At 34.9% G+C, this 252,744-nt stretch overlaps 1 protein-coding gene and 1 pseudogene across 2 annotated transcripts; one reads left to right on the forward strand and one right to left on the reverse strand.

The window, feature by feature from the left end:
* Nucleotides 1-23,125: 23,125 nt before the first annotated feature.
* On the forward strand, nucleotides 23,126-172,136 carry LOC143252442 (protocadherin Fat 4-like; annotated as a pseudogene). The gene is made up of 64 exons (XR_013028998.1): nucleotides 23,126-23,476; nucleotides 49,015-49,080; nucleotides 53,065-53,225; nucleotides 55,409-55,465; nucleotides 56,691-56,786; nucleotides 57,363-57,458; nucleotides 59,797-59,916; nucleotides 60,529-60,660; nucleotides 61,002-61,101; nucleotides 61,744-61,853; nucleotides 69,471-69,644; nucleotides 71,315-71,449; nucleotides 72,331-72,501; nucleotides 73,205-73,416; nucleotides 74,615-74,744; nucleotides 75,986-76,071; nucleotides 76,761-76,845; nucleotides 77,978-78,106; nucleotides 78,482-78,793; nucleotides 80,409-80,648; nucleotides 81,550-81,810; nucleotides 82,177-82,279; nucleotides 84,675-84,802; nucleotides 85,100-85,224; nucleotides 89,997-90,175; nucleotides 92,830-93,068; nucleotides 97,983-98,166; nucleotides 100,028-100,167; nucleotides 106,537-107,355; nucleotides 108,090-108,379; nucleotides 110,622-110,841; nucleotides 111,731-111,838; nucleotides 113,320-113,463; nucleotides 115,313-115,456; nucleotides 116,385-116,501; nucleotides 116,989-117,079; nucleotides 121,834-121,961; nucleotides 122,240-122,330; nucleotides 125,344-125,477; nucleotides 126,271-126,393; nucleotides 126,846-127,026; nucleotides 129,027-129,145; nucleotides 133,432-133,635; nucleotides 134,449-134,547; nucleotides 135,717-135,833; nucleotides 137,267-137,443; nucleotides 140,381-140,630; nucleotides 140,811-141,092; nucleotides 142,777-142,871; nucleotides 144,609-144,749; nucleotides 145,339-145,441; nucleotides 145,830-146,087; nucleotides 146,935-147,083; nucleotides 148,514-148,685; nucleotides 150,247-150,375; nucleotides 150,717-150,885; nucleotides 151,745-151,963; nucleotides 157,105-157,193; nucleotides 158,196-158,279; nucleotides 159,818-159,886; nucleotides 160,118-160,312; nucleotides 166,246-166,404; nucleotides 167,617-167,781; nucleotides 171,060-172,136. The product of XR_013028998.1 is annotated as a protocadherin Fat 4-like (transcript).
* Nucleotides 172,137-195,134: 22,998 nt separating this feature from the next.
* Nucleotides 195,135-228,132, reverse strand: LOC143251607 (neuropeptide SIFamide receptor-like). The gene is made up of 4 exons (XM_076502877.1): nucleotides 227,868-228,132; nucleotides 205,497-205,596; nucleotides 197,154-197,797; nucleotides 195,135-195,193 (listed from the first exon to the last, which is right to left on the reverse strand). Exons 1-4 carry the CDS (start codon nucleotides 228,130-228,132, stop codon nucleotides 195,135-195,137), a joined length of 1,068 nt encoding a protein of 355 aa, XP_076358992.1.
* Nucleotides 228,133-252,744: the final 24,612 nt, after the last annotated feature.

Raw genomic sequence — 252,744 nt, forward strand, 5'->3', positions numbered from 1 at the left:
TGTTTGTCAGGAAAGTATTGGATTCCACGATTACTTGCAGGAAATCTCTTAGACGAGATTACAAGCACTTGCACATGCTGTGTACACAAGGTTTTAAAAATCCCTTTCGTCAATAATAGATTCGTGAAACCTTCTTCGACGTCCTATTAAAGAAAAACAAAATTACAAATAAAAAGTTCACTGTCAGTATGGTTCTCCACCACAGCAGCCTCACCTTTCTTAACCTAACACTCACCCACGTGTTAGTTCACGTGGTGTTCTAATCCCCATTACATATATTGTTTCCATATCGTAATAAATCTTGATTGTGTTTATTTTCTCTGTAAGTTTCATCTTCATTTTTCCAGGTTACACCTTACACACTGAAAGGATTTTTTTTTTTACTCTTGCTCTGTGAAAGTGAAGTTTTCTCGGGATACTGACATTCTCCCCATAAATCAAATTCTTAGGCAAAGGACTTATAAATTTCTACCGCCTCGTTGAGTTGACCCTATGTTGTGTTTGGTCGTGCTTGTTGGCGGCCTGTTTCCTATAATTTTCATGTTTGCTTCCTTCGCACAGTTAGAAATGGTTCTTTTTTTTTTCATTTATTACTTGTGTGCATACGTGCATGTATTGAAGTGCGCCTGTGAGCACGAGGTTCCAGTTCACTTTATTTCTATTTTACATCCACATCGCTGAACATACCATATACATAGAGCGGGGCGAAAAGAAATTGCATAATTTCGGAATATCCCGGGCCATTAAATCCTAAATTCCTATCAGAAAAGAAGGAAAGAATAACGGAAGGAGATTCGTCCAGTAGGAATTACATCTCAATTAACTCTTGAAACACATCTCCAACAAACGTTTGAAGCTAACGAACAAATGTTTAGGGTAAATAAGAGCTGTTTAGGGTTAAGGAATATAAAGCAACTGGTGTTTGAGGATAAATAACAGCTGTTTATAACAAACAAATATAGACGGGTAATATAAAATATTTATTTGTAACTGATCAGAGAAGATCTTAGTTACAAACAAAATCCACTAGCGTCATAAATGTCTATGTGTGTATACATAGTTTTAGCGGTCAAATGTTTCAAGACTAGTAAAGTTTAAAACAAATATAACAGCGTATACATTTTACTTATTGTTAAGTTTTGGGAGCAAAACGACAAATAAGCTTATTCCAGAACTAATTTATTTAAATACCATTTTATGCTCCTTTAAAATATTCGATTGCACTTCTGTCATGCAGTGAGTGTAGCGGCTCCTATTTTCTTTAGAAGAGTCTGTGTGTGTTTTTTTATAGCAAAGTCACATCGAGCTATCTGATGCGCCTACCGAGGAAAATCGAACCCTTGATTTTAGTGTTGTAAATCCGTAGACCTACCGCTGAATTAGCGAGGGGCGTTTAAAAGAGTAATAAATTGCATTCCAAACCTTCTAGAAGCTATTGTGTTTCAAACGAACAGAAGAATGGCTTACTTTAATTGTAACAATATTATTTCAATAGTATGCGAATTATATGCTGGTTTTGTGAATTTGTAATATTCCTGGAATTTGTTTCTAACTGCCAACAGCGATGTAAGAAACGCCCCATCACAACTAAGTTTTTAAACCGTGACGTGACAGCAGAAGTAGCCTTGACACCAATCACAGCACCGAGTTTGGTCTAACAAGTGTGAGCTCGTTTGTACAACACGTTTTGTAGTGGGTTCAATTTACTGGTTGGTGAAAAGAACACCAAGTGGCTAGCTCTTGTCTAAGGTAGACACGTGTAAATATGGAACGTCCATCCTACGTCAATCTCGGGGTTCTTTCGGAAATAAATAACTTAATTAACTGGAAATGCATCCACACCTTTATACTTTCTCATTTACAAACACAGGTTCAAACTATCAAGCTGTCCATTGAAATTCACCATTCAAGTTCTCTCCTCTCAGTATTATAAATTGTTAAGTTATCTCAAATCTGTTTGGTCCCATGTTTTATTTTCTGATATATAACAATTCGTTACATATCATTATTTTCTGCTACGTAACACTTTCTATAACCTACTATATAATAATGTATATAATTTATTGCATCATATTATTTTAAATATTATATTTCGACATATAACATTACTCATTTTATACTGCCGTCTGGTGGGATAGATATAAGTTTAAACCTACAGTTCGAGATTAGATTATTCTAACTGAACAGAATGTGGATAAGCCTGTTGTGTGGTTTTACACAACAGTTTTATACTGCAAAGCAGTATTCATAATATGCTGCATGACAACAATCATGTTATTTATATATATTTATATAGATTAATTTTAGTAGTGCATTGTGGTTATTATTGTCCGATGTCACGTTTTTAAGGTTAACACTAGTTTTCAGAAGTACACTGTTGTTATTACTGTTCGATGTCACGTTTTTAATGTTGATACTAATGTTCAGTAGCGCATAGTTCTTATTATTGTTCGATATCACGTTATTAATGTTGATACTAGTGTTCATTAGTACATTGTTATTATTGTTCAATGTCTTGTAGTTAATGTTGATACTAGTGTTCAGTAACACATTGTTTGTATTATTGTTCGAAGTCACGTTGTTAATGTTGATACTAGTGTTCAGAAGTACATTATTGTTATTAATATTCGATGTCACATTGTTAATTTTAATACTAATGTTCAGAAGTACATTGTTGTTATTAATATTCTATGTTACATTGTTAATGTTAACACTAGTGTTCAATAGTACATTGTTGTTATGATGTCACATTGTTAATGTTGATACTAGTGTTCAGAAGTACATTGTTGTTATGATGTCACATTGTTAATGTTGATACTATTGTTCAGTAATGTTTAAATGGTAATGTACTGCAGAGTATTTCGAGGTAAGAATGAGGAATTACAGATAAAAGTTGTTTTCATATTTTGTCACAAGGAAAAAGAATATGTATCTTTAATGAACACTATTTCAACCACTCATCAGGACACACAACAACTATTGTCGTCACATTATGCCTTGGAGGGCATACTCTAGTTGCTGTAAGAGAAAATTTAAGTTTATTATTATCGTTGGGATAACATGGTTTGGTTCTTGTAAAGGTGTAATTTATATACATTATGTACTTCATGAGATATTGTTATTTTCGTTACACTGTCGTCTTAGCTCTCTCAAAAAAACAGAAAGAAAAAATAACCCAATTTTGAGAATGAAAAAACAATACATTTAAAGCTAATACAAGAAACACGTGGGAAAAAGAGGAAACATCTGAAAATTTTCATGACGAAGAAACTTCTATTAGAAAATGAAGTTCAAGAATTTAAAAAGAAGATGAAAGAAATTTTATTACGAATTTGGAACGTTTCGATAAGTTTGTATCGTTAGGTACCTGTCGAAACGTTCAAAATTTGTAATCATAACAACAGTGTACTATTGAACACTGGTATCAACATTAACTACGTGACATCGTACAATAATAACAAAAATGTACCACAGAACCCTAGTATCAATATTAACTACGTGACATCAAATAATGATAACAATGTACTACTGAACACTAGTATCAATATTAATTACGGGAAATCCAACAATAATAACAACAATGTGCTGCTGAACACTAGAATCAACATTAACAACGTGACTTTTGTACAATATTCTTGATGACGAGAAACACACTTGGAATAAAAATTTTCTCAGAATGGCTGATATTGGTATTAACACTTTTATTAATAAAGAAGAAAATAACGTATAGTCTTCCTAGGTTATCTCCAGGTTAACGTATTATTAATACCCATACCAACTGTTTTGAGATAATTTTTGTACAATATTCTTTCAGTACCTCTTCAAAACTTCCCCAAGGCTCCTCACATTTTCTAGCACAACTGAAAATTTGAGGGTTTATAATGTTAAAAATAAGGATTCGGTTTCAGCAGTTTGAGCAGATCAAATAATTTGTAAGTGCTGCTTATCAATAAACAAACTAAATTCTGAACGAAGCCTTATTATACGCTGAAAATATGACACAAAACACGATGTAAAGAACTAATGGGCAAAAAAAATGTAAAAAGTGAAAGGTAATAAATCCATAAACCTTCTTTATATGTGGCTTTTGTCAGATTGAAATCAATAAAGATATTTTGGTCCATCAAGATAATGTCACCAAAAGTTTGCATTAATCTAGATGTTTCTTGAACTTTTTATTCGTATAGTATATTACCAGTGTAGCAAACAAATATCAATAAATTATCTGATTGATAATAGAAAAACAACACATTTTAATTAATTACCATATTGATTATAGAAAAGCTACATTTTTAATTAATTACCAGACTGATAATAGAAAAGCAACACATCATTTAATTACGACATTGGTAACCGAAAAGCAACACACTTCAATTAATTATCTGATTGATAATAGAAAAGCAACACACATAAATTAATTACCACATTGATAGAACAGAAAAGCAACACATTTCAATTAATTATCTGATTTTCTCATTCGACAGTGAGAAAATCAACTTGTCTTTTTTTGAGCGCAAGTGAGAACGTAACGGACGTAACAATATTCTGTTGTTGTTTTTACAATTAACAATACCGTAGTAATTGTTACATATTATACCACGGTCAGGACGTTAAAGATAAACTTCGTTGTTTGAGTTACAAGTGCTTTATTATCCTGTGTTATTAATAGTTGAAAACGTTAATTAAATATAAGCATATCGATTTAGTCGTGTTATGACGTCTGCATGATAGAGTAGATTATAATTTTTTTATAACTGGTAGCAAGTTTTAATTATTTATGAGTAATCCATTTGTGCTCACTTTAAGCTTGAACTGGCTATTAATTCTGCTTTTTCCTATTGCTAAGTCCCTCTAACTTGTCTGTTTAGTAAAATGTGTTCTTCATAGAAAACAAATCAATCATAAAACCAGTCAAATAAATACGTGATCATATTTATAAAAAAGTTAAATCATGAAGGCCATATTAAACACAAACATAGTTGTTTGTATCAACCTTTAAGACCTTCAGTTTGGTACTGTAGGAAAGAAGTTTTATTAATAAACAATAAAAACAGTCATTCAACAAACGAAACTAAAAGTAGTAATTAGTAATGTTTGTCCGTATCTAAGTCAAATTTGTTGTTGGTTTATAGATGTAAAACTAGTAACGTTTGTCCGTATCTAAGTCAAATTTGTTGTTGGTTTATAGATGTAAAATTAGTAACGTTTGTCCGTATCTAAGTCAAATTTGTTGTTGGTTTATAGATATAAAACTAGTAACGTTTGTCCGTACCTAAGCCAACTTTGTTGTTGGTTTGTAGATGTAAAACTACCGTGTTTCTCTGATAATAAGACCTACCCATAAAATAAGACCTAGTGTGATTTTTGGGGATAGTTTTAATATAAGCCCTACCCTTAAAATAAGCCCTAGTTAAGAGTGGCAGGAAGAGGAAAGAAATAAAAAAAATTAATTTATTAATTAGTTTAATAGTTATTTAATTAGTTTGTTTAAGTATTAATCAGTTAGTTTAATAGTTTAATAATAGTTTATTTTAAATGGTTAGTTTAATAGTTTTACTTTGTAACTTCATTTTTTTAATATATCAAAATAAGACATCCCCGAAAATATGCCCTAGTGTCATATTTTGGAGTGAAAATTAATATAAGCCCTGTCTTATTTTCGGAGAAACACGGTAGTAAAGTTTATCTAAACCAATTTTTTTGTTTTGGTTTCTAGATATAAAATTAGTATTTCATAGAAAAGTAAAAGGTCGTTGACTTATGTTCCTTTTTTAGTAAATTGTCAAACACCATTTCTAGAAGCTGATTTAAAAAGAGCAGAAGTGGACCATTACGGAATTTCGTTCTTAAGTATTCTGTTTTTGAATTCAAGTTTTTGTTTTGTTTTGTATTTTTAGTTTCTCTTCACTACTTTTTTTTTTTTTTTAAGAGACATAGCTTTGCCATTTGTGATTTCCATGTAGTCAGTAACATGACGCAGAGACAACAGCAAGCTGAGATAGACAAGAACAAGCATGCGTTGTTTGCTTCATTCTTGGTTAATTACTCTGTAATAATTACCTGGCTTTTCACCCCGTTTCATAGGTTCTGCTTGTGCTACTGAAGGACTGGTTCTGAAAGCATGGAACTAAGTATATAGAGTAAAATGACGCAAAGTCTATGAGGAAGAACCAAGTTTCTCATGCACGCAATCACTTGATAAACAAACTAAATTCAGTTTATAGCTCGTTATTATCGGACCATTTCACTCTATTGTAATAAGATAAATGATATAATTTGGGCTTAATTGGTTAGTTTTGTGAATATATTCAGAAATGGCTGAACATTATCATTCAGTCTGTTGGTTTGAAGTAAGGTTCGAATGTGTAATAACGGAACAATATCAAATGTTTATGTTTTGGAATTTTCACATAAAGCCATACAAGGGCTATTTGTGTTTAACACTGTTCCTAGTTTTGAACGTGATATACTAGAAGAAGTGTTTGTTTCTTTTGAATTTCCCCCAAAGCTACATATGAGGACTTTCTGCACTAGTCGTCCCTAATTTAACAGTGTCAGACTAGAGGAAATGCAGCTGGTCATCACCACCCACCGCCAACTCTTGGGCTACTCTTTTAACCAACGAATAGTGAGATTGAGTGTAACGTTATAATGCCCCATTGCTAAAAGGGCAACCACGTTTGGTTTGACGGGGATTCGAACCTGCGACGCACAGATTACGAATCGAGCGCTCTAACCACCTGACCATGCTGGGGCGTACTAGAACAACAGCAACTGAAATTGTTAAAAACGACGTTAAACTGTACAAGTACATTTAATTTGACAACATAATTTGTACCAAGTAAATAAATGGTATTTCATACAGTGCTCATAAAATATTCAGATATTAGAGTAAATCAAAATCTAGAGATGGACAAATTATGATAACATTTTTTTTTTAAATCAGCAGCATCAAATTACCTCGAACCACATGACTTTTCTCCAGAAGGAAAGTTTTTGTTATCCAATATAATCATTATTTACACGAATTGAATGACACTAAACACGTGGTATGTACAGACTACTTTTAGGAGTTTTTAAGTTTCTCTACGAAAATTCTGAAATAATAATAAATAGACAAAAATTATGTGAAAGGAACAGAAAAGTAAAAATTATGTTTATTCTTTACGTTCAGAAAATGTGCACGTTAACCCTAACAGCAGTATTCATCTGCGCGTTAAGTCTAACAGTAATATTTATCTGTTCGTTAAGCCTGGTAATAATATTCATCTGCGCATTAAGACTAATTACTAACAGATTAAAAGAGGTAAATGGCATATATAATTTGATTTCATTTGTACATTCTTGTAATTTCTTATTTAAAAGGAACGCAAAAAACATCACGATTATTTTACAAATAGCTTTCAAACTAGTACTTTAAATGAAAGCTTTATGTTTATACAGAAAATGAAGAACTTGTTTCTTAACGTGTTTCCTGCTGTTATGGAGAAACAAGCCTACAGAACTTAGGAAAAAATGATGTGATGAAAGAACAAATAGGCTGATATTTTCTCTTAGAAACGTTCAGTGAATCAAAATATTTATTCTTTGATTAGGTCGAATTGTTAATTAAAACTTGTGTAAACTAATCATGTCAGTATTTTACGTTGGTAGAAAAGAAAAGATGGAAAGAAAAACACGTAGAGTTGTATATTTGTTGTTTATTACCAAGCAACACAATGCGCTCTCTGTGCCGAGTCCACCACGGGTATCAAAACTTGATTATTAGTATTATAAGCCTTCAGACTTACCCCGCATGGCCAGGTGGTTAGGGCGCTCGACTCGTAATCCGAAAGTCGCGGGTTCGTATTCCGTCACACCAAACACGCTCACCCTTTCAGCCGTGAGGGCGTTATAACCGATTCTTCAAGTAACCAGAATATGTGTTTTTAATGTCAAAATTTTTACCTTCCGAATTGTTGTCTTATTTTTGTTCATTTGTTTGCTATTAAACACAAAATCACACAATAGGCTATCGAATCCTGATTTTTTTTTTTGCCTTATAGGCCATCAAATGTGTCGATAGAGGGGACATATTACTCAAAATTAGTCTTAGTATAAGATATATGCCGTTACTGACCAGCAAGTGAAATCCAGAATGGAACTTAAATCGATTGTATCAATAACAAAATGTACAGTGGCAAGCTATTATTTTACATTTAAACGTAAAGGTTTGTTTGCGTCATGGTATGGCCCGGCATGGCCAAGCGTGTTAAGGCGTGCGACTCGTAATCTGAGGATCGCGGGTTCGCATCCCCAACGCGCCAAATATGCTCGCCCTTTCAGCCGTGGGGCGTTATAATGTGACGGTTAATCCCACTATTCGTTGGTAAAAGAGTAGCCCAAGAGTCGGCGGTGGGTGATGATGACTAGCTGCCTTCCCTCTAGTCTTACACTGCTAAATTAGGGACGGCTAGCACAGATAGCCCTCGAGTAACTTTGTGCGAAATTCCAAAACAAACAAACAAGCGTCATGGTAATGTATCTAAAAATTTCATTGAAGTTAAGGCTTCTTTAGAATATAATTACTTCTTGAACTATGTAGAAATAAAACTACAATATAAATATCAGAATAAGTAAAACAGTGAGCAAATTAATGAGTCAAAACAACGTTATTGCGATTGTTATCGATCATTAGCGTGTAAATTCTATAAAAACGTTAGGCGTAGAGTTAGTTTTAGAGTTACTAGTGAAAAGTAGTTTTGTGAACTACCTACAAGTGAACGTAGTTTGCAGCAAACGAAATATTTTATCGCTACGTGGACTAAGCTTATTGCGATTACTTTTACCAAGTAATCCAAAAGAACCCGCAGACAAGTTACAATAATACATAACCAAGAATGATTTAATATACGTTTTTTTAAACGTTAGCACGAAAGTGGTTTATGCTCCAGAAATAAATAAATGTTTTATGTTTTTCGATTATTATCTCATTGTTTAATATTACTATAAGACTTTATTAACGTTTTTATTGAAAATTTATTTTATGGAGTTGCTCACCGATCGCTTTAAGTTCCAATTATCTAGTTATTATTTGTTCACTGTGCAAAATCTGGTGACATGCACTAAGTATGTCTGATGAAATGGTACAAACAAATTACATTTTATATTCACATAATTCACCAAAAACCCAAGAAACAAACAAAATCGAATCAGGTGTCTATGTATATATATATATAAACTGAATAACGCCTGGAGGTTGTTCACTGTAACTCGTGTTTCCGTTTTATAAAATTGAAAAATATATATATATACATAAAAGTGAAATAGAGAAACCAACTGACATTGTTTGTGGTAACTAATATTCTGCGTAGATTAGTAAAAAAATTAAAATAATTTATCATTCAAGATATAAGTGCGGTCTATATATAAGCCTTTATATATATCATAATCATGACATGACTACAGCTAGAGGGTTAAGGGTGTTGAACCGCCTCCTCACCACTAATCCCAGAAGATATTAATTAATATCTACCTTCCCCTATTAACAGCTTAGTGTGACTAAGAGGACGTAGCATGGTCCGGTGGCTAGGGCGCTTGGCCTGTAGTCTGGAGGTGGTTGGTTCGAATACCCGGCACCGATCATGCTTGCCCTTTGAGCTGTGGGAGGTGATGAGTCCAAATATTCGTTGGTAAAGAGTAGCCCAAGAGTTGGCGGTGAGTGGTGTTGACTAGTTGTCTTTCCTTTAATCTATCACTTCAAAATTAGAGGCAGCTAGTACAGATAGTTTTCGAATAGTTTTGCGTGAAATTCAAAAACAAACTGACCAATGTATATAAATGTTAAATATTTCTGTTTTGCCAGAAATGAAATTGAAAAGACAGTCTGTGATGTAGAGGCCTAATGCATTTTTTGATTGGCTATACCCTCTACTGTGGACTGTTGTTTCGTCTACTATAGGTTCATAAGTGCAGCTTGGGTCAGCAAACCATTAAGTAGGTCTCTTATAAAGTGACCAATGGCCGAAGGTCGAATGTTCTTCAAATGAGCATGCGAAGTAAAAAAAAATCTGAATTAAAACTAGACTACGCTCCAGAAAGCAGTGATAAATTGAAATATGAGAAAATAAAGAAATGCTCCCTACAATAAAAAATAAACTCGATCTTCTTTCTACTTTTGGACATACATTTCTCACTTGGCGTACTTAGTTTATTTAAGATTGCTTGAAAACACAAACCAGAAATGCTAATAAGATGAAAACTTTGTGAATTAGACCGTTCTGGATAATAAAGACTCAACGAACAAAGTAGAACCAGGTAGGACTATGTTTGTTGTGTCATATTTCTAGATATTTGATGCATTGTCACTAGAGCAATCAATAACACTTAGTTGAATTTAAAGTTACGAACCATATCAATTTCTCTTCCTTCAAATGTTCATGTTAACGTTACATTAAACACTTAGTTAAGCTAGAATTAAAACCTTGATAAAGTCTTCTAATAGAAAATACAAGTCAGTGCTCTGTGTGATCCATAAAAACTGCTGGCTTTCACCCTGGAGTATGGCCCGGCATGGCCAGGTGGGTTAAAGCGTTCGATTCGTAATCCGAGGGTCGCGGGTTAGAATCCCCGTCGCACCAAACATGCTCGCCCTTTCAGCCGTGGGGGCGTTATAATGTAACAGTCAATCCCACTATTCGTTGGTAAAAGAGTAGCCCAAGAGTCGGCGGTGGATGATGATAACTAGCTGCCTTCCCTCTAGTCTTACACTGCTAAATTAGGGACGGCTAGCACAGATAGCCCTCGAGTAGCTGTGCGCAAAAGTAAAAAAAAAAATCATGCTGGAGTTTGTTCGTCACCTTTTAAACAGAATTAGAGCTAAGCGGTGAAAACACCAACCACGTGCAACATTCTCTTGAAATTAGGTTTCTATATTTTAGTTTCTTTACCGGGAATATATCCACCATCTTCCTACTATCCTGCTATAAAACACATTAACTTCTACAGGTGGCGTGCTTGTTTAGAAATAAATAATGAAAACATAATGAGTTGTTCACGATGTTAGAAAAACGCGTAGGTTCAAGAAACCTTGATACAAATGAAATACAAATTCTATAAAACGAGCGGATTTGAAAGGTGGGCCTTTCTTCCTCAGGGGCAAACTGGTTATACGGTTCAGGTGGAGACCAAAGATAGTCAACTGGTGATTCCTGGCCTGATCTGGTGGTTCGTTATTTCGGTAGAATTTGTTATAATTAATATTCATAAGTACAACGGTGAATGTTCAGTATTAAGCGAAATCAAATACCAAACACATATTTTCAGTATAACATTTTTTTCATTCAAGTCGTTCGATTCTGCTTTTCGTACGTGTGTACATCAATCTAGATGATTGTTTATATTTCACTTAGAACTAAATAGTATACAATTAACATGAAACTCACGCCATGGACACTTGGTGTACTGATATTGTTACGTATTTATTTGATTACCTTCCTTACTTTTACTAACTTTCTCGAGAGACAGACTGGAATGTAAGGTCGACAGTTGGTGGGCACGCCCAACTTACTGGTAGGTGCAAGTTATACGGTTGTTGACCTTGTAAGAACTCAATAGAACTAAAATCTACTTTTATGAAACACTGGCCTTAAAAGTACATTCTTTGGATGGAGGTTTTAATCAACCCTAACACACGTAACGTACAATATGCCTCTCATGGACATTGGAAGGGCTGTAAAAGTGGTGGGGTAGTTGTTTGAAAGGGGTGGGTGGGTGAGTCAAACCATGTCTTATTCGTTTCACGACCAGATGTAAACAAAGAAATATGATCAACTGAAAATAATCGAAAACACGGTAAATGTCCATATGTTGTATGGATATTTATTTCATTATAGTCTACAAACATATACACCACTTCCCCCTTTACTGAAGTAATGCGTTTCATTAAGGCAGTTCTTCGAACATTTAAATTGGGCCAGTGACACCTTGAGGTAAATTAGAGCACGTATTTTACCTGAGTTGTGGTTATCAAAAATGGGAGAAAGCAGTGCCTATAATACCTCTCTCTTTCCTAAGTCCATACCCAAATTAACTGTGAACGTTTCAGTAAGTCTGATATGATTCATAAACAGGAGAACGTTTTGGTAAGTCTGTATGACACATAAACAGGAGAACGTTTTGGTAAGTCTGTATGACACATAAACAGGAGAACGTTTTGGTAAGTCTGTATGATTAAAAAAACAGGAGAATATCACGACCCACCGGTTGGTCGTGTGGAAGTTAACGTGTTAAGATAATGTTGGTAATCGTGAGAAACTCTTTGCACTTGTTCTCAATTCCACGTAGCCTCGTGTGCAGGGGATAAGCACATTGACAGACACCACAAGAACACTGAAATATACAACTTGTGTCTTTAAAACGGGAGTAAACATTGGTGACGATTTTCTGCTTCAAAAGATCGAAGAAAAACGTTTCGGAACAACACATTGTAATATTGGAGAGGTTAGACGTAGGCCATGATTGATAGAGAAGATGAACGTTTGGGAACAACGCATTGTAACATTGGAGGGGTGAGAACTAGACCGTTATTGACAGAAAAAAAAAACGTTTAAGAACAACGCATTGTAACATTGGAGAAGTGAGAAGTAGACCGTCATTGACAGAAAAGAAAAACGTTTAGGAACAATGCATTGTAACATTGGAGGGGTGAAAAGTAGACCGTTATTGACAGAAAAGAAAAACGTTTAGGAACAATGCATTGTAACATTGGAGAAGTGAGAAGTAGACCGTCATTGACAGAAAAGAAAAACGTTTAGAAACAATGCATTGTAACATTGGAGGGGTGAGAAGTAGACCGTTATTGACAGAAAAGAAAAACGTTTAAGAACAATGCATTGTAACATTGAAGGGGTGAGAAGTAGACCGTTATTGACAGAAAAGAAAAACGTTTAGGAACAATGCATTGTAACATTGAAGGGGTGAGAAATAGACCGTTATTGACAGAAAAGAAAAACGTTTAGGAACAATGCATTGTAACATTGGAGGGGTGAGAAGTAGACCGTTATTGACAGAAAAGAAAAACGTTTAGAAACAATTGTAACATTGGAGGGGTGAGAAGTAGACCGTTATTGACAGAAAAGAAAAACGTTTAGGAACAATGCATTGTAACATTGAAGGGGTGAGAAATAGACCGTTATTGACAGAAAAGAAAAACGTTTAGGAACAATGCATTGTAACATTGGAGGGGTGAGAAGTAGACCGTTATTGACAGAAAAGAAAAACGTTTAGAAACAATGCATTGTAACATTGAAGGGGTGAGAAGTAGACCGTTATTGACAGAAAAGAAAAACGTTTAGGAACAATGCATTGTAACATTGGAGGGGTGAGAAGTAGACCGTTATTGACAGAAAAGAAAAACGTTTAAGAACAACGCATTGTAACATTTGAGAAGTGAGAAGTAGACCGTCATTGACAGAAAAGAAAAACGTTTAGGAACAATGCATTGTAACATTGGAGAAATGAGAAGTCAACCATCATTGATAGAAAAGAAAAGCGTTTAGGAACAATGCATTGTAACATTAGAGGGGTGTGAAGTAGACATCAAACTGTAATAGCGAAGTCTGTCCAATTTCCATATCAAAATCAGATAGACATGTTAAATATTTCGGTGAAATCCATTAATTGGGTTATAAGCAAAATGTATATAACTACTGAAATAAAAATAACTAACAGGTAAAAACAGAATAAAACGCCCAAATATTTAATTTGAGAAACATATGTGTTTTTTTCTTTGTTTTTAAGCTACATAATGCGTTATTTCTGTTCTGGTCATCATGGTTATCGAAACCAGAGTTTTAGCAGGAAGCCACTGAGGGCTCCAAAAATATATATTTGTTCTTCTAAAGTAAATCTAACCCATAACAAACCTTTTACCCAGCAAATCCTTATAGATCCGCAAAATTCCACAAGTTTGTTTGTTTGTTTTTGAAGTTCGCGCAAAGCTACACGAGAGCTATCTGCGCTAGCCTTCCCTAATTTAACAGTGTAAGACTAGAGGGAAGGAAGCTAGTCATCACTACCCACCGCCAACTTTTGGACTACTCTTTTACCAACGAATAGTGGGATTGACGGACACATTATAATGCCCCCACGGCTGAAAGGGCGAGCATGTTTGGCGCGACCGGGATGCGAACCCGTGACCCTCAGGTTACAAGTAAATTCTAAAAATAACTATTTTAATGTGTAGATTCTCAATTCTTTCAATTTTACGGATCATCTATATCAAGCCTAAAGGCCTATACTAACACGTTTTTAAATCTACGTGTTTGAATTTACTGAAACGTAATCCCTTAGCCTCCCATTAGTACAGTGGTAAGTATATGAATTTGCAATGCTACTAGGAGGGGTTCGATTCCCCGCGGTAGGCTCAGCAGATAGTCCGGTGTGGCTTTGCTATAAGAAAAACACGTACAAACTCTTAACCAAAAGACCTAAACTAATATGTTTTTAAATCTACATGTCTAAACTTACTGTGACATGATCCCTTAGCTTAAAGCCCTAAATTAATGTTTTTAAATCTACATGTTTAGACGTGCTGTGGCTGGAAGAGATCTTCCAAACCTTATCGATAGACTTTCTTTACTTCTTTCGTTTCTTGACAATTTTCCTGTAAAGCTACACAAGGGATGCCTACGTTTTCGTCTGTAATTTTAGTTAATAGACTATAGAGGGCACACATAGCCAACATTACCGAGCATCAACCACTGGGCTACTCTGTCTAACCGAACAATGGAATTTGACTATCACTCATGCCTCAAAGAGCAGAGCAAGTCATGAACCCTCAAATTCACAGTCAGGAGAAGCTAAGTACATAGCCTATCAAACCCTTTGTGTTGCTTTGTGCTAAATTCTTAAACGAACAAACAGTCGTAATGATAATTTGGCAACAAAGGGGGAGCTACAACTACGTTTAAAATTACAAAACTTTCAGACGTCCAATAGTAAAATACGTCCACCGAGCATGATAAAATGTAACCAAGTCACATATACACAAGTTAAATACAACATAATTCAATAATCAGTAAACCAACAGAGCTTCTGGGTAGACAAACACAACATCCTCACATAGCGACACCGACTTGATCAATAGATTACTTCCTAAACACTTTAGCATACATGATGAAAATAGGCCTCAGTACCACTAACCACTAAATCCATTAAATACGTGTAATCCATGACCACCTACTACTGGGCAAATGAGTAGTTAGGTATAGTTCTAATTTTATTTTCAAAAATGGTCTTTTCTATATGTAAAATAAGATTAATGTTCTAAGTATGGAACTTTATATATCAGAAAACACGAACAAACTATGTAATAACGTTTACGGACGCAGCCTGAAAAGAACCAGTCTTATGTGCGTCCGAATTATTGTAACAGTAGCTTCATGACGTAATAATGGATTTTCTACAGGACCGAATTCTACAGAAGGTAGGGATCCAGAGTGTACCTGGTCACCCGAGGTCACTTGACCAAACAACGGTCAATGAATCAAGAGTTTCTTGCACTATTCCTCCCAAATATCGGCTTTAATTTTCTTTGTTTCCTTTTTCAATAATGTTTCTAAATGTGTACTTAGTTTCATTTATAGTTCGGGGTTTTGAGTGTTTGGTTTGGTTTGTTTTGAATTTCGCGCAAAGATACACGAGAGCTATCTGCGCTAGCCGTCCCTAATTTAGCAGTGTAAGACTAGAGAAGACACAACTAGTCGTCACCACTCACCACCAACTCTTGGGCTACTCTTTTACCAACGAATAGTGGGATTGACCGTCACATTATAACGCCCTCACGGCTAAAAGGGCGAGAATGTTTGATGTAACGGGGATTCAAACCCGCGATCCCCAAATTACGAGTCGAGTGCCTTAACCCACCTGGCCATGCCGGGCCAGATTTTGAGTGTTCGAATAATTTCTTTTAATTTCTCTGCGTTCTTTTATTGTATTTTGGAGTTGCTCACGAGGTTTCCATATTGGTTGTGATATCGTGTTGTTCCCAAGATGTACGTTTCTACCGCACGTACAAGGCCCTCTGTGATTGTTCGGCAGTAATTACCAATTATAGAATAAATTTCAACATAATTCATGGTTCTTTTTTCTGGCAGTTTATCGTTTAATATTTCGTGATGTCTTGTCCAGTCTGCTTTTTTGTACTTAAATTTCGGCCTGGACAAAGTTACACCTGATTAGTAGGTGATAATTTTGTATATCCTATCCGACATTAAAGGAAATGAAAGAGTTTAATAAAGATTCCTTGAAGATATCCATAGATTTAAAATATCAATGTTGTCACACACGTAACAGGGTGTAGGATAGTGTTCTAACGTGTCATATCCGATTACTTTGTTTTCACTGTTCGTGTCTCGTATTATAATGTCATTATGGTTGTGGGTTGCAGATGCTAGAAGTAGTGAAAAATTATAATTTAAAGTCGTTACTAACACTAAAGGCTATGAGGTTCAAAAGTAGAAATACCAGAGAATACACGAGTTATACTAATAGTGTCGTATGAAGTGGTTTATCGACATAGATTATAAAGTCCTGGTAAACGCTATTGACACAGATCATATTGTATGACGCGATGAACTAATTAGTGTTTTCGTACAACACTTACTCGGGAATGTTTAGATCTCTCTTCCAGAAGATGGTTCTAGTATTAATTGTGAATGGTGTAGGTAACTAACAAATGAAATAATTTAATAACGCTATACATGTTCGACAAACTGCAACACGGATAATAATAAATAGTAAATGTTGACTCGTGTCCCCTGGATGTGTTTACTATTCTTCAAATTTTGCTATTTTCTTCAGTAGTTGATCTGTTTTGGCTAAAAGCAACACGGAAAGTGAACGAGCCGTGCGGGGAATACAAGCGTGGTTCTTATTTATATATTTATACATGTGTTACGATCGGAAACGACACATAGCCAATAAGGTGGTCAGTAAACAGAAATATAAAACGGGAACTCCTAATACCTTCAGATAATATCACGTATATAAAGGTGTATCAATTTAAATAAATATAAATACATATATACTGCTCTCGGTTCTCCATATAATTGTCTGAACTAAAAAAATAATTAAATGTTCATTTCGGTACGGTCCAAAAATTGTGATTGTCACAGCAACTGATGCCATCGTATTTTCTGAAATAGAAGCGAGACAACATCAGACAGTGTAATGTACTGTGACTGACCTAATACCGCAGGGTGTGTCGCTTCGGTGAAGCCGCTCTCTTTGTGGCTTCAATTGTTTTAAATAATTACAGACACCAGAGGGAGTTAAGGTAGATTAGTCGTAGATTGGCTTTGATGTGGAAGCGTCCATTATCTCTCCAGGTACACTTAAAGGTCGAAGGCCCGTACCTATACTCGTGACGGACCTAGCACATATTGTAACAATAGGCCTGAAATATATCGGTCTGTGCGAGTTTATTAATTCAGGAACTTAATATTTCACCATAATTAGCTTATCTCGAAGCTGAGACAATTAGACTGGAAAATAAAACAAGTTTCTCGATGCAGAAACTAAAATATTAGAAAGACTACTGGCGGGGCTATAGAAAAGATAATAAGTTATTATAGATAATCAATCACTTCAGTTCCCATCAGGACATGTTATCTTTGGAGAGTATGCATCTGTGAATCAAATGTTAGTTGGATACATTAGTCGTGAGACATACTCTAGAAAAGTCGCTTGAGAAGGTAACGAATATAGAAAACAATAATATAGTTTAATATATTGGTCCTTATATAGGACGAACCTTTGTGTTCCATGGTTTTATTGACCTAATATCCAAATTTATTCGACATTCCCTGTCAAACAATGAGAAGTGTTAGACTTTGAACGAAGCAAACAAACGGAGTGTTTTGTTTTTACACAAAGAAAAATCTATTGTTTTAGTGACAATACGCTAGAGAAGACGTGTTCGTCTCTTGGTATGTTGTATTAGATACCATACCTGCTGTGAACGGGTGGAAAACCGTTACGACAGAAACTACGTAACAATAGAAGTCTTTTATTAGATTGTTATGAAACGTTAACGACTAACGTTTTTCATTTTAAACTTCTCTGTTGTTGTTTTTTCAGTTAATAATCTAATTTCCAAAGTTAATTATATAATAACAAGTGACACGTCTTCAAGTAGGACGAGCTATAAATGCTGAATTCCAGCATAATAAATTCAATTAATTAATGTATCAAACTATACGTTAAAATGAAGAACAAACACAATCTGAGATAACAAACAGAACTAAACTGTGTGCACACCTATAGACGAGAACACACAATATCAGGTCATAAAAAGAACTAAACTATGTACGTACTTATCGACAAAAATTCACAGTATCAGGTCATAAACAGAACTAAGCTATTTATATAGCTATCGACAAGAACACACAATAAGAGGTGATAAACAGAACTAAATTATGCACGCATCTATTGAGAAGAACATATAATATCAAGTCATAAACAGAACTAAACTATTTACATACCTATCGACAAGAACATACAGTATCAGGTCATAAACAAAACTAAACTGTGTACATATCTTTCGATTGTGTAGAGTTACCAAGCAAATTCCAACTGAAGTTTCTTCGTAACTGGACTCTAAAGAATTACGTTCAAACTTATGTAAAATTAGAACAGATTATAATCTACACACATTAACAGAAGATTTAAGACTATGGGGAGTAACTTAAATAATAACTAAGGTATTGTGTGGTGAAAAAATTATTAATTTAAAATAATTAGAGCTACTTTATAAACGTTCATCAAAAATTAATGTAAAAACAACTTATAAATATATAAAAATGAATAGAAAGATGCACGTGATATGTCAAAGAGACGTGGAAGGTTTAATTTGTAAGTATACTTTTTTTGGTCAAAGCATAAAACTTGAATTGTTAGTTTAACCTAGCGACCAGGGATCGAACTCTTGTTTGTGAGCCCTTCAAATATAGCGCTGAGATACTGAGCAGAACTGATAGCTAATTTGCTTGTGTTAACTAATAATAAAATGTACTAACCTCTTGATTTTATGGTGTGGTGGTTATGGAAGTGAATTCTCAATCTGATGGTCGTGAGTTCGAATCACATCCCCGAAAATGCTCACCCTTTCAGACTTGGGGGATTTATAAGGCCATGGTCAATCCAACCATTCGCTGGAACGGCTTAGACCAAGAGTTAGCGGTGGATACCAGTTAATAGTTGCTTTCTCTACAGTCTGTTGTTTCAAAGATAGGAACGGCTGCCCAGATAGCCGGGAATAGTTTCACTCGAAACTCAAAAATTTAGCAACCTTTCTTTCATAAGAAGTACGGATGAAAGCTAAGAATTTAGAGAGGTAAACATTATAATGAAATAATTCTTTATATGAAACTTTCTGGAAGTGGGTTGAAAACGTTCCAATAAGAAATTTTGTGGTTTGCTTCCTGTTTTCGCCACACACACAACACAAAAACAATTGATCTCCACCCTTTGGAAACGTAGGTGTGTTATAGGAGTGATGGTCAAACTTCACTATCCGGTTTGAAAAGTTTAATCCAAAAGTTGGTGGTAGGTGTTGCTGGATGGCTTCAGAAACTGAGGACCTAATGTGGCTAAATTTTATTGAATAGTTCTCTGATGACGGATGGTTAAGGAGCTCCACTATCAATCTGAGGGTTGTGGGTTCTAATCCCCGTCACACCAAACATGCTCGCACTTTCAGCCGTGAGGGCGTTATAACGTTATTTACAATCCCACTAATCGTTTGTAAAAGAGTAGTCCAAGAGTTGGCGGTGGATGGTGATAACTACCTGTCTTCCCTTTAGTCTTATACAGCTAAATTAGGGACAGCTGGTACAGATAGACCTTGTGTAGCTTTGTGCAAAATTCAAACCAAACGTTTCGGTCATAATCCCAAAATACGCAGTCTGTGAAAAATAGTATAAGAGATCGATATTTGGTGTCACTTATGACTTCGAATCTTGAATATAAAATGAGATTCGACCGTGGTCTTGTGGTCACCATATCTAACTAGAGATCGGAGGATTTTAGGTTCGATATGTAATCAAGAAGTTTCAGACTTTCTGCTGCGAGCACATGGGACTTCAACCATGCCGTTAGGCTAAGAGTAAACCTTTCAGGTAGCGGGTGTTTCCCGTTGTTTGTCTTCCCTCTGGTCAGAAATTTAAATTTAGGGTTAGCTATATCTGAACCGCAATAAATCTGAATTAGTAGTTTGCCCTTGGGCACATGAAATGTCGTCCAGTATACATTATTTCCTTCAATATGTACAATGTGAAATGTTTAGGGTTCGGTTGTTTCGATATAAAGCACATTGTCTCATAACCTTGCACACTTCAAGTGTGTGTTCTGGTATGTGATACATCTTTTTGTTTTGGATTTCACGCAAAGCTACACGAGGGCTATCTGCATTAACTGTCCCTAATTTAGCAGTGTAAAACTAGAAAGAAGATAGCTAGTCATCACCACTCACCGCCAACTCTTGGGCTACTCTTTTACTAACGAATATTGGAACTGACCATCACATAATAACACCCCCACGGCTGAAAGTGAGAGCATGTTTGGTGTGAGGGAGATTCGAACCCGCAACCCTCAGATTACGCGTTGTACGAGATTTCTGTGTAGACCTGGACAGATTTATGTCAAAAGTTATGTTTTTGTACGTGGTACATAGTTTATACCAGATTTTAATAAATCCACGTACCAGATAGCTATCATGAACTACTTGAACAGAGATTCTGTAATATATCATTTTTCATCCCAACTTGTTCAGCGGTGCAGAGAAATTACCTTAATTACAAAAGAAGAAAGAAAGAGAGAAAAATAAAGACTATAAAAGTAGTCCGATGTTATCTGGACTATACCTATGGTAATGTGAATAGGAAAGAACGCGCCAAAGATTTCTCAGGTTGTGAAAGAACTGGAGCGAAGCTTATTTATTGTAAGGCACGAGGCTTAGAGACAACTGCGTATACAATGCACGCAGTCACGCGTGCCACGTGACCGGAGGACAAGGACTTGATTGTAATTCTATATGATTCTTGTCTCGAGCAACTTGTAACCAATTTTTGTTGTTGTTGATGCGATTTCTATGGAGCACGTGATTTTTATTTTTCAGGAACTTTCATCATTTAAATCTAGGTTTACTGAGTGACGGAATAGACGCCCTCTATAATATAAATATACATACAAACCAGATAGCGCTCTTAAAAGGTTCACAAAATATGTATGTTCTTGTTTAAGAGTGGAATTACGCAGTGCGCCCAACATGTGAATTAAACATTTGTTGTCTTTGTTTTTATTATTACCAAACGGGGTTCAGAGCCTCATACTGTTAAGAAGCATAAAGCTTCAAAACAGGTCCACACAAAATCTCATCCTTCAGATTTATCGTCTGTTCGATCAAACGTTTCGGGAATGACCCATTTTCAAATAACTGTACAACGATACTTCCTGAAAAATGGCGCTGCTTGAAACGTTGTGATAGAGAAATCAATAAGAATTTTATGTTTTTTTTTGTCGAAGCTTTCATAATAACAGAACCAGTTTTATACGGTGTTGCCTCCCAGGAACAACAATAACTTTACGAAGTTGAAACTCTAAAATCCCAAGTTCGATTCTCCGTGATGGACATAACAGATAGTCCTATTTGGCACTACTCCAAAACAAGCTCCCAGTATCGTCCCCAGGGTCTAACTACGGTAGGTTTACTGACTAACAATTCTAAAATGTAGAGTTCAACTTCACGCGTTGGAAACAACAAATAATCCTATTTGGCACTGTCTAAAACAAACGAACTTTTGTTATTATTGGGGCCCGGCATGGCCAAGCGTGTTAAGGCGTGCGACTCGTAATCTGAGGGTCGCGAGTTCGTGCCCGCGTCGCACTAAACATGCTCGCCCTTTCAGCCGTGGGGGCGTATAATGTTACGGTCAATCCCATTATTCGTTGGTAAAAGAGTAGCCCAAGAGTTGGCGGTGGGTGGTGATGACTAGCTGCCTTCCCTCTAGTCTTACACTGCTAAATTAGGGACGGCTAGCACAGATAGCCTTCGAGTCGCTTTGTGCGAAATTCAAAAACAAACAAACAAGTTATTATTGGTCATCTGAAATACGGAGAATTACCAGCTATTATACGTGCAATAGAAAGGAAATAAAATTAAGATAATCTATTTAGATGGTTTGTAACTTTACAATAGGTTATTTGCCTACTAGACGAAGGCAATAATTGGTCTAAATATTTGATAACGTATGTAATTCTTGGTATCTTTAAAGACGATGAATATTGGAAATAACTTAGTAAAGAAATTATTATTTATGTTTGTAGTGTACTACAAAGCTAATGGTGACACTATATATAATTTGGATTTCTAAAAGGATCAGGGTGTCTTAAGAATATTGAGTATCGCTAAACATCTAACTTTGCCAAACATATTTTGATAACCACTAGAGACGCCCTAATATCGCCCGTATATAACACTTGTATTTGAGATGTCAACGTTTCGGTCATCTTTAGAAATGCCCTATACCATTTGTGTTTTTATAAAACCTAATGAACATTCGTTTCTGAGAGTGTGAACAACAAACCCGTACAACTTCTGTGTTCATTTGCTTTGAAACGTTGCACTTTAATTTATTTTTTTATTTATACTTTAAAGCCGCTCGAAGTAAGTATTTTAAAGGGCGTAAGGACGCAACGAAAGTTCTGGGTATTACACGGAAATACATGGGAAAACTGTGGCACTTCAATTATCTCTACAATAAACTGTGTTAATTGTTGTATTTGTAAGACAGACAGTTGACAAACGAATTGAAATTATTCTTATAACAGATGCGCTCAGATAAGATAAAATATCCATCGTTCTATATTTGTAACAATAAACGTACAACTGGTACGATACAAACAACTATTCGTGTCTCTCTGTTGTTAAAATTGGAATTTAGTGAAGGTGATGGGACTCTGAAGAACTTGAATTTCACGCGACACGTTCTCTCGCGATTCTTTCTTTAGCTCCGCCTTTATTACGTCATCAACCCCTATGCTGCCAACTGACAGAGTATCGCACCCCATAACGGTGTTTGACGTGATATGTTGAACACGTTCGCACTCAGTCTTGTTAAGGTAAATAGCACGGTTTTGTAGCTCCACGTGCTTTCAAACTTTCTTTCGCCAGGGATTGCGTTACTCTTTAAAAAGGATCTTGTGGTAAAACAGAGAAAACAAACTGTATTTTGTAAGTCGAAAAATCTTGAATATGTTCTATATCGAAATTATAGGGAGCAAGTAATCTGTTTGCGGAACTTTCTGAGTAGAAGTTAAGTAATGAACAGTCCTTCTCCAAAGATGACCCTGTGTTGTGTCAGTAACATTGTCCAACTCCGACTTTTGGCGCTAGTCCTCGTTTTGATTGTTCTGCTTGCCGCTGTTGGCGCTGAACGTAAGTATTTAATAAATTATTCTACTTTTATATAAAGATGTCTTTTTACAGAAACACTTCATTTAAGAATATTAATTAGTAATAAAACAACAGCATATTACTCCTTATTTTTATTATGACAAAAGAGTTAGTAGCCATGATCACACAGACGGCTACTATTTCTTATTCTCCTGAAAAATAATAGGCAGTTTTCGATATCGTTCGAGTTTTGGACTTCTTTAATGTATATATATATTCATTTATTCTCATATTTTTATGATGTCGTAAATAGTGTTAAATCTTTAAAATGTATTTTAGAAATAACATACAGTATTACCGTTAATAAAGCCAGCCCTAAAGTGGTGGTATGTTGGAAATGATAACAATACAAGATAGATTTACAACTAATCGATAAAATATCAAACCATCTAGTTATTATTTGTTGTTGTTTTTCTTTTCTTTCAGTTTTATTTAAATGGACAGCTAGTGTCACGAAAGAATTACTATGACAAAATCTACGCGCGCGAAGACACGCGCTGGTAAAATTATCCAAATCATTAATTTAAGAAATTTATTGTATCAAAATACTTTTCCACTACGATTATCATTTATAGGTATTAAACACAATAAGAATACATAAAGATTATGTTGATTATAAATTCTTCAAAATTACGCATAACACAGAATGTGTAATAATTCGGTTAAGCCTCGTGAAACAGTAAGGTACGCACACAAACATTTTATTAAAATGAAAAGAACTGAATCCTGATAGAGTTATTAACAATTCTTTAGAACTTCGTATATCATCACTCAATAAGCCACCAGAGGATGCGTTTGTTTGTCTTGAATTTAGTGCAACTCTACACGAGGGCTATCTGCGCCAGCCGTCCCTAATTTAGCAGTGTCACACTAGGGAGAAAGCAACTAACTAGTCATCACTACCCACTACCAACTCTTGGTTTACTCTTTTGCCAACGAATAGTAGGATTGATAGTTACATAATAACGACCCCACGGCTGAAAGGGCGAGCATTTTAAGAGATGGGTTTCGAACCCACAATCCTCAGATTACAATTTGATACTGCCCTAATCACCTGATAGTATCGAAGATCTGTGTTTGTTAGATTAGAAAGTTGAGTTTAGTCCAATATTCGTTATATAACTTTCATTTGTTTCGGAAATTCACGCAAAGCCAAACTTGTTATCTCCACTAAGTCAACTAAACAATAGTGCCTACCTTCCGTTCTTAGATCACTAGATAAGACTAGAGGGAAGTCAACTAAACAATAGTGCCTACCTTCCGTTCTTAGATAACTAGATAAGACTAGAGGGAAGTCAGCTAAACAATGTACCTACTTTCCGTTCTTAGATAACTAGATAAGACTAGAGGGAAGTCAGCCCAATGTTTACTTGTTAGACTAGATGGAAGTAAGCTGAACAATGGTACCTACCTTCCGTTCTTAGATAACTAGATAAGACTAGAGGGATGTCAGCCCAATATTGAACTGATAACATGAGTATGACATTCAATCCACTATCGTAGATGGTAGTGTTGCTCACTAACTGTCTTCCTTCAGCATATTAGTAACACAGTCAAATCCTTATCGTGGATGGTTGGTGTCTTTCTTATGCATGAGTATGACAGTGATTCCCTTATCGTGGATAGTATGGTTTTCTGTTCTAACTGTCTTCCTTTTGGTGTATAATTCAAAAGTGGGAACGGAAGTAAATATCCTTAGTATATGTGTCCTAGTACAATACACCTATGTTACAAATACTGGAATCTAACTTGCTTTCAAACTGCATCATCGTATTATGGCACTTAGTCACTAAGCTTTCAGAACTGTCCGTTAGGATAACATAAATCTATAAAGAATTTATTTATTTGTTGTTGAGATATACATTTGTCACTGTCGGTGCTGTGGCGATCGAAACTCGATTTTTAGCCTTGTAAGGCCTCCGACTTTCCATTTAGCCACGAAGGATGTCGATATGTATTTCATTTATGTATGAGTTACTTTCTTAAGTTATTCTAATTATGACTTTGTAGTTATCTCTTTTATTGGAATGGCTTAATAACATTAGTAAAGGTTTGTAAAAATATAACACTTATGGCAACTAGTATATAAGTATATTTTACAATGCCGGGCATGGCTAGCTGGTTAAGGCGCTCAACTCCTAATCTGAGGGTCGTGGGTTCGAATCCCCTTCACACCAAACATGCTCACCCTTTCAGCCATGAGGGAGTTATAATGTCACGATCAATCCCATTCTTCGTTGGTAAAAGAGTAACCCAAGAGTTGTCGGTATGGGGCTGCCTTCCTTCTAGTCTTACACTGCTAAGTTAGGGACGGTCGTGTAGCTTTTCGTGAAATTCAAAAATAGGTTTTGTACCGTTAGCAGAATTCGCGTAAATAAACGTAGTCCTTACTTTTGAACAAGATGATTTTAAATCAATTATTAGTAGAATCAGTTTTCAACCACATTACTAATATTGTTTGTTTGTCTGTTTTTTTAATTTTGCACAAACCTACACGATGGCTATCTGCGCTAGCTGTCCCTAATTTAGCAGTGTAAGACTAGAGGGAAGGTAGCTAGTAATCACCACCCACCGCCAACTTGTGGGTTCGATTCCCCAGAGTGAACAAGACGCATAGTGGTGGTAGGCCCGGCGTGACCAGTTGGTTAAGGCACTCAACTCGTAATCTGAGGGTCGTGGGTTCGATTCCCCGTCACATCAAACATTCTCGCCCTTTCAACCGTGGAGACGTTATAATGTGACGATCAACCCCACTATTCGTTGGTAAAAGAGTAGCCCAAGAGTTGGCGGTGGGTGGTGATGACTAGTTGCCTTCCCTCTAGTCTTACACTACTAAATTAGGGACGGCTAGCGCAGATAGCCTTTGTGTAGCTTTGCGCGAAATTCAAAACAAACCAAACCATTTAGTAGCTTCATATATATTAAAACAACAAAATCCGTGATATCCATCCGTCTATTAAATAACATATAATTATATTCGGATATAAAAAATAACAACAAACGTGTTCTCTTAAAATATAATGTCAGAACTTGGAAACAGTTAATGGTATTTTCTGTTCCTGTAACAACGTTACGGAACAATTGACACGCAACTTAATGAGTTAATTAAAATTGCTTGAATATATTCCGAGTCGCCCTCTTTCAGAAATTTTTAGTGAATGGTGATTGTTGTCGGAGTTCAAGCATAAACTTGCAGATAACTTTTTACCACTTAGCGATCTTTTCTCAAGCAGTTCCTGAACTAATCACCTAGTTATTAGTTTAACTAACAGAATACTGCTATGTTACTTAGATATTACAAGCAGAGATATGAAAGACTTTGTGTTTCGCATGAGAATCTGATAGTATAACATGTTTATTTACACGAAACTCGGTAACTAACCCTAATGTTTTCAGGTTGGTAATTACGTGATATAGTTTTGTACCCCTCCCCCCTTTTGTGGGGGTGAATTTGCTAGGATAAAAGCTGGTATTAATATTTTTATCTCCGCCAACAAAAGGGGTGAAGGTTATATTTCGCTACTGTGTGTGTTTGCCAGCAAGATTTCTCAAAAACGGCTGAATGGATTTGGATAAACGTCGGTATACTTTTGGACCACGACTCAGTTTAAACGTGGTCAGTTTTTGGAGGGTCGAGGGCAAAGGTCAGGATCACAAAAATGCCTGTATCTTAATATGGGGTCCGATATTTTACACGGTTTGTGCTCTATAAGTCAATGAAAAACGATTGGATTTTAATTCAATTTGGTATGCTGTTATTTCTCATTGTTCTGCCAAAAGTTATTTGTGTCCGTTGAAAACGACGGATATACAAACAGACTTTCGTATTTTTTGAGAGCCGAATATGGTTAACGGTGTGTAGCGGAGATATTTGCTCTGTTGAGTACCCCTTTAGTTAGTTAACCATTGTAATACTGTTGGTTTGTAGTTCAGCGCAGAAGTTCACCAAGGACTATCTTTGAGCTGCCCAACATAGTATGAAACCTCGGTTTCTAGCATTGTAAGTCCGCAGACATACGGCTATGCCTGTAATAGTGCCTATATTAGGAAAGTGTTTGTTTGTTTGTTGTAAAATTTCGCACAAAGCTACGAGAGGGCTATCTGTGCTAGCCGTCCCTAATTTAGCAGTGTAAGACTAGAGGGAAGGCAGCTAGTCATCACCACCCACCGCCAACTCTTGGGCTACTCTTTTACCAACGAAAAGTGGGATTGACCGTAACATTATAACGCCCCCACGGCTGGGAGGGCGAGCATGTTTGGCGCGATTCGGGCGCGAACCCGCAACCCTCAGATTACGAAGCGCACGCCTTAACGCGCTAGGCCATGCCAGGCCTAGGAAAGTGCGAACTTGAAATGTACTTAAGTATTTAAGCGTCCAGTTATAAGAAACACGAAAGAGCGTATAGTGCTAAAACTTACGTTTCGATAACCACAGAGGGCTCTTAACGACAAGAACAAACGTAATTATGAACTTCAATTCTGGTACATTTTGAAGACAAGTTATTTATTGTTGTTTCTACACATTTTGAGTTGTATTTTTCTCTCTGAAAGCGTGTTTCACCAAAAGTTTCATAAAGGTATTAAATAACTACCTTAGATTTACAAAGCACTAATTTCTGTTACGACTAGCGATTGTTTTAATAATGGAAAACTGCTATACAAGGAGGAAAAAAAAACTAAAGTAAGAAGAATATTGTTCTGATAATACGATTCTTTGCTTTCGTCTTGAAGTGATTATTTTCCATTTGAAAAATAATATTTCACCATTTTTGACCGATCTAAGCTATGATTTTACTATATATTGTCGTGGTTTCTGTGGCGTAGTGCCGTTTACAACAGATATAACCGCCATAAAACTTATTTGTTTGTTAAGCGCAAAGCTACACAACGTGATGTTTGTGCGCTTATGAGATGACCAAAATAATATGAACGTATACGTTTTGATTTTGTTGTAAATATTTTCACAGTTTAATTTCCCTCCCTGTGTAATAGGTGCTGTGTGTCTGATGTAATGTAATTATAAAAGTATCATATGTAACTGTGCTTCTCTCTACATCGGGCCAATAATTTGAGGATCGCTGGTTCGAATCCTCGTCACACCAAACATGCTCCATCTTTCAGTCGTGGGGGCGTTATAATTTACGGTCAATCCCACTATTCGTTGGTAAGAGTAGCCCAAGAGTTAGCGGTGGGTGGTGATGACTAGCTGCCTTCCCTTTAGTCTTACATTGCTAAATTAAGGACGTCTAGGGCAGACAGCCCTCGTGCAGCTTTGCGTGAAATTCAAAAACAAACAAACTAATCTTAAACTGCTAAATCAGGGACGGCTAGCGCAGATAGCCCTCGTGTATCTTTGTGCGAAATTCTAAACAAACAAATAAACAAATGTTCTTGCTCAGCGGTGAGCTTTATCTTGGAGTAAAATCAGTGTAAAGATTTTAACTTCTAATGGACTATCTTTGCTGTGCCCACCACTGGTATCGAGACCATATTTTTACCGTTATAAGCTTTCAGACTTACCACTGACTCATTGGGAGACTAACGGTTATGTACAGATAAAACAGTGAATGCCCTGAAATGCTGGACCTACAAAAATGGTCCTTTCAATTACTTCGATATCTCTTGTGCTGGTTGAAGATTTAACATTACAATACAGATCTATCTTGAAAAAATATCTGTTGAAAAGCAGCGCGAGAATGCTATTAAATTCAAATGCTTACGATAGCACTGACTTAAATATACAGAATAACCTTAACAGATGACGGTTACCCGGATATGAACTGGTTTTATAATTCGTCTGTGGAAAGCCACGAAGTCTGAAGAACTGAAGACCTTCAAGATTGGAAGAATTCACCTCTCAGTGTAATTGTGAATCTAACTTCTATGTAATCAGGTGTGGAATTAGACCTTTTGCTCTTGAATGAGATACAGGAGCTGAATGACTCGGTTAGAGACACCTGGCTCAGATGTCAGTTACATTATTCAGTTCAAAGATCTGAACGAGATCTTTGGAGTAGGGGTGCCATTGACTGGCTGTCACACTTGTAACCATCAGTTGAATACGTTGAATATCTTCATCATGTTTCAACCTATGGATCCTCTAGGACGTAGCCAGACACGTAAAATACTACTTGGTCGGCCTGCATGTCTAGCGGTTTTATTTTGTAAACGAAAAATGACGACATCGTTAATATCAAACTATTTGAATCTCTACGTAACATCAGCCGTGGATAATGTTGTAAACTCTCAGTAGCCGTAGCCTAGTTTCACATCAAAATAATAAAGGTATGTTTACGTCACGATACTTAACAATCGCACGTTAACTAAATAAACCAAGTTATAACAGAGCTGAGACAGCTGTAATAGAATATTTGCACTTTAACTTGCAAGTTGTTAGCCACGTTAGGTTACTTATTGGCAGGTATGTTGTTTGTCGAACTAAGTTACTTGTACTTATTAACAAGTACGTTGTTTGTCGAACTAAGTTACTTGTACTTATTAACAGGCACGTTGTTTGTTACGCTAAGTTACGTGTACTTACTAACGGACATTTGTTTGTCACGTTCAGCTTAGTTGTTTAAACTGTTTGTTTATAGTTAACACAAAGATACACAATAGACTATTAAAGAAGGCTTAAAAATCATTGACCCAAATTTATATGGTAATAAGTAAGCTTAGCCTACAAATGAAATGCCTTGTGTAAAAGGAAGTGACGTTAAACTGTTTATATCCTTTCCATTCCATTATAGAATATATAAATACTAAAAATACACGCAATAAGTGAACTGTTAACAATGGAAAATATCAGTTTTAATTAGGAAAATAGGATTTTAACATTGATTTACGAGCTATCGAATTTTAGAACATTTTAAACTGCAATCAAACTAATTCCTTAAGATCTTGTTAAAAGACAGTTAACACATTTTCATCTACTATGATAATAGCTATTTCACACATTGTGTCGACCCGCAACAGATGTAGATAGCATTGTTAGCGTGTTGGTATATGTTGACACAATTATAAGCCACCCAACAGTGTTCGATACGTCACGTTCGACCCACTAGCCACTACTGTTGTTGTTTGCTTGTAAATATGCCATAATTTGACATTATTTCTGTCGTAATATTATTTTAAAAGCTTATTTTTTCTATCCTTCACCAAACTATCTTTTGTTCAAGACGCAGATTTATCTACTACAGTTCAATTCACTTCTGAATTTTATCATGTGTTTTCCGAAACGTTCTACGCATGTTCGTATAACTTTTAATGCGATTGTTCTTCTGCGCAGAGTTACACAACTGACTATCTGCGCTGCGCCCACCGGAGTGTTTGTTCGTGTTTGAATTTTGCGCAAAACTACACGAAGTCTATCTACACTAGGTGTCCGTAACTTAGCAGTGTAAGACTAGAGGGAAGGCTACTCTTTTACCAACGAATAGCGGGATTGATCATCATACTATAATGACCTTACGGCTGAAAGGGCGAGTATGTTTGGTGTGACAGGGATTCGCACCCGCAGCCCTCAGATTACGAGTCAAGGGCCTTAACTATCTGGCTACGTTAGGCCCTTCCCATCGGAGTGGTCGAATTTTACCGTTGAGCTTCTGTGGGAAGGTGACAATGCAGTGCTTATTGTCCTAACTAGAACCTCTATTTTCCTTTCTAGATTTGATGTTTTCCCTCAATAAATTATCTTACCAAACATTTCTAGTCTTTTGTAATGGTATTTAGTTTCCGTTCTTTGATTTCTCATAATATTTATAGTTTCGTTTTCTATGCTACAGTAAACAGAAAAGTTCCCATAATCTGCTAGACAAGCGTTTCATGCGTCGTTGGTTATCTTGATAAACGTTATCGGCACAAGTATTTTCTTCAACAAACATACAATATATAAGATTATCTCTATAAAACAGGGATGTATTTAAAACCTAAATATTTTCTCTTTATTATGTTGTGAGCACCATAATACTTGATTATTGCTCAGTGTTAAGAAAATTATAAATGTTTTCTTTCATTTTTTAAAACTAATTTTACCTTTCTGTAGTTTATGGTGTTTGAGTTTTTGGCTTTTAAAACATTTTGCAATGTTAGAAGTCCTGTTTTTGTTTCAAGTTATTTTAAGCCCAAACAAATCAAATAAAACTCACTGTTAAGTTGTTCTTTAGTATATATTTTATTTTTAGGCTTAACTTTACAAGTTAGAAAATTATATACAGGCTTACAAAGGAATTATCTATATAGCTCTCACAAGGTATAAATTTCTTGGGGTAAGTGAGTAGCGCGTGCTTTATTATAGGTGTTCAGAACTAGTTTCTTGGTATCCAAGGTTATTCCATGGTGGTTTCTTTGACGTGACTGATTTTTATGTAACGATTAAATGACTCAACAGTAAAGTGTCCCGACATAGCCAGGTAGCTAGAAGGCGCTCCATTCGTAATCTAAAAATGCGCGTTCGAATCCCAGTCACACCAAACTTGCTCGCCCTATTAGCTGTGGGGGCGTTATACTGTACGATCAATCCCATAAGTCGTTGGTAAAACAGTAGCCCAAGAATTGGGGGTGGGTGGTGATGACTAGCTGCCTACCCTCTAGTCCCGTACTGCTGAATTAGGGACGGCTAGCGCAGATAGCCTTCGTGTAGCTTTGCTCGAAATTCAAAAACAAACAAATAAACAATAAACACTAGAGTGTACACAGAAAAATACGGCTGTTTTGTAGTATGCACCTTACGTGTTACCATACTGTAGTGTTTATCTTGTGATGGACTAGTACGTAACTCTGAACTGAGTTACATAGACGCGTGTTGTTGTCGAACCATTGTTGGAAGATGCTCTAGAAATTTGTAGAAAAATTTCTTTTTGCTAACAATCACAAAACCTAATTGGCTAGGTCAGAGATATCCCCCTCTAATTTTCATTCGACGGAAAACATTTAGCAAACATTTAGTTTATATTTTACATCGTGTTCAATGGTATGACGTCTCGGACCTTGGACAATTCAATTCGTAACCCATTATACTAACGCGACCACTCCGACATTAAGATAAGATTTAATAATATATAATTCAGTATTTACAGGTATATTGATAAGATAGACCATATAATCATATTACTTCGTTATATGGAAGGAAAACAAGCGAGTTAGTAAGTTCGACAGAGCCTTTGTTATATCCAGTTTTATTTGTGACTAATTCCGATTTTTTAATACTACAGAAACCAATGGACGTTGTTTGAACAAATAAGTAACTAACAAGTGACCACAAATTGATTTATATTTGTGCTTCAACGTTTCCCATGTCTAGTTTTGTTCCATATCTTTCGTTAGGTTGACCCAAGAACTCTTAGTTACCACGGTTTGTAGAACAACTATATCATTGTCAGTCACACGTCACAGATCCATATAAATTATTCTGAATGGGAATAGAAGCTAATAAGAACTGTGTGTGGAATTCCGTTTGAACTTATTTATTATATTCGAACTTAATATAATTTAGATTAGAGGCTACCAACTACTGTTTATATACTTAGGTTAGAAGCTAATAAGGAATGTTTATATACTTAGAGTAGAGGCTAGTAAGATGTTGTTGTTTTGAATTAAGCACAAAGCTACACAATGTGCTATCTGTGCTCTGTCCACCACGGATATCGAAACCCGATTTTTAGAGTTGTAAGTCCGCAGACATACGCTGAGCCACTGGGGGGGGGGGCAGCTAGTAAGAACTGTTTATACACTGAGATTAGAAGCTATTAGAAGCTATGGAATAACTTTGAATGTAATGGTAACTGTTATGTTATTTAGATTTAAATCTTATAGCTGTTTATGGTTATAAAAGTTTAACCTAACTAGGACTTTGAATAAGGTTATATTGTTTGGGGATATACCTGTTCTACTTTACCGTAATATCTTTGAAAACGATAGTTTGTAAGTTTGATATTACTTTTTTAAAATTACTTTTGAATGCCTTTCTTCTAAATGTAATATCTGGACATGTTCTTTGACATTTTCGCTCTATTAAGAAAAAGACATAGCATAACAAGTTGTAATTGTAACGTCTATCTAGTTGCATACTTTTGTTTCATGACAAAGATTGTTTTAACACACCCACAAAATAGGTCGTCCATCAAGCTTGAAGTTCCCTTCACACGATACTGCAGATAAAATATAATTATCATACAAATGAAGAAAAACACAAAAAGAGTTGAGTGAACACTGCTCATAAGACGCAGTGGAGCAAGTCCACATCCTAAGATATGGTGTACTTTGATAGAATACATAGATCACTTCTGTGGGACGTGCTGGAACATATTTTCTCGGTTCCGCTTAATTCAACTCACCATAGTTATTTAAAACTGTTCTTGCATTTCCACGAGTAGTAAGACAATAATAAGTCCTCTGATAGGCCAAGCATGTGATCAAGTTTTAGTTCCAAAACACTTTCAAACTAGTCTTCTCTGTTCTCCAAGTGCAAGTGTTTTTACAACCACTAAGCCTAACTTGTAAACATGAAGAAATTTTGCGAAGGTACAATATAGAAGATGTGTTATTACAACTGTTAATAGTAAACCTGGATTATGTATTTGAAATAATTAATTGTTAATAACGTAGTGTTCCTGTTTGCTAAATATGTGTAGATATCACATGACTTATTAGTTATAGAAGTATTGTTAGTAGTTACTAGTGTCCTAGTATTTAGGTGTCTGCGTAGGATCTTTTAATATTTGTCTTTTGTTGTTTGTGTCCAAGTCTTTATGTTTGTATGCGGGTTTTTAGGTGTTTATATTTAAAAAATCAAAGAGGTTCAGTAAGGACACTTTGTATATTTTATAGATAAGAAACACTGGTTTGTAATGATAGGTGATTGAATACACGACAACGTTTTATGAAAGAGTTATTTCACACCGTGATTAAAGGAACAATGGAGTTTCGCCGTTAAACACGGATTTCAAGAGCGGTTATCTCATTTCCGTTCCATACACGTTATCGATGGTACAATCAGATTTATCATTTCTAGTGTGGAACTAAAAAAGATCAGTTGCTCGGCAACCAACGTCACAATCGAACTTATGACGCCCATTGTGGAACAGAAAGAAATGTGTCACTTGGCAACAAGACAGTATCTAACCCAGTAAGACAATTGAAGTTAAATGATGGTTTTGTTTACATAAATACTGAGAGCCAGTGGATAGAAAAATATTTAGGTTTAATCCTATAGTGTTCGTACTTCCTTCATACTTGGCCCGGCATGGTTAGGTGGTTAAGGCACTCGAGTCATAATCTGAGGGTCGAAGGTTCGAATCCCTGTCACACCAAATATGCTCGCCCTTTCAGCCTTGGGGTCTTTAATATGTGACGGTTTATCTCACTATTCGTTGGTAAAAGAGTAGCTCAAAGGTTGGTGGTAGGTGGTGATGACTAACTGCCTTCTCTTTAGTCTTACACTGCTAAATTAGGGATGGCCAGCGCAGATAACCCTCGTGTAGCTTTGCGCGAAATTCAAAACAAACAAAACCAGACTTTCTTACTTTAAAATTTTTATTGATTTCACATGGATATGCTTCATATATTTAGGCTTAGTCATATAGTGTTCGTAAGAATGAGTTTATATCTTCTTCGCTTCGGTACTTTAAAACGTTTGTTGATTACGTAGGTATATGTGCCATCTCGATATTCGTTAGCTTGGATTAGATTGTAGGAAATGTGTTTTTTTTCTTCAAATGTATGAAAAATGACAATTTTGAAAACAATATTTGCTCAGAAGAACTTGTACAATCTATAAAGAAAATGGAAAATTTTCCAAGAGTTTCAAAAACTTCCCTTAATTGTAATATGTACACTTAGAATATTTTATTGTTCAGTTTTTATTACAACCACCACGGACCTGAGTTCCTATCGAAATATTACAACCATCACAAACCTGTGGAAGTATAGCAATGATGACGGCTGTGTGTCCCCCGCTAGTACAGCGGTAAGTCTATGGAGTTACAACGTTAAAATCGGGGGTTCGAGTCCCCTCGGTGGGCTCAGCATATAGCCCGATATGGCTTTGGTAAAAGAAAACACACACACACACTACGGCTGTGAATTCTTATGGACGCGTAATGAACACCATTACTGTAAATTCCTGAGTAACCATAAGCTGCCGTCCTTGAATATGTCCTGATTTCTATCCGTTACGTACATACCATGTCGCTATATTACTTAAATTAAATATATATATAAAAGACAAACAGCATACTTTCGTTAAAAATCACGTGTTTCACCTGGAAAACACAGTAATTTACTTCGTAATTCACATGCAAAACCTGTTCGTTTAGTGTAGACAAAATTGTCATTAAGTATATTAACCCACGGATTAACGGTACAGGATCGTAAAAATATACACTTAATATTTTCAGATCACTTAATTCTGTACATTTATACCCTTAACCCGATTAATGGTGAACACTTTTTTTTTTTTTTTCGGGCGGGGAAGAGAGAAAGAGTCATTAGAATAAATACTTCACCTTTTTTACACTTCGTGTTAAGTTTGTCTAAAATACACTGTGGGTTTAGACGAAATCGTGATTTTTGTATTATTTTCAGCTATATTTGGTCATATTGTTGTTTTGTATTACTTTTAAAGTTCAGGTTTCAGATTTATAATTTAGTTGTATAAGCCCAAGCCGTCCAAACACATAATTTGCAACGCGAGTATTATTTCTTGTTTCCTGAGATTTCTATTCAGGTTTTCAGTACCACTGAGGAATACTGTTAACAAATGTTTTGGCGAAAACAAGTTTGCTTAAATTTCTAGTCTACCTTTTAAAAACGTTTTATGCAGTTGCTATGTAATTATACAATGTTAACTTTCTAACTCATTATATTTACTGTTTCACTTCTAAAATGTTTTTACTTTTTCAAGTTATCGAGTTCATGGCATTATTATGAGCACATTTGTTTGTTTGTTTTTTAATTTCATGTAGCTTTGCGCGAAATTGAGCAGTGTAAGACTAGAGGGAAGGCAGCTAGTCATCACGACCCACAGCCAACTCTTGGTCTACCCTTTTGCCAACGAATAGTGGGATTGACCGTAACATTATAACGCCCCCACGGCTGAAAGGGCGAGCATATTTGGCGCGACGGGGATGCGAACCCGCGACCCTCAGATTACGAGTCGAACACCTTAACGTACCTGGCCATGCCGGGCCTATGAGTACGTAATGTTAAGTTTATTTTATAGGACTCGATGGGTGTAATAACATGTAACATACTTCTTGTCTCCCACGCAGTACTTCCAATTAAAATAATTTTATTAGCTTAATGTGCAGTAAATATCTAGGTTATTGGTTTCCTACAACTTTCTTGAAGCATATCAACTTGGCCTTCTCAGAAAAAAACAGCGAAACAGTTTGGTTTCTAAAAGTAGGCTTAATGCATCTGTATTCTCCAACGAAGTATTGTTTCTATTCTTTACTACGATTGACACGAGATAGGGCAGTATGTATTGTGTTCGTTATCGTCACAAAACGTTCGAGAAGAATAGAATAAAATCTGAATAAATCATGTCCGAGTTAGACTGCATATCTCCTGAGTTAAAGTGTATTTATTTCAAGATTATTTGCTTTCCGTTTAACGTAGAATTGAAAACGTTTTCTTTCATGTTCATATTATTTAACTACAGTATTGAGTTGTACAAAAATATTTCCATATTCTACTCTTTCTCAAACTTGCACGAGTAAAAATTGTCACAATACATTTTTTCATTACTGAAATTTTGAAGTATTCAGGATTTTATAATGTTAATAAAAACATGTTACACAAATAAACAATTTTTGGAAATGTTTTGTTTTTTGAACGTCGCACACAGATACACGAGGGCCATCTGCGCTAGCCGTCCCTAATTTAGCAGTGTAAAACTAGAGAGAGGGCAGCTAGTCACCACTGCCAACTCTTGGGCTACTCTTTTACCAACGAATAATGGGATTTACTGTCACTTTATAACGCCTCCACGGCTAAAAGAGTGAGCATGTTTGGTGTGAGGGGGATTTGAACCCATGGCCCTGAGACTACGAGCCGATTGCTTTAACCACTTGGTTCTGCCGAACCTTGAAAATGTTTTTCATTACTCCTAGTACTAATTATAAAATCACATGGAAAATAACACTAAATAAAATCAAAACCTCAGTTGTTTTTGTTTAGAAGGTAAGAACGTTGATGAGGATAACACTAGATAATGTAAAACAAAAAACTGAATATCATCCTACAGGAAACTTATTATTTTTCATGCAATTTCTAAAAGATTAAACTAAAATATATTTAATTTCATGTCTAGAATACTTGCGAGTTATAGGTGAGGCCAACAGCTACGCCAAGGTAAGTTCCATTCAGTGTAGACTAAATTTCAAACTCAACATAAGACCATTTCTTATTCTTATAAATCGTTGTTTGCTTATGCATTATTATATTGGCTTAATGTGTTTCCTTACTCAAGTAAAAATTCAGTATTTTTTAAATACGAAACGTACAGATGTCATTTTAAGCTGGCCTGGCATGGCCTAGCGCGTTAAGGCGTGCGATTCGTAATCTGAGGGTCGCAGGTTCGCGCCCGAGTCGCGCCAAAACATGCTCGCCCTCGCAGCCGTGGGGGCGTTATAATGTGACGGTCAATCCCACTATTCGTTGGTAAAAGAGTAGCCCAAGAGTTGGCGGTGGGTGGTGATGACTAGCTGCCTTCCCTCTGGTCTTACACTGCTAAATTAGGGACGGCTAGCACAGATAGCCCTCGAGTTGCTTTGTGAGAAATTCCAAAACAAACAAACATTTTAAGCTATAGGAGTCTAGATTTTCGCGTGTTTAATATATATTTTTTCAGTTTTCCATTTGCATTTCACCACAAATTCTCTTTTAAATTAAGCATAAAGAGTTATGCTGAAATTAAAACGAATAATAATAAAAGTATTACATTTCTTTTTAATTTTTGTATCAAACACAGGAATGCAGCACATGGTCTACGTGCGTCTATGAGTTAGTGTTCACCACCGAAAGTGACGGAGGTTATACTTTCATTTCTGTATATGAGTGTGTGTTTTTCAGCAAGATTTCTGTAAGATGACTGAAGGGATTTGGACTAAAGTTGTTATACATTTGAAATATAATCCAAAGTAGAAGTGATTAGTTTTTGGGGTGTAAAGGTCACAACAACTTTTCGAAAATCCAAAAAAAATGACAATCTGTTAATATGGGTACCAATTATTCACAAAATGTTTGCTCTATGATTCAGTCAAAAATGATTGGATTTTAATAAAACTTGGTGAACATTTGCAGAATGTGATTTTTCATTGCTCTGCCTAAAATGATTTGGTGTCCGTTGAAAACGACGGACATACGAACAGATTTTTGTGTCCTTTTTTTTTGACGACCGAATGCGTAGCGGAGAATAGGAATATGCTATACCTACTGCTTCTCTAGTATAGAATTGCTTTTATTTTAGGTAATCCAAATGATACAGACCAACATATAATCTACTGGACAAGCGATATTGACGAAATAAAAATGTGCTACCATGCAACTTGTGACCTGTTTTCAAAGGAAATAGCGGAAGTTCATCACTTGTTCTCATAGTTACAAACTTTCAAACGTTCCGCTGTGTATGAAGTTACAATGGTTAAGAAGCAGATAATGGTATAATTTGTCACGTATTTGGGACCTAATTCCATTGCAATTTTCAACAACTGAAAATAAGTCGTATGAAAGGTAAACAATTTAACTCCTCACGTACCACTAATTTAATTCCACACGTCAAGGGTTGCGACCAACAAAACTTTAAAAACCGTTAAAGTTAAATTACGTACCTTTCCTTGATGAAAAGAAACCCACTTGAAATAAAAATGTATCTCAGAATGGCTGGTATGGGTATTAACACTTTTATTGATAAGGAGAGAACAACATTTCGACCTTCTTATGAAATCTTCAAGTTAAGAAAGGTTAACCTGAAGATGACCTACGAAGATTGAAACGTTTTTCTCTGCGTATCAATAAAAGTGTTAATACCCATACCAGCCGCTCTAAGTACGTTTTATTCTGAAGAATAACAAAATGCCTTATTGTGAACTTCAAAAGAGAAAATCAGAATTAGTTCCACAATAACTGATTGTTTTTTATTATAGAAATGTCTATCAAGAAACGTTCGATTTGGTTGTTATTAAGTAGATAGCTTTACAATGTGCTGTACCCACCATGGGTGTCGAAATCCGACTTTTAGCGTCATAAACGTGAAACTTACCGTTGAACCACTAGGGGCGCACAAGAAGGAAGAAGAATGATGTTCGAGTGTGCGTGTTTTTCGTATAGCAAAGCCACATTAGGCTATCTGCTAAGTCCACCGCGGAAATCGAATCCATGATTTTGGTGTTGTATATCCGTAGACTTACCGCTGTACCAGCAGGGGACAATAATGCTCGAAAATCAACTTTCTATCATTCTCTTCAGACATCTTGAAGTCTTTTGGCTCAGCAGTGAGCTCGAAGATTTCTAACCCTAAACTTTGGGGTTTTATCCCTGAGACAGCGGGAAGATTCAGTGCAGAGAGCCTAGTAAACTGCTTGTGCTTAATACAAAAATCACTTGACAACAGTTATATATTTGGAATTAATGAAACTCAAGCTTTTGACAAAATATATTAAATTCCTAATAATTATTGTATAGCGAAAGAAGTTGTACCCCACATGTGTAAATACATTAAAACAACAAAGAAATAACTTCCTTTGTAGTTGTGTGATTTTTTTAAGTACCATTTTTAGTGGAATAAGACGAATCACCTAAGCAAATGATAATCAGTTTTCATACGGGTCACCTGTATCCAACTTCCTTTTATTGTGAGCAAAAAAAAAAATAAAAAAATAAAGTTACAGTCTTAAAGTCAATATAGTGATTTTGTGTTAATGTACAATTAACGAAATTTAATTGTTTTGATGTCGTTTGAATTTCGCGCAAAGCTACACGAGGGATATCTGCCTTAGCCGTTCCTAATTTAGCAGTGTAATACTAGAGGGAAGGCAGCTATTCATCACCACTTGGGTTACTCTTTTACCAACGAATACTGGGATTCACCGTCACATTATAACGCCCCCGCCATTGAAAGGGCGAGCATGTTTGGTATCACGGGGATTCGAACCCATGATCCTCGGATTACGAGTCGAGGTGCTTTAACCACCTGGCCATGCCAGGCTCGTTTAATATCTTAATAGGGAGACAGTTTAATATATATTTTGTTAGTTTGTTGTTTCTTATCAAGCACAAAGCTAGCTACATCAAAGGCTATCTGCTCAGCCTACCACAGGTATCAAAACCCGGTTTCTAGCAGTATAAGTCCGCAGACATAACACAGGTGTAGGAGCTGTTTAGCGTTTGGTTGTATTTTAATTAACACAAAGTAAAATAAACGCTTTCATCTGGTGAGACTGTTTGTATTATGTTAAGATATTGATTAACACAAGACAGAGCAGTCAGTAGTGTACGTTACTTGTCACTCTCCCCTAAGCAAAATTTCAATCTAGGCCTCCCCATTTGTTTTACATCTCACGTGATAAACGAGATGGGTATAATTATATTTGCAAGGGGTGATAATTTCTCTCTCATCAGGATTTAGGTATTAATAACCGGATGATCAGGTTCTTACTGACCTCTTCCATCCTACTGTACGCTGAGGCACAGCTTCTGTTAAATGTATTTATAAATACTACATGAAGGTCAGAAAAAACACACTTGCCCCGACTCCTCTCAGGACAATGTCCATGTATAATTTACATATACGTTCGTGTAGAGATACTAGTTATCACAAACAGTTCTATAATACCTTATACTTTCAAAAGTTATAATAGGCTTAAATTAGGAATATTTACATAAATACTCTACAATATTTTAAATTAAGTCCATAAGTATTGTAGGGTTTTGTCTAGTAGTTAGGTGGCCTTTTTTTATTTCTTATAAATTTATATATTCACTGGAAAAGGTACTTAGGACTGTCTTCATCATGTAAGCTGTATGTGTTTAGTTCACATAATAAATCATTTTTTCTTCAATTTTTCTCGAAGTAATTTAGTGTGCTATGTAGGAGTTTATCTATTACTATTTCTAGGTTTGAATATTTGTGCGTGGAATCAGAGGATGCTGTTCTGTGTACTTTGTATGCTGTTGTAAGTTGTGCGTTTTGTGTTGTTTATAATAGTTCTGGTGTTACGTTTACCTATATTGGGACTGCAGAGTCAATTACGGGTAGTATGTATGTTTTGAAAATTTTTAATATGTTGTCGACTGTTACTCCACTGTTTTTACTAGTTAGACTCCTAGCATATTTTGTTTCTTACCATATTTTGGTTCTAATATTATTTATGTGGTTTCTCCATGTTACTTATGAGTCGTACGTTAATCCTAGAAAGTTGGGGGATGTAACGGTTTGAAGAAGTATTCCATTTATATTCAGCTTTTGTTGGGTTTTTGTGTTTGGTTAATTTTGTGAAAACCGCTTGTTCAGTTTTTGGTATGTTGATTTTGATTTTATATTTTTTACAGTATTCACTTATTTTGTTTAATTGGGGTTTTATATTTGTAGCTGCTATTGATGGTGTGGGGGCACTTTTACAGACTGCTACATCATCAGCGAACTGTGAGTAACATCCATGATTTGGATCATTCAGAGACATATTGTTAGCACACATGATGAAGAGGATAGAGCTAATCACCCCTCCCTGGTGTTACGTTTACCCATATTGGGACTGCAGAGTCAATTACGGGTAGTATGTACTGATAATTTCGTAGCAAGTTAATTCAACTTGTTTAAAATAACCGAGTTCCGCTGTGGGGTTCTAAGGCCCCTTTAATGATTCACAATGGCTCCAATGCACCAATCAAGCTTTTCCATCATCTTAATCCACGGGATCCGTATCCGAAAACAAATACAAACTGCTAAGACGCCCGCGCGTGAGAATGTGTACTAAGTTTGGTTTCTGTTAGTTTTTGAATAGAAGTATAAACGCAGTTTCAAAAGTGGCGCCCCCTAGGATACAGATAGGACAGGACCACAAAATTCAATACCAAACTCAAGTTCAGCGAACTCACTCCAAAATTCCATATTATACCTTAGTGACCTTCGCTTCTGTTGGTACCTCAAAGAATTATGGGTAAGAACACACTCTAAGCCTCCCCGAATTTCTAGGCCAAGTCTAATCCTTATATTTGAGAAATTGTGTTAGTATTTCGTGGACGAAGAAATTCATAAATACACACGTAAGTTATTACAACATGTTTTGAGATGGGTAGAAAAATTCTAAAGAAATCCAGAAAAGGTTTGAAGTAGTGGAGGCGCCAGGATATTTTCGTTGGGGAAGGGGGGGGGGCTGAGTTAAACTGTGGAGGGGCTTCCCAAAATGCCATTAATATGAAGTATAGATGGTAAATTATAATTATGTAAATACCTAGGTACATTTCAGAAAGGTGTGCTATTTTGAACTGCGTTTTCAATGCAGTTTTCATTGGAAACTCATACTCTGATTAATAATTCATTATTACAAATTAGAAATAATCTGTTTATGAAAATATGCGTATATGTAAAAGAGGAAGCTCACCTAAATTCCACCCAAGGTAATACATAATAATAAAGAAAATCAAGATTAGCTTAGATTGAACATTTAATATACCATTAAGAGTAGAGCTACAAATCAAAAGAAATATAACATAAAGACATAGTTTACATAGCAGAAACGAATTATCCCATGTGAAGTTAATACACTCTGAGGAAAAGTAAGGTCACTATCAGGCTAACTATCTTTCATCATGTTGTGTTTATAGTCAATATTACTTCAAAACAATGCGCCTGTTCTGGTGATTGGCAGGAATTGTGTCAATAACAGTATCAGTATTGAGTTGTTTTGCCCTCCTGGAGTTTACTGACATGACACCAAGGTTGCTGGTGCAGTTGTTACCACTGCTGTTGTGCAAGTATGTCTTGAGAAGCTTCAGACATGAGAAACTTCTCTTACAGGCAACTGAAGTGACAGGCAGGGTCACAGCGATGCATACAAGTTTGTGGAGATTCATGAAGGCATCCTTGTATGGCTCCAGCATGGTTGCAAGCTCCAATGGTGTAGATACTTCCTGCCCCTTGTCTTTCTTCCTGGCAATTAGCCGGTTCAACTGGTGGACCTCCACTGCGAGGTCATCCTCTGCCACACCATAGTTTGCTGCATTCCTAAGAGTGCTTGCTTGTCCAGAAATGTGGAGTGTTTGTGGTTCAATGCATTTGCGCCCATCAGAACACTGCAGGCATCAGAAGAGAATCTTCTATTCAGCTCGTTGAGCAACCTGTCTATGATGGCATAGAAGGTGTGTCTCCTGGCATCTGGTGTTGGTTCATCTCTTTGGCCAGTACTAGATCTGATTATGAATTCGTCCAGGTGTCTGGGGGCAGATCGCTGTCCACCTTGATGCACCGTTTCAGTGTGTATTCCCACCTTCTTACATATATCCTCAGCAGACTCTTCCAAGTCTTTCCATGCTGCTTCAGTTTTCATTTCTGAGAGACCAGAGATGACAGATTGTACTAGGTCCTCTGCAGAGGGTAGCTGCAGTTCAGGTGACTGGAGGTGGTCTGATAGCTGTTTTGTCATCAGCAGTAGTTTTTCTTTGGCCACTAGACTGGTTACGAACTGCTTATCTAGGAGGATGCACAGGCCCTTTGATTCAGTGGCTCTGTGGACATTGTCCCCCTCCACAAGACGCTTTAGGGTTGTCACAATGGCAGGGAGGTTGTTTTTTTTCACAGCCAGACAAGCAGCATTTTGGCAGGCCCATCTTGTGTCTGACAGTCTAATCTTTGTCAAAGCTCAAGATAGAATGGCATTACACAGGGAGCGACAATACAGCGCATGAGTTTCAGTGCATTCAATACGTTGCTATGGGACGCTTGACACATACTTCCGTCTTAACGAAGACGTTGAGTTCTACAGATCTATGTCTCTTTGATGTTAATTGTCAAGCAACAACGACGATTGTGTTTTCCATATTTTATGAATATATGTAGGTAACAATGTTGGGGGGCTGAGGGGGCTTGGCTCATTGCCCCCAAGCCCCCACTTGGCGCCGCCACTGGTTTGAAGCTGTATAGAATAGAAACTTTCAACACATTTTTATTTTTGGTATTGTAAAATGATAAAATATCACGTTCTTAGATATTTTTGAGTAAAAGATTGTTAGAATCACAGTTTTTACTCAAAGTTGGTATGCCCTAATGCATTCGACACTGGAAAAGTGCATACTGGTCGTGAGAAGGCGCAACTTTACGGTCCCTTTTGATTACTGACCCCAAGCTAGTTGTTTTGGTGATATTTTTTGCTGTTGGTAAAGCCCGTTGATTTCTTGAAGAATTTGTCACTTAAAGTATAATTTGTAAGAAATTCGTGGGTTTCACAGCAACAAAAACTTTTTATCACTAACGACATGACACATATAAAAGATATAGTATTTATGCATATATTTCGCTCCTAATTGTATGTTTTTGTTTATGCACGTGACTACATGTCACGTTACTGCGCTACACCGCACGTCTATCAACGCACCAGAAGGAGAAATTCGTGAAACGAACAGAATTAATTTAGCGGTTCGAAAAAGTTTGCTAAACCCTTGTACCTTAAACTGGAACATTTTCGTTTGATATTGTTGTGACGCTGCTATTCTATTTGTTGATTGTTCCATATTATCTGGAGAAAATTATTCAAGGTCAAGTATACATAATAACAACACAAATTAATTTATTTCTTCATTAACGTGTTTTTACATGGCTATGCACTGTGTGACCTGCTGTAGGCCTGACACTCACGTTGTTAGCACTGTACTAATGGAAGAAATCGACTTACTTGTACAGTGTGTGATGACTGACACAAGCCCAAAAACAAACACACAGACTGATTCATTTTACTACCGAAAAAATAAATCTGTTTTCCTCGTGCCCTGACGTTTCATCGTAAACTTACTTAACTTATTGATGTAACATTAAAACAATACATTCTGGCTGTCAATAAACAGTGCATTAAAACACCACAGATAGACTTATGTGATGAGTTCTTGCACTGTCTGAAAACCTTTTATGTTTATTTTGTTTTGATACCGGTAGAGGGCTGATAAACTTTTGGGATGTTTTTTTCATTTGTTTGGAATTTCGCCCAAAGCTACTTAAGGGCTGCCCACCGCTAGTACAGCGGTATGTCTCCGGATTTACAACGCTACAATCAGATGTTCGATTTCCCTCGGTGGGCTCAGCAGATAGCCCGATGTGGCTTTGCTAAAAGAAAAAATGCACAAATATAATACTCAAGGGCTATCTACGCTAGCCTTTCCTAATTTAGCAGTGTAAGTCTAGAGGGAAGGCAGCTAGTCATCATCCCCCACCGCCAAATCGTGGGCAACTCTTTTACCAACGAATGATGGGATTGACCGTCACATTATAACGCCCCCACGGCTGAAAGGGCGAGCATGTTTGGTGCGACGGAGATTCGAACCCGCGACCCTCAGATTACGAGTCGAACGCCTTAATTCACCTGGCCATGTCGGGATGTAATTCAAGCTTTTTCAATAAACGTGCCTTATAACTTTCGCTACTCATACTTTGGACGTTATAGCAAATGAATGTTTATAGAGTAAATATTTAAGTTTCAGAGAAGTAAAAAAGGTAATATTCTAAAGAGTCGAAAATGTCCGCTTTCTTCTGATTTATTTTTATTAATAAACATTAAGTGCTGGATACTTCTGGATGATGCATAGTGTCCAAATCTTCGCCTTTCACAAGCAGGGGATAGTTAACCTGTCCTTAACTAAACAAATATTTAGTTTTAAAACAACACATCCAAGTAACTGACATAAAAAAATGTAACAGATTCTTTTTTAAAACGAAACGTTTGTGGTGTTTTGTTAAAGTAGTGTTGGAACAAGTATTTATTTCTAGTTTGTGTCATTCTTGTTAATTGTCTTCAGTGGGAGCTTGTGTCCGCGGATCTTGATTCTCCAAGCTCGCGCGACCGTAGCGAGGTAGGTAATGGACTTTGGTACATTCTGTAAAAGAAGAAGATGCCTGTGTCTAATCTAATTCCAGCTGCAATTCGTGGATTATTAGGTCTATGGGGGGGGGGGTCCTCCCGAGCTCGTGCGCTTGTGGAAGAGATTACAGACTTAGGTCAAGAGAGAGAGGAATCGTGAAGATGGGCTCATGACACACTGATCAAGTCACTGTTTGCACGTGAATCGCTGATACGTTATTTGAATAAAGTCAGCTGGAACACTTAATCCAAACGTTTCTGTGAGATAACTCGTTTTCTTAAATATTTAAAATCAATGAAAATCAGTCACTTGTGGTATAAAACAAATTAATCACACAAAAATAAGTAGCACCCTCATAACAGAGTATAATATTTTAAGAGCATGACCAGCCATGACTTATTTTAATTGTTTTAAATGTCACAAAGAATATTAAGTGTTGTAACGAATTTCCAGCGCTATGACTAGTGTTTTAAATAATATAATATATTTTAATTCGAGGCTCGTGTTGAGACTGGTGTTTAAGTGTTATCACTAACAATATAAGTCTTATAACTAGCGTTTTAAGTGTTATGTTTAGTATTTTACGTGTTAGACTAATGCTTCAAGTGTTATGGCAGATATTTTATATGTAATGTTCCATGTTAGTAAAGATGTAATGTTCAGTGTTTGAACAGATAGTGATTTATATGTTATCACATTTTATCAGTTTTCACTACACACACGCTATCTAGTCTATATGCTTAGGTAGAAAAACGTCTTCTCGTGGAATAATATGAACGTTTCAACGGTCTAGTGATCTGTTTAGATATTGCTTAGATATTTCGAAATGGGTTAAATGACAGCTATCGCCTCTATTCAAACTGCATTTCTTACTTCTAGGTGTGCTCCATTATTCTTGGTAGCATTAACAAGAAATTTCTGACCTTGAAGTAGAACGTAAAACACTTGTTTAACATCAGAAAATAAAATGTTTTATTGACCGTGCAGCATGGCCTCGAGATAACGGATGTGTGCCTTTCTAGATCCAAGTATTGTGCCAATTATTTTTCGTAAGAATTAATTCTATTAGCTGTAACAGTTCGAAGAAATCACGTGATCCCGAGGCTATTTTAAAATATCGATTAACCTTAGCATTCACTTTGGTGGTTCAGTGAGTAAGGCTATATAAATATTGGTGGTTGTACTTTTCGTACTAGTAGCACATGATGCATAACAAATAAAGTTCATAGGCTGAGGTAATCCTAAAGTAGTCGATGGGTAAATAGTTTTAATTACAAGTATCATTCGTCACGGTAAAAGGTGGCATTTCCTGATACACAATGAAGAAACTTGTGTTTATATTGCTATCACATGACACCACAATGTTATAGTGACAGTTTACTTATACTATTATCATATTAAGTTACAATGCTATAGTTGCAATTTGCTTGGTTTAGTAAGCATATACTAATAAAGTATGACCTTCTTCGGTCATCACGCCCTCTACATTCCTAAATTCAGTTACACAATCCCCTTCAAACATGTGGTCAGCTATCGATCAATTACCTCTTTCTTTCTCTGTGAACCTGACGATGACCGCAGAAGGTCGAAACGTTGTGCGCTCCTCTACATAAAACATTTTCTCAACCCAAACCAGCCAGTTTTACATATATATTTCAACTGGAAATAATAGTTGTGCAGTCTGTTTCAAGGTCAAGTAACACGTTGTTACGAATATTCGATAAACTCTCAACCAGAATGTATAAAACTCGTGAATGGGAATAACATGTTTAGTATTTCAGCATTTTTAAACGTGAATTGTTTATAAATAAACAAAACCATCCCCCATTTATTATTAATCTTAAGCAAATGGATTTTACAAAGAACGAACTTAGCCTCAATATATCACCATGTAAGAGATTCGATGTACCAAGTATAAACACATTTCTTGTTGCTGGTTCGATGTCGTGGTTGCGACTTATCCTTCACTATTTTCATTGAGAATCTTCTGATCTATTTATAAACTATTCGATGACTGTGTAAAATCTGTGGCAGCTTTAAAACTGTTAACGAAACTAGGTCAGTCTCGTCGGTGCCCAAGAAATTAAATTAATATATCCATGATTTCTGAACCCGTTTCCGAAACAAAATCTCTCGACAGATTAAGTTTTTATGAATTTGATGTGATGTACCTTGTTGAAGTTTATCTCCAGACGTTCCTGAAAAGGTTTCTTTTTGAAGACATAGTTATATTGTAGCCCTAACAATCAACATTAGTTCACTGCATACTGATTTCAAACCCAGAGAACAATATATATATGTTTGTTTTATTTAAGATTTATTTCAACTGTATGTTTTTTTCTTACTTTTGCAAACTCATGGTCGTTACTTTAGGTAGTAAAATAATGAATTCATATTGTAAGCTTTGTTATATTACCACATGTTTTAAATGGAAGATTTGTATTTATTTATTTCAGCATGCCAGTTTTACCCCTTAGCAGAAAATCGTCGATTCGAACGCGTCGTTGAAAACATTCCAATAGGCAAGTGAAAAACATTTTCTTACATAATTAAAAAAAGCTTGAAGAATTTCACCTTTGAAACAACAAACTGTATTCTGTCTATTAGTTTCACGGTAAAGCAGTTCCTTCACAGTACAGAACAATGTGGCCAAGAGAACTAAATATGTTTCACATTGTAAATTGAATATGAAAGGTTATTAGTGTAAAAGTATGTGATGATAGCAACAATATTAATAACACAAACATAACTTTGTCTCTAAACTACTTAAAAGAAACATAGAGATACATCAGTGTAGTACAGCTGTACAGATACATTAATGTAGCGTGGCTGTACAGACACATCATTGTTGTTTATGTGCATCTACATCTAACTTGTTGTTACAGGATGTATGAAACTTATAGTTGAAACCATACAATGAACTATTAGGTCACCAGGGGACGCTCTGCTGATTTTAAGTACATGCATGTTCAAGACTTACGTCCAGATATCCGTTTCTTGGCTACAGCCCAGTGAATTTGATCTCACATAAGTGATAACTGACGTAAAAACACAGAATATTGTTCAGTCATATGAATAAAACATTAGGTATATTTGTTACTTGAAATAGGGTGAGGACACTAAAACATAGATACCCTATTTAAATATGAGCTGAACTATTCTATTAGAGTTTAAAAAGGGCTTCTCCAACTATAATTTATCATTCTTGAAACTAATTCTACTTTTGAATTTAAGAGAAAACTGTTAAGTTTATTTTTAAAATTTCTTAACATGTAACAATTGTAATAATATTTTCACTATTTTCTTATTAACATAATCGCCTTCGGACAGGGTCTCATTCTTCTACTCCAATAACGTATACTAACTTCAGACATAATTATTTACTTATTAAAGGAAACGTTTCAATAACTTGCACTGCTGTAAGGTTAATTTATTTTATTTATTCTATAAATGAAACTGCTTCTAGGACTGAGAACGTCACATTTACAAGTTTTTTCATTATTTAGATCAAGAAATATGTCGTTTATAAATGTTTTTATTATTTAGATAAAGAAATATGTCGTTTATAAATGTTTTTTTATTATTTAGACAAAGAAATATGTCGTTTGCCAGTGTTTTTTTATTATTTAGATCAATAAATATGTCGTTCACAAGTGTTTTTTTATTATTTAGACCAGGGGTCACCAAACTTTTTTCACAGGGGGCCAGATTACTTGGAGAATGAGAAGCGCGGGCCACATGATCATTATGTTCAATATTCATAAGCTAGAACGAAAGCTCTCTGTAAAAGACTTAACACTAAGTTTAGGACGCCACATTAGCCATGTGGAAGTAGCATGCAATACAAACATATAATAAAAAGCAAACAGAAATACAACCAACATTTGTATTTACCAAAAGGTTATCAAAGAAGGTGACATTAGCAAAAACAATTGTCACATCGCACATAGTGAGTACATATCTGAATTTTACTAAGCTGCAAAAAAGTTAATGAGATTTATGAAATTGGTGTTTGGCTTTCAAAATATCTTCAATGTTCGGGTTTGAATTGCTACATCCAATCATTAGAATTGATTTCAAATGTTCATCAGTCAACCTTGATCGATGTACCGACTTCACATACTTCATTTTTGAAAACGCTTGTTGACAGACATAAGTTGTTCCGAACGCTGATGCCATACCAGATGCGAACTGCTTCAGCTTTGGAAAATCATCTTCAGGTATGCAGCTGTAAAATTCAATAAGTTGCCCAACTCTGTGTTTTGCTTTCAACAAGTCATTTCCTTGCAAATCGATAACCTCCAGCTGAAGTTCCACTGTCACGTCATCAATGGCACAATCACAAGGATTCTGAAAAAGGAGAATGTCACTTTCGATTCTGTCGAGATCCGAAAATCTCTCTAAAAATGCTTATTTAAATCACCAATAATCTTTTTCTGAAACTCCAGGTTGACATCTTCTGTGATTTCAGCATGAAACTCATTGAAACACTGGAAATGAGAGAGGTTTCCTCCTTCCAAATGTGCTTCAAACAATGACAGCTTTCTCCAAAATCCTTTAATGATTCTATAGAGATCACAGACAAGGTTATTCTTCCCCTGAAATTTCAAGTTCAATTCATTCATGTGGGATGTGATGGCAACCAAAAATGACAACTTTGACAACCAGGTTGGATCCGACAGAAGTGGATCGGCTCTATATTTCTCTTCTCAGCTTATAAAAACGAGACAAGACTTTACCGCAGTTGAGCCACCTCACCGCCGTGTGATAAGGCAAGTCATAGAAATCCGAATCAATTTCTTCAAGAAATGCCTTGAACTGGCGATGATTAAGTGCATGACCCCGAATGAAGTTCACTGCAGAAATGACTGGTTTCAGTACGCAAGAAATATCTAAGTTTTTCCAAAGAGTGCTTGCTGATGTATGATGCAGTGTATAAACAGAGCGATTAGGAGCTGAAGATCTTCCAACTGTTTCCTGATCAGCCCCACCAGACCCTTCTTTACTCCAGCCATGTTTTTAACTCCATTAACTGTTACACCTCTGAGCTGATTCCATTGAAGTTTATAATCTTGCAAAGTTTTATGCACTTCCATGAAAATGTTGTGACGTGCTGGAGAAATCAGTAGACTCATCCAGTGCCAGAGAATACCATAGGAAGTTTCTAGCTTTTTGGCGTGTCTGTAATGCGATGTTCTCTCCAAGTTCTTCTGCTTTCTGTACAACTGAAGTTGCCGAAAGGCTGATACTTTCAAAGAAATTGGCTTTTTCAGGACACAGCTCATTTGGTGCTTCCATCACACACTCTTTGGTGAAGTTGCCGTCAGTAATAGGTTTTCCTTTCTCTGCCATCCTATGCACAATTTTGTAACTTGTACGAGTGACAGATTCATTTTCAGCAAACGTTTTCGTGAAGAGATTCTTTTGAGATTCAAAAATACGTTTCATAGATTCAAATTACTCAGGACGGAACTTTCCTGAAAAATTCAAATATGTTGATAGATGTTTTGTTTCATAGTGCCGCCGAAGATTGTACTCTTTCTAAACGGCAACACTTTCGGTTCATATCACACAAGTAACTTTCTGGTTTTTTGTTTCCACAAAGAAGTACTTTTCTCCCCATTCTTCATTGAAGCACGACACTCAGAGTCCACTTTTCTTCTTTTAAAAGCAGCCATAACGATGGGTGAAAAAAAAAAAAAACAGCATCTGAAAATGAAAAACACAGATCGCTGTGAGAAAAGTATTGTACTGGTCCAAGAACGCACAAACAAAATATATTGAAACGTACGTCTGCCACGACACTTACCTAAGAACGAGTTACGAAAAGCGCATAACCCGACTACTAAGAGAAATGAGCTTGCTGAAACTGTAACCCGAGGCCGCTGAATTTACAAGACGAGTCGATAGGACGAGGGTTAAGTCTGTACTTGTTTTCGAAATCCTAATGCTTTCATAGCTACGTGCCTCGATATGAATAAACGGGCAGCAAGGACGAAAGAAGAATTTTCCTATTGGTTAAAAATGCGCAATTAGCCTTGTTTCTTTTTATCATAACGAATTGTGTTTGCCAGCTTAAAGCGACTATTGGTGTGATTTATTTTGTTATGATAGTCGGACATTTGATGAAATGTCAGTTTTTATTTCCAAGCAGCTAGCTGCTGGCGGGCCGGACAAAATGACCTCGAGGGCCGTAGTTTGGTGACCCCTGATTTACACCAAGAAATGTGTCATTTACATGTGTTTTTAATTATTTAGATCAATAAATATGTCGTTTACCAGTGTTTTTTAATTATTTAGAACGATAAATATATTGTTTACAAGCGTTTTTATTATTTATAACGATAAATATATCGTTTACCAATGTTTTTTTTAAATTATTTAGACTAATAATTAAGTCTTTTATAAGTAGTTTTCATTCTTAACATCAGGGGGTATTTATTTTACACGATTTTTGTGTTATAAGAATCATAAATTATATATTTTACACGTGTTTAATTGTTTAGATCAAGAAATATTTCGTGTACAAGTGTTTCCAAGACAGAGTTTTAAAATTGAAGCTGTTGACAATAGTCTTAGTGACATCCAATACTTCAAGTTCCAGGAGTTGGATGAACATTCTATAGCCATTAAAGTCGCGAAATCCTTAGATGAACTTGTTGATAGGGTAAGTTGTCTAATTTTACTAAAGTTATTTCTAAGATAAACATATTTCATGTTGACCTGATGCAGGAACCATACGCATTTAATAACTGTTTTTAATGGCAAATTCCTCCTTGCACAGTTAAAATTGCATTCATTTGAAAATTAGGTTATAAAAACCGCTAACCGTAAAACTGATAAGTTTAAATTTTGTGATTTCGCTGATGAGGGTTCGTCTTTGTTTAACGTCTCTTGCCAAAACCTTCTCAGGTGTGAAAAAAAGGTGCGGGCAGACTAGTAGCTACACACATAGCATTGATAATACTTTTACAGTAAATATTCATTCATTAGTTAGCTAGGCCGCGTATTTTGTTTCACCCGCCATCACGCCATAACTTGAATAAAAAGCGTGGCCTAGCTAACTAATGAATGAATATTTGTTGTAAAAGTAAATATTATCAATGCTATATGTGTAGCTATTAGTCTGGTCGCCAGTTTTAATTGCATTCTTGTAAGTCGCACACTCATCAGTCCTTTTTGACTGCACTTTTTCTTATTCACCCCTGAGGTGTTTTTGATTAGATATCAAGACTTTTTGTTAATACACCAAGTGAGAAAGTTACAGTCGATAGTAACCAAGAGTTCAATAGTGTTTTATCATGGTATGTAAATCTAAGTATAAACTAACAATAGTTTCCTATATTAGAACTACATATAGCCAAACGGGCTATACTTAAGTCTATATGAACAAAGGCGTTAACCCTAAAGCTGTATATAGCCAGAAAACCAACATTTGATCTTCTCTAACAAAATGTGTAACTTAACATGTTAAAATTATATAAATAACTAAAAAGCCTATATTTTAAGTCTAAACTACAAAGTGATGAAATTAACATTAAGCCTATATAAACAATCTTAGGGCCTACACTTAAGTCTACTGTAACAAAGTGCCTAACTTAACATGTTAAAACTATATAAATAACCAAAAGGCCTACATTTAGGTCTAAACTAACAAGCCGATAGAGAATAGATGATCATTAACGCTATTTCTTAGTAACAGTAGGTCAAACAGTTTGAATACTTAACACCGGATATCGTAACTTTCTTCAAATTATGGCTCTAAATATCTTTATAAGTAAACTGTAATTGGTGTCAGAATTGCAGTAAAAAATTCTCATTTCCTGTTTTTGTTACATGATTATTGTCTGTTTTGTTGAGTGTTCTGATTCACTGCTTTTACCTTAGGCCTACTTTATATATGTTACTGAACATAATCCTTTTGTGTCTTGGGAACTTAACATTATTAACTGTTTCAAACACTACTGTTATGGCAAAACATGCGGAGGGTGTGGTTGGAAATCTATCTCAAAACAATCAGTCTTAGAACAACTTTTTTTCTGTAAACACCAGGTAACAGTTCTAGAATGTACCTCGCAGCAATTTTGTTTCAACATGATGCTAAGTGTGTTATTCACGTACGACCAGCTAAGCCTTAATCCTTGGAAGACTGGCTTAATCGGATTACAAAAACAAACGTAGCTTCATTGTGGTGTAACTGCACTGAATGTGGGTTCTTAATGTTAACTGAACGACTTGGAAGTATACAAAGGATAATATATTAAAATACCAGGTAATAAATAATAGTAGTGATTAGAAATGTATAATGGGCACTGAAATAAAATTCCTTTTTCACTATATTCAGTATTCTATATTTCACACACACAGAAACGTAATTACTCAATCACGATTTTAGCGACACTGAAACAGATGTATTCCACAAGGTTAGGCCTTGACTTATTAATGTAATCAATCACATAAATAAACCCGTAGAATTATAGGTTTTCGTTGTAAGTTCACTTGTGGTCGTTTTTTACAGTGAAGTTCGCGTGCGAGTCGGTTTAAACCCTTAATATAAAGACAAATTTGTTGGTCTTAGCGCAAAGCTACGCAATAAGTTATTGGCGCTCTGTCCTACCGCGGGAACTCGTAAAGCGGATTTTAACGTTGAAAATCAGTAAACAGAACGCTGAACCCCGCGGGGTTTTTTACCATAAAGTATTCTTCGTTCGTCAAATATAAACAGATATTTTTATACGCCGTTTATCTAATTGTTGCCCGTGTTATTAATCTAACTCTTATATACCCAAGAATGTGATTCAGATACTTTCGGTTGAAGTCGACTTTAATGTTATAATTTCTTTATCACAGAGCGAACCACGCAGTGTCCTTAAGTTCAAGTTGACATGCAGAGGTGAAACTGGAACAGTAAGTTTAATTATTTTTACAGAAACATTTCAATTTAAAGTTTAAACACTCCGTTTAGAATATAAAATCAAACAGTTTAAAACTGAGTACAATGATGATAATGGAATGTGAATTTGTAAAATTGAAATAGAGATCGTAAGTTTAAAATATGTGTTGATGTGTCAGTAGGACTGTAACATGAGATTCGTTCATGAATTTGAAAATAATTATAATTATGAACATTCACACAAAAGTGTTTGGAAGTATTAAACTTAGGCTGCTTGTAGAATGAAGTGACAGCAGAACAATGAGATGAAATATGATAAAATAATTATAAAGAAATAGATAATTATTTTGATTAAAATAATAAAATTAGCAATTTTAATTTGATGTTTCTGTGTTTTTCTTCTTCTAGATAAAACCCCTATCCCCAGACTGTTTTAAAATATTCCCTTTTCTTGAAAAGTAATTCAAAATTTTATCATTTTAGAAAAAATGTTCTTTGAATTACATTTATTCGTCTTTTTTCCTCACCTACCTTCTTATGTCTTAAAAATTCTTCTTGTTAAATTTGGTTTTCTTTTTTTAAAGAAAAAGACTTGCCTTACGTTTTCTTGTTTAGTTTACGCCTTTTGAAATTAGTTTATTTTACTACGCCCTATTTAGAAGAAAATATTTTTATATATTAACTCCTTTTGTTGCTTACTGTAAGTGGTTTCCTAAATACGATTTTCGTTTCTTTCTCTGAGATAAAAATATTTGCAACTGCCAATATTTTTTCTTTTATAAAAAATATTATATTTATCTTGTTATTCTCGTCCAGAAATATTTTTTTTTGCTTAATTCCCCTTCAGTGTTTTAAAAACACCGCCCTTTTCTCTCTAGGTAGGGTCCGGCATGGCCAGGTAGATAAGGCACTCGACTCCTAATCCGAGGGTCGTGGGTTAGTATCCCCGTCACACCAAGCATGCTCGCCATTTCAGCCGTGAGGGCGTTATAATGTGACGGCTGTTAAAGTTAGCGATGGGTGGTGATGTTTAAGTGCCTTCCCTTCACACTACTAAATTAGGCATATAATACTCGTGTAGTTTTGCGCGAAATTGTAAAAAAAAGACAAAACAACTCTCAAGGTAGAAACTTCAATCTTTTTTTTTTTACAGAAAATATTCCCAAATATATTTACTATTTCCTCTTACTTCATTAAGATATATTTTTATGCGTTTGTTTTATCTTATTTTCCAAACAGGATGAAATCTTCCTTCCCGTTACAGTGTATATAGAAGACGTCAACGATCACGCTCCACAATTTCAAAATACGCCGTATCACCTGGCGGTGGACGAGGTAACATAAAAGGCAATGTTATCAGAGAGTTTTATTAGAGGCGACCAGTCTAACAATAAAGTTTTTTTTTAGAACAGTTACATTATTGTCTGGAAGAAATATTTAATTATTAGTATTTAATATAGGTAAAAATGGTAACACTAAGTACGTTTTGTAAATATTATTATTTAACAGGATGAAATCTTCCTTCCCGTTACAGTGTATATAGAAGACGTCAACGATCACGCTCCACAATTTCAAAATACGCCGTATCACCTGTAAACAGAATACTGTTTACATTTATAGAAGTAATATACTCTCAAGTTGTATTCCTTCATACAAACATTTTTTATTGTTATTCAGACGTAACATTTAGGGTCGATAATTGTTTTTTTAAGGCTCATAACAGTTAAACTACTATGTAGAATTATATATTGACTTTAATTTGCAGTAAGAGGACCGAAAACTTGCAGATAGAAGTATTTTAACGTAGATAAAATTCCGTGTATAATTCTACATTGAGGATTGATATTTTTGGTGATATAAGTGTTTGATCTTGAACTGTTAAATACTACAGAAGATTTTTGTTTATTACAGTTGACTCCTGTAGGCCTAACTATCTTCCGAGGAATCCATGCTATCGACCGCGACAAGCCCAACACAGCGAACTCTGACGTCACATACTCGATTGTAGTAAGTTGACCTAGAAAGTTGGCACTCACGCGATATTTGACCTTTCCTTTTAATGCCATCCTTTTGAAGAAGTGTGTAAACATTATAAATTATATATTCTGTACTCAGGCTAAGAGTGATAGTCATATGTTGATTTGTTTGTTTATTTAGAATTAAGAACAAAGCTACACAATGGGCTATCTGTGCTCTGCCCACCACAGGTATCGAAATCCGGTTTTTTAGCAGTTGAGTTCTCAGACATACCGCTGTGCCACTGGGGTGTACGAGGGCTGTTCAAAAAATACGCGGACTGACGTCATAAAACAAAATGTACTTTATTTAGAAGTTACAGGTCTGGGACCCCTTCAAAGTACTCTCCTCCCCAACGCACACACTTATCCCAACGGTGTTTCCACTTGTTGAAACAGTCCTGGTACGCTTCTTTTGTAATGTCCTCCAGCTCCTTCGTCGCATTTGCCTTAATCTCGGGAATCGTCTCAAATCTTCTTCCTTTCAAGGGTCTTTTGAGTTTGGGGAACAAGAAAAAATCGCAAGGAGCAAGGTCAGGTGAGTAGGGGGGTGAGGGTGGGGAAGAACAGTGATCGAGTGTTTGGCCAAAAACTCACGAGTTCTGAGGCACAAATTTCGCAGCAACGCGGTGCATCTGCAATTTTTCGGTCAAAATCTCGTAACAAGATCCAACTGATATCCCACACTCTTCAGCAAGCTCCCTGACAGTCAGACGTCGATTTGCCCGCACCAGGGTGTTGATTTTGTCGACGTGTGGGTCGTCAGTTGACGTGGAAGGACGTCCAGGACGCTTATCATCTTCAATGGACTGTCGACCATCCTTAAAACGTTCATGCCACTTGAAACATGCCGTATGCTTCATAGCAACATCACCGTAAGCCGTGTTAAGCATAGCAAAAGTTTCAGTCGCAGATTTTCCAAGTTTAACACAAAATTTCACAGCAAGTCGTTGCTCCTTCAGGTCATTCATTCTGAAATCCGCCAAACGTAAAAATCGCACTTCACTTAAAACCGCGTAGCTAATACACAAATGAAGATATCTGCAATCGGGAAATGGCGTCGTAATCAGCTGATCTGTGCGAACCTAGCGACAGCAAGCGGATTCCCCTGGAACCAACTGGAGCCGCGCAATTCAAACAGTCCGCGTATTTTTTGAACAGACCTTGTATAGTAGTATGTTGAAGTCGAGTTACTCGTTTTTATAAACATTCACACTTCATTTTTTTAACATGATTATTACGTATTATTATGTAATAATGTTTACTCTTGCTAGTAGAATTCTTTTAAATTTTACATTAAAAGGTTCAGTGAGGTCCAGTCTGCTTAATAACAACGTAAGCGGTTGTTTCTGTTTGTTGTTCAGTTGTAAGTTTTACAACCTACCCAGTTTTACGAACTAACGACAGGACGTACTTGACAAATAACACTAAACAGTATACACACACACGGTACTTCTCGCATTTCTAGATCTTTTCACACACAGATTCGGTATTGAAGAAATCAAAGAAAGACAAACGTTATTAAAAACGACACTGACTATATATAAACGTAAGAAACTCAACATAAAATGCAGTTTCCTCAACTTTCATGTAAAGTATAACGGTTAAAACACGAGCTTATCACTTGTCGTTAAAAATTTTCCTTTGCCAAAGTGAAAAGTACAGCTAACAATATTATTTTATTGTAAGAACACGACGACAGAGCATGGCCACGTTTGCACAATGTTGACTATCTGGCTTCTCGCCTCTTATAATAACGACAATAAAGCATTATTATAAAGCCAAAACGTATAATTACACGATTTTATTCCTTTTGATAACATTCTAATATAACTGCCTTTTAGTTTTATCGCTACACGAGTTTGTTATTAAGTCTAATAATCCTGTAATGGAACGGAAGTAATTATGTTATCATATTAAAAATAATGTTTATTTTGACCGAATGCATTCGAAATTATTCACTTATCGTGACCTCTTTTCCAAGACCAATTTGAATTAAAGTAATACATTTTACACACGAAATTAAGGAAGGTGGTGTCACAAGAAATAGAGAATATTGTTTTAAGTAGAAAATTAATAGTTCCAGCAAATGAATCAAGTTAGACACAATGTACAAGTTGGATAAATCTAAAGATTTCTAAAAAAATATCTTAACGTTTGTTTATATGAAATGATTTTAATGCACACAATTTAATGACTGAGTAACTGTTAATTAAACAAAAATTATAAACACCTATTAAACATAAAAATGTTTGGTTTGTTGGCCTAAATATCTCTCGAGTAATTTCCGAATGTTGTTATATGAAATATTTTTTATTGATACGAAACAGGGAGGAAACGAAGATAACGCTTTCGTTCTGTCGGATCCGATAGAGGGTATCCTTGTCGTGAATAAGCCTCTGGACTTTGATCACGGGGTTCGAGAGTTTAAACTTCTAATTCAGGCTACGGTAAGTATTGTACTCACAAAAGGTTGAACTGGATAGCGAAGTTACGAGTCGTTTATGTTTTAGATGATGAAACCTTACTTTGGTAGAATACAAAAAAAACTCTTTCTACTCAGTAGAGAAATGGTTTTAATTTATTATTCTGTAATACTCACCATTACCAATATTCCGAGGAACTAAATGCAATTTTTTTAATACGACTAAGAGCCATGATGATGCGAACGAAATAAGCCCAGGGTGTTTCGATATGCAGCCCTTCTATAAACCTACGTAATTAATAAATTCAGAATATAATTATCAAACAACAAAGTTACACGTGTGTAAGATAAGCAGCTTCATACATATGAATATGTACAAACGTTTGTTTGTAATATATTACTGTCAGTTGTAATACGTTACTGTCAACTGTAATGTGTTGTTGTCGGTTGTAGCATGTTACACGTTACTGTAAGTTGTAATGTGGTACTATCAGCTGTAATATGTTACTTTCAATTGTAATATGGTACTATCAGTTGTAATATGCTACTGTCAATTATAATATGTTACTGTCAGCTTATGTAAAAGTATAAGTTATTTTCTAGAATCCACAGATGACATCTTTGATTATTGTTTTAGGATCATGGAAGCCCTCAGAGTTTGAGCATGGTCACAAATATGACCATTAAGGTGAAAGATGCTGATGACCAGAATCCTGCTTTCACGCACGAGCTCTACACTGGGCACGTGACAGAAACCCAGGTCGTCACAGTAAGTCTCTCTTTTGGTAACTAGCTGTCTTTATCTCTGTCAATTTCATAACACTTACTTCTAGTTTGAGTTATACACAAGTTAGGAACGGAACTTGAAAAACGGTGAAGAAAAATAAAGCTTTCATTAAAACGAAAACCATTTCGTTCAGTAATATATATGTATTAAACGGTGTGAGATATGCCTTAAATTTGTCAAACAATTACTTGATTTTGTTAAAATATGTTAAAACAGTACGTTCAGCTACGTCTGCTATCTCATCGTATGTCAAGGTGCTATTGGAATTTATGTTACTAGTTTTTAATATGAACAAAGAGTAATAAAACAAATATTAATTGTAGGGCGCCATCATACGCCAGAAAATCGAAGTAGAACCTCCCATACATGCTTACGATCTCGATGCTGGAATTAAGGCTCCTCTCGTGTATAAAATAATCCTAGGTAAGTTTTTTTTATAACACAAGTGTATTAATTTCTATAGTGTATAAAAATCGACCTATGTAATTTTTATAACATTATTTTTTGTGATTTTAAATTAATGTAAAAAAAGAACAGTTAATGTTCTTAATGTAACATGTTTTCTACAGTTAGAGTAGTATTTTTAAGAAATAAAATAACATTAAAGATGTCGAAGCCAAAGTTGGAAACTATATGGAAATATAGAAAATTATTTAGATCTATCAAGGACGCTATTTTTAGAATTTCCTGAAAAGATCTCACCGTCAGAAGGCATATATTTAATAAAACCAGTAGAAGTCACAGGTGAAGTTATCTCACCACTAGAGGGTGGATCTTTACTATAAATTGTAAAGGTCAAAGGTAAAAGTATCTCACACCTAGAGTGTAGATATTTACTAGAACTTGTTTAGGTCAGAGTTAAAGATATTTTGCACCAAAGTACAGATATTTATTCGAATCGATAAAGGTCAAAGGTGAAGGTATCTCACCATCAGAGTGCAGATCTTTACTAGAACAAGTAGAGGTCAAAGGTGTTGGCAATGTAATATCCCGTAAAAGAACTATTACTTTATTTTACACGTAAAATAAGTTGAAGGTAAAAGTTTTCTTTTCTTTGGGTTTCAGGGAACGAACAAGGTTTCTTCGATATCGACGTACAAACCGGAGAATTATTTCTGATCAAAGAGATCGATCTAGAAAGTCTGGATAATGCTGTGATCAATCTTAAAGTTCAGGTGGGAGAAACCACTCCAGTTCTAGTCATTAACGTTTAGGCTTAAGGATATCAAACCATTAGTTTCATAATATATAAAGAAAATCTGATATTTATCGATACGTGAGTAACGAATGCCATTTGCTAAACGTCACTAATTTTTATACATCTTACAAATGGAAAGTTTGACCAAGAAAAAGGTGAATGTCCGTCGACTGTACCGTAGTTTTAAATACGTAATTTGTTTTGAAAATGCAAGTTTATCCGCTTATTTCACTAATGTATTCTGAATCTTTTTTTTTTTTGTGTGAATTTCGCGCAAAGATACCCGAAGCCTATTTGCGATAGCCTTTCCTAATTTAGCAGTATAAGACTAGAGCGACGGCAGCTATTCATTATCACCCGCCACCAACTCTTGGGCTACTGTTTTATCAATGAATAGTGGGATTGACTGTCACATTATAACGCAAGAGGATTCGGACCTGCAACTCTCAGTTTACTTGTCGAGCGCCCCAACAACCATGCCTGGTCCTATTCTAAAACTGTCGCATTATAACACAAACATGTTTGGTGTGAGGGGGATTCGAAACCGCGACCCTCAGATTATGAGTCGAGCGCCCTATCTACCTGGCACTATTCTAAAACTGCTTACTCATACTAATGATAATATTGATTATAATTACTGATATACATCGCAAGACAAAGAATACTGTTCTATGTTCAGAGAGTTTCCTTGTCTCAGCTATACTAGGACTTTCTGCGTCTTTACATTTGAATTATAAGCAACAAGAAAGGCAGTTAGTTAACAGCACTTACCGCCAGCTCTTGGATTACCCTTGTCTGACTGCTCAGCGAAACCACAGCCCGAACTTACAGGTGCAAACCATTAATCATTGGATTCACAATCTTTAAATGGTGCCTACCAGGCCGAGTTCGGGCCTCACATGTATATTATATAAACAGGTCACTGTAGTAGATACTGAGTTATAAACGAAAACACTGACAACCATAGTAAATATGTCTTTATAAGGCATACTGATGTGCTTTGAAACCGAACATAGATTACTGAACGTCTCTTCAGGGTCTGGCATGGCCAAGTGTGTTAAGTCGTTCGACTCGTAATCCGAGGGTCGCGGGTTCGAATCCCGGTCGCACCAAACATACTCGCCCTTGCAGCCATAAGGGCGTTATAATGCGACGGTCAATCCCACTATTCGTTGGTAAAAGAGTAGCTCAAGAGTTGGCGGTGGGTGGTGATGACTAGCTGCCTTCCCTTTAGTCTTACACTGCTAAATTAGGGACAGCTAGCACAGATAGCCCTCGAGTAGCTTTGTGCGAAATTCAAAACAAACAAACGTCTGTTCAGAAGTTCTTAAAAATCTGATTTGATTAAAGAGACCTCTATGATCCAACGAAATCACCAGCGTCGTCAGACAGCCGGCGCAGCTGACTAAGTAGAGAGATATTTAACACTTGGGGGTGGGGTAAACAATGGTACCGTTTTATTACAACACAAAACTTTTAGTGGTTCAGGGTCAAATGGACGACAGTCATCTCGGCTACACTCAATTCGTCCACATCACCGAACCAACTTAGTCTGCAAATGTGGCTTTGCTATAAGTAAAATAACACAAACCCATTTTTCATTATTTCTCTGTGAATCACAAGGTTCCTTGTGGCTCGGCATTAAATCTTTGAGCTTATAACACTGAAACTCGAGTTTAAATACCCGCAATGGGCACATCGCAGATAGTCAATTTGATTTAATGACAAATAAATCTGAATCAAAAATTGTTTGAAATGTTGAGGTGGGGGGTAGGTAATCGATATCCCTAAAGTGTCTTTCCCGCTGTTCGTACTTCGCTATTACAGCTTTACTGTGGTTTACATTTATTTTACAATGAAATTATTTCTGTCCACTTCGAGTTTCTGTGTTTACTTGGAACAACTGTCCGGAACGCCAAAAATAATGGATTTCAGATAAAGTTAATTGCGGTTCTGTTGTCGTACACGTTTATTACCCACATGAGAAAGGTCAATTCCCAAGATGACCGACCTTTCTAACATGTAGTTTGAACTTGTTAGTGTTAATTCTGTATGGGAATGTTTCTCGAATAAAATTAAGATGTGACTAGAAGGACCAGTGATGGGGTTGGTGGAATATACCAAGCAGTTTTCGTGTTATTCGAACATCACAAGCAATGTTAGACATTCATCGTGGAAAACGAAACTGGCACTCCCTCTACACGTGATTTGTGGCCAGTGTTTGTTCTCACTCCCAGTGTTTGCATTCACTTTTTGTGTAGGTGTTTGTTCGTGACAGCGCCTAAACAAAGGGGATTCGTTCATGCAGTCTGTATGGGTCATAAGAAGAAGGATAGGAGAGAAAAAGTGAATTATGCGGTTTTTACGAACGTATAAAGGAAATAATTTCACGCAAACAAAAACGTCGAGTTCGGTTGAGAAAGGTTTCAAATTGCGTCAGAAATGATATCTTTATTTCACAACTGTATATCTTTTTCTTAACTGAGCCGAGCGTAGCTGAAATGTGGATATGATCATCCATGGTTCAAGTATCATTGTTGAAAGAAAAATACAAAACAGTGTGCTCTGGAACAGTTTGTGCATTGTAAGAGTGTTGAAAATAATTACTATTTAAGTAGAGTGTTTTATCAGTTGGCGGTGGGTGGTGGTGCTGACTGTCTTCCGTCTGGCTTTTCAGTTCAAAATTAAAGACAGCCAATGAGACAGCTGTAATACAGCTCTGCACGAACATAGAAAACGAACCAATCCAAACGATAACCGTTTGTATAGAATCAATCAATCCTTATCTGCTATCACTTATTTATAAATTAGACGAAACGATTATTTTGTAAAAGTTCAGGATAATCTCTCCATAGAAGTGCTTAATCAGGAATAAACTCTCCAAAGTTTCTGATATAAAACGAGTTCGTGATCCGTTACCGATTTTTAACAATGATAACATCTCTTTTATTTCACAGTAAACAGAAACTTGTTATAACCTGACGAGGACAAGCAGCATTCGTGGAATTTTAATGTATATATATATATATATATTTTAACCATCGTACCAGGCGCCACTCCTGGCTGATGTATACCTTCTGAAGGTGTTTTTCCCTCCTGCATGTTTATGCTTCATACGCTTCCAGACTGGCATAGATCTAACGACTCTCATTTATCCTGAATATTATCCAGTGAAAAAAAAAACCTTTGTGGGAAGGTTAGTTTAAAAAATCCCAGTGTCACATTCCTTGTTACTTTCAAGATGCTGATTTTTCCCATATACTGTTGACCACCCAGGTACAGGCATTATCTTCCTTTTTACATTGAATATAGTGGTTTCTGTACACCATTAAATCTCATGTTGATATTATTATTTAATTATATATGATGTACTGAACTGGCGTTTTGCTATGATGGCTAAAAGAACATGAAACTCTGTGATACTGCTTTAAATACCTAACGCCTTAACAGCAAAACTGTGTCCTACACAGTACCCCTTTGTCAATCATATAGGCTTAACGCTTCGAAGTTGTTCTAAAAATTACCTTTTTGTGTAAGTTACTCTTAACGTTTCGGTAATATCCCTAAAATTGTACCTTTTCATCAGGTAGGCCTAACACTTCGGGATTGTTTTAAAAATTACCTTTTTGTGTAAGTTAAGTTTGACGTTTCGGGAGCGCTTTAAAGCTATCATTTTCTGTGAATTATGTTTAATGCTTTTAAAGGGAGAATTATATGCAAGTGATGTTTTACGGACATAGTGGAATGCTCTGTGAATAATGTGTCAGTTTTGGAGAAAAAACTTAAATGAGTGGTGAAGCCATACTGGAGGTCTAAAGATATGCCCCCTCCTGATTGGAGCAATTTGTTAGCATCTAAAGCTGTTTATACACTTTTAAAAAATGTTTTATACACATATAGATTCAGCTTGGGAAATGTGATTGCATCCGCTGTATTACCTATACTGCTATTTACACCAGGTGTTGTCATATACTAAACTAAATAAATATGGCCAAATAAGCCATTCTGAGACCTTTGATTTGCTCGACGTTTACATTTGGCAGCGTAAACAGTGCAGACTTCAGATAGCCCGATGTAGCTTTACTCTAAATAGACGTTGTTCTGTAGGTGTCAGCATTTACCACTGTTTCAAGGGGGAAGGCAAAAATGTGTACAAAATAATAGTGGTGTTAACAAGAAGTGTTATAGCAACCAGTTTAGATTTCGGAATAACAAACACATGATAGTTTAAACAACTATACATGCGATGCATTAAATTACGAATACGCCAAGTATATTTCACGAGAGGTTACTAACAATGGCGTATTTAGGGAGAGACTGAGGGGGCTCGGCCCCAGGAATCATGGTCTTAATGGGGACCTGTTGATAATTTTATTCTATGTAAAAATTCCATGGGATGTAGGACCCACAAAAATGATTAGCTTCTGGGCCTACACAACCTTAAATCCCCTTGTGCTTACTGATATATATTCAAAGAAACGAACACCTGACATAAACGATAATGCATTTGAAAGTATAATTTAGGACAAATTTGATAACTGTTCAGTCGCTCGTGTAACAGATATGAAAGTGAAGAACTCACTGTTTTAAGCCTCGCCTTTTGGTGTTTTTGTTTCGTTCGTTAAAACCATGTTGCGAACGTCACTACTCTCTTATCTCATTGCATTCTCCAGTTTCTAAAGGCAGTTTACCTCACGTTTGGTAAATGACGTGTCAATCGTATCTTTAGCAGTCCGAGTTAAACAACCTCACGTTCACGTACCCAAAGTCGTGAACAAATGGGCGGTTTCACGTATTCAAGGAGGTCAGGTGGTGCTTAACGTGGCACAACTAACTTTATAAATATGAATAAATGTATTATTATTAAAATATCGTGTCATTACATACTTTTATCGCTAACAGTTGTTTTTACAATTCATAATATAAAGTTTTGATTTACATCCTTGTACCAAAATTTCCTAAATACGTCGGTGAAAAAATACTTTCATGAATAATTCATACCACAAACGTATTAACTTGACACACTAACATAGATCTGATCATTAACTTATCTTCTGTTCGACATTTCTAGACTTTTCATTTTGTTATACTTTTATTTCAGGTTTTTCAAAATGAGGAAGTATATTATAGTCCGTACATTTCAAAATGAGGAAGTATATAATAGTCCGTACATTTCAAAATGAGGAAGTATATTATAGTCCGTACATTTCAAAATGAGGAAGTATGTTATAGTCCGTACATTTCAAAGGAAATTATTCAAATTTCCATTCTATTTTTCTTTATATAACTTTTGGTATTTCCCTTTGCTTTTTTAGCATTTTTCTTTCTCAAGTTTGGTCTCATGAGACTATGCGTTGAAAATAACTTGTTTCAACCTGAACCTACGAGTTGGAGCTGTTCTCGTGTTGAGAGTTGTTTAACATATTTTGTTTTAATCTGAACCTACGAGTTGGAGCTGTTCTCGTGTTGAGAGTTGTTTACCATATTTTGTTTCAATCTGAACCTACGAGTTGGAGCTGTTCTCGTGTTGAGAGTTGTTTACCATATTTTGTTTTAATCTGAACCTACGAGTTGGAGCTGTTCTCGTGTTGAGAGTTGTTTACCATATTTTGTTTTAATCTGAACCTACGAGTTGAAGCTGTTCTCGTGTTGAGAGTTGTTTACCATATTTTGTTTTAATCTGAACCTACGAGTTGGAGCTGTTCTCGTGTTGAGAGTTGTTTACCATATTTTGTTTCAATCTGAACCTACGAGTTGGAGCTGTTCTCGTGTTGAGAGTTGTTTACCATATTTTGTTTTAATCTGAACCTGCTGTTCTCGTGTTGAGTTGAATATTTTGCTGAACCTTTGAAGCTGTTCTCGTGTTGAGAGTTGTTTTATTTTGTTTTAATCTGAACCTACGAGTTGTTGTTCTCGTGTTGAGAGTTGTTTACCATATTTTGTTTCAATCTGAACCTACGAGTTGGAGCTGTTCTCGAGCCATATTTTGTTTTAATCTGAACCTGCGAGTTGAAGCTGTTGTCGTGTTAGAGTTGTTTTCTATATTTTGTTTCAACCTGAACCTACGAGTTGGAGCTGTTCTCGTGTTGAGAGTTGTTTTCCATATTTTGTTTCAATCTGAACCTACGAGTTGGAGCTGTTCTCGTGTTGAGAGTTGTTTACCATATTTTGTTTTAATCTGAACCTGCGAGTTGAAGCTGTTGTCGTGTTAGAGTTGTTTACCATAGTTTGTTTCTATTCTTATTACATGAAATACACTAATTTTATTTAATAAACAAAATAATTTCATTATTAACATTTTATGATCTTTTGTTAAACTAAATTTTTCACTAGACAATATCTTTTATACAGAAACATTTTTTTCTAGTAAATGTTGTCACGTATAAAACACGTTCAAAAATAAATGAAATATTACAATAATTGAGTTTTTTTTCTTTTATATTCTAAGGACCAAATTCGATGTTTTTTAATATCCTACAAAGAAAATCTTCACGTTGACTTACTTTAAATGTTAACACATACAGATATGTGTACTTATTTATATAATATTTCTAGAGATGGTAGGATGTCACGTGACATCTACTTTACTTATAATACTTCTAAAGAGGGTAAAATGTCACTTGACATCTACTTTATTCATATAATACTTCCAAAGGTGGTAAACTGTCACTTGAGATGCATTTTATTTATATAATACTTCCAAAGATGGTAAAATGTCACTTGAGATCTACTTTATTTATATAATACTTCTAAAGATGGTAAAATGTCATTTGAGATCTATTTTATTTACATAATACTTTTAAAATGTCACTTGAGATCTATTTTATTTATATAATACTTTTAAAATGTCACTTGAGATCTATTTTATTTATATAATACTTTTAAAATGTCACTTGAGATCTATTTTATTTATATAATACTCTTAAAATGTCACTTGAGATGCATTTTATTCATATAATACTTCCAAAGATGGTAAAATGTCATTTGAGATCTACTTTATATTTATAATACTTCTAAAGATGGTAAAATGTCATTTGAGATCTATTTTATTTATATAATACTTTTAAAATGTCACTTGACATCTATTTTATTTATATAATACTTCCAAAGATGGTAAAATGTCACTTGAAATCTATTTTATTTATATAATAATTCTAAAGATGGTAAAATGTCACTTGAGATCTATTTTATTTATATAATACTTTTAAAATGTCTTTACTTTATTTATATAATACTTCCAAAGATGGTAAAATGTCACTTGAAATCTATTTTATTTATATAATACTTCTAAAGATGGTAAAATGTCACTTGAGATCTACTTCTCTTCCGAGTGATGTTTGTTATCTGTCCCTCTATTGCTAATAGTAACTTTATTTGTTTATCATGCTGTGAGGAAATGTGTTCTTGAGACTTGGCTTTTCAACGATATATGTGTGTGTGCGTTCTTTATTACAACTTATATGTGTATTCCATGAAAATATATAGTTAAATTAATTTTTAAAGATTCTCGCAAAAGAAATACACTTGCTTATAATTAAACACACAATAAACACGTTCCAAAGTTTAGAGCTCATATCGTCTGTTACTCTTTTAGGCTAGCCAGAGAGATAACCCTGTCCGCCAAACAGTGACCAAAGTGAAGGTACTCGTTTTGGACATCAATGACAATGTTCCCATTTTTGAATATGATATGTACAATATTACTGTAGTGGAAAACCTGCCTCCAGGATTCACTGTAGTGCAAGTGTTTGCTTTTGATAAAGATATGGTAAGCCTAAAAAAACCTATGTATGCCAAGTAAGTTATATACAGACTGCTATAATTCATTATTCAGGTCAAGACGGATAAATATAATCAAAATTCAGTTTGTGATCTAACTTAGTGACTGATTCTCTGTTTCTTCAAGAGGGGCTTTGTAAAAATGAAACGTATATTTTCTGATTTTGGTTTAATGTAAAAAAAAAAAAAAAAGAGAATAAGACAAGAGCGACAAATGCTCCGGAAATCTCATATTATTAATATTTTTTTTAATAGTCGGTTACCCAGGGAAGACATGCCATAACTTTCAGGTTATTAATGGTTTGTTTAATAGTCGGTTAACCAGGGAAGACGTGCCATAACTCTCAGAGTATTAATGGTTTGTTTAATAGTCGGTTACCCAGGGAAGACATGCCATAACTTTCAGGTTATTAATGGTTTGTTTAATAGTCGGTTAACCAGGGAAGACGTGCCATAACTCTCAGAGTATTAATGGTTTATTTAATAGTCGGTTAACCAGGGAAGACGTGCCATAACTTTCAGAGTATTAATGATTTGTTTAATAGTCGGTTACCCAGGGAAGACGTGCCATAACTCTCAGAGTATTAATGGTTTGTTTAATAGTCGGTTAACCAGGGAAGACGTGCCATAACTTTCAAAGTATTAATGGTTTGTTTAATAGTCGGTTAACCAGGGAAGACGTGCCATAACTTTCAGAGTATTAATGGTTTGTTTAATAGTCGGTTACCTAGGGAAGACGTGCCATAACTCTCAGAGTATTAATGGTTTGTTTAATAGTCGGTTACCCAGGGAAGACGTGCCATAACTCTCAGAGTATTAATGGTTTGTTTAATAGTCGGTTAACCAGGGAAGACGTGCCATAACTTTCAAAGTATTAATGGTTTGTTTAATAGTCGGTTACTTAGGGAAGACGTGCCATAACTCTCAGAGTATTGATGGTTTGTTTAATAGTCCGTTACCCAGTGAAGACGTGCCATAACTCTCAGAGTATTGATGGTTTGTTTAATAGTCCGTCACCTAGGGAAGACGTGCCACAAAGGTTTCGCAAGTTAAAGGCGAAAGGATTAAGCCTCAAAACTTTCGAAGTACAGCATAAGAAACATAGAGGCCATCTTGGATTCCACTAACACTAGAGGAGGTTGGAGTGTACTGCACACTAAATGTAATTGCGTTTCGCGGTAAGACGGTAGTACATGATAGTAGAAAACATTGTCTGATTTCTTAAATCATGGTGATTAGTTGCTTGGGCTACCTCTGCTGTGTTTACCACAAGTATATCAGGTTTCAGCATTATAAGCCTAAGGGGCTTTATCATTGTAGTAATAACCAATACAATCATCCCTGTTAGAAATATTCCTTGTGTGTAATATACTGTACTTATTGTGAATAACATACCATACTCGTGTATAACATGATATACTTGTGTATAACATACTCTACTTATGTATAACACACCATACTCGTGTATAACGTACTATACTTGTGTATAACATACTGTATTTGTGTATAACAAACCATACTTGTGTATAACATGATGTACTCGTACTTGGGTATAAGATACTATAGTTGTGTGTAACATACCACACTTGTGTAGAAGATACTATACTTGTGTATAACATACCGTAGTTATGTGTAACATGTTACCTTTAACATGTGAAGGGTGAAAACGCAAGGTTTCAGTACATATTAGAAGATCCTTCACAAGCCTTCTTGGTGGATGAAACAAGTGGTTGGATCAAGGTTCTTGACCCCTCTAAACTGGACAGGGAAACCAAAGATTTGCTAGTTCTAAAGGTAAATATGTCATTATTTGAATATATATATCATGTATATAGAACCTTACAGGTTCTCTTTACTTTTCACCAATGGTTATATTTATGTGTTTTTTTTAGATAGTTAGTTACATGAATTAAATGGTTTATGATATATGTATGTATTAATTTTACTTTGCCACAAGCTTCTAAGTTAACATATTATTTTGATGTTTAATTTAAGTTTTTTTTTTTTTTCACTGTAACAGGTGTTTATTTAAAATAGTATTTTAGAAACTGTCCAGTTGATGTGTAACACAAATAGAGAAAAGTTTAAAATTAGGTTACACTTTTATAAAGAAGATAAGACCTAGAAACAAAAGACATGAGTGGTAGCCGGCTTACCGAGGTATGATAGACATCGTTAGATCTAGAACAACATACTTGTTCTTACTTGTTGAGTGAAAAACATATTGAACAACCTGCTTTATTAATACTAAACAGTCTCAGTTTACTTGAAGAGTATATGTAGGTTAGCGTGTTGTCATAAATATTGTATATATGTTGTTTTTTTTAATTCTAGAGGTTGTATTTATGTTTCTGGTATAAGAATGTAATGCTTATGTAACTTCTAAACACACAATAGTATCTCTGTTTTATGGATGAACACAATAGAAATATATACATTATAGTAGTTCCAGAATGTGTGAAATGAAAATGCTGAGAAGTGGGTCAGCTGGATGTGGTAGGTATGGAACTGTGTAATTTAACAATAACAAAAGATTTGTTTATCTCCAAGCCGACACATATCATATACACAGTGATTGTGAAGTTGTCTTAATAGAACGTTTAAGGTAATAATGATTTTAGAATGGAGTGTCTGTATCTCTTTCTGATCTTGAATCTCTTATGTTCTGTCCACAGGTGATAGCCAAGGAAGTGGTGTCGAATGTTAACCCTCACGCTCCAGAAAGTTCTGCTGAAGTCCACATTCACCTCCTAGATGCGAATGATAACAACCCTTTTTTCATACCGAGCTCCCTTTATAACTTTGTTGTGACAGAAACGGACCCAACAGGAAACCTTATTGGCTTTGTACGTTTCTTTCTTTATCTATGTTGTTTCAGTGGACGTCCTCTCAGAATTCTCCTTGATAAAATGCATGTTTTGAACAAGAAATATTTAACGTTACAAAGTAGCGACTGTTTGAAAGTATAAGATTCATTATGGGATAAACTTTAGCTCTTGGTGAGTGTTGTAGTAGATAGAGGTTCTGAAGTAATGTACGTGGATGGAGAGGAACTGTAGAAACTGACAGTAACTTTTCTATTAATTTAACAGTGAGGTGTGGGGTAGAATCATAGAAACTCGTTTTTGGTTTTTTTGTTATTCTAAGACAACGGTAACATTGTTGACTCTATAGTTATGTTCACAGTAGCTAACAACACCCACAACACCATAAATAACAACAGTAGCGACGTTGACTCTATAGTTATGATAACAATGACCACTGGCTACTGACTTAAGTGACATACCTTAACTTTAGATAATATATCAGGGTAACCATTGACGTGAATATAGATATGTGATGTATCTTTTATATCCAGTGATTAATTATCATCTGATGTTTATATATAATAAAAACATCTACATCTGTCAAGTGAATAGTGGAAACTTTCGTTTTTGGTGATTTAAACGTGTTATTTGTTAATGTTTTAAACTTAAGGTTTATAACATTTGTACCAGTAACTAGTTTTAAACTATTCCTGATTTCCGTGTTACTTCTATTTATGTAAAGGTGAAAGCTGTCGACCCTGATATAGGAGCTAATGGTTTGGTCCATTATTCTAAACAAGACGATGGACTCAGTAAGTCTGCTCCTTTCGGCGTTCATCCTACAGATGGATCTGTGTTCGTTCTGGAGGAGTTTTCAGAAATACGACAGAAACCTCCTCAGTACACCTTCTTTGTCGTCGCCACCGACTCAGCTGAAATTGGACACGAACGAAGGTGTGTTCGTGTTGTAATGTTTTATTGTCATCTGCAGTTTTTGTGTTAGAGTATCACTGAATGTAATATATCTAACAGTTACCAGAGGTGGGCTATGGTTCTATACACATATGTGCAGGAAGTGTTTAATGAATTGGTTTGACGAACTTTGTTTTGTTGAAAATATAGGAAAATGACCAGTATAAACAATTCCATATGAAACTGACTCATATATACAGTTTTATAGGAAACTAATCCATATAAATAATTCCATAGGAAACTAACCCGTATGTATGAAAACTTTCTTTACCTTGTTTACGAACCTATGTAACCGGTGTTGATTTTCTAGTTTTAATATAAAGCAAATGTTAATATTTCTATTCCAAGGAACTCATGCTGGTCTAGTCAAATTTTTACAGCGATGCCATTGTTGTATTTTCTTTGTTTCTATGTCAGGTTGAAACTCTCAAAAAAGTACAGGGACTCGCTGGGTGCAGTGAATTTGTAAACAAAACAACAAAACACGACAAAGCATCTAAAACGAGTCTTGGTACTAGTACCGCCTTAAAAAAATAAGTTCGAGTATTTAGTACCGGTGAGTGCCGGCAGAGGTTCACCCCTGTTCTTATTTAATTCACCGTAACAGTAAATAACAGTCAGTGATAATTACAGACCAGGAGCACTTGTGTGTCTGTTGTGTCCCAGGAGACCTTACATGTTCTGATTTTAGACGAAGAGATTACTGGATATAGCAGATACTGTTTGGTTAACATGTATTAATATAATCTTTTGGTTTCACTGATGAATTATTAGGAGTCTTAAGACAGATTAAGCCCGACATGGTCAGATGGTTAAGGTGCTGGACTCGTAATCTGAGGGTCGCGGGTTCGAATCCCTGTCGCACCAAACATGCTCGCCCTTTCAGCCATGAGGGCGTTATTATGTTACGGTCAATCCCACTATTCGTTGGTAAAAGAGTAGCCCAAGAGTTGGAGGTGGGTGGCGATAATTAGCTGCCTTACCTCTAGTCTTACACTGTCAAAATATGAATGGCTAGCGCAGATAGCTCTCGTGTAGCTTTGCGCGAAATTCAAAAACAAACAATAAGACAGATTAAGGTGTTTCAACTTTCCTTTATCTCCAGGATAATACATCTAATTAATTACAAAACCAAGCAGAAAGAGAAAGACATATTAATTAAATTTCCCATTATTTTCAGATCATCTGTAGCCGTGGTTCACGTCAACGTCACCGACATTAACAACAGCGCCCCAGAGTTTGAGGGCGCCCCCTACGAGGCGTCTGTCGGAGAATCTCTTCCTCCAGGAGCCTTTGTAGCTCGTATCTTGGTAGGTAGTAGTTCCTACCTGGTAGGTATAAGATTAATGTATTAAGATGTATTCGGTTTTATAACATGGATATACATATATGTATAGGGAACGTTAGGCTTATATATGGTAAAAGAAAAACCTGTTTTATGTCAATAAAAACTTGACTGTAATGATATTTCTTTCCTTACCGGTTAAAAATTCCAAAATGGTTCGTTCTAGTTGAAAGTTCAGGTGAATGCTTTGATTTTCTTGGGAAACTTGTTTATTCCATGGGTCGGGCATAGCATAGCTAGGGTGCCCAGGCTTTGAATATCTGGATTTCGCGTTTGCGACACACCGCTGCAAAAACGTATTTTGCGTTCTGGGGACAGAGATGTGCTACAAGAGTGACTGTCAAATCCCAGTGCTCGATTAGATCAATTAGAACTGGTGGGAGCTAGTTGTTGACCAGCTTTCCTTCTAGTTTATTAATACAAATGAAGGAGTAGCTTTTCGCAGATAACGTTTTGTGGAACTTCGTGCGGAAACCTCTGAAAAAACAATAAAAGACAGATTTTACACGCAAGTGTATTAAGGTGTCATTTGTCGAATTTCACAAAAAGCTACTCGAGGACTATTTGCATTAACTGTTTCTAATTTTGAATTTACAGAATATAGAGAAGGTGCTTAAAGGAAGTTAGTAACGCCACCCAGCGCCAACTTGTGGGCTAATCTAACGATTTGACCGTTACTTCTATTACGCACCCACGGACTCAAATTACGTAGTGTTTTTCTAGTGGTAACACAGTTCGAGGCGCTATCCATTAGTCTGTGGTCAGCCTACGTTTTTGCGAAGAGCCCTTTAAGAAACGCTCTGGTGTATGTGTTTAGGATTAATGATTCTGTTTAAAGTTGATTATTTGGAGTCAGTAAAGTAAAAGATGAAACGATAGAAATTATCCAAGTGAAGACATGTATTCACACATTAATTTAATTCTGATAACGTATTCCGTAACATTGAAAGTGAACGGATATAAGAGACATTAACTTACTGAATGTATTCCTACGGACTCACAACCTGGCTGTCAATACTGTTATAATTTACTGTATTACGTCTTATAGGCTTATGATCCGGATATTAATAGTGTTATACTTCAATGGTTTTCTTCTTACAGGCTCACGATCCGGATGTTAATAGTGTTATAATTTACTGGATTACTTCTCATAGGCTTATGACCCGGATATTAATACTGTATAATTTACTGGATTACTTCTTACAGGCTCACGACCCGGATGCTAATTCAATACTAACGTTTCTGATAGTAGCAGGAAATGAAGAAGAACGATTTACCATTGACAGGAACAGGTACTGTATTTACTGAATGTTTAATGGTTACCACAGTGGTAAACCATGTGTGGACTCAACGTGTATAAAATGTTGTAGACTTATATACAACTTTTTAGATAAACAATGCTTTCATTACTAAAAATAAAACTATTTTTTTAAATTTCTTTTAAGTTAGCACTGAACCTTAGAGCTGGGCAAATGTACTTGGTTACGAAACACTGTTAAACACTTATTATATCCTTCAAGTTAAGTTCAAAACAAAATTATGAAGTCACGATCTATAAAAGAACACTTTAAGTCGCATATTTTTAGCATAATTAATACGATAGGGGTAAAGAAATACAGGACAGAAACTCTTTTCACACGATAACTTTACGTAAGAAATACAAAAAAATTGAACGTTAATACATCCGTTCTTTGTGAACATTTAATGGATTAAATTAAAAACTTTCTCAATTTTCTGCAACTATAACGAGCTATGGACAATTCACTTTAATAAGTGGCTTCGTTCAATTAGACTCATAACAAGACAATTGGCAAACATGTTTTGATTTAAAAAGTTCAAGCTATCGTATCAACAAGTTCGCTACATTTCCTGCTGATATTGGCTTTAATGATGAAGTTATCGTGTTAACTTATCACTTTTACCAAGCTATTGGTTAAAACTATGTTGTTTTCTGAAACATACATAATATTGTGTTTCTTAGCGGGCAGGTAACAACAGCCAGTGTACTGGATTATGAAGAAAGACAATCATACGATCTTCTGATACAGGCATCTGATGGGAACAACGTAAGTACCAGGGTATCAACATAAAGATGTGAAATATTAAGTGGTAATGGAGCTGTGTGTGTGTTTATAGACACATTAATAATGAAGCGAGATTACTGTACAGGTATGATATACAGCCATGATATATATAGATTGTTGTAGAGTTATGATATATAGCCATGATGTATATAGATTGTTGTGGAGTTATGATGTACTGTAATGATGTAGTGAGATTACTGTACAGTTATGATGTACAGTCATGATGTATATGGATTGTTGTAGAACTATGATATACAGCCATGATGTATATAGATTGTTGTAGAGCTATGATATACAGCCATGATGCATATAGATTGTTGTAGAGTTATAATATACAGCCATGATGTATATAGATTGTTGTAGAGTTATGATATACAGCCATGATGTATATAGATTGTTGTAGTTATGATATATAGCTATAGTGTGAATAGATTGTTGTAGAGTTATGATGTACAGCCATGATGTAAATAGGTTGTTGTAGAGTTATGATATACAGCCATGATGTATATTTATTGTTGTAGATTTATTATATACAGCCACAATGTATGTAGATTGTTGTAGAGTTATGATAGACAGCCATGATGTATATAGATTGTTGCAGAGTTATGATATATAGCCATGATGTATATAGATTGTTGTGTAGTTATGATATATAGCTATAGTGTGAACAGATTGTTGTGTAGTTATGATATACTGTAATGATGTAGAGAGATTGCTGTACAGTTATGATCTACAGTCAATAATTAAGTGTTACTGTACAGTTATGATCTACAGTCAATAATTTAGTGTTACTGTACCATTATGATCTACAGTGAGTAATTTAGTGTTACTGTACAATTATGATCTACAGTGAGTAATTTAGTGTTACTATTGCGTAATTATTATTGCAATACGGTTTCTGATTATGTATCTGCCTAGTCTGTAACTCAGCTGACATGCCGAGGTCTACAATTATACCTGATACTTTGTATCAAACTGTAGAATGAGGCCAAAAGATATGACATATCAGTAATAACGAGAAAACAACGAGAGTATTTTCTGGAAGCAAGATAACCCTAAATTGAAGAGATATATCTGTAAAAAGTGTATTAAAACATAGTTCTTTCTCTACCAGACGGCAGTGGCTCCTCTGACTGTGAAAGTTGTGGACATTAACGACAAACAGCCCGTGTTTACACACAGTCACTACAACTTCTCTGTGTTTGAGGAACTTCAAGAAAATGTGTCAGTTGGTACAGTGTTGGTAAGTACTTCTAGTGGACAAGTGTATCAGTTGGTATAGTGTTGGTAAGTACATTTAATGGACAAGTGTATCAGTTGGTACATTGTTGGTAAGTACATCTAGTGGAAACCTGTATCAGTTGGTACATTGTTGGTAAGTCGGTGATGGCAAAAAGAAACCTGTCCGGAATACTTACTTTTATGTAATATAAATAATTTACTGTTATGTAGTTTCTCTCAACGAACTTAAAATAGCATATTCCTTTCCTTGTTAAATAGTAACCATCATGATTTGTAGTTCTTCATCCGTACTTAAAGTCTGTTGACAGCTAATGAGACTAAATTACGTAATTCCATATACTAGTGCTACAATAGTCATGCTTTCTGTTTTCTTCAGGCTATTGACGGAGACACAGGAAAGAATGCCGAAGTCCATTACAGTATTATTGGCAACAAAGCCAGCGCCGCCTTCCACATCGACAAGCATGGAAATATTCTCACCAGGAGAAGCTTGGATCGAGAAATGGAGACGAAAATTGAATTTTTGGTGATTGCATTCGACAGAGGGCTACCACAGCTTAGCGGCACTGCGACAGTACTTGTGCGAGTGGATGATATCAATGATAACCCTCCGCACTTCGACAGGGAATCCTACACTGTTCTGGTGCCCGAAGAAAAAGAACCACCGTATAAAGTATTCGAAATGAACGTAAGTAGTAACAACTCAACATGCTACACGTGTCATTCAGGAAATGTAAAAACTAACAACACAACATGTTACACGTGTCATTCAGGAAATGTGGAGACTAACAACACAACATGCTACATGATTCATTCAGAAAACGTAAAAATTAACAACACAACATGCTACATGTGTCATTCAGAAAACGTAAAAATTAACAACACAACATGCTACATGTGTCATTCAGAAAACGTAAAAACTAACAACACAACATGCTACACGTGTCGTTCAAAAAACATAGCTATTTCTACCATAAGATGTCCCAACGTGTCATCCGTAAAACTGTAAATTGATCATATGGAATTTTATTCTAAAAATTACTTTTTAACCAATGAGAATAATTGTATAATATCTCGGTAAATATTTCAAATGACCTTGTCAGTCACATAACCCTTGACATGAAACGTGTTACACACCGCAAATGTACATTGTTAAGTATGTCTGTACAGAAAATAAAGCTCATATATATTTTAATACTGACCTTATTCTCTGTCCACGTAGTTCTGTGTTACGTAGCTACATGGCATTCTACATCAAGAACAACAATTCTCTACATCCTAATTATTATTAAAGTTTCCTGTTCGGTTATCTGAAAAGAAATCTCACGTTCTTCTATTGTACCATGCACTTTCTAATTTTTATTTGGCATATGTACCCTTGAAATATTTAGATAAGGATACGTTGTTAGTCCAGTTGAATACAGTTTTATTATACTGTTAACAACTAAATCAGTTTCTGGGTGCACTCATTCGTGAACAGTGGTGAATAATAATAATATATTTATGAAACAAAGGTACATTAAAATCGTAAACATTGTCTGAGACCTTCGTATTTATATTCTATTAACTTAGATGGCCCGGCATAGTTAGGTGGTTAAAGTACTCGACTCGTAATCCAAGGGTAGCGGGTTCGAATCCCTGTCACACTAAACATGCTCACCCTTTCAACCATGGAAGCGTTATAATGTGACAGTCAATTCCACTATTCGTTGGTAAAAGAGTAGCCTAAGAGTTGGTGGTGATGACTAGCTGCCTTCCCTCTAGGGTTACAGTGCAAAATTAGAGACGGTTAACGCAGATAGCCCTTTGCGCGAAATTCAAAACAGTCCAAACAAACAAGTTAACTTAGACCTCCTTATATCTACTACATTAACTTATATCTATTCCACAAACTTAGATGTTTTTGTATGTATTCCATTAACTGAGATCTCTCCATATATATATATATTTCATTAGCTTAGATCTCCTTGTTTCATGTTACAAGATCTCAGATCACATTAGTCAGAATGGTAAATAAAAATGACATCGTGATGTGAAAGTTGAAAGCTGACAAACTTTAGAAACCATTGTGTCTAATATAAAAATAACGTAAACATTAGAGTAATAAATATTGTTCAAGTAAGTATACAGCTAAGGTTTGAAGTAAACAGTATCTTATCTCCTGATGCTTTTGTTATGGATCTGTATTAAAGATTGTAGCAGAGCAATTACAGAGAAACGTTGAAAGCTTATTTTAATAATACCGTTTGTTTGTATGAGTATAACAATAATTATATTAAGTATTTATTACTAATTCTGGCCAGGCTGCTGACAAGGATGAAGGTGAGAACGCCTTAATTAAATACACTATAGTCCGAGGAAATGACCACCAAGCTTTCGAGATCGATGAAGAGACAGGGATTGTATACACAGCCGACAAACTGAACTACGAAAATCAACCCCAGTACACCCTTCGAGTAGCAGCAAGAAACAGCAGGGCCTTCCAGGGACCCAAAGCGTTCACAATATCTAATACTGAGGTGGACTTAGTGGTCAAAGTTCAAGTAAGAAATACTGGAGTTAATGGTAAACAAGAACGACCATATAAGGCCTGTATGAAGTGTTCTTTAGGTCATTTTGTATGATATTATTTATTCGGTAATAAAGACACCAAAGTTGTAACTTTATTTATTACTAGATACACCAAAGTTGTAACTTTATTCATTACTGAAGGCACCAAAGTTGTAACTTTATTTATTACTAGATACACCAAAGTTATAACTTTATTTATTACTGAAGACACCAAAGTTGTAATTTTATTTATTACCGAAGATACCAAAGTTGTAACTTTATTTATTACCAGATACACCAAAGTTGTAACTTTATTTTGTGTGTTTTATTTGACTTGGTAAACGTTATCATTACATTCTTGTTAAACAGTAATTTGAAATATTAGTTAAATTTTTCTTGAAAAAGTAACGACAAGGTTTGTGTCAATCAAATAACGACAAGGTTTGTGCTAATCAAATAACGACAAGGTTTGTGTCAATCAAATAACGATAAGGTTTGTGTTAATCAAATAACGACAAGTTTTATGTTAATCAAATAACGACAAGGTTTGTGTTAATCAAATAACGATAAGGTTTGTGTTAATCAAATCACGACAAGGTTTGTGTCAATCAAATAACGATAAGGTTTGTGTCAATCAAATAACGATAAGGTTTGTGTCAATCAAGTAACGACAAGGTTTGTGTCAATCAGATAACGATAAAATTTTTGCCAATCAGATAACGACAAGGTTTGTGTCAATCAAATAACGACAAGGTTTGTGTCAATCGGATAACGATAAGATTTGTGCCAGTCAGATAACGACAAGGTTTGTGTCAATCAAATAACGACAAGGTTTGTGCCAATCAATGTTCAGTTGAATTGTCTAATGCAAGCTTTTTGTTGTTGTTCACTCAGGACATCAATGATGGCACCGTTGTTTTCACCCAACCTTCTTACCACTATGGAATCTTAGAGACAACACCGCGTGGAGAAACAGTAGGGTTCGTAAACGCTACGAACTTCAGCCATACCCCCCGGGATCAGGATATAGTGTATTGGATTAGCAAAGGTAATGAGGACGGGAAGTTCTGGGTGAACCCCACCACTGGGGCTGTAGTTTTGATGGACACTATAGATAGGGATCCTCCTTTGAATCAACGACATTTTACACTCGGAGTGAGTTTTATTGATCATTTGTTTTGTTTTTATTACAATTAATGTCACATGTATTTTTTTAAATTTAGAATACTTGAGAGGGTTGTCATTGAAGATATAACTGGCATGTCAGTGTTGTTCACTATTTAAATATTTTACTGTGATCTAGTGGTTTCTTCGACGGCTTCTAATAGTAAAATTGATTATTTGTTTCCCTGGTGGAGATAAACCAAACCACACAATATGAAATATTTCCAAATCTAATTTCTTTCAAGATAAACTAGAAGCACGTTAGTTTTTCTCGCCGTCATAACGCGATTAACTGTTACGTAATCAGACAATAGAATGAATCAAGTTCAACGGTATAAATATTTTTTTCACATGTAGGTGGCTGCACGTGACATGTTGTCTGTTAATTCTTTCAACACCAGTGTTGAAGTAAAAATTGAGGTCATTGACGTTAACGACAATGTACCGACATTTAACGAAGGTAAGATATAAGTTTTGATATGTTTTTAAATTGATAAATAAATTTTTTCCAAGCTTGAATAAAGGAAATTAGTTTTGTCAAGGCCTCCTGTTCTAAACCTGGTCTTTTGTAACACTTCAAGAACACAGGTTTGTTTATCAAGGTCTCTGGTTCTAAACCTGGCCTGTTGTAACATTTGAAGAATATAGATTTGTTTATCAAAGCAAGGCCTGTGCTTGTTGACCTGGCTTGTTTGTAACATCTGAATAATTGAGGTTTATTGTTGCTTTGAATTAGGCACAAACACAGTGGGCAATCTGTGCTCTGCCCACCACGGGTATCGAAACCCGGTTTTTAGTTTTGTAAGTCCGTAGACATACCGCTGAGCCACCGGGGGCCAATTTAGGTTTATTTGACGGGCGAATTGTCTGGCGTTTGTTTTAATTAGCACTGTTATTTTGACACTTGTCATGTAAACGGACTTACGTAGGCCTGCTTTTCGTACATTATTGTAATCAGGTTTTATTGTTATTTCTAACAATCACAACACTTGAAAAAGATAGTATTGTTGTCAGAATTGACACTTTTCTTAAATTTAAATAACTGTTATGTAATTGTATTTTGAAGTTATTAGATGACATAATAAGTTAAACTTAATCTAATCCAGTAATATATACAACGTTTATATCTTTCTATTTTAATTACTACAAATTGGTATGATAAGAATCACACAGCAATTTTTTTAAGTATTATTGTATCGTATTCTCATGGTTGCGCCTTTTAAACTTGTCTAATGTGAACAAAGAAAAGCTTCCAACTTGGGTTACAACGCCCCCTGATGTAAGAGTAAACTATTCATTAATGATCTGAATTAACTTTTTATTTTATTTTTCTTCAAAAAGGCATCGCTTTGCAAACTGAAAGCAAGCTCTTCAAGTAAAGGCATTCAGTTCTTGTTTCTGTTTTAGCGCAAAATTACAAAATTGCCTATCTACGCTCTGTCCACCGAGAGGAATCGATCGAATTCCCAGTTTTTAGTATCGTAATTCTGTACATTTGTCATTGACCAACCAGCTTTAGCAAGTCTAGCAAATTATATATAATTTTTATCATAATATGTATTTGTACGGCATATTACATCGTTCCACAGTAATTTTTTTAAATAATAAAAAAGTACGAACGAAGTCGTATTTCGTGTTTTGTATATGTAATTATGATGCAATATCTTAAAAATTATACTGCTATGCAGAGTTCTCTAGTAACAGAATACGACATTACATTGTCTAGCGAGCGTCACCACGTACAAATTACATCGTCAGATTATAGTTTTATCGAGTGGTTGATTAATTGTTACTTACGCAGATTTGGGGATAACTTTTTAAAAGTAAAATTAATTTTTAGTGTGATGCTTTTATAAAACTTTACTGTTGCACCAAAACTCAGAAGGCTAATTCGGTTGCAACGTCTATTTTCCATTTTATCTGGCTCGGCATGGCCAGGTGGTTAAGGCACTCGGCTCGAAATCCGAGGGTTGTGGGTTTGAATCTGCGTCACACCAAACATGCTCGCCCTTTCAGCCATGGGGGCGTAATAATGTGACGGTCAATCTCACTATTCGTTGGCAAAAGAGTAGCCCAAGATTTGGCTTACACTGCTAAATTAGGGACGGCTAGCGCAGATTGCCCTCGTGTAGCTTTGCGCGAAATTCAAAACAAATCAAACCTTAACTTACATGTTAACAATAGAACAATCAATATGTCTCTTGAACCTTTCCTTTATTTACATATTAATATTAAAATTACTATTTGTGTTTGACATTTCTCCAGTATAAATTAACATTATAAACCACTAGGCCTACCTTCTAAGGGGAAAAAACAAGCATTGTTGTTAAACCTATTTTATTTCATAGAAAAGCTGTGGACATCGGGAGATGTAGGCTTGTGAGGCTAGTTTCTCATGTTAAACATTAGAAATATGATTTGTGTTGCAGTTTAACGTTATCATAACATTAAAACCTGCTTATAACTTTGTTACTGTTCTGTAACAGTATCCCAGATTGTTTCATTCTACTAGTTGTTTTTTTTTCAAAATGTAACTCCGTATCATATATGATTCTACTTAAACATTTTTTTAATTCGTTAGTTATAGTTTCACATAATTAAAGGCAGGCTACATTTGTTTTATTTTGTGTTTATCTACTGAACTATTGTCCCTTAAGAGTTAACCTTCATAAAAAATGAATTTTACTTTGTAGAGATTTTCACTATTAAATCCTGATATAGTTTAAAGTGAATTACATATGATAATTTTATGTTAATGCAATTTTATTGTAATTTATAGAATAAAGCATTAAAGTATTTTAGGATCCAAATAACAACCACAGTTTTGCAACTTCCATTTTGTATTTCTTTTATAGAGAAATACTCTTTAGAACTTCCAGAAAACCTGGCACGTGGCACTCAACTTCCGCCATTTTACCAAGCCTCCGACATTGATTCAGGCCCTAACGGAAATATTGAAAAGTACTTCATTAATGGGTCACAGGTAAGTTAGTTGACTTTTGTCTTATGAAATACGTTGATCTTTTTTCAGGGTCCATTATCAGGTAAAACAAAAATCTAACAAAGTCTTCTTAAAAAAAACAAAAACAAAAAGTTTAAGGAAAGGACAAAGTTCAAATAGATGATTTTTCTGAAAGCTGCAATTTTTCTTCGTTTTCTTTATACTTTTATAATCGTTTGTGGAAATGAAAGTATACTAAACTTATTTTTGTTTTTCGACACCTGATGCACTGCATTCTTTGAGTTTTGTGTAGGATTTCTAATAATTACATTATTTTAGGAAATATTTGTGGTTGACCGCTCATCCGGGGCAGTGACTCTGGTGACATCACTGGACTACGAAACACGTGATCGATATGAATTCACAGTATTTGCAGTTGATGGAGGAAATCCTCCCCGCACAGGGTAAAAATGAAAAAAATCCGTTTTTCCTTTATATTTTATGAAAATTAGAGATGTACGTTACAGCCAAAAGATGGCAGCACGTAACAAATGCCAATATTATGTGATTAAGCATGTCAATAGCATTACAATTTTTTCTTTACATTTTCCCTTTGTTTCTTTGAGCTTTATCAAAACCTTTATCAACGAAACTGAACATCATCACATCATGGTAACGTTTTGTTCATGTACTTGTTATCTGTATAAATATGACGGTACTGTCTCTTGTATGTTCATGTAACTACTTATTTGTGTAAATATAATAGTATTGTATGTTGTGTGTCCTTGTGACTACTAATCTATATAAATATAATAGTACTATCTCTTGTGTGTTTATGTAACTACTTATTTATATAAATATAATAGTACTGTATGTCATGTGTCCATGTGACTACTAATCTATATAAATATAATAGTACTATCTCTTGTGTGTTTATGTAACTACTTATTTATATAAATATAATAGTACTGTATGTCATGTGTCAATGTGACTACTGATCTATATAAATATAATAGTACTGTCTCTTGTATGTTCATGTAACTACTTATTTATATAAATATAATAGTATTATTGTCTGTTGTATGTTCATTAATCAACTGGATATCAACAGTATTAAGACAATACCTTTTTTCTATTTATGACAGAAGATTACGTTAATAAGATAATTTACACCATATATTTTAGTTGTGTTCATTCATTAAATACTGTTCCAGTAGGTAATGAAACATTAAATAATAAGTAATGCCCATCTCAGTTCACAAACTACGCTATAACCATGGAAGTATGCTATTTACGTTGCAAGCTAGCTTCAGTATATATAGAAAACTTAAAAACTCAAAAGGCTTTAACCTTTATTGTTTTTGACATTGCCTATCAATTATTGAGTTTATTCTAATCTTATACCACTCGAAAGAAAGAACGGGAACAATATTACATACCTTTGTTTTATTACGATAGTATTGTATCATTTGTTGTAATATTATCTCTTTTTTGGTAGATTTTTATCTCCCATGTTTTTCTTAGTTCTCATTTTATGCAATAGAATATATTTTTTAGTTAAAGTACGGCATTTATTTTCCTCCGGTCTGTCTGGAAATGTTAAGTATTTCTGTCGTATTAAACTTATATTCAAAAGATTAAACTCTATATTACAGGAGTTAAATCTCCTCTCTTCAATTGAAAATTCAATTATAAATTATTAAACGTGGCTTGGAAGTACTGCGTTTCAGCAAGAACATTTTGAGGTAATCATTTTAATAACAAGGACGTTTCTTGATGACGAGAAACTCACTTGAAATAAAAATTTATCTAAGAACGGCTGGTTTGGATAGGAACACTTTTATTGGCAAGCACAGAACAACGCTTCGACCTTCCTAGGTCATCTTAAGGTTAACAAAGAGTTGCCGAGCGCACGTCTTAGGGACGAGAGTACAAACGGGTACGGGATTGTAGGGGGCGTTGCAGTTGGATGTTAGGTTATTAATTATTATAAGTATAAAGGTGTTTATATTAGTTTTATTTTGGTTTTAGTTGTTGTATAAGTAGGGCTTCAATGATTTTGCGTTTATTTATATTTGTTTCTCTACTTAATATCTGGGTGTTTTCTATGGTTATGTTGTGTTTATTTTATTTGAAGTGTTTAAAAACGTGTGAAGGTGTTTTTTTATGTTCTTTGAATCTAGTTTCCATTTTTCTACTTGTTTCTCCAATATAGAAGTCGTGGCAGTTGTTGCATTGTATTTTGTAAATTATTTTGATGTTGTGTTTGTCAGTGTAGTTTTTATATAGTATGGACTTTAGTTTTGTACCTAGTTTTTGAATAAATTTGATGTTTACTGGAATGTTGTGTTTGTTGTAAGTTTTTCGAAATGTTGGTTACTTTTTCTCTAATGTCCGAACATATAGTATGTAGCAGTATAACGTTTTGTAGTTTGTTGTATTTTGAGATTTATTGTTGTTTGTTTGTTGTTGATCTACGAGTGTGTGTATAATTTTTTCCACTTTTTTTAGGAAATTTGTTGATGTTGATGAAGTGTTGTTTTAGTTTGTTGATTTCATCGTTAATTTTATCTGGTGAACATAGTTTGTGGCTGAGTTTATTTGGTTTCTTAAAATGCTGAATGCTGAGTCGCAGGGAATGTATAGTTCAGTATGGGTGATTTTTCTATGGAATTCTGTTTTGTAATTCTATATCAGTTCTAGTGATCTTGAGGTTAAGAAATGCTATTTGGTTAGTTTTTTTCCTGTCCACAGATGAACTTAATGTTGGGGTGTATAGAGTTAACGTGATTGAAAAAACTATGTGTGTGTTCTGTAGATGTGAATCCAACATAACTGTACCAGTATAGTGGTGAGTGTAAGGCTTAATTTATCATTTGAGATACAATCTGTATCATTAAAATGTTGGTTAGAACTGGTGACATTGGATTCTCTATACTTAGGCCATTTATTTGTAGGTAGTTTTAACATAAAGTTAGTTTTGGTGGTAATGAATTCTATAAGGGTTGCTAATTGGTTGTTGGGGATGTGTATCAATGGTATGGAGTCTTGAATATAAAGCTCTAAAGCTATGTTGCAGGCTTCAGTTGTTGGTGCTTCTGTGAAGAGAGAGATTACATCAAAACTGGCCATTAGGGCTTTATGATTCAGTTGATTAAGAATATATTTAAAGTTAAAAAGAGTCTTTGAAAAAATGAGCCAGCTTATGTTACATATTTAGAAAATGCCCACGATATGTATTTATCGAGGTTTTAGTTGAATGATTCGTAGGTCGACATTATGAGTCGTAGTGGACAATCAGGTTTGTGGGTGCCATATAGTTGTGGTGTGCTTGAGTCGGTCTTTCGTCGGTAATAATAAATGTTTTCTAAGATTGTGTTGGTTTTTCATATATAGTAGTATTTTGTTCAACTGTTTTTCATGTGTTTTTGTTGGATTTGTGTTTAGTAGTTTACATTTGTTTGTATCTGATAAGATGTTGTTCATTTTTTAAAATATATTCATTTGTGTTCATTATAACTATAATATCATCTTTATTTGCTTTTAGAATTTTGATGTTGTTGTCTTGTTTTAAGTTGTTTATAGAATTAATATCTTTTCGTGTGAAGCTGTTTTTTAGTTTTCTTTTCTGTGAAATTATGTTGATGGTTTTGCGTGAAAATTCTTTGAAAACGTTTTTTAAGATACTGTTTTGAGTTGTTTCAGAGAAATATATGTTTTTAATTCTGCCTGGAAAGATGGGTTGTTGGTTGTCGATGGAATTGTTGTCAAAGTTGACTTCTTTCTGATGGTTGTTTTCCGTTGTTTTATTGGTATTTTCAGTTTGTCTGGAGTGGATCACCAATCTTCTAGCTAGATCTTCCAGATAGGCTTTCATTTCGATGGATGGGATATTTCTAAGTGTTACTGTGAAGTTGAGGCCTTTGTTGAGTAGATGTATCTCTTCATTGCTTAATTGTTGGTCGGATCTGTTAATTTAGAGGTTTGGTGGTGGTTCGTCGTGTTGGTGGTTTTTGTTTGTTTGTTGTTGCTGACACCTTAGTTTATCTGGTATCCTGTTGTGGTGGACTTTCTTTCCTTGTCGTTCTTCCAATTGATTTGATTGATGTTGCGTTGTATGAGTCCATAAGTGTCTGGTTGAGTGCAACAGGCCAGTTGATGGTCTAGATTAATTTTTTTGTTTCTGCAGGTAAGTTAGTTCTTTATATTTCGAGTTTAGCATGGCTTTTATTAGTTTTTTTCTGTAAAAGAAAAGTTTATGTTCCTTTGAAAGCACAAAGATACACAAGTACTATCAGTGCTCTGCCTACCGCGGGTATCGAATCTGCGTTTTAGCGCTATAAGCTCACCGAGTAACCATTGAACCACGTGGGGGGCAACAAAAGAATAAATAAATTTTCTAAACGTATCGCCAATAAACGTAAATATTCTACCTATCAAGGTTTGTAAGTCCTCAGAATGTACTTGTTACTAAATGATAAAATATGCCTAGTTAGCGTTGGAAAACTTTGAACTGGTGTTTAGTGTTTCATGAATTTTGCACAAAACTACACGGGGTCTACCTGCACTAACAGTCTCTAATTTAGCAATGATAGACTAGAGAGAAGTCAGCTAATCAACATCACACACCGTCAACTATTTGGCTACTCTTTTGCCAACGCATAGTGAGATTGACGTCACATTATAACAGACCCTCTCTTCCAACAACTGAAAGGAATAGCGTACTCGGTGATGGGGGTTAGATCCTACAATCCTTAGATTGCGAGTGGGGCGCCGTAAGTACCAGGCTATACTAGTCCGAGACCTTTGAGAAAGATTAATCTGAAGTTAAATAAAAACAAGCTCAACATGTGTCGTTTGTGCTGTTTTGTAATGTTGCTGTATATTTGTGTTAAAACTATTTTATATCTGTTAGGGTAAAAAAATCGTATCTCTATACCACATTGCTATTACTAACGAAGACATAAAGACTTCGCTCGACCCCCTGGTGGCACAACGGCATGTCTGCGTACTTACAATGCTAAAATCCAGGTTTTGATACCCGTGGTGGGCAGAGCACAGATCACTCATTGTGTAGCTTTGTGCTTAATTACAAACAAACAAACAAAAGACTTCGCTCTATGATGCTTACTTAGATATGAGTACAATTGGTATAGAACTAGTACTAATAGCCCCTCCTGACAACGGAGGTTTTGTTCCTTACTTGTGATTATGTTCGTATTGTTTTTTTCGTCAGCTCTGCGGCCGTTGTTATCAAGATTCAAAACATCAACGAATTCACTCCAGAATTCATCGGTCTACCTTTCAACTTCTGGGTTGACGAAAACGCCATAACAGGAACTGGTATCGGTCAAGTGAAGGCTGTCGATAAGGATGGGGACAACGTGTTCTACAGCGTCACGAAGGGTGACGCAGGTAAAGATTCCGTACTTACTAACTTTACGGACAACTGACCATAAAACTTACTTTATACAGTTGTGTCGTACCTGCTCATGGTGTATGAAAATTTGTGCTTTGTTTACGATCTTCTGATGAGGTGTTGGTGTTATTTGGGAAGAGACAGTCGCGTGCCATCAGATCCTGTTTGTACATTACGCAATCTGATTTGTTTTTGATCTTACAAACTAGAATCTTCTGAAATATTCTGACTGGCTGTCAAACTCTGTACACGATTAATGACCACAATATTCTGGTTTCCATTATGTTAAACATGTTAATTGTAACGTAAACCACGTTGTTTGTTTATCTAAGTACCAACAGTTATGAAATGAAAACTGGTTTAACTTTAATACCAGAAATAATCTTACCCTCCAGTGGCGACGTCGTATCTCTTCGTATTAAACTAATACTACATGTTATAATACTGTGTTACGTGACTAGCAAGAAATACAGGAATTAAGCAGGAAAGAATACAGAAGTAACTAGTAAGAAATACAGGAGTTAACTAGCAAGAAATACAGGAATTAAGCAGGAAAGAATACAGAAGTAACTAGTAAGAAATACAGGAGTTGACTAGCAAGAAATACAGGAGTTAACTAGCAAGAAATACAGGAATTAAGCAGGAAAGAATACAGAAGTAACTAGTAAGAAATACAGGAGTTAACTAACAAGAAATACAGGAGTTAACTAGCAAGAAATACAGAAATTAAGCAGGAAAGAATACAGAAGTAACTAGTAAGAAATACAGGAGTTAACTAGCAAGAAATACAGGAGTTAACTAGCAAGAAATACAGGAATTAAGCAGGAAAGAATGCAGAAGTAACTAGTAAGAAATACAGGAGTTAACTAGCAAGAAATACAGGAATTAAGCAGGAAAGAATGCAGAAGTAACTAGTAAGAAATACAGGAGTTAACTAGCAAGAAATACAGGAGTTAACTAGCAAGAAATACAGGAATTAAGCAGGAAAGAATACAGAAGTAACTAGTAAGAAATACAGGAGTTAACTAGCAAGAAATACAGGAGATAACTAGTAAGAAATACAGGAGTTAACTAACAAGAAATACAGGAGTTAACTGGTAAGAAATACAGGAGTTAACTAGTACGAAATACAGGAGTTAACTAGCAAGAAATACAGGAGTTAACTAGTACGAAATACAGGAGTTAACTAGTAAGAAATACAGGAGTTAACTGGTAAGAAATACAGGAGTTAACTAGCAAGAAATACAGGAGTTAACTAGTAAGAAATACAGGAGTTAACTAACAAGAAATACAGGAGTTAACTGGTAAGAAATACAGGAGGTAACCAGCAAGAAATACAGGAGTTAACTAGCAAGAAATACAGGAGTTAACTGGTAAGAAATACAGGAGGTAACCAGCAAGAAATACAGGAGTTAACTGGCAAGAAATACAGGAGTTAACTTGCAAGAAATACAGGAGTAGAATCTTTAAAAGAAATTAATTTTCACAAAAACGTCGCTTATATAAACTATGGACAAACAGTACAAATCAACAGCTTTCTTTTAACCCTATCAGAAAGTGTGCATCAAGCCAGGTGGTGCTGCTGTACAACCCGCGCTTTTATGCAGCAAGAATCGCGTTTTTTCAAGAACGCTATCACAAGTAATATGTCTATAAACGTGAGTGAAAATGTTGACTTCTCTCATAAAATAGGGGAAATCTTGTTATATTAAGTATCAGCGGGTCCGAGACAGTCATATATTTTCAGAAAGAGAATCTCAGTTCACAAGACAGTGTGTTATATTTTAACACTTCAAGTAAGGACTTGATCAAAGACTGACATTACAAGTTTTATAGCACAAAATAGCACATTTGTTATTACTAACTGGATGTGTCAGTTAACAAAACTGATGCGAATTTCGGTCGGTTAGTTTTCACGTGAAGTTGTTTTATGAGGAACAAAGACAAACGGAGGCAGGGTTTGGGGGCTAAACGCTGACCCCTTTGGACAGTAGATAAACATCCTTAGCATAAACTGAACGTACTTAAACGAAGTGAATGGCCAGAGTTTGTCAACACAGGGCGATCGGGCTTACTATTTACACCGACTGATCAGACAAGTACGATTCCCTTCTACACTATACTGACCAGACAAGTACGATTCCCATTTACACCATACTGACCAGACAAGTTCCATACCTTTCTACATTGTACTCAACAGACAAACTTCCTAGTGTAACATTACGTTCTGGCTATTATAAATTCCTCACGGTTTCATTTATCATGAACGAACTTAACACGTTTCAGAATATTATGATCGTTTGTTGACACCAGTATACCCCTAGAAACATTCTTAAACTGAGAGGTTCAAATGTCTGTCTTATACAACAGTGTTGAAAAATGGTTATTAAAAAAATAATATATATATAACTATAGCGTACATGTAGCTTATAAATAATTAGTAAACAAACGGTACTGACTTTGTTTTAAAACCTCAATCAAAGGTTATTTCAATATAACCTGTTTATAATCCACTTACGTGATATTAATTGCACTTTTACATATATGTATATATATACAAACTTATACAATCATTAACTATTCAATGGAAACGAATCTTCTAAAATAACACAACTTGGCGACACTCATGTTTATATACATTTTTGTGTAGATTTTTTCGGGATTGTGGAAAATACTGGCCGAATATTTGTGAAGTCTGCCCTAGCCTCGAGATCACAATACAGTTTTATAGTTCGGGCAACAGACGACGGTATGCCTCAAAACAACAGTCTGGGCATAAAGGTGAACGTCTTTATCCGCGAGGCAAACGACTACGCCCCAGTTTTCAGCCAGAAAAATTACCGAGGATTTTTAAAAGAGAAAGACGAGACAGATAAGGTTGTCGTTCAGGTGTGTAAGTTTCTTTGTGTGCTGTGGGCCTAATGAATGGTAAAACAAAGTATCAAGTTGATTTGTATTTTGGCTTATTTACAAGTTTACGTTTGATGAATTTGGCAACATCTTAAATAAAGTATAACAATATATTTTTAGTTATATAAAGATAGGTGAGGAAAGATATATACTTAATATAGTTAGCTATAGTAATATATCAAGTTTTAACACCACAAAATGTTTTAAAATCGTCAAATACAGTAGTATTTAGTGGTAGGGATCAAAATGAAACAATATGGCGATCATAAAAATCGCCTTTTAAATCACTATTTTATTGTATTGGTTGAGCAAAACTGAAGGTTATAGTACTTATAATAAAACTATCCAACTCCCCACATACTTGTTTATGGAATGAATAAAAATTTCACTGTTTCAACGAATTTTCACCCAAATAAAAAAGTAAGTGACTTTTCCAGACAAGCGTGCAGAACAAATGATGAATCTCACTGCTCACATTTTTCACAGAACTCTTCTGTTTGTAGTCGCAGTGATTTCGTTCTTGTCTACTGATTTGATTGTTGAACTTTTCTACCCGTAAAATTTACTGACTTGTTTACAGATTTAATTATCCGACTTTTTTATCATGAAAGTATACTGATGTGTTTACAGATTTGATTGTTCGAATCGCTTACTGTAAAATCTATTTGTAGTTCTGTTTTCAGTGTATAAGTTGGAACTGTCGTGTTTTGAAACTCATGGAAGCTTTAGACCAGCTTTCTATCATTAAGTCGCCAGTAGTTCTGAACGCTGGGTATTTTTTAAGTGGACCCGGCATGGCCAGGTGGGTTAAGGCGTTCGACTCGTAGTCTGAGGGTTGCAGGTTCGAATCCCCCTCACACCAAACATGCTCGCTCTTTCAGCTTTGGGGGCATTATAATGTTTCGGTCAATCCCACTATTCGTTGGTAAAAGAGTAGCCCAAGAGTTGGCGGTGGGTGGTGATGACTAGCTGTCTTCCCTCTAGCCTTACACTGCTAAATTAGGGACAGCTAGCGCAGATAGATCTCGGGTAGCTTTGCGCAAAATTTAAAAACAAACAAAGTTTTTAAGTGATGTATTTTTGTAGCTCCAAACCTAAAGATTACAGAACAGTTTTGTAATCAGCTTTATGAGTGAATTACATTTCAGTAAAAGTATGTTGTTTGTTCATCAGCCCCTATAAATGACATGCAAACAAATTTGTTTATCCTTGTTATTCTATCATACCAAAGTAAAATCAGTGTAATTGGTGTGAAGAAAGTCACACATCTCTACCTACACTCTATCTTACTGGAATATTAATGTAGTGGAAAGTTTTGATGGCTCTGACAGTGTGTAGTTCTTTTTTGTCTAGGGTCGGTAAATTATACATTTGTACTCTGTCTTATAGACAGTGTTAAGTATGTTGTGTTATGATATTGTTAGGTATATTCTGTTATGATAGTGTTAGGTATGTTGTGTTGTAATATTGTGAGGTATATTCTGTTACGATAGTGTTAGGTATGTTGTGTTTTAATAATTTTAGGCATGTTCTGTTATGAGAGGTTTAGTTATGTTGTGTTATGAGAATGTTAGGTGTGTTCTGTTGTAATTATTGTTAAGTATGTTGTGTTATGATCGTGTTAGGTATGTAGTATTATAATATTGTTAGGATTGTTGTGTTGTGATAGTGCCAGGTATGTTGTGTTATATTGTTAGGTATGTTGTATTATGTGTAATTTACATCTACATCTCGCTTATTGAATCTTAACTTTGAAATATTTTGAGTTACTCGAGATTTCATTGAGAAGTGAGTGAAAATTTGGTGAAACAAAAGAAATGAGAAATAATTTGTATAATTTCTCGTGTATGTTCCACTTTCCTTTTGTGTTAAATAAAAGAAATGAGAAATAGTTTGTATAATTTCTCGTGTATGTTCCACTTTCCCCTTGTGTTAAATAAAAGAAATGAGAAATAGTTTGTATAATTTCTCGTGTCTGTTCCACTTTCCCCTTGTGTTAAATAAAAGAAATGAGAAATAGTTTGTATAATTTCTCGTGTATGTTCCACTTTCTCCTTGTGTTAAATAAAAGAAATGTGAAATAGTTTGTATAATTTCTCGTGTATGTTCCACTTTCCCCTTGTGTTAAATAAAAGAAATGAGAAATAGTTTGTATAATTTCTCGTGTATGTTCCACTTTCCCCTTGTGTTAAATAAAAGAAATGAGAAATAGTTTGTATAATTTCTCGTGTATGTTCCACTTTCCCCTTGTGTTAAATAAAAGAAATGAGAAATAGTTTGTATAATTTCTCGTGTATGTTCCACTTTCCCCTTGTGTTAAATAAAGAAATGAGAAATAGTTTGTATAATTTCTCGTGTATGTTTCACTTTCCCCTTGTGTTAAATAAAAGAAATGAGAAATAGTTTGTATAATTTCTCGTGTATGTTCCACTTTCCCCTTGTGTTAACTAAAGAAATGAGAAATAGTTTGTATAATTTCTCGTGTATGTTCCACTTTCCCCTTGTGTTAAATAAAGGAAATGAGAAATAGTTTGTATAATTTCTCGTGTATGTTCCACTTTCCCCTTGTGTTAAATAAAAGAAATGAGAAATAGTTTGTATAATTTCTCGTGTATGTTCCACTTTCCCCTTGTGTTAAATAAAAGAAATGAGAAATAGTTTGTATAATTTCTCGTGTATGTTCCACTTTCCCCTTGTGTTAACTAAAGAAATGAGAAATAGTTTGTATAATTTCTCGTGTATGTTCCACTTTCCCCTTGTGTTAAATAAAAGAAATGAGAAATAGTTTGTATAATTTCTCGTGTATGTTCCACTTTCCCCTTGTGTTAAATAAAGAAATGAGAAATAGTTTGTATAATTTCTCGTGTATGTTCCACTTTGTGTTAAATAAAGAAATGAGAAATAGTTTGTATAATTTCCCACTTTCCCCTTGTGTTAAATAAAGAAATGAGAAATAGTTTGTATAATTTCTCGTGTATGTTCCACTTTCCCTTGTGTTAACTAAAGAAATGAGAAATAGTTTGTATAATTTCTCGTGTATGTTCCACTTTCCCCTTGTGTTAACTAAAGAAATGAGAAATAGTTTGTATAATTTCTCGTGTATGTTCCACTTTCCCCTTGTGTTAACTAAAGAAATGAGAAATAGTTTGTATAATTTCTCGTGTATGTTCCACTTTCCCCTTGTGTTAAATAAAAGAAATGAGAAATAGTTTGTATAATTTCTCGTGTATGTTCCACTTTCCCCTTGTGTTAAATAAAAAATAAAAGAAATGAGAAATAGTTTGTATAATTTCTCGTGTATGTTCCACTTTCCCTTGTGTTAAATAAAAGAAATGAGAAATAGTTTGTATAATTTCTCGTGTATGTTCCACTTTCCCCTTGTGTTAAATAAAAGAAATGAGAAATAGTTTGTATAATTTCTCGTGTATGTTCCACTTTCCCCTTGTGTTAAATAAAGGAAATGAGAAATAGTTTGTATAATTTCTCGTGTATGTTCCACTTTCCCCTTGTGTTAAATAAAAGAAATGAGAAATAGTTTGTATAATTTCTCGTGTATGTTCCACTTTCCCCTTGTGTTAAATAAAAGAAATGAGAAATAGTTTGTATAATTTCTCGTGTATGTTCCACTTTCCCTTGTGTTAAATAAAAGAAATGAGAAATAGTTTGTATAATTTCTCGTGTATGTTCCACTTTCCCCTTGTGTTAAATAAAAGAAATGAGAAATAGTTTGTATAATTTCTCGTGTATGTTCCACTTTCCCCTTGTGTTAAATAAAAGAAATGAGAAATAGTTTGTATAATTTCTCGTGTATGTTCCACTTTCCCTTGTGTTAAATAAAGGAAATGAGAAATAGTTTGTATAATTTCTCGTGTATGTTCCACTTTCCCTTGTGTTAAATAAAGGAAATGAGAAATAGTTTGTATAATTTCTCGTGTATGTTCCACTTTCCCCTTGTGTTAAATAAAGGAAATGAGAAATAGTTTGTATAATTTCTCGTGTATGTTCCACTTTCCCCTTGTGTTAAATAAAAGAAATGAGAAATAGTTTGTATAATTTCTCGTGTATGTTCCACTTTCCCCTTGTGTTAAATAAAAGAAATGAGAAATAGTTTGTATAATTTCTCGTGTATGTTCCACTTTCCCCTTGTGTTAAATAAAGAAATGAGAAATAGTTTGTATAATTTCTCGTGTATGTTCCACTTTCCCCTTGTGTTAAATAAAGGAAATGAGAAATAGTTTGTATAATTTCTCGTGTATGTTCCACTTTCCCTTGTGTTAAATAAAAGAAATGAGAAATAGTTTGTATAATTTTTCGTGTATGTTCCACTTTCCCCTTGTGTTAAATAAAAGAAATGAGAAATAGTTTGTATAATTTCTCGTGTGTGTTCAACTTTCCCCTTGTGTTAAATAAAGGAAATGAGAAATAGTTTGTATAATTTCTCGTGTATGTTCCACTTTCCCCTTGTGTTAAATAAAAGAAATGAGAAATAGTTTGTATAATTTTTCGTGTATGTTCCACTTTCCCCTTGTGTTAAATAAAAGAAATGAGAAATAGTTTGTATAATTTCTCGTGTATGTTCCACTTTCTCCTTGTGTTAAATAAAAGAAATGAGAAATAGTTTGTATAATTTCTCGTGTATGTTCCACTTTCCCCTTGTGTTAAAAAAAGAAATGAGAAATAGTTTGTATAATTTTTCGTGTATGTTCCACTTTCCCCTTGTGTTAAATAAGAATAAACTAAATTTCCATGCCTTTCTTGTTTGGTTGATCTGTACAAGTAACCCAAGACACTGTATAAAACACGTTCAACAAGTGAAAATCATACATCTTCTTAGGTAGGTAATTGTTTTAAAATGATATGTACATGTAACCACACGTATGTTGTTTGTACCAGGTGGCAGCCACTGACAGGGACCTTCAAAACAATACGATCACCTACAGTATAACAAGTGGGAATGAAGAAAAGATTTTCTATATGGACCCAGTAACTGGCAAGATTCTAGTAAACAGGTCCTTAGCACACACCTTGGATTACGACAGAAAAAACAGCTACGTGTTATTAATACAAGCAAAAGATTGTACGTTTTTCGTAGCTATCTTGTTTTCTCTGTTTTTTGTGTAATGTGATTTTATCATTTAAATATAATAATATGTTTCACCTTAACCCTGACATAAGAAACCAGTTGTCCAACAGATGTCGCTATTATGATATATAACATGGTTAGATCCGTTCTCAGTTTGTTATTATTTAAGCTGTGTTGAGTGATGGTATATAATGCTTCTTTTCTTTGTATAGTGCCATCTGGTTTTATTCCGTAACCTGTATGATAATCAACTGATTATGTATTAACAAACACCCATAATAGTTGGGAAAATATCTATCAAAGATTATTATTTCTAATAAGCTGGTAAATAATAGTAAATTTGTGTTAATGTTATAAACATGATGAATAACACATGGATAGTTAGTCAACCTCACTTGAATGTAAACAGTATTAAATTAAATACGTACACGTCTAGTAAATTTCTTGGGATTTGAAAAAGGACTTAATTTAATAGTCTTTTAGTCTGTTTAATGAAACCACGTGCTTTATGTGCAAGTTTATACAAAAGTTAGGCGAAATGTGAAAGCACGACGTGTCCTGAAGGATGAATCTGTTATTATTCAGTTCAGAGATTATTTCAAGTTTGAAGACGTGGTATATTTCATGTATTCATTGGAGATTTTTAAATTTATAATTTTGATTGTGTAATTTTCATCTGATAGACGTCATCACGCTATGTTAGGCCAAAGCCAGTAATCCTGGTTAGGTATGGCTAGGTGGTTAGGGCACTTGACTGGTAATCTGAGGGCCACGGGTTCGAATCCCTGTCACACCAAACTTGCTTGCCCTTTCAGCTGTGGGTATATTATACGTGATGGTCAATTCCACTATTCGTTTGTAAAAGAGTAGCCCAAAAGTTGGCAGTGGGTTGTGATGACCAGCTGCCTTCTCTCTCTAGTCATGCACTGCTAAAGTACGGATGGCTAGCGCAGTTAGCCCTTGTGTAGCTCTGTGGGAAATTAAAAAAAAAAACAGTAGTCTTTATTAATAAACTTTGATTGGAGTTTTCACTAAGAAGACATAGCGAAAATAAGAAATTACCTAAATAATTTACCATATAAGATATATTGTTCGAACTTCCTGTGTATCTACTATGTACTTACTACCTAAATTATCCAATGGAAAATATTGCAGGTTGTTATAAAGATATACGCTTCAAGATGTCTGGTGGGGACACGTGGTTCATATTTTAAGTGTTGACATGTTTAAACGCAATCTAGACTGGAAGTGCATTTACATAATATTACACCCAAAAATATTTGTACTAAATTTTAGAAATATATTCTCTATTTTTGCATAAAGATATATATTAGCTAACATTATATTGTAACATTTATCAATAATTACGTATTATTCGGTGTGTATTGTTAGAGATATGACAGTGTATAGAATGGTATTTTTATTATATTGTAACATTTATCAATAATTACGTATTATTCGGTGTGTATTGTTAGTTAGAATATGACAGTGTATAGAATGGTATTTTTATCCCGTGTTTAGATTAATATTCTTTTTTTTTTTAATAATAAATTCGATTACGTCTAAATCATATCTAGTCTAATCTCTTCCAGTAATCAGTTTTACTTTGTATAGTAACATCTAGTTACCTACGTACCCTAGTCTTGGATACGACATTTTGTATTCAAGAGTATTCTTTATCACAGAATTGAAAACGTTGTCCTCACAACTAGGCACAAGCCAGGAGCAATCTATATATCACTATAAAACATGGTTAATGTTTTACACAACAACATATAGACACCGGTAAAATGTTTTATTTTCATTTAATGTACTTAAGGATAAGTCAGTTAAGTTTCTTATCTTTCTTCTTCAGCTCACACCAGTCCGCTGTTTGGATTAGCTACAGTAACTATAGACATCATGGACATCAACGATCACCCGCCAGTGTTTTCCAAACCAGCTTATTCAGTTTCATTTCCTGAAAACTTACCTGCTGGACACTGTTTCTTAGAGGTACAGCTTCATTCAGCAACATGTGTTACACAATAATCAACTAGTAACAAGCTAAGTATTATATACTTAACACTGTTTATTACAGGTACAGCTTCAATCAACAACATGTGTTACACAATAATCACCGCATTAAGAGACCCAAAACTCGAGTGCTTTCAAATAGTTGACCATTTTTCTTCAGGATAATAAAGGGTTATGTTTAATGAGTGAAATGAAATATATAGGCTCAGATGTTGATGTCATGTAAACCGAATGTTCAACATGAGTTGGCCTCGAGAAGTAGCCAATCATAACTTTGAGCTTTTTGTGTCAGGTTTAGTTTGTATCAAAGGGGTGTGTTAAGTTCATAATAGTTATAAGAGTTAGTAACTAATTTATATAAAGATAAAATAAAAATAAACAATAAAAATAAAATTTAAATTTAAATATGGCAGAACGCGGTGGGAAATAGAGAAAATAATAATGTAGCTCAATATATGGGAAATCAAACCAGTATATATAGAGAGATTTTTAATGAAAAGCAATACTAATAACGTAAATTACGTCTCAATCATGAATTTAGTTTTGGAAATCTTTTCACAGACTTGCGAAGGTCAACAACACCAGGATTAGGTTGATACTGCTTGGTGTTACAGTAGTTATCAGTGCTATCCAATAAGCTTTTTAATTTCCCTGTTTTTGTTGGATCTAAAACTTGTCTCTATACCCATAAAGTTTAATGTCTTCAATAGAGTGTCCAGGCATGTTAACGTGTTTTGTTTGTTTTTATTATTGTTTTATTGTAATTAAAACGTTCCCGTGCAGTTGTTTTTGTTTGACCTACATACTGAAAATTACATTTTCAACATTGGATAAAGTAAATAATATTTTTCGTAGAGCAGTTTATGAAATTAGTGTTTTTCAACTGCTTTTGGTTGTGTTTATCAGAACGTTTATCCATTTTCTACATTAACTTACAGGTTTAACATCTCTTGTGTAACATTGCACGGTAGACACCCATGTAATAATGTCGACTTAAAGTTAGGCCTGGCATGGCCAAGCGCGTAAGGCGTGCGACTCGTAATCCGAGGGTCGCGGGTTTGCATCCCCGTCGCGCTAAACATGCTCGCCCTCCCAGCCGTGGGGGTGTATAATGTGACGGTCAATCCCACTATTCGTTGGTAAAAGAGTAGCCCAAGAGTTGGCGGTGGGTGGTGATGACTAGCTGCCTTTAATCTAGTCTTACACTGCTAAATTAGGGACGGCTAGCACAGATAGCCCTCGAGTAGCTTTGTGCGAAATTCCAAAACAAACAAACAAATAAATAATAAAAGAAATGGTTCTTCGTTTTACCCTCATGGTGGGGCCAGGAGCCTGGGTTAATAAAGATTAGTGGAAGCATTACGTCGCCAACCTTTATTTAAACAGGACAATTGCCCAGAGTCTATCCTGTTCATACAAATTGTTGATTTAAAGAAACTCCTGGCAGTACTCCTACCTCCTCGTTGGTCCTGGCTGGGAAACGTCGAAATACTAATAAACGGCTAAAGGAGTATTCAGAGAGTGAATTGCAATAAAGAATGATGGGTGATAGTGGAAAAGCTATCACTAGTAAGGAAGTAATGAAGAAGATAAAGAAGGTAAAAACGAAGAAAAGGGAGGAAGAAAGTAGTGAGATAAAGGTAGAGGACGAAAAGGAAGAAGAACACAAAGCAGATGATATAGAAACAGGAAAAGGAGAGGAAATCTTAGAACAGAAGGAGATTAGCAATCTTTCAGATATTAGTCCAAAGAATTGGAGATAGGGATAAATGCAGTAAGAAATATAGCTAAAGGTGGCATCTTGGTGGAAATAGAAAAGAAAGAAGAGATTCATTTACTTAAAGATGCACTATTAAAAATAAAAGACTTGGAAGAAAACTTTGGTGTTAATATACGTAAAAAGAGACATCCACAAATTATTATTTATAATGTAGATGACGATATGAGTGATCAAGAATTTGGTATTAATATCAAGGAACGAAATTCAGAAATATTTGAAGAAAATGATTTAATTATTGTCAATAAGAAATTTAAAACATTCAGAGGTTTCAATTATATTGTTACAATTGAACCGCATAAATATAGAAAATTGTTAGAAGTTAATAAAATTAAATTAAATTGGGGAAGATATGGATCCAAAGAATATGTAAGACCCAGAATTTGTTACAATTGTGGACAATTTGGGCATTTTGCTAAATATTGTAAAAATATTACTACCTGTTTAAAATGTGGACAAGAGGGGCAGTAATATAAAGATTGTGAAAAATCTTTATATTTTACAAATTGTTATAATTATAATAAGAAATTTAATACGCAATTTGATGTGAATCATTCTTATAAGAATCATGAATGTAGGATTTATCTTAAAGAAATGGATCGATTAATTTCACGTATTGATCATGGCTAGTGTTATAAATTATTTTCTTTTTGTGACTTATATTAATTTGGCAGTGGTCCGAGCAGCCAATCTGCAGTTAAACCAAGATATCCTACAAAGAAATATGGATATTATTTTCATAAGTGAACCGTATTATTTTGAGGGAAGTATAACTCATTTCTCTGAAAGTATGAGAATTGTTTTTTGTTGTGATGTCCCTAAGGCAGGGATTATCATTAATAACAAAAACATTAATTATTATGTTTTATATTTTACAAAGAATTTAGTTGGTATTAGAATTACTTATGAAAATTTTGTTATGATTGTGATTAGTATTTACTGCTCCCCGTCTGGAGTCATGGATATGTTACAAAATTTTATTAGGAAGTATAATAATGAAAGTATTTTAATTTTAGGTGATTTCAGTGCTAAGTCAGAAGCTTGGGGCCAGAGGCCACTTGATGATAGGGGGTTTTCAGTTACCAACTTTATGGATTTAAATGAAATTATATTACTTAATAATTCGGACTCGATACCAACTTTCTCCTCAATTAGAGGGGAAAGTTGGATTGACTTGGCAATGATAAAGTATAATAATGAATTTGATATTCATTTTGAAGTTACAGATCAAATTACTAATAGTGATCATAATATGATAGAATTGAAATTTTCAAATTTTAATGTATAAATAAATAATAATGAATTTATAAATATAAATAGATTCAATTGGTTGGATTTGAAAGTAGAAATAGGAGAATATATAAATGAGATTAAAGATGAGATACTCCACAAAGATAATATTGAAAATTATTTAATAAAAATTACAAATAAAGTTAAAGAAATTTGTTTAAATAATTTAAGGAATAAGAATAATATAAATAATTTTGGATATAAACAAGCTTATTGGTGGAATACCAAGCTAAAGATCTTCAGGAGTAAAGTGAGAGTTTTAAGGAGAAGATTTCAAAAGACTAAAGACGTTAATTTAAAACAGTATTATTAATTGGAATACAAGACACAACAAGCAAAATATAAAAGATTAATTATTTTCACTGAAAAAGATTTTGTTTGTTTTGGAATTTCGCACAAAGCTACTCGAGGGCTATCTGCGCTAGCTGTCCCTAATTTAGCAGTGTAAGGCTAGAGGGAAGACAGCTAGTCATCACCACCCACCGCCAACTCTTGGGCTACTCTTTTACCAACAAATAGTAGGATTGACTGTCACATTACACGCCCCACGGCTGGGAGGGCGAGCATGTTTTAGCGCGACCCTCGGATTACGAGTCGCACGCCTTACGCGCTTGGCCATGCCAGGCCCACTGAAAAAGAAGCTTTAAGAAATTATATTACAAGTATAACTGGTAATAATATTTTTGGTATACCATATAAAACTATCATGGATAAAAAGAAGAAATGTCTACAAATTAACGAAATAAAAGATAAAGATGGGAATATCACCAAAAATAAAATGAAGCGATAAATGAAATTCTTAATTATCACTTTCCATGGGTGAATTATGATCAAGTGGTCTCTGGAATAGGTTTTTGCGATGAAATACAGAATAATAATGATATTGATGTGAATATAAATGAAGATAGTATTACAGAGTACGAGGGCTGTTCAAAAAAATACGCGGACTGACGTCATAAAACAAAATGTACTTTATTTAGAAGTTACAGGTCTGGGACCCCTTCAAAGTACTCTCCTCCCCAACGCACACACTTATCCCAACGGTGTTTCCACTTGTTGAAACAGTCCTGGTACGCTTCTTTTGTAATGTCCTCCAGCTCCTTCGTCGCATTTGCCTTAATCTCGGGAATCGTCTCAAATCTTCTTCCTTTCAAGGGTCTTTTGAGTTTGGGGAACAAGAAAAAATCGCAAGGAGCAAGGTCAGGTGAGTAGAGGGGGTGGGGAAGAACAGTGATCGAGTGTTTGGCCAAAAACTCACGAGTTCTGAGGCACACATTTCGCAGCAATGCGGTGCATCTTCAATTTTTCGGTCAAAATCTCGTAATAAGATCCAACTGATATCCCACACTCTTCAGCAAGTTTCCTGACAGTCAGACGTCGATTTGCTCGCACCAGGATGTTGATTTTGTCGACGTGTGGGTCGTCAGTTGACGTGGAAGGACGTCCAGGACGCTCATCATCTTCAATGGACTGTCGACCATCCTTAAAACGTTCATGCCACTTGAAACATGCCGTACGCTTCATAGCAACATCACCGTAAGCCGTGTTAAGCATAGCAAAAGTTTTAGTCGCAGATTTTCTAAGTTTAACACAAAATTTCACAGCAAGTCGTTGCTCCTACAGGTCATTCCTTCTGAAATCCGCCAAACGTAAAAATCGCACTTCACTTAAAACCGCGTAGCTAATACACAAATGAAGATATCTGCAATCGGGAAATGGCGTCGTAATCAGCTGATCTGTGCGAACCTAGCGACAGCAAGCGGATTCCCCTGGAACCAACTGGAGTCGCGCAATTCCAACAATCTGCGTATTTTTTGAACAGACCTCGTATGAAATTAATAAAGTCATGGGGGAGAGGAGGATAATAAAGCTCCTCGATGTGATAATTTAAAATTGCCTATAATAAAAGAAATATATTTTGCTAATAAAAGTTGGTTTATCACAATATTTAATTTTTGTTATAATAATGGTATTTTACCGTTAATTTGGAAAAAGGCTAAGGTGACTCTCATCCATAAAAAAGGAAAAGATAAAATGATTCCGAGTAGTTATAGACCAATATGTCTTTTGCCCATTTGGGGTAAAATATTCGATAAACTTTTGAAATATAGATTGACTTATTTTATGGAGAAATATAAGTTAATTGATGATGTACAATATGGTTTTAGAAATAAAAGATCTACTATACATACATTATAGAAACTTGAAGAATATGTTTATGAAAGTATAAACAATAAGTGTATTACATTATTAATTTACTTGGATTCTAAAAATGCTTTTAACTCGGTGGATAACGTGATTTTAATAAAACATTTGAATAATCTAAGAATACCCTTGAAGTTAAAAAAGTGATTATTGATTTCATTCAAAATAGAGAAGTTTTTATATAAAGTATAACTAAGGAATATAATAAAGGGATTCCACAGGGATCTAGTTTGGGTCCTATACTGTGGAATCTATATATTGATGGGATGTAACAATTGATTATTGTTATAATTATTGTAAAAGGAAAATGTTGAAATTTGTTTGATTTATTCGTTTTGTATTTGTTATTAAATACGTAGCAATCTTGTAAATTGTAAAAAAAATATTATTATTGTAAAAGAAAATGTTAAAATTCTTGTTACATTTATTGATTTTTGTTTGTTACCAAGCTGGTAACTTGTATAATACATTATAAATTTTGTTTAAAAAAAAGGGGGAGTTGGAAACAAATCTTATAGTTGCAGTAAGTCTCAATTTGTAATGTTACCTTTTATTAGCTTGATTTGCTCTACTGGCCGAATTTGTAACATTGACATTTGAGTGATTAGTGAGTAGTATTGGTTTGTGGCAACTTAATCATCTTTCAAATACCCTGTAAGGGGTGGGTCGATAATGTTTTTTGGTTACCCTTATGGTGGCTGTGAGTGTGGAAACTTCATCTGTGTTTATGTATTATGGCAATAGTGGCGATCATTTTTTGTATTGCATAGAGAGTGCTAGTGCTCTCTGAAAGTTAGCCTATTTTATATTACATTGCTTATACGTCGTAGTTAGTTTCAATTTGTATAGTATTTGCTGCAAGTCATTAGCAGTTACATTACTACTGCGTTTTTTTCGGTATTCTTCCAAGAAATTGTTGTAACCTTTCTTGGGTGGTTTGTTTGTTTGCCCTATTTCAGTCATGTTTTAGTTGTTTAAAAAATTACCACGTGGCTTGATTGTAGTTACTTATAATGGAGTGTGTATTATTTTAGAATATATCAGTTCATCTTCCACACCTTTATGTCTCTGTTTAGGTTCCTGCAGATAGTGGAGACTCTATAGATGATGTTAAATATGCTCTCGCCACGAAAGGAGTACCATTTGTTATAGATTCGAAGTTGGGGCAACTGTGTACTAAAGAGAGTTTAGATCGGGAACACAGAGCGATCTATCGTTTTTCTGTCGTGGTTACCGATGGGAAGTTTGAGGCCAGAGCCCCTGTTACTGTCCAAGTTGAAGATGAAAACGACAACTCTCCACAATTTGAGAAATCTCAATATGCGATCAGCATCCCTCAAGAATCCAAAGCAGGAAGGTCCCTTATTGAAATCCGAGCATTCGATCCTGATATGGATAACAACGGAGAAGTGACTTATTGGATTAAAAACTCGCACGGTCTCTTCGAAATCGACCCACAAAGCGGTCTTGTTCGATTGGCGTCCGCCTTACCGACCTATGCTCAGAAAAACACTTCCTTTGAACTGGAGGTGTTTGCTCAGGACCACGGAGTCGGGTCCAATATTGGGAAAACGTCTTTGGTCGTACGAATCTCCAACATTCGAAACAACCAGCCAGAATTTGACTCTTTTTTTTACTCGGTATCCGTCGACGAAAACGTAAAAGATGTAGTTTTGTTGACTGTTCGGGCAACAGACCCCGACCAAGGCAAGGCTGGGACAGTTGAGTACCGGATAACTCGTGCCACGCGCAGACAATCCTTCAAGATAGATAGTAAGAGTGGCAGGATTATTCTAGCCAGTCCCTTAGATTATGAAGACATCAAATACGTGGAGTTAGTGGTGGAAGCGAGGGACAAAGCAGATGAACCTCAGTTTACAACGGCAGTGATTCAGGTAAAATAATTTTAAATTACACCCATGATCGTAACATAGCACAACAAAGTTGTATAAAACACTAAACTTATTTTGTTTATTTATTTCCGCTGCTTGTTTGGGAACTTGTGACGTGGTGACATTACTAATGACGATAAAAATCGAAGATATAAGATGTACAGGGGGTCTTTTGATTTAAAACCTTTCACTTCGAAGAATATAATATTTTTTGTACCTAATGTTAAGAAATAAAACTGTTAGTGATTTTACAATTTTGTATAAAGCCTACTTAAGATAAAAAGTTAGTAATGTAACATTCTGTTAAAGATAAATAGTAAGTCATAACATTCTGTTAAACAGAAAACCATGTAACAGTTTGTTGAAGGTAACCAGTAAGTGATATGATAGTTGGTTGTCTAAGTGTTAAACGAGTCTTGTTTCAGTAAAATTATTGTTCCATGTTCATATTAATCAAAATATTCATAGACATTAAAGTTTTAACTTGTGGATAAATCGGTTAAAGAATCAACATATATGTAGCTTTTAGGAATATAGTTTGAATATTCTTTCTGAAGGAAGCTATAGCCTTATAATGTTTTCAGCCACATAATACCAATACTGTGAGTTTCTTTGAAATATTAGAAAACACATCAAAAATAAGAATATTACCATTTTTATTTTTAATTTTGTCACATTATCATTTTGTAACAATGCTGATACTTATACGGTATTGTGAATGTTTTCATATATTTCAGATCACAGTGAATGACGTCAATGATAATCCTCCTGTGTTCCTTTCACTCCCTCACTTCCTGCGAGTGCCTTTATCAACTTCAGTCTCTGAGGTCATTTACAGAGTAGAAGCTGTAGATATGGACAGTGAAGTAAACGGAAACAATAAAGTGTTTTATGATATTTCTCCAGCTAATCCTCTCTTTAGTATAGACTCTAAAACTGGTCAGATCACACCGACCCAGCCTCTTTCCCCTGTCATCGAAACAATGAACATTTTAGCCTTTGACAGCTCTCCTATACCTCTCAGCAGGTAGGTCAACCAAAGATAATTTCAACAGCTCTCCTGCACCTCTTAACAGGTAGGCCAACCAAAGATAATTTCAACAACTCTCCTGTACTTCTCAGCAGGTAGGTCAACCAGAGATAATTTCGACAGCTCTCCTATACCACACAACAGGTAGGTCAACCAAAAATAAGTTCAACAACTCTCCTGCACCTCTCAACAGGTAGGTCAACCAAAGATAATTTCAACAGCTCTCCTGCACCTCTCAACAGGTAGGTCAATCAAAGATAATTTCAACAGCTCTTCTGCACCTCTCAACAGGTAGGTCAACCAAAGGTAATTTCAACAGCTCTCCTGCACCTCTCAACAGGTAGGTCAACCAAAGATAATTTCAACAGCTCTCCTGCACCTCTCAACAGGTAGGTCAATCAAAGATAATTTCAACAGCTCTCCTGCACCTCTCAACAGGTAGGTCAACCAAAGGTAATTTCAACAGCTCTCCTGCACCTCTCAACAGGTAGGTCAACCAAAGATAATTTCAACAGCTCTCCTGCACCTCTCAACAGGTTTCTTATCAGATATTTCATTAATTATTGAACTTTTTATATGCACTGTCATGAGTTTTGTACTAAACGTGATGATTACTTAAACAATGCTCTAATAATTATACAAAAATTAATTATCCTTGTAATTCCTTGCTCATCAGTGCAGAAATTTGAAATACGAATGATCAGTCCTCAGTGGCTAAGACGTGGATCTCTAAACATATAACACTAAAAACCTAGGTTTCGATGCTCTTGTAGGGGGAGAACACATATGAATGTTTGTGTTTAATAATAACTAAAGAAACATGAATGAAAGTATTAAATAAATAAAACACAGAATTAGACTTATATAATGGGAATGTTTCTCTTCAAGCTTCACTTTGGAACATTCTTTAAAATTAAAAGATCTTTCTAGAAAATATATGTAATTTACGTTCATTAAAAAGATACCCGAAAAATAACTTCCCTGTTGGCTTGTGTTTATATATATATATATATATCAAAGACACATCTGGCTATCCACTGTCTCTCAGTGGGACTCTCATTTAGCAAACTTACAAAACATTGAAGAACACTATCAGACTCAATGATAATATTATATGTTATTGTTTTCTTTGTCTTAGAATGTATAGAACAGGCTCTGAGGCTTCTTACTTATTGTATTTTACGCAAACAACTTTGCCGTACAGGTGTTTCTGTTTCCACCAGGTGTCGTATTTCTTAAACTAGCTTAAGCTGGCTAGACATGCATTAAATGAAGTACATATGTATATATGTCACTTTTATTTAGAGATTTCAATATGAGAGCTAACTTTGATGTGTTTGTTTTCATATAAATATTACGTGGTTATTTAAAATGAGTTAGAAATTTTTTTACCTTTTGTAACCTAGAAACTAATTTTAAAATATGTATTTCAATGCAAAGATACGGTTAAGTTTGGACCGGACATATCTCAGGCTTTAGAGTAGCAGGCTGAAGGGTCTGGAGTTTGAGACGTAATGCCACTAAACGTGTTCGGCAGTTTCAATTGTAAGTGTACCATAAAAAGAGACAATCAGTCTCACAGCTCGACTAAATAGGCCTGGTGAAACACTTGATGGGTACAGCAGGTTTTTCTAGCTGCTTCCCCTCTGGCCAGTAGCTCAATATTAGACATATTTACCTAATTTTAAGGACCTTTGACCCAGCTGTTTACTCCACTTGTGCAATACCTTCAGTTGAAGTTAAAAAGCCCCATTCTTATCTGTTGTTAAGTTTTAATGAAACATTGGCCCATCCCTCTGGAGATTCAATAACAGCTTTAAAAATCTGTAAACAAAAAAATCGTGCTTCTAGAAAAAAGTTAAAGTATTTGCTTACAAATTCTATTAAATGTCCTAGCTTCCAAATCACGAAGCTTGAATGTTTTTGGTGACAATAAACATTTTCTATTACGTATTTCTAAGATTATTACTTGTTGAACTTTGTTTTTCTGTTTCAAATAATGACAAGTTTTAGAGGTTTATAGGTAACCATATCATAACTTGATTCAAAAAGTATCGATCTTAGGTTTTAATGTAGTGGGACTAGTCTTTAGACCGTCATTTAAGAGGGCTTGTTTTGAGTAGGTTGGTTTAAAGTCTAGTTTAGTAAGCATATTAACCGGTTTTTTTTACTTGTTATCCCTCCCATGAAAGTGGGAACAATCGAGTTACAATTTTAATGCACCGTGTACTTTGTACAGTTCCACACAGATCACAGTTGAAGTATACAAAGACAGTCTTAACGAACCAACGCCTGTGTTTACCAAAGTTCAATACTACAAAGAAATTGATGACACCTTGCAACCCGGGGAGAGCGTCATGACAGTTAAGGCGGTGGCACCGAATGGAAATCCGGTTTGGTACAACATCACGAAACCTAGTGGAGAACGGGTGAAAGAGTTCACCATCGATCATGAAACGGTAAACTGGGTTCACTAACTGAAGAAAGAATTAACCCTCAAATTACAGAGTTACTTATGTGTCATTCACTACAGTTGGGGTCTGTGTATTACACCATAATGAATTCTTGTTTGTTTTAACGTTCAGTGTCAAGATTTGACTGTTTAATGTTGCTAAAGAACTATGGTTTTTTTCGTTTTAACTAGCATACTCAGGTGACTACATAATAAAATATTATAAACAAACTGCTTTCAGCACGATATTCGGGAGTTAGTGATATTGTGCCTTTTAATTTAAATCTGGTTATAAGATGTACTTGTCCGCCATTTTGGACGTCTGTGGCAGTAATAGATTATATACTGACAGTACTGTTATTAGTACCCTTGCATGTGTTAAAGTCATAGACTTACAAACAATTTGGTAGTAACCTTGGGAACATTAAAGTCATGTATCTATGAACAAATTGGTAGCAATGTTGAAAACACTAAAGTCATGGATCAACAAACAGTTTGGTAGTAACCATGGGAACATTAAAGTCATGTATCTATGAACAATTTGGTAGCAATGTTGAAAACACTAAAATCATGGATCTACAAACAATTTGGTAGTAACCTTGGGAACATTAAATTCATGTATCTACAAACACTTTAATAAAGTGTTTTAAAAGCCAATGGAATATGGATCTTTTTGGTAATATTAAAAATAATGTTTGCTATTTGAAAGACACCGAGAGGGTAGAACCGTAGACGCATACATCTATCATTTCAAAGCATTACTTGTAAGATATATGATTATATTCAACTCTGCAAGACTTATTGATTATTCCAGTCGATAAAGGATCAAGATAGACATTCCTGGATAGCGGAATCCGTTTAGTATCGTATTAATTTCTACCTGTCTCTTTTCACAGGGTAATATCGTATCCACGACTAAACTAGAAGTCGAAAATAAACCCGTTCATCATTTTCTAGTGGTGGCAACGAACAGGATTGATACCCGTCGAAAAGCCGAAGCTGGGGTAAGTTATGGACCTGCAAGAACACAGGAAGTCACTTCCGTTCTAACAGCGTTTCGTCTTTCAAAAGCTGACTTCCTTTTCATTACAGAAAAATATTTTAAGCTCTACAGGCAACAAAGAGTTAAACCATCCAAAAGTAGTGTCCTAAAATATTGCTATCAGTTATGCTAAAACAATACATAACCTAGTTTAACATTTTATTTTAGATTTAAGTCTATTATATATATACATATTCTCCAGTTAAGAAAAGTTAAACCTTTCAATAGCACTCTCAAAAAAGTTATTAGCGAAATTGCTCAACACGATGACCCTCAGCGTTGTGAGGATCATAGAATGAATTATTAAATTAAAACAAATTTGTAAGATGTCTATACGAACAAAGGCCATCTTGGTTTGAGATTCAAATATGGATCAATTTATTTCTTGAGGCCAAGTTATTCATGTATCACAATTTATTCGTATATTTCAGGCCACGGTCTCAAGGGGGCCGTTAACAGCACGTGTTAATATGCTACTCGTGTACGAAACTTCACGGAAACTTTTACGAAAGTTGTAGAAATATAATAAAAAATAAATAAATGAAATGGCGAAAATGCCATTTCTTGGTTGGGTATAAATCATTTTCAGAAATTAAAAACTACGTGAACCTGTAAACCCTGTGCTGCACTGATGACACCAGCTCGTGCTATATACGAGTTCGCAGCACCTTGAATAAAGGGTTTTTCTTACAAAGAAAATATGTTAAATACCGATTTATGGTGTGAAACTGGAAGTTTATTAATTTATTGATAATCTTGGGATAAGAGAGTTCCTCTGGATTATAAACAATAATTCTTTGAAAACTTCATTTACAATCTTGTGTCTAAATTACTTATCCACATTCTGGTTGAATAAACCTCATAAAGGGTTCTCATTCTGGTTGAATTAAATTCATGAATGTTCTCATTTTGGTTAAATTAACTTTGTATGAGGGTTCTCATTCTGGTTGAATTAATCTTGCCCTAGAAGATGATTTTCTGACACATTGTGTGTCTTTCCGTTACCAGAATATAATATTTAACTTTTCCAATAGAACAAAAGACAAACAAATCGATGTTACCAACTGTTGTTGTCATTATGGTTATTTTTTACCAGAACTAAATATTTAACATTTTCAATAGAACAAAAGATTAACCAATCGATGTTACTCACTGTTGTTGTTATTATAGTTATTACACCTATTCTTCTTCACGTAACTTATGAAATATTATACTTAAACGTTTAAGATTCTTGAAATTTAAACATTAAATATTTACAATATTATTTATTATTTACAGTGAAAGTTCTTAGTAGTTAGAAACAAGGTTCTGTCAGTGGTTGAACGCGGGCAACACTCCCAAATTCCTTTCACACAAGGAGTACACTTTTGATTAAAACTGTTTACTTTATTAACCGGACGTTCCACTTCATTTATCAAAATTAAAAAGAGAACTTTTTTATAGCTCATCATTCGTCTATCTGCCCGGAATAGTCGATGCCCTAATTTCCCATTTTCAGAATACTACAGTACAGTTAAAGAAAGCCTCGCGCCAGACGCTGTTGTTGTTTCAAATATTCAAGTAGAGGACGCCAAAAACTTCCTAAAGGTTTGTTCTTTGAAATTTGAATACTTGGAAGGAAAATAAAAATCATGATATTTTTCTCTGATGAGTATTTACCGTTAGTATTTCCATCCATATAAAAGGTTATTGTAAAAAAAACCAAAAAAACAGATGTACCTTTTTTAACTTGTGTAAATAAGCCTAACAGATATAATTTGATAACACCTTTAATTATAATACTGTACGTTTTGATACATACACAGCTGGCCAAAATCTTAAGGTCAATGAACGTAAAGAAAAAAATATGCATTTTGCGTTGTTAGACTCAACCACTTATTTGAGTAGAGCTTTGAAAGATTATAATAAGAAAAGGGAAAATAAAAATAAAAAACTTTTTTAGCATTTAATAGGAAAAATGTGAACACTACGAAATTAGCCTAAATACTAGCTGGGCAAAAGTTTAAGACAATACCAAAAAGAAGTTCTAAACAGGGTAGGAAATGCCCAACAAGAGGTCTCAGTAGTGAGTTGTACGGCCGTCATTGCGAATAACTTCAAACATTCGCTTTGGCATGGTCGATATAAGGGTTTGCAGAAAGCTGGCTAGAATGCTATTCCAAGTGGTGAAGATGGCTTCACAAAGATAATGCAATGTTTGGAATTGACGTCCATTTCTATAGACTTCCCTTGCCATCCACCCTCAAACATTTTCAATGGGGTTCAGTTCGGACGAACACGCTGGATAGTCCAAAAGAATCACGTTATTCGCCATGAAAAAGTCCTTTGTCCTGCGAGTATTGTGGATTTCAGCGTTGTCCTGCTGAAAGATCCAGTCATTTCCCCACAAGCGAGGGCCTTCAGTCAATAAGGATGCTCTCTCCAACATGCCAATGTAGCCAGCTTCTGTTTGACGTCCCTGTATAACCTGAAGCTCAATTGTTCCATGTAAGGAGAAAGCACCCCAGATCATGATGGAACTTCCTCCACTGTATCGTGTAGAAAATGTTTCCGGTGGGATATCCTTATCATGCCAGTAACGTTGGAAGCCATCTGGACCATCCAGGTTAAATTTTTTTCATGAGCGAACAAAACCTTTGTCCACTTTTCTGCGTCCCATGTTTGGTGCTTCTCAGCAAAGTTTAACCGAGCTGTTTCATGGTGTGGAAGTAGGCGTGGCCTTTGAAGACATTTACGGTTTTTAAAGCCTTTCTCTCGTAGATGCCGTCTTATTATTCTTTAGCTGCATTCTGCGTCCATAAGGGCCTTAATCTGGTTCGACGATCAGCTGGTGTCTTGTCGGAGAACCCGTTGAATCCTCCTGCTCAACGTCGGCGAAATGTTTCCCTCAGGGTCTTTTAAGAAATTTGCATCAGCAGTTTTACTACGCCATATCTCACCAGCGATGGCACGTTGAGAGAGACCTTGCTTTTGCAACTCGACAATTCTGCCACATTTAAACTCTGTCAACCTTTTAGCTTTTGCCATGTTTTTACCCAATATAACATAGGAGATGTCAGTGGGAGATGTTGACAACGCTAATGCTTGAACACAAATGACTAAATTTCGTTACGTCTTTACCGATTAACGCTTCGTTTCAGCATGGTCTTAAACCTTTGACCAGCTAGTATTTAAGCTAATTTCATAGTGTTCAGATTTTCCCTATTAAATGCTAAAAAGGTTTTAATTTTTATTTTCCCTTTTCTTATTGTCATCTTTCGAAGCTCTACTCAAATAAGTGGTTGAGTCTAACAATACAAAATGCATATTTTTTTCTTTACGTTCATTGACCTTAAGATTTTGGCCAGCAGTGAATATTTACATAATTGAGACTTAGTAATCTTTAAGTTCCAGAAAATAGTATTTATCTTCGTTCATAAGTATTTTTGATTTTTAGCTTTCCTACATAATTACTGAAGATAATTCGCAAGGAAAATTCTATGTTGACTATAGAACCTCAAGAAGGGTTTCGGTTAGGGCGAGAAAAGCACTAGACAGAGATACGATGCCATCTATTCTACAAGGAATTTATACTCTGACGGTAAGACTCTAAGTTTCTTATGGACATAAATAGTTTCTCTTTTCTCTTACGAAGTTAAAAAACACTTTTTTATATTTCCCTAATTCTTCTATCTAATCATAAACTTAGTTAATGAATAACTTCACAAAAAAGTTTGGTGTTTGATTGAAATAAATGAGTAAATCATTAGATACATTGATAATAAAACTAAATTATTAAATAAATTTATATTTTAATATATGAATTGGACTTACTGTTTAAATCTATATATTAACACTTAAGCCTAACGAGGTTTAACTTTAGAATTAATATCAGTAAACAATAATTTTCTAATGAAGCTATAAAATGTAATATATATTACATAGTGATAACAACACAACTGGTCGTTTCTAGCTGCATGGAAATACCTTTATTTATATTGGGTCTTACCTACTTTGGTTTTAGTTTTGAATTGCTAAACGCCTATAATGTAGAATTTGTTTTCCTTTATGATGGGCTGATAATTCCTCATCTATTTGCTTGGTTATTGTTTTACTCTGCGTACAATGTCACGTTTGTTCTTGTATTTCTACCTTCTTGTGATAGTACATATCTGTTTCAGTTTATCTTCTATTTCTGAACTAATAATGTCACGTTTTTCCTGTTTTATTTCCTAAAATGCTATATTTCATTGCTTGTATATTCTGCAGTTTTTACCTGTTAACAAGCTTGTACTGTACAACTTGTTATTGAAGTAATTAAAAATTGAAAGCAAAAAAAAAAAGATGAAACGTAAGTCCACAGGGAATTAGTTGTGATTTTTATAGCATTGAAAATTCTTAACAGCAGATTTATTTATATGACATCAAATTTTCAACATTGCTATAAAAGTACATATTAAAAATCAAACTACTTAAATATTCATTACTTCAGAACACTTTCTGTAATTATATATATTTTTTTCTTCCAGGTTACTGCTAGAAACGAAAGATGTGCCAGTTCTGTTAATGTTAAGATTCTGGTGGAGGATGAAAATGACAACGCACCAGTTTTTCCAAAACAGGAATACGTTGTGGAAGTCAAGGAAGTAAGTTTAAGTAAAGGAAGTAGAGATACAGGAGATAGGACAAACTAAAGGAAATTAGTCTACGTAAAGGAATAGTGTATAAATAATAATGGAAGTATTAAGTAAAGAGGTAGGATTAATTATAGGAAATAAGACTAAGTAAAGGAAGTGTGTATGAATAGAGAAAGTATAAATAAAGGAGGTAAGACTAAATAAAAGAAGTGTGTATCAATAGAGAAAGTATAAATGAAAGAGGTAAGATTAAGTAAAGGAAGTGTGTACGAATAGAGAAAGTATAAATAAAGGAGGTAAGTCGAAGTAAAGGAAGTGTTTATGAATAGAGAAAGTATAAATGAAGGAGATAAGACTAACTAAGGGAAATAAGTCTAAGTTATTGAAACTTTGGAGTAAAATAATGATGTAGTAAAGTTGTTGAAACTATGAAGTAAAATAATGATGTAGTAAATTTTTTGAAACTATGAAGTAAAATAATGATATTTTCATGTAGAACACTCGCAAGGGTCACGTGGTTACGCAGCTCGTGGCTTCTGACAATGATGAATTGGACAACGGAAAGATTCGCTACTTCATAGCTGGAGGTGAGTTTCGCCTCTTGTTTGTTTATCAAAAGATTCTTTATGTTCTTTACCATTTTTTTCGAGTTTGATAATGATATCAATCTCCACATGTTAGTGTATTCTTATCAACTCCCAAACTATGTCATCACACTTTCAGGGTTTTCTGGGTGAGGCCCAACTCTTTACGACACCTAGAAGCGCAGTTTGTATAATATGCTAAAAATATTTACACAAATGTGGTGAAACTAGCCAGAAGGAGTAAATTCTAGAATATTTTACGCTAGTATTAGACCTGGTAGCAACTAAGTTACACCGAAAACGTCCCCTTATACCCATAAATGCAACGAAATAAGTGTTGAAATAATATTATATATTATATAGGCCTATACAATAAAGTGATAAATTGTTCCCCCAGGTCTTGAAAGGGGTGAAAAGAAAATTTCTAGTGAGATACAAATAAATTTTGATAATAAATAAAAGACATAGTCCAAATGGCTACTTGCGATAATCATGTTTGTGCTTGAAATAATAAAAAAAAAATATTTGTATCTCCGACGCCTACCTATTGTTTGGGTGCGGTGTTTCTCCATACTGGGTACGTGGGGGAATTCATAGTTACGTCATCAGTGCTTGTCAGCCAATCAACGCTCACGTAGATGGGTATTTCTTGTTTTCTAAGCGGCATAGAAACACCAATGCAATCGTTCACAAGATGGAAAAAAAAGAGGTCTCGTTCACCAGATTGTCTTGTTTCTTGCAAATCTAAAAGGACTAAAACTGTGAATCAAAAATTTAGGAAAGAGTATAGTGCAAAATATCCGGTCATTGCATCAAAGTCAGTGACAGTCATGCGTTTTGTACAGTTTGTCACATCGATTTTTCTGTGGTGCATGGCGGGATAAACGATTGTTCCAGACATACAAAATCGACATCTCACCAACAAAAGGCTAAGGCGAAGACAAAAACGATGCAGATAACGACATTTATGAGTAAGAATTCAGAATATGAAACCATAAACCAGAAGTGATGTTCATGCAATTCGTCATTGCTCATAATTTACCCCTAGCTGTAGCCGATCATGCAGGACATCTATTCAGAAAAATGTTCCCAGACTCTGATATAGCGAAAAAAATATGGCTGTGCTAGAACCAAAACTACAGCCATTTGTACAAATGTTGGGTTGTGAAGATGACAAAGTGATTTCAAACATACTTACTAACAGTGTTTACAGTTTAGCCACAGATGGATCCACAGATATGGATGACTCAAAACTGTATCCAGTGATTGTACGATATCTTGACCCTTTGCTTGGAAAAATTGTTTGTTCTCTTTTGACAATGGTGAAATGAAAAGAAGCTTCAACGGGAGAGAATATTTTCAAGCTTTTGGACCACAAACTGACAAAGAGGAATATTTTATGGGAAAACTGTCTTAGTTCTTTTTTCAGACAATGCCTCAGTTATGTCTGGTATAGGTAAAGGTGTGATTGGACACATCTCAAGACGACAGACTAGCATTTACTTCATGGGCTGTGCCTATCACCTCATGAATATTGCTGCCCAGAAAGCTTCCAGAGAACTGCCCTGCCCCGTTTCTGATATATTGATAGATATCTACTATTTTCTGAACAAAAGTGCTAGCAGAAAACAATATTTCAAAGAGTTTCAATGATTGTATGACAAAGAAACAAGAAAAATTCTACAACTTGTTAACACAAGATGGCTATCACTTGGGGTGTGCCTCAACAGAATATTGGACATGTGGAAGCCATTGAAGGAGTATTTTCACTGTGAAAAGGAAAAACTAGATTCAAAAGGATCTAAACGTGCAGCTCAGTCAGGCAGCAAGACTTTAACAGTCAGGATATCCTCCCAGCCACACAGGGACACAGTCAAGACATCCTCTCAGCCACACAGGGACACAAGACAACAGTCTCGAAAAGTAGACAAAGAAACATTTGATATAACTCAATATATGTTTAGGCAGTCTGACCTTGAACTAAAGAAGAGACAATCAATGAAAAAAGAGAAGACAACGAAAGCTAACAAGGAAGTAACCAAGAAAAGTTATGCGCAGAGCAAGTTAGATAAGTTAACAGTTTTCTTGGACAACAAAATGAACTTGTTATTTTGTCTTTTTCTTCAGTCTGCAATTCCTCAATTTGAGCAAGTCAATTTGATATTGCAAAGAGAAGAGCCTTGCATACACATTATGCATAGAACTTTGATTACACAAGTTAAAAATATACTTGTTCGATACATCAAGCCAGAATATCTTGAAAACAACATAACTGAACTTGTCTACAACAATGAATCCTTACACAAATCTGATGAGGCAGTTTCTATTGGAAATGCTGCCAAGGAATACATTGTTAAATATGAAAAGGACCTGGATCTGATCAGATTCTACACCAGTGTCAAGAAATACTACATTTTGCAGCTACAAATTACACGATGAAATATTTCCTTCTAAATGATGAACTTCTGATTCATGCAGAGGTTGCTGATCCAAAACTGAAAGTCAGCAAAGATTTCTCTTCTCTACGCTTCTTCATAGACAGGTATTCTTTCCTTGTCAATACACATGAACACGACACTATTGACAAATTAGAAGAGCAATATTTGAACTACCAAATTGATACTTTCTCAGAAACTGTCCTTCAGTTGAATGTTGACAAGTTTTGGGTTCAGCTGTCTACAGTTAAGGATGGAAATGACAACCAGAAGTATGACATTCTGTATAGGGTTATACTTGGAATTCTTACAATCTTCCATTCTAATGCTGACAGTGAAAGAATATTTAGTTTAGTGACTAAAAACAAAAGCAAGTTCAGACCAAACTTGAGCACCTCAGTTTTGAGCAGTATTATAACACACAAGATGTGTATGCAGTCAAATGGACAATGTGACATTTTCATGAAAGCAATGGCCGCAACAGCTGCAAAACTATAACAATAAGTGTCATAAATATGATATAAACTAGTCCTTACACAAAGGCTTTTTCTGCTTACTGTTTGTGCATGTTCAATGTTGTTTTACCAGTATGTTTGTTACTCTGAACTAAATAAAAGACATAATTTCAAAATAATTTTTCTCAATTTATTTATTAAATACACAAAACACAGTCATAAATGAGCAATCTATAGCAGTAATAAATAATAATAGTTATAATAATAATATAATAATAAACAGCTTAGAGACATTGGTCAGGTCTAGTAGCAGCAAATGATAAAGGGCTCTGTCTGCAACCATTACGCTCAGTCATATGGTTTATTTGTTTACTGGACCAACCTATGTGGCTTATTTGTTTATTGGACCAACCTGTGTGGTTTATTTATTTACCTGAACAACCTGTGTGGTTTGTTTACTGGACCAACCTGTGTGGCTTATTTGTTTACCGGATCAACCTGTGGGGTTTATTTGTTTACTGGACCAACCTATGTGGTTTATTTGTTTACTGAACCAACCTATGTGGTTTATTTGTTTACTGGACCAACCTATGTCGTTCATTTGTTTAGCTGAAAAACCTGTGGGGTTTATTTGTTTACTGGACCAATCTATGTGGTTTATTTGTTTACCTGAAAACGTATATTGATTATTTGTTTATCTTATGCGATTTACTTATTTTCCTGAACAATCTATGGACATTCCTACTTAATCTTTGGAAGACAAACAGTTGGAAACATCAGCCACCTTAAGCTCCTATTCTTAACCTAATAGTGGGGCTGACTTTTATTTTTATAACGTACCCATACATGTAAGTTTGAAGTATATTTGGTAACTTCAAGTTTCAAACCCAAGATCTCCAGGAGGATACTCCTTTCAACCAGGCCACAGTAATATGGAGATTTATTCAGTGATTCCAGGTTGTACCACCAGTACTACCCACCAGTGACACAGTGATGCTTCTGTGAAGTTATACTGCTATTAACATGGTTTTGATACCTATTGTGGGTAGAGCACAGATAGTTTTTGTTACCTTACTGCTGAATATCAAACAACAGCAATGCGACTACCCATTTAGCAATTAAGAACAAACAACAATAACTGCCAGTACCCAGCTAGTACATAATAACAAACAACAATTGCCACTAGCCATGGTTGATGATTAGAATCTGTTTAATATTACCATACAGTTTGATTTAGAGTGTAACAGTTAACGGTTAGAATGTGTTTAATATTAATAGACAGTTCAATTCACAGTAGAACGATTGATGGTTAGAATCTGTGTAATATTACCAGACAGTTTAATTTACAGTAAAACTGTTGATTGTTAGAATCTGTTTAATATTACTAGACAATTTGATTCACAGTAAAACGGTTGATGGTTAGAATCTGTTTAATATCACTAGACAGTTTGATTCATGGTCAGAATCTGTTTAATATTACTAGACAGTTTGATTCATAGTAAAACGGTTGATGGTTAGAATATGTTCAGTATTACTAAACAGTCTGTTTAATATTACTGGAGAGTTTAATTTAGAGGTAAATGGCTGATGGTTAAAATATTTTCAATATTACTAAGCAGTTTGATTTAGAGTTAAATGGCTGATGGCTAAAATGTGTTTAATACCAGACAATTTGATTTAGAGGTAAATGGCTGATGGTTAAAATCTTTTCAATATTACTAAGCAGTTTGATTTAGAGTTAAATGGCTGATGGCTAAAATGTCTTTAATACCAGACAATTTGATTAAAATGGTTGGTGGTGACAGTCTGTTTAATATTACCTTACAGTTTGATTCGTAGTAAAACGTGAGAGTCTTTTAATATTTAGGTACTCCTAACAGAGAGTTCCAGATCGAACAAAACACGGGAGACCTCTCAGTTGAGGTGCCACCAGATCGTGAAAAAAATCCATCCTTTAAGCTGCAAGTACTTGCAGTTGATAGTGCTAACAATACGGTGAGTGTACTGAAGAATACGGAGTTGATTTGATCGTGATGGATAGGGCGTTTTAAATAATTTCTCTCAAAAGACTTAAACGTGTCAATTCTCATTTTTTAGTCTTGTGGATTTGCGTTTTAGTATTTATTAGAAAGTTGTACCGTTGATCTACAATGAAATATTAAGATGTTAGTATCGTTTGGTGTCTTACTGTCCAGTTTGCGGTAAGTTAACTGTTAGTTTAAAGATGAATTTTTATGAATACTTTTAATTTTTCTTCTGGTTTCTCTGTATAGGGACTGACGAATGTTCATGTGGTTGTGTTAGATGAAAATGATTGGACCCCAACGTTTTACAATGAAACCTTCGTGTTAAATGTCACTGAGGGTAAGTTAGGTTTTCGGTTAAAACACAGAATAAGTAAATGCGCAGTACTGTTAAGAGTGACGTATTCCCTCATACTTTTATTACCATTATTATACAGTTCGAAAAGAGATGAGGTATTGTTTGGTATAAACAGAAATTGTCAAGATATTTGACTTTGTGTTCTAACAGCATGTAATATATCAAGACAACAAAGTCTGAAGGCGAATTGAATTAGCTAACGAGTATCATAAGTTTAATATGAACAAATGTACAACGTTTCGTCATCATCAGATTGTCCAAACGTTGTACACTTTTTATTTTATCAAGCTTGTAATACGGTTGTCTTCATTACCCATTTATGTTGCCTTTGAAGCTATTGATATTCCGTTCATCTTACCAAAACTATATAGAGATATGGTTTTCTTCCTTGAAGCAAGATACAGAGGTGAATACACCCTTAAAATAAACAGATTTGTAATTGTACAGAAGCAATTTCTGTCGAAGCATTCTGTACTTAAGATACAGGAAGATCATCGTTTTCTGGCATTTTGTATTTTAAACACAGGGATCCCCAAGAGTTTAGACTTAAGACATAGTTATATCAGAGTCTTTTAATATTAGACACAGGAAACTAAATGCCAATGCCATTCACCATTTTGGACTTTGGACACAGGAATTCTGGTAATTTCTTTCAATGACTAAAATGTTGAAATAAGAAAAGTGCTGAGAAAATCTGAACTCACATAACATACAGAAGATAAAGTTCAGGAAAATATTGTTACAAAGCCCTTTACTATTTACCTGAACTTTACCTGAACTCACATAACATACAGAAGATGAGGTTCAGGAAAGTATTGTTACAAATCCCTTTACTATTTACCTGAACTCACATAACATACAGAAGATGAGGTTCAGGAAAGTATTGTTACAAATCCCTTTACTATTTACCTGAACTCACATAACATACAGAAGATGAGGTTCAGGAAAGTATTGTTACAAAGCCCTTTACTATTTACCTGAACTTTACCTGAACTCACATAACATACAGAAGATGAGGTTCAGGAAAGTATTGTTACAAAGCCCTTTACTATTTACCTGAACTTTACCTGAACTCACATAACATACAGAAGATGAGGTTCAGGAAAGTATTGTTACAAAGCCCTTTACTATTTACCTGAACTTTACCTGAACTCACATAACATACAGAAGATGAGGTTCAGGAAAGTATTGTTACAAATCCCTTTACTATTTACCTGAACTCACATAACATACAGAAGATGAGGTTCAGGAAAGTATTGTTACAAATCCCTTTACTATTTACCTGAACTCACATAACATACAGAAGATGAGGTTCAGGAAAGTATTGTTACAAAGCCCTTTACTATTTACCTGAACTTTACCTGAACTCACATAACATACAGAAGATGAGGTTCAGGAAAGTATTGTTACAAAGCCCTTTACTATTTACCTGAACTTTACCTGAACTCACATAACATACAGAAGATGAGGTTCAGGAAAGTATTGTTACAAAGCCCTTTACTATTTACCTGAACTCACATAACATACAGAAGATGAGGTTCAGGAAAGTATTGTTACAAAGCCCTTTACTATTTACCTGAACTTTACCTGAACTCACATAACATACAGAAGATGAGGTTCAGGAAAGTATTGTTACAAAGCCCTTTACTATTTACCTGAACTTTACCTGAACTCACATAACATACAGAAGATGAGGTTCAGGAAAGTATTGTTACAAAGCCCTTTACTATTTACCTGAACTTTACCTGAACTCACATAACATACAGAAGATGAGGTTCAGGAAAGTATTGTTACAAAGCCCTTTACTATTTACCTGAACTTTACCTGAACTCACATAACATACAGAAGATGAGGTTCAGGAAAGTATTGTTACAAAGCCCTTCACTATTTACCTGAACTTTACCTGAACTCACATAACATACAGAAGATGAGGTTCAGGAAAGTATTGTTACAAAGCCCTTTACTATTTACCTGAACTTTACCTGAACTCACATAACATACAGAAGATGAGGTTCAGGAAAGTATTGTTACAAAGCCCTTTACTATTTACCTGAACTTTACCTGAACTCACATAACATACAGAAGATGAGGTTCAGGAAAGTATTGTTACAAAGCCCTTTACTATTTACCTGAACTTTACCTGAACTCACATAACATACAGAAGATGAGGTTCAGGAAAGTATTGTTACAAAGCCCTTTACTATTTACCTGAACTTTACCTGAACTCACATAACATACAGAAGATGAGGTTCAGGAAAGTATTGTTACAAAGCCCTTCACTATTTACCTGAACTTTACCTGAACTCACATAACATACAGAAGATGAGGTTCAGGAAAGTATTGTTACAAAGCCCTTTACTATTTACCTGAACTTTACCTGAACTCACATAACATACAGAAGATGAGGTTCAGGAAAGTATTGTTACAAAGCCCTTTACTATTTACCTGAACTTTACCTGAACTCACATAACATACAGAAGATGAGGTTCAGAAAAGTATTGTCACAAAGCCCTTTACTATTTTTGGCCAAGATTTTCATTTCAGATTAATTTAAGTAAATTTTCTTATGATTTTTTAGAAGTTTGTAACAGTGAATTATTAATGTTTTTGTCACCCTGGGTTTTAAAGACTTTCATTACTCTGTTATTTCAATATTTTTCCCTACCTCATAGAATGATTTCTTTTTTCCCTACATTATGGTTTTAACACTTGTTTTCTTACCCAATGATTTTATTTTTGTCACCTTCTTATGGTTTAATACTTTTTCCCTACTCTGTGGTTGTGTCTGTATTTTACTATTCTGTGGTGCTTGTGACATTTATTCTTGGTCATTCTACATCCATAGTTAAAGCTTTAATTTTTGAATTACCCCTTATCTTTCACAGAATAATGTTTTGCTGATCGTGCTAGAATAATTGGTGTTTGCAGCTCAGCTGTAGGGTAGAAGTCTATTCGTCTAATTATTATTTTTCGTGTATTTAATATATTACTCTAGGCCCTACTAGCGTTGGAAGAGGGGTACGAGTTCCAGTAGTAGATAACGATGATGGCAAGAATGGTGAAATGGAGGTTTATATTGATGGAGGCAACACTGAAAGTTTATTTAGACTGACTGTGGAGGAAGGAGGAGTAAGAAAGGATTCTTTGAAATATTAATCTAAACTAATGTCATATTTAATGTAATTTTACGTTAATCTAAACTAATGTCATTTTTAATCTAATCTCACAGTTGATCTAAACTGACGTCATATTTAATTTTATCTCACAGTTAATATAAACTAATGACATATTTAATTTTATCTTACAGTTAATCTATACTAATGACATATTTAATTTTATCTTACAGTTAATCTAAACTAATGTCATTTAATCTAATCTCACAGTTAATATAAACTAAAAATATTTTATATCACAGTTAATCTAAACTAATGTCATTTAATCTAATCTCACAGTTAATATGTTTTTGTTTTGACTATATTTCACATAATATGTTATATAATATCGTTATTGTAACTTTATGTATAATATTGTTATTATAGCTGTAAGTATATGTTATTATTGTGACTATATGTTTTAAATTATTATTCTGACTGTGTGTTATAACATGTTATTAAATACTGGCAGATTTGGCTGGACGTCTCCTAATTATAATGTTAAAGTGCCATCTTCTAATTCGAAGGTCCATGGTTTGAGCTTGAGTCAGGCTACCACATATGCTATGTACTATAAAAGTGATTGTAGTTCCATGTTTTAATTAAAGAGTTCCCGTGTAAGCTGTGTGGGTAATGCCGAGTGTCTGATCAGCTTGAACCTTGGATCATCTAAATTAGCTGTGGAGTTAATATGTTGTTAATATTGTTAATAACAATACATAATAATATGATGCAACGGATTAGTGTTACAGTTTTAGTTTTCTGTCAAGGCGGTGTTATCAGTGAAGAAAGAGCTGGACAGGGAGAAGTACGGTGTCCACGGGTTTGCCACCCACATTGTCAAGGTAGCAGCTAGAGATATGGGTGTACCTTCCCGGACTGGAACTGCCCAGGTATGTGGGTACAGCAAGTTAAATCAATAACTGTGTTACTTAATGAGATATAATACATTGTGTAGTGATTGAAATATATCCTGTTGCTCGCAGACTTAGTCGTTGTTAATTTATTTCTCAATAAACAATTGGAATTTGGTTTGAAAGTGATGGTGCTAACACAGACTGGTGTGTATTTTTAGTGATGGTGCTAACAGTGATTGGTGTGTGTTACATGTGATGGTGCTAACACTGATTGGTGTGTAATACAGATGATGGTGCTAACACTGTTGGTCTGTATTACAGGTGATGGTGGTGATATAGGGGTGTGTTACAGGTGATGGTGCTAACACAGATTGGTATGCATTACAGATGATGGTGCTAACAATGATTGGTATGTATTACAGGTGATGATGGTGATATAGGGGTGTGTTACAGATGATGGTGGTAACACTGATTTGTGTGTATTACAGGTGGTTGTAATAATTGAGGACATCAATGACAATCCTCCAGAATTTGAGAAAGAAGTGTATTATCAGTTTTTGTCCGAAAGTGTTGTAGTGGGAACTGTGATCGAAACTGTTAAAGCTGTAGACAAGGACACTGAAAATAACACAAAACTACAGTATTCCTTTGGTGAAGAATACAAGAATGGTGAGTTGTACGTCACTTTATAGTTTACTTCAGGAATGGTGAGTTGTACGTTACATTGTATACTGCTCAAAAAATTAAAGGAACAAGTACATATTTCAGTATATTTTTGTCTTAACTAAATTTATGTAGGAAAAACATATCCGTTCGGCTACAAACGTATTTTTAAGCTTGCGAGTGGAGTTTGAAGCAACTCAAACGAAACTCACCTCACTCAAGGAGAATACAACTCAAGGTGCCCGATATCAAGCTTTTACGTGAAACTATGCCTTCCTCATTGATTCTCGAAACAAACAGCAACATGGATCTTTTGCGGCTCGTTTTGTTAGTGTGTACCTTCGTCTTGTGTAACTAAGCAGTCAGGCGCCATCTGACACAGAACGAGGTGGCCAGGGCAGTCCAGATGCTGGAGGATGGCCAGACCCAAAGGAGGGTGGCATAGCGTGTCGATGTGTCACCAAGCGTCATCAATCGACTTTGGCGACGCTACCAGGAGACGAACTCTTATGGCAGGAGACCAGGTCAAGACCGTTATCGCGGCACAACAGCCAGAGAGGGTCGCTATATCGTGAATACCATTTCGTGAGACAGGTTCGCTATGGCTCAGTCACTGCGAAATGACCTTCAGCATTCCACTGGAACCCGAGTGTCGACTCAAACAGTTCGCAATCGCCTGCACGAAAGACGCCTTAGGGCCAGACGGCCTGCAAGAGGCGTTATTCTGAAAGCGCGACACAGTGCAGCCAGATTGGAGTTTTCTCGTCAGCACCTGGACTGGGTACTTCGTCAGTGGGCCAAGTTGCTGCGGACAGATGAGAACAGATTCACTGTGTCTCGTGATGATGGACGTGCGAGAGTATGGAGACGCTGAAGAGAGCGATTTGCTCCCTGTAACATTGTGCAAGTTGACGCTTGTGGAGGAAGTTCTGTAATGGTCTGGGCAGGTATATGTTTGGGTGGCCACACGAACTTACCCATACTCAACAGGAGTGCTCTAAACGCACGACGATATAGAGACGAAATTCTGGATCCCATTGTGAGGCCTCTTTTGCCTTCTGTCGGCGATGGGTTCATCTTCATGCAGGTTAACGCGCGAGCCCACGTCGCCAGACTGTATATGGACTTCTTTGATGAGGAAGGAATAGAGACTTTCGAATGGCCCGTCAGATCTCCAGATTTAAGTCCAATTGAACATTGTTGAAATATGTTGTCGAGACGTATTAGTGAACGCCAGCACCCTCCTCAAAATGTACGGAAACTCTGACAAACCCTGGTAGACGAGTGGGCTGCCATATCCCAAGATAACATCGATTCGACGTGTGCCAAATCGGTGTCAGGAGTGTGTCACAGTCTGTGGAGGTCATACTAGATATTGAATGTTTCAAACATTTCTCGAATAAACGCATGAAAACTGTTTAAAGTATTGTTTCATATGGGATATCAGTTTTGGTGATATTGGTCATTTTTAAAAAAATTAATTTTTCCATGTTTTACCATTTATCATACATTAAAAAATGGATACAGATGGAATTGAAATGAGGGAAATTACCTAAAAAATAAAAATATTATAACATTTGGAACACTGAGATAAATTATATAAGAAAACGTACTTGTTCCTTTAATTTTCTTTGAGCAGTTTAGTTTATTTTAGAAATGTTGAGTTTCATGTTACGTTGTAGTTTACTTCAGGAATGTTGAGTTTCATGTTACGTTGTAGTTTATTTCAGGAATGTTGAGTTTCATGTTACGTTGTAGTTTATTTCAGGAATGTCGAGTTTCATGTTACGTTGTAGTTTATTTCAGGAATGTTGAGTTTCATGTTACGTTTTAGTTTATTTCAGGAATGTCGAGTTTCATGTTACGTTGTAGTTTACTTCAGACGTCGTTATGGAACTGATTATTATAACTTTTTGTTCATTGTTAAAATCAGTTATCATGTTAGATTAACAGTTTTTGGAATGTTGGAAATCAATAGTCGTTAATGGCTTCACATTTTGTTCCAGTACCTTTTGAACTAGATCCTGTTCTTGGTACTATCAACGTTACCCGACAACTGGACATTTCACAAGCTCAAGAATACACGATTACCTTGGAGGCGTTTGACGGGCAATGGAGAGGAATGGTGAGTTGTTCTAACTTGGATCCTGGGGTAAAATATATAGGAAATAATAGTATACAGGTACTTAGCTAACAAAATGTGTTTGTGATTATATCAGATGATTGTGTATTTAATTAGGAAACAGAGCACCCGAACTAATTGTTAAGCCGAGCATGTAACTGAATAACAGATGTAAATTATCACACAACATAATATTACACAAACTGTGAGATAACAAATGTACATTTCAAATGATAACAAAAATCCATTACGTACGTAAATATATTTGACAAAACAGTGCAACTGTACTCTATAAGTCGAAGTCAGTATGTCTACAAACAAACAAATGTATAGCCTATGACAAAACGTAAATATAGTCTACGAAACAACATAAATATATAGATTACAAAACAACATAAGTATAGTCTACAAAACAACATAAATATAGTCTACAAAACAGCATAAATATAGATTACAAAACACCATAAATATAGATTACAAAATAAAATAAATATAGTTCACAAAACAACATAAATATATGAAACTTTATAGAATGGACGGCAACTGCCGCCTGTTGTGGAGACATAAGTGTAGAAAACGTCTTGAGGTCAGTGTGAGTGACTTCTTCTTCTTCATGTGTCAAATCTGCGGCAGACATCGACGACCATGGCATGCCAGATTTCTCTGTTGTCAATCCACCTTACACTACGTGAGTGACTACTACACGCGAAACGAAACCTAGGCAGGGGTTTGGTTAGAGAGAGAGAAGTCTGAGGAATTCTCTCCCCAAAAGGGTTGTTCAGAACGTTGTAGTTCCTCTTCGAACCCTCCCGTGAAAGATTATTTATCTGTCTTTTCGTGGGGTTTTTCCTGTATTTTAATTTGGTTTGTTTAATGCTATGTATGAAGTGAGGTGTGCAGTATGGACCTGTGAAGTGAGAATACCGAGCGAGACGAAGGCTACACAAGGTAAGTAGGCAAGGCCTGAGCCCGTAGTCCAAAAAACCGGATGACAGACGAGACGAAACATCAACTCAAACGGCGCGATTCGCGGCCGGGCAAAGATGTTGCTTTTGCCATGACCAAAGATCCAATGTCTCAGCTCTGGGTGTAGGAAACGGGAGATCATCGACAAGGCCCACTTTCATGGCCAGGGTGCCGAATAATGTATCCAGACCGTGATCGGAAGCAGCTGAGAAGAAAATAAAGGTTATTAATATATACTGGAATAGAACACGTGGCTTAAGGCAAGAATGTAGAAGTAGTTAATTGGATGGTGACTTGGAAAACTAGTTGCATTGGTCTTGTAAAGCAGGGAGAAACTTCAAGTTGAACTTGCGTTCACATCTGATGCCCAGATGTGATGGGGAGAAACGTGAGAGTGGAAAATAGTAGTAATAGGCACCGATGGGACTCGAACCCATGATTTCCTGTTTACTAGACAGGTGCTCTAACCAAATATCTGAGTGTCTGTCTGTCTGTCCGTCCTTTTTAGTGTCATGGAGAATTATGGAGAGCGTGTTATGATTGGTCGGATTATCACTGTGTTTGATTGGAGATGTCCTGTAGATTCAATCAATGGCAGACACAGTGTACTTACCTGTAATTCCATAGACAAAGGCCCGGCATGGCCAGGTGGGTTAAGGCGTGCGACTTAATCTGAGGGACGGGGGTTCGCATCCCCGTCGCACCAAAAAAACACGGCCCAGCATGGCCAAGCGTGTTAAGGCGTTCAACTCGTAATCCGAGGGTCGCGAGTTCGAATCCCGGTCGCACCAAACATGCGCACCCTTTCAGTCGTGGGGGCGTTGTAAGGTGAAAGTCAATCCCACTATTCGTTAGTAAAAGAGTAGCCCAAGAGTTAGCGGTGGGTGGTGATGACTAGCTGCCATCCCTCTAGTCTTACACTGCTAAATTAGGGACGGTTAGCGCAGATAGCCCTCGAGTAGCTTTGTGCAAAATTTAAAAAAAAACAAAAACAAAAAGAAACAATCCATAGACAAAAGAATCCACTTCACTATGGAAATAAAGAAACAAAACAGTGTACCGTTTCTTGACATATTCGTCAGCAAACAAGCAAGACAAATAACTACAACTGTATAGAGAAAAACCCACTCACACGGACAGATACCTACACTTCCAGTCCTATCATCCAACCTCGATAAAACGTGGTATAATCCAATCCCTAAAACAAGATAGCGGAAAATATTCGTGATAAGACATTCATCAAAGCAAAACGCCAAAAGATCGTAGAGAGTTATAAACAAAATGGTTACACCTTCTCCTCCATCAAAATTTCCTTGAAGAAAACCATGATAAAAAGAAAAGATCAGAAAGTCACCACCACTACCACCATTTACCTACCATACCTACAACATTTCAGTGAAAAACTCAAACGCATCGCCAAAAAATTCAACATAGAAGTCCGGTGGAAATCTTACAATATCTGAAGGGTCCGTTTTGGTAAAAAACAAACAGCGACCTACTGTTTTCCATTTTGCCGCCTTTGTCTCGCTCAGTATTCTCACTCGACATTTTCATATTGTCTCAACTCATTTCACTGCCTTAAATAAGTCAAATTAAAATATAGGAGAACCCCCACGTACAGATAGATAATCTTCTATGAGCAGGAACGAAGAGGAACCACAACGTTCCTGAACACCCCTGTTGGGGAGAATATTCCTCAAACTGCTCTCTCTCTAAACTAAACCACTGCCAAAGTCACACACTGACCTGAAGACGAAAGGCAGAAGTCTTTAAAACGTCGTCCTCTACATTTATGTCTCCACAACAGACAGTTGCCGTTCATTCTACAAAGTTTCACCATGAATACTCTGCCTAAACAATCTATCAAAGAATAAACATAAACATAGTCTATAAAACAACACAAATATAGTCTGCAAAACAGCATAAATATAGTCTACAAAATAACATAAATATAGTCTACAAAACAGCATAAATATAGTCTGTAAAACAACATAAATATAGGATATAAAGCCATCTAAAGGCATTATAAATGGGCCTGTATAAAACTACACTGTCTACATTAATTGCGACTCTTAATTAGTCTCTCCTATTAATCTCGTACTTACAGATAACCTACAATCACGACTAATGATAGTTTGCGACGTGTTGTGAAGAAAGGTCCAAATTTTGGGAACACCTTAAAATGTACTTGAATCGAAATAGAAAAAAAATATTTATTGAAATAGATATCAACAAACCACAGTACATGTCTCTAATATCTAGATATCAACAAACCACATTACTTGTCTCTAATGTCTAGATATCAACAAACCACAGTACATGTCTCAAATATTTAGATATCAACAAACCACAGTACATGTCTCTAATATCTAGATACCAACAAACCATAGTACCTGTATCTAGATATACCAGTATCTAATATCTAGACATCAACAAACCATAGTACCTGTATCTAGATATACCAGTATCTAATATCTAGATACCAACAAACCATAGTACCTGTATCTAGATATACCAGTATCTAATATCTAGACATCAACATCAATAAATCGTTCAAGTTCTAAATTTTCAGTCAAACATTTATATTTCTAATGTTAAGTTGCCCTAACGAAAGTATGCTAGTATTCTACAGGGTGTTCGAAAAGTCACTGTGCACATATATATTTATTAACAGACATGTTTCAATATAGAATAGAGGAGGTAAATATGAATGACAATTATAAACAACGTTAAAAGTGGCCCCTGTTGGCATCAATACAGGCCTGGAGTCTTCTTATTTTGTTTCTAAACACTGCTATCAGTTGCTGGCTTGAAATAGACTGAATAAAATATGATTACAAAACTTCATAGTGACGTTCTGAACACCCTGTATATTAGAACTTGTCCAGTGTTACAACATATCACTTAGCTGATGTTGGGCAAATGAACTGGTTGGTGAGAGGTATGTCGTCCAATGAACCCTTTAGCTGGTAGTGGGTGAACAAACCAGTTGATTGGAAGATATATAGTCCATTGGACTGATTGTCTGGTTTGTGATGCGTGGATTATGGTGTGATCTATTACTGAGTGAACGTTCGATGATAGGTGGCTGATTGGATAGATTTTTGATAAGTTGATAGTCAACCCAGAGTATTGACTGAATATCTAATAGGTAGTTAACGTCAGATAGGGCAGTCATTTGACCATATTTTATTTGGTAGACGGACACATCAGTGGATGAGTTGATGAACGGATGTTTTTGTGTATTTTTATAACATTCATTTATAATTAAATTCGTCGACCTGACTATGATTTAAACAACAAATATTTCGGTCATTCTATAGGCTGTTCTGAAGGTCATTGTAAGTCCGGCTGAAGAACGAGACCCCAGATTTAATCAACACCATTACACCTTTGCTGTGTTGGAGAATGCGGCCGGAGCTCTGGTTGGTAAGGTGGAGTTGAAGCCCAGAAGTCATCGACTAAACGCCGAGACAGTTTATAACATAGTGAACTCGGACGAGAGGGACCTGTTCAGTATCACTAAGGTCAGTTTGTACTCAGATGTTGTACCACTAAGATCGTTGCAGTACCATGATGTTGTACCACTAAGGTCAGTATGTACCAGGATGTTGTATTACTAAGGTCAGTTTGCACCAAGGTATTGTATTACTAAGGTCAGTATGTACCAGGATGTTATATTACTAAGGTCAGTATATACCGGGATGTTGTATCACTAAGGTCAGTATATACCGGGATGTTGTATCACTAAGGTCAGTATGTACCTTAAATGTTGTATCTGAACATACACCAATATTTAACAAGTAGGACTAATGTCAGATTAAACTAGTCATTTTGACTCACATTTCTCTCAGTTTGCCCATAGTAAAGATCGAACTAATGCTATATAAAAATATTCTTTCAAAACGATACACCAGGCCTGTCTTTAAAGTTATGTAAGATAGACACTGCCCAAGGCGCCAAATTATTGGGTGTTCCGGTGTGGGTAGTTCAGCGTCAAATTCTACCATTTAAGTTAGTGCTAGCTCTTGGGCTTCAAATACCATTGGAATATATTAGAAAGAAATTGTTGTTGTGGTATAAAGTGTGTTAGCTAGGGAAGCTCGTTAAGCCGAAACACGTGTTTGTCTTGTAATTTGTTTTACTGCATTTGGTTTAGCTACTGCATGAGAGATTTAGTCTGAGAAAACGTACATTGATAAATCGTTTGCCGTAAACTTATCATTTTAACGTGTTACTTCTAAATGTATCTAATGAAGGTAACCTAGTGTTCCCTTGTGGCTGTATAAATAGTTGTACAGAAATATACTTGTTAGTCTGACGCTTGGGACTGTTTTCAGGATGGACACATTTTCACTAAGGTCGGTCTGGACAGAGAGGCACGTAGCCGACATACATTTACAGTGATGCTAGAAGAGCGAAGACCGTCAACTAAAGTAGTGAGTATTTATTAGATGTCAAACATTCAGTCTGTACTTGTCAAACTTACCGGTTGCAGTGATAAATCAACATAGAGGAACTTGAAATCTTTCATTAATTAATTTTAGTTTTATCGTCGCTAATAACAAAAGTTTAGACAACAAAGGTCTAATTGAAAAGAAATAAACAAATCTGTCTTTTACAGTTTGTCTAAATGTATTAAAAATAAACTAATTGATAGATTGGTAAATTGGAAAAAAAACACAAGCTTCTTGCGGGTTTGTTTCTATTAGAAGTACCACTCCCACAAAAAGGCCTATGCTTAGTGTTTTCTTAATGTGCCAATTTCAGAGGAATTGTAAACTTTAAATCACATTTGATTTCCAAGAGTAAATGATTTTGAACGGATTTTAATTATGGATATGGTTTTCATTTGTTTTGTAAATTAGCACAAAGTTACATAAGGGTTGTCTGCGCTACCTGTTCTTAATTTGGAACTGATATTCTATAGATAACTAAGTCATTGACATCGACAGCTTCTAGGCTGTTCTAATCGTATAGTTGTATCTTACTGTAAGTTGTATAACACTCATAGTCCAAAGTAAGAAGCGCACTTCTGTGGTGACGGGATGCGAACCGTTGGCTCTGATTCAGTCAAGCATTCGATAAGTCACATTGTCTTGTGTCTTCTCCTTTCGTACATTCAGCCAGCATAACACAGTGTCGGTGATCTAAGTTCCAGTACGGATACCTTTCAGAGAAGAACTAGTTGTTCGTTCTTTAATCTCTTTTATTTAAGCAGTACTTGTTAGTCCTTTAGTTAAGAAACAACTTGTTTAGATTAGTCCTAGGTAGACTCTAAACATATAAAAAATAACTGAATATCTGTAAACAGCCTTTGAGTTACAAAGAACCCCTCACATCCACTTAACGCAATAAGAAAAACGCACTCCGTTTTTTTTTGAGACGAGGATCTGCTAATAGCGACTCCCACTATTTGGTCAAACAGGAGTATGGTACTCAAGTTTCTTTTATTTATTGTTGATTTGTTAAAACTTAGGGACAGATAAACTTTCAGTAGCTTTCTTAACACTGTAAGCCGGTGACTAATACACGACCTCCGAATGTTTAGAAAGTGTTGTTTATTGTTTGTATAATGCACGTGAACCTGCGTGTTCTTCAATGATAGAGCGTGAGCGAAGTAACAGTTGAAGTTCTGGACGTCAACGATGGGATACCCACTTTTGTTCAATCGTATCAGGGAAGTGTGAAGGAAAATGTTCCCTCAGGAACCCCAGTGTCGGTCGTAAGTACTCTATGTTATATTGTCTTAATTCGTCATCTAGCTGTTGTAACAGAAGTTTACTGTTCCTGCCTGTTTACGGTAACCCTTGGTATAGTGTGAAACTATTGTATATACGGATAAATAATCTCTTGATAAAATGTGAAACCATGGTATATAGGGACTAATAGTCTTTTGGTGTAGTGTGAAACCATGATATATAAGGACAAATAATCTATTGGTGTAGTGTGAAATTATAGTATATATGGACTAGTAATGTCTTGGTGTAGTGTGAAACCATGATATATAGGAATAATTTAATCAACTATAAATTAAAATAACATATTTTTATTTATATGTTTAACTTTTGTCGCTTATTTATCTTATTTTATACATCAATCGCGAAGTAACATGACATAAATTCATTGTTGGAACGTATTTTTACCGAAACACAATGCGTCATTAAAAAGATGTGCACGTGCGTGCGTGTCTGTTTCTAGATTTGCCAGTAGGAGAATAATACAGAGATTTAATATTAGGTTTCAGCCGTTAACGCGTGTGACATAGTTTGATCATCGTATTATGATTACAGTAACTGAACCAGTGAAGAGATTTAAATTTATGGTGTTAAAATAATGGTTATATTTGTGTTATATATATCCCAAACTATTAAATTATAGTATGAAAACGTGCTTTCTCTTTTTCGTAACGTAGCAATTTTTTGTACATTTTACTCCAAATATATCATTAGTTTACGATTAGCCTTCTAATTGACAAGAAGCCAAACTATTTACATTACGTAATACGTTGCTATGACTTCACTGCGTGTTCGAGAGACAGTCAAACAGTTATACACTGTGCTTATAGTATTATATATTGATTATCAATCTAAACCTACTCATAAGACGGCTGGTATGAGTAGTAAAACGTTTATTAAAATAAAGTACATAACAACGTTTCGACCTCTTTAAGTCATCTTCAGGCTAACAAAGAGAGTTTGTAACTGACCATTGCTGAGCACAAGTCTTAGGGGCGAGAGTGTAAACGGGTAGTACGAGATTGTAGGGGGCGTTGCAGTTAGATTGTTAGTTTATTCATTAATATAATAAGTATAAAGGTGTTTCTTTATATTGGTTTCATTTGGGTTTTAGTTTTTGGCTTTTTTGATTTTGCATCTGTTTATATATATTTTGCTACTTAGTACATTGGTGTTTTCTACGATTATGTTTATTTGATTAAAGTTTTAATATCCATACCAGCCGTCTTTAGAATACATTTTTACTTCAAGTGGGTTTCTTATCATCATGAATGTTTATCTGTCTGTAGGTCAGTAACCATGGAGATCGTAGTATATCAGAACAATAGATGGAAAGCGAGCTGTTTATCACCACATGGTGAGAATGTTTAAATATATCTATACACAGTGTCTGTAATAACTACTACTTCTACTTTACCAGAGGCCGGTCCTTTCGGCGGTGGATCACGACATCGGCAACAACTCTCTGATCCATTACTCCTTACATGGACAAGGAAGCGAACTCTTCCGTATTGAAGATAATGGAGCCATTCTCTTCTCACCAGAAGATCCCCAAATTACGTTAGACAGAGAGATAAAGGAAACTTACGATCTTCAAGTATGTCATAAGTCTATGTGATCACACTGAGTTCAAGTTTATAACTCTTAATATCTGGACATCACCACCACTCATCGTATCTTACGTCTAACAAAATTTTGTTTTATTTGGTGTCGTATCTCAGTAGAGTGGAAGAGATAACTTTGACTTATTTTTGCACCAATTATGCTGTGCGACAAAAGTTTAGACGTAATATTTATTTGGAAATATATAAAATTAGCTTGTTAAAATTCGTTATCCCTCCCTCTGTGAGTTGAAAATTGTCCAACACATGACGTTTCTCAAAGTAACAGAAGGTGTGAAAATTTGCTAAATATATATATACAAGCTGAATTACCTGTCCTTTGTTCGGATTATGGACTTTAAACAACGTGGGTTGTATGATATGATAAACACAGACATATCCTAACTTTCACACAGTTTATTTATAACATATTATTACAGTATTCGTTAGTACCTCACCAAAGATTTTGTATAAGTTTTAAGAACTCTGTATGTATGTACTTAACACGTGGTATACACTGTGCGATGGTCAGGGTGACGTTGTAGGTAGAGGTAGTGGCCAAATTAGTGATAGTAGGTGTCCGTTTTGTTGCCTGCTTTCAACACCCAGCTCTTAATGTCCTTTCACACTGTTTCATGTGCTTAACTACCGTATTTTCCGGCATCGTAGGCACTATTTGTCCCCAAAATAATTGTCAAAAATTTACCCTGCGTCTTCCAGGCCGAGGCCCGGCATGGCCAGGTGGTTAAGGCACTCGCCCTTTCAGCCGTGGAGGTGTTGTAAGGTTTTTGTTAATCCCACTAATCGTTGGTAAAACAGTGACCCAAGAATGGCGGTTGGTGGTGATGACTAGCTGCCTTCCCCCTAGTTTTACACTGCTAAATTATGGATGGCTAGCGCAGATAGCCCTAGAGTAGTTTTGCGCAAAATTCAAAACAAGCCAAACAAACCGATCCAGGGCGAAGGTTACGTTGCTCAGAGGCCTAAACCTAATCCTATAGGAAGTGTTTCGATACTAGACAGTAATCCAAGTCCCTCTATACGGCCCAGAATGAAATGTATAAGTTACTTAGTATTAAATATCAAATAAATAAACAGGAACAGGTCACCATACATATGGTGCTGTAATACCGGGACTCCTTTTAACTCCTCAGATATTCTAGTGGTAATACAAGATATACATTTTCAAAAGGTAGATATGATAAGCATATAGCTCACAAACAACAAGCGGGTAAGAGGATTTATGTACCGTAAGTCACTAAACAATCCATGAAACATCTTGGTAAGACTGGTGGTAGTACTGTGGCATTAATCTTATGTTTATTTTATTTTTTTACAAAATTTAGCTGATCAGAATGTGGATGCTTCTTCGACGCCAGGAAATACGGTAATTGGCGGTCATTGGCCGCAGAGGTGTCTTACAGGCCGCAGTTGTGAGTTCATAGGTCAAAGTAGAAACTTGGTATTAATAAAAAAAATGGGTCTTCATATTAGTCTTATGGTGGCTGGGGGCGTTTATATAATATTGCGTTTTCATTGCATTTCTTCATAGAAAGTGCTAATGCACTTTTTGAAATACATAAGATGATTGTGTAACCCCATTTCTCCACTTAGTGTGTATGTGCGTTAGGGAGAATTTAATTTTTTTTTTTCCTCAGTGGAATGACATGGCGCCATCTATGAATATAGTTAATGTTAACTTTCGGCAATGGGGATAGAGGTGGTTGTGGACCCCATTAACGTTCTCGTTGTTCCAAACTATCATCCTACAAATTTTGGTTGAGATTGTTCTAGTAACGTAGAAGTAGTCAGATAACGGACAGAAAGACAATTTTTTTATGCCTTATATATAGAGATAAATGAAGTGTAACTTATAAGAACTAAACACTTATATGACTAAAGCAAGAACATCGTAATTAGAGAAGAAACTTTTATGAATGATATGTTAGCCTAATAAACAGATAAAAACAAACACAGTTTGGTTACGCCTACTCGATCACAAACCTACACAATTGGTCTGGCATCTGCGTAAGTGCCATCATGGGTATCGGACCATGAACTGCAGCGTTTTAATTTCTCATTCTTACCAAAGGTCCACCAGAGGACCATACTCGGAGTTCGTCCTACAAGTTACTTGTAATGAAGCTTCAGTAACATATTTAAAAACTTCTGTTTAAGCTCAACGCTACATAATGGAACAACGCTAGGGCTATAGACTTACAAAACTAAAATTCGGGTCCTATACCCTGTTGTGGACACAGACAGATAGCTCAGTGTGTCTTTTCTCTAAAACTAAACAAATACAATAGGCTAACTGTTCTATGCCCACCGCAGGTATCCACCCCTAACTTTTAGCGTTATAATTCCCCAAGCTGACCGCTGATTCACCATGAGCTGATTTGAGTAAATGGATTATTTACACGACAATTTCACGAAACTTGCCAACAACGCACGAACATAATTCACCGGTTTCGTACCAGATTAATATTGGTTTCCGTTTTCATGATTCAAAACAGAATACTATGAATTTCTAAAACAGTAACAAGTGAAACTTTTATATTAATGTAACATTATAGTATAGTAATAGAAGTACAAGTTTTACTACGTACTGTACGGTAAACCGTCTGAAGTTCAAATATTAAATAAATGTAACGCCCTCTACCTCTACAAGACAATTCTGCTTTTTTAAAAACATTGTTAAGTAAGGATAAAAGTAGTGTGTTTGCGAAAACTTGTGTAAAGCAATTAAATGTGTAATACAATCAGGAATACTGTAACAGTTTTCACACAATAATTACCAACACTCTTAACTTTAGTTTAGTTTTAGGTATATAAGGCTTCTACTGCTATAATCAGGTATCAGGTGTTGTTGTAACTTCATTGATGCATAAGCTAGAAGAGCGTCACCTAGCGATGTTTTTTTTACGACAAAGGTCATCGCCACGGACCTTGGAAACCTGAGCTCGTCAACTTTTCTGACCATTACAGTTGAAGACGAGAATGATAATGCTCCACATTTCCAACACGGTCCACTTCTAGTCAAGCTTCCTGAAACCGCCAAACCAGGGTCAAAGGTGGTACAAGTTAGTGCTGTGGACGCTGATGGCAAAGGATTGAATTCCAAAGTTGAATATGTCATTACTTCCGGTGCCCGGAACGACATTAGAATAGATCGGTTAACAGGTGAGTTTATTATCCATAAATTAGGATTACAATTCTAATGTTAACTTTGTAAACCCACAATCTTCAAACTTTTATTTGCTTACTACAAGAAAGTCGAAGTACGTGAAATATTTTATAAACAAGCTACTATGTACTTACCACTGTTTTCTCCACGATACACTCTTCTGTTGTACTTTGAAGGTGAAATCTTCGTAGTGGGATACTTGAGTCCAGAAACCTTTTACTTGATTAATGTTACTGCTGTTGATGGTAAAGGACTGGCAAGCTCCACGTACGTGAACATTAGCGTCACAGACGTGAACGACCATCGACCAGAGTTTGTTAAACCTGAATATACGTTTAACATTAAAGAAGGAGATTATCGGGGACAACGTTGGAAGCTCGGAGTATTGCACGCTGTTGACGAGGATACGGGAAAGAACGGACTTGTGGATTACACGCTAATGATGGATTTCGATGAAGGCAAGGATTACACAGTTAAAGTTCCAACTTTGTTATTTTGTGATATAAGTTAACTTACACCGTTAGAATTGTTTAAAGTTGATAAGGATAATGTAGAACGTGTTAGGCCTAAGTGGAATTGTTGGCTTAAGGATAATATTGAACGTGTTAGGCCTAAGTGGAGTTGGTGTTTTAAGGATAATTTAAAACGTGTTAGGCCTAAGTAGAATTGTTGGCTTAATGATAATGTAGAACGTGTTAGGCTTAAGTGTACTTGGTGGTTTAAGGATAGTTTAGAACGTGTTAGGGTTAAGTGGAGACGAGGGCTTAAGGATAATGTAGCATGTGTTAGGCCTAAGTGGAATTGTTGGCTTAATGACAATGTAGAACGTGTTAGGCTTAAGTTGAATTGTTGGCTTAAGGATAATGTAGAACGTGTTAGGCCTAAGTGAAGTTGGTGGTTTAAGGATAATTTAGGACGTGTTAGGCCTAAATGGAATTGTTGGCTTAATGATAATGTGGAACGTGTTAGGCTTAAGTGGAATTAATAGTTTAAAAATGATGTGTTAATGATGATGTATAATGCGTTAAGTCTAACTGGAGTCGGTAACATAAGGATCATGTGCAAGTGTTAGGCTTAATTAGTATTCTTAAGAGTTTAAGAATTTGTTTGTTTGTTTGAAAGTAAGCCTATAGCTACACAGTGGACTATGTGTGCTTTGCTCACCAAGGGCATCTAAACCCGTTTTCTAGCGTTGTAAGTCTTCAGACATACCGCTGTGCCACTGGGGAAAAGTTTAAGGAAGCATAGGTAAAAACAAAATTTTTAGAGACGTCGTTGCAGTTTAGCCTAATACTGGCTTTGGTAAAGTAACTCATAATTATTCCAGGGAAAGTAATTATGTATGTATATATATATATAAAAGATTTTTTCACCAAACATCAAAATGAAAACATCATTTGTGACTTAAAACCAGGTAAATCTAACCAAATATGTTGTTAAATCTGTTTAAAATTTTCAAAGGTAAATTTCAATGAACGTTTAACTTATCAAGAAAACTGTGTCGGTTAATACGTTGTCTTGTTGCTATTTTAACTTTCTATATTGCATAATTTACGTGTTTTGTCATGGTTAGTGACCCACATGACCATATTTCGCAGGTGGTGTGTTGTTTTTTTTTCTTTGAGGTTCTAGATACTATTTAGTTTTATCTTACGTTTCGGTTCCTAATCTGCTGGCCTCTTCAAGGAAAGCCAGAAAAAAGGTATTTGTGATGATAGTGTCTTTAATTCAGGCCAATCCTCTTTGTTACAAGACCTGGTGTACGGGGTGTTCGGGGTTTGTTCCCCTATTAGGACTTGCATCAATGGTTTGAGGAGAGGGGAACAGATATTTCTTTATTCTTTTATTCTGTCATTAAATATTCCTTTTCGGGATTTTCCTGAAGATGGCAGTAGATCAGCAGCCAAAATGGACAATAGTCTTTGTACACAAAAAAAAAAAAAAAATTGGTAGGTACCACGTGAACACGTGCAGATGAGATCCTTTTTAAGTCCACTCTGAAACTATTGAATGTTATTGTTACTTAAGATAATTTAGCTAATTACTTTAATATTAAAGTTTCACAAAAGAAATTCAGTGTTTTGTTTTTCATTTGGTAAAATAAAAATAAAGACTGTTTCTAATTATTGATTTCTTTTCCAGGTTTCCCATTTGTAATAGACGTCCACACAGGAGAACTGTTTTCCAAAGGGGTTATTGACCGAGAAACGCAGTCCAACTACACCTTTTCTGTGATGGTGTGGTCTTCTTTACTGATATTTTTACAGAACTTTACATTTCATAGTTAATTTTATAATAACCACGGTCGTCCAGCTTTATGCCAAGGAGGTCATATAATGGTTTGGATGTGGTTTCAAGAGCTGGACATTAACTGTTGATGAATAATAGTAATATAAAACATATCTGTTACTCAGGTTTTTCGTATTAAGCTCAGATTAATAAATTAAGTCTCAAAGTACACAAGGTTTAATTTGCTCTTTATTTTAACATATCTGACTTGCCAATTATAAAATGTAATTTATTGAATCTCACATGAAACTAATCGAGAGATATTTCTAATATTAATTTTGAAAATGAAACAATACTGTTTGTTTTTTTTAATTTCGCGCAAAAATACACGAGGGCTATCTGAGCTAGTCGTCCCTAATTTATCAGGGTTAGACTAGAGGGATACTCTTTTACCAAAGAATAGTTACATTATTATGTTCCCATGAGCATATTTGGTGTGACGAAGATTTGAACCCGCGATCTTAAGATTACGAGTCGAGCACTCTAAACATCTGGCCATGCCTGACCTGTGAAACAAGATAACTAGTACTGTACATACCAACGAATAGTTAGTCACGCTATAACGACATGTTTGATGACGGAACATGTTCTAACCACCATATAGTGTCAGCCAAGTACGGGTTGGTTGGTTTGCTTTGGTTTGTTTTAAATTTCACGTAAAGCTGCACGAGACCTATCTGCGCTAGCCGTCCCTAATTTAGCAGTGTAAGACTACAGGGAAGGCAGCTAGTCATCATCGCCCACCGCCAACTCTTGAGCTACTCTTTTACCAACGTAACATTATAACGCCCCTACGGCTGAAAGGGCGAGCATGTTTGGTGCGACGGGGATTCAAACTCGCGACCCTCGGATTACGAGTCAGTGCCTTAACCACCTGGCCATGCCGGTCCCTACGAATTGAACCAATAGAGACAGAATCAGGTTTGCCTTATTTAAAGTTATAGACTCCAGATAGCTTTAAATAATAAAATTCTGGTCCTTTATCTACCCGCAAATAATTTAACGCGTAGGATGTTTCAGGTCCAGGGAATCGAGCCTGCACTGTAAGATGTCTTACTATTTTATTAGAATGTATTACGGTTCGAATGTTTTGATCTGTTATGTAGTCAAAGAAATATTGGATTTAATGCTCCCTTTACAAAACGTCACTAGAGACAGAACGTAACCTCGTGGTTAGTGTAGTGGACATGCGAATCCGCACTTTGTGGACGAATGTAGAGCTACAGTTCCTATTATTTTTTTGCTTGTTTGTTGTTAAGTGTAAAGTTACACAGTGGGCTACATGTATTGTGTCCACCACGGATGTTGAAACCCGTTTGTTTTTTTACGTTTTAAGACTGTAGGCTTACGACGCAAAAATTGAGTTTCGATTCCCGTGCTAACCAGGACGCTGATAGCCCATTGTGAAGTTTTGTGCTTCACATCAACCAAAAACAAACCCATCGAACCATCGGAGGACGGAGGTGTTGGTAATTAGAAAAAGAAAAAAAAACGTTTTGAAAAATAAGTTTCAAATCTCTTCCCTGTTTACAGGGAAAAATTATAATTAATCACATTAGGGTAACAGATAATTCAAGAAAGATAATCCAACTAAACATTAATTGAATATCACAATTAACTATCGTAAATCATGTAAGTGAATTATAATTTAAAGTAAATAAATTATACCGTTTATAAATTTACAGGCCTTGGATTACGGAGAACCTCCGTTAAACAGTTCAGTAAACGTCACAATCGAAGTGAAAGACGTAAATGACGAGAGACCAAATTTTCTGACAGATCCATATCTCGCTGAAGTCTCGGAAAACAAAGATCCCGGATTAAAGGTGAGATTTAAAAATTATACTTTGGATTAAGTACGATACTGAAAGCTAACATTCAGTTTTAACTCTCAATTCAAACGGATTATAGGTGAGATTTAAAAACTAATATTTTTGTTTAACTGTTAAGTGTTTTGTGATGCTGGAGGTAAACTTTTTGAAAATATGAATGTTTGATTAATACTGAAGTTATGAAGTCAGTTGAAAAAAGAAAAACTTAAATACAGTCCACATTCTTAAAGAGTGGTTCAAAAGTCAAGTATCAGGTTAAAACCGAAGTTTTAAAGGTTATGTATTTTATTAGAAACCTCTTCCATTTTTGTTATACTCTTCTGGAAAGTACATCTTATAACTGTCATCATTTCTTTTAATAAAACGTCAGTATCAGTATGAGGATGTAGCTCTAAGAATTAATATTGTGAAGCAGCCTTTTAGAAGCTGTTACTTAAATACGAAAAACAGTGAATAATGATCTGCTTGTCGAACCTATAGAATTCCTTTCTGAAAGAACCCATTATAGAGAAAGAATGAACTGAAAGCGATCGTTGTGGTGTTATAATTAGAAGAACAAATGATTTATTTACTACTCGTGTAGGTGACAAAAATCACTGCTATTGATGCGGATTCGGGAGAGAATGGCTTGGTGTTTTACCAGCTTGGAGAAGGTCACCAGAACCAGTTTTACATCGACAGCAAAGGTAAGACTGTTGTCACGAATTATCATAAGAATCAACACATGTCCACTTACATTGGTTTGAAACCTGCAAGTTTGTTTCATACAAATTGCTCGAAAGTGTTCGAAAATCTCAAAAGTGCGTTACATTATATTTGTAATGAAATATAAATGTTGAAAGCTAAGCCTAAATAGCAGATAGTACTCTAAAGGTGTCACGTATGTTGCTGGTTAATCATTTCCCTACACAGACTGTTTATAATTTTATTTGAAAATGCTTGCTGTTTTTTAACTAGAGTAAATTACATTGAAATTAAATACCTAACACAAGTATTAAGCTCGTCATTGCCTGTTTTATAATTTGAAATGTTTTTCGTAATTAATATTGTACATTTATGAAACATTGTCGATAGATGGCACTGTTTGGACCCTATCAAAACTGGACTACGAAAAGCAGAAATTTTACGACATCACTGTCATAGCTTACGACCATGGAACGCCAAGCCAAAACTCAACCGTAAAACTGTGGATTTCAGTTATCGACACCAACGACATCGTTCCGGAATTTCAAAAATCAGTTTACACGCTAGAGGTCGCTGAAAGTACGAAAGTCGGTGATGTGGTATTTCAGCTGAATGCCGGAAAAGGAGATTTTCTATATTCTCTACTAAGTAAGTTTCTTAGCTCAACATTAGCAGTTATTGATGAAGTTAATCGGATCTGAAAAAATTGTAATATTTCTGTGTTGTTACTTAACTCTGTGTTGTAATTTAATCTGAGTAATATTTACAACGGTTTTCTCGTTGCTAATTGCAAAGCTATACGATTGGCTGTGCCAACGACCAGTATCGAAACCTGGTTCTCAGTGTTATATGACTTCAGTCTTACTGCTGAGGTCCGGCATGGCCAGGTGATTATAGTGCTGGACTCGTAATATGAGGGTCGCAGGTTCGAATCCCCGTAACATCAAACATATTTGTGGGGTTATAATAATGTTACGGTTAATCCCACTATTCATTGATTAAAGAGTAGCCCAAGAGTTGGCGGTGGGTGGTGATGACTAGCTGCTTTCCCTCAAGTCGTACACTGCTGAATTAGGAACGGCCAGCGATAATCTTCGAGTAGCTGTGCGCGAAATTCAAAAACAAACTAACTGACTTACTGCTGCAACACTAGAGGGTTACTCGTAAAGAATACAAATCAAAAACCGTTAACTTTCATTCTGACTTAACACAGATATATATTAAAATATCTATATTTTCTACCTGTTTGGACGTGACTCGAAACATTTGTAGCATATGCTACATGCAATACTAAACCTTGCTTATTAAGATAGTTCGATTTTTTGAAACTGTATACTAGATTACTTAACTATAATATTAAAAATTTGGTTATTAAGGTAGTTCGAACTTTTGAAACTCAATACTAGATTACTTAACTGTAATATTAACCTCTAGCGTGTAAACTAATATATTTAAATTTTGCCTAACGTAAGATAATTTTCATTATTTCTCCCAGATAGTGAAGAGACGGATACTTTTAGTGTTGATGAAGTCACTGGAGATGTTAGAGTATCAAAACCACTGGACAGCATCCATCGAAGTCACTACCGCCTTCAAGTGGCCGCAATGGACTATAGTAACCCGCCGAATTCGGACAAAACTCAGGTAAGGTCATAAGTGTCGTATTATAAGTTATTACCACCCTGAAATTACCATAGTGAACCATAAGAATTCGCTAAAATCTCGTAAAATCATATAAGGCCCAGGAATTGTCCGTTTTATTTTATTACTGCCCTTAAATGAACGTAATGGACATTAGTAATCCGTCTAATTCTCTACAGTCAAATAAGTACGAAAGTAGTATATAATCAATTATTGTCCTGAAATGACCATAGTGGGCCATAGCAACCAGCTAGAATCTGATAAACTCAGACAAGACAAAACAATGTATTGTAAGTAAAAACCTCTGTATCCTGTTTATAGTAATAGTCAAAAAAGGTTTTTTTAACTCCTTACCACCAGTATGTGGGATGGTGGAGTTAATCAGGTTTCGAAGAAACCTGAAAAATGATATAACTAAAGCAACCTGTGACTTCAGAACAGGTATATGTTTGCAACATAGGACATCAGTTGCCTAAAATATGTTTGTTTTACCTTCTTAACACAGATGACATTCTTTTGATTTATTTTTTTCAGTAAATTAAGCACAAAAGCACTTATGCTTTGCCCACCAAGGGCACCTAAACCCGGTTTCTAGGCTTGTAAGGCCGCAGACGTAACGCTGATACTGGAGAAGGTGGCGTTGCTTAGAGCGCTTAGTTATATGTATTGTAATAGAACGCAACAAAGTCCAAACTTACGCACAAGTTGCTATGGTTACATTATTATTTGCATATTTCGTTTAAATTGTCGGTGACAAATATAATATTGTACAATTACATAGCTCGTTACCATAGTTTGTTTGAAACCGAACACTGCTGGATGTCTGCTTTATTTAATAATGTCGTGATTGTACATAATTAATATTCTCTTATATCTATACAGGGTGGTCGGAAAGTCACTGTGCACTTATATATTTATTGACAGACATGTTTCAATAAAGAATACAGGAGGTAAATATGAACGACAATTATAAACAATGTTGAAAGTGACCCCTGTTGGCATCAATACAGGCCTGGAGCCTTCTTATTTTGTTTCTAAACACTGCTATCAGTTGCTGGCTTGAAATAGACTGAATAAAATATGATTACAAAACTGCACAATGACTTTCCGAACACCCTGTATGAATATATAATTAAAAACTATATTAGTTACATTAAACCTAATGATTTTCGACCCTTCGCCAGCAATAAATGTATACAATGAAAAAAAAAGTATTTAATTATATGAGACTGACTACCTATCACGTTTGTGCTGTTTTTATCATGACATTACTGAGTTAAAACCAAATAGAATGTGAAAGAGCTTCATGTTGTATTTCTTTAGGTTTCGTTTTAGATTATTTTATTCTTAGTTTTGATATATGTAATAATTATCACTGATAGACGGTGGTACTGGTGTAACGACAATAAAAATATTCATGCTTTGAATTTTAGCTGAATATCATTGTTGGGGCAGGAACTGGAGTCCGTTTATTTACCTCTCGACTCTACGAAGTAACTGTTAAAGAAAACCAGGTGGCGCCATTACCAGTAATTGATCTTAATACCACAGATGAGATTGCGCATAAGCCAGTGCAATATGATATTTCTGAACAAGATGTGGATGGTAAGACTTTGGAACTTTAATTAATTAAAAAATTAATAAATTCTGTACGGAATCGGATAATTGTAACATTCTTGGGGACGGGGGTCAAATTTGACGGAGTGTAGCATACCTTCAGAAACATCTTAAACTATTTATTCATCAAAAGATTGATCTAGTCTTTGATTCGCTCCAGTCGACTAGTTTCGCCCAATTGATGACTCATCAGTGTTTCTCGAAAGACAAAAGCAGATAAATAAGAAAGTAGCACTCATATAGTGATGTAGTATAAGTACATTGTTTTTGATACATCTTCCTTTAACCACTAATAATAAAAAAAAATACTTTAACATGTGCCATATCGTCTGTTGCTATCGATCTAACTAGACAGTTAATTTGTTATCACTTGTAACTGTATAAATTTTTATCGTAATCTATGGTGTATTTAGATAGCTCGCGTTACAGATATTTCACTAAGGTATCTAATATTTTTATATAAATGCTGTTTAAAATTGAATATATTAGATACATTATGTCTGCTTTTATTTTTAGCCATAATTGCATTTTTATCTTCTATTTACAGGTGTCCTTTGAAATAAGTCGCGATTTTTCCATATTTCACATTATCTGAAGTTTAAATTTACTGCAGATTATGATTTAACTTGAATTAAAAAAAATAAGAGAACCGTTAATTATAATCAATAACGTAATTAACGTTATATCAAAAACTCGTTATTTTCACGAACCTGTGTCGATTTTCTTCTTAAACCAACTTATTTTCTCCGTTGGCTATTTTTATGTAACGATTAATCAAGAACTTACTCAACAGCCATTTTTACTAAAATGATATACATACCGTGTTTCTCCGAAAATAAGACAGGGCTTATATTAATTTTCACTCCAAAATATGACACTAGGGCTTATTATCGGGGGATGTCTTATTTTGATATATCAAAAAAATGAAGTTACAAAGTAAAACTATTAAACTAACCATTTAAAATAAACTATTAAACTAACTGATTAACACTTAAACAAACTAATTAACTAAATATTAAACTAATTAATAAATTATTATTTTTTATTTCTTTCCTCTTCCTGCCACTCTTAACTAGGGCTTATTTTAAGGGTAGGGCTTATATTAAAACTATCCCCAAAAATCACACTAGGTCTTATTTTATGGGTAGGTCTTATTATCGGAGAAACACGGTATACACATATAAGAATTAAGAGTTTTTATTCCTCAGACAATGGGTGTGTTTGCGACTTTCGTGTTGCCATGATTAGTAAGCTAATACTTTGGATAATTATCAAAGCTACATGGTAATCAATCTCGCACGAGCACATTTAAGTATCTTTGTTATTAGATTTTTATTAGTTGCTCTGAAGACGGCCGTAATGAATGCATTATCACGTTTCTAATTACTGTTTGAGAGAAGTAAGGAACAGCATGTTGTATTGTGTTCATACACGGTTGATTCAAATGATGGGTAATACGTTCTATTCTGATTCAATATATGTTTAATGGGTTCTGTGTATCTCTACCTTGAGGTTAGTGCAGTCTAAATATCTGTTTTCTTTCTTGTAGGCATGTTCGACATTGAGAAAGAAACTGGGCTCTTGATTCTCACCAAAACCTTAGACAGGGAAGAAAAGTCTCAGTATATTTTGAAGATACGAGCTGACGACCAACTTAGGAGTCGATACAAACGTTCAGGTTAAAACTCTGATGAAAACAAAATTTACAGTGTACTTGCGGACGTTGTAACAGATCTTCAGTGTCCTTGATTAACGTTTGGTTGACTTTAAATTTTCTTTCAACAATATGAAAATCTAATCTTTGTATCTTACACTTGACATTCACGTGTTAAGGTTTAATTGTTATTCACAACAATATAAACAACTAATCTTTCTGTCTTACACTTGAGGTTCACGTGTTACAATTTTTTCTTCTTTTAACAATATAAACAACTAATATTTCTGTCTTACACTTGACGTTCACGTGTTAAGGTTTAATTTTTTTTCACAACAACATAAACAAATAATCTTTCCTTACAGTTGATGTTCATGAGTTGGAGTCCTATAACCTAGCATACGATGAAACTCTAGTTTTAGTAACAGTTGGCGATCAAAATGACAACAACCCTGTCTTTCAACATGGGGCCGATCCATAGTGGTCGCTGTGCCGCTTGAAGCAGCATATGGATTTGAAATTATACAAATAAAAGTGAGTGTTTGCTATAAACCAGAAAGAAGACAGATTCCAATAATACCATAGATATATAAAACGTATTTTGTTGAAGTATTGGTCATCTAAATAAACAGGTATTGATATACTGATCACCTGAATAAACAGGGGATCATTAGAGTAAACGTGTGCTAAACAACAATAGTAGACAATGAATAATATCGATTATCACACTTCCACTTCTGTAGTACTTACATGTTTAGATTTATTAACAGTGCTTGCTAACCGTAACCTACTGTTATTGTGATAAGTTGTAACATTGTTTTAGACTTACAATAATAGTATTTTTATAAGTATTACAATGTGTAGCAAATCCTGCTGTTGTTGTGATAACTTTTAACAGCATTTTAACTTTACAATAGTATTATTGTTATAAGTATTATAATGTGTAGTTTGTCTTGCTGTTGTTGTGATAACTTGTAACAGTGTTTTAGCTTTACAATAGTATTATTATTATTATAAGTATTATGATGTGTAGCTAGTCCTGCTGTCGTAATAACTTGTAATAATGTTTTAGACTTACAATGGTATTATTGTTATAAGTATTATAATGTGTAGCTTGACTCTCTATTGTTGTGATAACTTGTAACAATGTTTTAGACTTTCAATAGAAGTATTGTTTCAAGTATTATAATGTGTAGCTTGACTCTCTATTGTTGTGATAACTTATAACAATGTTTGAGACTTACAATAGAAGTATTGTTTCAAGTATTTTTGGTAAACTTACATCTTTCATAGTGAAAGAAACAGCTACAATACTTCCATCATTCTTGTGTATCTGTGACCGATAGTACCTTTTCCAAATAATATATTGTAAAGGGTCTGTTTTTCTCCACAGGCCCACGATGCCGATGATGGTTATAATGCTGCTATTCGCTATCACATCATCCAGAAAAATGATGACGCATCTTCCAAGTTTCATATTGACCCTGTCACCGGGGTCATCCGATCAATGGTGACGTTTTCCCTGGACACCAGACGGGTGTTTACATTTGATGTACAGGCAACAGACAGAGAAGGTAGTGACACTGGTCACTCAGCTGTAACTAGCATCTTGGTAAGTACAATAATTCCAACCGTATCTGGATAGAAACATATATTGTAACAACTTCAAACGGCCAGATATCATCAACGTAAAGCAGTGTTTGGTTCCTTTCTATTTTCCATTTCTTACAAGATTATTTATTAGGTATTTACAATAGGGTAACTTGATTATGTAAAATAAAATTTACCATACTTCTGACAGCTGTACACATTCCTCAACATTACACAACGAATGGTAGCATCCACCAATCTGTCGCCTCGGTGTGGATTCCTGTACGTGGTGAATGGACCTCCCAAGGAAGGTTCTGTTCTTTCAGTTTACCTCTTCTGGGATCTAAACATCCACCTACATGTTTGCCATGCATGGCGACCAGTAAAGGGGAGGAGAGGATCCTGGTGGTTGAGGGATTCAACCCTAACACACCATTTTGGCCTTGAATTCCTGTAGACGGCTGGTCCACTTGGACTAGGGTTAACCAAGTACCAGTGTTGGAAGTTCTCAACAGGCGTTGTGGACATTGTGTCTGATGCCGGTGTTTGGGTATAGTGCTCACGAAACCCTGTCGTTGCTGCAGTGTCCTTGTTTGACATTGTAGTGCGTCCCCTCGAAGGGCTCCATGGTGGGGTGGGGTCAGTGGGCACCGGAATTTCCTTTTTCTTTTGGATCTTCCAAATAAAAATTTAAATAAAATAGTGAAAAAACTGTCCATAAGTAAATGACCACGTCTTGAAGTTTCTGAGCAGCAATCTTCAACATCTGTAACACCTATACCCCATTTTCTTATATTACATTCTATTTCAGAGAAACCTTTAAGGCAAATGTCCCCCTTTTTTATTCAGAAGGGACTTGAGGGACTTGCTGGCTCTCCAAAGTCAGTAAAGAAGCTTCGAGCTGGTGACATATTGGTGGAAACATTCACATCTGAAGACAGTGAACTCCTCTTGCATTTAAAGGCAGTTGGGGATATACATAGTGCGGTTGCACCTTAAGCTGCTTTGAATTCATCACGAGGTGTTATTGTTTGAGAGGGATTTGAAGAACATCCCCGAGTCAGACATTCTCGCTAGTTTCTCCACTCAAGGAGTTTCTACAGTGAAGCGTATCTCCACTCACAAAGATGGAGTTACATTGCCGACCAGTATCCTTGTTCTGACATTTACATCACCACGTTCACCGGCCACCATCAAGGCAAGTTATTTTAATTGTATGGAACGGCCGAACATTCTAAACCCTCTCCAATGTTTCCGGTGTCAGAGGTTTGGTCATTAAAAGACGTCATGTCGTGGTTCCCTGGCGTGTACTCGTTGTGGTGGCAAGGACCATGATGCCTATGAGTGTGAAACGGACCCTCATTGTATCAATTTCAATGACTCTCACCCGTCTTACTTTCGTTCTTGCTCTAAATGGTTGGAAGAAAAAGAGGTACAGCGTTTGAAAACGATTCATAACATTACTTATCCTAAGGCTCAAAAATTGCTGTTTAACACTTTATCTCGGACGTATGCTGATGCACTTCGTTCCACAACTACAGTGGAAGTGCAGACAGATCTCTGTGCCGCCAAGAGAATGGTTCTCAACACAAATGAAAAGCCTTTTAACCTCATGGTTAAAAAGTTGATGAATTAACTTTAACACCCATCTCTGTCCCTTACATACATTTCAACAAAACCCAAGATCCACTTCCTTTGATTCTGGGTACAGGCATTTCCTCGGGTACATCTTCTTCTTCGACCCTAAGATGCCAAACAATTATTCGTTCATGTCCTCAGTGGCTGGAATCCCTTTCCAACAACAAAGATCTGCCCAATCGACCCAGGGCAGGATTCACGGAGGTCGATAGATCTCCCTCGAATAAGGACAGTAAGGAAAAAAGACGTGGTTGTAAACAGAAGGGTCCTCCACCCAATTCGAATACACGTCATTAAAAATGGCTACCTTGATACAAAGGAACTGTCGAGGTTTACGTTCTAATCTGGGTGACATTAAAACACCGATTGCTTTCTACCATCCTGTATGTCTTTCCCTACAGGAAACATTTTTGAAACCTGTCGATACAGTCACCTTTCGGCAGTTTTCTTTGTACAGAAATGACAGGCTGTGTGATGGATGAGTGCATGGAGGGTGGCACTGTTGGTTGACCAGCATGTGCCCACCCTGTCTTTGTCACTCAACACACCCTTGGAGGCTGTAGCCATCCGTGTTTCCTTGGGTCATATCATCACTGTTTGTTCTCTCTACCTGTTGCCTGGAGAGACATATGATCAATCAGACCTTGATGCTCTCACTGAACAGTTGCCGTCTCCCTTTTTAATCCTGGGGGACTTAAATGGACATCATCCCCTATGGGGAAGTGCTGTTATTGATAGGAGGGATCGCACTGTAGAGCGTATGGTCTCTGATCACAACATTTCTCTTTTCAATAGTGGTTCTTCCACTTATTTCCATGCACCTAGTCAGTCCTTTACTGCTATTGATCTCTCGGTTTGCTCCCTTTCATTAATCTCCCATTTTCATGGACGGTTGACAACAATCCACGAGGCAGTGATCATTTTCCTATAATTTTTGAGAGAGACTGGTCTTGGTCGATGCCACCCAACCCGCGTGTTTCGGTGGAAACTGGATCAGGAAGACTGGTCCACTTTCACTGCTCTCGCAGAACTTGATCCTGCCTTCGTCTGTCAGCCATCAATAGACGACTGGGTGGCAGCAGTAACTGACTGTATTGTAAAAGCAGCTGCTCAATGCAGTACTAAAATCTCGACACGTTTTCCACTATATCCTCGTCCGTGGTGGAATCTTGCCTGCCATATGGCATGGAAGGCTCAAAAACGGTCCTGTGATACTTTCCGTAGATATCCCTTACTCTCAAACCGCATCGCTTTCCAGCGGGCCCATGCACATGCTCGGTGGATAAGACGTCAAAGCCAGAACGAATCTTGGATTAAATTTACAACTGGCATATCTTCTACCACCAGTTTTAAAGTCACATGGGACAAGATTCGAAAGGTCAGTGGGCAATACACTTCTGTCCCCCTCTCGATCTTACTCTCTGATGGCCAGGAAGTAGCTGATATCCGGAGCATCTCCTCTCGCCCACCCAGTGTGGGTTCTGATGACAGCGCTCCACCATAGACCACCTGATTCGACTTGAAACATCAATCAGAGAAGCCTTTCTCAAACGCCAACATCTTGTATCAATATTCTTTGACATTGAGAAGGCTTATGACACAACATGGAGGTATGGCGTTTTTTGAACTATCCGTTAGTCATCCTGCCGAGTTATTATTAAAATTTGCTACACGTCTTTTAAAACTTTTATTACTTTACTTTTTGAAAATGACCATAATATCACATGACTCGGAACCAGAACTGAAAAGACCAACTTCAGGTGCCTGACGGTGGTTTTTGTACTTACCTGTTAGACTTCCTGGCGGGTTATAATACTTACCATTATGCTACAGTAAGTCCTGTACGACTTCTCTTACTGTAGTTTTTTTCTTAACGTTGTAGACTAAATATAAACATTGGTTTTATGTTATTTATGGTTTTTTTAACTCTGATTTGTTTTACCTTAATTTCCTTTTATGAATTTTACTACACTTACTTTACTTTTACCATTTTACTGGATGTTTGGCGCAGATAGCCTAGCTGCTTTGTGCCATAAAACACTAAATCAACCAACCAACCACCAACCTGTAGTAATGACACTGTAAACCTAGTAATGTATTTATACTTAACATAACACAATGAACGGTAGCATCCACCATCTTGTAGTAATGACACTTTAAACCTAGTCGTGTCTCATGCTCAACACAACGAACGGTAGCATCCACCATCTTGTAGTAATGACACTGTAAACCTAGTAGTGTCTCATACTCAACATAACACAACGAACGGTAGCATCCACCATCATGTAATAATGACACTGTAAACCTAGTAGTGTCTCATACTCAACATAACACAACGAACGGTAGCATCCACCATCATGTAATAATGACACTGTAAACATAGTAGTGTCTCATACTCAACATAACACAACGAACGGTAGCATCCACCATCTTATAGTAATGACACAGTGAACCTAGTAGTGTCTTACACTCAACACAACGAATGGTAGCATCCACCATCTTGTAGTAATGACACTGTAAACCTAGTAGTGTCTCATACTCAACATAACACAACGAACGGTAGCATCCACCATCATGTAATAATGACACTGTAAACATAGTAGTGTCTCATACTCAACATAACACAACGAACGGTAGCATCCACCATCATGTAATAATGACACTGTCAACATAGTAGTGTCTCATACTCAACATAACACAACGAACGGTAGCATCAACCATCTTGTAGTAATGACACTGTAAACCTAGTAGTGTCTTATACTCAACATGACACAACGAATGGTAGCATTCACCATCTTATAGTAATGACACAGTGAACCTAGTAGTGTCGTATGTGCAACATAACACAATAAACGGTAGTATCCAGTTAGAATTCAACAGTAAAACCACATTTTATTCAAATAACAACACTTAGAAATAAGTCCAATACTTTTAATAAACAACTTTGTACCAATACTTTATCATAAATATCAATAAAAATGGAAACACGTAGAGAACCAAAAAGAAAGAAAACAAATCGAATTCATTTAAAAACATACACAATATTCTAATACCCTGTGACTCTGAGTGAAACTTCTGGCAGGGTATTTATTCACGAAATAAGTCACGACAGTACATCTCATGTGACCATTAATTTATATACACTTTTGCTCTATTAATAGTATACGTACGTCACAGCTGGGTAAGTTGGTGTCAATTTTGTCATATGCATAATAATAAAGATTATCGTGTAGAAGGTAAGTTAGAGTTTTAATGCAACAAAAAATTCATAGACAAATTAAACAACAGAAGAAAATAATAAATGAACGTTAATCATAGCAACAATATATATAGTTTGTTGTCTCCCAACGTAAACCTAATAATGTCTTATACTGAACGGTAGTGCCTAAGTGTGTATTTCTACCATCTTACATTTACGACACTGTTACAAACTATGTAAGTAAATTTAATTAGTTGCTCTACTATGATGTTATTAAGAGTTAATTTAACAAACTGATTTGAGCTTTTTCCATTCGGTTCCGTTAGATTTATGTACTTCCTGAAACCAAGCTGGTTATGATTGTTAGTGATAGACGCCCTCTGGTGGTGGAACAGAATATAGACCAGGTGATCGGGTAAGTACATTCATTTACTGCTATGTACAGAAATGTTATTTAACCATAACAATTAAAGGCAGTTAATTTAGAAAATTGTTAACTGTTCACTAAGTGTTGTTTACGTGAATGATATAAAATACACGAGTGGTTGTACAATACTTACCGACATTCTGTTATAATTAGTGGTCAAGGAGATTTGGCTATTTCTCTTGAAAAATCGGGCGCTATGGTGGTGAATTCCAAACATCTTACCAACATGATAAATTAATAGGTTTTTATATTAATTCTGAACATTTTTTCTCACTTTCTAAAACTAGTCAAACGGTTTTAACTATTCTTAACCTAAAGGTGGGAGTGACAGTCACATTTTTAACGCACTCATAATTGAACTAGAGAAGAGCGTTTGACTGGACGACATCTGGAATCCCAGACTTTCGGCCTCCAAGTCCGATATGTTAACCGCCAGGCTACATTTAAGCATATTTTATGGAAAATAACATTTATGTAACGAAATCTCAGGGAACCTCACCTTCTAGTTAGCCCTAACGGAATATGTTAACATAAGTTTCGCTTTCAGCTACTGAAGATTAAGGAGTGTTTGTCTATTCATTTGTCATTAAACAGGAAGCTACAGAGTGGGCTATCTGTGTTGTTCTCATCGCAGGTATATAAACCCAATTTTGGGCGTTTTAAGCCCTCACACTTTATACTAAGCCACCGCGGACGGATTGCGTGATAAACACACCACAGATGTTATCCGCATTCTTTAATATTATTTCTCTTCAAAAGTTCAAATTTTATTTTGCAGATATTTAGCAAAAGCTGCCACCTGTCGGTTATTAAGCTAAACATCGAGTGTGATAGTTTATAAGTGTTGAAAACCCGGTACTTAATGTTGCATTTATACCAGCACCAGAAATATCGATTTACAGTAAGACATCAGTACTATTGTGTGAGGTTTTGTTTTATTATTACTTCAATTATAAATGAGTAAATGCTTTAATACTGTATTACCAACAGCTATCTAACAAACACTACTGGCTACGACATACGGCTGGCTAAGCTTGAGTCTCATCACGAAGGGGAACAAGCCAACCCAAAGGCGTAAGTTGAAACTTTCTCTGACATACACGAACTTTTTCAGATGGTAAACAGATAAACTGATAGTGAACATAATACATTCAAATAAAAGCAGTTAAGTTTATATCACGAAACTTCATTAAGGGTATATTAATGTCTATAGTCGTGTAATTAGTGCTTAAGAAAAAAACCGATATAGTCGCTTTACTAGTGCATAAAGAAAGAAATGATTTAGTCGTTTAAGTAGTGCTTGAAGAAAGAACTGATATAGTCGCTTTAGTAGTGTTTAAATTTATAAAGAACTGATATAGTCGATTTAGTAGTGTTTATATTTAGAAAGAAATGATATAGTCGCATTAGTAGTGTTTAAATTTAATAAGAATCGTTATAGTCGCATTAGTATTGTTTAAATTTAGAAATAACTGATATAGCCGTACTAGTAATGTTTAAATTTAAAAAGAACTGATATAGTTGCTTTAGCAGTGTTTAAATATAGAAAGAACTGTTATAGTCGCGTTAGTATTGTTTAAATTTAGAAAGAACTGATGTAGTCGCTTTAGTAATGTTTAAAGAATGAGTTGATGTAGTCGCTTTAGTAATGTTTAAAGAATGAGTTGATATAGTCGCATTAGTAGTGTTCAAATTTAGAAAGCACTGATATAGTCGCATTAGTAGTGTTTAAATTTAGAAAGAACTGATACCCTGGTTTACTTCAAAGAAATGCAATGGGTAATTAAATTATATTTGAAGGGTAAACTGTTATTTTAGTGGTGTTTAAAACTGTTATTTTCGCATACGATGAACCTAAAATAAGTGATGATATAACATTTAAGTTATACCAGGAGAAGTAATTTATATCTACATTGCTTGTCTGAAGACGTAACGATATATTAGAATCCCCAGTTTTGATTCAAATATATGTTATTATTGTTCTGGTTTCTCGTGAATAATAGACGGTTTCTGTTCAGTTATATGTTATACATTACTTACGTCTTGATTTCTGTTGCATCATATGTTATATATTATTTATGTTTCCGTTTCTGTTCACTGATATGTTATACATTATTTATGTTGCGGTTTCTGTTCAGTTATACGTTATACATTATTTATGTTTTCGTTTCTATTTAGTAATACGTGATACATTATTTATGTTTCCGTTTCTATTTAGTAATACGTGATACATTATTTATGTTTCCGTTTCTATTTAGTAATACGTGATACATTATTTATGTTTCCGTTTCTATTTAGTAATACGTGATACATTATTTATGTTTCGCCTTCTGTTCAGTCATACGTTAATCATAATTTATGTTTCAGTTTCTGTTCATTATTTCTTTATAAAATACATATATTCTGGTTTTTGTTCAGTAATACGTTATACCTGTTTCTATTTAAATGTTTTTTTAATATTAAATTTAAGTGTAATATAAAGTACGATTTCATATTTTTACTTTTATGTTAAAAATTTCAACCTGTGTCTGAACTTTATAAACACGTGTTCAGTTTGAATAGAATGTTAAGTATGTTAAACATTTTCTAATTTTAATGTTTTATTTTCATAGAACTGATCTGTTTCTTTACGGAATCGACCGAGGAACGAATGATATCGTGGATACAGAGCTATTGTTAAAGTAATTTACGTTGTTTTATTTGTGGTTCAAATTAATAATGATAGATTCATTGTTGAATTAAGATACGTTATTATATTTGTGGTTGAAATTAATAATGATAAATTCATTCTTGAATTAAGATACGTTATTTTATTTGTGGTTCAAAGTAATAATGATATAGTCATTGTTGAAGTAAGATACGTTGTTTTATTGGTGGTTCAAAGTAATAATGGTAGCCGATTTCTACAACAGCCTTTTTATTGAGAAATCAGAAACCATCAGCGAGGGCTTATCAAACTACCAGATCCGTAGGATACAAGGAGTGTATGTTCATCAGAAAATCAGTCGGATGGGAACCACGGAAGTAGCCATCATTGCACTGAGCAGTGTCATCTTCCTTGGTGGTGTGTTGGGGATTACCTTGCTCTGTTCTTCCTGTAAAAAGCGGTAGGTAGCGCTAACGTTATCTGCCATTAAAACTTGAAAACTTCAGTACTCTCTTTGGGACCGGTGACTTGACCACATGACACCAAGTGATAAATAATGTCACCGGTTCACCACATAACCTCGTAACAGGTAATATTATTGGTAACAACATAACATAGTGATAGATAATGTTACTGGTTAACCACATAACCTAGTGATAGATAATGTCACTTGTTAACAACATAACCTAGTAACAGACAATGTAAGTGGTTAAGTTACTTGACATCAATTGTATGATACAACTTTGTAGATCATACCAAGTTACACGGCAGTAATTGTACAATACAACTTTGTAGATCATACCAAGTTACACGGCAGTAATTGTACAAGTGACACCAAGTGACAGGTAATGTCGCGTGTGACCAGTTAAGTCGGGTAGCAGTAGACCCGTCACTCAGTGTTAAGTTTAAGGGCTGATATTGTTATATATCGATGCTCGATCCTAACTGTAGTCGGAGCGCAAATAGCCCATTATGTAACTTTGTGTTTAACAACAAAACAAACAGACAACAACAGAAAACCTAACGAGTGTTAATATGTTACTGTTTATGACGTTTTATCAGTCAGACGTAGTAAGCAGTTCACTATACACCACTCAAGGACTTTAGCAATTGACTGATATGTAACCATGTGTCGCCATGTAACTGAGCCGGGCATGTCTCGGTAGTCAGTGTGGCCTGTTTTCTGAATCCTGTTTCTGTAAAATCACGCCCCGCACTTTGCAGCTGTGTATGTGTTATAAGAATAACGTCAAAACTCCATGATTAGATTAAAGTAGCCTAAGTATTAGTGATGGGTACTGTTGAAAAGTTCCTTTTTTTAATTTAAGTACGGCTGTCCTCTTGTAAGTTCCTAGAATTATCAGATCTCATGGTGTGACGGAATTCTTATATATATATATATATTAGGGTGCGTCAAAAACAAAACGTTGTGACACTCAGTCGCTCGGTTATAATTTGATTCCATTCAATGAAAAAAATATGCTAGCGTAAAATCAATCCAATACATTAATATTTAGGGGTTGCGCAATGCGCACAAAATAACAACGTGCTTCCGGAACCAAACGAAAAGTTGACATTAGTGAAAGGCTAGCTAGCTTCGGCTTTAGACAGAACCCAGATCAGTGACCGAAAAGCCGCGTAAATTTTGCTTCCTTTTGCAGCTCATATTTGACATAATATCGAGGATCTTGCCATTAGCCCAAGTTCCATAAGGAGAAACGAATTACTAACCGTACTCTTCTAGCAGCTGAATCGAAGGAAAGTTTTTTCTCTAAACGTTCCTTTGACATTACATTGGGATGGTAAGCTGATGGCTGACTTGGTTGGCAGAGAGAGGATCGAAGTTTGGCAATTTTAGTTTCAGGTGAAGGTGTAGAGAAGATTCTTTCAGTGCCCAAGATTGATAGTGGGGATGCAAATTCAGTAGTTTCTGAATCAGTTTTAGTAGAATGGAATGTAAAAGACACAATTAAACCGCTTTGCTTTGACACCACGGCGACCAATACAGGATCCAAATCTGGCGTCTGTCTGAGGATTGAAATGTTACTTGAACGTGAGCTCTTGCACCTTGCTTGTAGACATCACATTTTGGAGATTCTTCTGAGCGCTGTATTCTCTACTCTCGTGACAGAGACATCAAAAAGTCCAGATATTACTTTGTTTTTAAACTTTAGAGATTGTTGGCCTAAAATAATAAAACTAAGTACATAACAGCAGTAGAAGCAATGCCACTCCGAATACAGCCTTGGAAGGATGATATTATTCAATTTTGTCAGAATCTCCTTCAATCTCATCAACCACGGGACGATTATAAAGAGCTCTTGGAATTAGTTGTCATTTTTCTTGGATCTCTTCCACACGGACGTTCTTCAGCTTCTTTCCGTACTTCTGGTGCTGTACATCGTGCACGATGGATGGCTCGAGCAATATATTCTCTAAAAAATTTGGATGTTCCAAGAGGAGTTTGGTAGACTGCAACCACGGCCTGCTTCATCTCGTGTTTCATTTGACGCACATTTCTGCAGCAAACTTGGCGATTTGCGTGTCTTTATAACTAAACATTACTTGCTCTCATGGTTTACAGCTAAGGATGCTTCCGTGGCAGCTCGAAGGGACCTTACACTACTCAAGGAACTTGCATTGCATGAAAATCATATGATTAATGAAGTTGGTACAAAGGGAATGAATCGGCATTTATGGTATTTATCTGAGGTTGCAGTTGGGCTTGCTCTCTTTGATGACGGTGTAAAGAATAGCGACAAACTCAAGATGGTCTCAAATATGAATACCGTGAAAGGATTTCCTAGGCCAACTCCACGTTTAACAGTTGATGCTGCAAGCAATGCTGTTTCCAGAAAACGTCCAGATTTTTTTACCTTGGCAACGAAGAAAATTTTCTACCATCTGGATATTAGTAGCGCATTTTTATCATTACCACCGAAAGAGTGGAGCGCCTCCGAAGAGTACAAACAAGGAAAGGACAGAGTAAAGAAACTTTTTGTGACAAATGACGCAGCTGAAAGAGGAGTAGCTTTAATTCAACAGTTTACATCAAAGGGCCGCACCAAGAACGAAGATCAATTTCAGTGTATGATTCAGATGGCAGAAGAACATCGGCGAACATAATGCGAAGGGGGCAGGCAAGATAAAACTTCAATGAAATAAATTTTTCTTTCAAGTTTTTATGTTTTTGCTAATTGTATAATCAATAAATATTAAATGATTTATTTAAATAATTTAATTACCATTAACAATGTAATGTAGGGTAAATTTAAGGAAAATAGTGAACTTTGCGAGGGATGCGCGACCCCTAAATACTTCGCGATTGAAATGAAACTTTGTCTATGTTCTTTTCTCATGCAGTGGCACAACTAAGCAACTGAGCAAAAAAATTGGGACATTTTAATTTTTATCCTTTATCCGCTGACGTACCCTAATATATATTTATTAACTTGTTTTTTCTGATAGTACTGGTGGTAACAATATATTTCTCTCTGTATTTATCAGGTTCGTAAATACCATCAAATACTTGGAGGTTTAGACAGCAAACAAACTGAAAACCCTAAAACAGGTGTGGGCAACTTATTTTTCATGGTAGCCACAACTGTGGCTAATGAAAACAACGTTGGCCACACTATTAAAAAAATGTTAATTTGGTCAAAATAATTGCATTTCAGCTAACCTTCAATGTGAAAATTGATGGGAGTTTTCATCAACAAGTTTCTTGAAATTTGGTTTAATATCTGTGTTCAATGAGCATTTTAGCTCTGCCTCTAAATTTACGTCAGTAAGCTGAGATCTGTATGTAGACTTCAGAAAATCTAGCATAGAAAATGTTGATCCACACACCCATGTGGATCCAAACACGAAAAATAATTTTGAAATTGCTGTCTTCAAATTTGGAAGACTCTCATTTATCAGAATAGTGAGCCACATCTCTCTGATAGAACATTTTTGTTTACCTTTTATGTTTTCTACACTTTGCAGGGTAAGCATTTCGTCTTCAAATCCACATTTATCCAAAGACAAAAACGATGTAATTTCCTTACTGATATTTCTAAGACAAATTGAAATGAATCATGCAAAAATTCAAATATCAACTTCACATTTTTAAATTCGGAGAAACATGATTTAAATTTTTGAGATAGATTTTTGATCTAGTTTCCACAAAGATCATCTTTAGCATAAGAGAAATCATATTCATTATTATTTTTTAGAAAACTATTCAACTTTGCAAAATGTGTCAAATCATTCTTTTGTAATTGTTCCGCAAAGAGGTTTAGCTTTAATTGAAATTCATGAATAAACTGTGATTGCTCTCTTATTATTTTACCTCTTCCATGAAGCTTTGTATTCAAATTATTCAAGTGAGTCATCACATCACACAGAAAGTACAAATCACACTGTGCTATGACAAAATTTCAATTTCAGGGAAATTTTCAATCTTACCTTTTTTAACAAGAAACTCTTTAATTTGAGGAAATAAGGAAGTAAATCGTTCCAAGACTTTTTTCTACTCAACCATCTTACATTTGCAAAATCAGTAAGATCATCAAAAGTACTTTCACTGCTTTTCTTCAAAGACTTAACAAACTATCGATGGATGAGAGAGCTTCCACTTCTAATATAATTTACAATTTTTACAATAATGTCCATCAAAATTTTCAATTCATCACTTTCAGACACCTGAGCACATAAATGTTCCTGATGCAAAATGCAATGGAAAGATGGCAGCGTGAATTTCATATTATTTTCAATCAAATGCTGCCTCAAAAGAGAAACAAATCTTAATTTCACCCAATCATGGCGGGAACACCGTCTGTTGGGACAGAAACCAGTTATTTGAAATCCAGATTAAATTTTTATGACATTCCAAGAAATTTTTCAAAGATGTTTTTTCCACATGTTCGATCTCGTATTCCACAAAGGCCAAGCATTTCTTCCCTCACTTGAAGATCTGAAGTTACATATTGAACCCAAAATATCAACTGTGCAGTGTCTCTGGCATCTGTTGACTCATCAAGAAAAATACAAACAGTCTTTTAGTTGTTCAAACAACTGATTTTCTATGTCTTTCGCTAACTCCAGCATTCTGCGAACAATTGTTCTTCGACTTAATTGCAAATTATTTACCTTTTGAAAAATATCTTTTATTTTTGAATCATAATTCTCCAACAGAGTTTTAATCACCATAATAAATATTTCTTTTATCAGTTCAGCATCAGAAAATGGTTTCTTTTTTGAGCTATAATCCAAGCTACTTTATAGCTAGCTGACGTAATTAATTCTATCGATGATAAAATTTTTAGGCCTCCCTTTTGTTTATGAAATTGTGCTTTCAGACAGCTAATTTAATTCATACGATTTTTGCTATGAACTGGAAATTTTACATCAAATTCGTTGTGAAAATTTTTAACGTGTTGCTTAAGGTTGTATACTTTGTTATTCCTAAAAACTTTTTCACACAAAAGACAAACTGGTTTATTATTTGCTTCAGTCACTGCAAATTTCAACTCCCAACTTTGTTTTGCTTTTTAATTTCGCGCAAAGTACTCGAGGGCTCTCTATCCGTCTCTAATTTAGCAGTGTAAGACTAGAGGCAGCTAGTCATCACCACTTACCGCCAACTCTTGGGCTACTCTTTTATCAACGAATAGTGTGATTAACCGTGACATCATAACGCCCCCACGGCTGAACGGGCGAGCATGTTTTGTGCGACAGGGATTCGAACACACGACCCTCAGATGAGGAGTCGAACGTCTTAACTCACCTGGCCATGCCGAGCACTACCCCCACCCACCAACTTTCATTAAATTATCGTTTCACGTTTTTCCAGCCACGCGCCATTCTCTTTTCGACAGTAATGCCAGAATCAATTAAATTGTCTTTATTTTTTGAGTGTTCACCAACATGTGGATTTTTTAGTTTTCGAAATATTCACTTATTCATGTCATGAGATTAAAAATAAATTATATTTAAACACTTGAAAGTTGCACAATAAAAATATGTTTGCAAGTGCGTGCAAAACAACACACACTCGATATCAAACATCTAAATCAGGGTGACGTTACAAAATTTGGGGAGTCTGTGTTAGTGAGCGACATTAGCGATGACATGAGGCAGTGCAGTTGCTGATTACCAAATTTGCGGTAATATAATAAATGATGGATAAAGTTAAAAATTATATACCTTCCCCTGCCCTAAAAAAATGAGCGCCACCTACCGGGAGATGTTAATATATTATAAGCCTAATATCGTAATTACTGTGGAACTTAATCAGTCTCCTTTGACCATATTCTCAGCTTTTCGTTATTTATTGATGAGTATTCAACCTAGTTAGAGTGAATATAGTTTTAATGATAAGTAATTCACCATAAAATTTTATACTTTCAGGAAAGTTAAGAAACAACAAGCAACACTGGAACAACAAAAGTTATACAGTGTTAAAAATCCATTAGTGGGTAAAACTGTGGACCAACATTATGAACGAAGAGTTCCTAATGGTATTACCGCTTTCTCTCCACCTTCGTATACCAATGGCACTTCAAACACGTGAGTTAATTTTATATGTTTTTGTCAATAATTTATTTCTGTATTACGTACACCCACTGGTTTTTGGGTAAGCGCCACGTGGCGGGTATTATGAATACCTTGAAATTAAAACTCAATACAAGTTGACCTGGACGCTTAAAAATGTTTGCAGTAGAGATATTGATAAGCATTGAAAACATTACCCATTGTATATGAGTGGAAAACACGCATGCGCAGTACCTAAATACGTCAAATAAAGTGCACCGCCACAACTTCTACTTCCCGCACCCTTGGGAGAGGATTTAGTTTATCTTACCGAATGATTTACGTCACTTTCCCAAATCATCAGGAAACTTATTGCTGCTACTCAGACATGTTAACAAATATAATTTTACCCTTTTTTTCTAAAAGCGGATCACCTGTTCCATGGTGCGTTGTCAAGGTGACCAATCGTGCTTGTTCTATTCTATTTATTTATTTCCAATATACACTTCTGTCAAGTAAGAAACATTCATTGATAGCGTGTTCATCAAACAGTTTTCGTTTTAGGCAAACCTTAACTTTAGGTTTTCATGTTGATTAGTTACATTTTAAACCCTATTACATTTATGTCGTTCTCGTATTTCATGTTGTTATATTTGGTTCACTATTAAGTGACACTTCAATATCATTTATTGTAATGTTGTTTGTCGTGTTTTTATTTGTCACAGTAATAAGATTTACGTATGAAATGATGCAAATCTTACATCCTTTAACGTTTAGTTAACAATTCCAAAGTAGGTTTGTTGTTACTTCACGTTTAGTTAACTATTCTAAAGTAGGTTTGTTGTTACTTCACGTTTAGTTAACAATTCCAAAGTAGGTTTGTTGTTACTTCACGTTTAGTTAACAATTCCAAAGTAGGTTTGTTGTTACTTCACGTTTAGTTAACTATTCCAAAGTAGGTTTGTTGTTACTTCACGTTTAGTTAACTATTCCAAAGTAGGTTTGTTGTTACTTCACGTTTAGTTAACTATTCCAAAGTAGGTTTGTTGTTACTTCACGTTTAGTTAACTATTCCAAAGTAGGTTTGTTGTTACTTCACGTTTAGTTAACTATTCCAAAGTAGGTTTGTTGTCACTTCACGTTTAGTTAACTATTCTAAAGTAGGCTTGTTGTCACTCTTCGAATCAAGCTTTGAGTTCTAGAACGTTTTAGTTAGTTTTAGCTAAATGTTAGATCTTTCATTTTCAGGGAGTTTTTTGACAGCGTCATTGATCAAAAGGACAATAAACGTTCACGCCAACATGTACCTCCAGATGGCGCCTCGTCTCACACGCGATCTAAAAGCCCAAAATGTGAAGGATTTCCCAAAAAAAGCTACCAGTGGGAAGACTATAAGGACGAAGTTGATTCCTTGTGAGTGTATATGTATGTTAGGTTTACTTCAATAAAAGGACTTTGATTTATAAATAAACAAAAATTGATTGAGAAAAAATATTTCATTTTGACAGAAACTATAAATTATAAAATTTAATATATATTCAGTTATAAAGGACTCATGTTAAGCTATATTGAATTATATGACGTCTAGTAACGTAAGCAGAATATATAAGGTGTTTATTAACATTAAAGAACGAAACATTTTCTGGTAAAATTAACTGGCGTAGTTTGTTTCGAATCTCTCTCAAAGCTGTCTGTGTGTCCCTAATTTAACGATGGTAGATTAGAAGGAAGGCACATGGTTAACACCACCGACCGATAACTTTTGGTCGATAGAGGTTTAAACCCTCGATCCAGGAAAGATGAAAGATAAAGTCTTAATTAGTGGCTTAGGCCTATTAGCCTCATTAAAACAGTTACCATAATGAGGAATTGAAATTACAATTAACATCTGTGGAACTACAACCACTACATGGGTTAGTTCATTTTTAAAACACTGTTTGGAGACGGGGATAGGTAGGAAGGTAAGTAGCAAACCAGAAAAGGCTTAAGACAAACAATTTTGTGACTAGAATACGTTCATTGGTCTGATTTCTCTACTTGTACGGTTTACTTCATGGAACCAGAGTTTTATAGTGTTGTTTGTATATTTGTTTCTTAATATTTTCGTTTTCCCAATGACAGTTACTATCACAATACGAGAAGATTTTACATAGTCCAAATCAGATTTCGCTGTACGAAGAAAGAATTCTGTTGAACAATTGGTTTGGTTTGTTTTGAATTTCGCTCAAAGCTACTCGAGAGCTATCTGTACCTACTTTAGGGAAGGCAACTAGTCATCACCACCCACCGCCCACGCTTGGGTTACCCTTTTTACTAACGATTAGTGGGATTGACCGTCACATTATTACGTCCACATGGCTGAAAGAGCGAGCATGTTTGGTGTGACGGGGATTCGAACCCGCGACCCTCGAATTACGACTCGAGTGCCTTAACCACTTGGTCATTCCGGGCCTTTTTTTTTTGTTACGAATTGGAAATGGTTTTCAATAAACAAAACCCAACCATGACGTATACAAAGCATTATTAAAGTAGCATTTCTACCAAAACTATTGAAATAGTGAGTGTAAGAAACCTTTGTGAAATATAATACACTATCAATTTCATGATATTGGAAAGCAAATAGAGTATAAAAGAAACCCATAATCTGGCTCCTGTTGAACAAGGTTTTGTCTTAAGAAATTTAGTATTTTTAACTTACTCGTTTAACGGTAGGAATTTAATATAGCCTGTATTCACAGCTTGTAATCATGTTATCAAAGCTAGTCAACTGAAATAAACTAATAGGTACTTTATCTTTCATTCTACCAACAGGCGTCGTTGTTTTTCTCTACTTTTAGTGTGCAGTACCAAATTTAGGTAGTCTGCGTTCATTGGTTGTTTGGCAGAAGTTAGGAGACTATAATCGAATAATGAAAAGATATTTCGTTCTAGCAGCTAGAGAAAGATACCCAAATATCTGATAAGTAAACAAAATTATTGGGATCTTCTCTTTCGTGATACGTCACGTTATTAAATGTTTTAAACCCATTACCTTCAAATGAAGACTGTTCGTAAAAGAAATCCTAACCAGGAGAAGAGAAGATATTTAAGTTGTTGTTGCTATCTACATTAAGATTTATTTCACAGTGTCACATCCGACGAGTCTTATACGTCAACCTAAGTATTAAGCTGAAAGTTCAAAATGGCTGGCCCGGCATGGCCAAGCGTGTTAAGGCGTGCGACTTGTAATCTGAGGGTTGTGAGTTCGCATCCCCGTCGCGCCAAACATGCTCGCCCTTTCAGCCGTGGGGGCGTTATAATGTCACGGTCAATCACACTATTCGTTGGTAAAAGAGTAGCCCAAGAGTTGGCGGTGGGTGGTGATGACTAGCTGCCTTCCCTCTAGTCTTACACTGCTAAATTAAGGACGGCTAGCGCAGATAGCGCTCGAGTAGCTTTGTGCAAAACTCCAAAAAACAAACAATCAAAATGGCTGAATCCAGATAAAGATTTATGAGAGTTTTTTTCTACACACTGTCAGCACTAACTTCATGGTACGTCAATGTAAACACATCAAAAAGCATTTTTACTAATTGTAAAAATCACAATAAATTACAATATTAAAAAACTATCATTACACTTTAATTAGGTCCCAAGGGCACAACATTACGTTATAATAGCTTATATAAATTACAAGTAACGAGGTATTATATATTAAATTTACATGGTTAGAGTAGCTTGTGTAAAATACAAGTAACAAGGTATTATATATCAAGTTTACGTTGTTAGAGTAGCTTGTGTAAAATACAAGTAACGAGGTATTATATATCAAGTCTACATTGTTAGAGTAGCTTGTGTAAAATACAAATAACGAGGTATTATATATCAAGTTGTCATTGTTAGAGTAGCTTGTGTAAAATATAAGAAACGAGGTATTATATATCAAATTGTCATTATTAGAGTAGCTTGTGTAAAATACAAATAACGAGGTATTATATATCAAGTTGTCATTGTTAGAGTAGCTTGTGTAAAATACAAGTAACAAGGTATTATATATCAAGTTGTCATTGTTAGAGTAGCTTGTGTAAAATACAAATAACGAGGTATTATATATCAAGGTGTCATTGTTAGAGTAGCTTGTGTAAAATACAAATAACGAGGTATTATATATCAAGGTGTCATTGTTAGAGTAGCTTGTGTAAAATACAAATAACAAGGTATTATATATCAAGGTGTCATTGTTAGAGTAGCTTGTGTAAAATACAAGTAACAAGGTATTATATATCAAGGTGTCATTGTTAGAGTAGCTTGTGTAACGTACAAGTCACAAGGTATTATGTATCAAGTTGTCATTGTTAGAGTAGCTTGTGTAACGTACAAGTCACAAGGTATTATGTATCAAGTTGTCATTGTTAGAGTAGCTTGTGTAAAATACAATTAACAAGGTATTATATATCAAGTTGTCATTGTTGGAGTAGCTTGTGTAACATACAAGTAACAAGGTATTATATATCAAGTTGAAATTGTTGGAATAGCTTAGGTGAAATATCATTAGAAGGTATTACACACCAAGCTTACATTGTTAGAATAGCTTGTCTAAAGTATAGGTAACGAGGTATTATATATCGAGTTTAAATTCTTAGAATAGCTGTTAGAACTATGTTTTATTTTTATTTGTTGAGACAAGTATTTTTTTATAATTTTTTTTTCAGTGGAACAAGGTTTTCGAGTGGGTCAAAGTTCAGCAGCTGGTCATCCAAGCACAGTCATCGTTCTAAACCAAAGTCTAACACCCACTTCTGATATCATATAAACCAAAGTTTGTGAAACAGAACAATAAACCTCACTTTAGATAGACCTACAGTTGGGGCTAGTAAAGTTTTTATGCATGCGCGAGGCTACTTCTTATCTTGGGCCTGTTTCTTGTGTGAAGAATAGCGGTGTTTAGAGAACTGAAGTTCAACCAGATGTTTAAAGATACCTTTAGTTAACAACTTCTAATTTATAACTAACCTTTTATCGTTTCATAAAGCTTGTTTGTCATGACAGTTTGGCTGCAAATTGAAATGGTATTGTTTGTGTACAGATGCCATGACAGTTTGGCTACGTAATGAAGTGATATGGTTTGCATGACATCTGTACGCAACAAGTTTGGCGACGTAATGAAGTGATGTGGTTTCTGTACAGATGTCATGACATATATATGTAAAAACGGCTCGCTTGGGTTGAGAAATTTTTCTACGTAGAGGAGTGAACAACGTTTCGACCTTCTCAACCCAAACGAGCCGTTTTTACATATATATTTTTCTACAAGTGGGTTTTCTCGAGATGTCATGACAGTTTGGCTACATAATGAAATGATATGGTTTTCTTTCTGTGCTGACCTTGTTCTCTTGGGCTGGACTTTGGGTCATGCCAGTTTTGTAACGTGAACAAGTAAAGAAAGTTTGAATATGATAATTACTTAACTGACACAGAGACGTCAATGTTTTAGAGAATGACAGCAATATTTGGACTACAAGTTACAACTTTAGTTTTTATTTCTTTGAACAAATTTGGTCTTTCCTTAATTTGTTTATACCAAACGTTTAAGTTGTTGGTGTCTGGTAGTTGTGATAAAGTAATTTGTTTGTAAATGACTTAAGCGTTTATTGGACGTTAACTCGGCTTAGGTGTACGTACAGACACACACACACACACACATATATATATGTTCAATGTTTCCACTGAAGGTGTCGTTCATTATACATTGTACTGGTTACAAATTTTATTTCTGTTACTAACAAAAAAGTGTTAACGTATATTTGTTATATTATAATACAAATTTCTGTAAATATGAAATAATATATCAATAAATATAAATATTTAAAAATATGTGTATGTTTCGACTTCCTTATTTAAAACATTATTATAGTTTCTAGGTTTCATTAGAAAATGGTTTTTACTGGAAACGTGAGGACTTTGTTCGCCAAGTATTAATTTAAAAGCTAAACTTCTGTTATAATAAAGTCTTAGAGACAAGTCTAAGGACTTGTAAAGCTATAAAATCGGATTTCGATACCGTGGTAAGCAGTTCACAGATAACCATTGTGTAAATTTGAAGTTAATAATAAACAAAGAACCTTTCATGTGTTATGTGACTTTTACTACCTCTAACGGCACTAGAAGCAAAAATCTAATCTACATACATGTGTGTGTCACGTCACGTTACGTCGCGCTTGATTTCTCGAAATAAAAGAAGTAATAAAAGATAAAGTGCATTTATCCAGATAGAATAGTTCGATTACTGTTTGCCCATTACGAACTTAGGTGCAAGGAAGCTCTGATGGTGTGTGTGAGTCGTGAAACCTTATACATGTAGTGAATGTTGGTATAATAAACTTGACGTAAAGACGTTGTGTGGGGTCACCTGGCCTAGAGCTAAGTGCATAAATTTATTATGAAAGTAAAAATAACAATTTAATTTTAAGCCTATGTAGTTTCTGAATTAAGATATTTTCTGTTAATCACTAACACTTTCAATAAAAAGAAAACTCTTTAATCAACTGAGACTCTAAATTAAGAAATCAACATTGTTCCAGTTTTGTTGTCTATACATTTTACTGTATACTTTCAGTACATAGATTACCAATATTTTCTTACTTCCTTGCTTACGCAATTATTTTATTACTTGAAATGATAGCAGTATTAAATTTTACAGTTGTTGTTAAGTAACATGGCATAAAACCACTTTCGAAACGTAGTGTTACCAAAACATGCTGGCTTTTCTATATATCAGAAGTTGTTTAACTAACTGATTTTTAAAAATAGCACAGAACTGTGAATTTCGACTCCGTAAGGGTTGTTTTGGTTTCAATAACGGGCTTTCCATAATTGAGCTATGCAGATTTCAAAAATTATATTCATTCTTTCTATAATAATAGGGTTTCTTATTGTTTTTTACCAATCGGGAAGAAACACATTACCACAGGTACAAAAAGAGTATGTTTGAGTTACTTACACAATCACTTACTTCCATAGTGACGAATAAATAACATTAAAAATAAAAAAAATGTCAAAGTGCACGCTGAACAAATAGTATCAAGAAATGACCCCTTATACGGCATATTAAGCGTTTATATACTAACGGTGTATTTCTCATGGGTTCTAGAAGAATCTATCGTCGCGATTGGTCTATAGAAATCTATACCAGGTGGTTGTTAATATTTTGATCATAACGAAATGTGATCTTATTTAATGAAAATTGTAAACGTACATATCACGTTTTGTCAAAATTTTGTACGTGCTGGGTAAAAATGGATATCATTTTCGGATTTAGCATACAGAAATTACTGTTGAGCATGCAAAAATGTCCAGACAATAACACTATTGCAGGCACGTGTAATTATTCTATGAATAAACAATGAATTCATTTCATGAATGATCTTAATTTTGATTGGCTCATATAAGAATTTAGCGACGTTTAACTGCACTTTTTCGCCTCTTTATTGGTCAAGCGTGATTTCGCAAAATTTATTTATTTTAGTTAGTTACGAAATGTGAGGTTAGGGTATACTATACACTGGGAGTGATGTAACTTATCCATCATTTTGCACGGGCTATATGCTAATAGGTTAACAGTTTTAGCTGAATTAAGATAAATTAGTTACATCCCTCTGACGTAAAACGAAATGCGTGTACTGATAATTAATTAAGTTTACTTTAGCCATAAACTGAAATCATCAGATTTTTGTTGTTAAAAGTTTTCCCATTCAACTACAATAAAATTTGTTGTTGCTATTTTTATTATAAATAATAAATGTTACTTGAGTAATGGCAAATTTTAGCTGTGTTCGAAGGTTTCTAACGTTTCGAAGATATTTGTTACGTTGAATTCCAGAAAATTTCTTCAGAAACAAAACAAGAAAAACTGTCATTGAACCAGATTCTAAACCCAGACAATAGTTTTATCCAGATATAGTGAATAAGTTATAGCGACTGACATCTTTAATTTCTGGTCGTAACCTTGATTAAACGTTGAAGATGAATTGCCGTCGATTCCTACTTTAAGTCTTTTCCGTTTTTTTTTTTTAATACGATGAATAGGCTTTCTGTTCCTTCTTATGTTCGCTGCCCTTTTCACGTAAAATAGTCACTGTTTTTACCACTAGATGCTCTTTCGCGCAGTTTTCTATTCCGTTTGTCTATGAAAAACTTCCACTGACGGTCCGATTACGCGCCTAGTAATTAGACTTATTTTCTTATTGTGGTTACATGTCTTCCTCTGTTTTTTACATCTTTGTTTTGGGTTGTTTTCTCTACGGATTCATGTGGTTTTATACCTGTGGGGAAATAGAAAAGAGATGAACGTTAGATAGTATCTGTTTGTCAATGCTTCTGGTACAATCAGTTCGGTTGAAAATATACTATGGCATCAGTCACTATAATATTGTTTTATTACAGCTTACAGTAAGGTAAGTAATAGAACGTTTCGACTACAGGTGCAATCATAATAAAGTAAACGAGTTTTCATGGTTTTAGTGTTTAAACAATATTTTAAATCTAACAATGTATTTAAATTCTGGAACTGATTGTAGTTACTTATTTAACCATTGTTAGATTTTTACACATTTATTACGTTTGGCTAAACAAAACAATGCAAGGATGAAGAATGAAACAACACTGGAATATATTATTCAAAATATTTACATGAACTGAGGAATGTGTGAGGAATTAACGATCAAACACATGTAGAGATGTACCTGGATATCTGTTAATTGTGCGATTGTTTGATTCTGTTCAGTTTAGTTTGTTTATTTTTAATTTCGCGCAAAGCTACTCGCGGGCTATCTGCGCTAGTCGTCCCTAATTACGCAATGTAAGTCTAGAGGGAAAGCAGCTAGTCATCACTACCCACCACCAACTCTCAGACTACTCTTTTACCAACGAATAGTGGGATCAATCGTCACATTATAACGCCCCACGGTAATCCAGTAAGGATTAGGTTGTTTAATAGTAAGTAACATTAGGCTTCGCTGGCTTTTGTAAGATACGCGATACGGAAATTAAAATATAGCTTTCATTAAAAAAGATTAAAGAAATAAATTTCGCCTGTTCCTTACTGGTTGCAGGCTGCGTTTTGTATTTGTGACGTTCTATCTGAAGTGTTGTTTATTGGTATCAAGTAACAAGGTTAGGCCTATAACGTAGAACTAAAGTGATAGGGAAGTTAGCCGTCAGGCACAAATAACATAACGATCAAAACTCTTTTTTGCTTAATTAATTGTAAACTCAAAACAAATACTACAAACTTAGTTTGATATATATATATATCAAAGAGAGAGAAATTTAGTTGTTTAGAATTAAGCACAAAGTACATAGGACTATCTCTGTTCTGTCCATCATGTATATTGAAACCCGCAGACATATTGCTGTACCACTGAGGAGCTAAATATGTATATATATAGAGAGAGAATGTGTGAAAGCTATATCTATAACTGAAGTCCTTAATAGTTGTATAAACACACGAAATTCAAAATTTCACTATAAACTGTATGTACCATAATCTAAACTTCCCAAAACGTAAGTTGTTTGTCTGTAGGCTCGTTGTGAGTAGCACAAGTAACCCATTCAGTAGCTTTGTGCTTTACAACAATATATAGCCTGAGAGTTAATATCACTGGGTCTTCTTAAAAAATGGCCAGGAATTTTCTGATACGGTGCTGGTCCATCGAACAAAATCATAAAACAGACACCCTTTCAAGAAGACAAAGATAGTGTTCTTCGGTTCCTCATTTCGTGTATTGCCGGTTGTTCAAGGTGAAGATTAATCTAAAACAAATATTCTTGCTCCAAGTTAATTAAATAGTTTATTGCTACTTTTATCCTTAATGAGTTGACGACAAGTTTTCTACTTCCAGCTTTGAAGAGGTTTATTTTATTTTACTAAAAATATGTTTCATAAGGTCATCATTTCTCGCTCTGTTGCTTTTAGTTATTGAATTTATCGTGGGTGTCACTTTTCATCTGGAACGTCATGTGAGTACTTTCGATTGCGCGGAAAGGGAAAGATAAACTTATAAACAGTTATGCGTGTCCGATAAAACGTTGTCGGATAAGTGTTTGTTTGCTTTGAATTTTGTGCATGGCTACACGAGAGTTATCTGCACTAGTTGTCCTTAATTTAGCAGTGTAAGACTAGAGGGAAGGCAGCTAGTTATCACCACCCATCGCCAACTCTTGGGTTACTTTTTTACCAATGAATAGTGGGAATGACCGTCAAGCATGTTTGGTGCGACGAGGATTCGAACCCGCAACCTTCAGATTACGAGTCGAGCGCTTTAACAGCCTGGCCATTGGATAAGCAAAAACATTTTAAAACACGGCTTCAGTTGTACTAAATTGTTAATCACGTATTCGTGTTTTCGTAGCTAAACTATTTCTATTGTTTTGAATAAAGTGAGCATTTGTATTATAAATATTGTTACCGTGTTAGTTTAATTAACTAAGACAGACTTTATTACAAAAGTTTAATGTCTGTAGTGCAAAATGGGGAGTTGTATATATTTTTAAAAACGTAAGTAAAGAAAGCATCCCAACAAGTGTAACTGGTTTTATTTAAACCAGTTTCACCGTAACGGTTTCACCGGGGCAAACAAGAGTTGCAAACTGATCTAGGCTTATGAAATATTTATATCTTTTCAGCAAGGCATATTTCATTCTTCAATTGCTCTTTCATAGCACTTGAGTTTGCTTTTTGTTCTTTTTTGTTTGTGAACTTTCTTGTTTGTCTTGGCAAATGAATTTTATCTTTGTTTTATACGTCTTCTGAATAATATTGATATCCAGACCTACTGGGATGTTGCTACATACATACCTAAGCAAACTGCCTGACAAAAAGTGTTACGATGTGAAATGGATTAAGTCTGAAGACACCAGATTATATTCTACATAGAAGTGCCATTGAAAACACCAAGATATACTCTACAGAGAAGTGCCTTTAACGAATTCGGATTATATTCTACATAGAAGTGTTACTGAAGACACCACATCATATTCTACATAGAAGTACCATTGAAGACACCAAGTTATACTCTACATAGATGTGCCACTATCGACTCCAGATTATATTCTACATAGAAGTGTTACTGAAGACACCACATCATATTCTACATAGAAGTACCATTGAAGACACCAAGTTATACTCTACATAGATGTGCCACTATCGACTCCAGATTATATTCTACATAGAAGTGTTACTGAAGACACCACATCATATTCTACATAGAAGTACCATTGAAGACACCAAGTTATACTCTACATAGATGTGCCACTATCGACTCCAGATTATATTCTACAAAGAAGTGTCACTGAAGACACCACATTATATTTTACCCAAAACTGTCATTAACGATTCCAAATTATATTCTACATAGAACTGTCATTAACGACTTCAGATTATATTCTACGTAGAAGTGCTACTGAAGACTCCAGATTATATTCTACATAGAAGTGTCACTAACGACTCCAGATTATATTCTACATAGAAGTATCACTAACGACTTCAGATTATATTCTACATAGAAGTATCACTAACGACTTCAGATTATATTCTACGTAGAAGTGCCACTGAAGGCTCCAGATTATCCTCTACATAGAAGTGTTACTAAAAACTCCAGATTATATTCTACATAGAAGTGTCATTGAAGACACCTGTTTATACTCTACATAGAAGTGTCATTGAAGACACCTGTTTATACTCTACATAGAAGTGTTAATGAAGACACCAACTATATTCTACATAAAACTGTCACTAACGACTCCAAATTATATTCTATATATATGTGCTACTGAAGACTTCAGATTATACTCTTCATAGAAATGTGAGTAACGACTCCTGATTATATTATACATAGACGTGCCACTAACGACTCCAGATTATACTCTAGTAGAAATGCCACTGAAGACTGCAAATTATACTCTACATAGAAGTGTTACTCTAACCACCAGATTATATTCTACATAGAAGTGCCACTGAAGACACCACATTATATTTTACATACAACTGTCACTAACGACTCCAGATTATATTCAACATAGAAGTGTCACTAACGACTCCAGGTTATGTTCTCCTAGAGACACTAGATTATACTCTACATAGGAGTGCCACTAACGAATGGGGATTATCTTTTACATAGAAGTGTTAGTGAAGACACCAGATTATATTTTACATAGAACTGTTACTGAAAGCTCCAGATTATATTCTACATAGAAGTGTCACTGAAGACTCCAGATTATGCTCTACATAGAAGTGTCACTGAAGATACCAGTTTATACTTTACATAGACGTACCACTAACGAACCGGATTATATTCTACATAGAAGTGTCACTGAAGATACCAGTTTATACTTTACATAGACGTACCGCTAACGAACCGGATTATATTCTACATAGAAGTGTCACTGAAGACACCAGATTATAGTTTAGCCAAATATCTGAGTAAATTTCTGAGGGGAATTAGAGTCTTCATATAATTCTATTTTTGCACAACATTCTCCAAATAAATGTCAGAATAAATTTTGATGTCAATCATGAAGTACATGTGCTACTAAAGACTTTAAAGTATAATAAATTAAGAGCTAATCCATGTCTGCAAGTTAACGTCTTGTTAAAAAATCTTAAAACATTATTTAATGAAATGTTTGATTAAATAAGAAAATGAACATTTAAAAATATCCGTAATGTAGTAAACCAATCGTGTAACGAATGTTCTATTATTTTATCGATAAAATTTTGTTTCAATATTTTCTCTTTAACGACACTCTGTAACTGATATTTATGAAATTAAAAAGGCTGTAGTGGAATATTAGAAAAACATAATCTCCAGTAAGGTAGTTTTATATTATGTATCACTCTTACATTTTTCCTTTCGTCGTGGTATCCATTATGACACATTATTGTGCTTTGTGCTTAAACATAAAAAAAAAAAATGTACATTTTATACACTCCTGGTTTACAAGTTAACATCAAGAGTCAATTACTGAAACCTGGTTATTACCTGGTTAAATGACTTACTAAACAATATTTGAACCAAACTTGAACGATTTTCTAAAAGCAATAGAAGCAAAAGGATTTTGATAATAGTTAGTCAAATTTCTGAACATATGGCTATGCGGTTCATAATAGAACTTTACGTCTATTGTTTCATTTCCGATCAACACTCTCATTTTTATTGAACAAAATAAACGTTTTAGTTTTGTTACAAAATCTAAAATTTAAACTCGCGTGGTACAAAATCAAATAAAGCGATGTACATAAGTCCTACTTTTTCTCCATATTAAAACGGGTTATTTATTTAAAAAGATAACTATTCCAACTAAGCTTACCTTAAATACCATCTTGTGTAACTTAACGTTTATATTCGGATGAAAAAGTTGAAATTAAACAAACTCGTCTTTGTTGCTAAGCCTACAAGTAATAGTGTCTGGATAATTGAACGGAAAGTAATTCGATCTCGTTGTTAAAACCACGGACATAAAAAACGCTAGATTGGCCAGTTACTACTCTTTATCACTGATGAGTAATTGAACATGAGGCCGTCATTGCTATGTGTTGAAATTCGAGCTAGCAAACAATGTAAAACGGCCGAGAGTGACAGTTGTCCGTCTAAGTCACGACTTGGAAGAAAAAAGGGAAGACAGTGCTGTGCTATTATCTGTTACACGTACCATGACTACTAGCCTAAAGCCGAGGGTACTGCGTTACACATACCATGACTACTAGCCTAAAGCCGAGGGTACTACGTTACACATACCATGACTACTAGCCTAAAGCCGAGGGTACTACGTTACACATACCATGCCTACTAGCTTAAAGCCGAGAGTACTACATTTCATAAATAAAATATTTTTCTATAATAGAATGGACAACATCACTGTAAAAATGGTGGCGTCATCGAACTGACGTGGATGTTTACATCTTGTTGGAAAGTATATACGTAAGTATTTTTTTCCGGGGGGAAGATATTTCATCTATACTACCCGACAAGACAGTCTGACAACTTCTAATTCGAAATATTACGTCATAAATTCAAATAGTCATCCACTATATTCTAATGTTTCCTGCTTGCTTATCAGGCTGCACAGAGACGTCTACAGATACAAGTTCTGTGCACAGTTACATTTGATGTTATCACTGAGTGTCGAGGTAGAAGTTTGTTAAATTTACCTTAAGTGATGAGAGAGTAAATTTGGGTAAATTTGCATGGTTTAAGATAAGTTCAGTCTGATCAGTGATGTTATGATTTACATGTGAGATTATATATTTCCAAGTGGCTTCTTCATGTCCAAAAATCTTCAGATCTTAGTGTAATTATGATAAATAATCAGTATGCAGTACAAGTGGTCCAAAATATTTTGTCTTAGTAAATTAGGGCCGGCATGACATGGTGGTTAAAGTAATCGACTCGTAATTCGAGGGTCGCGAGTTCGAATCCCCGTCACACCAAATATGCTCGCCCTTTCAGCCGTGGGGCATTATAATGTGACGGTCAATCCCACTATTCGCTGTTTAAAAAGTACCCCAAGGGCTGGCGGCGGGTGGTGATGACTAGCTGCCTTCCCTCTAATCTTACACTGCTGGATTAGGGACGACTAACGCAGATAGCTCTCGAGTACCTTTGCATGAAATTCAAACAAACCAAACCAAACTTAGTAAATTAAGAAAAAATAATAAGGCAACTGTGATATATATATATCATGTTTTCATTAAAACAAAGTTGTGCAGAAATTATTTTAATATCAGAATTTGGTTAGCATATAATTATGACTTGTACATTTAATGGAGACAATTGCTGAGTATGGTGTAGATAAATAATTTTCTGCAGTGTTCTTGAAACTAATCCATTGTAGTGTATTGTACTCAGTTGGAGAAGTTAGTCCTATGTCCTTGGTATTTGCTTACTTAGTCATATTTGTAAGATTTGTGAAAACACTTTGTGACATATATTATCCACATGGCCGTTTTCTGGGAAAAAAACATTATGTATTGAGGAAAAATTGGGTTTTCCACATAATTCGCCTACACGTCATTGAAAATGGCCACCTTGATACAATGGAACTGTTGAGGTTTAAGTTTTAATCTGGATGACATCAAAACACGAATTGCTTCCTACCATCTTGTATGTCTTTCCTTACAGGAAACATTTTTTATTAGCTGTTGGTATACTACAATTATTTTACAAATGTAGTGAAGTGTCAATGATGAGAAGATATTCTGGTCATGAAAATTTAGGTATGTATATGGTAGAGTAAGACGTGCTGGTACTTACAGTAGATATTACATATATATATATATATAGATAGATTATGGTATAAAAATCATTATTACTAGCTGATTACTGGTGGCGCCAGTGCATCAGATCCGTGTGTGACGTGTGAATGACTTCATATCTGCACCACGAGAATGGAAAAAAATAAAGTTCTTCGTGACGGAAAATGGAGACAAAATGAGAAAATCGTGACCCTTATTACAAATCTACATGCACACAGGATAAAAATTTCGCGAAGTTGGGGGTTGCACATCAAGTTATAAAAGCGTTTTTCCAGTATCATATCAGAAAGATTTCCATTATAATATGGTGCTATACAGATTAGACAACACCAGACTAATGAAAAATGACACGTATTTTTTTTGTTTTTATTATTTAAATGTATACCCGTGAGGTTGACTTATTTAAAACTTACAAATTTATTTGCACATGAGAGTTTATATAATTTCTAATTACACAACTTGCCAGCATCAGTTAAACATATCAGATCAAATTTTAGCACTATTTAATCTTCACATGTCTTGTACTACACTTGTAATATATGATTTTCCTGTAAAATAAAATGTTTTAGATAATTAAGTTACCTAAGTTTCTTATGTCAACATTCAAAGGTGAATCCCACTATAGGGAATATTCATTGATCTTAATGACAGGCTGATCTTAAGAGCGACTGATCTAATCATGAGAATGTCAACATTTCATACAAACATTTTGTTCTAATTATAGAATAATAACATTATAGAAATATCTTAAACTGGGTTTCACCAAGATAATAAATTTTCAATGTCATAAGAAATTATTTGTAACAAAGTTTTTCCTACACTTCAAATGATGAGCGGAGCCCAGATAGCCCATTGTGTAGCTTTATGCTGAATTACAAACAGCCCTGACACTGTCAGTTCGACAGGTGTATTTTGAAAGTTCAACATTTGCGCATTTCTAAAATCACATGACTTCAAATATAGTGTTAATTATAACTATGGTTAAGACTAGGTTTAGACGATGGATTTTTCTTGTTACTAAGCCTACAATAAACAAAAGTCCAACTCACGGACGTATCAGAACTCAATCCTCACAAGTTAACTAATAATTAATTGTTTCATAATTTTAAATCTTAATTATATCTGACTTGACTTGTTCAAGGATTAATGCTATTAAGTACTTGTGATATAGGAAGACGGAAAATAATAAACAAAACAAACTTATATTTATTGCATCTTTCTACCAGTACAACTAGAAACGTTTTATTATGATTGTTTTATTAACGAAATGTACCTTTAAGATCTCTTTATTACAGAAATGCTCTAAATAAAAGATAGTTATTTTACTACGGGAAGGAATATCTCTACTGGACAAATAAAACAAATATAAATGCATCACCACCACGAACTTGCATTCATCACGTCTCTGCGGGCGTTTTTAAAGTTATTATTCTTGTTACCAGAGTTAATCTTTTAAAACCACCATGAATTAAACCCTAGTTTACATTTTGAGTAACAACATGAATTTCAGGTCGAAACAGCTGGAACAAGTCACAGCTTAGTTTGATTTATGTCAGAAATAAATTCTTAAAAAACATAATTTTCTGGAGATATTACTGAGAACATTAATATCTCCTGAAAATTATGCTCTGAAAAAAAGTTAAAAACAAAATAAGTGATTTAGAAATGTATTTTAAACGTGACATTCGAGAATAATTGATACTTATGTACTGTTTAGAATGAAATAAGCAACTAAAATACAATGTTTACAAAATTAAACGTTTGTTAATGTCATCAACCACTTTCACTTTCCAGTGTTCTTTAAACATTTAAATTTTCAAAGTCGAATAACGGACTTTAATACATGTATGCACGTTACTCGGTTACTAACACTAAATCTCTTTTGCTAGTTTAACATACATTATGTATTGCACAACTAGGAATGAAAGTTGTGTTTCCTTAACATGATGGGGACACAGCTAGAACAGCCTTGAAATAAACTGGGTGTCTAAATTTGGATGGATATAAATGCCATATTTTCCGTGTATCGTTTGTTGAACATAAGGGACAATAAACATAAGTCGATAGAAGAACAAAAACCAATGAGTAGAACACGATTTCTCATGGTTATTGTTAACCGCAAACTACACAATAGGTTACTTCTCTTCTGCTCACTACAGGTATCGAAACCAGTTTTTTTTAGCCTGCAGACTTACTATTGAGCCACTAGAGAATGCGCACAACATATATTTGTATATTAAGGTTCTTATGTCTAACTGTTTTTCGAATTAAAACCATACCATATTCAAACAGTTCAACAGAATATTTAATTTAAAATTATTTGAACCACCGTTATTCTAAACCAGTGGATCATAACCTGGGTTCGATGAGTCAGTCTCAAGAATTCGGCGGAGGTTAAGACACACACACCTATTCGTGACGTCATGCCCCACTTGGCCATCATTGGCTGCGAATGAACACGTCACATCACTTGGCCTTAATATCTGTGCTGCAGAAAACTTCGTGCGCTTAGCAGTCGACTTGTGACTGTAGTAATCGTACGTCATTTGTGATTTTTTCCTAATCTTTCAATTCCTTCATATTAACTATGTCGAGCAAAAATGGAAAGTGGTCGGACGAATACGTACAATATGGATTCACGTGTATAACGGAACATGATGAGAATCAGCGTCCTCAATGCATGATTTGCAATGCCAAGTTAAGCAATTCTAGTCTAGCGATGGCAAAACTAGGAGAACACTCCCTAAAGCTGCATGGAGATGTAAAATACAAGGACACAACGCTTGGTGAATTCAAGGTAAAGAGAGCCAGGTTCGATGAAAAGGCTACTTTGCCTGTTCTCGGCTTTGTACCCATCGACAAACCGATCCTCACAGCATCGTACGAAGTTGTGTACTTGATTGTAAAGCAGGGCAAACCAAACACCATTGGTGAAGCACTCGTAAAACCAGCTGCATTGAAGATGGCGAATATCATGCTGGAAAAAGCTACTGAAAATATGTTATCCCAAATTCCTCTTTCAAATGACACCATCAGCAGCAGAATAGATGGCATGAGCGATGACATCTTGGCTCAAGTAGTTGCAGATTTGATTTCAATCCCAGCAAAATTCAGCCTTCAACTCGACGAGACCACTGACGTTTCCAATCTAAGCCAGTTTGTTGTATTCGTGCGATATGTGAAGAACGACGAGATAAAAGAAGATTTTTTTTTATTTTGTAAGCCTCTTACAACAACAACTAAGGCAGCAGACGTGAAGAAACTTGTGGATGAGTTCTTCAGAGACAACAATATTTCGTTTTTGCAGTTTGTTCGGATGGAGCTCCAGTTATGCTGGGACGAAACTCTGGTTTTGGTGCGCTGGTGAAAGCCGATGCACCACACATCATTGTAACGCACTGTGTTCTGCACAGGCATGCGTTGGCAACAAACACCTTGCCTTCAAAACTGGCAGAAGTATTAAAAATTGTAGTGGAATGTGTGAACTTTGTGCGAAATAGTGCCCTGAATCACCGCATCTTCAAAGAGCTGTGTAATGAAATGGGCTCTAAATTCGAGGTACTTCTGTACCATTCTAACGTTCGGTGGTTATCCCGGGAAAAGGTGTTGAATTGTGTTTTTGCTATGCGTGCGGAATTAGTCCTGTTTTGCGAAAGCACCAACATTGTTATGCAGATTGCTTTGATAAATATGAGTTCATTCTTATTTTGGCGTACTTGGTCGATATCTTCAATGCTTTCAATCATATCTATCAACAGATGCAGGGCGGTGGAGTCAACATCATCGAAGCGAAAGAAAACCTGAAGGCTTTTCAAAAAAGTTACCGTTATGGAAACGACGAACAGAGAATGATAACTTCGCAAACTTTCTCCTGCTGGACGATTATGTAAATAAGTTCGAAGATGTGTCTGAAATCGGAGACATTTCTGTACCTGGGGAACTGAAGCAAGCAATTGCCATGCACTTAGAAGAGCTCGCAAAGTCTCTCGACGGATACTTCCCCACCAGAGAGTCATATCCAGCATGGGTGAGACAGCTGTTCACGTTTAGTGTTGCGACAGCAGATGTCAATAATGAATACCTCGACGAAATCATTGAACTTCAGCAGAGCCAGGTTCAACAGCAACTTTTCAGAACAACAACTCTCTCAACGTTTTGGTGTCACCAAATCGTAGCGTACACTCTTATTGCTAAGAAATCCCTTGAGATACTCATACCGTTTGTTACAACGTATCTTTGCGAGCAATCCTTTTCGAGGATGGTAGACATAAAAACGAAGAAAAGGAACAGACTTTGTTGCGAAAATGATATGAGAGTGGTACTTGCTAAGGTGAAGCCGCGCATTTCTGATCTTGTCTCTGAAAGGCAACAGCAAAAGTCACATTGATTTGCAGTAAATATTCATTGAGTTATGTTTTTGTTTCTGTGTGAAATTCATGTTTTGTTCTTTGAACACAGTGATATTGTGTGCAACTGATGCATGGTTCATTTTGTACACTTATAAAATATCTACTTATGTTTTGAATTTGAAAAAATCATATTTTATTTTTCCAATTACGAAAGGTTCAGTGAATGCAAGTACGAAACTTCCGGAGTTCAGTACCTTTAACAAGGTTAAGAACCACTGTTCTAAACGTTCATTATAAAATAACGTTCAACCTGAAATTTAATTTTTATATTTTTTATTCAGTTTTGGTAATCACTAAAGATCGAAAAGCCTAGTTCATGTAGCTGTCTCTATAGTGTTTCAACTGTCTTTTATACATCACAGTAAACCTGTATAACCTAGTTCATGTAGCTGTCTCTATAGTGTTTCAACTGTCTTTTTATACATCACAGTAAACCTGTATAACCTAGTTCATGTAGCTGTCTCTATAGTGTTTCAACTGTCTTTTATACATCACAGTAAATCTCAATAGCTTAATTCATGTAGCTGTATGTATGGTGTTTTACTGTTTTTTATACATCTCAGTAAACCTGAATAACTTTCTTCATATAGCTGCCTGTATGGTATTTTAAATATTTTTTATACATCACAGTAAGTCTAATTAACTTTCTTCATGTAGCTGTCTGTATGGTGTTTTAACTGTCTTTTATACATCACAGTGAACCTGAACAGCCGAAGCCGAGTTCATGTAGCTGTCAGTATGGTGTAGTAACTATCTTTTATTCATTACGGTAAACGTGAATAACTTAGTTCAAGTAGCTGTTTGTATGGTGTTTTACTGTCTTTTGTACATGATCAGAGTAAGTTTGTCAATGCAATACTTGTATGTTGAGAGGAATGTGATAAAAATATGATTCAAACTCTTGTGTAAAAAAAAATATTTTTATTAGTAAAACTATCCTAAATATCGTAGGTTTCCAATTTTCTATAACGAAGAATAATTGTTGTTCTAAATGGTGAATATCATAAGTACAGTAAAATAACAGATGGTTTACCTTTTCAAAATAATAACGTTAGAACTTCTTTTAACAAGACTACCTGCCATCAGAAGGTAAATGAGTTTGATGTTTCTTTAAGCGTTGTAACTCCTACAAAAGGTTTTGTATGTTGCTATTGTGTTTCAGTTATCGTTTTTCTATAAGAAAGATGGAATATTTAAATATTACTATCACAACGGGTGTAAAGAAACATATTGTTTAAATTATGAAAGCGTTTTGAGTATTATGTTTCGTTTTATGTTAATTAACATTTTCACACTTGAAAGTTTTAATGTGAATAAATATCTACCTTATATTTTTGGAAGAAAACGTTTTTGAAACGTTGAAATACTTCGTGGAAAAAAACGTGTTTCTATCTTCGAAAAGCGTCTGCTTTTTTCTGTTGTGTCTTTTAAATGGTTAAAATTTAAGCACTTAACATTTTAACTCCAATAGAAGCATGCGTATTTTTCGAAAGAAGTTGGATTATAACATTTCTCTTATGCTGAAAGTTTAATATTTATATTATACTGCTGAACACAGAGTTTTTAAAATATAGAGAAACGATAAAACTAAGTTTGCTTGTTTTTTTAATTGATAGTGAAAATAAATGTAAAAATACTGTGTATATTATACTACCAGAACTCTCTTAGGTAGCCAACAAAGATATAGTTCAGGAAATCTTGAGATTGTACTGATGGCTTTTACTCATGAATATTTGTGTTTGAGATACCGACTTTGACTTGATTTGAAGAATATATAAGTAATTTATTTGAGATAAAAGTAATTTTTTTAAGAGTTTGAAGTGTGTTTTTTGGAAATCGTAATTTAAGTTGACTACAATCGAGATTGTCCATAAGGTATGTATTACAGCGAAGAACGATAAAGAGGAGTCGATCATTCTTTATAAATCAAACGGATTATGTGATTTCAGACGTAATTTGAAGAGACCTAGCGTCTGTTACGACAGATATTGATTTAGTAGTCACTCTGTAAAGTATTTCATTTGTTGTTATTTTGAAATGAAATTTCACTATTTTACCGGAGTTTTTTTTTATCATATCAAAACGTTATTCAGAATAACTTTGTTTACCCGAGTTTGTTACTAATCCAATATTATAGTTTGGTTTATTTGTGATGACAAGAAACCCACTTGGAGTAACAATGTATCTCAGGACGGCTGGTATGGGTATTAACACTTTTAATACTTTTGCGAATACATTTGGTTAACTTGGTTTCAAAGGAATCTCGTAGTAATGTCGTTAGATTTTTTTCTTTCTAACTCAGGCTTTCTAGAATGCGCATGTATTCATCCTCTTAGTAGCGTAGAGCAAACTGTCAAGGACTGATGACTTAAGCTCGAATGTCTGCTGTGCATACCACAACTAATTAAGGTCTGAAATGTCATTCTTACGTAACATAAGCAGTTGTGAAAGAAAGATCTAATTAGAACTATTCTTCTTACAGCGTGAAATCAAATAGAATTTCAACTTTGGTATTTTTATATACATATGAATATGTGTGTGTTTGAAACGGTCTATCACAGCTATACGGATGTTGATTACATATATTAAAATGATATGGAAGCCTCATCATCACGTCGTTACAGCCTATGTCACCATATCCAGTCATACCTTATCTGACGATCCTACAGCATACTTTACATTGTACAGTTTCCATCGTAAAGCTATCGTCGGAAAAGAAGCAGAGGTTCTTCTTTTTCTGATGTTTTCAATAATATCATTAGTGTTTCAGCACAGTCTGTAAACATCGGTTCAGGTGACTTGGCTCGCACAGAATATCATGAAAGCTTCTTATTTTATGGAAGTAGCTTGTGTACAAGTAACTTGTATCGATTTTCCAGTCTGAGATCAGTTTTAATGATGTTGCCTAGGTCACGTGGACGGTCTTCCCACTTATCTCTGTATTAATGGATCCTCACCTGTTGTAAAACTTTAAATTTGCTTACTACGAGGGATATGAGCTGTTACAAGTCTTATTTTCGATGGTCCTGGTGTCACATTTTGATTCATACTTTTTCCAATGCCATTAAGTACAATCAATATATCCCTCTTATGCATTCTGAATTTCCAGTCCGAATACAACTTTATTATTTGAAATGTAATAAATATCATTATAAAGAAAGGCTACAATCATAAATTAGTGACAATAATATAGGTTTAAGCAAGCCTACTTTAAGCTCATTAGTGTTATAGAAAAAGTAGATTGAACACAATGTCGCATCGATTTCAACACTATCTTGAAATGTAACTTTAAATTTTCAGAAATATGATTAACTACTAAATCAAGTAAAAGTTTTGAAAGAACAGAGTGATGCTAAACAAACAAAAAAGGAGTTAAAAAGTTTAAAACTGAAAACGTCTTATTAACAGTAGAGACTTCAAACTTTAAATGCAGGCTTAACGAGGTTAAGTTCTCGAAATGATTTACGAAAATACAGAGGTAATAAATAGTTAATAGGGTAGCTAATGCATTATATATCACGAGAGGATCAAATGACATACAAATCTCGCATTAAACAGCTTTTGTTTTTTTTTAAATAACTAGGAAATTTCTAAGAATTATTACACTGAGTTTTAGTAACAGGTCATTCCGACGGAAGTGCTTCAAGGTAAAATAGAAGAGATCAACAATGAATGAAGTAAGTACAACGTAGTAAATGTGTAAATTAATATTTACAACAACTGTTTAAAATTTAGTTTATACGGTGAAAAAGACTAAAAGAAAATATAGAAAACATGTTACTTAAAAATGATAGAGCTATTATCAGAAAGAAGAAAACGATGAATATATTGAACATCAGAAATAAAAATGACTGCAAAATATAATAAAGTACATATATTTTGATTATGATATTAATCAATAATTTAACCTGTATCAAAACTTTGGCTTATAATTTGGCATTCAATTTCTCATCAAGAGAAAGAGTAAAGAAAAAAAAAGATACATTAATTGACCAAAATGAAAACTGTTCATTTTCTTCTAATTATTATCTTACATTTTATTTTAAAAAATTACAATAAAAAACAAATAAATTATAGAGAAATCAATGACATAAATATTTCCAGTGAGTTTAGGGACATTTTTCACTTTTAGAACATTAAAATATGAGATCTGGTTTTTCACTTTATACAGGCAAAATATCAAGAACAGTTATTATGATGGAAACTTACTGTCTGTTGTGTGTCCACATAACTACTGATCTATATAAATATAATAGCACTGTCTCTATATTATTAACTGGCCTGTTGCACTCAACCAGACATTTATGGACTTATACAACGCAACATCAATCAAATCAGTTGGAAGAACGACAAGGAAAAAAGTCCGTCACAACAAGAAATTAGATAAACTAAGGTGTCAACAACAAAAAAGACACCAACACGACGAACCACCACCAAACCTCAAAATTAACAGATCCGACCAACAATTAAGCAATGAAGAGATACATCTACTCAACAAAGGTCTTAACTTCACAGTAACACCTAGAAATATCCCATCCATCGAAATGAAAGCCTATCTGGAAGATCTAGCTAGAAGATTGGTGATCCACTCCAGACAAACTGAAAATACCAATAAAACAACGGAAAACAACCATCAGAAAGAAGTCAACTTTGACAACAATTCCATCGACAACCAACAACCCATCTTTCCAGGCAGAATTAAAAACATATATTTCTCTGAAACAACTCAAAACAGTATCTTAAAAAACGTTTTCAAAGAATTTTCACGCAAAACCATCAACATAAGTTCACAGAAAAAAACACTAAAAAACAGCCTCACACGAAAAGATATTAATTCTATAAGCAACTTAAAACAAGACAACAACATCAAAATTCTAAAAGCAAATAAAGACGATGTTATAGTTATAATGAACACAAATGAATATATTTAAAAAAATGAACAACATCTTATCAGATACAAACAAATGTAAACTACTAAACACAAATCCAACAAAAACACATGAAAAACAGTTGAACAAAATACTACTACATATGAAAAACCAACACAATCTTAGAAAACATTTATTATTACCGACGAAAGACCGACTCACGCACACCACAACTATATGGCACCATAAGCCTGATTGCCCACTACGACCCATTATGTCGACCGACGAGTCATTCAACTACAGCCTCGATAAGTATATAACGTGGGCATTTTCTAAATATGTAACATCAAACGGCTCATTTTTCAAAGACTCTTTTAACTTTAAATCTATTTTTATTCAACTAAATCATAAAGCCTTAATGGCCAGTTTTGATGTAATCTCTCTCTTCATAGAAGCACCAACAACTGAAGCCTGCAACATAGCTTTAGAGCTTTATATTCAAGACTCCAAACCATTGATACACATCCCCAACAACCAATTAGCAACCCTTATAGAATTCACTACCACCAAAACTAACTTTATGTTAAAACTACCTACAAATAAATGACCTAAATATGGGGACTCCCATGTCACCAGTTCTAACCAACATTTTTATGATACAGATTGAATCACAAGCGATCAATTCAGCCTTACACCCACCACTATACTGGTACTGATACAATTCCTGGATTCACATCTACAGAACACACGCATAATTTTTTCAATCATGTTAACACTATACACCCTAATATTAAGTTCACCTGTGAACAGGAAGAAAACTAACCAAATAGCATTTCTTAACCTCAAAATCACTAGAACTGATACACAATTCAAAACAGAAATCCACAGAAAAATCACCCATACTGTACGAGTTCGTTGGGACTCAGCACATGAAACAAAGCAAAAACTCAACATATTAAGAAACCAAATAACCACAGCCACAAAACTATGTTCACTTGATAAAATTAGTGATGAAATCAACAAAATAAAATAACACTTCATTTACATCAACAAATTTCCTCCAAAAACCGTGGAAACAATTATATGCACACACCTAGACCAACAACAAATCCCAAGATACAACAAACTACAAAACCTTATACTGCTGCATATTATGGCGTAGTATAGCAAAAAAATAACCAACTTTTGGAAAAAGACTTATAACAAAACACAACATTCCAGTAAACACCAAATTTATTCAAAAAACAGGTACAAAACTAAAGTCTATACTATGTAAAAACAACACTAACAAACACAACATCAACATTATTTATAAAATACAATGTAACAACTGCCACGACTTCTATATTGGAGAAACAAGCAGAAAAAATGGAAACTAAATTCAAAGAATAAAAAATACCATCACCTTTTGAACACTGCAAATAAAATAAACACAACATGACCATAGAAAATATCCAGGTACTAAGTAGGGAAACAGATATATACATACGTAAATCAAAGAAGCCTTACTTATACAGCAACTAAAATAAAAATTAAACAAATATAAAGGAACGCGAACTCCCTCTTTGTCAACTTGAAGATGACCTAAGAAGGTCGAAAAGATTGTTCTCTACTTTATTTTAATAAAGGTTTTGATACCCATACTAGCCTTTTTGAGGTACACACAATAGTACTGTCTAATGTATGTCCACGTAACTACTCATCAATATAAATATAATAGTATTGTCCGTTGTACATCCATGTAGCTATTGATCTATATAAATATATTAGTACTGTTTAATGTATGTTGACGTAACTACTGATCTATATAAATATAATAGTACTGTATGCAAATATAAATATAATAAACGAAGAAAAAATAAGTTAATAAGCAATGTTTATTAACTTTGTGTTAAAGTTTCGTTTATCCATATTTGGGAAGATTCATCAGAAGGTTAAATGTATTTTGTTCCATCTACAAAAAAATTGTTAGTGTAATTTTGAGTTACAGTTATTGGGATTTCGTGTATCTGTTATTTTATAAATATACTGTATTAAATATTATTAAATATCTCGTTTAATGAGGTTAGTGCGTTATATAATTATTTAGTGATTTTATGTTTATGATAAAAAAAAAAATAAATAATATGCTGATTATTAAATATCTCATTTTCCAGTACATTTGTAGGACTAACAATCTGGAATGTATTAATATATATAATATAAAGAAGTGAACTCTTTTGAAGAAAGTTCAGAATCTTAAATTTATGATTTATTCAGCAAATTAAAAATATGATTCAGTTGTCACCTAAGTGTATCAGATATATTAGAGATGATTATCTTCTCTGTTTAATTATTTATACTTCTTTCCTATTAAAGAGAATGCATCATGTATGAACTCTCTCCTTTATAACGTTTCTGTGTGTCACTTTCTCATACACTTAACTGGTAGTTAAAATGTATTATTTACTTAGACTATATTGTATTATATAGTATATAAAAAAAATTGAACTGATATGTAAAAAGAATCTTATATACACGTAACTTGTGAATGTTTCCCAGAATGTGATATTTCTTTATTATTTTGCGTACTTTAACCTGGATAATGTGGAGAGATTTAAAACTAACATTTGTATTCATGGGCCTCATATGTTACAACTCGCTGCGATTTGCTTAAAACAGCTGGGTTGGAACTGTTGCAGATCCATTTTTCGATAGTCCATGTGTCTTAAGTTGATTTGTATTTGTTTGTTTTCCAATGCTACTAGGAATAAAGGAAACGAACCTCTCAGAAGTTCTAAATCCACAATCGAACACATCTTTATGATCTTAATGGACGAATATTTTGCGTCAGAAAGGGATGGTAGGTACCCTTCCCATAAACAAACGTTTCTCAGTGACTGTTTATGTTCATTTGTTTCATTGTTGTTAAGTACAATGATACATGATGAGTTTTTTATTTATTTAATCCATCGTAGGCGTTGTAACCTAATTTTTAGCATTATAACTTTTACTGACACGATTAAGAAATATCATGTTAAATGTCGTCCTCATATGTCTAGTTCCACCGCGATTTTATATCATATGTGGCAGTCACGTGGTTCCTAAAATCACTTGCACTCGAGCCTATTTTTATTTAGAAGTATCAAAAACACCGGCACATGACTGTCGTCGTAAATTGTTGTTTATTGTTTCATGTTTGTTCCACAGCAATGCCTAAGTATGCTCTTTGGTGTGTCCACCAGGAGGAATCTAATCCTGGATTTCAGCCGAGGGGCAGGTAGTACATGGGAGACATTTTTTAATCAATCACTTTTAAACATAAAATACGATATTAATTCCGGGTGATCAGAAGAAGATATTAACATCAAATAATCAGGATAGGATATTTGCACCCGAATCAGTGAAATATAAAATTTACTAACTGTATTATAATTTATTTCTTGTCAAGCACAAAGCTACACGACAGACTATCTGTCCTGCGGCTACCACGGGTGTCGAAACCTGATTCCCAGCGGTATAAATAATGTTACTGTACTTATAAATTAGAGACAGCAGTATTCGCTTCTTTTATAAAACGTGGTCGTTATATATATAAACTTTAGTTGCCCTATTCATAAACAGTAGTCACTCTACTGAAACAAACCTAATGACTGTATTTATAAACTCCATTCCGTATATATATATAATCGCAGTAATTATTTTTATGAAATTATATCTATAAACCGAAGCCCCTGTATTCATAATGCACACTTTTTACTCACTGTATTGGTGAATCTTAATCTTCTGTGATTACGTTTCACATGTACACGTAGTTTAAATTTAACTGTTTATAGAATAATTCTCCAAACATACCAGGTACATGAGCTACAAGTGACCACTAACAGCTTCTTATTCCATAATTTTACTTCATTTCTATATTTTTTCCGAATATTTTAAACTCGTCTCATTATCTTCTAACCGCAGTTCGTAGAGCGGTTCTGAGTTTCTTAGTATTTTTCAAACAAATTTTTATCTCTTAGCTCTGTCATCTCTTAACCGAGTTAAGATCTAATTACAGTTACGGACTCAGGAAGTCCAACCCTTTAGATTGATGTATTTGACCACACACAAGGCCTTGTAGCTTAATTTACTCAAGTCATGCCTAAACGAATTTCAAATCGCACGGCTATGGAGGTTTCCTTCTTGTTTGTATTTTAATCTAGTCGTAACACAACTTTATTAACGTTTATAATTATGATGATAATTTTGTGTTGGTGAATTAGTAAATGAAGTTGAGACTAACACAAACCTTATAAGATAACCAAACGTCATAAGAGATTATTGGATTAATGGACGAAAATACTTCTAGTAACGAGGGAATCCAAATAACGATATACTATGTTCTGATCTTTAAAGGTCATAGACAACCTGTTTACATATATAATTCACTGCTTTAATTATATGATTAATTAACCTAATTTTTAATTATATATTATTGTTCATTGTTACTTTACTAGTGAAACACGGTCTTCTTGTTACTACCTTATTGTTTCATTAGTTTAGATATACAGTAACATATGGTTGCGCTAGTTTAAACTACATTATTGTTTATTAGTTGGTGTATCATACTTTGTTGTTACCATAATTTACACTGTCTTAATAATTATACGTTCCGTGGCCTTATTTTTACATTAATTACTTGTTCCGTAGCTCTATTGTTACATTAGTTATACACTGTACGTTCTGTGGCCTTATTTTTACATTAATTACTCGTCCGTAGCTCTATTGTTACATTAGTTATACACTGTACGTTCTGTGGCCTTATTTTTACATTAATTACTCGTTCCGTAGCTCTATTGTTACATTAGTTTTACACTGTACGTTCTGTGGCCTTATTTTTACATTAATTACTCGTTCCGTAGCTCTATTGTTACATTAGTTATACACTGTACGTTCTGTGGCCTTATTTTTACATTAATTACTCGTTCCGTAGCTCTATTGTTACATTAGTTATACACTGTACGTTCCGTGGCCTTATCGTTAAATTAGTTATCGTTTCGTACCCTTATTGTTACATTAGTTATACCTTCGGTAGTCATATTGTTAAATTAGTTATACCTTCGGTAGTCATATTGTTAAATTAGTTATACCTTCGGTAGTCATATTGTTACATTAGTTATACGTTCCGTAGCTACCTTGGTTAAACATCAGTTTAATTTGAGTATAACGTTTTGTTACTTGAATCTGCTCCAGTCGATATATATACACAGTTAATCTGTTTAGTAATATTTCCATCAGTACTTGTAGAATAAACACTTCATCTTGAAAGACTACTATAGCTGTGTTTCAATAAATGTTCCACTGCTCTAGTTATATTTCAGTAAATGTTCCACTTCCTTCACAGTTCTCTGAACAGCGACACATCCTGATTCTGAGTTTGTCATATTTCATCAAAGTGAACATATTCGAAAGACCAAACGAAATAGTTATAAAGTCAGAGTAACACATAATTACACAGAACTTTCTATAGAGAAACTTCAATATATTAATTAATTTTACTTGTTTCTCAGTTTATAAAAATGAAATTGGACCTTTAACCCTTCACTAGTGTTAACAAGATATTGTGTGAATCCTGTTAATCTCGGATCTCTTTATTTCATCTTTTTAATCGGATTTTGTTGATAAACGTGTCAACTTTTTGATAAGGCTTCATCTTCAAATAACTTTTGTTTGTTTTAGGATATTATCTTGAAGAGTTGTCTTCAAAAGTTGGCAGACTAGAGGGAAGGCAGCTAATTCACAACACCCGTCACGAAGTCATAAGTTATTCGTGTCTAATCGAATAGGGAGATTGTATCTTTACTTTAATAGTTCACGTACAACACCTAAAGTGCGGACTGCGATCCTGTAGTAAGGGGTCGCGATCCACGAACCTTCAGATCCGTTCAGCTACCCACTTCAGTCTGTCAATATCAAACAGTAAGTAATTCAGATGAATTTTCCGTAATTTATGTGAAAGCAAATAAGTGATAAGTAATTTAAAATAAATAATTTTGGGTAAAAAATAATTACATCATTTACTATAGTAGTCGACAGAGCACGAATAAGCCTGTATAGAAACCCGAAGATGAAGATATCCCTCAATCAATGTTCGAACTCGGGTAAACCCCATAGGTCTTTACACCGCTGTTGTGACCAACGATTCATTAAATCTGTTTGTACTCCTAAGTGTCACAGCTCGGGTGGTTAAAATAACACTAGAGCTCGTATCGTACCGAAGTGTTCCACAGCACTTCTTGTTCTTCAAGATGGCTTTGAAACCTTTACGAAATTTCTTGTTCAAGAAAGCATAAATAACTGGATTTATGCAGCTATTGGAAGAACCCAACCACTGGGCAATTGGAGCAGCAATAATAAGAACATTTTCTTCTAGACTATTTGGTTCGATGTCTCCTCCGACCTTGATGCGAGTGAATATTATATAAAGAGGTAACCACGACACCACAAATATGATCACTACCACCAACATCATTTTCACCACTTTCAGCTTGGACCGTTGGATGACGCTATTGACTTGAGCATTTCCGTCCGTTTCGCCCGGAATTTGTCTTCTCCACACCTTTATCCAGATCCCCACGTAGCAAGCGGTGATTAGACAGAGAGGAAGAAGGTAACACAGCACCAGGTTGGCGAAGATAAAGTACAGCAGCTCTGAGGAAGGGTGGGGCCACATCTCCACACACAGCTCCACCTCAGGAAGATCGGGAATAATAGGAGAGAGAGAAAAGTGGACAGCCCAGGGCAGAGATATTAATAGTGAAGAACTCCAAATGGAGATAACAATTTTCTTAGCAATACTTGCTGTTATCTGACCTTTCATTGGATAGCAGATGGCGAGGAACCTGGAGAACCAGAGAAGACTTAAGTAAAACATTATGATGTCATATTCCAGTGATTTTTTTTCATTTATAATATGAAGAAAAACTTGTATGTTCCTTGTGAATTGTTAGAAATGCCCCTAAGGGTAACGTAACGAAGTACGTCTGTTTTTGGACTACAAATCAAACTTTCGGTTTTGAGAAAAATGCTTTGACTAATTATATGATTTTTTTTCTTAGATTATAAGACAGGATTATTAGTACGTATATTAGTTCTAGTTAATGACACTGTTTGCATGTTACTAATGTTTGTTCTAATTAGTTATACTGTTTACATGTTACTAATGTTTGTTCTAGTTAATGACACTGTTTACATGTTACTAATGTTTGTTCTAATTAATTATACTTTTACATGTTACTAATATTTGTTCTAGTTAATGGCACTGTTTATATGCTACTAATGTTTATTTTAATCAGTTATACTGTTTACGTGTTACAAAGGTTTGTTCTAGTTAATAACACTGTTTACATGATACTAATGTTTGTACTAGTTAATGATACTGTTTACATGTTACTTATGTCTGTTCCATGTTTGTTACTAATGTTTGTTATAATTAGTTATACTGATTACATGTTACTAAGTTTTGTTCTAGTTAATGACACTGTCTACATATTACTAATGTTTGTTCTAATTAATGATACTGTTCACATGTTATTAATGTTTGTTCTAGTTAACGCACTGTTTACTAATGTTTATTAATTAACTGTTTACATATTACTAATTTTTGTTCTTATACTGTTTACGTGTTACTAAGGTTTGTTCTAGTTAATGGCACTGTTTATATGCACTGTTTTTGTTTTAATGATACTGTTTAATGTTTGTTCTAGTTAATGACTGTTTACATGTTACTGATGTTTGTTCTAGTTAGTTATTCTGTTTACATGACACTGTTTACATGATACTAATGTTTGTTCTAGTTAATGACTGTTTACATGTTATTGATATTACTGATGTTACTTCTATTTTAAATGACACTGTTTACATGTTATTAATGTTTGTTCTAGTTAACGACACTGTTTACATGTTACTAATGTTTGTTCTAATTAGTTATACTGTTTACATATTACTAATTTTTGTTCTAATTAATTATACTCTTTACATGTTACTAATATTTGTTCTAGCTAATGGCACTGTTTATATGCTACTAATTTTTGTTTTAATTAGTTATACTGTTTACGTGTTACAAATGTTTGTTTTAGTTAATGACACTGTTTGCATGTTACTAATGTTTGTTCGAATTAGTTATTCTGTTTGCATGTTACTTGTGTTTGTTCCAATTATACTGTTTACATGCTACTAATGTTTGTTCCAATTATACTGTTTACATGTTACTGATGTTTCTTCTAATTAATTATACTGTTTACATGTTACTGTTTTTTTTAGTTAATGACACTGTTTACATGTTACTAATGTTTGTTCTAATTAATGACACTGTTTACATGTTATTAATGTTTGTTCTAGTTAACGACACTGTTTACATGTTACTAATGTTTGTTCTAATTAGTTATACTGTTTACATATTACTAATTTTTGTTCTAATTAATTATACTCTTTACATGTTACTAATATTTGTTCTAGCTAATGGCACTGTTTATATGCTACTAATTTTTGTTTTAATTAGTTATACTGTTTACGTGTTACAAATGTTTGTTTTAGTTAATGACACTGTTTGCATGTTACTAATGTTTGTTCGAATTAGTTATTCTGTTTACATGTTACTAGTGTTTGTTCCAATTATACTGTTTACATGCTACTAATGTTTGTTCCAGTTAATGATACTGTTTACATGTTACTGATGTTTCTTCTAATTAATTATACTGTTTACATGTTACTGTTTATTTTAGTTAATGACACTGTTTACATGTTACTAATGTTTGTTCTAGTTAATGACACTGTTTACATATTACTAATGTTTGTTCTAATTAGTTATACTGTTTACATGTTACTAATGTTTGTTCTAGTTAGTTATACTGTTTACATATTACTAATGTTTGTTCTAATCAGTTATACTGTTTACGTGTTACAAAGGTTTGTTCTAGTTAATAACACTGTTTACATGATACTAATGTTTGTTCTAGTTAATGACTGTTTACATGTTACTGATGTTTGTTCTAGTTAATGACACTGTTTACATATTACTGATGTTAGTTCTAATTAAAGACACTGTTTACATGTTACTGATGTTAGTTCTAATTAATGACACTGTTTACATGTTACTAATGTTTCAGACTTTAATTAGTTGTTTGTGTACACTGTAGAGTTCTTGAGCTAATTTTCTCTGCCTGTATTGTGTGTTCCTTACTGTGTTTCTAACTAGTAATCTTTTATTAGAAGAGTTTAAGAATGTGATTTGGCAAGAAGTAAATATCCAAGAAATTTGTTAAAACTAATAAACTAAGTACTGTTCCAGTCCAATTGAAAGAGATTTGTTTCGTAAAGATCCAAGTGTTTATTTGGCCTCTGACTCTACACCAATAAGAATAGTTAAATAATTTAATTAAAACTAATAGAAAACACACACAAACAACAATGAAAGGAAAAAGAAAAGGCTTAATTAATGGCGGTAATAAAAGTAATCTGAATGTGTTTTCTTACCACAGTTAACTGTTTTTACCACACTGACGACTCAGTGATACCTTTAAGGGTTATTTTTTATGTCAGAGTTAAAATAATATTCCTACTGTTTAGTTTAGGACTTAACAACAAACAAACAATGAATACAAACAAATAACATTTTCAGGCTGAATATTCCTGTGTCAATAAACACGGACTTGAGTAAAATAGCCCCAAACCTGCACCTCGTTGTTATTTTTCCTGCTGGAATTGGAAACTTAGCATTATAGTCGACATTACTGAATGTACATAAATTTACATAAGTTTCAGCAGGTTGAACTGGTCAGTCACGTGGATATGTGAGATAATGTGTTGTTATATACTTACTTCCAACAAACATTAAAAAGATGTTACACGAGCTGTTAATTGAATGTTTTCTAAAGTTATCTCACTATATCTATCTTTCAGGGACCTTTGCTACTTTAGTACATGAAGTCTACACTTTCTAAATGGATCTTGTAGAAACATATTGCGAGAATCAGTGATTATAATATCCATAGCTGGCAGAATTGAAAACATCTGTATGTTCCAACCAAGCAGTGCTCTAGGAGAAGATGAGCCATCAGGTGTTGTTTGACTGTACAAATAATTAGAGTTTACCAGTAGAATTAAGGCACATTTTCTTAGTTCAAATCTATGAGAAAATGATCAAGTAAATAGATTAATTAGAGATGATTGTGTTTTAGTTCTACAGATATCAGTCCCGAGAGAACCAAATCTTTTTTTTAGGGGGAGGGTGTTTGAAATTCCGCACAAAACTACACGAGAGTTGTCTGTGGTTAACGTCCCTAATTTTTTATTAATACGTTAGGAAAAAGGCAGATAGTCAATACCATTCAGCAAGTCTTGGGATACACTTTAACCAGCGAATAATAAGATTGAGTGTCACATTATAACGCCTCAATGGCTAAAAGAGCAAATATGTTTGGGGTAACTGGATCGTAGTCGTGATCAGCAGGTATCGAATCGAAAACAGCTAACCGCCAGACTTTGAGTTGTGTGACTAAACAAAACCTATAAGAATTCACTGTGATTCAACCTATGTAAACAATTAACTGTGATAACTCTGTGTAAGCACACTGTATCTTCTTTTAGTTGTATTGTGAAAATAAAGATGTTTATTTTATCACACTTCTCCATTTTCCTTGTTTCAAGCACATAAAAAACTTAGTCAAGTTATCAAATGCTGTACTCCACATTCATCCTGGCCGAATCTGCTGTTATTAGAGGATTTAACTGTCTGATACTTGTATGGAAATCAGTTTACCTGGAAACAGCTCAGTTTTCTATTGATAAATTTGTTTTCTATTTTTGTTTAAACGCAAAGATGTATAATGGGCTATGCCACTCATAGGTACCAAACCCAAATTTTAGCATAGTGAATAATGGGGGAGAGGTTATTTTTCTTGAAAACTAAAATTATTATTTGTAACGCAGTAGCCTTGGAAACAATTATTTGTTCACTCAAGTATACTTGGAATTCGAATAAAATATGTAATCAGGAGAACTTATATTTAGTATTTTCAACCTAAATAGCTCTTTATTCGACACGTAGTATAAATGGTTAGGTCATAGGTGATTTACACCTGCTAAACAGGAGTGGAGGGAACCATTCAGAATACCCATGGTCTAACTTTCTAACTCCTCGGTTCCAAAAAGTAGGTTGGAAAAATACTATAGCGTCTACAGTTTTCAAAGCTGGGATGCATGGAATGTTACTAAGCCTAGTCCTGACGTGTGTGTGTGTGTGTGTTTTCTTATAGCAAAGTCACATCGGACTAACTGCTGAGTCCGCCGAGAAGAATCGAACCACTTATTTTAGCGTTGTAAATCCGTAGACTTACCGCTGTACAAACGGGGAACAATCTTGACGTAAGTAGGTTTTCGTTAAGTTCTATTACAAATATTTACATAACTACGCTTAATCTTTTAAAAGTATGGTCACAACATGTGATATGAAAAGGTTTAATTCAACGAGAAAGAAAACCTAGTTAAAGTTTTATTCCTCTTTGACAAGAAATATATTAATTTAAATCTCAGGTATTTTTATGTTTACTGCGTGAAAATACTGTAAGAGAATATTATTATTATTATTATAGAACTTTGTGTATTATATTTCCACTTTTTTATTATCCGTTATTCAAACCACACTTTTAGAACATAAGAAAAGTTATAGAGTTTTTTTCAAGAAGCGAAAAACGTCAAAATAGAGTTTGATTTATGATAACTTATTGGAATAAAATGTCAACGCCCTCTATCTAGATAATAACACGCCCAGCTGCTACATTTTACAGACAAGTGTAAATTATATACGCAAGTCACTGTTCAGCGACGTGGGTGATTTGTAAGAATTTCGAAATTTCAAAATGGAATAAACCAATATATCTTTTAAATCTAATCAGTTAAATCTGTCATGTGTGTATAATATATATCCATAATCTTATGAACGACAAGGCCACATATCATTATGTGTTGTTGTTATTTTTAACATGGTATGAAAAAACAAAACATAAAACATTGCACTTAAAAAACTTGAAATGATGCTGCTCTGAATTTGTAGTTCTCAATAACCTAGCCATTTTGAAACTAGATCACATGGCATAATAACGGTGATTGTTTTACACTTTCTATATTGCAGGACCGTTAAACTTTGTCTTATTGAGTGCTTGGTTTGTAACACTGACGTCAATGTTTCTATAGTGTCGTTAAAGATGATTATTGGAACCAAATGTCACTCAGCCTGGAGTGTTACTGGAAGTAAAATAAATAATGTATAAAACAAAATTTAACTCAACCTCAAGTGTTGTTGGAAATTTAAAAAAAGTGTGTAAAACAAAGTGTAACTCAACCTGAAGTGTTGTTCGAAGTAAAATAAATAATGTATAAAACAAAATTTAACTCAACCTCAAGTGTTGTTGGAAATTTAAAAAAAGTGTGTAAAACAAAGTGTAACTCAACCTGGAGTGTTGTTCGAAGTAAAATAAACAATATGTAAGTGCCACCGACCGACTCATAAATCATTTTGTTTCCTAAGGAATTAATTAATTATGTAGAGAATAATAAAAGAAAGATGTTCGTTTTTCTAAGAACAGTTACGAACAAATAAATATTTCTTAATGTGTGTGTTACTTTTGTTCTAGATTCCTATTAATTGAGCTAAACCTTTTATTCTGTGGGAATCACTTATAAAATAATATTGAGTGATTTCTTGATTAAACTAGAGATAGTAGGTCATACTGGGTCAAACTCAATTCATGATATAGTAGGTCATACTGGGTCAAACCACTCAATGAGTAAAGATAGGGTCATACTGGGTCAAACCACTCAATTCATGAGTAAACTAAAGATAGTAGGTCATACTGGGTCAAACCACTCAATTCATGAGTAAACTAAAGATAGGAGGTCATACTGGGTCAAACCACTCAATTCATGAGTAAACTAAAGATAGTAGGTCATACTGGGTCAAACCATTCAATTCATGAGTAAACTAAAGATAGTAGGTCATACTGGGTCAAACCACTCAATTCATGAGTAAACTAAAGATAGGAGGTCATACTGGGTCAAACCACTCAATTCATGAGTAAACTAAAGATAGTAGGTCATACTGGGTCAAACCACTCAATTCATGAGTAAACTAAAAATAGGAGGTCATACTGGGTCAAACCACTCAATTCATGAGTAAACTAAAGATAGGAGGTCATATTGGGCCAAATCACTAATTTCATGAGTAAACTAAAGATAGGAGGTCCTACTGGATCAAATTACCCATTGTCTGAATAAATTAAACGTAGGAGATTCTCCTGGATAAAATTACTTATTTTCTGAGTAAACTAAACGTTGAATCTCCTACTGGATCAAATCACTAATTCCCTGAGAGTAAACTCGGCGTAGGAGATCCCACTAGTACATAACTTATTTCAGTTCGTGTTTATTCATATGCTAATACTAAGCAACAAAGAAGCAAACAAAAGAAAAGTACGTAAAAATTAAAGTATTAAAATTCTTTACATTTTAAAGTTAAATTACCAGAAACTGTAAGATTTATATTTACTTAACGTAATCTGAACCAGTTCAATAATCCTAGAGTTTAATCATACACTTCTTAAATACATTTTTGTTTCATTAGAACTTTTATCGAGTTCTTTTTTCGGTAAAGTACCGTGTTCTATATCTTTAGTCCTAAGTTTCTTATCGATTTCTTTACAGTGGTTTGAGGCGATCAGTATTCACGGTTACGTCGTTTTGTGAATTATAAATGGATGTGGCAATTGGAGCATACTGATAATTTTATGTTGTATAACATACATAAAATTACATATTAAGTAACTATTTATTTTATGAATAATTAATACTTTGCTCTTATGAAACAACAGACATTTTTTTTTTGTTATGCACAAAACTATACAATCTGCTCTCTGTGCTGTGCTCGTCATGAGTATCGAATTACACTATGTAACAAAATTTTTACTTTTTCTTGTTCCTGGGCAGAAAGTGTTATTTCCCAATTGCTTTTGTAACCTGGGAGCGTATAACGAAAACATGATGGGAGACTATATTTGGGGACTGATACGTGAAAGTGATTTACATTACAGTCGCAAATATCAAAAAAAAACTACTCACTTCTAAACATTTGTATAACTTTAGTGTAAATACATGTAAATCTTGATTCATATGTCGTTTTATTTAAACCTTATGTGAATGAAAATGTGCAAATTTGCCCGTTTTTACATAGAAAATAGGGTAATTTCTAAATTTCATTATTCAGGTAACAAAAGAAAAGTTTGAAGGGAATAATGGCCATTTTCTGTACTTTTACAACATAAGCAATTAAGAAATAACACATACCACCCAGGAACAAAATTTGTGTTACATAGTGTTATCAAAAAAGAGTGTGAAGGCTCGCTATATTAAAAACTGGGTTTCGATACTCGTGATAGGTACACCCCAGGTTGCGCATTGTGCAGCTTCGGGTTAACGAAATGAGCATAAATAAATTGATTTTATTCGCTCGTTTCTTATGTGGCACAAATTAATTTTAAAAAGTCTTACCTTTCAAAAGAAATAGCCACTAACGTGTTAATAGAGGCACTGACGGACACCCCTTGTAAGTACGACACTGCTTTACACATAAACCAGCCCAAGATCCAAGCTAATGATAAAAAAAAAAGATATGTTAAACCCCAAAATTTCAAATAATAAAATATTTTAAACAAATCGACTTGGACAGTGTACTTAAAACTGGTCAAGAATTTTCAAAACTAAAGTTTTAAGCACAATATACCAAATTACAGATATTCAGTGGCCAACTGAAGGTTATATATTTTATGTCATATCAAACGCAGATTCTAATCACTGTCTTAATACAACTCAACACATACTGAACTTTCTGTATCTTTACACAACTCAACACACACTGTACTTTCTGTATCTTTACACAACTCAATACATACTGTACTTCCAACTCAACATGTATCTTATCTTTATACAACTCAACACATACTGTACTTTCTGTATCTTTACACAACTCAACACACACTGTACTTTCTGTATCTTTACACAACTCAATATATATTGTACTTCCTGTATCTTTATACAACTCAACATATACTGTACTTTCTGTATCTTTACACAACTCAACACATACTGTATTTTCTGTATCTTTACACAACTCAATACATTCTGTACTTCCTGTATCTTTATACAACTCAACACATACTGTAGAAAAGAACAACTATACTGTACTTTCTGTAACTTTAGAGAACTCAACACGTACTGTTACTTTCTGTATCATTACACAACTCAGCACATTGTACGTTCTGTGCCTTTCCATAAATCAACACGTACTGTACTTTCTTTATTTTTACACGACTCAACAAAGAAAAGTCACCCTCAGAAGAACATTTTAACAGTTTTTTTACGTTTATCACAAATCAAATCTTATTTTGAAGTAGTATTCCTATCCACTTTGCTCTTGATAAACCGCATGATGAAGAAGTCAAGCAGGTTCCTTAAAATAATTCTTCCCAGCTTGTAGGGTGAACAAAGTTGGTCAAATCAGCATGGTAGAGACTTCCTGGTATACTGTGTTGAAATTATCTTTGGAGATCTACTAGGTCATTTCATACAAGTATACTGTGTTAAATTTATCTTTGGAGATCTACTAGGTCATTTCATACTAGTGTTAAATTTATCATTTAGGTCATTTCATACAAGTATACTGTGTTAAATTTATCTTTGGAGATCTACTAGGCCATTTCAAACAAACTGTAGTCTCACTCTGAAGGTATTCTTCCACAACCCAAGTAGGACGTGGGTGACATTGTCATCCATATTACCAAATAGCCACCAATAACACCAGAAAAAAAGTGTAAACTCACCCATTTACACGTAGATGGGCATGAAACAAGAATTTCACTTGAATCCAAGACGGTGGTGAAACAACGTTGAAATAACACTTGTTGAAGCATCTAAGGTAGCACGACAACATTGAAACAACACTTGGTTCTACATCTAAGGTAACAGGACAACGTTGAAACAACACTTTGTTCTACATCTAAGGTAACAGAACTACATTGAAATAACACTTGGATCTACACCTAGGGTAACACTACAACATTAAAATAACATTTGGTTCTACATCTAAGGTAGCACAACTACATTGAAACAACATTCGGGTCTACATCTAAGATAGCAGGACAGTGTTGAAGCAACACTTTTCGATACATCTAAGACAGTAGGACAACATTGAAATAACATTTGGGTCTACATCTAAGGTAACAGGACAACATTGAAGCGACATTTGGGTTTACACCTAAGGTAGCAGGACAACGTTGAAACAAAACATGGTTCTAAACCTAAGGAAGCAGAACAACGTTAAAAACATAGTTCTATATTTAAGGAAGCATGACAACATTGTAACAATACTTTGGTCTACACCTAAGTAGGACAACATTAAAACAAAACATGGTTCTATATCTAAGGTAGCAGGACAACATTGAAACAACACTTGGTTGTTCCTCTAAGGCAACTGGACAACATGGAAACAATACTTGGTAGTACACCTAAAGCAGCAGGACAACATAGAAACAATACTTGGTAGTACACCTAAAGCAGCAGGACAACGTTGAAACAATACTTGGTAGTACACCTAAAGCAGCAGGACAACATAGAAACAATACTTGGTAGTACACCTAAAGCAGCAGGACAACATAGAAACAACACTTGGGTCTACACCTAATGCAGCAGGACAACGTTAAATCTCACCAGGTTGTAGCGTACTGGGCTTACGTTACCAAACTTAAATATGTTCTTGGTTAATAATGGTTAAAACTGTTAAAACAAAGACTAAAAGTGATGGGAAACATTAAATTCTATGAGGTGGTGCATCCGGTTATAAGCACAAGGTTCTGGAATATACAATAAAAACAATATAAATATAATATAAGACCTAGAGTAAAATTTATGAATTTAACAATAAAAATCAAACTTTCTGCCTTCATCACGCACACTATAAGATTGACATATATATATACATCTGTAGCTTTTTTAAATTTTTATTGTCTTTCAAAATATCTGGTGCATACTAGAGAGGCTTATAGATTTTGATAAAAAATTAGAGAAAACTGACTGCCTTCTCCACGATCACACATACTGATGAAGCCGCAAAAACGAAACGCTGGATAAAATTTAAAAACTATTACCTATGTCTAGAGAATAAAGGTCGTTTTCTCTAAACGTTTTATCAGTAGCGTTTAATAAACCATGATAAACAGTTATTCATAACAAATACTGAGTGTCATATGAATAGGTAATTATTTTAACACAAGGATTCTTCACTTTTAAAATCTTTAACTGCCTAATTCTCCAGTACCTTAGCAGAAACACCAAACATGTTTTTCTCATTCAATATCTCCAAACAAGTATTAAAAATAAATAAAAAAATTTAAATTATCCAGATTGTTCTTTTCTTCTCTCTTTTTAGTTTCTTGAAGAATAGCATTGTTTGAACAAACCTATCTAAATACACAAAAACAACTAAATATTGGCACCCAAGTGACCCATAAGTAAATTTATAAATCATGTTTCAATATGAGTGGTGGGCAGTGCACATTTAATGTATTGTGTATGGTGTTACCTCTTTAACTACATGTGTGGTGTTATGTTTTTAACTAGAGGTATTATATTATCTCTTTAATGAGAGATATGTCGTTATCTCTTTAACTACAGATATGGCGTTATCTCTTTCAACAGAGGTATAGTATTATCCCGTTAATTAGAGATATGGGTTATCTCCTTACCTACAGGTCTGAGGTTATCTCTTTAACCAGAGCTATAGTGTTATCTCTTTAACTAGAAATATGGTATTATCTCTTTTATTAGAGGCATGATGTTATCTTTTAACTACAGGTATGGTATTATCTCGTTACTTAGAGATATGGTGTTTTCTTTTTACCTACAGATATGGTGTAATCTCTTAAACTAGAGGTATGTGGTTTTATCTTTAACTACAAGTATGATGTTATATATTAACTACAGGTTCGACATTATCTCTTCAACTAAAAGTATGGTATTAACTCTTTAACTACAGATGTATTATCTCTTTAACTACATATACGAGGGCTGTTCAAAAAATACGCGGACTGTTTGAATTGCGCGGCTCCATTTGGTTCTAGGGGAATCCGCTTGGTGTCGCTAGGTTTGCACAGATAAACTGATTACGACGCCATTTCCCGATTGCAGATACCTTCATTTGTGTATTAGCTACGCGGTTTTAAGTGAAGTGTGATTTTTTCGTTTGGCGGATTTCAGAATGAATGACCTGAAGGAGCAACGACTTGCTGTGAAATTTTGTGTTAAACTTGGAAAATCTGCGACTGAAACTTTTGTTATGCTTAACACGGCTTACAGGTGATGTTGCTATGAAGCGTACGGCATGTTTCAAGTGGCATGAACTTTTTAAGAATGGTCGACAGTCCATTGAAGATGATGAGCGTCCTGGACGTCCTTCCACGTCAACTGACGGCCCACACGTCGACAAAATCAACACCCTGGTGCGATCAAATCGACGTCTGACTGTCAGGGAGCTTGCTGAAGAGTGTGGGATATCAGTTGGATCTTGTTACGAGATTTTGACCGAAAAATTGAAGATGCACCGCATTGCTGCGAAATTCAGCCCTCAGAACTCGTGAGTTTTTGGCCAAACACTCGATCACTGTTCTTCCCCACCCCACCCCCCTACTCCCCTGACCTTGCTCCTTGCGATTTTTTCTTGTTCCCCAAACTCAAAAGACCCTTGAAAGGAAGAAGCTTTGAGACGATTCCCGAGATTAAGGCAAATGCGACGAAGGAGCTGGAGGACATTACAAAAGAAGCGTACCAGGACTGTTTCAACAAGTGGAAACACCGTTGGGATAAGTGTGTGCGTTGGGGAGAAGAGTACTTTGAAGGGGTCCCAGACCTGTAACATCTAAATAAAGTACATTTTGTTTTATGACGTCAGTCCGCGTATTTTTTAAACAGACCTCGTATGGCATTATCTACTTAAATAGCGATATGGTATTATTTCTTTAACTAGAGGTGTGGTATTACCTCTTTAGTAAAAGGTATGGTATTATATCTTTAACTACAGATATGATGTTATCCCTTTAACTACAGATATGGTTTAACTATTTAACTAGAGGTATGGTGTTATCTCTATTACTATAGGTATTGTACTATCTCTCTAACAGACAAACCTACACAATAGTTACATTATATTACTGTTTCTCTATACAGACAAACCTACACAATAGTTACATTATATTACTGTTTTTCTATACACATGAACCTACAAAGTAGTTACATTATATTACCGTCTGTCTATGCAGAAGAACCTACATAGTAGTTACATTATATTACTTACTGTCTGTCTATACACAAGAACCTACGCAGTAGTTTCATTATATTACTGTCCCTCTGTACAGACGAACCTAGATAATAGTTACATTATATTACTGTCTATCTATACAGACGAACCTACATAATAGTTACATTATATTATTGTCTGTTTATACTGACGAATTTTCACAGTAGTTACATACTATAATACTTACTATGACTAAAACATGTAGTGTAAAGTTTATTATTAATAGATAGAAAATCTTTTGTAACGCAGTCATTCTAAGATACAGGTTCTGCGTCTGGTATGCTACGTTAATATATATTAACATAAACCAGGTACCTTCGTGGTAATCGTGGAAGAAAGTGAGAAGACAATATTAAGTCACAATAGAAAGAGATTGCATTTCATGACATGATGTTCACCGAGACTTATGCCGCCGGTACAATCAGAACTTAGAAGAAACGCAAAGATGGATGTGAATACATAGGCTATAAATCAAAAGACACCAGCAGTGGGAAGAAGACTAGTGTCATAACTTGACTTATTTCAGGATTTGGAGTAAGAAAGATGTTAAGAGGAAAAAGAAGAATAAGAAACAGTACATCAATACAAATCCTATTTGACAATGGAAGAAAAATAACGCCACGAATACAAGAGATACAATTATGTAAAAACCAATTTTGTTTATAAACAGATAGAAAACGTAGAACCAAAACAATATCCGGAAGACACAACACAATAAATTACATCAAAGAAACAAAATATGATCCCAGTTAGTTACCTCAAACCAACTAAATACAATCCCAGTTAATCACGTGGAACCAACAAAATACAATCCCAGTTAATCACATCAAACCAACAAAATACAACCCCAGTTAATTACATCAAACAAAAAATACAATCCCAGTTAATTACATCAAACCAACAAAATACAATCCCAGTTAATTACATCAAACAAAAAAATGCAATCCCAGTTAATTACATCAAACCAACAAAATACAATCCAAGTTAATTACATCAAACCAACAAAATACCACTTTACCATAAGTGCATCGAAAAGTAATAAGATACGTCACATATATTGTCATATTTACCAGATGACTAGAAACTTGTGAATTTAATGTAGTTGTTCTGTTATCTGTAATATACTGTAAAAGTTGTCGTGTATAGGAGTATGGTACACTTATCCTTACTACTACTGAAATGTATATTTTTATATCAAAAATCATTTGAGTACACTTGTGTAACATTGTTTACCTAACACAAACGACTTTACAGAATGGCGAATGAAATAATTTTTCTTTTTTTTTCTCATTGATTCAACTTGGTATGGAACTAATCCGTCCATAGCTCTTATAGACCGTTATATGCCCATACCTGGTACAGGCTTAATACGTCCATAAGTGTTATAGGCCGTAATATGTCACTACCTGGTATAGGCCAAATCTGTCAATATCTGGCATAGGCATAGCTTGTACAGGTCTAACAATAAGACAGCAAGATAAATCAGATTAGATTAAATCAAATTGCAATGTCCTCGTGTTGTTGATTATATAGCCAGATTTTCACTCAGTGATTAATACAAGATTTAGAAAGAGTAGTGATAACACTTTCTTTGTGATATGTGGCAGAGATTTCTATATCTTAAGTTCGACAGATATCTAGTTTTTCTTTAAGTTTTGATTAGCAACTTGAAGAAAAACTAAATACCTGAATGTTATGAGAAATTAAATGTGAGTGTATAAACATTGGTCTTTACTTGGGAAGATTATATAGAAATGTACATATACTTGGGTCATGTTTAGTACTCCAAAAGTCTGTAACAGATTATTGGTGTAATTTTCGGAACATGACTAGAGTCATTTTGTTTTGGAAGTTTAGTTAATTTTGTTAAATCCTCAAATTATTTTAAACATGTGAACGTTTGAATTTTTATTCATATTTGGTCATTTTTGTGAAACTAAATAAGAAGCGATTGGTGCTTTGGTGATTTTATGTGTTTCGTAAGTAATAACCTATTTTATTTTTTTTCTGTAATAATAGATTTCTTTAAACCTTATTAAATACAATTTGTTTTGAGTATTTTCATATTTGTTTCGTAGTTATACTTAAAAAGAATAATTTATACTGTGTAGTTGATGTACAGTAACAGCACTTAAATATCTTATGCTGGTTGAAGCTCAAGAAATATTATTGGGATTATGGCCGAAAATATCGTAACCAAAGAAGCTACCCAACTAACAATAGAACTCATTATAATAATAACAGAAATACGTTCTTCGGTGAATATAAATATAACATTAAATATTTAAGTAATTAGTTATACTAGAAAGTCTATGCAGTGAATTAGGGTAGATTTTCAACTGTGTAGTCTTGTAATTTAATTATTGCATGATTCCGACCTAAAGTACGGACAACAGTGATTTATTCTTTAACTGCAAGCCTCTTTTACTTATAGACAACAAACAGCAAAGAGACATGATCAGCTGGAGATTTACGTCAATGATAGATGTAATCTGCTTTCACATCAGAATTAATCCTTTCCGTTTTAGATGGTGAGAGTAAAGACACATTGTGACATTTATTAACTTCTAAGAGTCATTAGGTTTCATTATTTTTTTTTATTTTGACTCTAGTGAAACAGTATTGCCAATGCTTAAAAAGAGCAAAACCTTCTCAAGAAGCTGGTCTTCAAATTCAATCATACAAAGAAATAAAGAACCGGTTGGATTTTAATTTGTCTTGAAATATATTAAATCCGAATATTTCACACATATATATCTCAGCTTATTTTATTAAAATCTTTACAATTATTCCTTCTGAGATTTTAACAAGATTCCCTTGAAGGTACTGCACTTAGAATGGAACGTTAAAAGTAATACCCTACAACTCAAACACTGTTATCATGAAACCACTGCACTATGGCTGAAATTATTTCAATGAATGAACTAAATACTATTATATTATTGTTATTCTGAAGCTACTGCATTATGGCTGAAATTATTACAATGAATGCACTAAATACTGTTAAAACATTGTTATCCTGAAGCCACTGCACCATGGCTGAAATTATTACAATGAATGAACTAAAAACTGTTAAAACATTGCTATCCTGAAGCCACTGCACCATGGCTGAAATTATTACAATGAATGAACTAAAAACTGTTAAAACATTGTTATACTGAAGCCACTGCACTATGGCTGAAATTATTACAATGAATGAACTAAAAACTGTTAAAATATTGTTATACTGAAGCCACTGCACTATGGCTGAAATTATTACAATGAATGAACAAAATACTGTTAAAACATTGTTATACTGAAGCCACTGCACTGTGGATGAAATTATTACAATGAATGAACTAAAAACTGTTAAAACATTTTTATCCTGAAACCATTTATGTAATTAAAAGAACAGTGTATTCAGTAAGTCAGTACGTTTGTGCATGCTATCTCATATGTAAACCCAATATTCCTACTTTACTAACTTGCACAACAGTACTTTACGTTTATAATATTAACTTTAAAGACAATTAATTTAGTAAGATAAACAAGCACGCAAGAAAACAAATTAAGTTAATTCTTTAGCTTAAAGTGGTTTATAAGTAACACAATACTTTTACATCTCAGTACCAATTCCAACAGGTATCAAAAATTCACAGTTAAGCCTAAAGTTGAAATATACTTAGTACGGGAATCAGAAGTTTACTGGTTATATAATCTGTGGTAATTAGCCTTAATTGTTACAGCTGCAACTTTATTCATTTTCAATACTCCATAGGTAAAACCTTATGAAGGTTTTATGAACCTTATGAACCGAAAGAAAATAATTACAGGTTTCAGTTGATACACAATTGCGATTTTGATACAGGTATACATAAGAAATGTACACACACACACACAAAACATGACGAAAATTTATTTTCAGACTTAGTTATACCATTTTTGTAACTGTTACGTGAATATTTTCAATCGTCTCAATACAGGGCCTAAAAGATAATTTCGTAAACGGAGGAGTTTACCCGCTAGGAAAATAAAATATTACACCATTTCCGTTATTGGTGGTAGTGGGCTCATAGCTTTGTTAATACTTTAGGAGGAAAATAAATATAAATAGGTAGACGAACAACAAACAAACACCGTTGATTTTCTCCACGTCTGGATATCATAATTTTAACAATTTCCTATTTCATAACTGTTATACATTTTCAACTATCTTAACACACGCGTTTAAAAAAACTAAAATTAAGCCTAAAGATATTGGTGTTAATAGACCGACGCTTCACTAATACTTTAGGAGAGAATTTGTAAAAAAAAAAAAAAGAATTTATACCATTAAAGAAGGGGAAAATTGTTAAAAATAATTGAGGCAGCCACAAACAGAGACAGTTGATTTTTACATTTCTTGATACAATGATCTTAAAAACTTATCATTTTATAACTTTGAATTATCAAGAGTTCGATCAATAAAAGTCTCAATATTTTAATGAAAGATGCTGTTGTCCCCAAACACAAGGTGTTTATACAACAAACGTTGTGTGTGTAAAGAAATATATTTCTACATTTTGTATTCTGTACACAAACCATCTGAAATTGTTATTGGTATTATTGCTAATGACTCAATACGTTATGTTTCTTCTCTCGATCTAATCATGAAAGCTAAGAATGACATATAAATTATCTGCTAGCTAAAGGAAGAGCCAACATCCAGAGGAATTTGTTTGATCTATAATTATACCCAGCAGTAAAATAATGTATTTCTCTCTCAGTAAACGCCAGGGCTATACGCCTCAGCTCTGACCTTTTAAACTGTAAAAAAAAATATTCAGATTATAAATGATATCCTATTTATTAATAATAATTTTAGGGAAACTTAGGACAAAAACTAAACACAATGAAACAAATACATAAAATGATGTGTAAGCCTTAGTTCTACCCTGTCTGTAATTCTTAGTGTAATCTCACCAAAAACAAACAAACAAGTGCTCTGGACACTAAGATTGGAATACTCCAGAATCTAAAATTTAAAAAAAAATCGCGTGAGATGTACACCACCTAGAGTCCTAGAGGATTCGTCCGTTATTATAAACCCTGCATGACAGGATTTCAAGATAAGTGCGCGAAACGTTCTCTACCAGTTTAAAGTGCAATGTTTGCACAAAACGTTTATATTATAAGAATACACAGATCTATTCATGGAAACATAAACGAACGTCTTAGAAAATTTCAGCTAACAATACACTCATGGTAATGCTCAAAATAATATAGCTGGTCGATGTATGACCATACATATAAATATCAGTACAAAGACACACACACAAAAACTTAACACTAAATTCTGTCTTCTTCTTGATATGGAAAGAAATTGGAAATACAAACAGTAGTTATTTATCCTAGGACAAGGTACATACTTGTATTTACACGTGTATTTAATGAAGTATTCTTTGATGTACCATGGGTCGTTCTTTCTCTTTACTACGCTGACGAAAATACTTAATTATTTTTGTTACAGAAAGAAAGAAATCCGTAAACATGATCACATGTTTAGTTAAGTAAATGAACATTCGTTTCATGTACTGTTTTTAATTTAATCGTTACTCCTTTCAGCGATAACATACCCACCTACACCTGGTACAGACTAACCCTGGTTACTTTTTACTAATGACATTCCCACCTACACCTGGTACAGACTAACCCTGGTTACTTCACGAAACATTTTTCAATCACGATTAACCCTAAACTTGCAAGTTTTTTTTTGTCGTTATGCACTTCGGATATAGCTGTGTAGTCTTTATTTTAAATGAGAGAACACACGTTCAACAAAGACGCTAGTGGCTGTAAGAATCAAGGTTAACTCACACAACAGTGTAGGTTGTTGCAGGGCTACATCTAGCTTGATATTTCACAAACAATAAAGTAATTCATTCACTGATTTTTGTTTCATATCACCATCAGCGTATAAAACTGAAAGTTGACTTTTCAAACGATTAATATCAAAATATTCTCCATAATTATCTTGTAATGATTTTAGTTATAATTCGGGAAATAATTTTGTTCTTTTCCTGTTTTTTAGTATCAAGAAGCTCGATGGATAATATGTGTTTTAAGCTTTGAAATCTAATTTTAATTTGCCAGCAAACTGCATCCATAAATTTACAAAATATCCTTCTGTGTGTTATATCAATGTCTTATTCGCTTATAGGGGATAATCCATCTAATGATGCCCAAAATTCATCGAAATTATTTCTCGTTTTGCAAAATATTCACCATTTCCTTTACTGAGTTCACATAATAGGATATGTGAAATATCCTCTCCTGTAGAACATCAAATATAGCATGCGTATATGGACAAATACTGGCAAATATATTCAACAAGAAATTGAACTCAAAATCTCTGAGATTCGATGAAAGTTCTTGGACACAGATAAAGGTTTCAGTATCCCAGTTGTGAAAATTATCAACAACATTTTGAAATAAGCCAATGATTTCTTCCTTCCATTCCAAGACAGTTTGAACAAGGTAGTGATTATAATTCTAACGGATCGGGGTCACTTTCGGGAATATGTTCTTGAGTTCGGTATCTAAACGATGCACACGTTTTGTTGATTTCAAAAGAACAAAGAGGATTATTTAAGATTTGCAAATAATTTGTTGCACGCTTTGACTTTCGTGACAGATTGCGACAACAATAAAGTCAATCTGTATGGCATACAATGAGTGAAAGGATTTTTGGACACTTATCTCTAGCATTCTTTTCAAACCCATTCAGCTCGCATTACTCTTGCCCCATCATAGGTTTGTGTAACAAATGTTGATCCAATATTTAATTCTTTGACTAAATTAAACACTAGTCTTGGATATACCTATAACTGTTCGATTTGCACGAATATTTGTTAACACCAAAAACCTATCGCAAATTTCACCATCCTTAATCAGGTGTCACATAACATTAAAAATCTGAGAAATGATTCTTTCATCAATAGTTTCATCTAAGATAAGAGCTACAAACGGATAATCACTTGTTCCGCTTTTAATTTTATTCAACAATATTTTCCCTACGCAATTAATGAGGTCATTCTGGATTCTATTTGACAGGCCATAAAAAAACACTCAATTTTTCTCAGTGAGATTTCAGTAATGAATCATATTTCTTGTACGTATTTACCAATTCTATATAACCGCCTCTGTTAAGAGACTAGTGATTCATCATGACCTCTACATACTAATTGTCGTTCACCCAAGTATTATATCACGTTGATTAATATTTTTAAAATGTCTTTTACTCTTCTCACCTTTTCATTGTGTGTTTCACATTTATTTTATGTTAGAAATTTAGTGCGAATTCAATCCGTGATTTTCCGAATCTAGTTAGGATATATGACTGAAGGAATTTCCATGTCTTTTAATTGCCTTATGCACATTATTCAAATTATCAAATCCGCTTGAGTTCCATGTCCCAAATTTACTGCTAAATAATAAATACAATCAGCTCAAAAGCTTCTGCAAGTTAAGACAAGAATTTAACCAAGTGTCCTATCATATTAGTTTACATTGTTTTTCTTTCTTTCAGTCAGATTTAGAACTGGCATCGGTCTACCATTTCTGATGATGCTTTATTTATCACTAAAACTCTTTGTAAAAAAATTATTCCCTTTCAGTAATATAGCTACAATATTTCTTGTTATCATTTGAATCCATATTCAAATCTCAAGGGTGACACTTCACAAAAACATTATGTGTACAAAAAATAGCAGTATCATTTAATACAAAGCATGAAGCAACTACACATCACGTGACATCAGAGATGTAAAACAGCCACGAGCGCGAGACACAGGTCATAAAAAAAAACTCAAAAGTTTCCAAATATCGCAAGGAAATTAACTATAATCTATTTCTCTTATGATAGGGCCCGGCATGGCCAGGTGGGTTAAGGCGTTCGACTCGTAATCCAAGGGTGGCGGGTTCGTTCCCCGTCGCACCAAACATGCTCGCCCTTTCAGCCGTGGGGGCGTTATAATGTTACGGTCAATCCCACTATTCGTTGGTAAAAGAGTAGCCCAAGAGTTGGCGGTGGGTGGTGATAAACTAGCTGCATTCCCTCTAATCTTATACTGCTAAATTAAGGACGGCTAGTGCAGATAGGCCTCGAGTAGCTTTACGCGAAATTCAAGGATTCTGAGGATGGCTGCTTTCTCTCTGGCGGAGTGAGTACAGGGAGCTCAGGGCAGTGTTGCACTGGGATGATGAATGATGGAAAGTCCGGATACATGATAGCAGTTGCATTCTCGATAGCCTGATGTTTGGAAGGATCCACCATGCAGAAGTAGCAATTCCTTGAGGGGTCAGTGGGTTCACGCCAAATTCTTGGAATAACTAACTTCATGGCTCTCTTTTTCCCCTGGGTGCCATCCTGCAAAAAAGGAAAATAAAATTGTTATTATGAAAAATACATTTATTTCATCCACAACTAATGTGTAATATTTTATATGTAATATTTTTCTATACTATTGGAAATTAAGAAAAAATAAATTAAAAGATATTTAAATTTTAAAGAGTCTAAAATTTGTACAATATAAAATCTTACTATTCAAGCAAGCAAAAATTGTCCATTTTACCTTCTGGAGTTTTTTTGCAGTGCTCGCAGGTAAAATGAGGTGCCCAGGGTTTGTCTTGATCCTCGGCTGGCATGCTGAAATATGCCTTGTAGGCTTTACACATTTGAGCAGATGCTGTCACAGAGTACTTTTTCGCTCTTGTTTTGATAAATTGGCCACATACATAGCAGAATGCATCTGGAGAATGCTTGCAGCTTCGTGATGCCATCTCTGATAAAACCAGAGAGATCTATGTATTTACTTAGGCAGCTAGAACTAAACTGAAGTGGTGAGTGATGAGCCCCTGTATATATATTACTATGGAAAGTTTTAGAAAATTCTCGTAAGTTCTACAGCATTCTTGAAAATTCTTGTAAGCTCGAGAAAATTCTCTGCCAGCTACTCAGCACTGAATCTACGTAGAAGGTTCTGGAAAAATTGGTAAATTTGAAAATTTCATTATCCAGGTCACAAAAGCAAAGTTTGAAGAGAAAAATAGGTCTTTTCCATTTACTTTAGGCATAAGCAATTAAGAAATAATACTATGTGCCCTGGAACAAGAAAAAGTAAAAGTGTTGTTAAAAAGTGTAATTCAACACGTGGAAATCAGTTTAGTTTGGTTTGAATTTCGCACAAAGCTACACGAGGGCTATCTGCACTAGCCGTCCCTAATTTTGCAGTGTAAAACTAGAGGGAAGGCAGCTAGTCGTCACCTGCCACCACTAACTCTTGAGCTACTTTTTTACCAAGGAATAGTGGGATTGACCGTTACGTTGAGAGAGCGAGCATGTTTGGTGTGACATGTATTCGAACCCGCGAACCTCGAGTCGAGTGCCTTAACCACCTGACCATGTTGGGCCTGTAGAAATGAGAATGACAAAATTATGTGTAGCTTGCTTATAAAAGAAATAAAATCTTCCGTCACCAGCAATTTATCTCTGATAAACATTAGAACTTTTATGTTATACAGAGAAATGGAAAACTTACAAGGCCCTTGAAACATTATCCCTTATGAGCGCCACGGGGCCCGGTATGGCCAGGTGGCTAGGACGCTCGACTCGTAATCTGAGGGTCGTGAGTTCGAATCCCTCTCACACCAAACATGCTCGCCATTTCAGACATGGGAACGTTGCACTGTGCGGCCAATCCCACTATTCTTTGGTAAAAGAATAGCCCAAGTGTTGACGGTAGGTGGTAATGGTTAAGTGCCTTCCCTCTAGTCTTACCCTGCTAAATTAGAGAGAGCTAGCGCAGATATCCCTCGAGTAGTTATGCGCAAATTTGAGAAATAAACAAGCAAACAAGTGCCACGTGTGGTTTGTAAACCTATCAGGTTGCGAAAGGAGAAAATTGATATTGAAATTAGACCGCCTTAAGATACAAATAAAATTATTTTTGAGTTAAAAGTAATTAATTTGATACAAGTTTTTTCCAGATCAAACCTGTTTGTTTTAAGGTCACGAAATAACAAGTGGAAATTTTTCTTTATAAATATAAAAAGAATATTCGAAACTGAAAGACGTTCACCACTTTTTCTCAGGTGATTTTATTCATCCAAAACGAAATCTTCAAAAGGGGGAAAAAAAAGTTTATATCCGTTGCTAGACGAATATTTTATTGAAATTAATTGACCGAATGTTTAACTTTCAAATTATTTGAACAAACAAGTATCCTTCTCGTGGAAAAATGCCACATACAACACGCCCACTTCTCGACAAGACCTTATGCTTATCTATGCATCTGCATACTGTTGTTGATGGTGTGCTCCAGAGCAGAAATATTCCAATACGTGTACCACATCTTATTACATTTTTTATAAAAAATATGTGTGTTGGTTTGTTGCATTTTAAATTGCTATATATACTAACCCTAATTTATAAGTGATAAACTAGAGGAATGTTACTCGGGCTACTCTTTTACCAACGAGAAGTGAGATTAATGCACTGGCTGTCACCTTAAAACGCTTTCAGAGGTAAAAGTACGAATATGTTCAGTGATGGGATTCGAACCTGTTCCTCATAAATTTTGGGCATAGTGCTCTAAAGAGCAGACTTTTTTTCATTACCATATTTACACATGCTGTTAATTTGTTTGTAACTTAGATTTTGAGAGCAAAGCTACACAATTGGCCCTCCGAGCTCTTCCCACTGTTGGTATTGAAACCAGAATTTTACCTACGCAAGCTCTGAGACTCTCCTCTAAGCCAGCGAGAGATATACTCTGACTAAACAATTATAAACTAAACAAAATTATAATAACCATTAGCTTTGCACATTGTGTGGGAATAAAGTTTGTAAAGTATCTGAATTAGTCTAAATGCGAAACTATAGGCTATCTGAAATATTAATATCAGTTTACATTATTTTTATACGAAGCTGGGCTATCTGTCCACCATGAGAAATCGAACCATTGAGTATGGTATTTTACGTATATAAGCTTACTGATGTTACAACTGAGCATACAATTAAAGGAAATTCAAAACGTGAGTTTCACTAGAGGACGTATTTTACTGAATTTGATTAAAAAAGGAAGAATGTGATATTTAATACTGTCATGATATGGTGCTTTAGGTTAACAAGATATAGTGTGAAATAAGATTGGTCTCACGAGTGCAGCAAAACGGAACAGACGGAAGGAAATATATGAGAGAGATTCTCATATATTGATTAATTTCTTTTCTTTACCAGTACGTGAATTTCGCTAAAGAAACCATGATCTAGAGGTCTCATCTGTTCTTTAGTTGCAGTTTCTGCCAAAGAAAACTAAGTTTTCTTCTCGTGAGTACTGCTTGGACAACAAACAACTGAACCTCATATAGTGGTGAGATGTAAGCATTTTGTTTAGTTTTGATGTATGGCCTTTTCACTACTAACATAAATACGGTAATTTTGGATAAGATGTGACGTGACGTCATCATTAATTATCAATAAAATTCAGAGATTAACTGGTGCTGAGAACGCAGTTGGCCTCTACATCGTCTTTTCTTCACTGACATTTACGTTTTGGGAGATAAAATATGAGAAAAACATAACCAATTAGTCCATTAATAGGAATAGTTAATTAATTTCGATATTAAAACAACGAAATTGTTTCAGGTTGTTAATGGTGAGTAAAAACCTAAATCAAAAGGAACAGAATATGAAATAGGAAAGAGTTGGAGAAGTTTCTGAAACGTTTAAAACGATTAGGCTTAACTTGCATGTATTATGTTGCTTCGACAAGTATGAAATGAATATATAATATTATATACAAATATTAAAGATGTTGAATGAAAACTAGCAGCACAAAACGATACTGTCACTGTTTACTGAAGTAAGTTCCAAACTCATGGAGTCAATTGTTTGTTTCTTCTTATAGCAAAGCCACATTGGGCTATCTGCTGAACCCATCGAGGAGAATCGAACCCCTGATTTTAGCGTTTTAAATTCGTATACTTACTGCTGTACTAGCGGAAAGGCGAGACAATTGTTAAGTTGAAACTTACAGGGAAGAAGAGCAATCAGAATGACAAAATCAGGGATTCGATTCCTCTCTACGTGACTTTACTATAAAACACACACATACAGACAATCGTATTTAAAATCACCATTCAACCATAAGTCTATACTGTAGCTTCTAGACTTATGATAATATTATGCTGTTATCACTGTTTGTTTGTTTTTTATATAAAATCTCTGAAAGAATACACAAAATTGGACACCATTAATCTCACAAAGTCCATATATCTCAGTCACCACTAAGTTGGATAACATCCCTCAGTGAATCTATTTTTTTTCTTGATAACGAGAAACCCACTTGAAATAAAACTGTATTTCAGAATGGCTGGTGTAGCTATTAACACTTTTATTGATAAGATGAGAACAACGTTTCGACATTCCTAGGTCATCTTCAGGTAAAGAAAGAGAGAGTTTGAATGTGACCGTTGACAGACACATGTCTTAGGGACGAGAGTATAAAAGGGTACGTGACTATAGGGGGCGTTTTAGTTGGATGTTAGGTTACCAATTAGTATAGGTATAAAGGTATTTTTTTATATTGGTTTAATTTTGATTTTAGTTGCTGTATAAATAAGGCTTCTTTGATTTTGTTTGTTTACATTTGTTTCTCTACTTAATATCTGGGTGTTTTCTATGGTTATGTTGTGTTTATTTGATTTGAAGTGTTCAAAAACGTGTGAAGGTGTTTTTGGTTTTTTTTTGTATTCTTTGAATCTAGTTTTCATTTTTCTGCTTGTTTCTCCAATATAGAAGTGGAAGTTGTTGCATTGTATTTTATAAATTACGTTGGTGTTGTGTTTATCAGTGTAGTTTTTACATAGTATGGACTTTAGTTTTGTACCTGGGTTTTGAATAAATTTGGTGTTTACTGGAATGTTGTTTTTTTTTATAAGTTTTTTCCAAATGTTGGTTATTTTTTCACTGATATCGGTAACATATGGTATGCAGCAGTATAAAGTTTTGTAGTTTGTTGTATCTTGGGATTTATTGTTGTTTGTTTGTGGTTGATCTACGTGTATGTGTATAATTTTTTTCCACGTTTTTTGAGGAAATTTATTGATGTTGATGAAGTGTTGTTTTAGTTTGTTGATTACATCGTTGATTTTATCGGATGAGCACAGTTGTCTGGCTGTGTTTATTTGATAACCATATTATATGTGTACGTGAGAGGTATCCATATTATTTTCGCACGTGAGAGGTTAACTAGATTATTTTTGTATGTCAGAGGTATCAATGTTATTTATGTACGTGAGAGGTAACCATGTTATTTATGTACGTGAGAGGTAACCATGTTATTTATGTATGTAGTAAATAAAAGAGTTTTCAATACGGCGTTGTTTAAATTGTTTAGATTACAGATAAAGCTTGTCAGTATTGATGAAATTATTGTATAATATTAGCAAGAATGTAACAAACAGAAGGAAACTATACCATGAAATAAGATATTTAACTGAAACGCCCTGATTATGGAAAAAGCGTGTCTTAAACCATGAATTAAAGAATTAACCATCGAGTATATTGTCAAGTTGTTGTTGTCTCTCTGTTACTGAACGTGTCACGAAGTAAAATCTGTCACAGGCTCTTTGATAAAAGCCAAACCTAGTTGTACGATTAAACTGCTAGATCTGCTAGAGAACGTTCAATAGCTTCTCTACTAAATCCTCTCTGAGCAAGAAAGAAATTATTAGAAATAACATGTTCTCTCACAACCCATCTTTACCAACTGGTATCTTTCTGTTTCCTCACACTTCGATTTCATAGACAGGGAAATCTTTTCAGCTGTACTATAAATGTTTGTTTTTTAATAAACAGTTACAGTTCATGCGTTATGAAATAAAAATATAAGAAAAAACACAAGCTTTCGTATTATAATACCAACGTTCAGTATTGTGGAAAGTATCACACTGTTCACTTTGTTATAAAGTCAAATAATGATATAAACAAAATTTAGCTTAGCAGGAAAGAAAGATTACCAATTACTTCTGATAAATACCAATGTTTATCCCGTGTTATACAACAACCACCCCGATTCTTGTAATGCTTAAGGTTTTCATGAAATAAACGAAAAGACTCAAAGCAATGTAAGACGTCAATAAACTATTAAGCAATAGACGACACATTCGCGTGTCGTGCTGGAAGTCTTGTCCACTTAAATGGTCTAATAATGAACTGGCTTTCTTCAAATGTACTTAAAAGAGAAAGAAAAATAACCTTAGTTCTTGTATTTTAGAAATACACTTGTAGATATAGCTTTAGTAATTACCTGTGTATATATGTTTTATTTTTATCCAGCATGCTCATAGAGATATTGCTGTATCTAGCATGTTTAAACAGATAGTATTATCTATGTGGATATTATTAACATATAGCATGTTTATATAGATATTATTAGTATATAGCATGTTTATACAGATATTGTTAGTATATAGCATGTTTATATATACATTATTATTATACAGTATGTTTATGTACAGATATTTTTATATAGCATGTTTATATAGATAGTATTTATGTATAGCATGTTCATGTAGACATTATTAATATATAGCATGTTTATACAGATATTATTCATATATAGCATGTTCATGTAGACATTAGTAACCGACACAGGTGTAATAAAATAAAGCTCATGGTAAGCCATATTACAAATATAAGAAACACAAAAACACCCACACAATGTTCGTTCAGCAGATAGCTCAATGTGACTTTACCATAAGAGAACATACAATATTCGTTATTATTAACTCAGAAACGTTATAAAGAAACTGTTTACAAAGTAACAATTGGAACTAAGGAAGATATCCATCTATATCACAGTGTCATATCCTTAAATTTATTATATTAAAATACTGTTTATGTCAATATTATTGTGCAAAGAAAGTCATTTCATACATAAAATAGTTGATTTATCGTTTTTGAAACACAATCGATTATTAGATACCACAAACTTTTTTTTTTCGTATTGCCCATATTTATGTATATAGGTAGAATACATATATCGTTGTGACCATAGTTCTATATTATATGACTGGTGTTTTTTTTTTTTCCAAGTCATTCTGTGATATCACACACTCCAAATAAGTTCTACATTTTTAGTTTGGGTATTATAAAACATTAACAGTAACATGCTTTGTATACATTTTTGTGTCTTTAACACACATACATGTATAATGTATACTATACAATACAAGACACTAAAATTTAAAAAAACTGTTTTTTATTTATTTTTCTTTTCTCATACCATACAGCATATTTAGTCTTGTAAGAAAGTTATTTATATATAGATACATTATGACAGATAAAACTGCTATCATATACGGGAGTACATTAAAACTACTACCATATACAGGAATACATTAAAACTATCACATACAGGAGTACGTTATTTTTCTCTATAAAAAACATCATATTCGAAGGGAGAATGGTATTAACATGTCAAGTAACAAAGCTACATAATTAATAAAAACATTAAAGTAGTTGTGTCACTATCATAAATAAGTTGTTATTCAGTATATATAGATGCAAAGCCTAACAACAAATATCTGTAAGCTATAATTGATCTAACATTAACAACTGAAGAGAATTAATCACCTACTATTTTAGACTGCTAGCAAATAAAAGATATCTAACTAACGATTATCTTGTTGGTAACAGACGCCTTAGGTAGAAAACTGTGGTTTGTTTTGAATTTCGCGCACAGCTAGCTACACGAGGGCTATCTGCTTTTACCAACAAATAGTGGGATTAACCGTCACATTATAACGCTCCCATGGCTGAAAGGGCGAGCATGTTTGGTGTAACGGGGATTTGAACCCGCGACCTTTGGATTATGAGTCGAGTGTCTTGACCACCTGGTCATGCTGAGCCATAAGTTTAAGGTAGTAAATATTAAATAACTATGTAAATATGGACTAATGGACAGTAGTGTTAGCTTCCCACATGTCAAAGTTCGGAAGGGTGAGGGTAAAAAAAGTTGCTCGGGGTTCTTAAAAACACAAAATCTCATGGTATGTAAGTTCAAAACGGTTTATAGTCGTCAGTACATCGCTTTATTTCTAGTTCCATAAATTATCAGAGAGAAATTGTGTTTATTTCTATTAATTTAGTAGTTACCAACCAGAGGCGCTCGTCTTAATATAAGTAGGTCTAGTAACTGACCCTTTGTCTTCACTTTATTGATTCAATAGATATGAAAATATTTGTCTTAAGTTCAGACAATTGAGTTTTTTTCGGACGTTTTAGTTGCTGGTCGGTAGGATTATTTTATTAAATTATTTTTGTGAGAATACTAGCTGTTTTAAATGTCAATTGTAGCAGTATCAAAGACGCTTTTCATTTTCAAACGAAATCTCCTATCTGAATAGTACTCTGACATCTCAGACAACCTAGGTTTACAGTACATTATAAAGCTCCTAGTAACTGTGTAATAAGTGTGACAATAGAAGCATGAATCAGTAAACTTGAGGTTAACCAAACCTAGCTGTTAATTCACAACTGTAATTAAAAAACTATCTGGAGTAATTTAGCATCAATAACTGTAATACCCTACCAATACAACTGCAATAATATCTAAGTCACAACTGTAATACCCTACCAATACAACTGCAATAATATCTAAATCACAACTGTAATACCCTACCAATACAACTGCAATAATATCTAAGTCACAACTGTAATACCCTACCAATACAACTGCAATAATATCTAACTCACAACTGTAATACCCTACCAATACAACTGCAATAATATCTAACTCACAACTGTAATACCCTACCAACACAACTGTAGTAAGATATGTCACAACTGTGATATCCTATTAACACAACTGTGATAATATCTAAGTCACAACTGTAATATCCTACCAACACAACTGTAATAATATCTTAGTCACAACTGTAATACTCTACCAACACAACTGTAATAATATCCTACCAACACAATTGTAATAATATCTAAGTCGCAACTGTAATACCCTACCAACACAACTCTAATAATATATAAGTCACAACTGTAATATCCTACCAACACAACTGTAATAATATCTTAGTCACAACTGTAATACCTTGCTACTCACAAGTGTAAAACAAACAGTACATCAAAATTTACCTCTTTCTAATTCGCGGTTCATTATACACCATCGGTCATGTGAATATGATGAAATGTTTTATTTATTAGTTCCTATACGAGTAATAATTTGATTAATCAAAAGTAGAAATTTATTGAGTATCGGATACACAAAGTAATATACATATATATGGTTCCGACGTTTCACTAGTTTGGTCTGGCGTCATTAGGTACATCAATCACCTAACATCGTATGGTTAACTCAGTGAGACGTTATAACCATGCATACTATGCTCTGTGTATCGGATGATAAAGTCTTATAGGAAATAAAATATTAATTTGGCTCTTTAACATAAACACGTACAATTAGATAGAGACAACTTACGTAGAAACACGTTGCTGACAAGAGTCGCTGGCAAACAGAATATCACCACCAGGATATCTGCCACAGCTAAATTGACGATGAAAAAGTTCGTGGTTGTCCGCATTCGCGGGGATCGAGCCACTACTGCGATTACAAAGCTGTTACCAAATATACCGATAAGGAATACAATAGTGTAGGCCACACAGAAGACCGAAGCTACGCCCAGTGAATGTCTTAACCAGAAATCTTCGTCAGCGTCCGTGCTATTAGTGAAATTATGGCCCATATTCTGTCAGTAAGAGATAAATGGTTCGAGGAGACGTTAATATATTATGTGATTAAAATTTGCCTTACTAGAAGGCAAAAGTGACTATTGTATTATAGAATATCGTCAAAAAAACTAGCCAAAAAATAAATGAGATAAAACAGTGTTCGATAAGCTAGTGAGGTCTTAGTCAAAGACCCCTGGTGGGAAAAATGAATTTAATAAAAGAATTTGGGTGGAGAGACGCTGGACGAGAGAGGTTTGGAAATCCAAACCGTTGAGTACAGCATCCGAGCGCGTGAGTAACCGTCCCAGAGAAAAATCAGCAGTGCTCGAGCGAGCCACGTAAAATATGGAAGATATCGTGACATGCGCACACTCTTAATCTATTACTCTCAAACGCAGCTGCTACCTCAACCTGTGAGGTAATTGCTAATAATAAGCACATAGCTACACAAAGGGCTATTGTGCTGTGCCTACCACAGGTATCGAAACCCGATTTCTAGCAATAAAAGTGTGTGTGTATATACCACTCTGCTATTTAATTCTTTTTGACCAGTTCACCTAAATTGCCATCAAAAGAATTAAAAACATTACAAGATAAATAAATATATCAAACCAACTTATTCTTATAACTCGTACATACTATAGTTCTATATACAATATAAACTTGTAACTAAGACAATTGTCTAATAATATCACACTCATGTTGAACAAAATTATACATATATATACACAGAGTAGCAGTAACGTATTAAATAAATATATTAAACAAACTTACCTATATATATGTATACAGAGCAGCAGTAACGTATTAAATAAATATATTGAACAAACTTACCTATATATATGTATACAGAGCACCAGTAACGTATTTAATAAATATATTGAACAAATTTACCTGTATATATCTAGCGCATGAGTAACGTATTAAATAAATACATTGCACAAACTTATCTATGTATATACAGAGCAGCAGTAATGTATTAAATGAATATACTGAAGAAACTTACACATACATACACACAGTCATGTGAAAAAGTTAGGACACCCTATGAAAGCCTGTGTATTTTGTAACATTTTTGGATATATAGATATTTAATCTCAATTTCAACAATACTGAGAGATTATAGGAATATAACTAAACAATTAAAACTGAAGAAAAGATTTTTCAAGATCTTCTGTAAATGTAATTCTACAAAAATGCATATTCTAACTGAGAAAAAAGTTAGGACACCCTACTCCCTAATAGCTAGTGTTATTCCCTTTGGCTGAAATAACTGCAGTGAGACGCTTCTTGTAACCATCTACCAGTCTCTGACATCGGTCTGAAGAAAGTTTGCCTCACTCCTCAATGCAGAATTCTTTCGGCTGTAAGATATTTGAGAGGTTTCTTGCATGTACAACCTGTTTCAAGTCACCCCACATCATCTCAATGAGATTAAGATCTGGGCTTTGACTCGGCCATTCCAGGACTCTCCATTTCTTAGTTTTCAGCCAGTTCTTGGTGGATGTACTGCTATGTTTTGGGTCATTGTCGTGTTGCAGGGTACAGTTCTGCTTCAGCTTTAATTTTCGTACAGATGGTCTCACATGATCCTCAAGCATCCTCTGATACACAGTAGAACTCATGGTGGGTTCTATGATTGTGAGCTGTCCAGGTCCTGCTGCAGCAAAGCAGCCCCAAACCATGACACTTCCACTTCCATTCTTCACAGTTGGTATGAGGTTCTTTTCCTGGAATGCTGTATTTGGTTTATGCCAAACATGTCCTCTGTTCTGGTATCCAAATAATTCAATGTTGGACTCATCTTTCCAAAGAACATTATTCCAAAAGTCCTGGTCTTTGTCTACAATCTCTCTAGCAAACCTCAGTCGGGCCTTGATGTTTCTCTTAGAGAGCAAAGGTTTTCTCCTTGCACACCTCCCATGCAAGTTAAACTTGTGCAGTCTCTTTCTGATTGTAGAGGCATACACTTTCACATCAACAGTAGCCAGAGCCTGATGTAGGTCCCATGATAATATGTTAGGGTGTTTGGAGACCTCTTTTAGCATCTTGCGGTCTGCTCTCGGGGTAAACTTGTTTAAGCGACCAGACTTGGGCATGTTGGCAGTTGTATTAAAAGCCCTCCATTTGTTGACTATTTACCGGACAGTGAAATGGTTGATTTCAAAATCTTTTGGGATCTTTTTAAATCCCTTACCAGACTCATAAGCTGCTACAATTTTCTTTCTGAAGGCCTCAGACAGCTCTTTTGCTCTCACCATGGTGCTCACTGTCACTTCAACAGTCAGGAGCACACTAAACTAAATGTCTCAGGTTTAAATAGGGCAAGCCTCATTCATAATGCTGAGTAACGATCTTTTAATCATGTGCACCTGGTGTGATACATATGATGTGAGTTGAGCCATTTTAAGTGGGAATACATGTGGGGGTATCCTAACTTTTTCCTTTGTTAGAATATGTATTTTTGTAGAATTACACTTACAGAAGATCTTATAAGGTCTTTTCTTCAGTTTTAATTGTTTAGTTATATTCCTGTAATTTGTCAGTATTTTAAATACTGAGATTAAATATCTATATATCCAAAAATGTTACACAAATACACAGGCTTTCATAGGGTGTCCTAATTTTTTCACATGACTGTATAGAGAGCAGGAAGAATGTATTAAATAAATATATTGAACAATTGATTGATTGATTTAGTGTTTTATGGCACAAAGCAGCTAGGCTATCTGCGCCAAACGTCCGGTAAAAAGGTAAAAATAAATTAAATGTAGTAAAATACATAAAAGGAAATGAAGGTAAAACAAAACATCATTGAAAAACAGAAAAAGTATAAAACCAATGTTGACACCTAGTCTACAATGTTAAGAGAGAAAGCAGAGTAAAAGAAGTTGTAAACTACTTACTCTTGCAAAATGGTAATAATCATAACCTGCCAGGAAGACTAACAGGTAAGTTGAAGAACCACCGACAGTCACCTGCAGTTGGCCTTTCCAATCCTGGTTCCAGGTTATGTGCCATAGCAGCCATTATCAAAATGTAAAATAATAGAAGTTTTAAAAGACATACAGCAAAATCGTAATAATGAGTAGCCAAATGTCCAGTAAAAAGGTAAAAGTAAAGTAAATGTAGTAAAATTTGTAAAAGTAAACGAAGGTAAAAACAAAACAGCAATTAAAAACAGAAAATTGCTTAAAACCGATGTTGACATCCAACTTTATAAGTTGTAAAGAACTTCTGTAGCAAAATGGTAATGATCATAACCCGCCAGGAAGACTAACAGGCAAGTACCAGAACAACCGTCAGTCACCTGAAGTTGGTCTTTCCAGTTCTGGTTCCGGGCTATGTGTCATTATGGCCAGTACCAAAGGGTAAAGTAATAAAAGTTTAAAAGACATGCAGCAAAATTGGAATAACAACTCGCCAGGACGACTAACGGGTAGTTGAAACGGATAGTTCAAACAGCAGCGTTAGTCACCTGAAGTTGGCCTTTTCAGTCCTGGTGTCGAGTTATTTAATGTTCTGGCCATTTTTCAATGTCAAATTGAACTAGAGAGAATGAAACTGTGAAAAGGGAACCACAATTAAAAAGGTAAATTGAATAAATATTCAACACTTAAATGAGATTAAAAAGATTAATGGCCATTAAAAAACTAAAAACTTTATCAAGGTGGACAGTGTCACCATTACCAATAACATTATCAAAATGTAAAATAATAGAAGTTTTAAAAGACATACAGCAAAATCGTAATAATGAGTAGCCAAATGTCCAGTAAAAAGGTAAAAGTAAAGTAAATGTAGTAAAATTTGTAAAAGTAAACGAAGGTAAAAACAAAACAGCAATTAAAAACAGAAAATTACCAATACCATTACCAATAACACTGTCCACCTTGATAAAGTTTTTAGTTTTTTCTGTCAGTCACCGTCAATAACCATCACCAATAACACTGTTCAATGTTACAGATAAACCATAGGAAAAAACATGTTTAAAATATTGCCGTCGTTGAGAATCGTAACGATGGCAAGAAAGTAAAATGTGGCTGATAGTGATTTGAGTGTTACACAAACTACACACTGGTGCATCAGTTCCAGATAAAAGAAAACGATGAGTTAAAAAAACTGTGACCAATGCGTAGTCTAATTAGAACAACTTCCTCCTTCCGAACCTTACGGAAGCTAGATGGCCAAAGCCAAATATAGGGTTTTATTTGAAAAAGCTTGTTGTTGCGTTGCTTACTCCAAGTGGACTGCCAGCTGGCACGGAGCTGAGCCTTGAATACAAAACCATAGTCCATGTACGGAATAGGCACAGTGGTGATAGTGCCGGAGCAGATAGATTTAGCTGCCGTGTCTGCAAGCTCGTTCTTGCGAATACCAACATGGCCTGGTATCCAGAAAAACTGGATAGAAGTAACAGTGAATGAGAACTGGGCCAGTCAGTTTTGAATATCAGCGAGAACAGGGTGTGAGCCAACGTGTAGCGATTCCAGGGCCAGTATAGAACTAAGCGAGTCAGTATAAATAGTGCAGTTGGAGTACTGCTCAGCTGCAATATGATCCAGGGCAAGAAATATGGCATACAATTCAACTGTGAACACAGAACCTGTAGAGGGGATTCTGCGCGCAACCACCGAACCGCAGCAAACCACAACAGAGCCCACTGAATTACCTGATTTGGAACCATCTGTATAAATGGGAACGGAATGATTGTTTGAAAGATGTTCATTAAATAAATGACGGTACTTCCAATCTGAAGTATCTGCCTTTTTCAGATGACTGAAAGAAAGGTCACATTTGGGGCTGTAATAAGCCATGGTGGGATGGGCTGACCTGTGGAATTTGCAATGTTATCCAAGGACAGACCCAAGTCATCCAATTGGGCCTGGATGCGAAGGCCAAACGGAGCAATGGCAGATCATCTGTTCTGAAAAATTACGGCCCACTGAGGAAGGAACACACATCCCCAAGTGGAATGCTTTGGTAAGGAACGAAGTTTCGAAGAATATAGTAAAGATAGTTGCAAACGGCGCAGGTGCAGAGAAGGTTCATGAGATTCAACGTATAAGCTTTGAACTGGAGAGGTGCAGAAAGCCCCAGTGCAGAGTCGAAGCCCTTGGTGATGAATGGAGTCTAGCATCTTTAAGGCTGAGGGTCTGGCAGATCCACAGATCATTGATCCATAGTCGAGTTTTGATCGAATAAGAGCACGATATACCTTTAACACTGAACATCGATCTGCTCCCCAACTGGTAGTAGAGAGGACACGAAGGATGTTCAGTGCTCTTGTGCATTTGACCCGAAGCTGCTTTAAGTATGGTATAAAGGTCAGCTTACGGTCAAAGATAAGCCCCAAGAACTTGGTCTCAGAGACCACTGGCAGCAAAACTTCATCAATATGAAGTTCAGGATCAGAGTGAATACCCTGTTGGTGGCAAAAGTGCATGCAAACGGTTTTAAAGAGAGAGAAATTAAAGCCGTTTGCCATAGTCCACTGCAGTACACGATTGAGGGCAGTTTGTAGTTGCCGCTCAATATATCTCATGTTCGACGACTGACATGATATGTGAAAGTCGTCGACATACAGCCCATTCGCAAAAGTGAGAGGGAGTTGTTCAGTGATAGCATTTATCTTTATACTGAAAAGTGTGACACTCAAAACACAGCCCTGAGGGACTCCAAGATCCTGTACAAAAGAACGGGAAAGTGTCGAACCCACACGAAGTTGGAATCTCCTGTCTATTAAAAAAGTTTTTAATAAACATGGGTTAATGGCCATGTAACCCATATGTATGGAGGTCTCGCAAAACGCCACACCTCCACCTTGTGTCATAAGCCCATAGTGTACATCATCAGGTCCAACAGATGTACTGCCAGATCGATGAAGGGCCATTTTCAGTTCCACCAGTGTAAAGGGACAATTATAGTCAAAGAAACAGTCAGTTCGAAAGGAAAGAGGTGAACGCTCTGCCCGAGTCTTGGTGGCCAAGAAAGTGGAAGAACAAGCAAAAATGCTATATACCTGGCAAAGCTTTCACCTAGAGTATCAACGATGCTCCGGACATCAGCCACCTCCTGACCATCAGAGAGTAAGATCGAGAGGGGAACAGAATGGTAGTGCCCACTGACCTTTCGAATCCTGTCCCATATGACCTTGGAACTGGTGGTAGAAGATATGCTAGTTGTGAACTTAATCCAAAATTCCATCTGGCTTTAACGTCTTACCCACCTAGCATGTGCACGTGCCCGTTGGAAAGCAACACGGTTCGAATGTGTGGGATATCTACGAAAAGTATCCCAGGCCCGTTTTTTCAGCCTTCCGTGCTAAGTGGCAAGCAGGATTCCACCATGGACGAGGATATCGTGGAAAACGTGTCAAAGTTTTAGGGATAAACTGAGCAGCTGCTTGTATAATACAGCCAGTTACTGCTGCCATACAGTCGTCTATTGATGGCTGATTCACGATGGCAGGATCAAGTTCTGCGAAAGCAGTGAAAGTGGACCAGTCTGTCTGATCTAGCTTCCACCTGGGCACGCGGGTAGGGTGGCATCGACCACGGCCAGTCTCTCTCAAAAGTATAAGAAAATGACCACTGCCTAGTGGATAATTGTCAACCCTCCATGAAAACTGGAAGAATAATGAAGGGGAGCAAACTGAGAGATCAATAGCGGTAAAGGACTGACTAGGTGCATGAAAATAAGTGGAAGAACCAGTATTGAAAAGAGAAAGATTGTGATCAGAGAGCATACGCTCTACAGAGCGACCCCTCCCATCAATAACAGCACTTCCCCAGAGGGGATGATGTCCATTAAAGTCCCCCCAGGATTAGAAAGAGAGATGGCAACTGTTCAACGAAAGCATCAAGGCCTGATTGATCATATGTCTCTCCAGGGAACAGGTAGAGAGAACAAACAGTGATGGTATGACCCAAGGAAATACGGATGGTTACGGCCTCCAAGTGTGTGTTGAGTGACAAAGACAGGGTGGGCACATGATGATCAACCAATAGTGCCACCCCTCCATGTACTCGTCCATCACACAGCCTGTCACTTCTGTACAGAGAAAACTGCCAAATGGTGACTGTATCAAAAGGTTTGAGAAATGTTTCTTGTAAGGAAAGACAAACAGGATGGTAGGAAGCAATCAGTGTTTTGATATCATCCAGATTAGAACGTAAACCTCAACAGTTCCATTGTATCAAGGCGGTCATTTTTTAAGACGGGTAGGCAAAGTGGCTGGAGAACCCTTCTGATTACGACCACTTCATTTTTCCTTACTGTCCTTAATCGGAGGAGGTCTATCAACCTCCATGGATCCTGCCCTGGGTCGATTGGGCAGGTCTTTGTTATTGGAAGAGGATTCCAGTGACTGAGGACGCGAAAGAATGATTGCTTTGCCTCTTTGGGTGGGAGAAAAAGATGTATCAGAAGAAATCCCTGTATTTGAAACTGAAGGATGTGGATCTTGAGGTTTGTTGGAATGTATGGGAGGAACAGAGATGGGTGTGGAAATCGATTCATCAACCTTTTTAACCATGGAGGTCGAAAGGCTTTTCATTTGTTTTGAAAACGATTCTCTTGGAGGCACAGAGAGATCTGTCTGCACTCCCACTGTAGTTGTGGAACGAAGTGCAGCAGCATATGTCCGAGATGGAGTGGCGGGCAGCAATTTCCGAGCCTCAGAATAACTATTGTTCTGAGTCGTTTTCAAATGCTGTACCTCTTTTTCCTCCAACCATTTTGGGCAAGAACGAAACTGGGAAGGGTGAGAACCATTGCAGTTGACGTAATGTGGGTCCATGTCACATTCATAGGCATCGTGGTCCTTGCCACCGCAACGAGCACATGTCAGGGAACCACGACATAATGTCTTTGAGTGGCCGAACCTCTGACATTGGAAACATCGGAGAGGGTTTGGAATGTATGGCCGTACCCTGCAAATTAGATAACCTGCCTTGATGGTGGCAGGTGTACGTGAAGAAGTAAATGTCAAAACGAGGGTATTTGTTGGTAGTGTAACTCCATCTTTGCGAGTGGAGATGCGCCTCACTGCAGAAACTCCTTGAGTGGAGAGACCAGCGAGAATCTCTGACTCGGGGATATTCTTCAAATCCCTCTCAACAATAACTCCTCGTGATGAATTCAAGGTAGCATGAGGGGTAACCTCAATAGGTATATATCCAATTGCCGTTGAATTCAAGAGGAGTTCACTGTGATGGGTTGTGGATGTTTCAACTAATATGTCTCCAGATCGAAGCTTCTTTACTGACTTTGGAGAGCCAGCAAGACCCTCTAGTCCCTTCTGAATAAAAAAGGGGGACAATTGCCCTAAAGGTTTTTCTGAAAGATAATGTAATATAATAAAATGAGGTACGTGTGTTACAGATGTCGAAGATTGCTGCTCAGAGTCTTCAAGACGTGGTCGCCTACCTATTGACTGTTTTTTCACTATTTCATTTAAATTTTTTGAAGGAGGATCCATAGGAAAAAAGAAAAATTTCGGTACCCACTGACCCCACCCACCATGGAGCCCTACGAGGGGACGCACTACAATGTCGTGCAAGGACAATGCAGCAACGCCAGAGTTTCGTGAGCACTATATCCAAACACCAGCATCAGGCAGAATGTCCACAACACCCGTTTAGAACTTCCAACACTGGTACTTCGTTGACTCTAGCCCAAGCAGACCAGCCGGTTGACCCAAGGGGGGCCACCCGAAGGCCGCCCGTCTACAGGAATTCAAGGCCAAAGTGGTGTGTTAGGGTTGGACCCCTCAACCACCAGGATCCTCTTCTCCCCTTCACAGGTCGCCACGCACGGCAAACACGTGGATAAATGTTTAGATCCCAGAGAAGGTAACCAGACAGAACAGAACCTTCCCTGGGAGGTCCCCTCACCACGTACAGGAATCCACACCGAGGGGTATATTGAACAAACTTACACACACACACACACACACACATATATATATATATATACAAAGAGCACAAGCAAGTCATGAAATAAATATATTGAACAAAGTTACACACACACATACATATACTCGTACATATATATATATATAAAGCAGCAGTAACCTATTAAATAAATATATTGAATGAATCTACATACATATATCCACTGCTGGCCAAAATCTTAAAGCCAATGAACATAAAGAAAAAATATGCATTTTGTGTTGTTAAACTCAACCCCTTATTTGAATAGAGCTTCAAAAGATGAAAATAAAAAAATGGAAAATAAAAATAAAAACATTTCTGGTATTTAATAAGGAAATGTGAACACTATGAAATTAGCCTAAATACCAGCTGGTCAAAAGTTTATGACTATACCAAAAAGAAGTCCTAAACAGGGTAGAAAATGCCCAACAAGAGATCTCAGTAGTGATTTGCACGGCCGTCATTGCGAATAACTGCAAACATTCGCTTTGGCATGATCGATATAAGTGTTTAGAGAAGGCTGGCTGGAATGTTATTCCAAGAGGTGAAGATGGCTTCAAGAAGATCATACACTGTTTAAAATTGACGTCCATTTTTATAGACTTCCCTTGCCATCCACCCCCAAACATTTTCAATGGGGTTCAGTTTGGGCGAACACGCTGTACGGTCCAAAAGAACCACGTTATTCGCCATAAAAAAGTAATTTATCCTGCGGGCATTCTGGATTGCAGCGTTGTCTTGCTAAAAGATACAGTCATTTCCACACAATCGAGGGCTTTCAGTCAAAAAGAATGCTCTCTCCAACATGCCAATGTAGCCAGCTGCTGTTTGACGTTTATGTATAATCTGAAGCTCCATTGTTCCATGGAAGGAAAAAGCATCCCAGATCATGATGGAACCTCCTCCACTGTGTTGCCCTGTAGAAAATGTCTCCGATGAAATATCTTTATCGTGCCAGTAACGTTGGAAGCCATCTGTACCATTCAGGTTAAATTTTTCTCATCAGAGAACAAAACCTTCTTCCACTTTTCTACGTCCCATGTTTGGTGCTTCTTAACAAAGTTTAACCGAGCTGTGGTGTGGAAGGCGACGTAGCCTTTGAAGACGTTTACTGTTTTTAAAGCCTTTCCCTCGTAGATGCCGTCTTATTGTTCTTAAGCTGCATTCTGCGTCCATAAGGGCCTTAATCTGGTTCGACGATCGGCTGATGTCTTGCTGGACAACCCTTCGAATCCTCCTGCTCAACGCCGTCGAAATGTCCTTGGGCCGACCACTTGAAATTCTTGTTCCGTATACCCCAGGATCTTTTAAGAAAATTGCAAAAGCAGTTTTACTATGCCCAATCTCACTAGCGATGGCACGTTGAGAGAGACCTTGGTTTTGCAGCTCCACAATTCTGCCACGTTCAAACTCTGTCAACCTATTAACCTTTGCCATATTTTTACCCAATGTAACACAGGATATGTCAGTGGGAGATGTTGACAACAATGCTTGAACACAAATGACTAAATTTCGTTACGTGTTTACCGATTAACGCTTCGTTTCAGTATGGTCTTAAACTTTTGACCAGCTAGTATTTAGGCTAATTTCATAGGGTTCACATCTTCCCTATTAAATGCTATTTTTTTTTATTTTCCCTTTTCTTATTTTCATCTTTCGAAGCTCCACTAAAATAAACGGTTGAGCCTAACAACGCAAAATGTGTATTTTTTTCTTTATGTTCATTGGTCTTAAGATTTTGGCAAGCAGTGTATGTATACAGAGCAGCAAAAAACGTATTAAATAAATATATTGACCGTATTATAATGGTTGCTGTCTGAGCCTGATGCCAGTATAACATAGGCCAGGAGTGGGCAACTCCATGGCCACTGGCCACATGGATAGCACAATTGTGGCCAGCTTAAGTTTAGGAATCAACTTTTTTCCATCATTTGTTTTTTATCGTAAATTTGGTTATCAGCACCTGCACTGCCTCATGCCATCGCTAATGTCGCTTACTCCCACAGATGTTTGTTATCAAGTGTGCGTTGTTTTGCATGCACTTGCAAATATATTTTGTTGTGCAACTTTCAAGTGTTTAAATACATTTTGTTTTTAATCTCATAATAAGGACAAATGGATATTTCGAAAACGAAGGAATCCAGGTGATGGTGAACACTCAGAAAATAAAGACAATTTAATGAAAGTTGGGAGTTGAAATATGCAGTGATTGAAGCAAATAATTGGCCAGTGTGTCTTTTGTGTAACAAATTCTTTTAGGAATAATATAGTATACAATCTTAAGCAACATGTTAACAATTTTCACAACGAATTTGATGTGAAATTTCCAGTTGAAAGCAAAAATAGTAAGAATAAAATTAGCTGTCTAAAAGCACAACTTCATGAACAAAAGGGAGGCCTAAAGATATTTTTATCATCGATAGAACTAGTTACGTTAGCTAGCTATAAAGTAGCTTGGATTATCGCTAAAAAAACATTTTCTGATGCTGAACTGATAAAATAAATATTTATTATGGTGATTGAAACTCTGTTGGAGAATTATGATTCAAAAATAAAATATGATATTTTTAAAAGGTAAATATTTTGCAATTAAGTCGAAGAACAATTGTCCGCAGAATGCTACAGTTAGCGAAAGAGATAGAAAATCAGTTGCTTGAACAAATAAAGATTGTTTGTATTTTTCTTTAGCAGTAGATGGGCCAACAGATGTTAGTGACACTGCACAGTTGATATTTTGGGTTCAATATGTAACTTCAGATCTTCAAGTGAGGGAAGAAATACTTGACCTTTGTGGATTACGAGATCGAACATGTGGAAAAATATCTTTGAAAATTTTCTTGGAATGTCATAAAAATTCAATCTGGATTTTAAATAACTGGTTTCTGTCCCAACAGACGGTGTTCCCGCCATGATTGGGCGAAATTAGGATTTGTTTCTCTTTTGAAGCAGCATTTGATTGAAGAGAATGTGAGGTCCACGCTGCCATCTTTCCATTGCATTTTGCATCAGGAACATTTATGTGCTAAGAATATCTGAAAATGATAAGTTGAAAATTTTGATAGACATCGTTGTAAAAATTGTGAATTATATTAGAAATGAAAGCTCTCTCATCCATCGATAGTTTGTCGAGTCTTTGAAGAAAAGCAGTGAAAGTACTTTTGATGATCTTACTGACTTTGCAAATGTAAGATGGTTGAGGAAAAAAGTCTTGGAACGATTTACTTCCTTATTTCCTCAAATTAAAGAGTACCTTGTTGATAAAGGTAAGATTGAAGATTTCCCTGAAATTGAAATTTTGTCATAGCAGTGTGACTTGCACTTTTTGTGCGACATGACAGCTCACTTGAATAATTTGAATACGAAGCTTCATGGAAGAGGTAAAATAACAAGCAAGCCGTCATAGTCCATTTATGAATTTCAAGTAAAGCTAAACCTCCTTGCGGAACAATTACAAAAGAATGAGTTGACACATTTTGCAAAGTTGAATAGTTTTCTAGAAAATAATAATGAATATGATTTCTCTTATGCTAAAGATGATCTCTGTGTTAACTGTATCAAAAACCTATTTCAAAAAGTTAAATTACATTTCTCCGAATTTAAAAATTTGAATTTGATACTTGAATTTTTGCGTGATTCATTTCAAATTGACTTAGGAAATTTCAATTAGGAAATTACATTTTTTTTTGTCTTTGGATAACTGTGGATTTGAAGACGAAATGCTTACCCTGTATAGTGTAGAACACATAAAAGGTAAACAAAAATGTTCTATCAGAGAGATGTGGCTCATTATTCTGATAAATGAGAGTCTTCCAAATTGAAAGATAGCAATTTCAAAATTATTTTCCATGTTTGGGTCCACATGGGTTTGAGAGTCAACATTTTATATGCTAGATTTTCTGAAGTCCAGATACATATCTCGGCTTACTGACATAAATTTAGAGGCAGAGCTAAGATGCTCATTGAACACAGATATTAAACCAAATTTCAAGAAACTTGTTGATGAAAACTCCCATCAATTTTCACATTGAAGGTTAGTTGAAATGCAATTATTTTGATTAAACTGACATCTTTCAATTTTTTTTAATAGTGTGGCCAACGTTGTTTTCATTAGCCACAGTTGTGGCCACTATGAAAAATAAGTTGCCCACCCCTGACATAGGCTTTATTCTCTGATGAAGGGCGTCTGATAGAAACGTTGCACAAAATAAGTGAGAAAAAATATTCATTTAGACGTGTCGATTTGTTTTTTTATTATTATTTATCCAACTTTTTTCTTGCGGAACAACACTTATTAGGGCTCTTGATTCGCAATCTGCACGTTTTGGGTTTGAATCCCTTCACCAAATATGAAAGTGTTATAATGTAACGCAAGGTTACAGGCATACTACCACTACGCCTGAGAAGACATGGCTTCAATTGTCACAGCTCTTCAGGGTTACAGGTCTACTACCACTAGGACTGAAAAGACATGGCTTCAGCTGTTTCACTTCTCAATGTTATAGGTCTGTTACCACTAGAACTGAGAAGACACGGCTTCAGTTGTCACATCTCTTCAAGATTACAGGTCTATAACTACTAGGCCTGAGAAGACGTGGCTTCAGTTGTTATACCTCTTCAAGGTTATAGATAATCAGTGATGTCGAGAAACCCACTTGTTGAGAAATTTATATGCAAAAACGGCTCGTTTGGGTTGAGAAAATATTTTACATAGAAGAGCGAACAACGTTTCGACCTTCTTCGGTCATCGTCAGGTTCCCAAAGAAAGAAGTAACTGACCGGAAGCTGACCACATGTTTGAAAGGGGTTGTGTAACTGAGTGTCGGAATGTAGAGGGCGTTATTAGATGTTTAATATATAATTTTATTTATTTTAATATTAATATAGGTATAAAGGCGTTCCTTTATATTGGTTTATTTTGGGTTTATAAGTTGTTGTATAAGTAAGGCTTCTTTAATTTTGCGTTTGTTTATGTTTGTTTCTTTATTTAGTATTTGAGTGTTTTCTATGGTTATGTTGTGTTTATTTGACTTGCAGTGTTCGAAAACATGTGAAGGTGACTTTTTATGTTCTTTGAATCTGGTTTCCATTTTTCTACTTGTTTCTCCAATATAGAAGTCGTGGCAGTTATCACATTCTATTTTATAAATAATGTTGGTGTGGTGTTTGTCAGTGTAGGTTTTACATAGTATAGACCTCAGTTTTGTGCCGGGTTTTTGAATAAATTTGGTATTAACTGGAATGTCATATTTTGTTACTAGTTTTTGCCAAATGTTGGTTATTTGTTTGCTGATGTCAGGAATATATGGTATACAGCAGTATATGGTTTCGTGATTTTTTGATTCGTGAGATATATTTACTTTAGTTGGTTGATTTTGCTTTCTGTCTAGGTGTGTACGTATAATGTTTTCGACGGTTTGTGGAGGAAACTTATTGATGTTGATGAAGTATTGTTTTATTTTGTCTAATTCATCGTTAATTTTATCTGGTGAGCATAGTTTTATGGCTGTGTTTATTTGGTTTCTTAGTATGTTTGCTCTTCTATGTAAAATATTTTCTCAACCCAAACGAGCCGTTTTTGCATATAGAGGTTACAGATACACTGACATAATCAAGAAATCCCCGCCTTTTATTCTGTACTTTAAGATGAGAGAAAGCTTGCGTTTGGGGAAGGTGACCCTCTCTTAGGTAATGATTATGACAGAATAAATAGCTGATTATTATAATCTAGCTTAAAGGTAGGAATCTTCATGATTGAAAATCCCATGATAATAGTGCATGAGTTAGAATCAGAAGAACTAGCGATCACGTATAGTGATAACAAGTCACATAAAGTAATGATCAACAAGAGTTGTGTTCATGTATCGCCACTACATCACACAAGATAACGGTCAAAAGGACCTGTGTTCATGTATTGCCACTACATCACACAGGGTAACGATCGAAAGGGCTTGTGTTCATGTATCGCCACTACATCACATAGAGTAACGATCTAAAAGAGTTGTGTTCATATGTCGCCACTACATCACACAAGGTAACGATCGAAAACACTTGTGTTCATGTATCGCCACTACATTAACATGGAGTCAAGACTTGTTTTTCTTCTTTTCGAGCTGTTTCAATATTTAATGTCTTATGGTTTCCGAAACGTCCTTTTCAGGAGTACAAGGTTTCAGCATCACGCACAAGAGGGCGCTGTGTTCACGCTCACTATGTTTTTCTTATTTTAACATTTCCTTCTGGAAAAGTCATTTACTAAAAATTATTAAAATTCTGTGTATTGCTTTCAACGAGTGCTGTACTAAACAATGCGTTTTCTCCTATTCACAATAAGGATTTATTACGTAAATGTGATATTTTAAAGTAAATCTGATTTTCCAACGAGTAACAAGCTAGCAAACCTATAAATATTAACAGATTCAATGAGGAAATAAAGTTTTGTATAGTTCACAATTTTACTAAATTTTTAGTTGTGTAATAAACGTACAGATTGGACACCTTTAGAAGACAGTGAAAACAGTCTTCAACATAAAAGCACAGTGTGTGTATCTGTGTAGACAAGTAGACAAGTGCCTCCACTATTCTGGGTGGAAACCAAGTAGAACTAAGCATGTCTGGACTTCGGAAACTGTCTTGCTTTCTTTTTTGTCTGAATGGTGTCGCCTCGTAGACTCTGTTTACTAGCAACACTAATAGAATGTCAGTTTTAATGATATCAAAGAATATTTCAGTTTCAACTAGTTTTAATTAAAGCTCAAATACACAGAAATATATTCATAGACAAAAGACGCCACCTTTTCAAAGAATAGAAAGCTGAGGGGCTAAAACAAGAAAGTATCAGACATGTTTGACAACGTGTTTCCACCATGACAGTGTTAAAACAAAAAACTAATATTAGAATAAAACATACCCAGTACACATGGTGTGGGAAATGATACCAGGTAAAAACAAAAAAAAATGTTAGATTCATTTAAAGTTAATCAGAGATTAAAATAAGGTTTTTAATCTCAATAAACGATATAATGATAAAATAAAACTCAGTTTGATAACTAACCATAAATAATCATTAACCATCAGAAAAGAGTTTAAGCTTTATCTTACAACTTACACTGATAGGACGTGAGTAAAACTCTCTGTTACAACTTCTCATACTAATAGGACGTGAGTGAAACTTTATCTTACAACTTATACTAATAGGACGTGAGTGAAACTTTATCTTACAACTTATACTAATAGGACGTGAGTGAAACTCTCTCTTACAACTTATCATACTAATAAGATCTGAGTGAAGTTCTGTCTTACAAGTTATCATACTAATAGGACCTGAGTAAAGATCTCTCTTACAACTTATCATACTAATAGGATCTGAGTGAAGTTCTGTCTTACAATTTATCACACTAATAGGACTTGAGTGAAGCTCTGTTTTACAATTTATCACACTAATAGGACCTGAGTGAAGATCTCTCTTACAACCTAGCATACTAATAGGACGTGAGTGAAAATATCTCTTACGTCTTATCATACTACTAAAACTTCAGTGAAGTTCTGTTTTATAATTTATCATACTAATAAGCCTTAAATGAAACTTTATCTTACAACTTATCATACTAATAGGACGTGAGTGAAGTTTTGTTTTACAACTTATCATAGTACCAGGACTTGAGTGGAGTTCTGTCTAACAAGTTATCATATTCATATGATCAGGATAACCAGTGTAGAACTAACTGTTACACATTTCTATATGAATATATCACAGGTAAAGTTGTCTCTTACCGTTTACCATCCTGGTATGGAATTGGTAAAACCTTTGTGGGTGAAGTTCAAATTGGTTTGAAAATACCTGTGATATAATTCAGACTTCATTTGTTAGGTTCGAACTATAGGAAAACGCTTAGATATAATTAAACTTCTAAATATTAAGTTATAATTTGTGTATAAACGTTTTTAAAGTTGGTATTAAGTTATTATAAGAAGGGAAGTTTTAAATTTCACTATTATACATTTTACAATCTTCGTTATTCTTTCAATAACAAAAGTGGATTAAATCAGGGTGTTCCAATAGGGATCTTTATAATATAATGTTCAACATTTCTGTTTAAGCTATTAATTACCTATATCACTCTAATCTTTAATCAAGTCCAACTCAACTAGCTTTCTTTAACTAAATTAATTATCTGTCATAAATATTTTCTTCGTCCTCTATCATAGTGTTGGGTAATAACAGCTCCATGACGTTTGTTTTATTTATACCTCTTTAATAGATCCGTCGAACCAAATATCCGGGTACCAATGATTGGACAAGTTTAATCATAACTAAATTAAAGTCTGAAATTGACGTCAGGAGCTACGCCCATGTAACAGCTGAATGACGGCTGATCAACCAAGAAGTTCGTATAATACATTATACCTGTTTAGTTTGATTAAAATGTTATAATTTCTACTAGATAGGGCTGCTAGTCTAATCTGTCTTGACCTTTTGTACTACGTATATTAGCCAATCCTTCCTAGAGTTTATATATATATACATATTTCGATATATGAATGCGTTGTACTTAATTCAGATGAGGAAGAAAAACTACATCGAAATATTTGCAAAGAAAATCTTCAGTCGTGTTTGTTTTGTTTTATTTGTCCATCGTGATTGTTTTGTTTAAACTTGAGCTAAGCTTCTGGTAGGGTTTCTGCGCTGACTGTCTCTAACTTACACGTAACAGACTAGAGAAAAGACTGCTGGGCAACACTACCCTCCGCCAACTCTTAGGATACTCAATGAATAGTGAGACTGCCCGTTAGGTTATAACACCCCCACAAATAAAAGACAAGTTTGGCGACAGGATTCAAACGTGAAACCCACAGATTGCGAGTTGAGTACCTTAACAGTCAGGCCGTATAAGACCGTGAGAAGGTTAGTACCGATGAACTTATGACTGTACGCTAGATGTTAACTTACTGATGGTCCGTGGTTTTGTCCATTACTTTTATAACACACTCTCAGCCAGGAAGGCAAGATATGATTTCGCAGCAACCCTTAATTCTCTAGTTCGCAGTCTAAATATGTTAAACTTGGGCCACGCCCGACCCTATTCGGAAGAAAGACTTGTATTTAAGAAAATACAACTGATTTTTAAATGTATATTTATCACTTACTAAAAATATTATAACTATATATAATATTTGTTCAAAATCTAGTTTCTGTGTCAAATATCAGTCGTAATTCAAATCGTCCAAATTGACCATAAAATGCTGTGTTTTAAATAAAGTTAGAAGTTTCACTGGAGCTGGGAGGTCTAGTTGTGCCTTCATATAATAAAACTAATTTTCTTTATAATTTACATTAAAGGGATCTGAAAATTCAAAACGCCCCCTAGTGGCACAAGAGTATGTCTGCGGACTTACACTGCTAAAGCCCGGGTTCGGGTACCCGGGATGCTCAGAGCACAGAGAAACCATTGCGTAGCTTTATGCTTAATTCCAGCACGCGATAATGCAACGTCTTGAGTTATTATTTTTATGGTTCATTATTACTATGTAATTCTTATAGAACTACATCGAATTTCCTTCTGAAATTTTTCTTTAACGAAGATATTGCATTCACTCAAAGCAGACATCTATATTCAATCAGCTTCAGAAATTCCCACCAAACAGCTCCGAGGTAGCTACTACAATAATAAGTATCTTAGTCGCTATATCCTGTTTATGTTATCCATAAAGGACATATATACCCATCTCTTCCATCCAAGATTATATAAGATTTTGTTTATGATAAATCGTACACTCTTGTCACGTGGTATTACGCAAAGTACAAAATGGCGGATTTCTTTATTATTATAAGAAGCATCGTATGATATTAGATATCACTTTCATCTAAGCCTAAAAGCTACTTTGGAAGGCAGGGCATGGATCACAAAATACTCCATTGTCATAATCAAAATTAATACTAAAGAGACTATTTGTAAGTCCTCTGTTACGCATGCGCAGTTTCCCCATTTAGTTAAAGAGACGAGTTTTTATGTTCAAGGAAAACAACCAAGATACCTTACCTTCTATTGTATCATTCTCTACCATTCCTTTAGTGCTTTTTCCTAATCAAAATGAATGAAAGTAACATTAAAAAACAAGCCAGATGCTACTGTGAAAACATCTTAAACCACTGTTTAACGACATCAGCCCCTTTACAACTGAGGCAGAAAAGTATATGAAAATACACTTTCCAAATTAGAATAAACATGGCGCATCGTCTTTTTCACGAACCCCCCAGTGACACAGCGCTATGTCTGTGAACTTAAAACGCTAAAAACCGGCTCTCGATACCCGTGGTGGGCAAAGCACAGATCGCTCATTGTGTAGCTTTGTGCATAATTCAAAACAACAACTTTTTCTACGAATATTACCACCTATCGGCATATTTAGACATGATTCGGGATTCCTTAAACATCGACCTATGAATGATGATACTCGACAGTATAACTGTGTGTTTGTTAGGATCCCTAATGTACAAGAACACAGATAGATATGTAATATTTCGAATTATGATAAACAAGTAAAAACAAAAGGGTATTCTCAAGACGACTGGTATGGGTATTAAAACAACATTACGACATTCTTAGGTCATCTTCAGGTTAACAAACTAAAAATAATGCTCCTGTTTACACAATTTAAAACTGTTTTGAAGCCGTACAGTTTCCACTTTAAATTACACGTATAAGTTTCAATGTAATTTTTATGAGTTACGCATATTTCATATTTTACCCATTGTTTCAGTATTACCTAACACTGTACTAACGTTATACTTACATTATCTGGCCTTGCATAGCCAGATGGTTAAGGCACTCGACTCATAATCCGAGGGTCGCGGGTTCAAATCCCTGTCACACCAAACATGTTCGCCATTGGTAAAAGGGTAGCCCAGAGTTGGTGGTGTGTGGTGATGACTAGCTGCCTTCCCTCTAGTCTTACACTGCTAAATTAGGAATGGTTGATGCAGATAGCTCTCGTATATCTTTCCGTGATTTTCAAAAACAAACAAACAATCTCTGCTAGATTAGGGACCATTAACGTAGGTAGTCCTCGTGTAACTTTGAGCGAAATTAAGACCAAACAATCATAAAAAATAAAATTTCATCAAACAACTTCATAAAAAATTTTTAGTTCTTTTCTCCATTGCCTTTATGGAAGAACATGAAAGCATCTTAATTTAAGAAACGCCTTTTGTTAGATGGACTTCTTTCCTTCAGTTCAATCGACACTGATCAAGGATACTTTTTACCAAATATTTATTGCCCATCCTAAAGTTGCATTCACCTCGTGTTTTCCAGTAAATTTAAAATAAGTTTTTCTTCTCCTCTCGATATTTCTTCACTTACTTCTAAAACCTTTTAAAACTTCGATAAAATCTCTTTAATCAAAAATTTAATCTTGCTTTCGATGGTTTCGTAAATTGAACATACGTATGTATGTGCGTAGTGAAAAATCAAATGTTATCCGCTGATTTTATTTAAACGTACATATATATCTAGGGTTGAGTACGCTATATTATAATAATGTCACATCTTCTCTACGACATTATAATGTAATCATATTCTAACGGATATTTTGTTGCTGTTGTTCTTTTCTACCTTGCAGTCCACATTAACGTTCTTTTGTTGGATAAAGTATTCACCTTTTGTCCATCTCAGGCACGTTAAGTTGATCATAGACTGAAATGTAGTGACGAAAATAGTTCATTGTTCAGGTTGGGTTATAGGTTACACGTTATGAATGTTTCCTTTTCTCTTAGTGTCCATTCATCTCTCGTCCAGTATGTTATTCTGAAATGTTTACTGTTTGGCTTTACAGTCTTTGCCTGCGTGGTTATAAATCCCAGAATTATTGACAAGGCTGTTTATCAGTGTGTGTGTTCCTATGTTAGATACAATGGATCTAACTGGACATCTGTTTTACGTAGTTTAAACACACTGTACCTAATATTACTATGTGATCCAGCAGGTCTAATCTAATTGTATACTTTATCATGTATAGTATTCACATTATTTAGTTCTGACAGGAGTCTTTAAACATGCTAGACTCGTTTAAGATATGGAATTTACCAAGGTCGTCTTATCTGTTGAGAATGATAACACAGTTTTCTTTGTCAGTATTTGATAGCACTGCATCACTTAAACGTTGTTGAGTGTAAGAGACAACTGTTTCATTGTTGGACAGGCCATGATTGCTTGGAATACATATAATGCTATACCTGATATTTATTTGACAAACTTATCAATGGTATGTCATTTCTAGTCCAAATTGCTAACAATTTAATAATAATTAGTAATTTTTCAAAATTTATAAAGAAATCAGTATATTTGGTTATATCGGGAGTAATAGTAAAGTTTAAATGACGTGACAAAAAAACGTGATTATGGGGTACTTTTCTCTTTTTAGCTTGTACCTTCATCAGTACACCTGCTGTCCATATGGGCCCCGACGATAAATATTTTTTTCACTGACCAGTTATATTATGTAATTGTCACATTATCATCCTGTGACACAAAAACAGTAAAACTTTCCATGTTTTGCAATCGAAATTTTATGAATGAAAAGTAATAAATACATTTGGAGTTCTGTGTCTTCATCATACATTGTATGTATGGACTCGCAGAGGTTATCCATTGTGACTAATAATGATTACGTATTTAGATCTCTCCTGAAGTAATGCTACAACCTACTTCAGAGACGTCTCCAGAATCCCCTTGCAATGCAAAAATGCATCAAATCTGCCTTTATAGATCTAGGATTGCTGGACACAAGACAGCATGTTGGTCAAGATGTTCCAGCAACGTGAACAACAACGAAAAAAAAATGATGTTATCTTTGCTTAAAAATCGTGGACAGGAAAGTCCATCAAACCTATACAGCATGAGGAAACCATGTCTGCGGCTGATCACTCCACACCCAATGTATGGTGTAACGAGTGTTTGTAAAATGACTGGTAAAAGATATAAGAAAGACTTTATGTTTACTCAGAATAAGTTTTGCTTATATGTTGTCCGAAATTTGGCATTACTTTAGCTCTAAAACAAAGTTTGATGTAGTTCGACCCCCTTAGGTCCGTTCGGGCCTAAAGCACATTTTCATAAAATTTGTTTTTGTTACATATTCGAGAAATCTGTTTCTTCATTCAGTATTTTATTACTTTTAATTGCGAGATGTCAATTACAGAATAAGTAGCCCTATATTATCCAAATATATGCCAATGATGACAATTTTTTGTCTGAATATGACAAAATGGATACAAGTAAATTTCATATTTTGTAATAATAAATAACATATTATATACGTATGGTACCCAGTCTTTCATAGTTTATCTGCACAATGCTGTGAAAAGCCAGTATGCTAACTTTTCAATATTATGACCATTAAATATATGCGGGATTCTTATTGACCCCAGATTTACTGAAAGGTGGATATTTTATTTTAGCTTCCTGATGAAGGTTAGATTATTTTAAACTAATATTTTTTGTTGCCTATTTCGAGTCTCAATGTGTTATTTTAACATTAAGTGGCAGGAAACAAGTAATTTATTTTTAACTTCTCGTTTTTTAACTAATTCTTTGCTTAAACTTTTTTTCTGGGCATCATGGTACTGTTTATTAAAACGTCAGGTTGACGCTGAAAACTTTTAAATACAAGACCTTAATTCACAAGTGTTGAATTCTTTTATAAACTCAATGCTTAATAAGTTATTTTAAAATTATATATATATATATATGCTTCAACATGCTCACATAATTTTAATCCGTAGACACCATAACGACAGCAATTTATAATTATTATGTTGACAATGGTCCAAACTCCGGAGTTCGTTTCCCTGTGGTGGAAACAGCATATAGCTTAATGTGGTTTTACTCTAAACTAAACAAGCAAAGGTCCTGCAGCATAGTTTCCACTGCAAAAATTTTCGTCGTAAGACTGTCATGTCCCCCGATCATCATCCTTCCCTACAAGCTTTCCACGTTCCATCTAGTATGTTACATACATCGCGAATCGTGGTGTCCATCTGTATGTTTGTTCGTTTGTTTCCAGTTCACTTCAATCATTTCCTGCTCTTCTTTCGAAAAGTCGCTCACGCAGATAGTGTTCAATGTTCATGTTTGAAATGACAGACAAACATTTAATGTGGTTCAACATGTTAACAAACATGAATAATGTTGATGTTTAATATTTCATAACATGGATATTCTACACGAAACTTAGTAATTAATCACACCATCACTCATTTCAAATTGTGGGCAGTATAAGTAGCTCAGAGTAAAACACAATTAACCCTTTAAAAGTCCAATTAGTAGATTGTTCCTGTTACTAACAAGAGGTACTTTTGTTTGTAATTGAATAACACCTCCTGTTTCAACAGTTCCATAAAACGTAAGTCCATAAGCACTTTGTCTGGCGAGTTGACTGGTATGTCTTGATGTTTAATAGCATGAATACCTGCTTTTTTTTTAAAGTGCTTGGAGCAGTAACGTATTTTTTAAGCAGTAATTTTTTCATGGAAGTATGTGGAGCTGCAACATGTTATTTGGAAGTGTTTGGAGCAATCATATTTTCTTCAAATTTGAAATTCTGCCCAATCAATCTCATTCTGGATGGTATGGCATAATGGATTAATTTATCGTGGTGATTATGCTGATTTAATTTTGTAAAGGCAGTTAATATCATACACAGAATCATCTTAACCATGGTAACTGCAACTTCTCCATCCCCTGATTTCTATGATCTTTTTCTTCACTTTTACAAGGAATCAATATTTAGGTAGCTACCATCTTCCTAAGTGAGTTAATCAAAACTTAGATACCTAACATCTCTCCAAGAGAGTTAATATTTAGATACCTACCATCTTTCCAAGTGAATTAATAAATATTTAAATACCTAACACCTTTCAGAGTTAACCAATATTTAGATATCTAACATCTTTCTGAGTGAGTTAATATTTAAATGTTTTTTTCAGAATTAAGCACATAGCTACACAATGCACTCCCCACAACAGGTATCGGAAACCTGATTTTTAGCAGCGTGAGTATGCAGACATACCCGTGTCAATGGGGGGATAATATTTAGATACCTAATATCTTTCTACGGAAATTAATATTTAGATACCTAATATCTTTCTACATAAATTAATATTTAAATATCTAACATCTTATAGAGTTAACACTCCTACGAAAAGTGGGGCCTAATAGGCCCCAGAGCAACTTGAAAGGTTATTAATATTAGGCTAATAATTTTGTATTTAAATGAAATTGCCATTTAAATCCATTAATGAATGGATTAACGAGATTCCCACTGTCCCTATCTACTATCTAGTGAAACCACAGCCAGGGGAACGGGCTTGGAGAAATCAGGACTAGAAACGTCTTTTCGTAGGAGTGTTAATGTATATATATAGATATCTAGCATCATTCCAAGTGAATTAATCAATATTTAGATATCTAACACCTTTCCAAGTGAGTTAATATCTAAATATCTAACACCTTTCCAAGTGAGTTAATATCTAAATATCTAACATCTTTCCAAGTGAGTTAATATCTAAATATCTAACATCTTTTCAAGTGAGTTAATATCTAAATATCTAACATCTTTCCAAGTGAGTTAATATCTAAATATCTAACATCTTTTCAAGTGAGTTAATATCTAAATATCTAACATCTTTCCAAGTGA

This window comes from Tachypleus tridentatus, chromosome 6 (genome assembly GCF_004210375.1).
Source record: "Tachypleus tridentatus isolate NWPU-2018 chromosome 6, ASM421037v1, whole genome shotgun sequence".
In the NCBI taxonomy this organism is placed as follows: domain Eukaryota; kingdom Metazoa; phylum Arthropoda; class Merostomata; order Xiphosura; family Limulidae; genus Tachypleus; species Tachypleus tridentatus.

Bases quoted from the DNA above. Each gene is read 5' to 3' on its own strand.
- LOC143251607 (XM_076502877.1), bottom strand. From the start codon at position 228,132: ATGGGCCATAATTTCACTAATAGCACGGACGCTGACGAAGATTTCTGG. The intron at 205,597-227,867 runs GTAAGTTGTCTC...TTTTATCATTAG, and splicing joins TGTCAGCAACGTGTTTCTAC to CTTGGATCTTGGGCTGGTTT. The intron at 195,194-197,153 runs GTGTTATTTTAA...GGTTTGTGTTAG, and splicing joins TCGGTACGATACGAGCTCTA to TCTCAACTTCATTTACTAAT.